General features: G+C 43.7%; 4 protein-coding genes across 7 annotated transcripts; all 4 read left to right on the forward strand.

Annotated features, from left to right (window-relative positions):
* Positions 1-40,532: 40,532 nt before the first annotated feature.
* Positions 40,533-174,874, forward strand: LOC311488234 (uncharacterized protein; the record flags this gene model as incomplete). Its single annotated transcript, XM_084544815.1, has 7 exons — positions 40,533-40,599; positions 48,851-49,195; positions 49,486-49,824; positions 50,719-50,823; positions 51,490-51,813; positions 56,096-56,419; positions 174,819-174,874. The coding sequence occupies 7 exons, from the start codon at positions 40,533-40,535 to the stop codon at positions 174,872-174,874; spliced, it is 1,560 nt and encodes a 519-aa protein (XP_084400941.1).
* LOC311486126 (matrix remodeling-associated protein 8-like) lies at positions 118,031-123,001 on the forward strand (the record flags this gene model as incomplete). Its single annotated transcript, XM_084541888.1, has 3 exons — positions 118,031-118,067; positions 121,225-121,529; positions 122,402-123,001. The coding sequence occupies 3 exons, from the start codon at positions 118,031-118,033 to the stop codon at positions 122,999-123,001; spliced, it is 942 nt and encodes a 313-aa protein (XP_084398014.1).
* A 3,103-nt stretch (positions 174,875-177,977) lies between the features above and the next one.
* On the forward strand, positions 177,978-222,189 carry LOC311492874 (uncharacterized protein; the record flags this gene model as incomplete). The annotated part of the gene is made up of 6 exons (XM_084551300.1): positions 177,978-178,291; positions 178,342-178,462; positions 178,619-178,724; positions 202,287-202,626; positions 220,302-220,648; positions 220,889-222,189. The coding sequence occupies 6 exons, from the start codon at positions 177,978-177,980 to the stop codon at positions 221,068-221,070; spliced, it is 1,410 nt and encodes a 469-aa protein (XP_084407426.1). The 3' UTR covers positions 221,071-222,189.
* Positions 222,190-242,761: 20,572 nt separating this feature from the next.
* On the forward strand, positions 242,762-252,318 carry LOC311488863 (uncharacterized protein). 4 transcript variants are annotated; one of them, XR_014699091.1, is made up of 8 exons: positions 242,762-243,253; positions 243,856-244,068; positions 244,390-244,525; positions 244,962-245,473; positions 248,980-249,299; positions 249,437-249,921; positions 250,702-250,916; positions 251,074-252,318. XR_014699091.1 is itself a non-coding variant. In XM_084545721.1 (6 exons), the coding sequence occupies exons 1-6, from the start codon at positions 242,922-242,924 to the stop codon at positions 249,754-249,756; spliced, it is 1,833 nt and encodes a 610-aa protein (XP_084401847.1). In that variant the 5' UTR covers positions 242,762-242,921; the 3' UTR covers positions 249,757-249,971. The 4 variants fall into 4 exon arrangements, 2 of the variants coding, with proteins under 2 accessions (XP_084401847.1, XP_084401848.1); XR_014699092.1 differs by having other exon boundaries at positions 249,151-249,299; XM_084545721.1 differs by lacking the exons at positions 250,702-250,916; positions 251,074-252,318 and having other exon boundaries at positions 249,437-249,971.
* The last annotated feature ends 36,040 nt before the right edge of the window (positions 252,319-288,358 follow it).

The raw sequence follows: 288,358 nt of genomic DNA on the forward strand, positions 1-288,358 counted from the left end.
ATCAGAAGGAGAGCCGTGGCCTTCTTCTCTGCCCTCTACTCTGCGGAGTATGAGGAGAACAAGGAACTGGAGGAGGAGTTCTGCAGGGAACTTCCTCAGGTGTCGGCTGACACCAACACCCAGCTGAGCCGACCGCTCCAGCTGGAGGAGCTCACGGCCGCCCTGCAAGGCATGCAGGGAAGGAAGTCTCCTGGCATTGACGGTTTAACAGTAGAGTTCTTCTAGGAGTACTGGGACATTCTGGGTCCGGACCTGCTCCTGGTCCTAAATGAGAGCTTGGCTGTTGGTTCCCTCCCTCTGTCCTGCCGCAGAGCCGTCCTGGCTCTGCTACAGAAGAAAGGAAACCTGCAGGAGGTGAAGAACTGGCGGCCTGTGTCTCTGCTGTGCGTGGACTACAAGATCCTGTCCAAGACTTTGGCCTCCAGGCTGAGAGGGGCCATGGAGCAGGTCATCCACCGGGATCAGACCTACTGCGTGCCTGGCAGGTCCATGGTAGACAACGTCTACCTGGTTGGTGACGTTTTGGAGCTCTCCAGCTCATTGGACAGTGGCACTGGTCTGATTTCACTGGACCAGGAAAAGGCTTTTGACCGGGTTGAACACAGCTTCCTCTGGAACGTGATGAGGAGGTTTGGGTTCAGCTCCGGTTTCATCACCATGATCCATGTGTTGTACAGTGACATTGAGAGTCTACTGAAGTTTAACGGCAGTCTGTGTGCTCCTTTCAGGGTGCAGAGGAGCATCCGGCAGGGCTGTGCCTTGTCAGGGATGCTCTATGCACTCTCCCTAGAACCTCTCTGTGGAGGGGGCGTGGTGCATCAGCTGCAGGAGAGAGGTGTGGAGAGGGCTCATGAGAGCAGCACCAGGTGAGTGTGATTGGCACACCTGCATCCTGTTAGACTAATCGCTCTCTCCTTTTAAACACAGTAGCGTGCTGGACCTGGAAAAGAGAAGACATGATACAGAGTCCCGCACACGGCTGTTGGCAGCTGTGAGGACCGCATCCCTGAAAAGGACTGTGAATGTATTGGATGTCAAATAAAGAATGCAAACCGTCATTGCTCTCTGGTGTGATTATCTGTTGAAAGAACCCACAGTGGCATTGGAGAACGCCACACTCTCCTCTCTAGGATATGTTTTAGTATTAATGGACTGATTCTACCCACTTTTAACAGCAGCATTGTTTTATCTGCGTATGCAGATGATGTCATTGTTTTAGTAAAAACACAAAACAACGTTGACATTTTGACAGATAAATATAAAACCTTGTCCTCAGCAAATGTAAATTGGAGCAAAACGAAGCCTTTGCCTTTGGGTATTGGCACAGTGGCCTCCCAGCCCTCCCCCAGAACCTGGCCTGGAAGACTCAGGGATTAAAATACCTTGGGGTCTTCCTGGGCAACAAGGCCATGGAGAACAAAAACTGGGATGGGATTGAGGACAAGGTTGTGGGTAGAATTAAAAGATGGAAGTGGCTACTGCCTCAGATGTCGTATAGAGGCAGAGTCCTGGTTTTAAATAATTTAATAGCATCGTTCCTGTGGCACAAACTATCCTGTCTAGATCCTCCCACAGATTTGCTAATGAAAATTCAAGAAAAAATAGTCCATTTATTTTGGGATGGATGACACTGGGTGCCACAAGGGGTGTTGTTTTTACCAAGAGAGGAGGGGGGGCAGGGCCTCATCCACCTGGCCAGCAGGACTGCAGCTTTTAGCTTCAGTTCCTGCAGAAGTTCTTAGCTGGTCCGTCAGACCTGGTGTGGAGAGGTGTGGCCAGTCATATCTTCAGAGAGGTGAGTCATCTGGGACTGGATACTGCTCTGATTTTAACCGATTTTAATTCCTTAAATTTAAGTGGGGTGCCTCCTTTTTATAAAAGTGTTTTTAAAGTATTGTCTTTTTTTAAAAGCAGCAGAGAAACAAGCTCCAACTCTCTGTTCTGGCTTTTAAAAGAACCTATGATCCATGGAGGGAGGCTGGATGTGTCCAGTGGAGCCACGCCTGGGCTCACGGCAACTCTGCTCCGGACCGGAGTCCTGGACCTGGAGCGTCTGGTCCACTTAGCGGGACCAGACCTATCGAACTTCCAAGCCGTGAGGTGTGTCCTGGGTCTCCGGTCCAGCAGAATGATACAGAGGCTGACAAAACTCTGGAGCGACAAGCTGACGGTGAGAGAGAAGACGCTCCTCACCCAGTTTGGATCGGGAGCAGAGCCAGACCCCACAGACCCATTCCCGGGGGTGTGGATAAGCCCCCGGTCTGATCAAGTACCACTGAAGAGAGGGAACACGGTAAACTTGAACAACGTGGACAAAAAGCTCCTGTACAACATGTGTGTAAAAGCCCTAAACAAGAGAACCCTGAGCTCCAGGCCAGTCTGTGCCTGGGCGAACAGATTCAGAGGTGCTACGCCAGGTTGGAGGACGCTGTACAGTAAACCCTTGAAGAAGAAAACCGGAGACCTACAGTGGCGAATCCTCCATGGAGCCATCGCATCGAACTCTTTTATTTCAATCATCAATCCCTCTGTGTCCAACCAGTGCCCTTTCTGTGGTTTAAGGGAAAACAACGTTTCACATTTTTAATGACTGTCAAAGGCTCACAGTGTTTTTTATTCTTTTAATGGAGGTTTTTGTTTTATTTAATGTAGTTTTTACTTCCACCCTATTTATTTATGGAGCAAGCCAGAAGAAGAAAGACAAGAGTATGTGGCAGCTTTTAAACTTCATCATTGGTGAAGCAAAGATGGCCATTTATATATCAAGAAAAAATAAAATAGAAGGCCTGTCAAATAGTGATGCAGCCTCAGTGTGGCGCTGTAACCTGCGCTGCAGACTGAGGCTAGAGTTTAACTTTTATAGATCAATGAAAGACCTAAAAAGCTTCAGAGATGTGTGGTGTCACAAGAATATCTTGTGTACTTGCTCAAATTACAAATTATTTTTTAGAAATATACTGAGAGATTAAGCGCTTTTTCTTTATTTATTTTGTTGGTTGTTTATTTATTTATTTATTTATTTATTCATACATATTTCCTATGTACAAAATAATATAAAGAAGAATCATCTCAGTTTGTGAATATTTTTGTCAAACATCTGAATAAACGGTGGTTGTAAAAATCAAAAAATCTTCTTCTTCTTCTTCTTCTTCTTCTTCAGTCTCCAGTAGAACATCTGTGTTCTGCTGGGTTCTTCCTGTTCTAATGTTTCTCTTCATATAATTAAAGGTGCTATTCAGAGCAGTTGATTGACAGAGAGTCAGATGTCAGTGATGAGCAGCTTCAGTTCAGCTCTTTCTAAAGCTCTAGTTGTGTTAGTGCTGAATGTCACTGAGTCTTTATTGATAATGATGCTTGTGTAGTTTTCTGAGCTGAATGTAGAAGCTGCTCCATCACAAACTGTCTGACCTGTTGAAGCAGTTGAAGCAGCTCTAATCTGATCTGGAATCAGTCCAACAAAGCTCAGGGAGCAGGAGTGGAGTCTGAACCAACCTCCTACATTCACTCTGACTTTCTCTGGGATTGAAAGACTATAACTTGTGTGCCTTATCATTTGGTTTACTTGTTTGTATATGTGTTGCTGCTGTCTGCCTATATATCAATAAACATTATATATTGTATATTACACTTTAATGATTGTATTGTTCCTTTTATTGTCTTCATTTATGTCTCAGGGAGGGATAAAGGTAATTGTTATTTAACCATCTATACGATGACAAGATGTTCTTCTGATAGTCAAACCTGTGTCTTAGTTGACATGCTGGATGTCTGTCTGTCAGCTTCTTTATACTGATCTCTGTTGCTTGTGTTCTTTTAACTAAAGTTGTTTTTATCTCAGGAACTGCTTTCTATCTACGTGTTGCTCTAATGATGTTTAATCCTCAATAACAACAATAAAAGTCTTTCAGCTGAAACTGTGGATTCATGTTTTAGTTTCTTTCAGTTTCAGCTGGATGTAGAAAAGAAGAGGAGGATCAGGGACTTAGTTTGATGAGAAGAAGATGAGGATGATTTTCATGTCAGTGAAGACATCAACTAGCTGTCTGACTTGTGTTCCTCCTGCTGTGTTCATCTGTGGATCAGAGATTGTATTCCTAAAGACTCTTATCTCTAAGAGTTGCTCCTAGTGGCCAAATTCTAAGAAAATGCTTAGAATCATGACATTTTCTAAGAATTTCCTCTCAAATTTAGGAGTAGCTCCTAGTAAAGATAAAAGATATTCCTAAAGAATCTTAGCTCTTCAGAGAGCTCCTAAGGTGACTGAAGCAGAGGAGAAAATGTCTGAAAGAAGAGGAGGAGAGATATTCTCCAAACACTGAATGACAATCAAGCTGGTTACAGTCAAATGAAAGTCATCACATCACTGAGGTATTTAGAACAGAACAATGCAGCACTGATGAAGCTGGAGACAAATGTATGTCTGAAACACTTTGATTCTCATTGATCAGTTGATCCAGAACAAACACTGTTCCTCTGTCCAGCTGGGTTTCCTGCTTCATTTCTGTTCAGTTTGTGTTAGATGTGAACACCAACCATCTCTGCTTCTTCTAGGCCGGTTAGCAATCACAGAAACTGACGGAAGCTGAGACACTTTACCCTGGTTTATACCAGATGATGAACCATGAGCAGCATGGTGAATGAATGAAGCAGATAAACAGAACTATCAGCATGTGAACACTGGAGACCTGTCCAGGGTGGACCCCCCCTCTAGACCAATGACAGCTGGGATAGACTGGAGACCTGTCCAGGGTGGACCCCCCCTCTAGACCAATGACAGCTGGGATAGACTGGAGACCTGTCCAGGGTGGACCCCCCCCCCCCTAGACCAATGACAGCTGGGACAGGCTCCAGACCCCCATGACCCGTCACAGGACAAGTGGTTACAGGAGATGAATGAATGAATGTTTCTGGTGTGCAATGATGTAGAGTAGTAGAATGACGTTTATCATGGTAAGAAGATACAGACATTAATGATCTATTGGTTTACTGACTGTCACAGTTCAGTCACAAGACTCTCAGTATTTTTCTGCCCCATTCAGCCTGCCAGCCACGCCCACCTCGTCAGTCTATTCTACTCACCTGTGCATATAGGCACCAGCTCCACAGTCACTCCTTTGCCAGATTGTTCTTGTTCAGATTGCCATACAAGACTTTCCAGCGTTCTCCTGTCTGACTTACCGGCACCAGCCTCGCCCGTCCCTGATTCTTCTGCTTCGTCTGCCTCCTGGCAATCGTCTCAGCCTTCTGTCTCTGACCAAAATTTCGGCCTCCGCTCTTCAGATCCCTGTTTGCTTGTTTCTGACTGATTGCCTGGTTACATTGTTCCTGCTGCCTGCTCCTCATTGGATTATCTGCCTGTCATATCATCTCTCTGGTACTGCACCCCTGCCTGCCTTGACCAAGCCGCCTGCTATTGTGTTTGTTGTACTGTTTGCCAGAGCTTCAGGAAACCTTTAAACTCTCTCCATTGGTTCTGAGTCTTTTTGTGCTGTAATTGGGTTCATACACCACCTGTTACAGTTTGGCCAGACATGGACCCAACAACACGACCGTCACCACTGAATCGGTTCTAGAACATTGAGAATGTGCTTATGCAACACGAGCAGCGCATGGAGGAGGCTGCTGCTTACACCAGACGGGCTGAAGAGGCAAACGCCAACGCCTTCGCAGCCCTTTCCGCCCAGTTACAAGAACTGATTTCCACTCGTGCTCCTTCAGCTCCAGTTCCCACACCGGAACCTCCTGCTCCAGCTCTGCCACAGCCCAGGATGATTTCCGAGCCACGAGTGTGAGAGATATGATGGGATTCCTGAGCTCTGCAGTCCATTCCTCACCTCCTGCTCCTTACTCTTCAGCCTACAGTCAAACACGTTAGCCACCGAGGCAGCCAGTGGCGTATGTTATTAGCAACCTGACCGGCAGAGCCCTCATCGGGGGAACAGCAGAGTGGGAGAGGTGGACTCCTGCCTGCACATCATTTCAGGCCTTCTGTGAGGAGCTATGCAAGGTCTTCGGGCCAAGGAATCCAGTCTGTGGCCGACTTCTCCATCGACTGACAGAGCGACTGGAACACTGCGTGACGCTTTCTTGCACGGTCTGGCAGACTACATCAAAGATGCACTGGTTTCCTATCCCCTACCTTCCACACTTGATGGATTTATTGAGCTCACCACCCGGCTGGACCTTCGCATCCGGGACCGGAGAAGAGAGAGGAAACAGAACATCCCTGGTCGTCTTGACTCAGCCCGCTGGCCAGATCCCTCAGCTGCTTCGGGCTCCTCTTCTCCTGTTAAGGACAATTGTATTGAGCCCGAGCCCATGCAGTTGGGTCGCACCATGCTTTCACCTGAAGAGCAAGAGTGCCACTGCAAGGGAGCCTTTGTATGTACTGTGGTCAAGCTGGACATTTTGTCTCTCTCCTGGTAAGTCACACAGCAGGAAAGTCTTCCTCCTCGAGCTTATGCCCCCTGTTCCAAGTCAAGCTCCTCCTTCCTGGTGGTGCACACACCCTACCCACTTTCATAGACTCGGGTGCAGATGCCAACATTATGGCTGAGAGCTTGGCCATGCAACTGGGAATAGAGAGGACTCCGCTTGATTCCTCAATACCTGCCAAAGCCCTTGATGGCCATCTTCTGGGGACTGTCACTCACCAGACTTCTCCTGTCCACATGCTGCTTTCTGGTAACCACCACGAGACCATCCGGTTTCACCTCCTGTCATCTTCCGACATTCCTCTGATCCTGGGCTACCCTTGGCTCCGTTGACACAGCCCCCACATTGACTGTGCCTCAGGGGCCAACCTCGGTTGGAGTAACTCCTGTCACCAGGTCTGCCTTAAAGAAGCCTCCATACCCTAGCAGTCTACGCACCCCAGTTGTTGTCCTGACTTGCCCAGAGTCCCTGCAGAGTACCATGACTTCCAGGAGGTCTTCAGTTAGGCTAAGGCAACTTCATTATCTCATCGCCCGTATGACTGCTCCATAGACCTGATGTCTAGCACTTCACCTCGCAAGGGCCCTCTGTACTCCCTGTCTGGTCCTGAAAGGGAGGCAATGGAAACTTACATAAATGACTCTCTGGTATTATCCATCCTTCATTGTCTCCTCCTGGGGCAGGATTGTTCTTTGTGGAGAAGAAAGACAAGACTCTGCACCCCGGCATTGATTACCAGGGACTCAATGAGATCACCATAAAGAACTGGTACCCTCTTCCCCTCATCTCCTCAGCCTTTGAATTACTTCAAGAGGCCATGATCTTCACTAAGCTCGACCTCCGTAATGCCTACCACCTTGTCTGCATCAGAGAGGGGGATGAATGCAAAACTGCTTTCAGCACACCCACCGGACATTATGAATATTTGGTCATGCCAGTCGGCCTCACCAATGCCCCAGCAGTCTTCCAGGCCTTGGTCAACGACATCCTCAGGGACATAATAAACAAGCATGTTTTTGTCTATTTATACGACATCCTTATTTTTCCTTATATAAGTCCCTAGAAGAACGTACGTAACCTCTGTGGAGCAAGGCATCAGCAGTAGAAAGGAGAAAGATGGTAGTGGAAGAAGTACAGAAGCAGGAGGAAGCAGTTAGATGCTCGAAGGCAGTGTCGCAGGCTAAGCAGGGTCAATGGGTGAACTGGGAGAGTGTGGAGAAAAGGAAGGTGAAGTGGAGAGAGCTTTGGAGCATGGAGGCTAGCAGGATTAGATTTATGTTAGGGGCTACTTATGATGTGCTGCCAACTCCCCAGAACCTAAATCAGTGGGTAGGTGAGGATAATGCCTGTCCACTGTGCACTTGTGTCTGCACGCTTAGACATATTCTGACAGGTTGTAAGGTTAGTCTTTCCCAAGGACGTTACACCTGGCGTCACAACCAGGTACTGAAATGTTTAGCAGCTGTAATTGAGGAAAAACGGGTGAATTTAAATTCCATGGTCGTTAACAGAGAGAGCAGATGCATTAAGTTTGTACGGGAGGGAGAAAAGGCTAGACTATCAGGTAGTGATGTTACGAGACGTGCCGAGGCTTCGAAGCGTGTGTCGAGAATGGAGGCGGGGTTTCCGCAAAGCGCGTATCGAGGCTTGCTTCATTTAGGGGAGGGGCCAAAAAAATGACGTCCGAAGCCTCGCTGCCCGGCTGTACCACGTGACTGATTCAGAAAGTGGTTCGGATTTTGCCGCGAGGTTTGACAGCACTATAAACCCCTCGGGGTTTTTGATAGAGTGTCAAGTTGCGGAGTTTGGATAGAGTTTATATAATTTGGAGATAGTTTGGAGAGTTTAAAAAGAGAGATATAGTTTGAAGATTTAGGAGAGTGAGGAGAGAAAGATAGGTAAGAGGATGGAGCCAGCTAGGAAGAGACATATTGAGTGCCCTCTTCCTAGTTCCACAAGCACTTTTACTTTCCTCTGCCTGTTTAAGCCCATGCCATTTGCCTAAAGTGACGGAAAAACACACAACCTGCCATATCATATGATACTACCATTTTGGGAAAAGTTACATATATTGTGTGTTTTATTCAAAAAATATCATACACCTGTGATAATTTAAGTAGGCTAGAGAAATTATTTGGTCATACATTTTTTTGTAATTCATAGTCATTCCCAAGAGCCATTACAGATAGTGATGGCCCTCTGACACCCGAGGCTCCGACACATGCGCCGTAGCTCATGAAGCAATTGTACCGAACCACTGTGCCGAGGCGTGGTTCGTTCGAAGCAGCTGAGTGACGTCCGAAGCAGTTCAAGTGCTTCGAGTGACGTCCGAAGCACTTGAACTGCTTCAGACGTCACTCAAGTGCTTCAGACGCTTCAGCAGCAAACGAATCACCTGAGGGGTTCGGTTTGTCATGTGAATCACTTGGCGGATCGTGTGTTCAGGGATATCCCGGATACCCTATCCCTATTTAATGGCGCTCATTTGAATGTTTCTTTGCAGAGTAGGTTGGTTCGTTGCTGTAGTTGGAGTTAGTTGCGTATTTTGTGGAGATAGATCGTAATTAGAGATTCAGAGAGAAATAGATAAATTAGTTACATAGTTAGATAACACCGTACTGATAGATAGACATAGTTACATAGATAGTCCTAAATAGCGTTATATAGATAAGACAGAGAGAGAGAGATACAGATAAGATATAGATATATATCTAATATAAAACTATAGCCCAAAACTATACACGCACTTCTGACTATATATAGTCACTGTTACGTTTTCTGTTCCTTCAGCCATCTTAGGAGGGAAATAATTAACACCAGCTTTTCTTTTCGTTCTCTTTTATTCACTTCTCTTCTCAGTAACAGACATGGCGGAAGAAAAAGTTCATAATAACAACAAAAAACGCGCCCACAACATCTCATTGGCCCAAGAGGCTCACGTGACCTCCACCGAACGTACAGCTTCAAAATAAAAGCATAAAACAATAATAAATGAGAACACAAAACCCAACAGTCACACTACTAAACCATGATACCAAGAGCAAAATAAAATAGTTGACGTAAGCGCTGAAACATAAACATTAATGCAAATTAGCGACGGTCCACAGAGTGTAGTAGTGACGTAATGAAAATGGTCCAACGACAATTGAACGCCATTAACGGGATTAGTGGCACACTGTGAAATCACCGGTCTTTCGTTATTGAAGCAAGGGATCGATTCCCGTTGGTTCTTTTTTATTTTTTATTGTTATATGTATATAATTTTCTTATAATTAACTTTAAACCACATATCCATGTAATGTAGTCGAATAGGAATGTGCATGGCCAATCAAGTACCACACAAGCATGAACCAGTATGACACGTCTCCATTGCACTACATTTTATTGTCCACTAGATGCAAAAAAATAGAGCACGGAGTCACTGAAGCTTCGAGTAATGAACCTTTTTTTAATCACGTGTCGAGGCTTCAACAAAACCTCGATTGCCCATCACTAATTACAGACACAAAAAATCAATGCATCACACATTATGTGGTTATACACTTGGCCAGTAGGTGGTTTCATGTGCACATGAAGCTTCGAGAAATTAACCCTTTCTCGAACCAGTTGGCTCAAGTGGTTCGATGCCTCATGAGGCTTCATCTCGCCATCACTACTATCAGGCATCAGGCATAACACGGGACAGCTAAGAGTAGGAGGAGCCTGGGAGATGAGGGCAGATTTAAATGAACAGCTGGTTATTCCAGCCAAGATAGCTAGTACCCGACTACGGCCAGATCTGCTGTTGTGGTCTGAGCCAGAGAAAGTAGTCTATTTCATAGAGCTGACTGTCCCGTGGGAAGATAGAGTCCCCCCCCCCCCCCCCCCCCGACCAACATCGGTAAGGTCCCTCACCATAGGACACCTGCTGCTGGCCCTTCCACTGGACCTGACCGATGGGAGAACTCCTTGTCTGAGGAGGAGACAGTCTCCTCTGATGGAAAGGACCTGCCTGTAGTGAACTCACCTTCCTCACGGACTGAGGACAGGGAGTTCTCAGTTTCTCAGGAATTCTAATCAGAAATCACAAATCAGGGTACCAGAAAAAGAAATAGCATGAAGAACACAAACCAGATGTAGCCTAATGTTTATAGGTGTTTGAGCACAAGTAGCCCAAATGCATCAATTCAGGTGGTGAATGAAATAACGGACAGTTTTTTAAATAATATTGCACTGCCTCAAGTGGCCCTTACGTGCTCAGACATGAATTGTAAGGACATGCAACATGCTGAAAACCTCTGTGCCATGTATGATGATATTGTGAAATGTCTAAATGCTTCTAGTGAACCTGTTTGTAAAAGTAAGTGTAAGGTACCCAGCATTAGGCCTGGGTGGAATGAGTTTGTGGCTGAGCAGTACGCTGAGGCAAGAGAGGCCTCAGGAGAGGAAAGTAACTGTGCCATATGCAAAGTGACAACGCCTAGTTTGAAGTATAAAATATCTTGTAAGACCTAAACTGCCCAGAGAGGGTCCTCAGAGCATTCACAGCCTGTGTTGTTCTGTGTATGATTCTCCCCCCCTTCGCGAACAGTATACCTTTGTTTGATGCAATAAAACTCACAAAGACAAAACCTTTGACTTGAGATCTTTTTATTCAAAGTAAATAAGAAAATCCATGACAGTAGGCCCGGTATGGGGCATTGCTGGATATGAAAAAACGCACAAATGCTAAATTTAAGTACGCACTTCGTTTTATTAAGAAAAATTAAAACACAATGAGAGCAGACTCGCTTGCCAGAAAGCTACAGAACAATAACCCTACTGACTTCTGGAAAGAGGTTAAAGTAATGAATAACTATAAAACACCCCTACCATCTGACACTGAAGGTGTTAGTAGCCCAGAAAAAATAGCTGAGCTTTGGCGTGAGCACTATCGTAACTTTTTACAATCTCTCATGAACATGGTAATGTCTCAGCAGATATGTTAATTAGGGCAGCAGATATCTATGATGCCATTAATGTGTTGGATAACAACAAAGCCTGTGGTATGGACTGAACTACTAGAAATGTATGTTCTCACTAATGAAAATCAGTTTGGGTTCAAAAGAAAGCATGGAACTGATATGTGTATCTCTGCTCTTAAAGAGATTGTGTCCAGGTACACTAGCCTGAATTCATCTGTATTTCTATGTTTTATTGATGCGTCGAAAGCATTTGACCGAATTAATCATGAAAAATTGTTTGTAAAACTGTTGGAAAGAGATGCACCCAATTTTTTGGTGAGAATTTTAGTGTTTTGGTACGCTCATCAGACATTCCAGGTTAAATGGGACAATGTTGTATCTGCTCCAGTCTGTGTCAGTAACGGAGTGCGACAAGGAGGAATTTTGTCACATATTCTATTTAATGTTACATGGATGACTTATCAAATCAGTTAAATAGGCTAAATACAGGCTGTCTTGTGGGCAACACTATTGTTAATCATCTTATGTATGCAGATGACCTGGTCTTGCTCTGTCCATATAGTGCTGGGCTGCAGCAGATGCTGAAGGCGTGCTCCCAGTATGGTCTTGATCATGACGTAAAATATAATGCTAAGAAAAGCCATATAATGATAGTTAGAAGTAATGAGGACAGGAAATCAATTTTCCCGACCTTTTATTTGTCAGACAGCCCTCTTGATGTGTGTGAAGAGGTTAAATACCTAGGTCATGTGATATCTGATGACTGGACAGATGACAAAGACCTCTACCGACAGCGCTGTAAAATTTATTCTCAAGCTAACATGCTTATAAGGACGTTTTCTATGTGCTCTGACTCTGTGAAGTGCTCCCTGTTTAGAACCTACATAACACCACTATATACTGCTCAATTGTGGTCTAACTACAAGAAAAGGAGCATGCAGAGGCTTAGGGTAGCATACAATGATGCAATGAGGTTGCTGCTTCAGGTCCCTAGGTGGCATAGTGCCAGCCAATTATTTGTGTCCACTAGAGTGCCTCCCTGTGAGGCACTCTTAAGACAATTGATGTTTAGCTTTATGTGCCGCCTGGACAAGTCAGAGAACCAAATAATTGAAGCCCTAGTCAGCCCTCTGAAAAGCTGTTACAGATTCACTTCTGGGTTAAGAAGGCATTGGTGCAATTGCCTGTATGTCATATAGGCTAATATGTGATTTCCTATGTATTTTGTATCTCCTTTTTATACTATTTATTATGTATGTGTATGATATGTATGATATGGACCTGTGTCTGCAATAAAAGCTTTGTTATAACCAGTCATCAATATAATCTGATCTGATTTTAGCTTAAAACACCATTTGTGCTTGTTTATTTATAAATAAATGCCACATTATTATTATTTTTTTCTCGAGTGCCTCGTGCACTGGCATGGATAGGGGCCCACTGACATTAAGAGTGTACAGGGCCCAGAATTTGCTGCTATGCCCCTGCTAATCAGTCATGGCATCGTAGACAATCAGTATTCAGCTGTAACACCAGTACTTCACCACTAGATGTTTCATTCTGTCTGTTTTCATATGGAACAATGACTGAGAATAGGTCTGGAGAGAGGAAGTGCAATTCAGGTCTAATGGAATTAGTGTTACTGGCAATAAAGACTGCTGAACATCCAACTATGTATGGAAGAGGAAGTGAGCCACTGTCATGAAGCATTTATACGCCTCCCAAGGAAACACCTCCCTCTACTGGCCAACAGCTAAAATACAGAGAAGAATGGTATTAGGTTCTGAAATGAACATTTCTGGTTAGTCATCAAACTGAGTTTTGATGAGTAAACTCTAATGATTCCCATTAAAGTTAAGTTTTCATTGAAGTGAGGCCTCATTTTTCAGCTTTTTCTACTGTGAATGAATTGAGAAATGTCTGGAGTTATTAAAGTGACTAACATTATAAACAAATTAACTCCTCTGGTACATGTCTGTAATTACAGTTCTAAATACTTTTATCACTTTCATCATCACATGATGAAAAAAGTAAATTATCAAGTCTTTCTCACACAGACGGAAAAAGCAGAGGCTGACACATGAGGAAGAGGGCGGGCTTTACTTGGTGTCACAGAGAAAAGATGAAAAAAGGTCAGATGAGTGAGAAGGACAATGAAGGAAACGTCTCTACAGCGTCTGCTCTGTAAGTCCACAATCTTTGACTGTTGATAACTGATGAAGGAGACATGAAAACTAGTCAGGATCAAGTCAGCATGAGGACGAGCTGCAGGTCTAAAGAGGAACTGGAATCATTTAAAGAGGAAACTGGTCAGAAAGGAACAGGTCAGTTTCAGTCAGTGATTCTATCAGTGGAACTGTGAAGTCAACACACACCTGTCTTTATGCTCTGAGCTACAAGTGGTGTGTTTGTTGAATATTCCTGCAGCACAGTCACTGTTCATAGTCAGGAGAACCATGAGGAAGCTTCAACTTCTGCTTTTAGATTCAAACTAGAGCGTTAAACTTCAAGACACAACATCAGAACAGAGTCAGTTCACTTCCATCAGAGTTCCAGCTGCAGTACTCTACTGATCATTATTATATAATAATAATAATACATTTTATTTAAAAGCGCTTTTCAAGATACTCAAAGACACTTTACATAAAAAGGACATCAAATTAGCAAAACAATGTGAAATATAACATAAAAACACAATAAACTGAGCTAAACATTAAAAGCAATTTTAAAAAGGTGTGTTTTTGTCAGAGATTTGAAGGTAGGAAGGTCGGTACAGTCGCGGATGTGTTTGGGGAGAGAGTTCCAGAGGGAGGGGGCAGCTGCAGAGAAGGCTCTGTCGCCCCAGGTTCGATGCTTGGTCTTGAGTGGTGGAGTAAGGAGGTTTGCGTCACATGATCGGAGGCTGCGGGATCGGTTGTGGCGATGGAGCAGGTCAGTGAGATAGGAAGGGGCCTGGTTATGGAGGGCTTTGTGTGTGAGGAGGAGGATTTTGAACTGAATACGCTGTGGAACTGGGAGCCAGTGGAGTTTCTGGAGGACAGGAGTGATGTGATCACGGGAGCGGGTGTGGGTGAGCAGACGTGCAGCAGAATTTTGGATGTACTGAAGTTTATTTAAAGTTTTGGATGGTGTGCCATAGAGGATGCTGTTGCAGTAGTCAATTCTGGAAGTGATGAAGGCGTGAATGAGGGTTTCAGCAGCAGAGAAGGAGAGTGATGGACGGAGTCGGGCAATGTTCTTGAGGTGGAAGAAGGCAGTTCTGGTGATTTGATTGATGTGATGATCAAAGGAGAGGTTACTGTCAAAGATGACTCCGAGGTTGCAGCTGTTGGGGGATGGAGACAAGGTGGAGTTGTCGATGGTGAGGCGGAAACTGTCTGTGGTGTTGAGGGATTTGGGGCCGATAATGATTAGGTCTGATTTGTCACAATTTAGTTTGAGGAAGTTGATCTGCATCCAGGATTTGATGTCAGCGAGGCAATTGGAGAGAGTGGAAAGAGTGGCGGGAGTGATGGAGTTGGTGGAGATATAAAGCTGGACGTCATCAGCATAACAGTGGAAATGGAGACCGTGGTGGTGAATGATGTTGCCAAGGGGGAGCAGGTAAAGTATGAAGAGGAGAGGACCAAGCACCGAACCCTGGGGGACACCTTGGGACAGAGGAACAGTGGAGGAGGTGCAGTTGTTGATGTGGATGAATTGTTGTCGGTCTGAGAGGTATGATTTGAGCCAGGAGAGTGCAGTGCCAGTGATGCCGAGGGAGGACTCAAGGCGGGAGAGGAGAATGGTGTGATTTATGGTGTCGAAAGCTGCAGTGAGGTCCAGGAGGATGAGGATGGTGAGGTGGCCGGAGTCTGCGGAGAGGAGGATGTCATTGGTGACTTTCAGGAGGGCTGTTTCGGTGCTGTGTTGGGAACAGAAACCGGATTGAAATGGTTCGAACAGGTCATTTGAGCAGAGGTGGGCTTTGAGTTGTGTGGCGACAATATGCTCCAGTATTTTGGACAGAAAGGGGAGATTGGAGATGGGCCGGAAGTTCGACAAGATGTCAGGGTTGAGTCCAGGTTTTTTGAGGATGGGGGTGATAGCAGCCAGTTTGAGTGAACGGGGGACTGAGCCAGACCTGAGGGAGGAGTTGATGATTTCTGTGATGAGTGTGGAGATGGCTGGTAAAGAGTCCTTAATGAGGTGAGATGGGATGGGATCCAGAACACATGTAGAGGTTTTCATGCCTATCATAATTTTGGGCAGCTCCCCTGGTGACACGGGGGAGAACTGAGACAGAGGCTGAGAGGTGAGGAGGGGAGGAGCAGGTGAGGGAGTGGGAGTGCAGGCCGTGGGGGCAGGAGAGGAGGACAAGTTGTTGTAAATGGTGTCGATTTTTGTTTGGAAGAATGAGAGAAAGGAGTTGCATTTGTCAGTGGTGAATAAGTTGGAGGTATTGTCGCTGGGCTTTAGGAGTTTATTTACTGTAGAAAACAGCCTTGGGGTTGGTGGAGCCAGAGTGAAAGTAGTAGGTGGATCGGGCAGTACTGAGAGCATCCTTGTACTGCTGAAGGTAATCTGTATAGGCTTGTAGATGGACAGTTAAACCGGTTTTCTTGTGAAGTCTTTCAAGCTGTCGTTTTTGTGATTTCATTTTGTGTAGTTCAGGAGTGTACCAGGGGGCAGAGTGGGTGAAGGAGACAGTTTTAGTTTTGATGGGGGCTAGCTGGTTGAGACAGGAGGAGAGTGTTACGTTGTAGAATTTGGTGAGGTCAGAGGGATTGTCAGTTAACGGAGGGGGGGAAGCAGATATTTTACTAGCAAGAGAGGCAGAAAGGGCTGAAGGGGAGATGGATTTGAGGTTTCTGAAAGATATTGTCCGTTTGTCCTTAGCGGTGGGAATGGGGATGTTGATGTCCATGATAATTGCCAAGTGGTCAGAGATGTTGAGGTTGACGCTGGAGAGGTGATGTAAGGTGAGACCAGTGGAGCAGACCAGGTCCAGGATGTGACCACGGCTGTGGGTGGCAAAGTTGACGTGTTGAGTGAAGTCGAAGCAGTGTAGCAGTTCCAGGAATTCAGTGGCAGATTTGCAGTCAGTGTCAATGTGGATGTTGAAGTCCCCCAGAAGAAGCACTGAGCATAGAACAGCACTGCTGCTGTTAGCGTTCCTCTTCATCTGTACCTTGCATTGCATCTGCATTGATAGCTACTTCTTAAGAAGTGCATTAAGTCAGTCGGTTGAAGTCCAGCGACAGGAGTTAACCCACAGTTCGCAGGACATCAGCACCCCTAATGTTGAGGCAGGTGCAAGCACTGAGGCAGACAGAGAGGCCAACCAGCCAAAAAGGGAGAAAATTAGCGGTCAGAAAGCAAGGATCAAATGGCCAGGTGCATCCGATATTAGGCAGTGGGAGGACATCAATAGCGATTTGGTTTGTGTACTAGGCAGGCTTAAAGGGACGGCGGAGAGTAAGTTGGAGAAAATGGGAGATCTCATTTATGATTATGGTAAGGAAAGATTTGGTGTGGCTGAAAAACAGAAGAAGCAAGAGGGACAGGTGGTTAGATCGAGGCGTCAGCAAGAGATCGATAGACTCGTACAGGAGAGGAGACTCCTTAAGATGCAGTGGAGGAAAGCTACGGTTGAAGAGAAGGAAGGTATTGATTGTTTACAGGCAGATGTTAGGAAGCGGTTGGCAGCATTAAGAAGGGCGGAGAACCATAGGAAAAATAGGAAAAGGAAAGAGTGGGCTAGATTAGCATTTTATAGGGACCCATTTAGGTTTGTGAAGTCACTATTTAGTAAGGAAAAGAATGGTAGCCTTACGGTACCAAAAGAGAAGCTAGAGGAGTACTTGGAGGAGGTGCACAAAGACATGGACAGGTTTAGAAAGATGACACTACCCTCTGATATTCCACCTATTGGTGAAATAGTTAGCCAGTGTGATGACAGCCCACCAAGGTGGAAAGACGTTCAAGAGTGGTAAGGCGTGCAAGAGCCTCGTCAGCCCCGGGACCTAGTGGGGTCCCCTACCGGCTGTATAAGAGTGCACCAGATGTGCTGAGGTTCCTGTGGAAATTGATGAAAGTAGTATGGAAGAAACAGGTTATTCCCAAGACATGGCGCAGGGCAGGGGGGATTTTTATTCCCGAAGAGAGGGACTCATTGGAAATAAGCCAGTTTAGCCCAATTAGTCTGCTTAATGTTGAGGGGAAGATTTTCTTCAGTGTTGTGGCACAGAGGTTGTCCAGTTACTTGGTGAAAAACAGACTAGTTGATACGTTGGTGCAAAAGGCTGGGATCCCCGGCTTCTCTGGATGCTTAGAGCACACCAGTATGATTTGGCACCAAATTCAGTTAGCAAAGCAAGAGAAGAGAGACCTGCATGTTGTATTCTTAGACCTGGCTAATGCTTTTGGGTCAGTGCCACATAGTTTGTTATGGGAAGCATTTGACTTCTTTAGAGTTCCAGGTAGTATAAAAAACTTAGTCAAAGCATACTTCTTAGACATTCAACTCTGCTTTACCACAGCAGAGTACTCTACAGCATGGCAGCAGTTGGAGGTAAGCATCATGGCAGGGTGTACAATCCCTCCACTAGCCTTTACAATGGCAATGGAGGTCATTATTAGGGCTTCCAAATGGGTGGTAGGCGGAGAAAGGCTGCAGGAAGGGCCTCGCCTCCCCCCAATTAGGGCCTACATGGACGACATGACGACAACAACGTCAACCGCTCCTTGTACCAGAAGATTGCTGGATAAGTTAAATAGCAACCTGAAGTGGGCTAGGATGAAAGTGAAGCCTATTAAATCTAGGAGTATTTCCATTGTTAAAGGAAAAGTGGTAGATAAGAAGTTTGTTATAAATGATGAGGTAGTTCCCACAGTGCTGGAGAAGCCAGTGAAGAGTTTGGGAAGATGGTATGATGCAAGTCTTAGTGATAAGGCACAGTTTGAAGGGTTGAGGCAGGAAATGATTCAAGGCATTTCAAGCATAGACCGGTCAGGGCTACCAGGGAAGTTAAAATTGTGGTGCTGGCAATTTGGTTTACTGCCTCGGCTAATATGGCCGCTGACGGTGTATGAGGTTGCCCTTTCAAAGGTAGAAAAGTTAGAAAGAATGATTAATTCATTTATCAGAAAGTGGCTTGGTGTCCCACGGTGCTTAAGTGACACAGCCTTGTATGGGAAAGGCATATTGGAGCTCCCAGTTACCAGCCTAACAGAGGAGTTTAAGTGTGCTAAAGTTAGACTGGAAATGACTCTTACTCAGTCGAAGGATCCAGTGGTTAGGAGTGTAGCGCCTACTGTTAAGCCAGGGAGGAAGTGGAAGGCAAAAGAGGCAGTACAGCAAGCACAGGCAGCTCTTAAACATAGGGATATCATAGGCCATGTACAGCAAGGGCGTGGAGGCCTAGGGCTGTGTGCAGGGAAACCTCTGTGGAGCAAGGCATCAGCAGTAGAAAGGAGAAAGATGGTAGTGGAAGAAGTACAGAAGCAGGAGGAAGCAGTTAGATGCTCGAAGGCAGTGTCGCAGGCTAAGCAGGGTCAATGGGTGAACTGGGAGAGTGTGGAGACAAGGAAGTTGAAGTGGAGAGAGCTTTGGAGCATGGAGGCCAGCAGGATTAGATTTATGTTAGGGGCTACTTATGATGTGCTGCCAACTCCCCAGAACCTAAATCAGTGGGTAGGTGAGGATAATGCCTGTCCACTGTGCACTTGTGTCTGCACGCTTAGACATATTCTGACAGGTTGTAGGGTTTGTCTTTCCCAAGGACGTTATACCTGGCGTCACAACCAGGTACTGAAATGTTTAGCAGCTGCAATTGAGGAAACGCGGGTGAATTTAAATTCCATGGCCGTTAACAGAGAGAATAGATGTATTAAGTTTGTATGGGAGGGAGAAAAGGCTAGACTATCAGGCATCAGGCATAACACGGGACAGCTAAGAGTAGGAGGAGCCTGGGAGATGAGGGCAGATTTAAATGGACAACTGGTTATTCCAACTGAGATAGTTAGCACTCGACTACGGCCAGATCTGCTGTTGTGGTCTGAGCCAGAGAAAGTAGTCTATTTCATAGAGCTGACTGTCCCATGGGAAGATAGAGTTGAGGAGGCTAACGAGCGTAAGAGAGCTAAGTATGCAGAGTTAGCAGCAGATGCAGAGCAGAATAGATGGAAGGCTTATGTCCGCCCGGTAGAAGTGGGTTGCCGTGGATTTGTGGCAAAGTCGGTGATTGCTCTGCTGAGTGAGCTGGGCATACGGGGAAGGAGCCAGAGGACTGCGGTTAGCAACATGTCCCGGGCAGCAGAGAGAGCGAGCGACTGGTTATGGGTGCGCAGGAAGCATGCTAGCTGGGGAACTAACTAAGGTAAGGAAGGCCGCATGGAGGCCTCGATTTGTTTGTTACGTGTTTGTTTCGGCTCGCATCAACGGAGCGAAGCATGGTAGATTTGTTTGTTTGGCGAATCATGGTAGATTTGTCTGGTTGGCTCGTGGTTATTAGTTTCTATATTAGTTGTTGATAGACATCGAATGGTGAGGAAGACAGGGTTGTGCAGTGGCGGTGTGGAGGGGGGTGACTCCAGGACGCTGGAAATCACTGTTAAGCCTTCTCGAGGTGTCGTGGGCCTAACTTAACGAAACATCGGTGAAGGGAGGTGCCCACTTGAAAACCCCAATGACATGCTGCATACTGCTGTTGTTTAGGCCAGGTTCCTGTTGTTCTCATGTTTCTTGGTAGCCATGGTTTGCTGCTGAGCGGGCCATGCAAGCCAGCAGCGTTTAGTTAGGTATGTTTTACAATGTTTGAAGTATCCTCTGCTGCTCAATGGACTTACAAGCCAGCAGCTTCTACTTAGTCTAGGTAGAACATAGGTTATTGGTCATATCACATGACTGTAGGCTTGGTAGGGCCTCTTAGTCGAACAGGGCCTCTAAATGTGTTTTGCCTGGGATTTTAGGCACAAGGGATTGTAACATCTTGTCCTGTGTATTACTAAAAAAAGCCTACGTACCCTACTGTAGTGGATGTCATCACTAATACGTTCCACTGTCTTCTGTGTCTTTGTACCATCTGCATATGTTGAACTTTATTTAGACTCAGTTCTATGATGTTCTGTCCTGGTAGAGTGTAGATTTATATTTCTGTAGCACCACGGTCCTGGTTTTATTGCAACTCAATCAACATTTAACAGATGAAGACTTTCAGAATCCCAGCAGTTGACATAAAGTCTGTCTGGAGTTAGTGTTGAATGATTCTTTAACATCACTGAGTCCTCAGCAGTGGATCCACCAGAGATCTTAGAGGAACCAGAGATGAATGAAACTCTTCTTGATGATTTAGTTGAACTCAAACCAACCTGAGTGTCATTTCTCTTTAGTTCTGAGCTCTCTGCTGTTCAGCACAACAAACCAAGGTTAGTCAACGTCTTCATTCACTGTTCAATCCTCATCACTATTACTCAGTAGAGTCAAAGCTTTCAGTCAACATCTCTCAGAGAAAAGACATTAAATGAATCATATTGTTTCATCTGAACCCTCCCAGCTCGTCTGACTGTGAGTCCCAGCAGCTCTCAGTTCTTTAAAGGAGACTCTGTGTCTCTGAGCTGTGAGGAGGACGACAGCTCTGCTGGATGGACTCTGAGGAGAAACACCACCAAACGACAGAGGACTCAGTGTGAAGCTGGGTGGGGGAAACCAGCTGGTTCTTCCTGTAACATCAGAAGTATCTACCCATGGGACAGTGGAGTTTACTGGTGTGAGTCCAGAGAGGGAGCAACCAGTAACAGCATCAACCTCACTGTCTCTGGTAAGCTCAGACTGTGGAGTTAGTATTGATGAAGCTGTGTGGAAATGGATGAAATGCTGTAGTTTGTCTCTGTGTTGAGGTGGACCAGTGATCCTGCAGAGTCCTGTCCTCCCTGTGATGGAGGGAGATGACGTCACTCTGCTCTGTAAAACAGAGACCACTCCCTCCATCCTCTCAGCTGCTTTCTATAAAGATGGCTCCTTGATCAGGAATGACTCTACAGGTCACATGACCATCCACCATGTTACCAGGTCTGATGAAGGCCTCTACAAGTGTAACATCATCAGTCATGGAGAGTCTCCATCCAGCTGGATCACTGTCACAGGTGAGGAGGTCAGAGATGATTCTTCAGCAGCTTTCAACATTCACAATGAGACAATCAGTTCATTATTAGCTTTGCTTCATTCTAGAGAAACCCACCACCACATCTCCTCCTACATCCACACCTCCTCCTGGTTCCTCTCCTCTCCTCCCTGTGTTGTTGTCTCTTTCTTCTCTCTGTTCTCTGGTTCTTCTGGTTCTCCTGGTGAGACGATGTGTTCGTAGGAAACCTGAAGGTGAGACACAGACTTCTGGATTTTAAATGTTTGAGTTCTGTTTAAATTCCATTGTTGTTCATTTTGGTTCATTTCAGCTGTTGGAGGAAACGTCCCAGAAGACATCACGTACAGTGACGTCAAAATATCACGGAACAAGAAACAGCCAATCAGACGGAGCAGAGGTAGAGTTGTTATTATCAATAATGTGTTTTCTTTGTCTTTGGGTCTTTGTGAGGACATTTGTCTGTTCTGGGGTCAAAGACCAGAGGTACAGCTGCTCTTCTTTCTCTCCACCATGGTTCACTACTACAGCTTTAGTCTCAGATATATGCTAACATCAAAATGCTAACATCAAAATGTTAACACCTAATGCTAACATCAAAATGCTAACACCTAATGCTAACATGCTAATGCTAACATGCTGATGATCTTCATCATGTTCACATTCTTAGTAGCATGCTAACATTTCCTAGCATGAGGCTGATGTTATGTCATGACATTTGAAAGTTGAATCATATTCTTCTGACTGATCCTGAATCTGTTTCTGTTGTGACAATCCATCCAATAGTTATTGAGCTTTCAGTCTGGAGCTGATTCCAGAGAATAAAGAGACAGACTGATGAGAACAGAGATCCTCTGCTGGGAGTTTTCAGCCTCTCAAACTGTCTCTTGATCCAATTATTAATGTAGAACTTTAGAACTCTGCATGTAAAACCACAGCAGCAACTTCCTCCTGCTGACTGCACTGAACTGTGGTCTGATCAGATGGTGTGATACTTCTCAGTATAGTGTGGTCTCCTTTGGCTGCTCTTAGTGTGTACATGTGTGAGTTTTGTACCTTGTGGTCAAATGTGTCTACTTGTAGAAATTGCAGCAAACTGTTTGTGGTCGTCCACTTCTGTTTCACAAACATTTCCACCAGAGGTGTTAAGAAGAGAAAAAAACTGTGAAGAATTAATGTAATCCGATTTTAGATGAAGATTATGAAATATTAAACTGCTGCAATCAATATACTAACAGTACTGTAACCAGTTGTAGTGCCTGTGGTTTAATAAGGTTCTGAGCTAAAAAAAAAAAAAAAGTGATTAGACACCAAATGGAGGAAGGAGTCTAGACGTCAGTGGTGGAGCAGAGTTAATAGATCTCTGGAAAGATCTCAGATGAATCTGAAGGAAATAGTTTGGTTCCTGAATCTAACTGGTCTCTGTTTCTAGTCCCAGTAATATTGACCAATCATGTTTGAGCAGGATGGGCAGCACAGTGGTGTGGTGGTTAGCACTGATGCCTCACAGCCAGAAGGTTCTGGGTTCTAATCCAGGCCCACTGGTTCCTTTCTGTGTGTAGTCTGCATGTTCTCCCTGTGTCTGCGTGGGTTCTCTCCAGGTTCTCCAGCTTCCTCCCACCGTCCAAAGACATGCTGGTTAGGTTCATTGGTGATTCTAAATTGGCCGTAGGTGTGAGTGTCTCTCTGTGTTAGCCCTGTGATAGACTGGAGACCTGTCCAGGGTGGACCCCCCCTCTAGACCAATGACAGCTGGGATAGACTGGAGACCTGTCCAGGGTGGACCCCCCCTCTAGACCAATGACAGCTGGGATAGACTGGAGACCTGTCCAGGGTGGACCCCCCCTCTAGACCAATGACAGCTGGGATAGACTGGAGACCTGTCCAATGACAGCTGGGATAGACTGGAGACCTGTCCAGGGTGGACCCCCCCTCTAGACCAATGACAGCTGGGATAGGCTCCAGCAGACCCCCATGACCCTTAACAGGACAAGAGGCTACAGAAGATGAATGAATGAATGAATGAAACCCTGTGATCTAACAACAGTGTTTGATTTACTCTGAACTGTGTGTGTCTGTTTTCAAAGGTTCCACCAGAGCCAGAGGTCGTCTACTCTTCACTGAAGTAGTCTACCAGTCCACCCACTGATGTCCAGCTGCTGGACTCTGACTGGTCCCCTCAGCCTCTCAGACCACGTCTAAGGGTCTCAGTAGGTAGGGTGGTCTTGTCAGGCAGCAAGACACTGAAGTCCAAGTAGCTCCCAGTGTTGAATGTGTGGATAAATGTGACTGTACCAACAGGTACACAAGTCCTGTGTACTGAACCAGACTCATACAGATTAACAGCTTATCATGAACATGTGTTTTACTGCAGTAGTATGTGAATACATACAATGATCAGCCATAACATTATGACCCATGTCCTAATATTGTGTAGGTGACTCATCAGAGAATGGACATGGGCCTTCTGAGGGTGTCCTGTTGTTAGTTGGGGGGGGGGGCGGGGGGCATTGAGGGGAGGGGCCTCTGTGGATCATCCCACAGCTACTTGATCAGTTTGGGATCTAGTGAATCTGGAGGCCAGGTCAACACCTTGTGCTGTTCTTCATGTTTTTTTTTTTTAGTTGTTCCTAAAGTGTTTTTGTGTGTGTGTCTGTGTCAGGCTGTATCCTGCTGGGGATGGCTGCTGCCATCAAGGAGTGTCATTGCTATGGGGTGGGGGTGCCTGGTCTGGTCTAGGTGGGTGCTACATGTCTAAGTAACATCCACACCAATGAATGCCAGGTCCAGAAGTTTCCCAGCAGAACATTGAACTGTCTCCTGTCATAATGTTGTGGCTGGTTGGGGTATGTCATGGTTGTCCACTCTTTCAGTGCTTCATTATCTACTTATTGTCAAAAATAAACGTTGGTCTCATTTGTTGTTTTGTTCTCGTGTGGTTCTGTGGTTTTAACCAAAGTGTCAGATGGAAAATTTGACTTGTTCCATTTTGGTTATGGCTGACCGATACACACATTGACACACACTGATATACACTGACACACACTGATTAACACCTCTCTGCAGTGAAGAAAACAGATGCACAAAAACCACAGCTGCAGACAGAAACAGCTGGAGCATCATTGAGCTGCTGGCCACTCTGCAGAGAAGAGCTTTAGATCTATGTCCCTGTGAATCTAAATCAATCTTCCTTGTGTATTTCTGCAGCTGTTTGAACAACAGTTGTTCTAAATAAATGTTTTCACTCTGACCTGTTGTAACACTGATCATGTGCTGCAGAGTCTGATCTGTTCTCTGCTTTTGTTTCATTTAGTTTAGCTCCCGTCCTCCAGAGTTCTGATCCTGACATCAACACTGAAGCTAAACAAACTGAAAGCATCAGTTAAGAACACTGAGGACAGTAGTGTGAAGGTCATGTGACTCTGGTCCTGTCTGCTTAGAGACACCTGGACGTTAACGATGTCCTCGTGCTTTGTGTGTGTTAAACTCAGATTAAATGAAAGACCTTCAAACTAGATGCTGACACTCCTCTTGAAGACTGATCAGACATGATGGACGATGAAGGACCTGTCGTAGTCGTTATTCTACTTTAGGACAGTTAACGTCATTAAATGAAGCAGAGAGACATAGAAACCTGTCCATGGTCCCAGTAAGTGATCCAGGTTTGACTTATGAAGCTTCTCATGTTAAAGCTCCTCCCCCGGTAGACGCCCATAGTGTTGCTGTCACAGGGTGTTTCTGAAGTCTTTTCCTGTTTGAAGCCTGTGTCTTTGTCCTCGTGTCTCTTTGTCCTCCTCAGTGTGTACGTGTTGGACGCTCTCTGTTTGCTCCTCCTGCCTCAGTGTCAGAGTGTCCTGTGTTTGACTCGTGTCTCCTCTCTGGACACTGAGACAGTAGAGCTGACAGAGTGAGAAGTGATTTGATCTCTGATAAACTACAAACTCCTGAATGTGAGACTCAGACTGGATTCTGGATCTGCTCTCATGCTCAGACTCTGGCCTCTTTAAACAGTGAACCAGGAAGTGTCCTTTAATCACAGGTGGAGTCTGCTGCCATCTCCTGGTGATCCTGAGTATTACAGCTGAGTGCTGTGTGTAAAGTCAATCAGACACTGACTGCAGCTCCTTCAGTCTGTTACTGGTTCTTTGAGCCGTGAAAGCTTTAAGCTCCAATCAGATCCTTCTGAACAAACATCAGTAATAAACCTGATCACATGGAGCTTCATTAACTTCACTGTTTAAGGTGAATAATAGATCTGTTAGGAGTGAAATGACCACTTTATTAGACTTAGATCTAGATCTCAGAACTTTATTGATCCTCAGGGTAAATGTTTGGTCACAGAGCCTCAGTTCCACATAAGAAACATCGTAAACCTGAAAACCACCAGTAAGAAGAAGAATAGGTGTAAGACGGTTAGTAAAATAAAATAAAAATGAATTAAATAAAATACAATAGTATTAGCAAAATAATTTGTATATCTACAAATCTCCAAGAAGTATAAACAGACTTAGGTAGACTAGTGAAACAGTCCAAGTCTAGTCTTCATGAAGGTTCTGGTGTTCAGCTTTAGATTCTAATAACTGAGAGAAATGATTATCTGTTAGAAGTATTCCTGTTATCTGACTCAACGTGTTCAGTTATACAGCAAATGATGAGAAATAACTGAACAAACACACATTAACTGAAAAAACAAGAGGCAATAAAACAAAAGAACCATTGAAAATGGAATATAAAATCAAAGACCCAGACAGTTGAGCTTATTAAATGGAATGAATGTTTAGTCTGGTGGTTTTAGTCTGGGAGCAAACTTGGTCTAATGTTTATTGGAGACAGGAACGTCAGTGTTTGAAAGGTTTCAGCTGAACAAGGAGAACTGGGACAGAGGTCTATTAATTATACAAGGACATGTCCCTTTACTGAAGTACTGAGGCTGTTTATAGAGAGAAGAAGAAGAAGAAGAAGAAGAAGAAGAAGAAGAAGAAGAAGAAGATCAGTTCATTCATACATGCAGCATATCAACATGATCCTTCACACTGTTTCTACTGGTTTCTATTAATCACCAGCTCCTTTCAGAGACAGCTCTCTTCCTGTGGTTTGTTTTAGTTTCAACACTACACTCGTATGTTCCTCTGTCCTCTATCTTCACATTGTTCAGAATCAGAGACATGTCTCCATCCTTCATCTGTCTGTCCTGTAGATCCACTCGGTTCTTATAAGATGGATGCTGGTTCTCTAACTGATCATTACGATATAAAAGGAGATCTTCTTCTGGCTTTGGATCGATTCTGCTCCAGTCTACAGCTGAGACAGGATAACTGTTGGACATGTAACATGGTAGAGAGACAGTCTGTCCAGGATCAGCTCTGATGATTGTCTGTCCTGAAGGAAACAAGACAGAGCAGAGAGGTTAAAGGTCAACATGCAGCAGTCAGTCAGTGGGAGGAGCTACCAAAGAGAGGACACTGGTCTCTGGAGGACAGGACCAGAGGACACCAGAGGACAACAGAGGACACCAAAGGACACCAGGGGACACTAGAGGACAACAGAGGACACCAGTGGACAACAGGGGACACCAGAGACTGTATGATTGTGGTTTGTCAGCCTTCATCAGTTCTGGAGACTGACTGTAGATTGTAAATGTGTTCCAGACTAATGAGACACTAGGAGCAGAGAATATGGACAAATCATGATCAATGTAGATTTAGACCCAATGTTCATGTGTTGATGATTAAATGAATGAAATAGCTTTAAATCACAGTACTTCTTTCTATTCATTCAGAATAAATGATGACTGTATTAATATGTATCAGCTCATGTTCAGATAAACCAGCTGGAGTCAACCACAGTCTGTATGAACCATAGACTGAATAAAGATGGATGTAGGAACAGCTCCTCTACAGTGAAGACAAATCAACTAGAGCTCCCCCTGGTGTCTGGCTGCAGTAACTGCTGGAGGTAGAGCAGAGCGTTGGATTCATTCAATGAAAACTGGGACAAATGTTCAGGTCAGACTGGATATTTATTGAAACATTCAACTAAACTCATCATGTTTTCTCTCCACATATTTAATCAGAAACTTTTTACATTTTTAAACAAACTTTAGTTTCTTAAACTCTGAATGTGGAACAAGCAAAGCTTTATATTATAAACACATGAAAAATCTAATTTGAAATAAAAAACACATCAGTGTCTTTAGTTCTTATTGTTATTTAATGAAATAAATCAATCTCATGCCTCTCTCTGTCTGTAGTCTTTTGAGTTTATTTTCAGTGTAAACCCTTTTTTACAGGCCAACAACAAAACAATAATAATATATTCAAAGAAAGGAAAGGAACCAGTGGGCCTGGATTAGAACCCAGAACCTTCTGGCTGGGAGGCATCAGTGCTAACCACCACACCACTGTGCCGCCCTACAAATTCAACTCTAATACTTATTCTAATGTAATCTGATGATCTTCTATTTCTACTAAAAGAATGGAATGAATATTATTGGATGGAATTGCTCCTAAAATGTTCAACAGTATTTTTCTAAAATGCTTGACTCAGCAAAAACCCAACAAACTATTGTGTGTTCATCAACTGTAAACAAATGTCATGTCATTGTGTTACGTGACAGGCAGGGTCAGGGGGCACAATTGTTTGTGTCTGTGTGTTTTCCCTCCTCTTCTCCTCTTCCCCTCCTCCTCCTCACTCCTCTCAGGTAAATTCCATCAATTAGCCTACACCTGTGGATCCCAGCTGGCCAATCATCCAGGTTCCAGTAGAACAGGAGCGTACCTGCAGTCATGGTTCTCTGTTCTCTGCCTGTCTGCACTGTGCTATACTTGCTTTAGTAAACTTCCTAGTTTCAACCTGGAGCTTTGTGGAGTCAGTCAGTGTGACTAGGTAAGTTTTGGAGTACTCTATACATGTTCCAGTCACGTAGTACTTCCTTGTCTATGAACACTAGGTTTTAGGCTTGGTGCCACTGTAGCCCTGTAGAAATCATTTAGGTTACAGAGCAAAAGAAAAATCCATATAGCATGATTTAATGTTGAATTAAAAGTTCATGGTCTTTAAAAGAGGAAGTTCATAATATTAAAATGTTTAATAAATGAGACTATTTACAGCTGAAAGAATAAATCTCTAAAAGTCTTTTAGTTCATCAAGTTTCTATCAAATATCTGTGATTCTGAAGAAAATGAGAGACAGACGCTCTGGACCAGAGAGCTAAGACGGAGGCATGGTGGTGTGGGGAGCATTTCAGTTTAGTGGTGGAGGTTGACTACTCGTTGGTCCTGATAGAAACTTCTGTGTGACCTGAAGAGCTGAATATGATGCGTCTGCTTGTATCTGGTTCTATATCTAACTGTTCTAGTGTAAATGTGGTAGATTGATTTGATTAAAAAGCTGATAATGAAAATGAGTTCATGAGACAGTAAAAACAGCTATTAAAATCAATTTAAAAAATGATAAATGAAATCAATAATTTAGGAAAAACAGAGAAAAGGGGATTAGTTGATGGGAAGATGTAAGATTTGTAGTCCTCTTCTAATTGATGATTTAAAATTCATGTGAACAAGATCAAAAATGTGAGGTTAAAATACTAAAGTGACTTGAGCTTAGAGATTAAAAATGGTTCTAAATGTTCCTGTCAGATTAGTTTATCTGTCATCAACCTGTTGGGCCTTTTAAAAACTTATTGGTGATCGATTTCAGGTATGTTCGGAGTGTTTATGCCCCTCAACTTTAGATGTTGGTTAACACGTCGTATTGTGTATGTTTTCCGAACACTTTAAGTACATTGTGAGTACTTTAGGAGCATTTTCTTGGAGGTTTTAAATGATATAAATTCATTGGAGGGATATATTTCATTTAAGATTTTAAAATCTATCTCTTTATGTTGAGGAGGGATTGGAGATTGAAGGAATTTAGTCCTAATAGACTTTTTCCATAGTTTTGAAAACAGACTGGACAGGCAAGAAATGTCTGATGTTTTTTTACATGTCATATTTGAATAGCCTTTTTCATGTAGTTTAAAAATGCTGTTAATTAAATAATAATAATCAAAACTATTTTAGTCTAATAAAACCAGAGGCTGGGGCGCCACAGTGGCGAGGTGGTTAGCACTGATGCCTCACAGCAAGAAGGTCACCGGTTCGAATCCATGGGCCAGCTGGCCTGGTCTGCATGTTCTCCCTGTGTCTGCGTGGGTTCTCTCCAGGTTCTCCAGCTTCCTCCCACCGTCCAAAGACATGCTGGTTAGGTTCATTGGTGATTCTAAATTGGCCGTAGGTGTGCATGTGAGTGTGAATGGTTGTCTGTCTCTGTGTGTGGCCCTGCGATGGACTGGCGACCTGTCCAGGGTGGACCCCTGCCTCTCGCCCGATGACAGCTGGGATAGGCTCCAGCAGACCCCCGTGACCCTTAACAGGAATAAGCGGTTACAGAAGATGAATGAATGAATGAATGAATTATCAACTGATGATAATCATACGTGAATGAGCTCAGCTCCTGTTTCACGGTGTGCATCCATGTGTAAAGTGAGAAACACAGCTGATGCTCCAGAAGGAAGTCACCCCAAAGATATGGTAAAGAGAGTCACACTGAACTCTAGAAACAACCAGGACCTTCACAGGGTATTTCAGACTAACTAGCTATAGCTAGCTAGCTAAGTAGCAGCGTTCTTTTACAGCTGGAATGTAACTTTTGAGCCAAAACAACAAAGGTAAGACGTGAGCAGCTTAAATCTGAATCATTTGAACTTTACTTTGGCGGGCACATACGAACTAGAGAGGTCAATACCAAATCTGGGCGGGAAGGGGGGTGGATCATACCAAGATTATTTAATTTGCATAGTGATGTGATTATACAGGGATCAACAACCGGCCTAGAAATTAAAATATAATTTATAGTTCTAGTATTCTCCAATTATGTATGTTTGTATTCCATTATTATCAGTTTTCTTACACGTTTTACCCAGACTGACATGGTCTGCACCACCCCCCCTTACTACCCTCATGTGGTCTCGTCTGCCCTGCGACGGTTGGGAGAAGGACCTGGACGGGATTCTGTCGCGGTAAGGAGAAAACAACGTTATATTAAAAATGATAAAGTTATAAGTTTTACAGTCACGTTACAGTTTTACTCTTCACATTTACTCCACTCATCGCGATGAACTGCGGCCGTATCAATGAATGAATCGGCCTCTTCAGTGTAAACTCCAGCTAGCTAGCTAGCTTAGCTAATGTTAGATGACTTTGCAGGTTTGCTGCTACAGCGTCGTTACAAGTGTTTTCTTGTGCTTTTTCTCCTGCGACTCATTGAAAACGTTGTTGATACATTTTATATGTATATATATATTTATCAGGAGAGTAAGTTGTGCCATGGTTTGTCTCCACTTCCTTGTCCATGTCCTGTTTTATTGTGAAGCTCCATGTCTTGTCCTCCTGTGAGTCCCTGGTGTGTCTCACCTCCACCTGTGTCTGGTGTCCTCATGTGTTTGTCCTCAGTGTTGGTCTGTGTCCATGCCGTGTGTTCCTGTGGTGCCTCCGTGAGTTCATAAACTCTGTTTTGTTTCACTGCACTAGTTTGTGTGTCTGTCTGCATCAGGGTCCAGGTCCCTAAACCCTAACATGTTGTTTCTAATTGTGTCTGTCATTTCCATCTAATAATTGTGTTTAGATTGATTGATTGATTTATCTGAGGATGAGAATGCTGCTTTACCAGACAAAGCTGGCCCAGGTGAAACAGGAACTGTGTCCTCACTTCAAGGATCACCTCCAGTACCCCCCCCCCCCCCCCCCCCCCCCCTACAGCTATGTGGTCTACACAGACACTGAGCTGGAACCACCATGTTGAGATGGTCTGCTCTGGTAGAGAGGAGGAATCTGCCGTGTCCAGAGAGCTGAGATGAGATGCAGCTGGTGAGGAACAATCTTGAGAGCAAGTCACCAAGGAGAGAAGTTCTCCAGTGAGGTCACCACAATAGCTGAGAGACTAGTGGAGTATTATCCCATGCTACAGGAGAAAGATGACCCATCAGACATGGAAGTGACACATAGATTATTGGATTGTTGTGTGATATTCAAAGGGTTTTTTCCAACCAGTGCCTTTTTCCACCACAGCTGAGCAGGTACAGTTATCTTCAGAAGAGCATTCTGAATGGGACGTCCCCACAGAAGAGGCAGGGGCCCAGACCAGAGAGAAGACGTCACATTGACTTGTCTCCAAGGGACCAGGGACAAGATGATGACGCAGACTCAAGTGGTGCATCAACAGTTCTTCTGCCACCTGGGAGCAGTTCTGAAGGCCACGCTTCAGGTGACACCAAGGCCAGGTGATACTGTCCTAGTTTAGTATCTAATGATAGATGACAGGTGTTTCAACTGTACATTGAAGTTATGATCAGGCTCTGATGTGTTGGGATGTGACAGTAGTTTTCACTTATTTGATTCCATTGTGTAGAAATGACAGTAAATGTTGTGTTTGCTGCTTCAACCTGTCGTATCATTCAGAGGACATGTCCACTACCTGCTGCTGATTTGTGTCTCCTTTTAGTGGACAAAGACAGTCTGGCAACACAGGCCAGGCATCACAAGACTCTGCAGGAGACGGATCAGAAACCAGAACCCAACCAAGATGCTGTGTGCCAGATCCTTGAGCTGGAGTTTCAGGTGAGAAGAGCCTTCATTGACAGTGACGTTGTGAAAGAAGACGACAGAGCGGCAGAGGTTTCTGAGGCGTGTGCATGTTTCAAAGAGCTTCATCACGTATGCACTTGTTGTTTCTGGCTTCTCCACAGAGTTAGCATCGCTGCAGACTCTAACACTTCTTATCTGCGTCGTTGCAGGTGATGGATGAGCTGCGGCGGATTCTGGATGAGGACGACGGCCAGTTGATGAATGAAACAAAGAAGAGATGGGCCGACTTGTGCTCCACGGTGCAGTTTGATGGTGTTTGGAGGAAAGTGTTGAAGCCGCCCATGAGCCTGGGTGCAGGTAAGTAACTCTGCTGTCTTTAACACATGGAGCTGTCTCAGCAGACACAATTCATAGAGCTGCTGTCAATGCACAACACTGATTCAATGAGAACACAATGACAGTGCTGTTCACTGCAAAGCATCTTTTATCACCTGACCATAAAGAAAGCTCATCAGACGCTGACTTTGAACTCAAACTTGATTTATTGTGTTCCTTGTTCAGGGCGCTACCCTCACTCTTCCCCTCACAGTCTGCGCCGCCTCAGAAGATGGGACAGGCCAGTGAGGCGTTGCTTCATGTCCTTCAGCTGAGTTTGTTCAGAAGAATGAATCCTCTAAGTGTTTAGTGGCACACACTCTTTAAACAGTGACTGAGCCACAAGTTCTTTTCATGTTCTCTCCTGTCTTTAGAGCAGAAATGATCCGTTTGAATAAAGCACATGTCAGTATGGTTGTGTTCATAGATATATACAGCTCTGGAGACAATGAAGAGACCACTCCCACCAATGTTTCTGAAAGCAGCAGCAGCATCTCTCCATCTATGGCAGCCAGTCCATCCCAGTGTTTGTTGGACTCCAACACAAGCCTCCTCACTCTACTGACTGAGACACTGATCAGCTGATCACCTCAACCACATCTGATTCTATCAGGAAGATTATAAAAGCCACTGCTGTGATTAAAGACTGAGATGATCCCACCAGTAATGATTTCTAACCTCAACATGTTTTCTTTTCATTATTCCAGGTCTGAAAACGCTGCGTCTTTATTCTGATTTTGACCACTTGTCATTTTCTGCCAATAAATGATCGAAATGGAAATATTTTCATTTCAGATTTGAGAGAAATGTTGTCAGCACTTTATAGAAGGAAACAGAAATGTTCATTTTACTCCAACACATCCCTATAAACAGCCAAACCATCAGAACTGATCATGTTGCAGTGGTCTCTTGTTTTGTTCCAGAGCTGTAGATGAACACAACGGTGTTAAAACATCTCAGTCCACTGGCCCAAGCAGTTGTTCAGTTTGTCAGCGTACCCTGAAGAAACTTGTGTTTTCTGTTTCCTTCTTCAGCCGTCGACCTCCAGGAGAGAACTCTCTTCAGCCCTGTCCTGGTCTCTGACGGGTCCCGCTGTCTTCTGGCAGCTGGAAACACAAAGAAGAGCTGGGTGAAGGTTTGCTGGATGTGACGGGTTATTACTACACCCTGCATCTCACCTGTCCTGAGTGTGTGGCGACCCTTCTCTCTGTCATTCAGACACAAGTCTCACAGGACGGTGTCCACCAGCGACGAGACGCCACAGGCTCGTACAAAAGAGCCACGGCAGAGTGGAACGCTTTCACTAAGAAATAGACCTGTTCAGGCTTGGGGGGGGGGGGACAAAACTGAAGCCCCTGTGTTTTCTAAGTTTGACACATATACTGAAGGCTTGCTGTCTACTGTTGTTGATGCTAAGTAGTTTATTTCCTTGACTACCATGTTCTGTCTGATTAAATGTTCCCAGAGATAATGAGGTTCTAGCCTCTGTTACCTCTGAGGGTTCACAGGGAGCTTTTTGATGTTCTAATTGTAAACATTGTAATCCAGCTGTTCTGCAAGCACTTCAAATAAATGTTGTTGTCAATCTTCTCTGTGTGTGACTTTCATTTGGTGTAAATGCTGTGTATTGATTTATGACCAAAGCTGATCAGAACTGTTGAACTAAGAAGAATCATCTCGTTAAGTTGCTCTGGATTTATGGTTCTTTCACTCAGTCTGAGGAAGAAACAAAAAGTCAGATAAGAACTGAAAAGCTACTTTAGAGATGATTTGACCTACACACAGAACTTGGAACGAGTGTTTAACTACTTACTTGAAGAGATTTCTTCTCACTTGCCTAATATGTGTTTATTTTTTCTTATCTCAAGAAATCTCACCAAGTGTGATTCTCTCACTGCACTGGCAGATTATTTCACTTAGTTTTAGTCTATATCTGCTCAAACCAGGTATTTATTTCTTAGATTCAGACTATTAATTCATGCAGTGTGAGGAGGAGTCGTCATCTGGAGCCCACACACAATCACACAATCCCAAAGTGTCATTTGTGTAACAGGAGCCAGATGCTGTTGAGGGGGAAAGGCAGCCTGGCTACATAGTGAGTATTAATGGAAGGACTCTCCACTGTCTCCATGTGTTTACACAACTCAGGAGCTATCAGACAGTTGGATGCCAACCAGATCCAACTGTCAGATGTAGACATGCAGCACAAGAAGAAAAAGATGGAAAACCTTTCACTGGAGTCTGAAATAAAAAGAGGACGATTAGAAAAGTGGAGCTGGAAATAAAGCAAGTGGAGCAGGAGGTGAGTTCTGCCTTCAATGCTCACTGTATGCTGACTGGAACACAAACCCAGCTCCAACAAGATGACACATGTTCAATACAAATAATCTTCCTTTCTGCTCTGACAGTGGCGTGGCCATTCTTGTGAGAGCCTTTCACAGCTTTAATGTTCAGGTGACCTCTGTCCATTGCTGGTGATGTGCACTGATTGGTTTAATAGTCCTCATCTTGTGATCTCAGATGCTCTGCAGTGCTGACTGTCTGATCACAATGGCCTGGCTCAGTCCATGACTCCAGATCTAGCAGCGCCTATCACAAGGTGAGCCACACAGCCCCTGTTAATAACCACTGTCTCTCTGTTGATGAGGCTGGAATGATGACATGTTGTGTTGACAGGTCAACTCTCTGCTGTGTTGCTAGGAGACAGGGGCTATGCCTGCCAGCCTTTTCTCCTGACACCATCCACAGACCCCCAGGAAGCACATATGCATGCTTTAAAGTTCAGTTCATGTGTCCTGCAGTGGCAGAGGAGGGTGTGTTTTTATTGATTTCAATTAAACAAACATAGATAAAGATATATGCTGTAGTTGTAAACAGATACATCTGACCAACATGTGGAGTGAACGTTCTCACATGACTGATAGTAATGAATGTTTCCTCTGAGTGAAAAGAAACTGATCAAACTCATCAAGTGATGTAGACCGGAGCAAACCAGCTGGAAGTGTGAAGACAACATTAGAATCTAGTGAAACAGATGATGATGATGATGATGATGATGATGATGATGATGATGATGAAGAGAAGCAGCAGCCTCTGGTCAGCTTTCAACAACAACATCAACAAACACAGACTGATATCTGTCCTGTGAGATCAGACTGGAGCTGGTGTCTTAAATCCTGTGTCCCTGGTCCTGATCACTGGACTGATCCACTCAGAGGGAAGTTGAAATATTATCACCTGACTGTCTCACCACTGACAGCGTTCCTCTTTACTAATAACACATCATATTTAGAACATCCTGCTGCTTGCTCTCTGCCGGAACCTTTAGGACTGAGTCCGTGTACCCGGGGGAATCTTTTAGCCGCGCACCCTGGAGCAGACACAGACTGGACAGGTAAGAGTTCAACTCCAACCACTCACTGTTCTCACTATTGCACCAACTCCCAGCCTGACCACTGATGATCTAACAGCACACTTCTTTACAGATACTTCTTCACTCTTATGGTTTAATCTAGTGATGGAGAAACTGAAGCACTGAATCAATCTGAAGCAGTTGTGTTGAAATGGTTCAGTGTTTGGAAGCATTTGATCAAATGAAATGTGGCCACATCTGCTGGATAATATTAGACATAGCATTCACATGAAACAGGACAAAGGCTCGTGAAACACAAAGACTCTGTTGTGTTTGTTCAACAATAAAGGATCTACAGTATGTGCATCTAGAAATGCTGGATTTCTTTTTCTTTTATAGTAAATAATAATATACTTGTATGAGTTAGCCATCATATAATACTGTATGTTTTAGAGGCTTTTATAAGATTGATAGAAATACAAAAAATGACTAAATACAAAGTGAAATGCTTGTGCATCTAGGGACTGTGATGACAGTAGCTGTACTAAATGCTTGTGAGACTGGGAAGAGGATTTGGGTGGTTGACATATTTTTATTTCAAAACCAGATCATTTCAGCAGACTTGGGTTTTAGTTTGTTCCTCTTCTTACTTCTCACCTCTCCAGCTTTGGAGAAGACCCTCTCACATGGGACAGACGTTGCAGGCATGTGTAAATATTGTCTGTCCAGCTTGTACAGATTGGGATAAACTGCCGCCCTTTGCTGCCAGTATTTCATGGGTCTTCTCCTCTGGAGAGGTAGGACTCAGATAAAGACCACTGAACCTCCACTGTTTTCTGGACTCTCTGAGTTTCACCTGCAAGAAACCAGAACAGAAGAAGGTGAGATCCATTGTCTGTGTTTTTGTCTCAAAGAAGGTTTTTCTACAGACTAATGCAACCAAGCCACTCAGCAGTCCAGACGTTCCCACAGGTTGTCAGGGTCAGCCTCTTGTGTTGAGGGACCAGGGACTTCCTCTGTTGTGGACTGTAAAACAAATGGAAATCCATCCAGTTGTTTGATAGAGCATATATACAAGCAATGATCAAATAATGAGAAAGCTATTAGCTGTGATGTTGAGGGTGGGACATGTTCTGATCTCCTCAGTCCTGCACATTCTGCTGTGACTCTGGTAACTGCCTCCTGTGCATTGGTCTGGTTGACAAATGTTATTGTTTTGAAACATGGCTCAAGAACAGTCGCCGTTGACAGGACCTGAATGTTTTCAACACTGCACCTTGTCAGTGATAAGTGCAGCAGATTTAGTCTCAGCAGCTGTGAGCATGGATGGAGTAGGGATGTGGACTTGATAGGAATGATGGGTATGAGCTTGGATGCTGACACCTTCTTCTCTACTGAAAGCTCAGTAGTAGCCAGAGACAGCGGCCCCAGAACCTCAAGGCATTCAGCCACAGCCTCGTAGTCCACACAGCTTAGTGGCACCACATCTGTTGTTAGTGATGCAAGTGCTGCTCCCACTGGCTCACGCTGCTCATGTAGACGTTGGAACATGAGGAAAGTGGAATTCCACCTGGTTTCAACCTCTTCAATCAGCTTATGAGCTGCTTTTTCAAGTTGTTCCTGAACCTCTGTCAGTTTCTCCTTGGCCCTTGTGCTGGTTTTGAAGAAACAAACAACTTTTCTGGCTCACATCCAGATCTCTGCTAGTTCTGCTGTTGCCTCCACATTTAAACTGTGCCCAGAACAAGGTATGTTGTGTAGTCTAAGAAGCCTAGCACTAGCCTCCATATTTGCCTCATTGTCAGTGAGCAGACAGTGGATCTTGTTTTTAAGGCTCCATTCGTCAGTTCAGAGTTCTTTGGCATTCTTTAGGTTTTCAGCTGTGTGGGACTGAGGGACTTTAGTGACACCTAACAGAACACATGACACTTTCACTTCCTCATTTCTATAATGACAGGTGACCCCGAGGAAGGCGTCCATATTTCCAGATGTCCACATGTCTGCTGTCCAGCTGACTGCCACAGTCTTCTCCAGCTCTGCTCCAGCTTTCTCCTTGGCTTCTTTCTACTTTGTCTCCACCATGGCTCTCAATGCTTGTCTTGTGGGCAGGACATATGTTGGCTCAAGCTTGTTAACAAAGGCTTTAAAGCCTTTATCCTCAAGCACAGAAAATGGCTGGCAGTCCTGCACCATCATGTCTACCAAGGCCTCATCCAGTTCAGCTTGTCGCCCTTTAAAGCAGAAAATGGAAATAGTTATTGACACAGAACTTTTTCAGATGTATTATTGTTGTTTTGTATCTTTTCCATTTTAATCTTGCTCTGTCTTTTTAATACATATCCATGCTAGTTGCCATAGGCTAACCATGTCCAGTTCCTCCAGGAGCAGCAGGAGCAGCAGGAGCAGCTGGATTGGGTGTAGTCTCAGGGTGTCTTGAGTGCAGGTGCCTCAGCATTGAAGAGGTGTTGTTATTAAAGGCCAGCTCTGGAGCACAGATCAGACACTTGACCTTTGTTGGGCTAATAATGTCAGATCTGGTTCTTTTAGGGGCCTCTCCTCCATTCTCCCTATGTCTCCTTTCCTCACTGTCAAACACTCAGACTATCACACAAACACACGCATCCAAACATCTTGTGGTGATACTTCTGCTTTGAAAGCTCCACACTGTGTCGAGCTTTCTGCTTGGAGCATAACATCTCTAATCTAAGCTGCTATATGTTTACTTTTATTCAGTTTGTTAACTGTTTATTTTTGTAAGTTTTGTAGATATTCCTTTGTTTTCTCCGTTCTATGTATTAGTGGTGACACCTGGGCTCTGTGAAATAAACACTTTCTCTTGGACTGGACCAACGTTTTGAGTCTGTCTCCTACTAACTCCTACCGCTCTGGCCAGGCTTCCCTACACATCCTTAACATTTGATCACTCTGTCTACTTTTATACCATCATCAGTTAGTAACATCACATACTGACCAGACTTAGCAGCAGACTGGAGTCCCAGCATCCCATGCAGGCCAGTACACAACTGTGTGTTGCACAAGGCCAGCTCCTGTTAATCTTCTCATTATGGATCAATCAGCACCTTCCAGTCTGTCTGAAGTCTGCCTCCTTCATCTGGCACAATGAATACCTCCCAGACACAAGCTGACCATTGGACTGCTCTGCAGCTGAAGAGTTCACTTCAGTTGGTAGGGGAGGACAACTTTTGTCCTGGACGTCTCTGGTTCTTCTGATGGACCCATCATACAGGGAGGATCTTTCACATGTCCCTGTGACTGGACCCCATTACATCATGTGACATGTTACAGTGAACACACACAAAGAAGAGTTATCTGAGGACAGCATGGAGGACTATGTCTATGAGGAAGAGGAGAGGAAGAGGAGATGAGAGGAGGAGGAGAGGAAGAGGAAGAGGGATAGGAGAGGGGAGGAGAGGAACAGGAAGAGGAGAGGAAGAGGAGAGGAGAGGAAGAGGAGAGGAAGAGGAGAGGAAGAGGAGAGGAGAGGAAGAGGAGAGGAAGAGGAGAGGAAGAGGAGAGGAAGAGGGAGAGGAGAGGAGAGGAAGAGGAAGAGGAGTTTTCCAACGTTCACTAAAAAGAGAGACCATCAACGACACCTGGGGACTTGAAGCTCAGGATCTAAAGAGCAGAAAACTAAACTAATGTGATGCAAAGAATAAGGAGACAGGTTGATGAGTGAGGAGGCAGAGACAGTAGATAAAGCTAAGAAGTTGTTATTGAACAAATAAACCTGAAGAGAGAAGTGGAGAAAAGATAAGACAAGGTCAGTATGACTACAATGATTAGATTCATATTAATGTAAAAGGCTGACTACAATCAAACTAAAAGTCTAATAACTCCAACCAGTAGCTACCATCAGTGGGCTGGGGCCTCAGTGGGAGGCAGACTACCAGTTACCTTCTCCTTCCCAGTGGCCTGGGCTACAACACTAAAATAATCCCATTAAAAGTCACCCAGTGTCTACTTGCATGCAACAGGAGTGAGGTCCTCACCACGGTGCCGAGCCTCCCACCTGACCACACCCAGGCTGCACTGACAATCAACAAAGGAACAACAACTCCCTGAAACACTAAGAAACTAAAAGGTTAAACAACTAAAAGCCACAACCCAAATGATCATTAAACAATACACTTTAAATAAACTTAATAAACCTGGACCAATCAGACCAAAACAAACGGAAAGCCTGGTCCAAAAAGAAAAGATAACAAATGAAACAGCAGAGGAAGAAACAAGGAGAGAGAGAACAGCCAATGTTTGATTTCTGCTAGAGACGTCATGTGACAGAAACTTGGAACATGTTTCCTCCTTCATCCAGTGTTGGAGTTTAATCATTAATATACTAATGTCAAATATACACTCAGAGCGTCTCTTTACTTTCTGTTTGTAGTGACTCAGTTCTTTATGGTTTGATTATCGCCCATCCCTCCATTGTTCCACCTCCATCGCTCCAACTTCCTGGTTTATAGAGCGCTAGCGGCTGAAAGACAGACGAGTCGTCACCGCCAGAGACTTTGAGCTTTATTTCAGCTTTATTTCAGGTTTATTTCAGGTTTATTTCAGGTTTATTTCAGCTTAATTTCAGCTTTACTTCAACCTTCCACTGAATGTGATCTAGTCAGGTTGATAGACTGAAGTCAGGGAAACAGAGGAGGAAGAAGAAGACAAGATGGCTGCTGGAACATCAGCGTCTCTCTGCATGACTTTACTGAGCGTCGTCCTGTCTGTCTCTGCTGGTGAGTTGAAACCAAAGCGTCTTTAGCTCTGACATGTTCAGGAGACAACGTAGAGTCTGACTGGATCTAGAATCAGGGCTCTCAAGTTTTCAACTTGTCTTCCAGGACAAAAACCAAAAAGTAGAAAAAGACATTTGTCCATAAGTGTCCCCTTGAACAGCACTGGTCTTTGTCTCCTGTGTTAGTTCCAAGGGATGAAGTGAAACAATTACCTGATGTCTCCACCTCCATTTGTGGAAGGCGTGGTTACGGTGCTACTATTTCACCTGGCAACAGAAATACTATTTTGTGATTGGCTGATAGGTCACTGGTTCAAACAGAGCAGTCTGCTTTCTCCTCATCCAGTGATCCTGAGTAACCGTTCTGCACTGGAACCTCTTCATAACTGTCTTCAGGATATCAAAGAATGGAGGAACTTCCTTCATTTTAATGAAGGGAAAACTGAGTATATTCTTTTCAGCCCCGACTCACCACAAAATTCACTCTGTTTTGATCCCGTAACACCTCAATTCGCTCCCTCTGTGAGAAACCTGGGTGTTATATTTGACAATGGACTAAAATACGACAAACAGATAAATGCAGTGGTAAAGGCGAGTTTTTTCCATCTAAGACTCCTTGCAAAGGTCAAACCATTCTTGTCCCGACCTGACCTTGAAAAGGCTATTCACGCCTTCATCAGCTCGCGGATTGACTACTGCAATGCTCTTTATGCTGGACTTAACCATTCTCTCCTCTAAAAGCTCCAACTTGTACAGAATGCAGCAGCACGCCTTCTCTCAGGCACCTCCAAACACTCACACATCACACCAGTCCTCTGTTCCCTTCACTGGCTCCCGGTGCGGTACAGGGTGGACTTTTAAGTCCTTTTATTTGTGTTTAAGGCCATTCATGGCTTGGCCCCGGTCTACCTTAGTGAACTTGTAACCCTGTACAACCCAGTTAGGAATCTGCGCTCCGCAGATCACACCACCTTGGTCATCCCTCGGTCCAAGTACAAGGCTTTGGGGGGGCGGTCTTTTGCTGTCTTAGGCCCTAAACTGTGGAACGCTCATATTCAATCTGCCACCGAGCTCACAACTTTTAGGTCAGAGTTAAAAACACATTTATTCAGGCTGGCATTTCACACATAGCCACTAACTGGGACTGTTGCTCCTTTATGTTACAGTCATGTTCTAATTTTGTTTTAGTAGTATTGCTTTTATTCTTGTTTTTACACTTGAATGCACTTTGCACACCTTTTTGCGGTGCAGCTGTGTCTTAATTATGTTTTAGTAATATTGCTTTTATTCTTGTTTTTACCCTGGAAGCACCTTGTGCACCATTGGGTGCTGGAAGGTGCTATACAAATAAATATTGATTGATTGATTGATTGATTGATTGATTATTAATCTGTGTTAATAATGTGAGGTGAGTTTTATCAGGTCTCAGTGTGATAAATGTCCTGTGTGGTGTGTGAACGTTCTACAGCAGCTCCAACATTAGTAGTCATCATTTTACTACATCAGCCTCCTCTCTGTTATTTCATCTACATTAGAGGAGTTCCAGTCTGGAACCAGGTCAGAGGTTAACTATCAAACACAAACACAGTGAGCTACGGTGTCCTGGAGTGGACAGAAAGACAAACATCTGTAGAATGAGGCCATGTTTCCTAAGCTGAGTGCTAGAAATGCTAGAAAGAAGACAAGAGAACAGAGCATTGACTTTGGACCCAGCCCCCCTGGACCTTATGGACAAGCAGACCATGAACATGAAGGATGTTTCTCAGTAACATCTTGCTCCAATCAGTAGATGTTCTCTCTGTGTTTGCTGCATGTTAGCTTCCTAGTGTTCCAGACTTGTAAATCTGTGAAAGCAAGAAGCCATCTCTGAATACTTGACATGAATAACACGGTTGGAGTTCTAGTTTGGACGTTGAGACAGTTTGTGGTTTAGATTGGTGCTGTTAAAGAAGAGATGTGTCTCTGTGTTAGTATCAGGACCAGAGGAGGCCTTTTACTGATGGAGTGTAGTGCAGAGATCAGTCCTGAGAGATGGTGCACCATGAGTTCATTCATCAGTTAGAGCTAAAAATCATCTTCTGCTTGACTGAACTCAGGGGCGGATCTAGAAAAATATTCATGGGGTGGCGAGGGGGAGTGGGGGGGGGGGCAGGAATTTTTGAGGGGTGGCAACATATGGCAGACGTATATATACTGAATTTAATCACAGTCACAGTTTGATGAGAAATAGTATGTACCAGGGTTCCTGCGGAGTCTTAAAAAGTCTTAAAAAGTCTTAAATTTGATAATGCCAATTTAAGGCCTTAAAAAGTCTTAAGTACGAGCATAATTTGCATCGTAGGTCTTAAATTACATTTCGTCAAGTCTTAAATCCTGACGTCCTTTTACCGCTTCATTCGCATTTCGTTCAATGCGTCGGTGTCATTCACTGTTAGTTCCGTGTGTTCTGTGTAGTTCTTTATTAAATATAACTATTGGCAGTACGCCGAAATTAAACTACAAATGAGACCTGGAAGTGGAATCCGGTGTTCAGCCCGGTTTGTGATGTGTTGCTGCACCAGGTATGGTCCGGTCGTACTGCGCAGGCGAAGCGGGGAGATTTTATCGCCACGTAGCGTTTGTTAGTGATATGTATTTATGCCTTTTGGATTCCAGACTTCTTCTGTCACATGAACCTCGTTGTCAACTTGGGAAATGGACAAAATGTAAGTTTAATGATTGCTGGCTTTGTAAGGTGGAGTTGGAGAGAAGCTTAGCCACGTTTGCTAGTAGTATGCTTCAACATGAAGTAGCAGGCAGGAGACGAAGTGGAGGGATTTACGCACAATACATTTATTAAACAGAACCATATAAAGCAGGTCTCATGGCATATTACAAAATATAATAACGATAATAAAACGTTCATGGCTTGTAGCCTTCACCAGCGTCCACATTACGGAGACGGAGGATGTAAAAAAAATAAAGAGACGGATTCAAGAGTGACACCTGCTGAACTAAGCGATGAAAACAAAGGAGGCGCCACCGTGTGGCGTAAACTGGTACTGCTCCATGTAAAACTGGCTGTTACAGCTTGAACAAAATTATTTCGTTGCTTGGCTGAAACGTGCTGAACAATCCTTATGAGGCGAACTGCAGACTCTACCGATTCTGCTGCCTCATCATCATAAAGTGACGTGACGTGTGGGGAACCCCCCCGGCTGTTTCAATGCTCGAAAATAGCACACCTGGGGCATGATAAGGATCTGTGATATATAATCTGTTTAAAGTGCGCAGTAAATTCTGACGAACTGAAATCACCCCTGGCTCTATTAATTTGTCCTCAGTTTTCCTGCCAATATGGCAGTGTCAGCAAAAAAAAAAAAAGTCACGTGATGCCCGGAGCTCTATATCCAATCCAATCCACTTTATTTATATAGCACAATTTTAACAAACACAAGGTTTCCAAAGTGCTTTACAAGATAAAACACAATAAATAGATAACACGGTCTGCAGCGATGTGTTTCAAAGTCGTTTAATTCCATTGAAATACATTACAAATCTATGCATGGCACATCGGATGGAGGAAGTTGGGACATGTCTCAATGCATGTTAAATCACGTCTAGAGGATAGTTGATAGTTGAATGACAATACATTTTATTATTTTGAAAGTAATTCTGGGTCTCTGATTTTCCTTATTTTTTGTACTTGGAGTAGGTCTTAAATTTAACCTATAATGGTCTTAAAAAGGTCTTAAAAAGTCTTAAATTTCACTTGCTCAAACCTGCAGGAACCCTGTGTACACACTAAGAGCACACGAGAGAACACAGGCTGTAATATACAAACTCATACAGACAAACTTAATCTCATGCAATCAATGTCTTGCATTTGAGATTTCATGTGAAACAGTTCATATTAGGAATAAATGACCATACAACGTGATCTCACATAATAGGAGATAGAAGTATGGTAACACTACTGTAGGTGGGGCATTATCACAGGAACGGCATTAAGGTAAGACACAGGTGATAAGTGGCAGATGTGTGAGAGGGGAAGCAAACAGTTTTTGACTGTGTCAGAGTGGCAGCGTTGCAGGCAGCATTTGTACAAGAAGAAACCATCCAAAGAAAAACTTACCCATGAAGATCATTGGACTGAGCTGTTGAGAGTGCTAAGGTGAGCATAAATACACTGTGGAAATAAATGGGTCACGGCACTCAAACAAGGTACTGGACATCACTTTTATTGTTTACTCAGAACACACATTCTCCCATTTGTCCCTCAGGAGCTTGAACAATTTTTGGACAGATGAAAAGATGTCACATAAAAATTCATTTTGCTCCAAGTCTGAAAAAGTACAAAAACATTTTGTGAGTAGGTTCTGGACAGTTTTATACTGTATATAAAAAATAAGAGACATTAAAAAACAACAATAATAACAACTCTGCTTCATGTTCAGCAGGATTTACACCAGTGTCACATTTTACTTTATTTCTCTAACTTTAGGTTTCATTAAAGGTGGTATCAGATTGTCTCAGCTGCCAAAACAAAGATATCAATACAGAAATTTAAAGTGCAGATTCTGTTGAGGTCATCATTTTAACAGCTTTGTAAAGGCTCACCAGTGAGTATAACATGAAGTTGTCATGCCTATAACAGCTGAATGCACATCTAGATCTAATGCTTTTGTGCGTTTTGATTCAATGCTGAGTACAGCCAAACTCGATAGTCTCTTTTCTGTCATAGTAGACCGCAAACAAGTCTTTATGAGGCTCAGAGATGAAAAACTTCGTTCACAGGGTGCACTGCTGACAGGTAAAACAACTGCTATTTCACACAACCTGAACAACTCATAAAAAACATCCTGGTATGGGTCCAAAAACTGAGCAAACTCCATTAGAGTGGTAGGACTCTCCTTTTCCCCCTTTTTTCTGTCTAGTACTCTCCTCATCTGATGTAACTCATGTTTGAGATCCTCAGTATTTGAATCATAAGCTTCAGCCAATAACAGAACAGCCTCCTCTCTCAAAAAAGTTGGACTTGATGGATTTAGTGCCTGTACACCCTGCATAATGTTACAATTTGTGTTAGAAAATCTTCTTCCTATTTCTCCAATCATGTTATCCAGAACGGGATAGTACACAGATACACAAAAAGTGTGTTTGCTATCTGGAACTACATGCTGTCCCAAGGTGGAGTGGATGACAGTGTCCTTAAGCACCTTTGTTGTCTGTCTTGGCCTCTTTGGTTTTCGCTGAGTTGTATCAATGTCACTTCGTTGACATAAATCAAGTGTTTCACTCCACATTTCCTCAAAAGAGACTTGACTACGGTACTGGACCAGTGTCTCTTTAAGTGCTTCAATGAGTTCAACAGCCTTAGCATAGTCCACTGTTTTAGACTGGAGCATGTCTGATACAAATTTGGAGTCACTCAGGACCTTTCTGAACAGAACAAGACATCCAGCAAAATTCAGACCAGTTTGAGCCAATATCCCTCTTGCTTCAACAGCTCTTTATGGATGGTTCTCAGATGCTATTTCTTCAAGCACCTGTACTATTGCAGGCAACCTGTCCATAACATTGCGACATGCTATGTGCCTACAGGCCCAACGTGTATCACTTAGCTGTTGGAGTTCCCTTGGTGCACCATCAAACATCTCCCTCTGCACTTCAAGCCATTTGTTATGTACATAAGACCCAGACATGAATACATACAGTCGTTCCAATAATGAGAAGAAGCTTCCTGCATCTGCCACACTTTTTACAGCGTCTACTATAACTAAGTTCAAGCAGTGTGCACTACAGTGAACATAGAAGGCATGTTTGGCTACTTCTTTTATTTTTGCTTGAACACCTGCATGTGCCCTGTGCATCACTGCCGCATCATCGTAGCCCTGGCCTACAAGGTTTTTCTTGTACTCCAGCCCATGCTCCTCAAGGAAGCATATAATCTTGTCACTTAAGGCAGCAGCATCCAGGTGTTCTGCCACTTCAAACTCCAGAAATCTATCAGCTCTCATGAACCACATCGTTGTAAAAATATCTCAGAACAAATGACATTTGCTCTTTTTTTCTGAAGATCTTTAGTTTCATCAACAATAACCTCCTGAATGATTTCCTCTTTGACCATTGCAGCCAAGCATTCAAATATTTCATTCTGTATTGTTTTACTGGTGTACTTTGCATTTTTAGCTTGTTGTTGTTTTAATGATGGGTTTATGGTTACCCAGCAAGTCTAACATAGACAGAAAAACACCCTTTTTTTCTGAGTGGAGAGACTCCCTGTGACCCCGCTGTGCTAGGTTTTCTGTGGCTGTTACAACTAAAATTTCAGCTAATGTTTTAATGTAGTATTGATTTTCTGCCACCTGCTTCTTTTTTTTGCTCATCCATTAGTCCAAACATTGAGGTATTTCTATCCATAATTTTCTTGTTCTCTGTCCAAGCAAACATTGCATTTACATGGCCTTCAGACCTGGCATGAGAACAAAAACCACTGTGTTTCATTGTAGCCTTTTTCCAGTTACGATAACCCTCGAATGAGGTGAAAACAGTCCTTGGAGCATCGGGGAGGGAAAAATGCCTACAAGCAAAACAGTAAGCTGCATCTTTCGACTGCGAGTATTCTATCCAGGGATGAGATTTGTACCAGTCACTGCAGAAGCTTCTCCTGGCTCCTCCCTGGAGGGTCTTAGGGAAACTCTCTCGCATTGGCTGCACTGGCACCTCACACCTGGACTTGGATACATCTAGAAGATGGAGGGGAGGAAAGACTCAAGCTGCATTACATTTGAGTTAATTATACAATGTACCAACTAGTAAAAACACAATCAATTTGGAACTGTCATTGATAAGTTATAACCATCAGACTGTGTTAACAACACACACTAACATTTTAGCTTGGGAGAGTATTTTTAGGTTCATTTGTTTAATTTTGGAATTTAACCTGAGCAATAGATCTAATATTAAATATTAAAATATTAAAACTCTGTCCCCATCTCATCACACTTTCACACTTACAAGTTACCCCAATTATTCATATTTAAGCAAAAATTTATATTTATTTAAAGAAGTCTAAGCAACGTCTCTTAAATGCACCGTATAGCAAAATTCTTTGTTCTTATTCATATGTAACCTGGTATACTACGCAGCAACAACTTCCATACCATGTGGACCAGCTCGACTGGAGATCGTTGGTGATGGCTCAGGCACTCTCCTTTCCCTTTCACTGTCCGAGCCCTGCACGTAATCTTGTCTCTCGCTTTCTCCCACCTCCTCCTGTCCCTGCTCGCCTTGGCCTTGTATTCTTTGTCTGTCACGTTTCTGATGCTCTTCTCTCTCTCCTTCCACCTTGTCCTTGTCGTCTCCCTCTCCTTCCACTTCATCTCCTCCGTCTACCTTTCTCTTTGGTGAGAAAAGACTATGTATGTTACCTTTCCTCTTCATTTCTGTAAGATTCAAAGTAACTTTACAATGTTTTCCTTGACAGACAGACATTGAATCCATATTAGCTTTTGTAGCCTTCTTTACACAGAACTAACGTCAGACCTAGCTAACATTACATGTATAGTTAGCTAAATAACGTTCTTCAACCTGATTTTTATCATCTCAAAATCAGCATTGCAACTATACTAGCACTGTGCTTTCATTATTATTTCATTTCTTGATAGATAGTTAATCGGTTTTTACCTCTATCCTCCCGTGTCATCTTTTCTCGCGACTACTCGCTCCCTCGCTTCGCGCCACTCAGTTTTCCGAACAACACAGTCTCTTGCCGCTCTGGCGTTATCCCGTGCTGCATTTGCAGCAGTTGGACATTGGAGATTCGTGCTTGTAAATGTCAAATTGGCCATAACTTTTCTTTGAATTCGTTGCAGCCAACTGGGGTGGCAGCAGGGGTGGCAAGGCTTTCTTTTAGGGTGGCATTTGCCACCCTATGCCACCCCTGTAGATCCGCCCTTGACTGAACTCTAAACTGTTCCAGGACTGGAGTAGAGGACAGACCTGATCAACACAATCTTACAAATGTCATTACTCATTACTTTGAGCAAGAGAGGAAGTTTTTCAGCCAAATCTATGAAAACTGTCAAAACACATTCAATGATCTGTTCTTTGACTTCAGTCTGTGAATGAAATGTAGTTTTTCATTGACTGACTGATAGTTCAACTGGTTTCTCTGGTCCCTGCAGATAATGTGACCTACAGTCAGTCATGTGTCAAGTCAAACCCACAGCATGCAGCTGATTTGTCTTTCTCTTTGTGTGTCCTCTCAGTTTCCCAGCATGCCCTGGCAGGTGTGGTGCAGGTGAATGAGGGGGCGGAGTCTGTCCTGCTACCCTGCCACGACTTGGATTCTTTACCTGAGGACCCCACAGTGATTTGGACCAGGAACGATCTCAGTCCCAAATCTGTCCACAAACGAGGAGCAACAGATGAAGTTGAAGGTCAGAACCAGGTTTACAGGGGGAGGACATCGATGACGCCTGATGCTCTAGACACTGGAGACTTCAGCCTCACTCTGACAAAACCCCACCTCTCTGACAGCGGCAACTACACCTGCTCCATCAGTGATGGAAGACAAGAACTGAGAGTGACAGACGTACATCTACAGGTCAAAGGTCAGAAACAAACCTCAACATGTGGTTTCACAGGAAAACAAAGACTCAAGGTCAAACAGTTTCTGGTCTTTCCTGTAGAAAATCAAAGTGGTGATCAGGATCTGATGATGAGTTCTGGTTCAGTCTGGTCACATATCACAACGTTGCCCCTGAGCTGAAGAACAATCTGCAGATATTTAACTAAATCCAGCAGGAACTCTGGACCGTGTATTAAACATGTTAGGCTGCTTCAGTTCCTCCATGTGACAGTTATTATTAAACCAGCTGATTCATGTTTCTGTCTCTCTCAGTTTCCCAGCATACCCTGACTGTGGAGGTGGTGGAGGGGGCGGAGTCAGTCCTGTTGCCCTGTCAAGACTCTTCTGTCCCTAGGCGTCCCACGGTGGAGTGGATCCGCTACGACCTCAGTCCTTCAACCGTCCACCAGCATCAGAGGACAGGTGATGAACTGGAAAACCAAAACCAGCTTTACAGCGACCGAACATCCATGAAGACTGACGCTCTGAGAACTGGAGACCTCAGCCTGAATCTGAGGAAACCCCGCCTCTCTGACAGCGCAACCTACATCTGCTCCATCAGAGCGTTTGGAAACGAACGGAGACTGGCAGCCGTAGAGCTGCAGGTCAAAGGTCAGCAATAAACACTACCACTGTAAACAGCAGTAAACTGTATGATCACACACAGTGGACATTTGTAGGGTTACCATCACTAAGGCTTTTAGCCTGAGTCAGACTCCTTCAGTCTCACGCTGTCCACACACATCTCATGTATAATAAGAGACTGAGTCCTTTATTATTTTATTCTACTGTCAGTGGAGGTCAGTACTGTAGATACAGGTCAGAGGTCAGAGGTCAGAGCTGTAGATACAGGTCAGAGGTCAGTACTGTAGATACAGGTCAGAGGTCAGAGGTCAGAGCTGTAGATACACGTCAGAGGTCAGAGGTCAGTACTGTAGATACAGGTCAGAGGTCAGAGGTCAGTACTGTAGATACAGGTCAAAGGTCAGAGGTCAGAGCTGTAGATACAGGTCAGAGGTCAGAGGTCAGTACTGTAGATACAGGTCAGAGGTCAGTACTGTAGGTACAGGTCAGAGGTCAGAGGTCAGAGCTGTAGATACAGGTCAGAGGTCAGAGCTGTAGATACAGGTCAGAGGTCACAGGTCAGTACTGTAGATACAGGTCAAAGGTCAGAGGTCAGTACTGTAGATACAGGTCAGAGGTCAGTACTGTAGATACAGGTCAGAGGTCAGAGGTCAGAGCTGTAGATACAGGTCAGAGGTCAGAGCTGTAGATACAGGTCAGAGGTCACAGGTCAGTACTGTAGATACAGGTCAGAGGTCAGTACTGTAGATACAGGTCAGAGGTCAGAGGTCAGTACTGTAGATACACGTCAGAGGTCAGTACTGTAGATACAGGTCAGAGGTCAGTACTGTAGATACAGGTCAGAGGTCAGAGGTCAGTACTGTAGATACAGGTCAGAGGTCAGAGGTCAGAGGTCAAGTTGTTCTTTATGTTTCTCCACAGAACCATTTCCAACCTGGGCCATAGTTCTTCTGGTTCTCCTGGTTCTCCTGGTTGTTCTTGGTGTTGGGGGTCTTTTGTTTCGTTTCCGACACTACTTCATGTCAGGTGAGTCTCTACTACTACACTACCCATAATGCTGATGGTAACATGTGTCCTGTGGAGGAGACTTGTTCCAGCTGCTGAAAGAGTTCAGAGTTCAAACAGCTGCTACAGAGAGCTGAAGAGAAACTTCCAGGTTTAGTTCCAGAAGTCAGAAACTCTTCATCAAACATGTCTGCAGCACTTTACAGGACGCTTTGACTAGTTACCAAGGAACGAGTCAGGAAGACATCAGGGACAAACGGAGACACAATCCAGCTCTAATCAGAAGCTCCTGACGTCCTCAATCAGGACCTGAGCTCTGAGCTCATGAGTCCAGGTCTCTCCCAGTCCCAGTAAAACCAGAGCAGAGGGTTAGGGTTCTTCCTCATCCATTCATCTGATTGGTTCCTCATTAGTTCCTGACTTCTTCTTTGGTAACTGCTCCAAATGTCCTGAAGAAGAAAACTGGTGTTCAGTCACAAACTAGTTTCCACTGGTTTGTGTCAGAGGTGTGACAGACGTCAGGTGAGCTCAGGTCACCTGGTTGATCCACGTCCTCAAACAAACTGAACACTGAGAGTCCTCCACCAACATGAGACACATAGACAAGGATGGACAGAGACGTCCTGTTACCATCAGAGCTGCTGCTGCTGTCTCTACAGCTGATGATGGGATTTGTTGTTCTCTCAGTCTACCAGGTGGAGGTGGATTCAGGGGTGGAGTCTGTCCAGCTGACCTGCAAAACCACAGCTCACCTGCCTAAAGAGGCTAAAGTGGAGTGGATGGACAGTGACTACAGGAAGGTCCATGTGTATCAGAACAGCTCTGACCAGCTTGAAGACCAGAACCAGTTTTACAGAAACAGAACGAAGATGAAGAAAAACCTGAAAACTGGAGACCTCAGTCTGACCCTGAAATACCCCACAGATGGAGACACCTACATCTACACCTGCACCGTCTACAACAAGAAGAGAAAGATCCTGATGAAGAAAGAAGTGAAGCTCAATGTCAGAGGTCAGTACTGTAGATACAGGTCAGAGGTCAGAGGTCAGTACTGTAGATACAGGTCAGAGGTCAGAGGTCAGTACTGTAGATACAGGTCAGAGGTCAGAGGTCAGTACTGTAGATACAGGTCAGAGGTCAGAGGTTTGTTTTTTCTCCCTCTTTCTTTCTTTGTCTTTTCTTTCATTCGGTCTTTATTATTTTCATCCTTTCTTTTACTCTCTCTCTCTCTCAGAGTGGTAGCGCCGGCTTTCCTTTGTTCTGTGGAGGACTGCAGTCTGGCAGTGGGGAAAGTTGTCGGGTATGACAGCGTGAAGTCCGCTGCCAGAATGAATAGTGCAGTGGTGATTTTTGTGGACACCGTGGAAAAAGCAGATACGGTGGTGGAGAACGGGATCGTTATTAAGGATACGTTCATTCCTGTCTCACCTCTCGCATCACCAGCGAGAAAAGTGATGCTGTCTAATGTTCCCCCTTCATAAGAGACGTGACATTAATCAGAGAACTATCTCGGCATGGAAAGATAGTATCACAGATGAAAAAAGTTCACTCTGGCTGTAAGTCTCCTCTTCTGAAGCACGTGGTGTCTCACAGGAGACAGATCTTTATGATACTTAACAAGAAAGAAGAACTGAACTTAGCCTTCAGAATCAGAGTGGATGACTTTGATTATGTCATATTTGTAACATCAGATAACATGAAATGTTTCAGCTCCCTCCCTCTCTCTCTGTGTGTGTGTGTGTGCGCGTGTGTGCGCGTGTGTGGGTGCATGCTGGTAGTGAGTGTGGTGAGCAGAGACTCTGAGTGATTTCTGACTTTTTCTGTCTTTTTTGATGAATGTATCACCGTCAATGATCTGTTTGTGTCGGTGCAACCGTTGACGCTGTCCACAACAAAGGTCATTCTGTCTAATGTCCCCCCCTTTATCACTGATGAGTTCCTAAGCAGAGAGTTATCTAGACATGGAAAAGTTGTGTCTCCTCTTAAAAAGATCCTCTCTGGCTGTAAGTCTCCATTGTTGAAGCATGTGGTGTCTCACAGGAGACAGCTCTACATGATCCTGAACAACCAGGATGAGGAGCTGTGGGGTCAGGGCGGGATGGTGCTGGTCAGCAGGACGGCCTGGACGGCGCTGCTGGTGAGGACAGTGTACAGGTTGAGGGAGAGGAGGGACTCACAGGAGGAAGATGTTGGTGTAAGTGGTGAAGATGACCTTGAGGAAAGTGAGATCAGTGGTGAAAACACTGTGAATGGTGGAAATGGTTTGAGTGTGACACAGGTGGGAGAGACAGGTGAGCTATGTGAAACACAGGTAGGTGCAGGTGAAGTGGGCAGAGCATGGTGTGAGCAGGTTGAAGAGGCTGAGATGGTGGAAGCAGAATCAGAATACAAATGTACTCCACGTAAACCAAGGACTGAAACTAAAAACACGTGTGCTGAAGCAAAATCAAGTGGAGTGAGAGCAGACAGACACAGAGAAGAAGCAGGAGCAGACAGACAGCAGTGCTGCTGAGGAAGACTGAGTCTGACAGCAGTCATCTGTCCCTTCTTAAGGGGGGGGGGGGGGTCACCACACAGCAATCAGTGGAGGAGTGGGTCTCCTGTTCTCCAGGAACTTCACTCCAGCTTCTCTGGAGGTCCAGCATGTCCTAGAGGGGAGGTGTCTTTCAGCTAAGGCTCTTTTTGGCCATTTTATTAATATCTATGCTCCAACCAACGGTGCAGAGAGGACACATGGTCCCATTCTAGAGAAGACAGGGTCTCCTTAGCCAGACTTGACCGTTTTTATTGTTTGAAGCAACATTTTAATATTATAATATATTATAATATTGGTCCACATGGTGGACTGGTGAGATCCAGAGTACAGAACATCTCAGAGATGGATGCACCGTTCAGCTTCTTCTTTGGTCTGGAGAAGAAACGAGGACAGAAGAATCCAGTGATCCACTCTCTCCTGTCAGACACAGGGCAGGAACTGACAGAACCTGGACAGATCAGAAGGAGAGCTGTTGGTTTTTATTCCTCTTTGTTCTCCAGTCAGTATGAAGAGGATGAGCCACTGTGTCAAGAGTTCTGCAACGAGCTGCCTCAGGTCTCTGAGGAGACCAACTCACAGCTGGAGAGGCCTTTACAGCTGCAGGAACTTCAGGGCGCTCTGCAGAGCATGCAGGGGTGGAGGGCTCCCGGCATCGATGGCCTGACTGTGGAGTTTTATAAAGCCTTCTGGGACATTTAATCAGCTGATCTTTTAGATGTTTTTAATGAAAGCATGGCCTCAGGTTCATTGCCACTGTCCTGCCACAGAGACATAATCACTCTCCTGCCTCAGAAAGGAAACCTGCAGGACATTAAGAACTGGAGCCCTGTGTCTCTGCTTTGTATGGATTACTAGATCTTGTCCAAAGTCCTGGCCAACAGGCTGAGAGCGGCTGTCCATCAAGTCGTCCATCAGGACCAGGTGTACTGTGTGCCCGGCAGGTCCATGGTAGATAATATCTACCTAATCCCAGATGTTTTGGTGGTCTCCAGCTCATTGGGTGTAGACTCTGGTCTGATTTCTCTGGATCAGGAAAAGGCTTTTGACCGCGTTGAACACTGCTTCCTCTGGAAAACTATGGAGAAGTTTGGGTTCAGCGCTGGTTTCATTGCTAAGATCAGGGTGTTGTACAGTGGTGTTGAGAGTGTGCTGAAGTTCAGTGGTAGTCTGTGTGCTCCTTTCAGAGTGTGTAGAGGCATCTGACAGGGCTGTGCACTGTCTGGAATGCTCTATGCACTCTCCCTAGAACCCCTGCTGCACAGGATACGCTCAAGTACTGAAGGCCTGACTGGACCTGGTTTTAGAGAGAACATGGTTTTATCTGCTTATGCTGATGATGTCATTGTTTTTATAAAAAGCCAGCGTGAAATAGACATTTTAGCTAATATTACAAAAGATTTGAATGTTTTATCATCAGCGACTGTGAACTGGAAAAAAAGTGAAGCTCTTGCAGTTGGTGAGTGGCGTGACGGTCTCCCAGTTCTCCCCCAGAACCTGGTTTGGAAGAGAGACGGTTTGAAATACCTTGGTGTCTTTTTAGGAAACGAAATAATAGTCCAGAAGAACTGGGAGAGGGTCACAGATAAAATAGAGGGTAGACTGGCTAAATGGAAATGGTTGCTTCCTCAGATGTCTTACAAAGGTAGAGTAGCCTCTCAGCTCTGGCATGGCCTGACATGTATGGACCCCCCCTCAGGTTTACTAGCCCAGATTCAAACAAAAATGATCAGTTTCTTCTGGGATGGTCTACACTGGGTACCACAGAGTGTACTGTTGTTATCCAGGGAGGAGGGGGGACAGGGCCTCGTCCACCTGGCCAGTAGAAGGAGGGGGGACAGGGCCTCGTCCACCTGGCCAGTAGAAGGAGGGGGGACAGGGCCTCGTCCACCTGGCCACTAGAAGGAGGGGGGACAGGGCCTCGTCCACCTGGCCAGTAGAAGGAGGGGGGACAGGGCCTCGTCCACCTGGCCAGTAGAACAGCCACATTCAGGTTCCAGTTCCTCCAGAGGTTCCTGACAGGTCCGTCAGACCTGGTGTGGAGAGAAGTGGCTAGTTGTATTCTCAGACGTGTGAATAACCTGGGACTGGATGCTGCTCTGTTTTAACTGATTCTAACTTTCTAAATGTAAGGGTTTGACCTCCGTTTTAATCAGGTGTTTTTAGATCCTGGGCTCTTTTTAGCCTTAAAGAAAGTGAAAAGTCTAACTCTCTGCACTGGTTGTTGAAGGAGCCACTGATCCACGGGGCGAGGCTGGATGTGTGCAGCGCTGCCACGCCTGGCCTGATGGGGGCGCTGCACCAAACTAAGACCTTGTGTCTGAAGCAGCTGGTGGATGCAGCAGGTCCAGACTTTGGCTGGAGTTCAGATTTTAGAAGATGATGGCAGACTTGGACACGTTTGAACAACAGTGGTGTTATAAGAACGTTATTTACACTGTGGAAGATGAACTTTTACTGGATCAATCTGTGTGGGTCTTATTTATTACTATGATGATCTCTATGGAAGATGACTCATGTGTTCATGGAAATGAAGTATTTCTGTAAAATCAAATCTTTCTCTCTCTCACAAACAACCAACCATCAAGACTCTGATCATCTGCAACACCTTTCTAGATCTCTGTCCTGTTCCTTCTGCTCTCATCTGCTTCTGTCCTTCAGCTTTCTCTACAATCATTCAATAAAGTCATGAAAACCTGCTGCTGCTGCTGCTGCTGCTGCTGTCTCTACAGCTGATGATGGGATTTGTTGTCCTCTCAGTCTGTCAAGTGGAGGTGGAGGAGGGGGAGGAGTCTGTCCAGCTGTCCTTCAGAACCACAGAGCTGCCTGAAGACGCTGAAGTGGAGTGGAGGGACAGAAGAGACAGGAAGGTCCATGTGTATCAGAACGGCTCTGACCAGCTTGAAGACCAGAACCAGATTTACAGAAACAGAACGAAGATGAATGAAGACCTGCTGAAAACTGGAGACCTCAGTCTGACCCTGAAATACCCCACAAAGAGAGACAGTGGAGGATACGGATGTATAGTCTGGGACAAGGAGGGAAGGATAATGAGATGGAAAACAGTGAAGCTCAGAGTGAAAGGTTTGTTTTCTTTCTTTCTTTCTTTCTTTGTCTCTAACTGTCTTTGTCTCTAACTGTCTTTGTCTCTAAGTGTCTTGTGTCTCTGTCTTTGCTTTGTCTCTGTCTGTCTCTGTCTCTAAGTGTCTCTGTCTCTAACTGTCTTTGTCTCTAACTGTCTTTGTCTCTAACTGTCTTGTGTCTCTAACTGTCTTTGTCTCTGTCTGTCTCTGTCTCTAACTGTCTTTGTCTCTAACTGTCTTGTGTCTCCTCTGCAGACAGAGTCCAGGTCCAGGATGTAACGTCTCCTCTGATGGCTGTAGAGTCAGTTTGATCAGGTTGTTGATCTTTGATTATTGATCAGTGAAGGATCTGATGATGATTTCAAAGAAGATAAAGCTGCTGGTGAAGCAGAGTTCATGTCAGCGACCTCCTCCTGCTTCAAGTCAAACCCTCAAAGTCAGTCAACACGTTTGGAAGAGGGAACTAATGACCTTCATTCAAATGTCCAGCAGAGGACAGTCCTGACTGAAACCTTCAACAAGACACAAGTTAACATGAGCTTTTGAACATTTCTGGGACTTCTGATGTGTTGATGAAACCAGGACAGAAGGAACTGATCAGCAGATATCTTTTAAAGAACGTCTGAAAATGTTAAACAGTTGCAGTTTTTTTCAACAACTCTTGTCCTCACTGCATAGTTGTTCTTAATGCCTGCTTTGTTGTGTGTTTTATTTTTTGGAAACCATCTTAGAATCATCATACCCCCGTATATTATCAGTCTTTACTTCACTGAGTGTAGGTGTCATATGTATGGATTGTGTCATTCATGCCATTTTCAGTTCATTAATCTGTCATCAATCAGTGATTATTCATCTTATCTTCCACAGTCATAGTATATTAGTTATTTCATGTTGATGTGCTCAGAATAAAAAGCGTGAGCTTTAGCTTTAAGAAGGTTCGGTGTTGCTTGGTGACCGCAGGTAGAGGGCGCCAGAGCCGAGAGGAGTGCGTGGTTTTTCTGACCGTGTTCAAATCCTGTTAGAACTTTTGTGGATGTATTCAAACATATTCAAGGAACATTTAAGCAGTGGATTCTTTTATGAGTTTTTATAGTTTGTACTTTTGTTCAATAAATTTGAGAAGACGAACATTTGTGGAGGACACTCTTTTTGTAACGCGTCAGCCAGAAGCTCTGGTGGATGGTTTTACTGGAAAACCCACATTATTAGTCAGAAAAAGGTTCTTCCTCACCGTGGAACAAGGATCAGTGGAACGGACGAGGCTGGTTGGAACCACGGACTGCTTCCACCGGTGGACAACGAGGAAGCGCTCGTTGAGGAAAGTTGGCTCATGAGATGATGGGCTAATGGAGGACGATGCTAACTAAACACAGTGAACCCTCCTGTTGTCTTCTCGTTTACTGCACACCTTTTGTCCTCCCAGGTCAGTTTGACCCGGGCTGTTTTGACTGCTTATTAAACATGATGTATACATGTGTGTTTCACCTTTTAATTGAACTTGTTCCCAACACATTAACATACATTTTATATTTAGTTTTGTACTTTATGGTACCATACACCTAATTTACAAAAAAGTACAACTCGTTTTTGAGTCAAAAAGCATAAACTCTGAATTATTTTCACTAAGCTTATGATCAGAGGCATATGTGTTGATCATTATCACAGGCTGGTATATGTCAATGTTCAGGCAGGATATTGTTTTGAAACCTTTTAGATTTTTTTAATGGCAGCACATAGTCCCACCTGTTGTCCTCCAGGCTGTTTCAGTTGGTTTCAGTGTAAATGTGTAAAATGATGACACCATTCTGTGTTCCATATTTTTGTCCTACTTCATGACAAGTCATCACCACACATTTTAAACTTCTTTTAGACATGTTTTATGAAAATAAACCTAATATAGAAGATATTATTAGTTATTTAGCATAACTACTGATTAGTATATGTAAAGCATTAGTCAGGATTCCCCAAGGTCAACATTTAATGATGCACTTGTTTTCATAAATAAGAGAGGAAAGAAACAGAATCTGCAAAGTTCAGCATTTATTTTAAAAACTCTTTCTTTGACCTTCTTTATAAAATAATAAACACAGAAATACAGTGTGAGCATGTGTGTGTGCATGAGGGACAGTCTGTTAGCTCCTGACAGGAGGCTGTAATCTGTTTACAGCTGTAGACACTGGTGACCTGTAACAACAGTAAGAAACAACAAATCATTCTAAAATGAATTCTTATTTCACACAAGAAAGCAATGCATTGACCTGAATGAATATCAATAAATATTACATGAAAAAGTTCAATACCTTGTGGAGGTTGTGGACTCCCTCTTGTTCTTGTTCTAGTCAAGGAGGATCTTTTGTCCTCCATGCTGCTACTAAAAGCAGTGTCCCAATGCAGAGGACTCATGAGGAGCACATTGTTTTCTGTCTTTGGGGCAGTAGGAGACAAGAGAATGTGTCCTGTGTCTACGCTGTCTCAGAGTGAAATGTGACATCCCCAGAGGACGCTGTATTTATAATCTCAGTTTGTTGTTTCTAGTTTCTTGTCCAGAATTAGAGAAAGACAAATCACAGGTGTGAAATTAATGTTCACAAATGTTTAGCTTTGACATTTGGTGTTGTCTGGAGGACAAATGGACATCAGAGACTGGAGATATTACACTGCATGTGTGTGTGTATGTGCAGGGGTGTGTGTGTGGTTGTATATGTGTGTGTGTGTGTTAATTGTGCTGAAAACCACAACAGTGTGACCCATTGCACCGCTAAATATTACCGGGTCAAATTGACCTGGGAAGACAACCAGTGTTATACATTTAGATAAAACACACATAATTTAACAAATACATTCATAATTAATGTGAGCTGTAAAGAGCATAGCAGGGGACCATCCATGTCATTTTAGGGCAATTATATGGCAGAAAACCAAAGTTAGGACAGTTTACATTTAGAAATCAGGTCAAATTGACCTGAAGACAACAGGAGGGTTAAATGGATGAATGTTTAGTCTGGTGGTTTTAGTCTTGGAGCAAACTTGGTCTAATGTTTATTGGAGACAGGAACGTCAGTGTTTTAAAGGTTTCAGCTGAACAAGGAGAACTGGGACAGAGGTCTGTTAATTATACAAGGACATGTCCCTTTACTGAAGTACTGAGGCTGTTTATAGAGAAGAAGAAGAAGAAGAAGAAGAAGAAGATCAGTTCATTCATACATGCAGCATATCAACATGATCCTTCACACTGTTTCTACTGGTTTCTATTAATCACCAGCTCCTTTCAGAGACAGCTCTCTTCCTGTGGTTTGACTTAGTTTCAACACTACACTCGTATGTTCCTCTGTCCTCTATCTTCACATTGTTCAGAATCAGAGACACGTCTCCATCCTTCATCTGTCTGTCCTGTAGATCCACTCGGTTCTTATAAGATGGATGCTGGTTCTCTGGATCTGATCATTACGATATAAAAGGAGATCTTCTTCTGGCTTTGGATCGATTCTGCTCCAGTCTACAGCTGAGACAGGATAACTGTTGGACATGTAACATGGTAGAGAGACAGTCTGTCCAGGATCAGCTCTGATGATGTCTGTCCTGAAGGAAACAAGACAGAGCAGCAAAGAGAGGACCCTGGTCTCTGCAGGACAGGACCAGAGGACACCAGAGGACACCAGAGGACACCAAAGGACACCAGGGGACACTAGAGGACAACAGGGGACACCAGAGACTGTGTGATTGTGGTTTGTCAGCCTTCATCAGTTTGTTCTTTCAGTTCTGGAGACTGACTGTAGATTGTAAATGTGTTCCAGACTAATGAGACACTAGGAGCAGAGAATATGAACAAATCATGATCAATGTAGATTTAGACCCAATGTTCATGTGTTGATGATTAAATGAATGAAATAGCTTTAAATCAAAGTACTTCTTTCTATTCATTCAGAATAAATGATGACTGTATTAATATGTATCAGCTCATGTTCAGATAAACCAGCTGGAGTCAACCACAGTCTGTATGAACCATAGACTGAATAAAGATGGATGTAGGAACAGCTCCTCTACAGTGAAGACAAATCAACTAGAGCTCCCCCTGGTGTCTGGCTGCAGTAACTGCTGGAGGTAGAGCAGAGCGTTGGATTCATTCAATGAAAACTGGGACAAATGTTCAGGTCAGACTGGATATTTATTGAAACATTCAACAAAACTCATCATGTTTTCTCTCCACATATTTAATCAGAAACTTTTTACATTTTTAAACAAACTTTAGTTTCTTAAACACTGAATGTGGAACAAGCAAAGCTTTATATTATAAACACATGAAAAATCTAATTTGAAATAAAAACACATCAGTGTCTTTAGTTCTTATTGTTATTTAATGAAATAAATCAATCTCATGCCTCTCTCTGTCTGTAGTCTTTAGAGTTTATTTTCAGTGTAAACCCTTTTTCACAGGCCAACAACAAAACAGTAATAATATATTCATTCATTCATTCATCTTCTGTAACCTCTTGTCCAGCTGTCATTGGTCTAGAGGGGGGGTCCACCCTGGACAGGTCTCCAGTCTATCCCAGCTGTCATTGGTCTAGAGGGGGGGTCCACTCTGGACAGGTCTCCAGTCTATCCCAGCTGTCATTGGTCTAGAGGGGGGGGGGGGGGGGTCCACCCTGGACAGGTCTCCAGTCTATCCCAGCTGTCATTGGTCTGGGGGGGGGGGGTCCACCCTGGACAGGTCTCCAGTCTATCCCAGCTGTCATTGGTCTAGAGGGGAGGTCCACCCTGGACAGGTCTCCAGTCTATCCCAGCTGTCATTGGTCTAGAGGGGGGGGGTCCAGGTCTCCAGTCTATCCCAGCTGTCATTGGTCTAGAGGGGGGGTCCACCCTGGACAGGTCTCCAGTCTATCCCAGCTGTCATTGGTCTAGAGGGGGGGTCCACCCTGGACAGGTCTCCAGTCTATCACAGGGCTAACACAGAGAGACACTCACACCTACGGCCAATTTAGAATCACCAATGAACCTAACCAGCATGTCTTTGGACGGTGGGAGGAAGCTGGAGAACCTGGAGAGAACCCACGCAGACACAGGGAGAACATGCAGACTACACACAGAAAGGAACCAGTGGGCCTGGATTAGAACCCAGAACCTTCTGGCTGGGAGGCATCAGTGCTAACCACCACACCACTGTGCCGCCCTACAAATTCAATTCTAATACTTCTTCTAATGTAATCTGATGATCTTCTATTTCTACTAAAAGAATGGAATGAATATTATTGGATGGAATTGCTCCTAAAATGTTCAACAGTATTTTTCTAAAATGCTTGACTCAGCAAAAACCCAACAAACTATTGTGTGTTCATCAACTGTAAACAAATGTCATGTCATTGTGTTACGTGACAGGCAGGGTCAGGGGGCAGAATTGTTTGTGTCTGTGTGTTTTCCCTCCTCTTCTCCTCTTCCCCTCCTCCTCCTCCTCCTCTCAGGTAAACTCCCATCAATTAGCCTACACCTGTGGATCCCAGCTGGCCAATCATCCAGGTTCCAGTAGAACAGGAGCGTAGCTGCAGTCATGGTTCTCTGTTCTCTGCCTGTCTGCACTGTGCTATACTTGCTTTAGTAAACTTCCTAGTTTCAACCTGGAGCTTTGTGGAGTCAGTCAGTGTGACTAGGTAAGTTTTGGAGTACTCTATACATGTTCCAGTCACGTAGTACTTCCTTGTCTATGAACACTAGGTTTTAGGCTTGGTGCCACTGTAGCCCTGTAGAAATCATTTAGGTTACAGTGCAAAAGAAAAATCCATATAGCATGACTTAATGTTGAATTAAAAGTTCATGGTCTTTAAAAGAGGAAGTTCATTATATTAAAATGTTTAATAAATGAGACTATTTACAGCTGAAAGAATAAATCTATAAAAGTCTTTTAGTTCATCAAGTTTCTATCAAATATCTGTGATTCTGAAGAAAATGAGAGACAGACGCTCTGGACCAGAGAGCTAAGACGGAGGCATGGTGGTGTGGGGAGCATTTCAGTTTAGTGGTGGAGGTTGACTACTCGTTGGTCCTGATAGAAACTTCTGTGTGACCTGAAGAGCTGAATATGATGCGTCTGCTTGTGTCTGGTTCTATATCTAACTGTTCTAGTGTAAATGTGGTAGATTGATTTGATTAAAAAGCTGATAATGAAAATGAGTTCATGAGACAGTAAAAACAGCTATTAAAATCAATTTAAAAAATGATAAATGAAATCAATAATTTAGGAAAAACAGAGAAAAGGGAATTAGTTGATGGGAAGATGTAAGATTTGTAGTCCTCTTCTAATTGATGATTTAAAATTCATGTGAACAAGATCAAAAATGTGAGGTTAAAATACTAAAGTGACTTGAGCTTAGAGATTAAAAATGGTTATAAATGTTCCTGTCAGATTAGTTTATCTGTCATCAACCTGTTGGGCCTTTTAAAAGCTTATTGGTGATCGATTTCAGGTATGTTCGGAGTGTTTATGCCCCTCAACTTTAGATGTTGGTTAACACGTCGTATTGTGTATGTTTTCCGAACACTTAAAGTACATTGTGAGTACTTTAGGAGCATTTTCTTGGAGGTTTTAAATGATATAAATTCATTGGAGGGATATATTTCATTTAAGATTTTAAAATCTATCTCTTTATGTTTAGGAGGGATTGGAGATTGAAGGAATTTAGTCCTAATAGACTTTTTCCATAGTTTTGAAAACAGACTGGACAGGTAAGTGTCAAACACCAACAGCTCACTGTTCTCACTATTGCACCAACTTCCAGCCTGACCACTGATGATCTAACACCACACTTCTTTACAGATACTTCCTCACGCTTATGGTTTAGTCTTTAATCAGTTATATGCTCAATGTTGGACCAAAGCTGCATATAATTGATAAAGATTAAAGATTTAGGTGAAGCTTAACTTTTCTCTCCTCTTGCAGGCAAGAAATGTCTGATGTTTTTTTACATGTCATATCTGAATAGCCTTTTTCATGTTGTTTAAAAATACTGTTAATTCAATAATAATAATCCAAACTATTTTAGTCTGATAAAACCAGAGGCTGTTCTTTGGCCGATGGGCTCAGCGCTGTGAACCTTTCCACTGAGGATGCTAACGTTGCGGTTTGTGCTGCAGGTGATGTCAGCAGTTATTCATCATTACACTAGTGTTGGTAACTGACTGTGTGAGTTAGTGATCGGAGCATTTTAGGCCGAAGCCTGAACACTGTCTGTTTCCTTCTGTTGCTGCTGTTTGCTGCTCCGTTGTATTCAGGACTCCACCGTGACAGAACTGTGTTAGATCTTATTTTCAGAGGTTTACATTGGCAGCCTTATGTGTGTTGTATCTATAGCCCTGTGTTTAAGCTACAACTTCTCCTCACACTTTTCTTATTGCACTGTTACAAGAGGAATGTTCTGATTCTATTGTTTTCTATTCATTTATACAGTCTGAAGTTAATGGGGAACTCCGGCGCATAACTAGGGTCTCTACATGTAAATCGAAGCATTGAGAACTTTGCAAGTATACAGGCAGTTTATTAAAAAAGGAACACAGTACCATTCATGTCTGGCTCGCATATCCAGGCGGGCGCCATCTTGGAGAAACTGAACTGTCTGTTGCCGGAAGAAAGCACTGAGAGCATAGAGAAGCACTGAACGAAGATTGGAGAGTGAGGACAAACTGCTAGAGGTGATGTACGGCTCACACAATCTAAACACCTGCATTAAAACCAAGACACTGGACAATCCTGTGGAAACTTTAGTCTTTCATTGTTCTGAAAGGCCTCTGGATTCAATCCTGTGCTTTTTGTCCTGAGGTCAATCAGCTCCTCTGTTGAGTGACTGAGAACATCCTCCATCTTCTCAAGGTCATTCATGGTCAGGTCAGTCTGGCGTCCTACATCTACACACAATATATTTGTCAAAGAGGACGAGAGGGAGAAAGACAGGTTAGTTGTATAATCTACAGACTGTATTCATCAAGGTGGTGGTAATAGTTTAGGATGAATTCTGAGGTAAACAAATCCATGGGTATGATACGTAGACATCAGAACAGTTCATGTAACATGGCTCCATGCAGCCTCCATGCATTATTCTGTATTTCACCGAGGTGGAGCGATGCATCTGTGGTGTCGGTGCAGGTCTCTTCTGCATCAGTGTTGGTCTGGTCTCAATCTTTCCTCACGTTGACGTGATGCCTCTGTCACTGGTTTACCTCTCTGGTAGCCAAGATGAACGTAGGAGACCAGGCTGGAGCAAGCTGATGCTGCACAAGTGTGTCACCACACACTGAAACTGCTGCACCAAATAACTCAAACCCACCACCCTGTGTTTGGATTGTGACACCATTATACAGCAACTTTAAGTCTTCATCAATTCTTTTTAATACAAAACCAACACCACACTTGTCAATATCACCAGCTTTTGCTATAGTAAGGAGTCTGATTGCTGCCAGTTTTGACCTAAACTTGGGGTTTATGTTTCCTAAAGTCTAATAAACCATCAGTAATTTATTTACTGAAGCATGTGACCCAAGGGGATTGCAGATCTCTATTTGGTCAGTGTATAAAATGATCTGTAAAGCAGAAGGTTTCACTGAAAACAGTGAGTGGGATCTGAAAAGGCTCCCATCAACAATATCATACAAAAATCCATCTTTGTGGCAACTCTGTGGCGTGGTGCGGATCATATCAAAAATCCTAGAATTGGACAACAGCTGTTCAAGACTCTTAACCAGGGACACATAGTAAAAACTTCTGTTTTTAATTCCAAGAACTCTTGATTGTCCTTTCTTAACTCGACAAACCCTCTGAGACATAACTACCTCCTCTGGTTTCACTGGGTTAAAAAGCCTCTGGATGGTGCTGTCTTGCATGTATGTGGTGGCCATCAAGGAGAAAGGATCTTGAAACTTGTCTAATGTAGCCAGTACTTCCTCTTGTAGCTGCTCCACGCTGTCTGAATGTCTTTCAAAGATCCTCTTCATTGTGTCCCTCAAGGTGCTCAGAAGAGTAGTTTGATACTGCTGGACTTCAGAAACAATGCTGTTGACGCTCCTCTGAAACACAGTCAAGAATGAAGTGTCAGATACATGATGTTTGTCCAATACAACTAGCAGAACCATTCTTAAGACTCATTTGAGGATTTCACACCAAAATGGTCACTGTCCTTGAACAATGTGGATCATTTGCATATTCAAAATTACATCCAAATATGACCCCCTGTTGCTTGTAGTAACTGAAAGATGCTAACACTAATACAAACTGCATCCTAATAGCACCAGCATTACAACAATTAAAGCTAACATTAAGTTTTGAAAAATATTGAAATTGAGGATAACTATGGGGCTGTTGTTGCTCTGACAGTGGGAATATGAAATTATCCAGTTAGAGAAATGTCAGGTTACACCCTCTCAGGGTTCTTACACTTTTTCCAGAGTCAAAGCACTGTTCTATCACTTTCAAGAATTGTTTTCACACTGCACTTCTTCACAGTACTGCTACTGATGCAATTATGCGTATACATTTATAAAAATGGTCTCCTACTAAGCAGTTTACTGACTAAACACTCTCTAGTGAATCATTTAAGAATATAGAGCATTTTTAACACTTGCTTTATAAAATCCATTTTCCTACAGCACTTTTAATATCATTAAAGGATCAACATGTTGCCATAATGGTAAAATCATAATAATGATGATAATATTAACACTGGGTTATGTGCAATACCTGAGACAGGTGACATCTCTCCCTCACATTGATGGCAAATGCAGCTGCACATCTAATATTTGCACTTGATGCACCAGCTCCTTCCTGTAAATATGTTGTGTTAATAATATACATTAATATACTCTGTACATAGAAGACTGGTTCACATCAAATGTTGGATAATATTATCATACTGGAGCTTAGCTGATTATCAGGGTGTGGAATCTGATGACATGTAGGCTCTGGGTTCAACATTTCATTGGAGATGACAGGTGTGTTGACTTCACTGTTGGTCCTTTGCATTCCCCGTGTTTCAGTGGCACAGTCAGAAAAAACTGGGATGTCAAAATGTTCACTTCAACCCGAGATAGGTCAGATGCAGCTGGTGTCATCCATCCAGTAGGTGGGTGCCCAGTGGTAAAATATAGAGCATGTGTGCGTCTAATGTGGTAGTAAAAGGAGTTGAAGACTCTGTATTCAGCAGTACAGCCATCAAATCAGGACTGGGACTATGTGCTGTGCTAATATGGCTCCAGAGAGACTTCAGTGTTAATGCAACGAAAACCAAGCAAATCACAGATGAATGCTGACAGAAGATGTTTAAGCCATGGGAAAATCTACACTAATCTGAAAAATGAGTCCACACTAGAAAAACACAAATTGCAAAAGGGAGTAGTCCAGGTATTTGAAGAGCAGCACTGAATTATTACCGCTTAAATCTGAATCATTTGAACTTTACTTTGGCGGGCACATACGAACTAGAGAGGTCAATACCAAATCTGGGCGGGAAGGGGGGTGGATCATACCAAGATTATTTAATTTGCATAGTGATGTGATTATACAGGGATCAACAACCGGCCTAGAAATTAAAATATAATTTATAGTTCTAGTATTCTCCAATTATGTATGTTTGTATTCCATTATTATCAGTTTTCTTACACGTTTTACCCAGACTGACATGGTCTGCACCACCCCCCCTTACTACCCTCATGTGGTCTCGTCTGCCCTGCGACGGTTGGGAGAAGGACCTGGACGGGATTCTGTCGCGGTAAGGAGAAAACAACGTTATATTAAAAATTATAAAGTTATAAGTTTTACAGTTACGTTACAGTTTTACTCTTCACATTTACTCCACTCATCGCGATGAACTGCGGCCGTATCAATGAATAAATCGGCCTCTTCAATGTAAACTCCAGCTAGCTAGCTAGCTTAGCTAATGTTAGATGACTTTGCAGGTTTGCTGCTACAGCGTCGTTACAAGTGTTTTCTTGTGCTTTTTCTCCTGCGACTCATTGAAAACGTTGTTGATACATTTTATATATGTATATATATATTTATATATATCAGAAGAGTAAGTTGTGCCATGGTTTGTCTCCACTTCCTTGTCCATGTCCTGTTTTATTGTGAAGCTCCATGTCTTGTCCTCCTGTGAGTCCCTGGTGTGTCTCACCTCCACCTGTGTCTGGTGTCCTCATGTGTTTGTCCTCAGTGTTGGTCTGTGTCCATGCCGTGTGTTCCTGTGGTGCCTCCGTGAGTTCATAAACTCTGTTTTGTTTCACTGCACTAGTTTCTGTGTCTGTCTGCATCAGGGTCCAGGTCCCTAAACCCTAACATGTTGTTTCTAATTGTGTCTGTCATTTCCATCTAATAATTGTGTTTAGATTGATTGATTTATTTATCTGAGGATGAGAATGCTGCTTTACCAGACAAAGCTGGCCCAGGTGAAACAGGAACTGTGTCGTCACTTCAAGGATCACCTCCAGTACCCCCCCCCCCCCACAGCTATGTGGTCTACACAGACACTGAGCTGGAACCACCATGTTGAGATGGTCTGCTCTGGTAGAGAGGAGGAATCTGCCGTGTCCAGAGAGCTGAGATGAGATGCAGCTGGTGAGGAACAATCTTGAGAGCAAGTCACCAAGGAGAGAAGTTCTCCAGTGAGGTCACCACAATAGCTGAGAGACTAGTGGAGTATTATCCCATGCTACAGGAGAAAGATGACCCATCAGACATGGAAGTGACACATAGATTATTGGATTGTTGTGTGATATTCAAAGGGTTTTTTCCAACCAGTGCCTTTTTCCACCACAGCTGAGCAGGTACAGTTATCTTCAGAAGAGCATTCTGAATGGGACGTCCCCACAGAAGAGGCAGGGGCCCAGACCAGAGAGAAGACGTCACATTGACTTGTCTCCAAGGGACCAGGGACAAGATGATGACGCAGACTCAAGTGGTGCATCAACAGTTCTTCTGCCACCTGGGAGCAGTTCTGAAGGCCACGCTTCAGGTGACACCAAGGCCAGGTGATACTGTCCTAGTTTAGTATCTAATGATAGATTACAGGTGTTTCAACTGTACATTGAAGTTATGATCAGGCTCTGATGTGTTGGGATGTGACAGTAGTTTTCACTTATTTGATTCCATTGTGTAGAAATGACAGTAAATGTTGTGTTTGCTGCTTCAACCTGTCGTATCATTCAGAGGACATGTCCACTACCTGCTGCTGATTTGTGTCTCCTTTCAGTGGACAAAGACAGTCTGGCAACACAGGCCAGGCATCACAAGACTCTGCAGGAGACGGATCAGAAACCAGAACCCAACCAAGATGCTGTGTGCCAGATCCTTGAGCTGGAGTTTCAGGTGAGAAGAGCCTTCATTGACAGTGACGTTGTGAAAGAAGACGACAGAGCAGCAGAGGTTTCTGAGGCGTGTGCATGTTTCAAAGAGCTTCATCACGTATGCACTTGTTGTTTCTGGCTTCTCCACAGAGTTAGCATCGCTGCAGACTCTAACACTTCTTATTTGCGTCGTTGCAGGTGATGGATGAGCTGCGGCGGATTCTGGATGAGGACGACGGCCAGTTGATGAATGAAACAAAGAAGAGATGGGCCGACTTGTGCTCCACGGTGCAGTTTGATGGTGTTTGGAGGAAAGTGTTGAAGCCGCCCATGAGCCTGGGTGCAGGTAAGTAACTCTGCTGTCTTTAACACATGGAGCTGTCTCAGCAGACACAATTCATAGAGCTGCTGTCAATGCACAACACTGATTCAATGAGAACACAATGACAGTGCTGTTCACTGCAAAGCATCTTTTATCACCTGACCATAAAGAAAGCTCATCAGACGCTGACTTTGAACTCAAACTTGATTTATTGTGTTCCTTGTTCAGGGCGCTACCCTCACTCTTCCCCTCACAGTCTGCGCCGCCTCAGAAGATGGGACAGGCCAGTGAGGCGTTGCTTCATGTCCTTCAGCTGAGTTTGTTCAGAAGAATGAATCCTCTAAGTGTTTAGTGGCACACACTCTTTAAACAGTGACTGAGCCACAAGTTCTTTTCATGTTCTCTCCTGTCTTTAGAGCAGAAATGATCCGTTTGAATAAAGCACATGTCAGTATGGTTGTGTTCATAGATATATACAGCTCTGGAGACAATGAAGAGACCACTCCCACCAATGTTTCTGAAAGCAGCAGCATCTCTCCATCTATGGCAGCCAGTCCATCCCAGTGTTTGTTGGACTCCAACACAAGCCTCCTCACTCTACTGACTGAGACACTGATCAGCTGATCACCTCAACCACATCTGATTCTATCAGGAAGATTAGAAAAGCCACTGCTGTGATTAAAGACTGAGATGATCCCACCAGTAATGATTTCTAACCTCAACATGTTTTCTTTTCATTATTCCAGGTCTGAAAACGCTGCGTCTTTATTCTGATTTTGACCACTTGTCATTTTCTGCCAATAAATGATCGAAATGGAAATATTTTCATTTCAGATTTGAGAGAAATGTTGTCAGCACTTTATAGAAGGAAACAGAAATGTTCATTTGACTCCAACACATCCCTATAAATAGCCAAACCATCAGAACTGATCATGTTGCAGTGGTCTCTTGTTTTGTTCCAGAGCTGTAGATGAACACAACGGTGTTAAAACATCTCAGTCCACTGGCCCAAGCAGTTGTTCAGTTTGTCAGCGTACCCTGAAGAAACTTGTGTTTTCTGTTTCCTTCTTCAGCCGTCGACCTCCAGGAGAGAACTCTCTTCAGCCCTGTCCTGGTCTCTGACGGGTCCCGCTGTCTTCTGGCAGCTGGAAACACAAAGAAGAGCTGGGTGAAGGTTTGCTGGATGTGACGGGTTATTACTACACCCTGCATCTCACCTGTCCTGAGTGTGTGGCGACCCTTCTCTCTGTCATTCAGACACAAGTCTCACAGGACGGTGTCCACCAGCGACGAGACGCCACAGGCTCGTACAAAAGAGCCACGGCAGAGTGGAACGCTTTCACTAAGAAATAGACCTGTTCAGGCTGGGGGGGGGGGGGGGGGACAAAACTGAAGCCCCTGTGTTTTATAAGTTTGACACATATACTGAAGGCTTGCTGTCTACTGTTGTTGATGCTAAGTAGTTTATTTCCTTGACTACCATGTTCTGTCTGATTAAATGTTCCCAGAGATAATGAGGTTCTAGCCTCTGTTACCTCTGAGGGTTCACAGGGAGCTTTTTGATGTTCTAATTGTAAACATTGTAATCCAGCTGTTCTGCAAGCACTTCAAATAAATGTTGTTGTCAATCTTCTCTGTGTGTGACTTTAATTTGGTGTAAATGCTGTGTATTGATTTATGACCAAAGCTGATCAGAACTGTTGAACTAAGAAGAATCATCTCGTTAAGTTGCTCTGGATTTATGGTTCTTTCACTCAGTCTGAGGAAGAAACAAAAAGTCAGATAAGAACTGAAAAGCTAGTTTAGAGATGATTTGACCTACACACAGAACTTGGAACGAGTGTTTAACTACTTACTTGAAGAGATTTCTTCTCACTCGCCTAATATGTGTTTATTTTTTCTTATCTCAAGAAATCTCACCAAGTGTGATTCTCTCACTGCACTGGCAGATTATTTCACTTAGTTTTAGTCTATATCTGCTCAAACCAGGTATTTATTTCTTAGATTCAGACTATTAATTCATGCAGTGTGAGGAGGAGTCGTCATCTGGAGCCCACACACAATCACACAATCCCAAAGTGTCATTTGTGTAACAGGAGCCAGATGCTGTTGAGGGGGAAAGGCAGCCTGGCTACATAGTGAGTATTAATGGAAGGACTCTCCACTGTCTCCATGTGTTTACACAACTCAGGAGCTATCAGACAGTTGGATGCCAACCAGATCCAACTGTCAGATGTAGACATGCAGCACAAGAAGAAAAAGATGGAAAACCTTTCACTGGAGTCTGAAATAAAAAGAGGACGATTAGAAAAGTGGAGCTGGAAATAAAGCAAGTGGAGCAGGAGGTGAGTTCTGCCTTCAATGCTCACTGTATGCTGACTGGAACACAAACCCAGCTCCAACAAGATGACACATGTTCAATACAAATAATCTTCCTTTCTGCTCTGACAGTGGCGTGGCCATTCTTGTGAGAGCCTTTCACAGCTTTAATGTTCAGGTGAACTCTGTCCATTGCTGGTGATGTGCACTGATTGGTTTAATAGTCCTCATCTTGTGATCTCAGATGCTCTGCAGTGCTGACTGTCTGATCACAATGGCCTGGCTCAGTCCATGACTCCAGATCTAGCAGCGCCTATCACAAGGTGAGCCACACAGCCCCTGTTAATAACCACTGTCTCTCTGTTTATGAGGCTGGAATGATGACATGTTGTGTTGACAGGTCAACTCTCTGCTGTGTTGCTAGGAGACAGGGGCTATGCCTGCCAGCCTTTTCTCCTGACACCATCCACAGACCCCCAGGAAGCACATATGCATGCTTTAAAGTTCAGTTCATGTGTCCTGCAGTGGCAGAGGAGGGTGTGTTTTTATTGATTTCAATGAAACAAACATAGATAAAGATATATGCTGTAGTTGTAAACAGATACATCTGACCAACATGTGGAGTGAACGTTCTCACATGACTGATAGTAATGAATGTTTCCTCTGAGTGAAAAGAAACTGATCAAACTCATCAAGTGATGTAGACCGGAGCAAACCAGCTGGAAGTGTGAAGACAACATTAGAATCTAGTGAAACAGATGATGATGATGATGATGATGATGATGATGAAGATGAAGAGAAGCAGCAGCCTCTGGTCAGCTTTCAACAACAACATCAACAAACACAGACTGATATCTGTCCTGTGAGATCAGACTGGAGCTGGTGTCTTAAATCCTGTGTCCCTGGTCCTGATCACTGGACTGATCCACTCAGAGGGAAGTTGAAATATTATCACCTGACTGTCTCACCACTGACAACGTTCCTCTTTACTAATAACACATCATATTTAGAACATCCTGCTGCTTGCTCTCTGCCGGAACCTTTAGGACTGAGTCCGTGTACCCGGGGGAATCTTTTAGCCGCGCGCGCACCCTGGAGCAGACACAGACTGGACAGGTAAGAGTTCAACTCCAACCACTCACTGTTCTCACTATTGCACCAACTCCCAGCCTGACCACTGATGATCTAACAGCACACTTCTTTACAGATACTTCTTCACTCTTATGGTTTAATCTAGTGATGGAGAAACTGAAGCACTGAATCAATCTGAAGCAGTTGTGTTGAAGTGGTTCAGTGTTTGGAAGCATTTGATCAAATGAAATGTGGCCACATCTGCTGGATAATATTAGACATAGCATTCACATGAAACAGGACAAAGGCTCGTGAAACACAAAGACTCTGTTGTGTTTGTTCAACAATAAAGGATCTACAGTATGTGCATCTAGAAATGCTGGATTTCTTTTTCTTTTATAGTAAATAATAATATACTTGTATGAGTTAGCCATCATATAATACTGTATGTTTTAGATGCTTTTATAAGATTGATAGAAATACAAAAAATGACTAAATACAAAGTGAAATGCTTGTGCATCTAGGGACTGTGATGACAGTAGCTGTACTAAATGCTGGTGAGACTGGGAAGAGGATTTGGGTGGTTCACAGATTTTTATTTCAAAACCAGATCATTTCAGCAGACTTGGGTTTTAGTCTGTTCCTCTTCTTACTTCTCACCTCTCCAGCTTTGGAGAAGACCCTCTCACATGGGACAGACGTTGCAGGCATGTGTAAATATTGTCTGTCAAGCTTGTACAGATTGGGATAAACTGCCGCCCTTTGCTGCCAGTATTTCATGGGTCTTCTCCTCTGGAGAGGTAGGACTCAGATAAAGACCACTGAACCTCCACTGTTTTCTGGACTCTCTGAGTTTCACCTGCAAGAAACCAGAACAGAAGAAGGTGAGATCCATTGTCTGTGTTTTTGTCTCAAAGAAGGTTTTTCTACAGACTAATGCAACCAAGCAACTCAGCAGTCCAGACGTTCCCACAGGTTGTCAGGGTCAGCCTCTTGTGTTGAGGGACCAGGGACTTCCTCTGTTGTGGACTGTAAAACAAATGGAAATCCATCCAGTTGTTTGATAGAGCATATATACAAGCAATGATCAGATAAAGAGAAAGCTATTAGCTGTGATGTTGAGGGTGGGACATGTTCTGATCTCCTCAGTCCTGCACATTCTGCTGTGACTCTGGTAACTGCCTCCTGTGCATTGGTCTGGTTGACAAATGTTATTGTTTTGAAACGTGGCTCAAGAACAGTTGCCGTTGACAGGACCTGAATGTTTTCAACACTGCACCTTGTCAATGATAAGTGCAGCAGATTTAGTCTCAGTAGCTGTGAGCATGGATGGAGTAGGGATGTGGACTTGATAGGAATGATGGGTATGAGCTTGGATGCTGACACCTTCTTCTCTACTGAAAGCTCAGTAGTAGCCAGAGACAGCGGCCCCAGAACCTCAAGGCATTCAGCCACAGCCTCGTAGTCCACACAGCTTAGTGGCACCACATCTGTTGTTAGTGATGCAAGTGCTGCTCCCACTGGCTCACGCTGCTCATGTAGACGTTGGAACATGAGGAAAGTGGAATTCCACCTGGTTTCAACCTCTTCAATCAGCTTATGAGCTGCTTCTTCAAGTTGTTCCTGAACCTCTGTCAGTTTCTCCTTGGCCCTTGTGCTGGTTTTGAAGAAACAAACAACTTTTCTGGCTCACATCCAGATCTCTGCTAGTTCTGCTGTTGCCTCCACATTTAAACTGTGCCCAGAACAAGGTATGTTGTGTAGTCTAAGAAGCCTAGCACTAGCCTCCATATTTGCCTCATTGTCAGTGAGCAGACAGTGGATCTTGTTTTTAAGGCTCCATTCGTCAGTTCAGAGTTCTTTGGCATTCTTTAGGTTTTCAGCTGTGTGGAACTGAGGGACTTTAGTGACACCTAACAGAACACATGACACTTTCACTTCCTCATTTCTATAATGACAGGTGACCCAGAGGAAGGCGTCCATATTTCCAGATGTCCACATGTCTGCTGTCCAGCTGACTGCCACAGTCTTCTCCAGCTCTGCTCTAGCTTTCTCCTTGGCTTCTTTCTACTTTGTCTCCACCATGGCTCTCAATGCTTGTCTTGTGGGCAGGACATATGTTGGCTCAAGCTTGTTAACAAAGGCTTTAAAGCCTTTATCCTCAAGCACAGAAAATGGCTGGCAGTCCTGCACCATCATGTCTACCAAGGCCTCATCCAGTTCAGCTTGTCGCCCTTTAAAGCAGAAAATGGAAATAGTTATTGACTCAGAACTTTTTCAGATGTATTATTGTTGTTTTGTATCTTTTCCATTTTAATCTTGCTCTGTCTTTTTAATACATATCCATGCTAGTTGCCAGAGGCTAACCATGTCCAGTTCCTCCAGGAGCAGCAGGAGCAGCAGGAGCAGCTGGATTGGGTGTAGTCTCAGGGTGTCTTGAGTGCAGGTGCCTCAGCATTGAAGAGGTGTTGTTATTAAAGGCCAGCTCTGGAGCACAGATCAGACACTTGACCTTTGTTGGGGTAATAATGTCAAAGTGCTCCCACACATAAGATCTGCTTCTTTTAGGGGCCTCTCCTCCATTCTCCCTATCTCTCCTTTCCTCACTGTCAAACACTCAGACTATCACACAAACACACGCATCCAAACATCTTGTGGTGATACTTCTGCTTTGAAAGCTCCACACTGTGTCGAGCTTTCTGCTTGGAGCATAACATCTCTAATCTAAGCTGCTATATGTTTACTTTTATTCAGTTTGTTAACTGTTTATTTTTGTAAATTTTGTAGATATTCCTTTGTTTTCTCCGTTCTATGTATTAGTGGTGACACCTGGGCTCTGTGAAATAAACACTTTCTTTTGGACTGGACCAACGTTTTGAGTCTGTCTCCTACTAACTCCTACCGCTCTGGCCAGGCTTCCCTACACATCCTTAACATTTGATCACTCTGTCTACTTTTATACCATCATCAGTTAGTAACATCACATACTGACCAGACTTAGCAGCAGACTGGAGTCCCAGCATCCCATGCAGGCCAGTACACAACGGTGTGTTGCACAAGGCCAGCTCCTGTTAATCTTCTCATTATGGATCAATCAGCACCTTCCAGTCTGTCTGAAGTCTGCCTCCTTCATCTGGCACAATGAATACCTCCCAGACACAAGCTGACCATTGGACTGCTCTGCAGCTGAAGAGTTCACTTCAGTTGGTAGGGGAGGACAGCTTTTGTCCTGGACGTCTCTGGTTCTTCTGATGGACCCATCATACAGGGAGGATCTTTCACATGTCCCTGTGACTGGACGTCTCGCTGCCATTCTGTCTCTTTGTGGCAGCAGTGGGAACGGGGACCTCAGGTTCTTAAGCCACTGCACATCAACCTGGAGTTCCTTCTTGGCTGCCAGTCTGATATGATCAGTGGTTGGGGACACAGTCTTCCATCATGTGGTTGGAACAACAAGTGTTTTGTGTTAGTTGTTAGTGCGACGATCAACCTGTCCAGCTCCATCAGAAATGTAACAGGTGGGAAAGAGCTTGAAACTTCTAGCAGCCCGTCTGTGTGGTCTCTTGCTGACTCCGTCCGTCCAAAAGAGAAAGTTGAGATGATATACAACAGCATGTGGACAGGAAGAATGAAGGACACCACCTGGAGAAAGACAATAATCAATAATGTTATTGGAAGGAAAGAAGAAAAGAAGACATTGATGAAGCAAGGTTTAACTGAGCAGCAGCTTTGTGTAGCTTGATGAAAAGCTTTGGGTATACGTCCTTAAAGTCTAAGAGTTCCTGAAGCCTGTTGATCATGTCTGCTGTTGAGCCCTCAGAGGACACACCCAGGACGTAAGAAGCCTCCTGGAGTTGAACAGACACATTTACATCAGAGGAAGCTCCCATTACATCATGTGACATGTTACAGTGAACAAACACAAAGAAGAGTTATCTGAGGACTGCATGGAGGACTATGTCTATGAGGAAGAGGAGACGAAGAGGAGAGGAGAGGAAGAGGAAGAGGAGAGGAGGAGAGGAAGAGGAAGAGGAAGAGGAAGAGGAGAGGAAGAGGAAGAGGAGAGGAAGAGGAAGAGGAGAGGAGAGGAGAGGAGGGGAGAGGGGAGGAAGAGGAGGAGGGAGAGGAAGAGGAGTAGGAGAGGAGAGGAGAGGAAGAGGAAGAGGAGAGGAGAGGAAGAGGAAGAGGAAGAGGAAGAGGAGAGGAAGAGGAGAGGAAGAGGAAGAGGAAGAGGAGAGGGGGGAGAGGAAGAGGAGAGGAAGAGGAAGAGGGAGAGGAAGAGGAAGAGGAAGAGTGAGAGGAGAGGAAGAGGAAGAGGAGAGGAAGAGGACGAGGAGAGGGAGAGGGAGAGGAAGAGGAGAGGAGAGGAGAGGAGAGGAGAGGAAGAGGAGGAGGGAGAGGAAGAGGACGAGGAAGGGGAGAGGAAGAGGAAGAGGAGAGGAAGAGTGAGAGGAGAGGAAGAGGAAGAGGAGAGGAAGAGGAGAGGAAGAGGACGAGGAGAGGGAGAGGGAGAGGAAGAGGAGAGGAGAGGAGAGGAGAGGAGAGGAAGAGGAGGAGGGAGAGGAAGAGGACGAGGAAGGGGAGAGGAAGAGGAAGAGGAGAGGAAGAGGGAGAGGAAGAGGAGAGGAGAGGAGAGGGGAGGAGAGGAAGAGGAGAGGAAGAGTGAGAGGAGAGGAAGAGGAGAGAGGAGAGGAGAGAGGAGAGGAAGAGGAGAGGAAGAGGAAGAGGAGAGGAAGAGGAAGAGGAAGAGGAAGAGGAAGAGGAAGAAGAGAGGAGAGGAAGAGGAGGGGAGAGGAAGAGGAAGAGAAAGAGGAGAGGAAGAGGAGAGGAAGAGGAAGAGGAGAGGAAGAGGAAGAGGAAGAGGAAGAGAAAGAGAAAGAGAAAGAGAAAGAGGAAGAGGAGAGGAGAGGAAGAGTGAGAGGAAGAGGAGAGGAAGAGGAAGAGGAAGAGGACGAGGAGAGGGAGAGGAAGAGGAAGAGGAAGAGGAGAGGAAGAGGAAGAGGAAGAGGGAGAGGAAGAGGAGAGGAAGAGGAGAGGAAGAGGAGGAGGAGAGGGAGAGGAGAGGAGAGGAGAGGAGAGGAGAGGAAGAGGAGAGGAGAGGAGAGGAGAGGAAGAGGGAGAGGAAGAGGAGAGGAGAGGAGAGGAGAGGAGAGGAAGAGGAAGAGGAAGAGGAAGAGGAAGAGGAGGAGAGGAAGAGGAGAGGAGAGGAGAGGAGAGGAGAGGAAGAGGAGAGGAGAGGAGAGGGAGAGGAGAGGAGAGGAGAGGAGAGGAGAGGAAGAGGAAGAGGAAGAGGAAGAGGAGAGGAGAGGAGAGGAAGAGGAAGAGGAGAGGAAGAGGAGGAGGAGAGGAGGAGAGGAAGAGGAGAGGAGAGGAGAGGAGAGGAGAGGAAGAGGAGAGGGGGAGAGGAAGAGGAGAGGAAGAGGAAGAGGAAGAGGAAGAGGGAGAGGAAGAGGAGAGGAGAGGAGAGGAGAGGAGAGGAGAGGAGAGGAAGAGGGAGAGGAGAGGAAGAGGAGGAGGAGAGGAGGAGAGGAAGAGGAGAGGAGAGGAGAGGAGAGGAAGAGGAGAGGAGAGGAGAGGAGAGGAGAGGAGAGGAGAGGAGAGGAAGAGGGAGAGGGAGAGGGAGAGGGAGAGGGAGAGGAAGAGGAGAGGAGAGGAGAGGAGAGGAAGAGGAAGAGGAGAGGAAGAGGAGGAGGAGAGGAGGAGAGGAAGAGGAGAGGAGAGGAGAGGAGAGGAAGAGGAGAGGAGAGGAGAGGAGAGGAAGAGGACGAGGAGAGGGAGAGGGAGAGGAAGAGGAGAGGAGAGGAGAGGAGAGGAGAGGAAGAGGAGGAGGGAGAGGAAGAGGACGAGGAAGGGGAGAAGAAGAGGAAGAGGAAGAGGAGAGGAAGAGGAGAGGAAGAGGACGAGGAGAGGGAGAGGGAGAGGGAGAGGAGAGGAGAGGAGAGGAGAGGAGAGGAGAGGAGAGGAGAGGAAGAGGAGGAGGGAGAGGAAGAGGACGAGGAAGGGGAGAGGAAGAGGAAGAGGAGAGGAAGAGGAGAGGAGGAGAGGGAGAGGAAGAGGAAGAGGAGAGGAAGAGGGAGAGGAAGAGGAGAGGAGAGGAAGAGGGGAGGAGAGGAGAGGAAGAGGGGAGGAGAGGAGGAGAGGGAGAGGAGAGGAGAGGAAGAGGAGAGGAGAGGAGAGGAGAGGAGAGGAAGAGGAGAGGAAGAGGAAGAGGAAGAGGAAGAGGAAGAGGAGAGGAGAGGAGAGGAGAGGAGAGGAAGAGGAAGAGGAAGAGGAAGAGGAAGAGGAGAGGAGAGGAGAGGAGAGGAGAGGAGAGGAGAGGAAGAGCAGAGGAGAGGAGAGGAGAGGAGAGGAGAGGAGAGGAGAGGAGAGGAGAGGAGAGGAGAGGAGAGGAAGAGGAGAGGAGAGGAGAGGAAGAGGAAGAGGAAGAGGAAGAGGAAGAGGAGAGGAAGAGGAAGAGGAAGAGGAAGAGGAAGAGGAGAGGAGAGGAGAGGAAGAGGAGAGGAGAGGAGAGGAAGAGGAAGAGGAAGAGGAAGAGGAGAGGAGAGGAGAGGAAGAGGAAGAGGAAGAGGAGAGGAAGAGGAGAGGAGAGGAAGAGGAAGAGGAAGAGGAGAGGAGAGGAGAGGAGAGGAAGAGGAGAGGAGAGGAGAGGAAGAGGAAGAGGAAGAGGAGAGGAGAGGAGAGGAGAGGAAGAGGAAGAGGAAGAGGAAGAGGAGAGGAGAGGAGAGGAAGAGGAGAGGAAGAGGAAGAGGAAGAGGAAGAGGAAGAGGAGAGGAGAGGAGAGGGAGAGGGAGAGGAAGAGGAAGAGGAGAGGAGAGGAAGAGGAGAGGAAGAGGAGAGGAGAGGAAGAGGAAGAGGAAGAGGAGAGGAGAGGAAGAGGAAGAGGAAGAGGAGAGGAGAGGAAGAGGAAGAGGAAGAGGAAGAGGAGAGGAGAGGAGAGAAAGAGGAAGAGGAAGAGGAAGAGGAGAGGAGAGGAAGAGGAGAGGAAGAGGAGAGGAGAGGAAGAGGAAGAGGAAGAGGAGAGGAGAGGAGAGGAAGAGGAAGAGGAAGAGGAGAGGAGAGGAGAGGAAGAGGAGAGGAAGAGGAGAGGAGAGGAAGAGGAGATTTGATTTGATTTTTCAACACATCTTTATTAAATCTGTGTGATTCGTATCATTTCACATCAGCAACAAAAATAAAAAATAGAATAAAACACTGAAACTAATGGATCAGACCAGCTGATCTGAGAACACAAGTTCATTCTCCTGAACGGAGCACAGTACACCACCATGAGTCCATGTCATTGTAAAACGTTCTAGATCACAGTACACCACCATGAGTCCATGTCATTGTAAAACGTTCTAGATCACAGTACACCACCATGAGTCCATGTCATTGTGAAACGTTCTAGATCACAGTACACCACCATGAGTCCATGTCATTGTGAAACGTTCTAGATCACAGTACACCACCATGAGTCCATGTCATTGTAAAACGTTCTAGATCACAGTACACCACCATGAGTCCATGTCATTGTAAAACGTTCTAGATCACAGTACACCACCATGAGTCCATGTCATTGTGAAACGTTCTAGATCACAGTACACCACCGTGAGTCCATGTCATTGTGAAACGTTCTAGATCACAGTACACCACCATGAGTCCATGTCATTGTAAAACGTTCTAGATCACAGTACACCACCGTGAGTCCATGTCATTGTAAAACGTTCTAGATCCTGCATCTCTCTGTAATAATTAAAATCAATCAGGATCCTCGCTTTAATCATTCTGCTCAACAACAGAACAATATCAGAGTCCACACTGTCCTCCACCTTCCTCTTCCTACTCACATACACCGCCATCTTTGATTGACCCAGAATAAAGTTCATCATTTGGCATTTGTCCTTTTGAGTCTTTTTATATCGAAAGCCAAGAATGAAGGTCCTGAGAGAGAAAACCTCTCCTGCCTTCCTGAACAAACAGTCCAACATGGCAAAGAGAGGAATGAGACGAGGACACTCTGCAAAACAGTGAAAAACAGTTTCTACTGCCTCACAGAAAGGACAGGTGTTTGGGACAGCAGAGTTCAGGACGGATATAAAAGCGTTAACAGCTAAAATCCCATGCAGGAGTCTCCACTGGAGGTCCGCCACCCTCTTGGAGAGTGGAGGTTTGTAGAGACTCCTCCATTCAGGCCGGGCCTCCTCACCCAAGGCCAGATGAGCTCTCCACGGTAGCCGGGACCGGTACTGCAGCTTCTGTCTGTTCAGACACCTCACCATCACAGCAGACAGTTCTTTGCCCTTGGCCTCCTTCAGGCTCACCTCACACTGTTGGTCTGAACGGGGGCAAATGACGAGGGAGGGGAAAGGGTCATCAGAACAGGGGGCAGTTAAACCACGGCTATAGTCTCCCAGCAGGCGACGCTCCTGTCCCGTCAGACAAGCTCTCCAGTGACTCAGCAGTTGGCCGACGATCCTCTGCGATCTCCACCTCAGACCAGCTGCCAAACCTGCTGCCTCCTGTAGATCGGGCCCAGCGTACTCCAACATGACGCCAAGAGTGGAAATCCCTGCTGTTCTGAGGGCCTCCGCGACTGCTGCTCCTGCCCAGGAGGGGGCGCTCAGGAGGCCTCCATGACCCAGTGGCTCCTGCAGCAGCCAAAACAGAGACTCATGCCGAACCCTCTGTCTCCACAGCAGCTTCCACACGCTAAGAAGCCCACGATAAAAACCAGGAAGGGAGAAAAAGTTCACAGTCTTAAAATCCATTAAAAACACAGACTCCTGTAATCCTAGACCTCCAACACTCTGCAGGATCAGCCGAGCCAGAGGTCTCCACACCAGGTCTTGTGGTCCGTACAGCAGCCTCTGAATAAACTGCAGCCGGAAAGCCGCACACCTGCTGGCCAGGTGCACCAGCCCCTGTCCTCCCTCTTCTTTAGGGAGAAACAACACCGCCTGTGGAAGCCAGTGGAGTCTGTCCCAAAAAAAGTCTACGAGAACAGCCTGGATCCGTGAGAGCAGATTAGAGGGGGGGTCTACAACCGCCAGCCTGTGCCATAAAGAGGAGGACGCTAGGTTATTAACAATAAGGGTCCTACCTCTAAAAGACATGCAGGGTAACAGCCACCTCCACCTCTTCAGTCTGCCCTCAATGGACTCCAAAGCTCCTTCCCAGTTTCTCTTTATGTACAGTTCATCACCTAAAAACACCCCAAGGTACTTCAACCCCCCCACCTTCCAACTTAACCCTCCAGGTAAAACCAGCCCATTCAGAGAATCCTTTCTGGTTACAAAAGCTTCGCTCTTGTTCCAGTTGACCTTGGATGAAGACAGTTTATTAAAAAGCTCCACATTTCCCTCTAAAACCTTTATGTCCGCCTGTGTATTTAAAACCACCATGACATCATCAGCATAGGCCGACAGCTTTACAGCTGCAGGACACCCAGGAAAAAACACACCTGACAGTTCCTTTCTCAGTTTATGTAGCAGTGGTTCGATGGCTAGAGAGTACAGCATGCCTGACAATGAGCATCCCTGTCGTACTCCTCTCTGGACAGCAAAAGGCGCAGCCAGACCACCATTAATTTTCAATATACTCGCAACGTCACGATACAAAACCTGGATCCTGGCAATAAAACCAGGGCTGAACCCAAAAGCAGCGAGTGTCTTCCACAGGTACTGGTGTTCAACCCGGTCAAACGCCTTTTCCTGATCTATGGAAATAAGACCAGTGCTTATGCCCAAAGAGCCAGAGACGTCCAAAACATGCCGAATTAAGGTGATGTTATCACTAATTAACCTGCCAGGCACACAGTAGGTCTGGTCAACGTGAACAACTTCAGCCATTACTTCCCTGAGTCTTAGAGCCAGAGCCTTCGATAGCACTTTGTAGTCCCCGCAGAGCAAAGAGACCGGTCTCCAGTTCTTCAAGTCCTGGAGGTCTCCTTTCTTTGGGAGCAGGGTGATCACTGCCCTCCGACAGCTCTGCGGTAAAAATCCACTCCTGAAGCTCACCTGGAATACCTCCAACATGTCCTCACCCACCACCGGCCAGAAAGCTTTATAAAAGTCAACTGGAATCCCATCTATACCTGGAGCCTTGCCATTAGCCAGGCTCATGAGGGCCACACGAAGCTCATCCAGGGTCAGATCAGCTGACAACAGAGAATCAGATGATTCCCCAACTTGAGGTAAGTCAGACAGAAAGGCTGATTCCAGCTCTAGATCCTCCACCAACTCAGTTTTAAAAAGGTCTCTATAAAAACATGTGGCGTGCCTTCGGATCTCAGTGGCTTCAGTGAGTGAAGATCCATTATCCGAGCGCAGGCAGTGAATAACCTTCCTCTGGCCATTCTTGCTCTCCAGGCTGAAAAAGAACTTGGAAGGGGCGTCCATCATGGAGGCGTTCATAAAACGTGACCGGACCAAAGCTCCCTGTGCTGTGATGCCCAACAGGTTGGCTATAGCAGCCTTTTTACTTTTAAGAGCTTCAACATGCCCTTGATCTCCTGTACAGCTCAGTAAGTGCTGTACCTCAGTCTCCAGGTCCTGAAGGGATCTGGTAATTTGTTTGGTGACGTTGCGATTATATTGTTGACAAAATTGCTTTATGACAGTTTTTCCAAAGTCCCACCACTTCTGCACTGATGTGAACATGGACTTCTTCTCCCTGTGTGAAAACCATAAAAAACTAAAAGCCTCTCTAAAAGAACGGTCTTCTAAAAGAGCTGTGTTAAAATGCCAGTAGGCACTGGATGTCTTCACATTCTGAATAAAAATGCTGCACTGAACCAATGAATGATCCGACACACCCACTGGGACAATACGACAGCTTTTAAAAACACTAAAATGATGTTTAAAACAATAAAACTGATCTAGTCTGGCCAGAGACATTGTGTTGTCTCTGCAGTGAGACCAGGTATACTGTCTGTTCCTGCCATTTAAACCCCTCCACACGTCCTTCATATCATGTATTTCAATGAGATGCCTGAGCCGAGCAGACGAGGCAGGATGAGGCTCCAGGTGATTTCTATCTAGTGACGCATCAGCAGTGCAGTTAAAATCACCCCCCAGGAATAAATATTCATCAGAAATACCACCAATAACATCACATAACATATTTAACAGAGTCATTCTGTTCACACTCAACACTGGGGCATATACACACAGGAAGACCATTTTCACATTTTCATAAAATGCTTTGACCATGAGGACATGTCCAGCCATGACGTGGTGCAGCTCCACAGACTGAGGGCTGAAGGCTCTGGAGAACAGGATTCCCACCCCAGCACTGTTGGACTGTTTGTGACTGAGGAAAACCTGCCCTGACCACTCCCTCCTCCAGTCCCCCTCATTTTTACTGTCACTGTGAGTCTCTTGGACAAACAGCACATCTAGCTTCTTCAGTTCACACAGTTTAAACAGAGAGGCTCTCTTTGCATCACTGCGTGCTCCATTAATGTTAATGGTCCCAATATTAATGTTCACCATGACCAAAAGACACACAGCAGAAACAGTGACAAAGAATAAAGTGCACATATTCATAAAATCAATCATCATCCTCAATCAAAGCAGCTCTGGCCTTAGTCACCAGCTTCTTGAGTCTGTAAATCTCCTGATCACTGAACACATCTTCTTTTCTGAGCTGATTCACAGACCTGATAAAACCATTTAGATCAGGGAAGAACTGCTCAGTCTTCACCGCCCTATGACCTTTAGTCTCAGCCAAGAACTTCCTGATCTTCTCCGCAGAATAGGAGGTGATTCTCTCCTCCTGAGAGACGGTCAGCTCAGCCTCCTCTTCCTCATCAGAGAGGCTCTGCAGAGTCTTCCTAGTTTTACCTCCCCCCTGCCCTTTATCAGCTGATTTCTTTCTTTTACTTAAATTTATGCTGAGACACCGTTCATCAGATATTTCTTCCATCAACTCATCATTCACCAGGTTATCATTGATAGGCCTACTGCTCATTATGTTTCCTGTTTCCCCCCCGTCTATTGTTTTCTCCATTGAACTGTTGTCATGTTCATCCTCAACCGTAGCCGATCCCGAGGTGTCCGCATCCTCCGCCGGCCGCCCCGAGCCCGAAGCGCCGGCGTCATCGTCCGGCCGCCCCGAGCCCGAGGCGCCGGCGTCATCGTCCGGCCGCCCCGAGCCCGAAGCGCCGGCGTCATCAGCCGGCCGCCCCGAGCCCGAGGCGCCGGCGTTATCAGCCGGCCGCCCCGCTCCCGAAGCGTCGGCGTCATCAGCCGGCCGCCCCGAGCCCGAGGCGCCGGCGTCCTCCGCCGGCCGCCCCGAGCCCGAGGCGCCGGCGTCTTCCTTCCTGGCCTCGGGACACGCTCGGATGAGATGCCCCTCGGCCCCACAACCAAAACACTTCATATTATCAGAAGTGACAAAGACAATGTATTTGAAACCATCGATCTTGAACGTGAGTGTCAGATTGAGGTGACTGTCAGCGTCTTTGGGGATCATATAAAGTTGTCTTCTGTGACAGACCACGTGTTTTAGTTTGGGAGACTTACATCCCAACAGCACCATCTTTATGGGGGACACTATCTGTCCATACCTGGACAGAGCTTTGCGCAAGTCATCGCTTTTTATGAATGGCGGGGCGTTTGAAATAGTGACCTTCTTTGACGGGTTAACGAGTGGATAGACCGGGGTAAACGTGTCCCTGAGGACGATACCAGACTCGACCACCTGCTCTACTTTACACACCTCATCCAAAAAGATCACTACAGCACTGTTCATTCGGGACGCTGCTGTTAAACCCCACCACCTCTCCTACAGCATAACCGACCTCCTCCACTGAACAGCCGGCCTGCGGTAAAACTTTCACCGCATGCCGGCGAGTGAGCTTCTCCAGCTCCTCCTGACTGCCCACAACGGGCATAATGCCCAACTACCCCCCCACCACCACCCCGAAAAAACAAATAAAGAACCCACTAACTTACAAAACAAATCAACAAAGAAAACACATATAAATAAAGAGAAAAAAGATTGAAATCAGAGTCGTTCACTCACCACGCTCACTCCACACTCACCACGCTCACGCATGCGCTCAGAGAGAGAGAGAGAGAGAGGAAGAGGAACAGGAGAGGAAGAGGAGAGGAGAGGAAGAGGAGAGGAAGAGGGTTTTTTTGGGTTTCAAAATCCCTTTATTAAACAATCCCAAGAGAAAAAACAAATCAGTTCACAACATCAGTTCAAGTCAAAACACCAAAACCCTCCAAAGTTGACAATCAGCTCCCCATCTTCCCCCACAGAGCACAACACCCCCCCAACAGCCCATATGCGACTGAAAACCTGGATTTTATCCATCATCTGATAATATGCATGTTCCACCCTCAGACGGGCCTTCAGCAGCCCCTCCAGAACCGGCACCAGCTGCACACTGCCATCGCCCTGAGTCCTGTTCCTACGTGTCAGCCAAATGGCCAGCTTTGCAGTACCAGATAAAAAGTTCATCAGTGTATGCACAGCTTTTCTTTTGACACAGTATTTTGGACCAAAGATAAACAATTCAAAAGAGAAGTGTTCCCCCAGACCCTGGAACCACTTTTTTAAAAGTTCAAAAAGAGCCACCAGCCGAGGACAGCAAACAAATAAATGTTCCAGGGTCTCAGTCTGAGAGCAAAAGACACACCCCTCCCCCAGCTCCGGATCCATGTGCGCCCTGTATCTGTTCGTAGCTATTGCCCCATGTACAATCCTCCACTGGAGGTCTGCTGTCCGCTTCTCAACAGGCAGCTTGTACAGGGACCGCCAGCTGCCTTTCGGGGAAAAATCTGGACCAAAAAACCCAGCCCACCTCGACTCTCTTGCCTCAGCCAAGGAGCGCAGGTTCAGGACCTTCACACAGCTCTGATACACCTCCTTCTTCCCTACATCCTGGAACTTGCCCAGGTGAGGAGTTGAGAAGGACAACAGCTGACCACCTCCCTCCTGCCACTCACCCACAGCTGGAGCAATTGATAAAGAGGGAAAGCTGTATTCACCCTCTTCACTCCACTGGTCACATAAAGCAGGGTTCTTCACAAACACTCTGAGGGATGGAGGCAGGGCAGTGCAGACTTCCTCCACCACTCTGCTGATCAGTCTTTTAGAGGTGATGTTACTCCTCTCCCTCAGAGCCTCCACCGATCCTGCCGTCATCCTCATCAGGTGGCCTAGTTTGGTGCAGCCAGCCTCTCTCAGGTTGACTCGCAGACTGGCAGACAGCAGAGTTTGGGCCCTTATAAAGTCATTGAAAAACAATGGCTCCTCAAACAACTACATTGCTGGAGTCTCACTTTCCTCACGAGCAGCCTGGAAAACCTGCCACGCCTGCAACACAGAGCTGTAAAAAGACGTCAACCCAGTAAGATCCACGTCTCCGGGGCGCAAAAGGAAGAGATGTTTATCATAGCCCAATCTCCCAGCTTTCCTCAGCAGCAGCCGGGCTGTGTCACACCATCCAGGGCCACAGGTGTACAAAAATTTTTGTGCAGTCCGAAGTCTGAAAGAGGCAATTTTTGACTGGATGCTGATAAGCCCTTGCCCCCCTTCAGCCACAGGAAGGTAGAGAATAGCCGCCCGGACCCAATGCTTCCCAGACCAGAAAAAATCCAATATGGCTCTCTGAATGTCTTCCACCAGGCCTCTTGGTGGTGTTAACGCAGTGAGTTTATGCCAAAGAGTCGAGGCGACCAGATTATTGGCAACCAGAACTCTTCCCCTATATGACAGCTGGGGTAGCAACCATTTCCACTTAGACAACCGGGCGCACACTTTCTCCTTCACTCCCTCCCAGTTCTTAGCTTGAAAGCCCTCAGTCCCTAAAAACACTCCCAGAACTCTCAACCCTTCCTTTCCCCACTGAAGACCTCCAGGCAGACGGGGTATTATCTTTCCCCTCCACTGCCCGACTAGCAATGCGTCACTCTTAGCCCAATTCACCCGAGCAGAGGAGGCCTTTTCATACAGTGCCAGGGCTTCCTGCAGATGTTTCACATCCCCCTGACTTGAAACAAAAATGTTGACATCGTCTGCATAAGCAGTTACAGTAGGTGGCCGGTCCAGCATGGGGGATGCAGGCAATGAGAGACCACTGAGGTGACTTCTCAGCTTACACAGTAGAGGCTCAATCACTAAACTGTACAGCTGCCCAGAAATTGGGCACCCCTGCCTTATACCTCGCTGTACAGGGATTGGCCGACTCAGCCCAGCCCCCATCTTCACCATACACTGTGCACCCTTGTACAGTAAACTAACCCAGTCTACAAAGCCATCACCAATACCAAAAGCCCGAAGTGCAGAGAACAAATAAGAGTGATCCACCCTGTCGAAAGCTTTCTCCTGGTCCAAAGAAACAATACCAAAGCTAATGTTACAACATTTAGACAGTTCAATCACATCCCGAACGAGAAAGATGTTGTCCATGATAGTCCTGTCCGGAACACAGTAGGTTTGATCCTGATGAATAATTACTTCAAGGATGTCCTTAAGTCTGTTAGATAGGGCTCTTGACAGAACCTTATAGTCCGTGCAGAGTAGGGCAACTGGCCTCCAGTTCTTAAGTAAGGCCAGGTTTCCTTTCTTGGGCAGCAGGGAAAGCACTGCTCTTTGACAAGAACCAGGAAGAGAGCCTGTTCTGTAACACTCCTGCAACACAAGGTGAAGATCAGGTCCGAGAATGTTCCAGAATCGTTTGTAAAAGTCAGTGGAGAGGCCGTCAATTCCTGGTGCCCGTCCCAACGTCATTTGATTCACTGCAACCGTCAGTTCCTCCAAAGTCAGCTCACAGTCCAAAGCAGCCCTCTCTCTTGGACTGAGCTGTGGAAGCCCTTCCAGAAGCTCCTCACGACATTCCACGCTGCACTGCTCTGCCCTAAATAGGTCAGTGTAGAAGTCCATCACATGGCTCCTCATCTCCCCAGGACTGGTGTTAACTTTGCCCCCTGGAAGTTCAAGGCAAACCATCTGCTTCCTCTGTGCCACAGACCTCTCCAGATTAAAGAAAAACGAGCTTGGGCCATCCATGTCCTTTAACTGAAGGAACCGAGACCTGACCAAAGCTCCCTTCACTCTCTCCTGCAGGAAGGAGCTCAAGGCCAACCTCTTCTCCTGAAGTAGATTGCCAACAGCAGGATCAGTGTTACCATGTACGCTCTCCTCAATGGTCTTAATACTATCTTCAAGATTTCTGACAGCCTGCTTAATCCTAGCAGTGGAATGGGAGGTGTACTGCTGGCAAAAAACACGAATCTGTGCTTTTCCAACCTCCCACCACATCTTCAAAGAACTAAAATCAAGTTTTCTGTTTTTCCACTGTTGCCAGAAATTTTCAAAGCTTTGACAAAAACTACTGTCCTGCAGGAGTTTGTTATTGAACGCCCAGTAAGACTTGATCCTCTCGCCTGGTGTGATAATTATCTCTACAATAACCAAATGGTGGTCAGTGAAACCAACTGGGCTGATGTTGCTCTGCAACAACAATCCTGGAACTGAGAGTTTTGGAAATGTAGATCCTGTCTAGTCTGGCTGCACTGAATCTGTTGTTGTTCATCCTGACCCATGTGTACTGTCTGGACTGTGGATGTTTAACTCTCCATGTGTCCAGTAAGTCCAAATGTGTGATGGTGCAACAGAGGCTCTGACTTGACTGTGGGTGGGGTTCCTCGCTTGTCCTGTCTACAGTAAAATCTAAAGTGCAGTTAAAATCCCCACCAATGACGAGCTGGTCTTGAAGGTGATTCCTTAGTTCATTTTTTAGCAGGTTAAAGAATCCCACTCTCTCTCTTCCCTGATTTGGGGCATATATGCTAACAAAGCAGAACACACAGTTCTCTATCTCTGCCCTGACAACCATTAACCGACCCTTCACGATCTCAGCAGAGGATAAGATCGTTGCATTAGCAGTTTCTTTAAACAGGACAGCTACTCCTGCGCTGGAACTAGTGCCATGGCTAAGGAAGACTGACCCTTCCCACCATAAGCCCCAATCCACCTCATCTGCTGCAGTACTGTGTTTCTTGTAAAAACAGCACGTCAACCCTTTTCTGAGAAGAGACCTCAGAGATCAGAGCCCTCTTGTGCCTGTCTCTCCCCCCATTGATGTTTAGAGACCCTATTTTTAGGCTTGGCATAGAGAGGACAGAAAAGAGAAGCAGACAAGCTGAAACAAGCAGAGAGCAGTAAAGAAAAGAGACCACCGTGTGATGCTGCATGATCTTATAACTTCCTGGTTCTTCTCACAGGTCTGCTCTGTGCTGCCTTTCTCAAAGTTGTGACGTGCTTTTTGAGTCGGAACCTTTTCTTCTCATCAAGGAGGTCAAAACCAACCTGTCTCTTCAGTACGCTGACGGATCTTATGAACTTCTCGGTGTCATTGAAGTAGTCGCTCACTTTTACAGACCTTTTAAAGGTTTCATCCAGAAACTGGTTGATCTCTTCTAAAGAATAGAGCTCAGTGCTCCTGTTAGAAAAGTCACCAACAGAGACTGTGTCTGACTCTGCCTCTGACAAGTCCTCCTCACATGATGCCTGGCTGTTCACCACGACCTGTGCACCGCACTCAGCACTGCTGGAGGCTGTTTCCTCCACACTCCCTGACTGGGACTGCACTTCACTCCCTGCACACTTGGCTCTGCTTTCACTCTCACACTGTGAGCTGCTACCACTAGTTTCTGCGATCACAACACCGCAATCCATTTCCGAGACCCCACCCGCCCCAGGCGCAGCACAGAGACCTGCGGGGCCCGGACCAGCCACCGCGAGACCCGGCCCAGCGGTAGCGGGGCCTGCCACCGCCGCGCCGGGAGCAACGGCGGCGGGGCCCGCCACCGCCGCGCCGGGAGCAACGGCGGCGGGACCCGCCACCGCCGCGCCGGGAGCAACGGCGGCGGGGCCCGCCACCGCAGGCCCAGCACCGGCCTCATCCACCTGCTGTCTGTGTGGACATGCAAACCGTTTGTGCCCCACATCTCCACACTCAAAGCACTTCCTGTTCCCGGAGCTGGCGTACACCATGTACGAGCCATCACCGTGCTTCACCCTGAAAGACACTTCCAGCGTTTGTGCAGGTGAGTCCAGGAACATGAACACCTGGCGCCTCAAAGACTGCACGTGCTTCAGTTTGGGATCCTTACACCCCAAACTGATCGTTTTAAACCCGCTGGTAAATTTTCCAAACCTGCGGAGCTCATTCTCCAACAGCTCGTTAGGTATGAACGGCGGAACACCGGACACGGTGATCCGCACAGAGGGAACAGACAGCGGGGACACCTGTACAAACAAATCCCTGATGAACACACTGCTCTCTACCAGCTGATGAACATGCGACTCATCTTTCAGGAAGACAACCATCGCTTTGTTCATCCGTGACGCATAACAGAGTTTGTCATGTCCTACCTGCTCACCAGCAGCCAACAACACCTCCTCCACACTGACGCTGCCATCCGGCGGCACTATCCTCACTCCCTGCCGGATGGACGGAGGAGGCGTCTCGGTGGACGCCATCCCTCCAGAAAGTTACCCGGCAGACCCGGACCTCTCCCGGGAGACCCGGACCTCTCACCGACACTCGTCAAGAAGAATCAACAAATCTTACCTGATCATGCAGGAGAACAGGAGGAAAAAACAGAAACAGGGACAGAAAACAGTTCAAAACTCCGCGCCACTCACACAACCACCACCACTCACGCTCACTCACACAAACTGGAAACGGAAGGAGAGGAAGAGGAGAGAAGAGGAGGGGAGAGGAGAGGAAGAGGAGAGGAAGAGGAGAGGAAGAGGAAGAGGAGAGGAGAGGAGAGGAGAGGAGAGGAGAGGAGAGGAGAGGAAGATGAGAGGGAGAGGAGAGGAGAGGAGAGGAAGATGAGGGGAGAGGAGAGGAAGAGGAAGAGGAGAGGAGAGGAGAGGAGAGGATCATTAAACAATATACTTTAAATAAACTTAATAAACCTGGACCAATCAGACCAAAACAAACGGAAAGCCTGGTCCAAAAAGAAAAGAAAAGATAACAAATGAAACAGCAGAGGAAGAAACAAGGAGAGAGAGAACAGCAGATGTTTCATTTCTGCTGGAGACGTCATGACAGAAACTTGGAACATGTTTCCTCCTTCATCCAGTGTTGGAGTTTAATCATTAATATACTAATGTCAAATATACACTCGGAGCGCCTCCTTACTTTCTGTTTGTAGTGATGCATTTTTTTTATGGTTTGATTATCGTCCATCCCTCCGTTACTGTGACGCTCCATCGCTCCACCTTCCTGGTTGATTGAGCGCTGAAAGGCGGACGAGTCGTCAGCGTCAGAGACTTTCAGTTTTACTTCAGTTTTATTTCAACCTTCCACTGAATGTGATCTAGACAGGTTGATAGATTGAAGTCAGGAAAACAGAGGAGGAAGAAGAAGACAAGATGGCTGCTGGAACATCTGCGTGTCTCTACATGACTTTACTGAGCGTCGTCCTGTCTGTCTCTGCTGGTGAGTTGAAACCAAAGCGTCTTTAGCTCTGACATGTTCAGGAGACAACGTAGAGTCTGACTGGATCTAGAATCAGGACTCTCAAGTTTTGAACTTAGCTTTCAGGACAAAAACCAACAAGTAGAAAAAAAGACATTTGTCTGTAGCAGCAGGGGCGTAGCACCAAATTCTGGGCCCTGTACACTCTTAATGTCAGTGGGCTCCTATCTTAAAAAAATAAAAAAATAAATAAATAAAAAAATAATAATAATAAATGGGGCATTTTTTTTATAAATATAAAAAGCATAAGTAGGGTTTTAAAATCAGATCAGATTATACTGATGACTGGTTCTTTCATTCAACACCTGAATTGATGCATTTGTCCTACTTGTGCTCAAACACCTATAAACATTAGGCTACATCAACGTTTTGATCCATGACATTTACATCCCAGTAAATGCCCATTGACTCTGGACTACGACAACGTTAACGTTAATTAGATGCAGTTACACAACAAGTAAACTCGGTTCACCTTTTGGAAAGAAAGTAGTTAACAGCTGCTTCCCCTCATTCTGCCTTATTTCTGTTTCTTTCCGCTCTTTCTGTTTCTGGTTCCCTGATTAGTGTTTTTTGGGCGGCATGATGACAGCTAGCCTCCAGGTCATTCAGTCTGGGCTCACTGACGTACTGACGCTGGCTGCTGTCTATGGGCGGACTAAACCATTTTATGTCTCCAAGAGGGGGCCCCCAGAATGTCCAATATGTTGAGAGGTTGATGTTACCAATATATTTAAATACATTATGACACCAATTAATCGGACTTTTACTTAAAAAAAAAATAAAAATAAAAAATCAGGATTTTCATGGGCCCTCTCCCTACTCGGGCCCTGGGTAGTCAGGTCTCCTTCTCCCCCCACTACCACGCCCATGTGTAGCAGTATAGAGATCTCTGGGGTTTAATTGACGTCAATAGACGGGTTTCCTGTTTACAAACATTACTGGGTGCGAGCGAATCCAGGGGGCAGAAAGCCAGACTGACTTATTGGTCCCCTACGACAACAATCTTAAATATTGAAGTATTGAAGCTTTTTTGTTTTGTTTGTATATAAATGCACAACTGCAGACTCAATAAAACGTGATTTTAGTTGGATCTGTTTGTCCATCTTTAATTTTGCAATGTTACTGTATATGTATGGCTATAATTATCATGTTTGGCGGGTAATGTAAAACGTAGCCAATTTTAACAGCGGCATCAATCGGACAGCCCGATTTTACTTTTAAATTAAAGTTAAGAACCCTTCGTTTTTCTTTAGTCACAGAGCGTACCTGGCTTGCTCACATATCTTGAACATTTAGCTGAATTTACCTTTTTGTAGATTTCGAGCTCTTTGTCATTTGACGTGCAGGCTATGCTAAGATATGTTGACGTGCAGGCTACTTGCTAAGATATGTTGGCTAATGTTTACGTATTTCGTGTTTGAAGTATTAAAATACAACCTGTAGTTAAGTTGAAAGGATGATGATCCAACCGGCATGCTATAACAACATTAGCACTCGCAAACGTGATATCAGTTAGCTAGCGCTAGCTGCTAGCCTGCTACGAACAGATTTACTGAACGCAACGTCTTTTGTTTACAACTTTGTTAAACTTTAACATGAATGAACGTGAACATGGACGAGCATGCAGTGCTAACTTAAACTCATAGATAGAGAATTAAGATAGCTCTAAAACAAAACACCATCTGGACCCCAATCTGCCCTTTTTATGGCCTGAAGCCATAACCTCCTCCGGTTTTTTGCAAAAGTATGATTCCCCCAGGGAATATTAAACATCTGGCACTCATCACTGGCTCTTTTAGCGCAGCCAACCACACAACAACTCCTTGGCATTTTGACTGTACTACTACTAGAATAGAATAGAATAGAATAGAATGAAACTTTATTGTCCACCGAGGTGGAAATTTGGCTTCGGCTCACCAACACAAAGAACAATACTAAAATGCCAAAGTTGACAAATACAGACAAACAACATTACATTGACATAATAATAAATACAATAAGACAGTGGGTGGCAGTTCAAGTCACTACATGTGGATTGGTCACTTGGTTGTGTTAAGAATGCCGATGGCATTAGGGATAAAAGACTTTTTAAAACCCCCCTTGGCCAGAGGGGCTCTATAGCGCCTCCCGGATTTCAAAAGTTCGAACTGATTAAAAAGAGGGTGGGAGCTATCTGCCAGGATTCGCTTAGCTTTTCTCCCCGTCCTCTCAGTATAGATGTGGGTCAAAGACTTTTGGGGTTTTCCCACACTTTTGCTTGCGATTGCCGCAATCCTGTTTAGTTTATTCTTGCACTTACTGCTTAAGTGTCCCAACCAAGCAGAGAGATGAAATGTAAGTACACTCTCTATGTGTACAGTATATACAAGTTCCAGAATCACTGGACTGACCCCAAGACAGCTCAGTTTTCTAAGGAGGTGAAGCCGCTGTGAACATTTCTTAAAAACAAAGTCTGTGTTTTCCGAGAAGGTTATCTGGCAGTCCAGAACTGTGCCAAGGTATTTAAAAGTTTCCACAGTTTCAACAAGTTGTCCATCAAGTGAAACTGGCACTACTGTCAGATCTTTTTTCGTGCAGACAACCAACTCCTTCGTTTTAGAAACATTGATTTCCAGCTTGCTATCTATGCACCATGCTTCAAAAGCCTTAATGTGAGCAAAATAGGAGGTCTCACCAGAAGAGTCCGTTCTCAGTAACAAGCCCACTAAGGCCATGTCATCTACTACTACTAAACGAAACACGCAAAGATTCAGTCCTCCTCCGTTATCAACATTCTCTGAAAAGACGTCTTTCTGCCCCCTGTCTGCGCGCGCAAACACTTGTGACGTTGCCAAGAAATCCATGTATACAGCCAGAGAATGTCTAATAAGGGGAGAAGTTCCACTCTCAGTGAACTTCCAGCTTCTGAACTGGTTGCAGTTCCACTCTGGTTCCATATGAGGGCGCTCTCAGGACGAGTGCAGAATGAATGGCGGTCTATGGAGCAATACCCCTCAAAATCCACTTTTCTCAGGATATAATTTTTTGTGCAGTAATTTGAATATTGTATTTGAAAGGAGATGCAAAGAAATGACACATTGCTGCGTGTTAGATTTTTTTAGAGTCACTTATTTGCTTTAAAAAGTATTTTAAAATGTCAATGACGTCATACACATCGTACGACCAGATACTGCTTTACGGCAATCCTTCAGTCACTGCTTTGGTGCTTTCGCGCGCTGCACTTTCTTTTCCTCGAGGCATGGACAACACAGCTGACACGGGTAAATACACGAGCTAGAAAAGTGTTTGTTTTGTTGTTTTAAAAGTTGTTACGTTGAAAAAAAAAACTTGGGCGAAAAAGTCCGCCTTAACATTCTGGTCCCGCTTCGGATGCCACGATGCCGTCAAGCGGGATCTGGTCGTAATCAGTCCTTCGCTGACCAATCAGCGTTCATTAGCACAATGCTAGCGTGTTATGGGCAACAACAACTCAACCTGTAAGAAAACGAAAGGACATAAGTTCTCGTTCATTCAACTTTTGATCTATAACCCATGTTGAACTTGCAAAACCTACAATCAAATCTGAGATTTCTCAACGACAATCGGCTGAAAGAGACACATTTAGCCGTTTAGCTCCATAGACTCCCATTCATGTTGCACTCATGGCGATCGCCCCCAGTGGAAATCTGGTGGAACTGCAACCAAAATTCGTTACAATGGGACTTAATAGAGAGTGGCAAGGCTCTCCGTAGACGGGCTCTGATACAGCCAACCACTGGGGGGCGCACAGACCTATAAAAGGGGCGATACCCCCCCCCCCCCCCCCCACGACCACCGCCAGTTCTCTCTCTGCTCCCCGACTGGGTACGTCATTTCCGGTTCTGATTGAGTGCTTTTCAATCTTTATTTAAATTCATCACCAATGACAAATAAACAATACCGAACATGGGGTACATACATTCGACTCAATTAGAGGACCCAAAGGCTTTGAGGAGAAAATAACTAAATAAATAGAAAATATTTTTATATATATATATATATATATATATAAGTGGATAAAAAAAAATCACAGTGAGGATCTCAAGGCTCTGTAGAGAGCTACAGTCCGGATGGCCTTCCTGTTAATTAGTCCTGTTAATGTATCAAAATATATCCTCATTTCATTTTTAAATTGGTGTATATTGGGTTTTCTTTCAGTCCATTTGCATTTATGTACATAAAATCGTCCAAATAATATAAAAAGGTTTAACAGAAAGACATGACTTTGGTCCATAACTTTTTTTTCAAAGTAAAAAATAACATCCCTCTTTTGCAGGTTGATCTTAATCCCACATAGTAATTCAAACACATTTTCAACATCAATCCAGAAGAACTTTATATAGATACAATCGTAAAATAAACGTACAATTGTTTCTGTCTCACTTTTACAGAATACACAGGAATCAGAGAGATCAGGTCTGTATTTTTTGAGAAAATGGTTCGTTGGGTAAATTAGGTGTATCATTTTATAATGAACACCATTCACTTTATTGTTGATCAAATATTTTTTATAGTAAATCCAAACCAATTTCCAGTTAATTCCATCAAAAAGACCATTCCAATAACTTTTGGCATGAGAATTAATAGAGCATTGTAACATATGTCTAAACAATTTATTATTGCATTTTTTATCTTTAATATTGATGCCATTCAGCAGGATATCAGTCTTCAACATTGGTTGTTCATTGAACACATTGCTGCCTTGTAATAGTCTTAAGAAGCATGTTGGTATCGCATCAAACACTACACAATATTCTCGTGCCGGTATTGGAATACCGAAGGTCTTTAAAAATTCTGCGTATGAAAGTAATTGACCGTTCTCGTTGAGCAATTGTGATATGAACAGAATCTTGTTTCTTACCCAATTATCAAAAAAGATTGATTTATTTTTATATCTGATGTTTTTATTATTCCAAATTAAGTGTTTGTGGGGAGAGAAATTATGTTTGTATATAAGAAGCCAACATATAAGCGCCTGCCTGTGAAAATTAGATAGCCGAATCGGGAGTTTATTTGTGTCAAACTCACATTCGAGAAGAAATTCTATACCACCTATTTTTTCAAAAATAAGATTGGGAAATAAGTACCAGAATTTATCTTTCTTTTGGATGTAATGTTTAATCCAGTTCACTTTAAAAACTATGTTAGATGAATGAAAGTCCAGCATATTTAATCCTCCTTGACAGTCTGAATTACATAACACACTCCTGTTTAGGTAGTGAGACTTGTTTTTCCATAGAAAGTTGAATAAGGTAGAATCTATTTTCTTTTCATTTGAGTTGGGTACATCTAATACTTTCGCTGGATAAACAAGATGTGATAAACCTTCAGTTTTGGACAAAAGTACCCGACCTTTGAGTGATAAATCCCACATGAGCCACATGTTAAATTTATTTTTAATTTTTGGAATAAGGGGTTGGAAGTTTGACTCTATTCTGTTTGTTTGATTATTACAAATATGTATTCCTAAATATGTTACTTCCTCTTTAACAGGAATACCTTCAATTTCCGCTGAATGAATATTGCCATCTTTAAGGGGAAAAAGGGTGCACTTTTTAATATTTAGAGTTAGATCTGTCACCTTAGAGAACATATTAAGACAATTTATCATTTTCTTAATCTGCATTTCGTCCTTTAAAAAGATAGCAGTATCATCAGCCAGCTGGCAACATTTAATTTCTTTTTTTTTCCCATATATATCTTTATTGGGTTAACAAGACACAATACATGTTCAAACAGTGAGGATACATTTTACCCATTTTCCCCCCTTTTAGAACACCAACAAACCCCCCACCCCCCAGACTAGAGTCACATTCACATAACATAAGTAAAGTGCAATGAGTAACACTAATAATGAGCAAACACAACTCTCTCCCCCCCCCCCCCCAAAGAAAAAACAGGAGGGGTGAACAGTAGCCAAACAAACAAAACAAACATAAAAAGGGACATTTAGACATTTGGAGGAGGAGAAAAAAAACCCAAACTAAGTATAACAATTTGTATATGTTGTTGTTAGAGTTCGACCACCATATCATTGAACCAAAGACAATTACTGGCCCCTTTCAAAACCCTGACTGGGAAAATAATAATAATAATAATAATAATAATAATAATAATAACGAAGAAAGAAAAAGAAAGAGAAGGTTACGTCAGTTTATCTTAATTAAAACCAGCTATCTTAATCATCTAAGGAGGGGATGGAATCGATTAAGGAAAGAATGGGATTCCAAGTTTTATAAAACTTATCAGAGCACCCCCTAATACTGTACTTGATTTTTTCTAAGTGCAGGAATGACATTAGATCCTTTAGCCAAGAGTTCGGGGAGGGAGGATTCTTATCCTTCCAATGAAGTAAGATACGTCTGCGGGCTACCAGAGATGCGAAAGCGATAGAGTCGCTTTCCCTTTTGGTGAAGTGTGTGAATTCTTCAAGCACACCAAAGATGGAGGTCAAAGGACTCCAAAGCACCGATTTGTTTAGAGCTTTTGAAAAGGTATTGTAGAAAGAGGACCAGAATAAGCTTAATCTTGGACAGGAAAAAAACATGTGTGTATGACTGGCTGGTGACAGAGAGCATCTGTCACATGTATCACTTGTATTAAAAAAATTTTAAGTTTAGCTTTGGTAAAATGTATCCTGTGTAGGACTTTGAACTGGATTAATGTCAGACTGGCACAAGATGAGGTGGAATTAACCCTGTCAAGGGCCCTTTGCCAACAATCATCTGACAATGTACTGCCGAACTCCTTTTCCCATGAATTCCTGGTTGCCAGTGGAGATAATAATGATGACAAGATTAATTTCATCACAATTGAGATGAATCCACGGACCGCAGGAAGAGAAAGAATTACATCAATGAGAGTACAAGGTGGTTTATGGGGGAAGTTGGGGAAATTACAACGAACAAAGTCTCTGGCTTGAAAATATCTGAATAAATGAGCTTGTGGGAGGGCAAATTTAGTTCAGAGGTTCTCAAAGGAGATAAAAAAACGTCCTTATCGAAAAGTTGATCAAAATTCACCAGCCCCTTCTCTTTCCACAGAGTATAAGTTGAGTCAAGTGCCGCAGGTGGATATAAATGGTTTTCACAGAAGGGCATTAGCGGGGACAGAGAGGTGATTTTGAAGTGCCGTTTAAACTGTTTCAGGATTTTTATAGTAGACAAGACAATTGCGTTGGAGGTGACTCTGGTAAGGTGTGCATTTAGAGGGGCACATATTAAAGCTGATAGAGAAGAGGGGTTGCATGAGTAGGCTTCCATCTGACACCAGTCTGTGCTGGGGGAGTTGTACCAGGTATAGACTTTTTGAATATTAGCTGCCCAATAGTATGCCCTGAAATCCGGCAGAGCAAGGCCACCCTCATCCTTGGTTCTTTGCAGAATTGAGTACTTTGCCCTTGAAATGTGAAATAGTCTTATCCAGTTCTTTGAAAAATGCTTTGGGCAGGTAAATGGGTAGACGTTGAAAAAGAAATAAAAATTCTGGTAGGACAATCATTTTGATCGAACTGATTCTACCTAGAAGCGACAATGGGAGGGCATTCCAGTGTAGTAAATCTGATTTAACCTTTCTGACCAGTTCAACAATGTTATGTTTATACAGTAAAGGGAGACTATTCAAGATATTAATGCCTAAATATTGAAAATTAGAAGAGGCTAAGCGGAATGGTAGTGTTTGAGCCAGGATCTGTTTTGCTGCATTATTAAGAGGGAAGCACTCACTTTTATTAATATTCAATTTATAACCAGAAAAGGAACCAAATGTGTGTAAGATGTCCAGAATCTTATCAATACAAACAGTGGGGTTTGAGACATAGTTTGAGACAGTATTATGTTGAGTAGACGGCGTATATTTGAGGATAGCTGTCTGCCCCTTATAAAACCAGTCTGGTCTTTTGAAATGATGTTTAGCAGGCAGGGGTCGAGGCGGCCGGTGAGGGTCTTAGCCAACAGCTTAATGTCACTATTGAGCAAGCTGACAGGTCGCCAGCTGCTGCAGTCTTCAAGGTCTTTATTTTTCTTTGGGATGAGCGATATTGAAGCTTGAGTTAAGGGCAGAGGAAGGGTACCGAGTTCAAAGGAGTCATTAAACATATCCAATAACAGGGGAGCGAGTTGATCAGAAAATTTCTGGTAAAATTCGGATTGGAAGCCGTCTGGGCCTGGTGCCTTGCCGCTTTGCATTAATTTAAGGCTGGCTTTTACCTCTTCCAAGCTGAGAGGAGCATCTAGAATATTTTTGGAATTAATATCAACTGAGGGGAAGACTAAGTTATCTAAGAATTTGTTCATTGAGGTACTGTCCGATGAGGCTTCTGATTTATATAAATCAGAATAATATGAAGCAAAAATATTATTTATCTCGGTTGGGTCTGTAACTAAAGTTACGAATTTGCGCGATGAATTGGGAAGAGGATTGATGTTTTAGTTAACATTTAATTTCTTTACCTAAAATTTGAATACCTTGGAAGGAATCATTATATATATGTAGGGCCATTGTTTGCATGACCAAAAGAAACAAAAAAGGGGCTGCTGGATTTCCTTGTTTTATACCCCGAGAGATGTTGAACCTGTGAGTGGTCCCCCATGGAAGTTTAACTAACCCAAAAAATTCTAACACTTCCGACAGCACCTCGTGCTTTACAGTGTCAAAAGCTTTGTATATGTCTATGAATAATATGTAACTGTTGTCTGCGATGTATTCTTTGTAGTCAATTGAATCTAAGATCAAACGAATATTGTTGCTTATGTGTCTGCCTTGCATAAAACCAGACTGACCATCATCTATAAGTGTGTCTAAAAATTTTAGTCTTTCTGGAAATATGTGAGACAATAACTTTGCGTCATTGTTAATTAAAGTTATTGGTCTCCAGTTCTCAATCTGTAGTTGATCTTTATTAGTTTTAGGTATCAAGGTGATTAGGCTTTGGCACATTGTTGCAGGGAGCTTTCCAACTTCTATGGCCTCCTTAAAGACATACAATAAAAATTCTGAAATGTGATCTTGGAATGCCTTGTAGAACTCGCTGGTAAGTCCATCGTTCCCTGGGGATTTATTATCTTTTAAGCATCTAATATTATTTTCAATTTCTCTCAGGGATAAATCTTGATCACAAACATTTTTTTTGCGTTTGGTCAATGCGCTGTGCCTTGTTATATATAGAAGAAAAAAAATGAGATGGGCTATAAATGTCATTTGGTTCAGAATATAAGTTTTTATAAAACTCTTCCACAGCTTTAGAAATTTTTTGAGGGTTTTCAGAGATCTGCTGATCAACTTTGAGTTTATACATGTTATTCACAGAAGCATTTCTTTTTTCTAGATTATGAAAATATTTGGTATTTTTCAGGGTTGGGTAGTAATGGATTACATGTAATCTGGATTACGTAATCAGATTACAAAAATCAAGTAACTGTAATCAGCCCAGATTACAGTACAAAAATTGTGTAATCAGATTACAGTTACATTGTTGGGGATTACCTGATTACATTTTATCATGCAAACAATGCAACTTGTTTATGACAGCCTGGGCATGAAGAAATCCTAATATGTTGTAAAAAGAACATGTTCACTTTTGTTCTATGGTATGTTTACAGATTTATTTACAGATTTATTTTGAGATTTTGAAAGACATGTTGTGAATATGCTATGAGAAATGTTCAGAAAGAGAAATATGAGAAAAGATAGAAAAATGTTTTAGGAATGTTTTTAGTTGTAAACATTCAATATGATGTAAGAAAAGAGTTAAACAGGTTGATATGAGGATATGGTCTGAAAAACGGATATGTTCAGAGTAAAGAAAGTACTTAGTAATAAATATAAAGTTTTTAGTTAATACAGTTTTTAGTTCATTCACAAAGGAATGCTTTCTCAGCTTTACTGAGAGCAAAAAGTTTTCTTAGATGTAATGAAATAATAAAAATAAAAATAAAAAGAGAATTCATTGATCAATTCTGTGACGGTGTCTTTTACTTAAGGTGCATATTTATTAAAGTAATCTAAAAGTAATCAGATTACGTTACATGTTATTGGTAATCCAACTGATTACGTTACTGATTACAAAAATTGCCATGTAATTTGTAGTCAGTAATCGATTACATTTCAAAGTAATCTGACCCAACCCTGGTATTTTTTTCACCATGTTCCATCCATTTCCGTCTGGAACGGATAAATGCACCACGTGCCATATTTTGATATATATTGTCCAAATCAGATTGTAGCTCAGCTAACCTGTTGATTTCAATCTGAGAGAGTGTGTTATTTTCATAAATAGAAATGATATCCTTTAAAATTTTCTCTTGTTTAATTCTTTTTTCCTTAGCCAATTCCTTTCCCCTTTTAATTGCCATGTTACGAATCAAGAATTTTGTATATTCCCAGTGTTTGCCATATATTTTCTCTTCTTGAGCTTTCTTCCAATTATCATGTATGATTTCTGTGACTTTTTCTTTGAAAGACTTATCACACAAAAGCGTATTGTTTAATTTCCAGTAGTCAGACTTACCTTTAACCGGAAGGTTCCTAATATACAATGTCAGAGAAACAATTTTGTGATCCGTGAGTATTGAAGGTTCCATTTTGGTGTTGGGATCTGAACCTGGTGGTGAGCTATGGAAGCTCACCACGCATAATCAAGTTAACCACATGGCTGCCTTTGTCTTGGGAACAAAGGGAAGCACCAGAACTCTATGTCCCACAATCCTCCAGGTGTGAAAAACTGACCAAGCAGTTCACTGGTTGACAGTGGCATGTGACCTATGAGGTCATCAGGTCATATAAAATGCACCGTTTGGCCTTTGTTCTCTCTCTTATTCTCTACTCTTCCACCTCTTCAACTCCACACCTCCCCGGTGGAGACCCCCAGCTGCTAAGCTGCAGCTGGGCGCCAGGTAGTCTGCTAACAAAGAGCAACTACTTGCAGGCCTGTTCTCCATACAGCAGCGAAGCGAGTTCCTGCTGAGGAATCTACACCAGCTCTTTAGCCAACAAACCAAAGGTTTTGCAGGCTAAACTCTCAAAGGACAGGAGCCACACGGCTAGTTAGCACCGAGCTGCTAACCAGCCACTTCAAAGGACTTCAAGGAGCGGCCGGTTTCCCTCCAACGTTTGCTATCAGGAAAACACAGCAAGGACTTCAACTTTTCCCAGCTCGGCCCTTCCATCAGCCAGCTTAAGGAGCAACACACCAGAAATGGACTTTCCACCAACTGGTAGTATGACCTGGGCCTAGTCAAGCTAAGCTAAGCTACGCATAGAACTTTGATTGAATGTGATATTTGTGTTTATTGAGTTGTTTATAGTATAGTGGTTTGATGTTAGTTTAAAATGTGCAACACATAGACTCAGGGTCTTGCATGCTTAACTAACCTCTCTTCCTCTAACCTGGCACCTCATAAAACCCTTATCACATTCCACATATCTACTGGCCAGCACATGGTCTGAGTGCCCCCACTCAGCAGCCATTGTTTCCTTTGTGTTCAAGACCTCAAGGCCCAGCGGCCATCTTGACACGCCCACAACCGGCGGCCATCTTGGCACGCCCACAACCGGCGGCCATCTTGACACGCCCACAACCGGCGGCCATTTTGGCTCACACACAACCAGCGGCCATTTTGGCTCACACACACACACACACACACACACCTGTATTGAGTACACTGTAGTTAGCTTGTATGTTTACTTTTATTCTTGTTAATAAATGTCTTTTAAACATACCTGTCTGTTTAATATTGCACAAGAGTGAATGTTGCCAACCTCTACACTGTCAAGAACTCCAAATTCCTTCAACTGTAACTAGTTGTTAACATGGTAATTTTGGTTATAGTTATTAAGTTAATTATTAATCCGAACTCCAAATTGACAATTTAGTATAATTTATGAGACTGTTTTGATTAATTGGCTATCTTTTCCCTTCCTAGAAGGGTGGTGCCCCGAGGTGATCTAGTAATTCAGATCCAATTATTTAATAATAAATAATTATTTTTGATAATTATTAATTATTCATGATAGCCAAACCCCAATACTGAGTGCCTTAGTACCAGGCCCAACAAATGGTGCCCCGTGTGAGGCAGAGTACTGTTGGCAATTATTCATAATTGTGCAATATTAATTTCAGCATAATTTTGGCCAAAGCCAAAAATATTTTTGAACAACTTTTAGACTTGCCAGAAGTCTTAACGTTCAATCCCACTAGTCTACCACAGGAGTAGATGTCCAGTTGTACTTACGAACAGGTGCAGTGTGGTGATAATTTATGAAATTCATAAATTGATAAATTATTAATAATGCGTTATTAATAACTACCGTTTTCAGTCCCATTGTGGTACATTAAGAGTTGCTTTTGCTGCTAGCTAATACAAGTTGAACCTACTTTTCGTAGTTGTAAGAATTTCGGCATTCGAATACCACGTATTCATGCAATCCAGTCAAGCTGTTCCTGTTAATTTAAGTGCTCCCCTGTTGAATTAAACCACAGCGTGCCATCGGCCCTGTGTGAAAGAACTTGTGCCAGCTGTTACTGCCATGCATTTCAGCCTAAGTAAGATAAGGAGTCTGAGATAGAGCCACAGCGTGCTACCAGCCCTGTGAAATATAAGTTATATATATTTAGCTGTTACTGCCATGCATTCCAGCCCAAGTTAACTTTAAGAATCACGTCTCTAACTGTTACTGCCCTGCATTTCAGTTATTGCATTTTGAGTTTTGGTGAGTAAATTTGCATTTACTGTGTTACCAAATTTGTTGTGCCCACTAGAGCCACTAGATGGTGCCATAGCTACCTTTCTAGCCTCTCTCTTAGAAGCTACATAGCTACTTAGCATAGCATTGCTAACCCCATTGCTTTGTTGTTGTTGTTGTTGTTGTTTTTGACACCTCCATCCCACATAACAATGGAGAACCCCTGTGTAGAGCAATTCATTTCTTCCCTTGCACAGAGCCTAAACCCAGGCTACCCTGAATTCATTAACAAGTTGAATTTCAGTGAGTGCAGGGATGAGATAGATTCTCTACTGAAGGACAGGTGTGATGCACAGACTGCATCCAAAGGCCCATTGTTAAGATGTTTGCTTCTGAACTTCCACAGGCAATCCAGCCTTGCCTCTCAGAGCAAAGCAGCCTTAGAAACGGAGGTAGAGGCCCTTAAAGCGCAAACGGCTTGTCTCCTCCATGAGGTACAAATGGCCAATAATAAAGCTATGCGCTACTTAGCAGACTTGCACTCAGTAGAGTCCGATCTTTGTGCACACAAAGAAGAACTGCTAAGGCTTAAATCGGGTTGTCTCTCCCCACCGCCGTCATTAAGCCAATGTGATTCTGGTTACTCCGATTCACACTCCTCCTGTAGTGAAAGGTTAACGTCCCCTACAGTTAGAAAATGGGAACAATTTCCAGCTGACCCTAAGTTGCTGGGAATGGAGTCAGGTCCTCAACCTCCTCTGAGAGACCGAGGTAACAATTACCTGACGTCCCATCTCTCTGACATAGACCGTGAAGAGATTTGTAGTTTATCCTCCAGAAGATATTCTGCCCAATCTTCTTTTCAGCCTATGATGTATGACACTCCCATCCGTGCCCATCTCTCCGAAGGGGGGACTACAACACCACAGGTTTGCCCAGCCCCCGCCTTTCCACCAGAGATAACTGTTGCACGTGATGCACCTGCCCGGACACCACAGTGTCCCCGCTTTAAAGTGCTTGAGTTCCTTGCTCAGGACATTGAACATTTTGATCCAGACAGCTGTGATCATAACGTTGACAATTACATTAGGGATTTAGACCACGCCCTAATTGATTTGCCCCATGCAACCCAAAGGGAGAAGGTTAAACTTGTATGGAAAACAAGCTCTAAAGCTGTCCATAAGTTTATCCAGTCACAACCTCCCACAGTCAGAGATGACTACTCAGAGCTCCGTCAAGCACTACTAGAAGAATTCTCTTCTACTGCTGATGAGATTGACTCAATGGTTGCAGCCCTCCAAATCAAACATACCCGTCATGAGCATCCCAGAGATTATTACAAACGTTTGAGAGATGTGTACTTTCAGGGCAAGAATGCACCAGGCTTAGAAGAAGGCTCCACCTTCAAGTCCTTATTCTTGCAGAACCTTCACCCATGTGTACGCACTCACGTTGTACTCATGACACGCCAAGGTGACCCCTCGATGCAGGACATCAGGAAGATGACACAGGTGGCTTGGGAAACTGTTGTCACTTCCAAAACAAGAGGGAAGACAGTTGAGCCCTCCAGCTCAACCACCAAGGCATCATCCCAATCTACCACCTTTAAACATCACCCTCACAACAGACCAAAGGGGGGTGATAAAGGGCCACACAGGGACACTGAGCGTAGCCGCCATGTCCGCCAGCTTCCCCGAGATAGGCATTCACACAGTCGAAGCTGTAGAAAGCCTTACTCCGAAATTATGGCCCAGCAGTATGATCAGCCAATAGACTGCTCAGATGATGATCGCAGCATCTCTGAGTGCAGTTTAGATGATCATAATTCAGCAGACAGTGACAATGCCTCTGGCTACACGGAGCGTTACAGCCCTGAGCCACGAGTTCAGAAGAACTTAAGGCAACACAAGCTCAGAGTTCCTTCCTCACGGAAATAATAACACAGTCAATCCCTGTACTGCCAGTAGGTACTAAGTACTTTACTTTCTTTGCAGTTAAGTAGGCAAACTTGTGATTTGTTAGCAACAGCAGCAAACTCCATAGTTTTCAACTCAATAATAGTCACACCTGCCACTATTATTTGAGAAAAGCCTAAATTCTGATTGGACCCACTGTCTAACTTTGCAATTACACCTGTACCAACTCCTCGGTAGTATTTTGCTAGTCATAGATGTCCTTATCCAACACAAATTTTAGGACACATTCAGACAATGATACAGCCATTGACAACCAAGATTTTTAAATGTAATGACATCCTTCCGCAGCAACATCTGCACGAAGGACAAAATTGTTATTTCTGTTAAGATCAGACCGAGTACTGCACTGAATAATAATTATTCTAATAGGATCCAATGAGTAAACCACAAAACTCTTGGACGTTTGGAAATGGTTTTATCATTGTAGGTGCCACTCTCTTTCTGTATCTTACCCTAACAATTTACATCACTGACATTCTTCTCTTTCTCACTAACACTGTTAGTAAATGTCAATGTGCTTATGTGTATTTCAGTTTTCACCTGATGATTTTGTTCTGCTTAGCTAGGATAGTTAGCGTTTACCACAGCCCAGTTGGTTAACAGACTGCCTAGATGTCATTACCATGAATGAACTTTTCCAACTTGGATTATGCACGGACACTTGTGCTCTCACAACCACACATCGAGTGAGATCGTGAGACCAAAGGGGGGAATGTTGGGATCTGAACCTGGTGGTGAGCTATGGAAGCTCACCACGCATAATCAAGTTAACCACATGGCTGCCTTTGTCTTGGGAACAAAGGGAAGCACCAGAACTCTATGTCCCACAATCCTCCAGGTGTGAAAAACTGACCAAGCAGTTCACTGGTTGACAGTGGCATGTGACCTATGAGGTCATCAGGTCATATAAAATGCACCGTTTGGCCTTTGTTCTCTCTCTTATTCTCTACTCTTCCACCTCTTCAACTCCACACCTCCCCGGTGGAGACCCCCAGCTGCTAAGCTGCAGCTGGGCGCCAGGTAGTCTGCTAACAAAGAGCAACTACTTGCAGGCCTGTTCTCCATACAGCAGCGAAGCGAGTTCCTGCTGAGGAATCTACACCAGCTCTTTAGCCAACAAACCAAAGGTTTTGCAGGCTAAACTCTCAAAGGACAGGAGCCACACGGCTAGTTAGCACCGAGCTGCTAACCAGCCACTTCAAAGGACTTCAAGGAGCGGCCGGTTTCCCTCCAACGTTTGCTATCAGGAAAACACAGCAAGGACTTCAACTTTTCCCAGCTCGGCCCTTCCATCAGCCAGCTTAAGGAGCAACACACCAGAAATGGACTTTCCACCAACTGGTAGTATGACCTGGGCCTAGTCAAGCTAAGCTAAGCTACGCATAGAACTTTGATTGAATGTGATATTTGTGTTTATTGAGTTGTTTATAGTATAGTGGTTTGATGTTAGTTTAAAATGTGCAACACATAGACTCAGGGTCTTGCATGCTTAACTAACCTCTCTTCCTCTAACCTGGCACCTCATAAAACCCTTATCACATTCCACATATCTACTGGCCAGCACATGGTCTGAGTGCCCCCACTCAGCAGCCATTGTTTCCTTTGTGTTCAAGACCTCAAGGCCCAGCGGCCATCTTGACACGCCCACAACCGGCGGCCATCTTGGCACGCCCACAACCGGCGGCCATCTTGACACGCCCACAACCGGCGGCCATTTTGGCTCACACACAACCAGCGGCCATTTTGGCTCACACACACACACACACACCTGTATTGAGTACACTGTAGTTAGCTTGTATGTTTACTTTTATTCTTGTTAATAAATGTCTTTTAAACATACCTGTCTGTTTAATATTGCACAAGAGTGAATGTTGCCAACCTCTACACTGTCAAGAACTCCAAATTCCTTCAACTGTAACTAGTTGTTAACATGGTAATTTTGGTTATAGTTATTAAGTTAATTATTAATCCGAACTCCAAATTGACAATTTAGTATAATTTATGAGACTGTTTTGATTAATTGGCTATCTTTTCCCTTCCTAGAAGGGTGGTGCCCCGAGGTGATCTAGTAATTCAGATCCAATTATTTAATAATAAATAATTATTTTTGATAATTATTAATTATTCATGATAGCCAAACCCCAATACTGAGTGCCTTAGTACCAGGCCCAACATTGGTTTCCTTTACTTTATCTATGAAATCATTTGAAATAAGCCAAAAGTCAATCCTGGATCTCTTTGATAGATCTTTGTTATTCCAAGTGAACTGGATTTGAGACGGGTTCCTTAATCTCCATATATCACAACAGTTTAATTGTAAACATAGGTCGTTAAACTCTCCACATGGGCTTCTTAAAGGTCTTTGTGGGTGACAGTCATTTATGGGATCATTAATACAATTCCAGTCACCTCCCAATATCAATTTAGCATTCATGAAGGAGTTTAACAAGACAGTGATCTCCTCCCATTGACTGTATATACTATGGACAAACCCATCGTGACGTCACCCATTGGATTCTGAATTCTAAAATGAAGCCTGTAGTGGGCGGGGCCTTCAGTCACCATGTTGGTTTTGCTTTACTCCGCCCACACTCGGATACTCCAAATATGGACATGGGCGTCGTGTTGGGGCGGACCTAAGGCAGCCTGGATGCTGAAACCCGCCCACTCAACTCTCCGCTACCGTGTTAGCTCAGGCTACTGAGCTAGGCTAATCGCTATCCGAGGTGCTAGCACATACCTGTCAAGTTTTGGATTTAAAAATAAGGGAAATTTTCCGGCGCCCGCCGCAAGCAGTCCCACCACCCCAACCAAGCTCCAGTATCCCTTATATCAGGGGTGCCCACATTTTTCTGGCTTGCGAGCTACTTTTACAATGACCAAGTCAAAGTGATCTACCCGTGTATATATATATATATATATATATATACACATTTTTTTTTAAATTGTCATATTAATAGTTGTTACAGTGTTAAAAGCTCTATCCATCTTTGTTTTTATTTTTATCAAGAAAAATTGGTGCACTGCACCTTTACAAAAATAGCGCTGTCTCTTTAAGAAAGACGGTAGTCTGGAGTTGTTGCGTGGCTGTGGATGTGTGCACATGAGGGCATGTTGCAACTATAAAGTAAAAATAAAGATGAAGCGCTGTCTTGCTGTTTGTTTTGGAGTTGCAATGGATGCATGTTTTAGACTAACATCAAAAAAAAAAAAAAAAAAAAAATTCAATGGCACGCGATCTACCCGCACTACCATCGCGATCTACAGTACCTGTAGTATGCTACTGCAGGTGGCAGTTATCGCGAGGCTAGTGACAGAGCTCAGATTGGGAATATTTTTATTTTATTTTTTTTACTCCGCCCGGGCCCGGGGTATTATTATTTTTTAATAACGCATGTTAAAATACGGGAGATTTACGGGAAAATACTAATACGGGAGGACGGCGGGAAAGAAGGGTAAAATACGGGACTTTCCCGGCCAAAACGGGATACTTGACAGGTATGTGCTAGCAGCCGGCTAACACGGCAAAGCGGCCAACTCCCCCTTTTTCCTCACCCGTCCTCCCAGCACCCCAGCTCACCTTGCTCGAGGTAAGTTCACCAGAAGATATATAACACTCGAAATAATCAGTTATGTCTTAATTTTAGTTATACACAACAAAATAAATAAAGGTAGTAACTTGGTTAAATTACAGCTGTAGATTTTGTCGAGTGTTGCAGAACTTTGTGAAGTTGTCATAAAACATTTACTCAAAACACGTCTACAGCTTCTACCAACGAACCTGAATCACATGACTTCACAGTTAAACCTAAAAAGTTATATTTTTATTAAATAATTCATATTTCAAACAACTTTAGTGGATTATGTTCCTTGAATATGTTTAATATCGTTAATAAACAACGTTGGTGCTGGCTGCTGTTTAAAGTTCTTACCATCATGATCTGAAAAAGACAGGCACATTATTACAAGATGATTCTTTCAGTAACTAGTTAATGTATGTACTGGTATTATTTTTTCCATTTAACCCTTCAAATGTGACATAATAGTTTAGTTAACTTATACTTTTTTCCCTTCCACGGATACAGTGTGGATAATGGGTGACAGCGTGGGGCCTAGAGAGCTGTGACCACCATGGGAAACAACCTCAGTCTGCAGGATGTCCTCATCTGATGGTTTGTCTGGGTGGACTGCAGTGGAAAGGCCTTCTTCACTTTTTTTTTTCTATAACAAATATTTTTAAATATTACATTAAAATCCTGTTTGTATTTGCACTCCTTTTGTCTTTCATGCTTACTGTAGATCTTTCACAAATGTCACTGTTAATCTGAAAGTTAAAAAACAACAGGCAATGATGTTCAACACATGAGATAGAATACAGAATTGTAGTTTATGTAGAAAGGTAACAAACAAAAACTGTGTTAAAAAGTCCACAATATTAACATTGAAAACTGATGAATGTCAGGAAGTCCAACATTTGCTGTTAGTTTAAATTATATTTAGTCTTTTCTGTATTAATAACAAAATATTACTGTGATACAAGCAGTGGTTAAACAAGTTAGGATCAAGTCATGCATTCAGGGAAACATCAACATTATAGACAACACATTTCCAAGTTGTTTAGTATGCTTTAATGTGTTAACAGATGTAACAGTAATTACAATTAATTAATTAATTGTTTATTTAGATAGGGACAGTGCATATTGAAGACAAATAACAAGTATACAACACCCTCATAGTTTGAGATGCAAGACAAAGCACTAGCAACAACAGTCAAGACAAAGTACAAGAGAACAAGTGATCGTCACACATAGTGAAATGTGTGAGACAGTTTAAAAGTGAGTGCAGCTTTGGTTTTCTAAAAGCCAGAATTTTAAATGAGTTTTAAAATTAATTTATGAGGGACGGTCTCTTATTGTGGGGGGCAGGCTATTCCAATATTTATTTCCCTTTACTGACAAAACAGTTTGTCCAAATGTGGTGCGCCTAAAAGGTATTACACAGTCCCCTTTAGTAGAGGCCCTTGTACTACCACCACTCTCAATTCTCTGAAAGAAGTCATTCAGTGGGGGAGGGGCAAGATGATATATAGCCTTATAAACAAAACAGGCATACTTAAAGTTTTTAAAATTCTCAAAACTCAATAGTTTATGCTTTTTCAGTATATTACAGTGATGAAATGATAAGGCTTTTTTATCAAAGATTTTAATGGCTCTCTTGAAAAGTACTTCAATAGGCTTAAGCGTTGTCATGTTAGTTAGTGACCAATTTGTAAAACAGTGCTCAATGTGTGAGAATATCATTGTGTGTACATTCTGGCAGCACTTAGACTGAGAGATGACCTGATTTGTTTGAAGTTCTGTAGATTGAATCTAACCTTGTTTGCCACCCTTTTTATGTGACTTTTGAATGTTAAGTTTGAATCCAATGTCACCCCCAGATATTTAAATTCCTTTACAATTTTTAGCTCCTGTCCTCTAAGAAACACATTAGACTGTGTCACCTTTGAGTTTTGTTTAGAAAATACCATGCAAACGGTCTTGCTGGTGTTCAGATGGAGACAAGACTTAGTAAGCCAGTTATCAATGTGGACCATTGCAGATGTAAGAGTAGATGAGATCTCTTGATAATTTTTGCCATGTGTGTAAATTACAGCATCATCTGCATACATCTGGATGCTAATTTACAAATTACAAATTCATATGTCTTGTGAAATACAGTAGGTAACGTTTTCAACCTCTTTATTATTACTGTTGTTAGTGTTGTTTGTTGCCCAGATTTATCTCTCCCAGAGTGTCCTACAGAAGAAAAAGGTAACTGGTTAATAACTAATAGCTAATTTATGAGGTGAACTATTTTTACCAACCTCATACAGAGGCATTAGGTTTAAAGGCATCATCATCGTAAAGTCCAACACTTCTATATTACGTATTGTTTTCTATACAAGTCGGTTTAATAACTGTGACAACCAACAATGTGCTCCCGTTAACACCGCAGCTAATGAAATACCTGAAGGCTAATTCATTAGCTGGCTAACAAGCTAGCTAACAAGCTGAGCTAACGTGCCTGTTTTGCAAACACCAATGCTTGCTAATTAGTGAGAACATGTTTAGAATAAAACCAGTGTTTCACTCACCGAAAAAACTGAATAGCAGATTTCTTTGAAGGTCTGTTAGAACCATTAACCGAACAAGCCATTGTTTATTCGGTATTTGTCAGTGGTATTTGTGTGTACTATTTTCCAAAACTGACTACAAGTACGGCCGGATGGTTGTGACACTGATTAGCTAACTGAGGACTAGCGGAGCGACCAAAGCTAGCAGCTAGCAGCTACCGCCAAGGGACCGGCCCATACGTTACCTGTCACTCAAGGCGGGAACGCCCTTAATTATGCAGAATTTTAAACCTTAATAAAAAATAAACGAATGCGTTAGAAAAAAATTCACCCCCCGTACAGTTGTCATGAATAGTGAAGTAAGGCATTGAGACTAAAACCATTTTTTGTACCAGGCTGTAAACATGTTTAATATTGCTGTAAAGTTGGGCATTTTAACATGGGGGTCAATGGGGATTTGCTCCCTTTTGGAGCCTCAAGCGGCCACTCCATGAACTGCAGTTTTTTACACTTCCGCATTGGCTTCAATTTTCAGACCCGGAGGTTGCCGCCTGGTGCCTCCTGTACTCCTGTGTGTGTGCTACTTAAATGGCCTTCGGTGGTGAGCGTCTCCCTCTCTCTGCACAGTTGATTGCTGCTAGTTAGCGGCAGCTAATTATCATATGGTCAGGGGTAGATGCCGGTAGCTGTGCAGCACGCTCTTGTCCTCTCCCTGCGGTGTGCTAGCCAACCCTGCTAACTGGTATGTAGTAGTGGTGGGCGGATCGATCCAAATATCGATAATATCGATACCAACGTTGGTATCGATATTATCGATACCAATGTAATGAGATCGATACTTAAGTTTCAGTTTCTCTCGTTTCATGAGGCGACCTGATCTGTGTCTAAATGCCGCTGCTGTCACAGAGCAGAGCAGGATCATTTTGCTCCTCCTCCCCCTGTCGTGTGTTTGTTGTACCGTCAGGTGACTCTGCGGGGCCAGGTGACCGAACACCGCCCACCACTACCTGCCAGGTCCGACCAGCAGCAACGCATTACACACAACACAGAGACGGAGCAGGAGAATGGCAGAGAGAAAGAGTAGGGCTGTTTGGTTATATTTTCACGCCGAAAATGAAACAATAGCAAGTTGTGCTATTTGTAAAAAGGCTGTAAGATACAGTGGTAACACAACAAACTTTTTGTGTTACAGAAAGGTGACTTGTTGTACAGACTCACCTTTCTGTAACAGATAACTAAAAAGAAGAAAGAAGTGCACTAAAGGGGAGAAATGTTGTCTTATTTTTGTATTATATTGTACTAACACTAATAATATAATAATATAATAATATTTGAGTGATCATTTTGTACATCCAAATCCAGAAAGAAGCACAATGAAGGGAGAGATTTAGTGTTATAATTGTATTGTAGTTTCTGAACACTAAAAATAATTTATTTTTATTTGTTAATTTTTATTTTATTTGTCCTTTATTTGTCCTGATCATTTCGTGTTGTTTTTGAACAAAAACTTTTATTGTGATAATAAAGTATTTTCTATTTCCTTATAAACTTTGCCCAAATTCTGTACTGGATTTGAACTGATTAATAATCCAAAAGGCAAATCACAAAAACACTTAAATGTCATGAAAATTAATTCAGATTTAGATTGGATTCAGACTGATGATGCATCCACCGTAATTATTAAAAAGTATCGATATCGGTATCGGCGATACTAGCCCTGTATTTACTTGGTATCGGATCGATACCAAATCTAGCGGTATCGCACACCTCTAGTATGTAGCCCCTTGACCTTTCCCACTTTGGTACACCTATGCTAGCTATCATTAACTGATTTATTGGGTCCCCAGATCCCCGTGGTCAACGGTGCGCGGGTGACGTCAGCATCAGCTGACAGGGCTGCGTGACGCTAATCACGCTACACATCGCTACGAGCTACGGGGGACTGCTGCTGTTTTGCTTTGCTGCTTTTCTATTATTAGCTTTATGCTTCGCTTTATGAGTTGCATTGTTTTCGCTTCTTTTATATTGTCTCTCCTGGTGGTTAGCTGCCCATTGGGTGGCTCGGGCGTAGATTGTTTCGTGCATCAAGGAGATTAACATTTAACGGTTGACTGAGTAGTGGGGTGAACTCCCCTTTCTATAGTTTACTCAGTTTATTCCGCCTGTTTATTGGATTTGTTGTTTTTCTTTATTTTTGATATTCAGTTTGGTGGATTCCTTTGTATTATTTTTCATTATTCCTTTCTCGACCTGGCAATTGGCCGTTTGTATTTTTGTTTTGTTTATTGATTGATATTGTTTGCCAACTGCCTGTTTGGTTAGAGTTTGGGTGTTTTTGTTATGTTTGTGTGTTAGTGCAACCTCACTAATTTCCCTGTTTTCTTCTTTAGCTGCTGAGGTCCGGTGGTGGCGCTGGTGGTCTGGTGGTGGTGGGATCCCCCCCCCCCCCCCCGTTTGGTGTGCTGTGCTCCCCTTGGTTCTGGGTCTCGTCACCGATTTTGTGTGTGCATGTGTGGGCGACTGGCACGAGTGTCTGGGAAATGTCCCACCCGCCCCCCGGTCCCACCCCCCGCCCGGTCCCGTCCCAAGTATGAAACGGAAATGACACATTTCCGCCGAATAGCGTTTGGGTGCTGTTGTTACAGAGTGAGCCAGACTGACGAGCGCACAGCTATAAATGGGTCACACTGTGTTGTCTACTGTCTAATAGCTAATGTAATATTGCACATATTTTCGTCCTATTTCAACTAAAGAAACAAGGTTAGGCTACTTAAAGAGACCCCTTCCACTCATAAAATATGTTCTAAATAGCATAAATAGGCTAGGCTACTGCCAAATACGTAACAAATTATTGTAAATTGTCAGTAGGCTAGGCTATCCTTGCCTATAGATTAGGGTAGGACACTCACGTGTAGGCTACACTGTCTGCTTAATTTGATCTTGACATATAGGCTAAGCATTCTGTAGCCTAATTCATTGCACTTCACAATCGTTTCTTTTTGCTAATTTATTTTCACATTTAGCAGCAGGGGTAACAACGTTTCGGTCGTGCGGCCTTTGTGCGTGTGTGTAGCCTAATTCATTAAAACCTAAACTTTTCTGTGTAGGCTATTTAGGCTACAGTGTTTCCCACAGGATTTTAGGAGACTGTGGTGGCAGGGTTGGTTCATTAATAATATATATGTAGTCATATTAGTCATATTAATTGTCATATTAATTGGTGCTACAGTGTTAAAAGCTCCATCCATCTTTGTTTTTATTTTTATCAAGAAAAACTGGTGCACTGCACCTTTAGAAAAATAGCGCTGTCTCTTTAAGAAAGACGGTAGTGTTGAGTTGTTTCAGTTGTGCGTGGCTGTGGATGTATGTGCCGCTGAACTGTGGGCATGTTGCAAATATAAAGTAAAAATCAAGATGAACGTTTGTCTTGCTGTTTGTTTTGGAGTTGCAACAGATAAATGTTTTAGACTAACATCTAAAAAAAAAACATTCGGCGCCACACGATCTACCCGCACTACCTTCGCGATCTACCGGTCGATCGCGATCGACGTAATGAGCACCCCTGCCATAGATCATCTCGTCGTTTCTCTTCTCAAAAAATTCTCAAATTCTCTTCAAATGCCGTCCTGCTGTCCTCAGATGTATGAGTGGATACAGGTGCAGCCAGGAAAGCTCAGACAATGCAGCGAGACCTAGTGTATGTGTGTGTATGTGAGTGCGAGTGCGCTCACTCGCGGGCTGGAGGGACCGAGTACACCGGGATGGGCTGACTGACAGTGATTAGGAAATAATAAATATTGTTTATCATTATCATCATCATCATCATCATCATTTATTTACGAGATTTAACGAGAATTAACGAGGGCCGCCACAGTCTCGTTAATTAATGGGAAACACTGATTTACTTTAACATCATTACGTCTATTACTACATCTATAGACTATTTCCAATTGGTATTATATTAGTGAATCACTTACCGTTGTTTCCAGATGCTTTGATATCAGGACGTGAGCTGACAGAACTGACAAGTTGAACGTTGTCCAATTAAAACGGACCCACCGCGGTGACGTTTTTGGTGGAGCTGTTAAGTTTAATAGTCGACTCAGAAGAAAGCTAACGTTTTGACCAAAAGCTACATCAACACAACAGTAGGCTATGTGGAGTTAAACTGGACAGCCCCAATAACCTCTGAATAGTTCTACTTATTAAATTACAATGTGAGCGGCAGCCAACGGGGGGTGCATTATGTCTGCAGGATCATTTAAAAGGCGACCGCGACTATTGTGCGTCTGCCCCATTTCTGATACAGCGGCGGCAGAAAATGAAACCATGGCGGGCCGCTGCTCCAAAATCAACATAGAGGAAACACTGCTTTCTCCTGAGTGAATGGTGTTTTTACTGTGTGTTTTAGACCATTTTTGTAATAAAGTATATACATATTTCCCTCACAAGTGAAATGTGTCTCTTGCCTTGAGCAAAACGAACCTGTGTGTCCTTAAGGTGGCCGGGACTCAAAACTACTTCCTGGGGCGAAATTCCCCAGGTGGCGTTGTCGGTGACTGTTCTCAGTGATAATATAACCATACACAGACTTCTCTATAACTCCCCCCACCCCACACACCTCGCCACACGTACATAAGTGTCCCCTTGAACAGCACTGGTCTTTGTCTCCTGTGTTAGCTCCAAGTGATGAAGTGAAACAATTACCGGATGTCTCCACCTCCAGTTCTTCTTTGACGTGTGCGTTCAGTCGCAGCATTCGCGCGCATTTGTGGAAGGCGTGGTTACGGTGCTACTATTTCACCTGGCAACAGAAGGACTATTTTGTGATTGGCTGATAGGTCACTGGTTCAAACAGAGCAGTCTGCCTTCTCCTCATCCATTCATAGATTATTAATCTGTGTTAATAATGTGAGGTGAGTTTTATCAGGTCTCAGTGTGATAAATGTCCTGTGTGGTGTGTGAACGTTCTACAGCAGCTCCAACATTAGTAGTCATCATTTTACTACATCAGCTTCCTCTCTGTTATTTCCTCTAATGCTCTTTAGTTGATCCTTCGTCTTGTCTTCCTGTTTACTGCTCACCGTCGCTTTTAACTGCTTAGAAAACATCAGCTATGAATTTTCATTTTAGTGAACTTGTTTCCAACACATTAACATAAACTTTACATTTATTTTTTTAATTTATGGTATGATTCACCTTATGAAATAATAATTAATAAAATTGTTAAATGATTTAAATAATTTTAAACAATGAGAATGACTAAATATAGTCGCAAGCAGCAATGAGGAGTCCAAGCAGGTCGTTTCATGCGGATCGGTCTGAAGATGGTCTATGCTGATTTTGGTGAGAATCGGACAACATTTACGGCCGCTGAAAATTTTGTTTCGCTTTCAACAAAATCCAATATGGCGGACAATCCAATGGGGCGAAATGAACATCATAGGCATCGTTGATCTCGGCATGATCCAAGGAGTCCAACAGTACCATGTTTTTGAACATCAGGCATATGGGCCAGACGCAATTTTATAAGCAAAAACGCAATTTTGCTAATTACATCGCCCCCTAGTGGCCGAATGACACCAAATTTTTATTGCGCACTTCTTAGAGAGTGTCGAAGCATGTGACCAAGTTTGGTTTTCAGAAGCCAAAATGTCACCGAGATATAAGCAAACGTCCTGTTTGGCAGCTTCGCCGCCGACTGCGATTGGCTAACACGAAAAGTTGGCGTGAACTGTCACTGGGGCAACCCATGGTATCTGCGAATATCACATTTTCATTTCAAATAAAAACGCGTCAAGAGATATGAGCAAAAACAATGTTTTGCTAATTATAGCGCCCCCGAGTGGCCACAAGACACCAGATTTTTGTTCGTGCACTCGGGACAGGGTCTGGAAGCGTGGTACCAAATTTGGTTTCATTGCACCAAAGCGTTGCCGAGATATGAGCTCAAATGGAAAATGCCGCCTTTGCTGCCAATTTTGATTGGCTGTAGCGGCCAAACGGTTTCGAAGCTGAAGACGCCTGATATAAGTTTTGTGCGCATTGGTCAGAAGACGGTCTGCACAAATTTCCGTGAGAATCGGACAAAATTTGTCACCTCTGAAAATTAGTTTCGTTTTTCAACAAAATCGTAAATTGCGAAAAATCTATCATGACGCATTATGACGTCATAGGGTGCGTTGAAATCGTCATGATCCAAGGATTCCAACGATACCTTGTTTTCAAAGATTAGACATACGGTTCAAATGTACTTCAAACTTTGACCAGTTGGTGGCGCTAGACCGTGCTTAGTGCTTACATGTAACTCAGTCAAAGTAATATTGAGACTGCCCTTAAGCTATGTGCCAAATTTCACAACTTTTTACCATACGGTTCTACGGGCTGCCATAGACTCCCATGGCGAAAGATGAGGAATAATAATAAGAAAACAGAGGAAAATTTCCAGCAGCTTCACTGCTTGAACCCTAATAATTTTATTTAGTGGTTGTGATCAGAGACATGTGTGTTGATCCATTATCTCATTATCTTTTTTAATAGCAGCATGTAGTCACACCTGTTGTCTGTTTTAACGGCTTCTAAAACAAAATGATCCCATCATTCTGTGTTACATAGTTTTAGACAACTTCATTCCAAGTCATGACCAAGTTTGAAACTTCTTTTACTCTTTTACTTACTTCTTTTAGGAGACAGTGAAAATAAACCCTTAGATTTAGTTTAGTTTAGTTTACTTTCAGAGTCAGACTGCTGCACCTGACACAAACTGGATGAACAGATGTCAGATGAATCTTCAAGATTACCAACACTAGAGAGAAGAGATGAGACAGACTCCAGACGAGGTTGCCTTAAGGATCTTTTCCTTGCAGCAAGGAGAGGACACAATGACATTAGCCTAGCCTATAACACAGTGAGCTCTGTCTATCTGTCAGTGACATCTATATTTATACTCCTGTGCACGTGACTCATAAGTGGGTCTAGACGTCTCTGTGGTTAAGTGAATATTGTCATATATGTTTGAGAATCAGAGAACATGTTAACTTTTCTATCAACAGGTGTGAAAGTATGAGGAAACTGAACGTCTTTATCAGAGTGAAGCTGAATGTAGAGAGAGACACACCTGGCCCCTCCCTCTCTTCACCTGTCAGAGGAAAGCTGACACTGTCTTCACAAACGTGGCTGCAGAGAAGTGTTGTCAGAGAGTCAGTAGATGATCAGCTGCTGTGAGCCTTAGTTTGACAGGAAGATGAAGACGTTGGTGGTGTTTGTGATCCTCGTTTACGGTAAGATATCTTCTTCCTGGATCTGATTCTCACTTCAGTCTGACATCATTTCTCTCACGTCTGTCTCTTTAAAGAAAGTCAGTGATGACCTGTTTCAACTTTGATTAGTTCTTAGTTTGTCTGTGAGGGACACGTCCAGAAGCAGAGTCTGATGTTCTGTTCACGTGGACTGTTTCTAATCACTGCTGTAAATGTAAAAGTCTGAACATTCACACATTAACAACAGGTCAGTCTTCAAATGGGTTCTTACTGGAATCAACACAAATGATCCAAAGCTTTCTGAGCAGCACAGAGGACAGAACGTTGACTATCACATGTCTGGATGTATCAGATGATCAGAGAACAGTCGCTCCAGTCTTCTGTTCCTGACATTGTGAACTGGAACCAGGTCAGAGGTTAACTATCAAACACAAACACAGTGAGCTACGGTGTCCTGGAGTGGACAGAAAGACAAACATCTGTAGAATGAGGCCATGTTTCCTAAGCTGAGTGCTAGAAATGCTAGAAAGAAGACAAGAGAACAGAGCATTGACTTTGGACCCAGCCCCCCTGGATCTTATGGACAAGCAGACCATGAACATGAAGGATGTTTCTCAGTAACATCTTGCTCCAATCAGTAGATGTTCTCTCTGTGTTTGCTGCATGTTAGCTTCCTAGTGTTCCAGACTTGTAAATCTGTGAAAGCAAGAAGCCATCTCTGAATACTTGACATGAATAACACGGTTGGAGTTCTAGTTTGGACGTTGAGACAGTTTGTGGTTTAGATTGGTGCTGTTAAAGAAGAGACGTGTCTCTGTGTTAGTATCAGGACCAGAGGAGGCCTTTTACTGATGGAGTGTAGTGCAGAGATCAGTCCTGAGAGATGGTGCACCATGAGTTCATTCATCAGTTAGAGCTAAAAATCATCTTCTGCTTGACTGAACTCTAAACTGTTCCAGGACTGGAGTAGAGGACAGACCTGATCAACACAATCTTACAAATGTCATTACTCATTACTTTGAGCAAGAGAGGAAGTTTTTCAGACAAATCTATGAAAACTGTCAAAACACATTCAATGATCTGTTCTTTGACTTCAGTCTGTGAATGAAATGTAGTTTTTCATTGACTGACTGATAGTTCAACTGGTTTCTCTGGTCCCTGCAGATAATGTGACCTACAGTCATGTGTCAAGTCAAACCCACAGCATGCAGCTGATTTGTGTTTCTCTTTGTGTGTCCTCTCAGTTTCCCAGCATGCCCTGGCAGGTGTGGTGCAGGTGAATGAGGGGGCGGAGTCTGTCCTGCTACCCTGCCACTACTTGGATTCTTTACCTGAGGACCCCACAGTGATTTGGACCAGGAACGATCTCAGTCCCAAATCTGTCCACAAACGAGGAGAAACAGATGAAGTTAAAGGTCAGAACCAGGTTTACAGGGGGAGGACATCGATGACGCCTGATGCTCTAGACACTGGAGACTTCAGCCTCACTCTGACAAAACCCCACCTCTCTGACAGCGGCAGCTACACCTGCTCCATCAGTGATGGAAGAGAAGAACTGAGAGTGACAGACGTACATCTACAGGTCAAAGGTCAGAAACAAACCTCAACATGTGTTCACTGTTTAAATATGAGGAGGAAGAAAAAGACTCAACTGAACCTTTGTGAGGTTTCACTTTCTGTAGCAGAACATTTGACAAACAGCAGTGGAGACAAGAGCAGCACCTCATTCATTCATTCATTCATTCATTCATTCATTCATTCATGCTACAAGATATGACAGAACCAGTATTAACTCTGTCAAAGACTGGAAAACCTGAAGGAAGGTGATGGGTCCTTCTAAGAGTGTTAGAGAAAAGTGTAAGGAAGAGTTTCTCACAGACATTTAGCAACGATGAAAGGATGAAAATCTAACTCAGGTTTTTATGTGATCCAGGAATGAAGTTTGAAAGCAGCAGTGTTTTCATATTATTAGGAACAGTCTGGGGAGACATTCCTGTAAAGATGATGTGTTGTGTTTCTGCTAATGTGATGAGATGCTTCTAATTAGGGCTGTCAATAGATTCAAATATTTCATTTCATAGTTACATTCAAATGAATCACACATTCTTTAAAAGTCTGTTTCAGATAAACCTGGGAGGTACATTTGAAAGTTTTTAATACTCTTCTCAACATGTCAGCTGCTCAGAAAGCTCTGTGCTCTGCAGAGAAGTCTCAGCTCTCAGCTGTGTTCTTGATCCAGTGGTAACTCTGTTCACATCCACAGTAAATGCAGATAACTTAGTTCTAGTAGAGAGGAGACTCTGACAGGACGTTGAAGATGAACTTATCGTCCAAAAACCCATTCCTTTATCAATTACTGCTCCTTTTTCTCTGCTTGACTTCATCCTCTTCTTCTTTGGGGAGTTTTGTCAGTTTTGATGCAAACACCTGCCTCTACAGTTGATCTGCTTTATTGTCCTCTCAGACCAGCAGGTGGACGTGAAGGTGCAGGAAGGGGCGGAGTCTGTCATCCTACCATGCAGAACAAACGCTGACCTGCCTGAGGACACCTCAGTGGAGTGGACTCACTCTGAGCCAGAATTCATCATCGTCCATGTGTATCGAGACGGAAACAACCAACTTAACAAACAGGACAGGTTTTACAAAGACAGAACAAAGATGAATGAAGACCTGCTGAAAACTGGAGACCTCAGTCTGACCCTGAAATACCCCACAGAGAGAGACTCTGGATCATACATCTGCACCGTCTACAGAGGCCAAGACATCCTGAGAGAGAAAGTAGTGCTGCACCACCTCAAAGGTACTGTAAGGACTGTAGATACAGGTCAGAGGTCAGAGGTCAGAGCTGTAGATACAGGTCAGTACTGTAGATACAGGTCAGAGGTCAGAGATCAGTGCTGTAGATACAGGTCAGAGGTCAGAGGTCAGTACTGTAGATGCAGGTCAGAGGTCAGAGGTCAGTACTGTAGATACAGGTCAGAGGTCAGAGCTGTAGATACAGGTCAGAGGTCAGAGCTGTAGATACAGGTCAGAGGTCAGAGGTCATGTTGTTCTTTATGTTTCTCCACAGAACTATTTCCAACCTGGGCCAAGGTTCTCCTGGTTCTCCTGGTTCTCCTGGTTCTCCTGGTTGTTCTTGGTGTCGTTGGGGGTCTTTTGTTTCATTGTCGACACTACTTCATGCCAGGTGAGTCTCTACTACTACACTACCCATAATGCTGATGGTAACATGTGTCCTGTGGAGGAGACTTGTTCCAGCTGCTGAAAGAGTTCAGAGTTCAAACAGCTGCTACAGAGAGCTGAAGAGAAACTTCCAGGTTTAGTTCCAGAAGTCAGAAACTCTTCATCAAACATGTCTGCAGCACTTTACAGGACGCTTTGACTAGTTACCAAGGAACGAGTCAGGAAGACATCAGGGACAAACGGAGACACAATCCAGCTCTAATCAGAAGCTCCTGACGTCCTCAATCAGGACCTGAGCTCTGAGCTCATGAGTCCAGGTCTCTCCCAGTCCCAGTAAAACCAGAGCAGAGGGTTAGGGTTCTTCCTCATCCATTCATCTGATTGGTTCCTCATTAGTTCCTGACTTCTTCTTTGGTAACTGCTCCAAATGTCCTGAAGAAGAAAACTGGTGTTCAGTCACAAACTAGTTTCCACTGGTTTGTGTCAGAGGTGTGACAGACGTCAGGTGAGCTCAGGTCACCTGGTTGATCCACGTCCTCAAACAAACTGAACACTGAGAGTCCTCCACCAACATGAGACACATAGACAAGGATGGACAGAGACGTCCTGTTACCATCAGAGCTGCTGCTGCTGTCTCTACAGCTGATGATGTGATTTGTTGTCCTCTCAGTCTACCAGGTGGAGGTGGATTCAGGGGTGGAGTCTGTCCAGCTGACCTGCAAAACCACAGCTCACCTGCCTGAAGACGCTAAAGTGGAGTGGAAGGACAGTTACTACAAGATGGTCCATGTGTATCAGAACGGCTCTGACCAACTTGAAGACCAGAACCAGATTTACAGAAACAGAACGAAGATGAAGAAAAACCTGAAAACTGGAGACCTCAGTCTGACCCTGAAATACCCCACAGATGGAGACACCAAGATCTACACCTGCACCGTCTACAACAAGGAGGGAGACATTATGATGGAGAAACAAGTGAAGCTCAATGTCAGAGGTCAGTACTGTAGATACAGGTCAGAGGTCAGAGGTCAGTACTGTACATACAGGTCAGAGGTCAGAGGTCAGTACTGTAGATACAGGTCAGAGGTCAGAGGTCAGTACTGTAGATACAGGTCAGAGGTCAGAGGTCAGTACTGTAGATACCAGAGATGGGACCAAGTCTTTGTCCTCCAGTCCTAAACTTTTCATTTAGTCCTTTTAACAGTAATAATCTATTCCATTTAAATGACAGATCATAAATCCTTTTTAAATCTACATTTATTTATCATAACATGTGATAAATGTCTAAAAGCAAAGAGCTGATCCTTCCATATGGCACTATTAATATTAGTATGCACAAGTATACTTGGCCGACAGACCTTAATCTTAATCTTAATGTTAATCTAACCAGTTCCATTGAACTCATCTGCAACAATATTCTTCCTTTTAAACTTTCTTTGCTGAAGAAACATTTGATCAAATGTAGAAAAGTGCAGCTGAAATCATTTGAACAAAAAGTGCTGACATTTAATTTCCACAGCTCTAGAATGAGTTCCACAATACTTCATTTCTGTCCTGTCTTGTCCTCGTCTCATCTCACATTGAAACATACCATCATCATCATCAGCGTATCCATCAACAGCTTGGTGTATCTTCTGCTATTTCAGGGCCTTACTCTCCGTTGCATTTCCTAAAGTTTGTCAGTCATTTGTGGACGATGAGGTGATGAGATTGAAGGCTGTTGTGGTTCATTGGTGATGCTTTTGTTCATCTGGTATTCCTCAAATCTGGAAAGAAGTCATCTTGTAAAACAGATGTCAGTAAATCCCTTCTAGTCCTCCATAGACAGCATTTAAAATGACACTTTGCTCCTAATACTAGTAATATATCAACCTTAACATTAAGTTCCTAGACGCTTCTGGCGCCGGTCGAAGCCGACAGCTGCTTGTAACAGCTCTTACTTGATCTCTCTTTCTGTCCAGTTTATTTCACTTTTAGTGGAGATTACTTTGTAGATACTTTTAAGACAGCACCACACTTTGATAGTTTTACTGGGAGTCTCACCATCGCTGTAGTCTACATATTTATAACAACATCCAGACCGGCCGGTGTAACAGTGCACCAAGCGGCCCTTTGTTTACAGGAGGGAACAGCTGATGGTGCTGTGTAGCCCTGTAGTGTTCCCTCAGGACAGACATGAGATCCCCCCAGAGTCCTTCTGTTGATGGAGACCTGGATTACACCGAGCATCCTGGACGCTACTGTTATGATGGACAACTTTCACCTTCTGAGGGTGGACAGAACAGCTGACAGTGGTAAGGAGAAAGGAGGAGGCCTGGCTGTGTTCATGAACCAGAGGTGGTGTAAACCTACACACTGCTCTGTTAAAGCTGTGTATAAGGAGGAGAATAAGGAGGAGCTGAGGACTGTACAGAAGGAGCTGAGAAGGAAGATGAGGGAGGGAAAGGCCAGCTACAGGAGGAAGATGGAGAAGCAGCTGCAGAGGAAGAACATCAGAGGGTTTGTACATCCCAGTCGAGCGTACCTGACCCCTCCCTGTCCACGTCTCTTTTAAATATGGAAATTATATTTAAATTGACCCTCCACCTGAGATTCCCCTCTCTGTACGATCAGATAATGAAAACATAAGAATGAGTAAGACGGGAAAAAGAAGAACTTCACAGAAAGAGAACTGGAGACGCTGCTCACTGGAGTGGAGACAAACATGTCCTCTTTGACAGCTGTCCTCCACTGGAGTGGAGACAAACACTTCCTCTTTGACAGCTGTCCTCCACTGAAGTGGAGACAAACATGTCCTCTTTGACAGCTGTCCTCCACGTCCCACCATGTTGGTTAATATCACATCTGATCTGAACATTGATGGTTCTTTTATATCAATGTGTGTCCAGTCCATCGCTGACATGAGGATAACTCCATCCCACACGGCTGGCATGGCTCTGCTCAGGGTCGACCGGTCGGACTAATAGTTTTCACACTGATGACAGTTTCCCAGCATCACCTCTAAGTGTCTCCAGAGGATCAACAGCTGTAGAAGGCAGAGTACGCCAGACATGACGTTGGTGAAGGAACGGACGAGTTCATGGTCATTTCACTCTTCAGAATCAGAATCAGCTTTAATGGCCAAGTATGACACATACAAGGAATTTGACTCCGGCAACTTTTCTCTCTGGTACAGAAGCAGCTTAAATAAGTGAAATAAAAATTAAATTAAATTAAATAAAATAAGATAAAAATACAAATAAATCTGAATCTGTACACATAAAATATAGGATAATATATAGACGGGTTTCCTGTTTACAAACATTACTGGGTGCGCGCGCATCCAGGGGGCAGAAAGCCAGACTGACTTATTGGTCCCCTACGACAACAATCTTAAATATTGAAGTATTGAAGCTTTTTTGTTTTGTTTGTATATAAATGCACAACTGCAGACTCAATAAAACGTGATTTTAGTTGGATCTGTTTGGCCATCTTTAATTTTGCAATGTTACTGTATATGTATGGCTATAATTATCATGTTAGGCGGGTAATGTAAAACGTAGCCAATTTTAACAGCGGCATCAATCGGACAGCCCGATTTTACTTTTAAATTAAAGTTAAGAACCCTTCGTTTTTCTTTAGTCACAGAGCGTACCTGGCTTGCTCACATATCTTGAACATTTAGCTGAATTTACCTTTTTGTAGATTTCGAGCTCTTTGTCATTTGACGTGCAGGCTATGCTAAGATATGTTGACGTGCAGGCTACTTGCTAAGATATGTTGGCTAATGTTTACGTATTTCGTGTTTGAAGTATTAAAATACAACCTGTAGTTAAGTTGAAAGGATGATGATCCAACCGGCATGCTATAACAACATTAGCACTCGCAAACGTGATATCAGTTAGCTAGCGCTAGCTGCTAGCCTGCTACGAACAGATTTAAGCTTGATTTAGGGTTCTGCGCCGATTTGTCTGCGAAGCTTCGGCGAACATGATCGCCGTCACTTGGCATTTATGCTTGTGCGTCGGTTTCTTTGCAGTGCGTGGTAATTTACAGCCACAACGCTAGGGGGCGCTGAGTCGCGAAATCTCCTGAATTCGTGCGTGGAGTGTTTCATTTCCGGTTCCGGCTTTTTTCTATGGTTGCGGCAGAGTGAACAGCACAGTGAACAATGGCGACTGAGCGAGAGAGGACACTTTTGGAGCTGGAGCTGATCGATATTGAAGAACAAATGCTTCTCGTGGTCCATCTTGAACTCGAAGTGCAGCTCCAAGAATTTTAAAAATGGCGCCCTTGTATACAGAACGAACCGGAAAAGCTGAGAACCGGAAATGACGTAAAGCGGACCAATCACAGCCCTTGAGGTCTGCGTCGCATGTCCCTGCTGTCGGCGTCGTTTCGACGCGTAGTCAGGATTTTTTGGAGGTGCGCGTCAAGTGACGCAGACTCTCTGCGAAGGGGGTTCGCGGCGACGCAGACTCTCTGCGTACCGACGCAGACGATTTTTCGCACGAGCATAAATCAAGCATTACTGAACGCAACGTCTTTTGTTTACAACTTTGTTAAACTTTAACATGAATGAACGTGAACATGGACGAGCATGCAGTGCTAACTTAAACTCATAGATAGAGAATTAAGATAGCTCTAAAACAAAACACCATCTGGACCCCAATCTGCCCTTTTTATTGCCTGAAGCCATAACCTCCTCCGGTTTTTTGCAAAAGTATGATTCCCCCTAGGAATATTAAACATCTGGCACTCATCACTGGCTCTTTTAGCTCAGCCAACACAACAACTCCTTGGCGTTTTGACTGTACTACTACTACTACTAAACGAAACACGCAAAGATTCAGTCCTCCTCCGTTATCAACACTCTCTGAAAAGACGTCTTTCTGCCCCCTGTCTGCGCGCGCAAACACTTGTGACGTTGCCAAGAAATCTGTCTATACACCAAACCAGGATTATTGTACAGTGAGTATATACAACAGTGCAGAGTTATTGTTTATTGTTCATGTGGATGGTCTGACACTCTGTGACTGCTCAGAGTTCAACAGAGCGACAGCCCGGGGGAAGAAACTGTCCTTGTGACGGCTGGTTTTGGCGTACAGCGCTCTGTAACACCGGCCTGAGGGGAGGAGTCTAAACAGGTTGTGACCAGGGTGTGAGGGGTCTGTGGTGATTTTCCTGGCCCGCTTCCCAACCCGGGACCGGTACAGGTCCTGGATGGAGGGAAGATCGGTACCAATGATCCTCTCTGCAGACCTGACTGTTCTCTGCAGTCTGACCTTGTCATGCCTGGTGGCGGATCCAAACCAGACAGTGATGGATGTGGTCAGGACAGACTGGACTATTGCTGTGTAGAACATGATCAGCAGCTCCTGAGGCAGGTTGAACTTCCTGAGCTGACGCAGAAAGTACAGCCTCTGCTGGGCCTTCTTCCTTTGGGAGTCTATGTGGGAGGTCCACTTCAGGTCCCGTGAAATTGTGGACCCGAGGAACCTGAATGAGTCTGCAGTTGGAACTGTCCTGTTGAGTATGGTGAGAGGAGATGTTGATGGGGGTCTCTTCCTGAAGTCCACTGTCATCTCCACAGTTTTGAGCGGGTTTAGCTCCAGGTGGTTCTGACTGCACCAGAGGACCAGCTGTTCCACTTCCCTTCTGTATGCAGACTCGTCTCCTTCCCGGATGAGTCCAATGACGGTGGTGTCGTCTGCAAACTTCAGGAGTTTCACAGAAGGGTCCCTTGAGGTGCAGTCAGTGGTGTAAAGGGAGAAGAGCAGTGGGGAGAGAATACATCCCTGGGGGGCGCCAGTGCTGAGGGACCGGGTGCTGGATGTGAAGTTCCCCAGTTTCACCTGCTGCCTCCTGTCAGTCAGGAAACTGGTAATCCACTGACAGGTGGAGGGGGGCACGGTGAGCTGGGACAGTTTTTGGTGGAGGAGCTCCAGGACGATGGTGTTGAACGCAGAGCTGAAGTCCACAAATAGGACCCGTGCGTAGGTCCCCGCAGAGTCTAGGTGGTGCAGGATGTAGTGGAGAGCCATGTTGATTGCATCATCCACTGACCGGTTTGCTCTATAGGCAAACTGCAGGGGGTCTAGCAGGGGATCCGTGATGTCCTTCAGGTGGGTCAGCACCAGTCATTCAAAGGATTTCATGACCACAGATGTCAGGGCGACTGGTCTGTAGTCGTTTAATCCTGTGACAGGGGACTTCTTGGGAACCGGGATGATGGTGGAGCGTTTGAGGCAGGAGGGGACCTCGCACAGCTCCAGGGAGTTGTTGAAGATCTGGGTGAAGATGGGAGCCAGCTGGTCAGCACAGACTTTCAGGCAGGACGGAGACACTCCATTGGGTCCCGGGGCCTTCCTAATCCTCTGTCTCTGAAAGAGTTGACGCACATCCTGTTCGCAGATCCTCAGCGCAGGCAGGGGGTCGGGTACGGGGGTGGTTTGGGGTGCTGCTAGGCCTTTTGTGATGGAGATGGTGGGGGAAGTGAAAGGTGTGAAAGTCCTTTCAAACCTGGAGTAAAAGTCACTGAGGTCCTCTGCTAGGCGGGGGCTCCCCACAGGGTGGAAGGATGGTCTCCTGTAGTTGGTAATGGTCTGCAGGCCTTTCCAAACTGTAGAAGAGTCGTTGGCAGAAAAACGGTCCTTCAGCTTTTCAGTGTAGTTCCTCTTTGCTACCTTGATCTCCTTTGTCAGCTTGTTCCTGGCCTGCTTGTACAGGTCCCGATCCCCACTCCTGTAGGCCTCCTCCTTGTCCTGGCGTAGTCGTCTCAGTTCTGCAGTGAACCATGGTTTGTTGTTGTTGAACGTGCAGAAGGTTTTGGTCTGCACGCACATGTCCTCACAAAAGCCGATGTCACAGTGTCAGTCAGTTAATTCAGGTCTGAGGCTGCTGCTTCAAAGACGTTCCAATCAGTGCAGTCAAAGCAGGCCTGTAACTGCATCTTTGACTCGTCTGTCCATCTCTTCACAGTTTTCATTGCAGGCTTAGCAGATTTCAGCTTTTGCCTGTAGGATGGGATGAGGTGGACCAGGCAGTGGTCAGAAAGTCCCAAAGCAGCGCGGGGGACAGAGCGATATGCATCCTTTATTGTGGTGTAGCAGTGGTCCAAAGTGTTCATGTCCCTGGTGGGACACGTCACGTGCTGTCTATATTTTGGCATTTCGAGTTTGAGATTTGCTCTGTTAAAATCCCCGAGAATGATTAGCAGAGAGTCCAGGTGTGTTTTCTCCACGTCTGTAATCTGGTCAGCGAGGTGATGTAATGCCTCCGTTACGCACGCCTGCGGTGGAATGTACACACCGACCAGCACAAACGAGGCGAACTCCCGCGGTGAATAAAATGGTCGACAGTTTATGGAAAAAGACTCCAAGTGAGGGCTGCATGTCTTCTTTAACACCGTGACATCTGTACACCAACCTTCGTTAATGTAGAAGCACGTTCCTCCTCCCTTTGACTTCCCAGACAGTTCCGTGCAGCGGTCCGCACGGAACAGCTGGAAGCCCGGCAGCCGTAGTGCGCTGTCCGGGATGTGTTCACTGAGCCAGGTTTCAGTGAAGCACAGGGCGGCTGAACAGCGAAAGTCTGAGTTCTTGGTTAGGAGAAGGAGCAATTCATCCATTTTGTTAGGCAGAGAGTGGACGTTCCCCAGGTGTATGGACGGGAGAGCGGTGCGTAATCCCCGCTGCCGCAACTTGACGAGCGCTCCAGCTCATTTCCCGCGCCGGCGTCTCCTTCTAAATCCACAGAGCGCTGCTGCTCCTCCGACCAGAATCTCCAAAAAACAGTCTGGTTGGGTAAAAACCGGTGAAAAAAGTCCAGCACTGGATAGTCCTATTTTTAAGAGTTCCTCTCTGCTAATTTTAATAGCAGAGGGAGTGCAGAAAACTACACTAAAAAGTAAAACAGCAACAAGTACTAGAGAGCACAGTACCGAGGCGTCCGTCTGCGGCGCCATCTTGGATCCAGGCTTGATGGAAGGCTCTTGATGGTAAATGGTAAATGGCCTTGCTTTCATATAGAGTTTTTCTACCTATTGGTACTCAGAGCGCTTTACAGTCACAGACACATCTACTCATTCACTCACACATTCACACACCACTGGGAGCAACTGGGGGTTCAGTGTCTTGCTCAAAGACACTTCGGCATGTGTCACTTTTCTGTGAGCGAGTACGTATGGAACGTTTTTTTGTCTGCACGCACCCTTCATACATGAGGCCCCAGGAGAGAAAAGAGCTGAGGAAGATAAAACCAAGGAAAGCATCTGGACCGGATGGTATCAGCTCCAGGCTCCTTAAGTCCTGTGCAGATGAATTGTGTGGAGTTATGGAGCATGTCTTCAACCTGAGCCTTGAGCTGAGAGTGCTACCACAGATTTAGAAGACCTCGTGTGTGGTACCGGTTCCTAAAACATGACTTTTCTAAGCGATTCTTCCAACGGTGTCGGAATAATCGGGAAAAATACGGATGTTTTGTCCCATTGAAATGAATGGAGAAAACTGAAAACATCACCAGCATTCCAAAATGACCTCCTTCACTTTACTGAGCGATTACTCAGCCATGCTTCTGAGTAGAAAAATGCTTGGAAGTTTGTACGAGGTGTTGCCTCCCTAGCTGGATAGCCCGGGAGAGCGTAGTCTGTGGTAAGAATAAAGGAGATACACGTTGCTGGTGTTAACTTCACGGCAGCAGGGTTTATTCTTTCCTGTTTACATGAAAATCCTACCTTCAGGTATCAACAGTTACAAAAACAGCTACAAAATCCTGAAAGCTAATGGCCTGAGCTTCAGTCCCACTGTTACATCAGATGGCCCTTTTTATAGCATTTCGTCAACACAACAAATTATTCGCATGTTCATCTGCTTTACAACACTCTGTTGTTTAACTCAGACACATGGAGTAAATACATCTTTAACAATTAATCAGAGGCATTTTATCCTCTTCTCTAATCCATATCTTTACATCATCATGAAATAATAAATGAATTTGGTTTTAACCCCTGGTTTTTAACCAACACAGTTTCCTTCATGAAGTTAATGAAATTACCTTTTTAACATATAGGCTGTACAAAATACTTTTATCCATGTTGTTCAAACCAATCATGAATTAATATTACTCTATTTCTTAATACATTCACGCGGCAATGGCGCTGCACTATGACTTCAGAATAGCATTTCCTGGTTATGGCACTAACCCACAATTATCAACTTGGCTACAGATAAGAACCAGGAAATCACATATTGCATAAGAAAAGATTCATTAATAAAGTACAGAATACATATAATGATTTCACGGGTTATTTTCCCGTTGTTCTGAGTCAACTAACTTCACACACTACTATGCAGGTCCACTTAGCATTAGCCAGTTAGCATACACGGCCGTCTCTTAATTCACATCAAACTCTCTTTCCAACTCGTTACTTTGGCTCGTATGTACACAACTAATCCTCGAGTCGCATGTTTAACTCTTCACACGTATCATGTACACCTGTTTAAATGTATATTTACTGACCTGTGGTAAGAATAAAGGAGATACACGTTGCTGGTGTTAACTTCACGGCAGCAGGGTTTATTCTTCCCTGTTTACATGAAAATCCTACCCTACCACAAGCGCAATGCGCCACCTAGTGGCCTGAGTGTCATAGCAGTGTATTAGTGTGAGTGCAAGTGAATGCTGAAATGAATGAGAACACATGAAAAATGATAATAAAAAATTATAATAGGGGTGCCTGTTTCTTGTATCTGTTTTCCCCTATTGTTTCTAGCTGTTTCTAGCCCTCTACACTCTCCCCCACTTGAAAGAATGTCTCCTGACATTTGCTTTTGCTCTTTCTGTGTCTGTTTAGTGTGTGAGCGCATAGCAACTGCAATAGTGTGGTTGTGACTGGATGGAATAGGGGAAAGGGACAAAACCTGGAGTCACTGCAGGGGGTTGGTTGGACCAGAGTGTGTTCACATCTGCCTTCCAAGGCCGATATGATGGATAGCCCAGAGTGTCGTATGTGAACCTTTCTGTTGGTCTCCCTTTCCGCTGGGATCTTCTCAGTCCTTCTCCTTCTCCTATACTTCCCTCATCCCTCTCTTCCATCGGATCAGGCCCCTCAATGGCAACCTCTGGCTCCTCCTGTGCCTCCTCCCTGTCCTGAGCTCTCTCGGCTTCCTGTCTGACAGGAGGACAGAATTCCCTTGCTGTTGCACGAAGCCTAGACTGCTCTTGTTGGTCCTGCTGTGGCACTACAGGTGCTTGCTGCTGGGGTCTTACAAGTTTATAGCATGGGATTCTGCTTCGGAGATCATAATGGTAAGTATACTCCTCCTCATCGGAACTATCTGTCACCAGGCTGTCACTGTTTTTTTTAGGTTGTATGTGTCTTTTTTGTTTCCTCTCTCCCTCCACAGGGAGTTCTTCTTCAAGAGGTAAGTCGTTTACTGGCAACAGCAGGTTTCTATGAAGTACACGCAGGGACTTACTACCTCTCTCGGGCTGTACTTTATAGACTGGTCCATCTCCCATTCTTTCCACTACGCGATGCACTACTTTCTCCCAGTAAGCGCGCAGTTTCCCTGGACCCCCTCTCTCTGAGAGATTTTTCACTAGTACCCGGTCACCTGGCTTAAGCGTAACACCTCTCACTCCCCTGTCGTACTGTTTCTTGCCTTTGGATGAGGACTTCTGACTGTTCTCAGCAGCAATTTGATAAGCTGCTCGCATCCTATCTGCCCACTGCTGTGCAAAGGTTTGATGGTTGCGCCCCTCAGTCTCTGTCCTGGAATGGAAAAGCAAATCAATCGGTAACCGCGGAGTCCTGCCATACAAAAGGAAAAACGGAGAGTAACCTGTCGCATCATGCCTCGTGCAGTTGTAGGCATGCACGATGTGTGGCAGGTGCTCTTTCCAGTCACTTTTCTGCTCCTCTTGTAGGGTGCGCAGCATTTGAAGAAGTGTGCGGTTTAGTCGTTCGACTGGGTTGCATTGTGGATGATAAGGCGTGGTTCGAGAATGAGCAATTCCCGACAGCTGTTGTAATCTTTGAAACAAGCTATTCTCGAACTCACGTCCTTGATCATGATGAAGTTTCTCTGGGTACCCAAAACGAGGGATAAAGTCCTGAAATATCTTTTCAGCCGCGGTCTTTCCAGATTTGTTTCTCGTCGGGTACGCCTGCGCAAAGCGCGTGAAATGGTCTACGAGGACCAGGATATACTCATATCCTCCCTTACTTTGCTCAAGGTGTAAGTAGTCAATCGAGACCAGCTCGAACGGTGCACTTGTGGTGATGGAGCCCATCGGGGCTTTCTGTGGGACACTGGGCCTCTTTTGTTTGATGCAGACACATTTCTTTGTCACATAGTCCTCAATATCTTGCTGCATGTAGGGCCAGTAAAATCTTTCGCGGGCGAGATGTATCACCTTATCAGCACCTACATGTCCCATCTCGTTATGCAAGCTCCTCAACACCACAGACTTGAGCTTTTCTGGGAGGACCAATTGTTTGTGTTGCTCAGTCTTCCTGTAGAGTAGTCCATTGTTCATTTCTAGCTTCTTCCACTCAAAAAGAAGCCTTCTTGTCTGTCTTCCCATGGCTCTTTTCTCTTTTTCATTAGGAGTCCATGCGTTGAGTTTCAAGGAGACAACTTCTTTGATTGCTGGATCCTCTTGTTGTGCCGCTCTGATGTTTTCAGCTGTGACACTTGAAATGTTATCTGTCAGCACAACACTTTCGTTTTCCTGATTGAGTTGTAACACTGCCATCCAGGGCACATCATTTTCATGGACTGCTTTAGTTCCTTGCCACACTGCTGACACTACCTCCGGTGAAACTGACTCTGTATGCTCACCCATTTGATGTTGAAGGCCCACCGGGTATCTGGACAACATATCGGCATCTGCATTCATTTTCCCCGGCCGGTACTTTATATCAAAATGGAAATCTGCTAACTCCCCAACCCACCTATGTCCCACTGCGTTTAACCTTGCGGTGCTCAGAACATAAGTTAATGGGTTATTATCTGTATAAACCGTGAAGGTTGGAGCGTAATACAGATAGTCACGGAATTTGTCACAGATAGCCCATTTGAGTGCCAGGAACTCGAGTTTGCCGGAGTGTAGATGATAGTTTCTCTCAGCGGGTGTTAATGTTCTGGACCCATACCCAATGACCCGCAGTTTGTTGTTCTGCTGTTGGTATAATACTGCTCCCAATCCGTCATTTGATGCATCTGTGTGCAATATAAACGGAAGATCGAAGTTTGGGTAGCCTAGTATGGGAGGGTTAGTTAGTATCTCCACAAACTTTGACACAACACTCTGGTGTTCAGTTGTCCAAGTAATGGGTGTGCGGGAGGGGAGCTGTCCCTTATCGCTTTTTTTCACTTGGTTTTTACACCTGCTAGTCTGGGGTTTTGTGGCATCACTCCCTTCAGCTGGGTTCTGAAGGAGTTCAAACAGGGGCCTTGCAAGTCGTGAGAAATCTTGGATAAAGGATCGATAATAACTTAGGAATCCAAGCAGTGTCCGGAGCTCTCCGACTGTGCGAGGTTTCCTCTCCTTCAGGGCAATCACAGCTTCCAAATCTTTTGGATCAATGTGGATCCCTTCCCCTGACACCATACGCCCAATGTAACGGATTTCCCTCTTAAAGAGTTCGCATTTTGTTGGACGGAGCTTTATGCCATGTTGCCTCATCCGGCCGAGCACTTGTCTGAGATGGTTCACATGTTCATCAAAGGTTTTAGAGTAGCAGAGGACATCGTCTAAATACGGCACACAACACTCATCTCTAATTCCCTCTAACACTCCCTCCATGCACCGCTGAAATGCAGCGGGTGCATTTGTCAGCCCAAATGGGATGCGAACCCATTCATACAGTCCCCAAGGGGTGCTAAACGCTGTCAAATGCCTCGATTCTTCGCTCACAAAACCCTGGTGGTATGCGCTGCCCTGATCTAAGATAGAAAACCACGTATTCCCTCCCAGGCTGTCTAACAGATCCTGTATCCGTGGCAACGGATGACGGTCAGGTACAGTCTTACGGTTCAGTTCACGAAAGTCGATGCATAAGCGGAGGCTGTAATCTTTCTTGCGCGCGCAAACAACAGGAGAAGAGTTAGCTGACACTGATTTCCTAACCCAGCCTCTGTCTAGAAGATTTTGAACATACTCTTTTACCTCTGTATATAGGGGTTTTGGAATAGAGTTGTAACATTGCTGGACAGGATTGTCGTCTGTTGTGTTGATTTTTAACCGCAAGTCAGGAATACAGCCAATGTCCCCGTCCTCTTTTGCGAACACTTCAGACTCTTCAAAAAGCATTTGGCGAACCACCTCCTGCTCACTCTCCGCAAGATGATCCAAATTTACTGGGGGGTGCCATTTGTTTTGCGGAGAGGGTGCTCTGTGGGCTGTTTTGCTCCCATTTTGATGGTCAACATGATCGTGTGCTTGGGATGAGCACAGGAGAGTGTCTTGAGTCTGTTTGGTTGATGTCTGGGGGTTTGGGTCCATACTCACCGGCAGGAGGCCGATAATTTCTTCAGTGAAGCCCAGAACTGTTTTTGGAGGCAGGAAGATGTCATGCTGTGTAAGATTCTGGATGGGGATTCTCACGATTTTTGAAGCACCAGCAGGCACGTCAACCAGAGCGGGAAAAAGCTCCAACCCATCAGGTAAACTGCTCTCCACAGTCGGCTCAAACACTACCGCTCCTCCCTCTGGTAATGTTCTCAGGGGGCACTTCACCTCACAGATCTGGCCTCTTTTAACGGTGAGTCCTTTCTTCCCGACTTTCACCACAGGTTTTACTGGTTCTTCCTGCAATGACATTTCATTTAGAACAGAGACGAGAGTTTCAACAGCGTGCCTCCGGACACTCATTGCCTCCGACAGTAAATCCAGTAACCCGAGACAATTTGGCTGTTGTTCATTTTCCATGATTATTTCCTCAATCACATTAAAACCCAGCAGTGGGCTAGTCACACAGCTTCTGCTCACGAGCATTGGTACTTGTATTGCTACTTTCCCATGTTTTTGACTTATCACTTCCAAAAGAACTTCAACCCACCCATCAAACGGTACAGCTGTCCCATTTGCGGCTGTTATGTCAAGCGTGGGGGCGGAAAGTAGGCTGCTGAGGGGTTGGATTTTGACATTTGGCAGAGTTTGTTCTAACCAAGACTTCTCCACCATACTAACTTGTGCCCCGCTATCTAGTAACATCTGGACACTAACCCCATTCAAGTGACAGCTGAGCATACATCTTCCACCGATCAATTTAGCTACACGCTTCCCCCTTGCTGTATTGGGTGGTTTGTGGGACTGGGTAGTTGGTGATTTTTCATCTGTAGGGAGTGAATTTACAGTCACAGGGGACCCTTCTCTTACTTCAGTCACTGGTGGTCCCTCTCCAGTGACCTCACTCGGTTTCCCGACAAGTTGTTTTTCAGAAGGCAACCGATAGCTCTATGTCCCTCTTGTCCACATCGAAAACAGTGGGTGCAGCTGTCCTTTCCTTGTGCTACACACTGCTGGCATTTACCTTTGACTTCTGGCTTGGTTGACTGTTTTGGGTGTGGTGGAGTGGCACGGGTATTTTCTGGTGCCACATTCACTACAGGTGTGAGAACTTTCTCTAGACTCTTGGTTAACGATGAAACCTGTACTGTCAGCTCACGTATGGCAGTACGATTAGCTTGGACCTCTGCATGCATCTGAACCGTACTCTGTCTGTCCTGCTGTGCTGCATTGACACTGGTAGATTTTTGTTTGTGTGTCTGCCCTAGACGGTTCTGTCTCTCTGTGTCCTCGCTAACTGACCGTGTTATCAGCTCTAAATAGAAGTCATCAGTAATACTCATGTTTGAGAGATGTGGTTTGATATCTCGTCTGATGTATGAGTATTTCTCGTGCATTCCCTGGTAAAGCGAGTGTAGGAATACTCCCTGCACCAGTTTACTGTCATACTGGAACCCTGTACTTTGTTTGGAAGCAAAGAGTACACGTTGTTTCAACCCCATTAACCGGTACAAAAACTGTTGTGGGCTCTCTCTGTCATTTTGTTTTGCGTTACTCAGTTCCTGGAATAACTCCGTACTGCTTTTATCCCTGAGGTGAGCCCTGAGAAAACGCTTCAACTCATCTACAGTCAGGCTATCTTTGGTAATGAGCATGTCTTTGAACGTACCAGGTTTAATTACCTTGAGCACTGTCCTGATTACCTCATTCTCTGTAAAACCTTCCGCTAACCCTTCATCAATTTGCTTACACAGGTTACCGAAACTCAAATCGGAGTCAGAATCAGAGACTTGACCCCCATGGATTTTGTACTCCCTACGAGGCAGGAATGCTGCAACATCTGTTAGTTTTACCAACCCAGTTACCTGGTCGGCAACCACTGTTGTGGGTACCTTCTTACTCATTGTTGCTACTACTGCTTGTTCAGTCTCTGCCAGTGGATCCGAGTACTCTTCATCAGATGCATGATCACCTTCCGCAGCTGTCTGTGGCAATTGCAGTTCATCAATGAGGTCACGAAGAATGAGCAGGCGAGCCATCCCTTGGTCCTCGAGGCTCCTCAGTTGTTTACTTCTGATAAAGTCAACAATGAAGTCCAAGAGTTCCACGTTAGTTGCATCCTCGCCTGGCCAATCTTGTTCCATCTCTTCTTTGCATGACACTGCAATCTTGCAGAGCAGGTCTGTATTGGCATCACCGGTTAGCTGATGAAGCTGTTGCTGAATCTCCCACCGCAGATCTTGTACAGTAGCCATCTCTGGACACCTGAAGTCTGTTGCTAGATTGGCTCTCTCTCCCTCTGGAAACAGGAAATCAGGATCCCGCAGTTCTTGGTTGATTAGCACCCGTCAGGCAAGAGCGCTAATCCCGGACGAGCCCCCAAATTTGTTGCCTCCCTAGCTGGATAGCCCGGGAGAGCGTAGTCTGTGGTAAGAATAAAGGAGATACACGTTGCTGGTGTTAACTTCACGGCAGCAGGGTTTATTCTTTCCTGTTTACATGAAAATCCTACCTTCAGGTATCAACAGTTACAAAAACAGCTACAAAATCCTGAAAGCTAATGGCCTGAGCTTCAGTCCCACTGTTACATCAGATGGCCCTTTTTATAGCATTTCGTCAACACAACAAATTATTCGCATGTTCATCTGCTTTACAACACTCTGTTGTTTAACTCAGACACATGGAGTAAATACATCTTTAACAATTAATCAGAGGCATTTTATCCTCTTCTCTAATCCATATCTTTACATCATCATGAAATAATAAATGAATTTGGTTTTAACCCCTGGTTTTTAACCAACACAGTTTCCTTCATGAAGTTAATGAAATTACCTTTTTAACATATAGGCTGTACAAAATACTTTTATCCATGTTGTTCAAACCAATCATGAATTAATATTACTCTATTTCTTAATACATTCACGCGGCAATGGCGCTGCACTATGACTTCAGAATAGCATTTCCTGGTTATGGCACTAACCCACAATTATCAACTTGGCTACAGATAAGAACCAGGAAATCACATATTGCATAAGAAAAGATTCATTAATAAAGTACAGAATACATATAATGATTTCACGGGTTATTTTCCCGTTGTTCTGAGTCAACTAACTTCACACACTACTATGCAGGTCCACTTAGCATTAGCCAGTTAGCATACACGGCCGTCTCTTAATTCACATCAAACTCTCTTTCCAACTCGTTACTTTGGCTCGTATGTACACAACTAATCCTCGAGTCGCATGTTTAACTCTTCACACGTATCATGTACACCTGTTTAAATGTATATTTACTGACCTGTGGTAAGAATAAAGGAGATACACGTTGCTGGTGTTAACTTCACGGCAGCAGGGTTTATTCTTCCCTGTTTACATGAAAATCCTACCCTACCACAAGCGCAATGCGCCACCTAGTGGCCTGAGTGTCATAGCAGTGTATTAGTGTGAGTGCAAGTGAATGCTGAAATGAATGAGAACACATGAAAAATGATAATAAAAAATTATAATAGGGGTGCCTGTTTCTTGTATCTGTTTTCCCCTATTGTTTCTAGCTGTTTCTAGCCCTCTACAGAGGCACGGGAAGTGTAGCTTTCTTTTCCTGAAAACAGTGTTTGGATACCTTTTACGGTTTGGTCAGGGTCAAAGTTTACGTTTTGGTGAAATTTGGAAAAATCTTAAAAACTTCTGGTTTATAATGGATCCCTATGGCTGCACTCTAACTCTCACTCTAACTTCAGAGATTCTTTGAAATTCTGAAAAAAAAGGTTTCAATCTTACGGGGTGGCCACAGTTTTTGAGGTACAGAGATAAAAAATATGTAAAACGTAGATATTTACCACTTTTCAAATTTTTCCCCGTGTGTGTGTATGTGAAAAGTGAGAGCGATTTTTTTTGTAGAAAATACCTTTCCCTCCTCGTCTTTCTCAATCGACTGAGGCCAGAATTTTCACAGTACGTGCGTGGAAATACACAAAATCGTAGAGAACAAGCGGCTGACGCTGACAATGTGTTCGTTTTCCCGATAGGACTTGTAGTTTTTGATTTATAAGCATTAGTTTGGGACCCCTAATCCTAGGGTTCAGTTTTTTTGGACCTCCCTCTCACTCAGGCAGAGGTGAGAGGCAGAAGGAGACTTCAGCAGCAGCTGGCCCTGGTAGCCATGACAACCGGACCCTAATGAGCTTAGGCACGCCCAACTGAACACTGCCCTGCCCCTGATTGGCTTACTATGAAATCTTACCCTACCTTAGCCAATCATCATCACTTATGTGGCTGAATGGTTGGTTACAACATCTTGCAGCAGTTACTTGGTGACTTCACTGCTGCGGTTCGTTTTCCCTCATTCTGCTGAACGAGGTGAACGAACACAGAAGTGAAGTCTGTCTTTGTGTTTATTACACTTTACAGTGAATCTATAAACTGTTTACCAGTGTACTAGTCGATACCGGTAACGTGATCGTAAACACAACTGAAGAACTTTTGTGTCATTAATGAATAATTAGAGAGCTCCTGTTTGTTCTTGGGTAAGAAGGCCCTCGACCATACATGAGCCAGAAGACAAGAAAGACAATCTGCTGCTGGTTCTGGGAAATAAGAATGAAAAGGAATGAACCTGATTAAGACACAGGGAAATGTTCTGAAATCATTCATTCACTTCATAAATAGATAGTTGAACATTGAACATTTAATACATCAGTAGTTTACACTTCTTAACTTGTCTCTGTTCAATGGAGAATGGGACATATTTCAGACTGGAACCAGTCAAACATGTTTCACTCCAAATATTTCTCTTCAATGTGCTCAGAGCTGCTGCTGCTGTCTCTACAGCTGATGATGGGATTTGTTGTCCTCTCAGTCCCCCAGGTGGAGGTGGATTCAGGGGTGGAGTCTGTCCAGCTGACCTGGAAGACCACAGCTCACCTGCCTGAAGACGCTAAAGTGGAGTGGACGATAGACTTAATTTTCTTTACTAGGAAAGTCCATGTGTATGAGAACGGCTCTGACCAGCTTGAAGACCAGGACCAGATTTACAGAAACAGAACGAAGATGAATGAAGACCTGCTGGAAACCGGAGACCTCAGTCTGACCCTGAAATACCCCACAGATGGAGACACCAACACCTACACCTGCACCGTCTACGACAACGAGGGAGAGACCCTGATGATGAAACAAGTGAAGCTCAATGTCAGAGGTTTGTTTGTTTCTCTTTATTTCTTTCTTTGTCTTTTCTTTCTCTCTCTGTTTGTCTTATTTCTTTCTGTCTGTCTTTCATTCTGGTTTTATTCCTTTCATCCTTTCTCTCTCTCTTTCTCGCTCTCTCTCTCTCTCTCTCTCTCTCTGAGTGCATGCTGGGAGTGTGTGGAGTTTGTGGAGAGTTTGTGAGTTTTTTTCTAACTTTTGTTTCCTCTATGTGAGGAAACAAAAGTTACAATCATGGTGTGATTGTGATGTGAGGGGTTTGTGGTTGTTGTTTGGGTAGTTTACTGTAATTTGGTGTGTGTTTGGTGTGTGTTTGGTGGAATTTAAGCCGTGGTTCACGGCGGGGATGGCGTCCTTGGAGACGCCTTCCCTCTCAATCCGACACGGGGTGCGGGTTCAGCCCGACCCGTGGGTGCCGGTGGAGGAGGTTCTCCTGGCTGTGGGAGACCAGGTGGGACACGCTAACCTGTCCTACGCCTCCAGGATGAATAAAGGAGTGGTGGTGTTTGTGAAAGAGGAGCGTTTGGTGGCTGATCTGTTGGCTAGCGGAGTGACTCTGAACGGTTTGTACCGTTCAGGTGTCCCCGCTCGCCGTACCTTTCACCCGGGTCACCGTCTCCGGTGTTCCCCGTTCATTCCCAACGAGGCAGCTGGATCAGGAGCTGCAGCGCTTCGGGAAGATGGCGAGTAAGTTTAAAACAGTGGGTTTAGGCTGCAAGAGTGACAAACTGAGACACGTCCAGTCCTTCAGGAGACAGGTGCACATGTTCCTCACCTGTCCGTCACAGACGCTGGACGTGTCTTTCAGAGTCAGACATGGAGAGGGGCATAACATGGTGTACGCCAGCACAGGGAATATGAAGTGCTTTGAGTGCGGGGATGTGGGACAAGCGGGTCGCCTGTCCTCACAGATGGATGGACGCACTCAGACCGCCGCGGTGTCCAGAGATGAGGCGGCAGAGGCAGCCCCTCCGACAGAGTCTGATGGAGGACAGGACTCCAACACAGCAGGAGAGGAGGTCCGTCGGGGACACAGCGGTGGAGGACAGGCAGCTGAATCTGACCAAAGTCAGGCTGCCGGTGTAGAGGTGAGGAGGGGGGAGTCAGGTGTGACACAGACTGTGGGTGAGGAGGAGGACGGGATGGACTGTGACTCAGACTGTGTCTCTGTAGCAGACTCACAGTCTTTGAGTGGAGACATATACACCTTAGAGGACATCAGTACTTTCCTTGATGAAACTTTTGGACAGTCCGTTAAAGTAACAGATTTTTTCCGATTCAGATAAATTTATGAAAACTGTCACAATTTTACAGAAGAAATTTGAGGCATTTCGGGAAATTTGGAGGGGGAGGAAGGGTGAGTTTGAGTTTTTGAGTCAGTGGTGGGAGGTAGGTAAGGCACATGTATGACAGACTATATAGGGATCTTAGGTGGCAGCAATCACTTCAGGGTGTCGGGTCAGGACACTGTTGTAAGGTTCAGGTGAGTGCATTAAGAAGAGGCACAGTCCTTTAATACAGTTCAAACTGTTTATCGGCGTGAGAGTGTGTGTGTGTGTGGGGGGTGTGTGTGTGCACTTGTCAACCAGCGTAACAGTGGACATCGGCGTCGTTACACACCAACAAACAGGGGACTTACAGTTGAACAGGGCACATTTTTTAAGTCCCCTGTTTGTTATGCCTTAAATCAAGCTAAAATCATGTCTAAGACGCTCTCGTGAAATTTTTTAATATTAAGCAAAGTGGGGACTTGCAGGTATGTGAGTGTTAAACCCCATACTCAGCGGTGCCTCTGCTGACTGGAGCATGGATTTTCACACGTCATTCACACGCGTCGTTTCTTAACACTCCTCCATTGTCTGAATGGCTTGCAGCCCCAGCCAGTCATTCAGATAGTAGTAGGGCTATTCATCAAACTACGTAGTGAAGAAACCACTCTATTGAAACACAATTCATCATGCATTTGAAACAAAATATAAAGGTTCAGCTTTAGAAGATATCAAGTAGATAAGTTTCGAGCTTGACACTATTAAAATAAAGGACTGCCCAGGAAGCAGGAGATTAAGTAAATTGGAAATAAAATGGTCAGACGAATTAACCTCTTTTCGGTTTTAAGTAAGCAGTAATACCTTATTTAGAGTCTGACTTAATATCAGATTTTGACTAGACCGTAGACCATTTCAAAATACTCACCAAACCAGTTTTCACAAGGCCTGGATGTCAGTTTTCAACGTGTATGCTCAGTCTTTACCTAAAGGAATATAATTTGTTTGTTGTTGTACATTACGGAAAAACGTCCACACTTATATAGCATGGATCGACACAAGTCCACTGATAGCTGACGAATAATGACACAAGTTCGTTCTTGGATAGCATAGAGCAAAAGGCACACTCCAGCATGGATAAATAAAAGAAACTAAATTTAATTTATGATACTTGTGTGAAACTAAAGCTTAATGTGCATTTCCTAATCAGTTTCAAGCTTATGACTGTCTTAAACAAAATGCTACCCACAAGGCAGCAAAATAATTTGTATTATATAATAATTAAGTATTATAGTATACAAAATAGTATACAAAATAAAATAACACCCAATATTTAATTAATAAGTATTTAAAAATTAAACGAGAAGGAAAAGAAAAACAACCAGGATGAAGTTACAAATAAAATGGGTAAGATTATTTATATTTTTATTCACTCTGATCACTTTTATTAGACATTCAAAGCTGTCTAATCCAAATCTCAAAAAACTGCTGCTGAGATTTTACAAGCCCTGGATTCCAGTTTATAATAATAATTCACAGATATAGTAATTTGCACATACAGGGATACAATATTTGCTCATACACATTACCAAAAACAAAAAAGGTCCACTGTTGGCTGGCGAATTATGACACAAGTTCCCTCTTGGATAGCACAGAGCGACAGTCATACTCCAGCATGGGTGAAAAGAAGAAATAAGCGAGAATATTTAAAACTTAACTCAATATCTCAACTAAATAATTAAATAAGAATTAAACATGATTAGTTAATATGTTCTTTGTTTTTGTTTTAAATACAGCATGATGGCTCTATTAAAGCGGAATTAAAATGAAGGGCTACTCAAAGGGCAACAGAGTGATAAGGACCTGAAAATCTAAAAATGGGCAAAGAAAATAAAAAAAAAATAAAATGGTTTATAGCCAGATCTTCTATACTTATAGAAATCTATTTTATTTTTTCATTTGCATTACAGCAAAAGGTCCACATTTAAATAGTGTGGAACAACACAAGTCCACTCTTGGCTTCCGAATAATGACACAAGTTCCCTCTTGGATAGCATAGAGCGATACTTACACTCCAAAATGGATGAATAACAGAAAAAAGCAAAATGAATGGTAGTTTTTTGTTTGTTTTGTGGGATGATTTAATGTGTTTTTTGTAACAAAACACAAAGACATTAATGTTTCAAGACAGAAAGGCCTGCATGGCCACCATGAGCATATTATTTACATCTTAATATTAACCTGAAAACTTAGGTCACACTGTTTGAACAAATTTGTCTCTTAAACTAGTAATGTCAGCCCTGTGATGGACTGGCGACCTGTCCAGGGTGTACCCCTGCCTCTCGCCCGATGACAGCTGGGATAGGCTCCAGCAGACCCCCGTGACCATTAACAGGAATAATCGGGTATAGAAAATGAATGAATGAACTAGTAATGTGAATGTTATTTTGACGGTTGTTTTGAGAATAGGGGAATAGATTATTTATCCTCTTCGTATGTTTCATATAATTACCGAGATAGAAAAGAAAACTCTACATCGAAACGGTGAAGTGACACAGCACAGATCCCAACTTTTAATGCTGAATCGTGGTGAGTGCTTTAATGTATGCAGCTATACATTCCTAAGCATGTAGATTCTTTATTCTCTTTGTATGTTTCATATAAACCATACATATGTTGTAGTAAGCAATGTAATTTTACTTAATTTTTTAGGAGGAGTTGCATATTTTTTATGGGAAACAGTGAAGTGACACAGCATCCAAGGTCTTCACAGATCTGAACTTTTAAGGTTGAATTGTAGTGAGTGCTGCTGTCTAAAAGTGAGTGACATCAAGCAGGGAGAGAGTGTGAATCTGTGGTAATGAGGTTATCAGTCCTTCAGTGTCTGCATTGTGGGGGATGGTAACCATTGGGCCTTTCTACCAAGGGCTTCAGGGCTGCTAGCTACTCATAGCCAAGACGACATTTCCAACTCAGACTGAGACACAACTCACGTGAAATGAAAATGATTGATTTAACACAGAAAGGTTTGCAAAAAATTTCACACAAGCTTGCATGGCCACACGAACTTCAGTAGACCAAAAGCATATTACTCATATCCCAATATTGACCTGGAAATTTAGATCCTACTCTTTGATGAAATTAAACTTTTAAATTAGTGTTACAATTGCTTTTAAAATGTTATATTTGGATGGGAATAGAGTGTTGTGACCCATCGCTGGAAACACAAAATATTTCCCAAATACTGGAAGTACAGGATTTAGGAAATTAAATATTTTTTGCTATTTTAGGGAAATGTTTATTTCCCTCAGGAGATACAGAGCAGGAAACACAATAATCAACAATACATGGTTTTCTGTCCTGAAGTATACATGCAGGAGTATGAGTGTTCCACTATTGCATGGGAGACCTATGTCAATTTGTTGATCATTACATATTTCTGGGACTTTCTTTAGTTGTATAGGATAAAGTTCAAAACATTGTTTGACACACAAAGCTCTTTGTGTTGGCTCTGAGAGAAATTGATGAATTACATGTCCATATTTATAGTGTATACAGACAAAAGTTGATAATTACTGATAATGATAATTACTAAGCAAGGAAAGAAATTTTCCTCAACCAATATAAATGACCCAGTACAACTATGGTCCTCACCAGTGTAATCCAACATAAAACCCAAATTTGGGAGGAAGTTTGTTATAAGATTTGCTTCACAGTACCAGGTATTAGTTAGCAATTTGTGCTTCATCCAAAGGACCAGTCACTGTCCAGATAGTTGGCCAGGATGGTATATATTCGCTATCTCACAGAAGGTTCACAGGAGTCTTTGTTGCATTTTGGAAGTTTTGCACTAAACGACACGTGTCCCCTGTTAGATGGTGAGAAGTGACATTCACACTCCCATAGTACAGAAAAAGACATAGACAGCCCTATTTTATACCACCAACAATCACAAACCTGTCCCTCAGCAAAACTGGATGCTTCTGTAGCCTATACTGTATGCTGTCAGATGCAGTTGTTGATAAGATAGAGTACTGGGAGATGAAGGAGGCAGAGGGACGACCAATGATCACAAACCTGTCCCAAATATTAAAGTACCAGTGCACCGAGCTTGTAAGGGGAATGGGAGATAACACTATGACTGTTTTAGTTCATGTAACGCCCAAAACACTCCTATGATTAATTAAGAGACTAAATGCAACACCTTTGGACGTTGTATCTTTCTTTGCTCTGGGCTTATGCACAGTTTAAAAGTGGAGTTGGACATTGTACACATTGAAATGCCCTAATTCCCCTGTTTGATAGAACTAAAGGACACGTGTCCCCTGTTAGATGGTGAGGAGCGACATTTACACTCCCATAGTACAGAAAAAGACATTTAGAGACTGAACTGAAACACTTAATCAGACGAATAAAATGCTCTAGTATAAAATATTCTGTGGCTGATGTGGACAATTGGAATAAACATTAATGATTCAAGACACGAAGGCCTGCATGGCCACCATGAGCATATTACTTATGTCTTAATATTAACCTGAAAACTTAGGTCACACTGTTTGAAGAAATTTGTCTCTTAAACTAGTAATGTGAATGTAATTTTGATGGATGTTTCGGGAATAAGGGAATAGATCATTTATCCTCTTCGTATGTTTCATATAATTACCTAGCTAGAAAAAAAACCTCTACATTGAAACAACGAAATGACACAGCACAGATCCCAACTTTTAATGTTGAATTGTGGTGAGTGCTTTAATGTATGCAGCTATACATTCCTAAGCATGTAGATTCTTTATTCTCTTCGTATGTTTCATATAAACCATATATATGTTGTAGTAAGCAATGTAATTGTACTTTTTTTTTTTTTTTTTTTTAGGAAGAGTTGCATATTTTTTATGGGTCTACAGGAACCTCTACATAGAAACAGTGAAGTGACACAGCATCTAAGGTCCTCACAGATCCAAACTTTTAAGGTTGAATTGTAGTGAGTGCTGTCTGAAAGTGAGTGACATCAAGCAGAGAGAGAGTGTGAATTTGTGGTAATGAAGCTATCAGTCCTTCACTGTCTGCATCGTGGGGGATGGTAACCATTGGGCCTCTCTACCTTGGGCTTCAGGGCTGCTAGCTACTCATAGCCAAGATGACATTTCCAATTCAGACTGAGACACAACTCACGTGAAATGAAAATGATTTGATTTAACACAGAAAGGTTTGCAAAAAATTGAGTGTTTGGAAAGAGTAAGTGAGAGATAGAGCGGAGGAAAGTCTGCGATAAGGAGGGTTAAATGGATGGCAACGAAAACCCAGGTGGTAGTGGTGAGAGTCATCCACCCACCCGAACCAAACTCATGCCCATAAAAGGTTGTCATTCAGCAGTGTGGAAGTATTTTGGATTTAAGCCACACGATGACAAACAGTGTGAGGTGCATAGTTAAGTGTGTTTTGCCCTCGTTGCAGCATTACAAGTTTCCTCAGTCATCTTATGTTTTTTTGTTTTGTTAAAGTTCATCAGTGCAATAAACATTTCGTGAAAAAAAATTGCACCAGAGAAGCGTGATCTCAGTTCTAAGCAAACTTTTTAACTGCAGTGGTTCACTCCACACTTTTGAAGTGTGAGGTGAAACACTTTAAATGAACTATACACTTGTATCTCAGTGGCACACAATACAACTCTAGTTAACCAAACTCAGTGAATAGATGAAGTTTCAGAATTTGTGCTGATCCTGAAAGAAGCTTTGTGTGACTCCTTCAGAGGTCCGTTTTAGCAGCCAAGTTAAACTATACAAGTCCAGGATTTAGGATTAAATATTTTGTGTTTCTTGTTTTACTGACAATATTTCAGAAGCAATTGCAACACTAATATATGAGTTTAATTTCATCAATAAGTGTGACCTGTGTTTTGAGGTTAATATTTTGGACAACAGTAAGATGCTTATGGTCTACTGGAATTTGTGTGGCTACGTGGCCCTTTCTGTCTTAAAATAAGCCCCATCAGTATATTGTTGTCCTAATTGTTTCATTTCAGATTTTCTTCATCATATGTGCCCAGTATTGTGTGATACCGTCTATCGTGATCAGAAAAAAAAAATTAACTAAAGGTTAGTGTATTTATACCCATGACAAAAATGGAGATGGATAGTAAGAAACAGCAGCAAATCCAATATCTTATGGTGGTAAAACATAATCTTGCAGTTTTTCATCAGTGCAAGTCTTGGGGTTAATCTAGCCTCCATCTGATTTGTCCTATATATCATCTCTAATAAACTTATAACATACTGGTCTTCCAAGGCAGTACTTACTGTATCATGGACTATATCAACTTATACAGCAATCCCTACAAGGACTGTCCGCTGTTATCCTAACAACAAGCCTTGGATCACCAGCCAGATGAAGGGTCTGCTGAACAAGAAGGAGCAGGCCTTTAGATCTGGAGATGAGGACAAGTTGAAGAGGATACAGTGGCAACTCAAGGTCAAGCTGAGGGAATGGAAGGACGACTATAGGAGGAAGCTGGAGGCCAAACTCCAACAGAACAACTCCCGGGATGTGTGGAGGGACATGAAGTTGATCACCGGCTTCAACATCAAAGCCAAGCAACAGATTCAGCTCTGGACCCCCTGCTGGCCCTCCACCCCCCCACCACTCCACTCTAGTCTTTACACCCCACCCCCCACCCCCAGACGGTCAATCAACAACTCACCAACTGAATATCCTGCTGAAAGCAATCCAAATTCAGAACAATTTCAACAAGTTCAGAAACTTCAAACAAATATAGTCCTCTCTATTTTAGGCAAATGTTTATTCCCCTCAGGAGAAGCAGAGCAGGAAACACAATAATCAGCAATACATGGTTTTCTGTCCTAAAGTATACATGGAGGAGTATGAGTGTTCCACCATTGCATAGGCGACCTATGTCATTTTGCTCGGAGAAAGAGTTGAATTTGTTGAACAGTACATATTTCTGGGACTTTCTTTAGTTTTATAGCATAAATAATTCACACATATAGTAATTTGCACATACAGGGCTGCAATATTTGCTCATACACATTACCAAAAAAAAAAAGGACATGAATCCACTGTTGGCTGGCGAATTATGACACAAGTTCCCTCTTGGATAGCACAGAGCGACAGTCACACTCCAGCATGGGTGAAAAGAAGAAATAAGCAAGATTATTTAAAACATAACTCAATATCTCAACTAAATAATTCAAGAATTAAGCATGATTAGTTATTATGTTCTTTGTTTTTTGTTTTTGTCCTAAATACAGCATGATGGCTCTATTAAAGCGGAATTAAAATAAAGGGCTACCCAGAGGGCAACAGAGTACCTGAAAATCTAAAAATGAGAAAAGAAAAGAAAAACAACTAGGAAAAAATAATAAAATGGTTTATAGCCAGATCTTCTATACTTATACAAATCAATTTTATTTGTTTATGTGCATTAGAGCAAAAGGTCCACACTTAAATAGTGTGGAACGACACAAGTCCACTGTTGACTGGCGAATAATGACACAAGTTCCCTCTTGAATAGCATGGAGCGATACTTACACTCCAAAATGGATGAATAACAGAAAAAAACTAAATGAATGATAGTTTTTTGTTTGTTAGTTTTTTTTCCAGCTTAATAGTCTCTTGAGAGATGATTTAATATGTTTTTTGTAACAAAACTCAAAGACTTCCTGACCAGTTTCAAGTTTGAGACTGTTTCAAATGAAGGGCAACCCATGAGGCAGCAAAGAATTTTTAAAACTTAGAAGAAAATAGATGACTATGAACAATTCAACTAAATGGAACCTGTAAATCCACGGAATTATCCGTTTAAGCATTGACAGAAGCATCTGTAAAAGGTACAGCGAATAACCTGTTAATCTATGGAATCCGTTATCAGGTTGATGAAAGGTGTCCGTAGAATCGAGTGCCAAATAAACAGAGATGGACAGAAAAAGGTCAAAGCCATCAGGTGCCCAATTTAGGACAAAAAGAAGAGGAGAAACGAGCAAAAGATAAAGGTATGCTATGTACTCTCTGTTTGATTACAGCATCCATGTCATGAATGGAGGGCTAATGTTAATTGGTGGTATACGTTTGTTACACAACCAGCTGCTTTGCCACTACCTCGAACCAGACAGGGACCACAAGGGAGACGGGTTCAGTTCCTTACCCCCTAACCTTGATAACCTGTATGCAGAACCAGCTGTCCTGAAATGGATCAAGGAGAACATCTCTGAGTGGAAAAATTGTAGCCAAAAGGGTCACCTCAATAGCGGACAGGCTGAATGTGGACTTTGCCTTTTTTCTCTCCTTGTGGATAAGAGCAAACAATGTCAACCGCATAATTTCAAAGCCAGGACCGGCCTTCATGGGACCTTTTACCTGTTTTTCCCTTTGTTTGAATCATAACAGTAAAGTTTAGTTATTTTATTTTATTTTCTGCCTAACCCCATTCCAATATTAAGACTTTGCTGAAAGACGCCAGAAAGCCATCATGTCTGACAAGAAGGCAGTGATCAAGAACACAAATATGTCTGATGAAATGCAGCAGGATGCCATGGAGAAGTACAACATCGAAAAGGACATCACTGCCTTTGCCAAAATTGTGTGTTGGCTCCCTTAAGCTCACTTACATTTCTAAGGTCAGCGATGTCACTAAGCTGAGGCATAAAGCAGAGTTCTGCTTTGTTATCAATGCCGGGATGAGGAAGTTCTTCCTGCAGGCCAGTGATCAGCAGGACCTTGTGGAGTGGGTCAGCGCTCTCAACAAAGCCACCAAGATCACAGTGTCAAAGGTGCCCGATGGCCACCAGAACTTGGAGATCCAGAAGGCTTTGCTTGATGTCTTAGGGCCCAAGAAACAAGTCTAGAGGGGTCAAATATTTGCACATATTTGTATTTCCCTATGTATACATATCAATCTGCTAGAAAAATTTCCCACCAAAACTTCTAAGTATGGGACCCCGAAAATCAGTCTTCAAAATAGTGCACTCCTTTGTCCTCCATGGAGAGGACGGGGACCTAACCATCAACCTAACCTCCGCATGCACGACCAGAGGAGTAGGGAGACCACCAGGAGTATGGACTTACACAGACAGAGACTCCAGAGAACTACATGGTCGTCCTTGACAAGGAGGGATTCAAAGAGCTGCAGCCATCGGACCATCTCCAAGTAGAGAGCTCCATTTGGCTGCCACTTTACGTGGTCTGCAATGGCAACGCCTGTTCCTCCTAACCATTTTAGGGGAGTTGGGACAACATGAGTATTGTTTTAGTGTGTTTTATTTTAAATGCATGTTGATTTGATGTGATTTTATTAATATTTTAATAAAAATATTTGTATTGTGCATGCTGATTTTGACTTTGCCTCACCATATGAGTTTCCTTATTTATTTATTTATTGGAAAAATACCAAGTTTAAACGGTCGCAAAAAAAAATGTTTGCTTCCGTCTTCTTCCCACAGGTGGGGCACCGATGTGCCAGGTCTACTTTTATTATGGCTCTGTTTATTATGACAAATTTAGCAAGGCTGTCTCTCTGTAACCATCACTAGGTCAGGACCACCTATTAGACAAAAGTGTATGTAATCTTATTATTGCCGGTTGACTCTGTACTTGCTGTAGTGCATGTGTCAACTCCTTGCTGCAAGTAAAACTTTTAAACGAAACTCCAGTGACTCTGTGACTCTTGATAAAAGAATTTCCGTAACATTTATTTATTTATGTTAAACCCACAGAGAGGAATTATCTTTTTAGTCACCCCAATTTCCAGGCATCAGCTTTCAGAGGGGATCCCCTACCATGGAATTTTATTAGAAGCTCACCACAACACCCTTGTGTCTTAGAACCATTAATATGTTTGTCTATTTTATTACTAATTGTCATTACCTTTTTTTATTATTTTGATGTTGTTTTTATTATGTTTATAACTTTTAATATATTCTTTTCCTACGCTTTTTAACCAGCATTGGTTCATCAAAAGGAGCCAAACAAACATATTTTATACATTTTATTCCCCCGTCCCTCTGCAGCATTTTCTTTCCCAACCTAACCCCCCTTAACCCTACAGGATGTTACTTCAATGCACACACAAAAAAAACACAGATCATGTGAAACTTTTTTCTTCTAAGTTTTAAAAATTCTCTGCTGCCTCATGGGTTGCCCTTCATTTAAAACAACTCAAACTTGAAACTGGTCAGGAAGTCTTTGTGTTTTGTTACAAAAAACATATTAAATCATCTCTCAAGAGACTATTACGCTGGAAAAAAACTAACAAAACAAACAAAAAACTACCATTCATTTTGCTTTTTTCTGTTATTCATCCATTTTGGAGTGTATCGCTCCATGCTATCCAAGAGGGAACTTGTGTCATTATTTGCCAGCCAACAGTGGACTTGTGTCGTTACACACTATTTAAGTGTGGACCTTTTGCTCTAATGTAAATGAACAAATAGTACAACAAATAGTCTTCTATAAGTATAGAAGATCTGGCTATAAACCATTTTATTATTTCTTCCTAGTTGTTTTTCTTTTCTTTCCCCATTTTTAGATTTTCAGGTACTCCGTTGCCCTCTGGGTAGCTTTTCATTTTAATTACGCTTTAATAGAGCCATCATGCTGTATTCAAAAACAAAAACAAAGAACATATTAACTAATCATGTTTAATTCTTGAATTATTTAGTTGAGATATTGAGTTAAGTTTTAAATAATCTTGCTTATTTCTTCTTTTCACCCATGCTGGAATGTGACTGTCGCTGTGTGCTATCCAAGAGGGAACTTGTGTCATAATTTGCCAGCCAACAGTGGACTCATGTCCTTTTTTTGGTAATGTGTATGAGCAAATGTTGCAGCCCTTTATGTGCAAATTACTATATGTGTGAATTATTATTATAAATTGGAATCCAGGGCTTGTAAAATCTCAGCAGCAGTTTTTTTTAAAATTTGGATTAGACAGCTTTGAATGTCTAATAAAAGTGATCAGAGTGATTAAAAATATAAATAAATTATCTTACGCCTGCCCATTTTATTTGTAACTTCATCCTGGTTGTTTTTCTTTTCCCTCTTGTTTAGTTTTTTGAACGGTGACATGTCCTCTTTACGGTTGTGCCTCTTGTTGTACTAGCTCTGACAGAGGTTGTAATTGATTCCATAGGAGGACAGATCAGATCAGGTTGGAAACATGTTCTAATGCAGGAAAGAGTGATTACTATATGCAAAGACAGATCTAACTTGGCTCAGCGTAACTCAAAATGACTGCCTATTCCACATCAATATCTTATGGCTTATCTTGCCTGATGTGTTCTGGCACATTTTGTACACAGATTTGGGAACATTACTACTCTGCACCAGTGGTTAAAACACCCCAGATGAACTGCACACTTATGTTTAGTAACTTTGAGATTTATTTTTAATTATTATGAATCCCAGATAAAAGTCAATTTTGCTGCTAATACTGCAGCATTTGAAATTAGTGCATGCAGCGAAGTTACTCCTAATTTGAAGATAAACATTTTTTATTCTCAGAATTCCAGTGGCCATGATTATTTAATATTTGTATCACAGAGAAAGGTTTAAATGTTGATAACATTAAAGTTAAATTATCATTTGAAAGAATCCAAGGCTTGGCAGTAAACAGGCACTCATTAGGTGAAACAATGGCTGCAGATAGTGTCACTGTAGCAGTGGGAGGTCCCCTGCTTGATAGGTAGAGATCGCTCAAAGATGCAAGTACCCTCTTTGCTTTTTCTTCAAAAAAAATTAAAAAGCACATTTTAAGTAATAATGTGGTAAAAGGCCTTTAAAGTAAATTTTCTATGTAATTGTTTTTGATTAAAAATGCCCAGAAACCCAAGTCCCCTGTTAGCCAATGAAGAATGACAGTCCACTGTTAGCCTGGTTCACGTGTATTGGTGTGTGTGTGTGTGTGTGTGTGTGTGTGTGGTTGCTGCAATACAAGCACAACAATACTGACTGATGAGAAAATAAACTACAACTTAAATATAAAAACACACTGAGCTAGCCAGATAACAACTGAAATACAGCTCCAGATTAGTTATGCATTTAAAGTAGGGCTGTCAAACGATTCATTTTTTCAATCGCGATTAATCGTGTTTTTCCCATAGTTAACTCGCGATTAATCTCTATATTAAAAATATAGAGTTAGAATCAAATAAACACAAAGAAAAAATGTCTTTTATCTTTTATTTCTTCTTTCAAATAAAAAAGTGCATTGTAGACCCATTTGTCTATTTCAAAAACACAGCACATAAAATGCCACAACAATGTGGTCTTAAAACTGAAGAGGTAGTAGACAACAAACGACAAACAGAACAGAGCCTAATGACAGTTTAATGAAGGAAAAACTGAGAGTAGTGGGTGGTGGCGAGAGACTGGAGAGAGAAACTACGGGAACAAAATACAGAGACGGCTGGGCACTGAAGCGGGTTATAGCAAGGACATTGTTTTGCATTAGCGTCACCAGTTGGAGTACGTTGTTTCTTCAGGACTCCAGTAAGGCTCTGCGGGCTACAGTCAAGGACGCTATTATCGGCGGCCGTATACGCCACGAGTATCGGCTGAGTACGCCACTACGGACGGCAGAGGACGGAAGCACGCCAGGAGCGCTCGGTTTCCGCTGGTCATTTGGATTCGTCAGTTGGACAAAACGGGAAACATTAACTGTGCTCAGGGCCGTTTCAATGAATTTAGGGGCCCCAAGCAAAATGGTCATGGAGGCCCCCCCCCACGCAAAGCCTACAGGAACCACAGCATAGCCATACAGTTTAAGTTCACCCACACTTTATATAAATAAAATAGTGAAAATACTGCTGTTGCATATTCTGTGCAAAACATTTGAACATTTGCAAAAAAACACCACAAAAAAGTGCACAATAACTAAATCCAACATACTTAAACACACACACACACACACACATATATACATACACTCACATTAACATTTGTCAGTTCTCACAAAGTGAGAGAATAAAACACTGCCATCTTGTTCACAAACAACCTATAAAGAGTGCAGGTTGTAACATAAATAGTATACACACACACACACACACACACACACATAAGATTAAGCTCTCAGGCCATCATGTGCAAACTATCTAAAACTGCTGTTTACGAGCCTTGGCTTCAGCAAAGGCAACCACAATGTCCTCCATGTCCAAAGACCGGCGAACATCACGCTCAATTGATGTAAGTGCCAGTCCTGTGAGCCTTTCTTGGCCCATGGTGGACCTCATGTAATTTTTTATCAGCTTCAAAGCTGAAAAGCTCCTCTCACCAGAGGCCACTGACACAGGGAGAGTCAAGAGTAGACGCAAAGCAATGCTTAAATTACTGTACAAATCCAGTAGCTTCTCACTGTATAAACAGTGATTATGGAACAGATCTGCGTCTTCCTTATCCCGTTAATAAACATCTTACAGTATGTGACCATATTCCGTCCGTTCGAAAAAAAAAGTTACACTGACTGTTCTAGTTTGTTACAAGCAGCATTGGCCGTCAGGCAGGTAGCTAACATAACCATTTTTTTGCTAGCCTACAGTACCTGCTGCGAAATTACACCATTTGTACAAGACAAGTAGAGCTATTTTATCCAGTGTAATTTATCACTTACCACTATCTTGTTTTTTCTTATCCTCCTCTTCCTTTTTCTTCTTCCTCTTTTGGCTTCCTGACGGATAATTCCGCTTCATTGTGACTCCCAAGGTTTTATATTTTGCCGGCAGCAGAGATCACGAACCTGGCTGGCTGGCTGCTGTCAGCAACGACTGAGAGGGGCCCCCTTGAGGGGGATCCCGATAACAGTGTCATTGCACTTTACTGCATTAACTATCAAAGGGGCGCTCACACAGTTTGTCGTTGCATTTTATTCTTAACCAGTCGTTGTCTTGGGGCCCCAGGCCAGCTCGGGGCCCCAAGCAATTGCTTGGTTTGCTTGCCTTCTCGCGACGGCCCTGACTGTGCTTAACTCCGTGGAGACCGGGAGCAGTAAACAGGCCTGCAACGGGTATTGCGTGTGTGTGTGCGTGCGTGTGTGTGTGGGCCCATGTGTGTTTATACCGTTTAGTATTGTGAATGTGTAAAGGTTAAATACGACAGTAGTTTAACCAACATTTAATGAGTCATTATTCAGTTAAGTTTAGTAAAGTGACTTAAGTTCGGGTTTACGTGTTTTGTTAGTATTAGGTAACGTGGTAAGCATTTGTTGTTGCCCTTTTTTTTGTGTTTAAACCTAATATTTGAGTAAATAATCATTTTTTTTACTGATAAAAACATTTGTCTGGGGTCAGTTATTCCTAATAAGGTTCACCCATAATACACCTTGAATCACCGAACCCAAAACGCCCCTTCATTCATAGAGTGCGGGGGTGCTACATAAGCCAATCGCTAAGGCAGACCAGTCTGGTAACATTTTCAGTGGACAGTGCTGCTCTTTTCTTTTGCACAATGTGACCAGACAGTGAGAACAGTCTTTCGCACGGTACTGTCGTTGCAGGTGTAGCCAAGTACTTCTGTGCGAGAGATGCCAAGCTTTTGTAGGCCCCTGCATGTTCAGACCACCATTTCAATGGACATGTTTCCATAGAGGTGCAGGGCTCTGCTCTGTACCGATCTACACAAGCATTATCTGCTGGCTCCACTTCATCTTCTGAATCTGATGCAACCAACAGGAGGTTCATCTTCTTTTTTGGTGGTTCTGGATCTGTTGTTTCTTTCAGATCTGGGAAGGCATTTCAGATCCTTAAATCTGGGGTCGAGCGCTGTTGCCACTTTCAACCGGACATTGGTGCTTTCTTTCTGCTTTGAAAGGTCAGTCGTGAAGGACTATTTAAACCGGATCACATAGGCTGGATCATCATCAGAAGATTTCATCACCCGCAACAAATGGCACAGTGCAGGCAGGACCACAGAACAGTGTTATCTGAACCGATCTAGTCGGCTCCGAACCGTAGTTGGGAGCACACCGGCCTCTACTCAGCGTTCCGCTTTGTGGCTCGTGAATCAGCTGGTAACAATGTCCGGGCACCGCTTAAAGAAGAAGGAGGGCTCAGTGGACTGCCGGTCACAACGAATTTATTTTGAATGACATGAACAGCGGCCTTAACAATTTTTGGATACGGTAGCCCTGAACCTATTGACACTGTTTCGACTGTCTGTAGTGATGGCCCTCTTGCACACACCATTCTAGCACTTCCTTTTTCCCACAATTCCCTGTTTTCACATAAACATAGGTTACGTCCAAGGCCCCCAGCTGTCTCAGGCTGTGCCTGTAACACTACCCCCACTCTAGATGATGATTAAACCCTTAACATCACTCCAGCACTGCTACAGTTACATCATTCAAGAAGGACATATAAGAACATTGTTATGCTGAAACATTCCTTCCGGAAGAGTCCAAAATTCCCACAGTTCTTGAATGGGTTTCCCATTAATGGAAAGGCAAATAAAATGTTCATGAAAGCACACTGCATACCTTCTGACATAAATGCAACATGAGAGTCCACAACATAACATGGCATCCATACCTAAGGGGTGTAACACTGTAAACCATAAATAACTTAACTCATTATATCCATGTTTTAAATAGCAAGATCAGGGCATTGCATAGGCTAACCAATGTTAAGCTACTTGCATTATTCCTCATCACAAGGTGGTAAACAGCTTATTAGTGTCTAGGTTACTCACTGGCAACTTCCCAACTCAAACGGGCCCTTTTAACACAACCATTTTTATCTCAGAACATTAACATCCTGTTACAATTTGTCAGGTTACAATTCTGGAACTCTTTTTCTTTTTTTTTTTCCCTCTGAGCAGGGCAGCGATCCGCCTACACCCTGGCTCAGGTTAAAAGTCTCGTTTCCTTGTGTCTAGTGACTGACCCAGTCACCAAACAGGTCTGGTGATCTGCGGACCCTCCGGGACCTCCGAAGGGGGTTCAAATCTGAAGTACGATGGCCCAGCTCCCCAATCTCATCCATCTGAGACTGAGCAAGGCTGTCCGGTGGCTGGTTACTGGCCGTACCTGGTGATGAGGAGTGAAGGTGGGGGCTCCCGGAAGCCTCCAATGTGGCAGTATCCTCAGCAGCTGAAGGTGTGTCCCACAGGTTGAGGGGACCAATATCCAAGGTTGTAGGGTCAAGATCTGGCGGGGAAGGAAGCACCTCCACCGGTTTCCAGGCATCCGCATCTTGGAAGACCCAGGCGTTGTCCAGCTGGGTGCGAGAATAGTATGGCTTGAGCTTGTCATGATGCACTACTTTGGCCTTTGACCTCGGGCCCTTTTTAATCCTGTAGATCAAGTCGTCCAGTTGACCCACAATGAAGTATGGGCCCTCGTAGGAAGGCAGGAATTTCTGTACTTTGTTTTTCACTCTTTTAGTGCCTTTAACAAGGTACCACACTGCGTCTCCAACATGATATTGAGCTTGGCGAATATTTTTATCATATTGTCTTTTGGCGCGTTCAATGGACTTTCCCAGGGCTTCTCTAGCCAGCTGGTGGGAAAGCTCCAGCCGCTCCCTGAGCTGTAGAACATAGTGTGGAATGGTGTCTACATTGTCAGCACCAGGTGGCAAGCCGGCGACCAGGTCAATTGGCTCTGTTATTTCTCGTCCAAAGAGCATCATGTTTGGTGTCAGACCTGTGGAACTGTGTTTGGTTGCCCGATATGCCATAACTGCATATGGGATCATCAAGTCCCAGTCCCAGTGGCATCGCTCTGCAGTAGAAGCCAAGATTTTCTGTAGGGTGGCATTAAAACGCTCCACTTGTCCATCAGACTGCGGGTGAAATGGAGTGGTTCTTGTCTTTTCTATTCCTAGCATTTCACACATTCCTTGGAAAACTGCTGATTCAAAGTTGGTGCCTTGGTCGCTATGTAGGCTGTGTGGAGCCCCATACCTGCACACCCACTCAGAGGCAAGCTTTCCAGCCACTGTCGATGCTTGCTGGTCTGGTACTGGATAAGCCTCCACCCACTTGCTAAAATAGTCTTGTACCACCAGGATGTAACGGTTGTACCTCTCTGTCTCATTTAATGGTCCCATTAGATCGACCGCAATCCTCTCCATGGGAGCACCAACTTGCACAGTGCCCATGGCAGCTTGAGGTGTTTTCTTAGGTCGGGCCTTGGCAGCACAGCTGGTGCAGGTGCAGCACCACAGAGTGACATCGTCTTTAATGTTGTACCAATAGTATCTGGTTTGAAGTCGCGCAAAGGTCCTTTCTACCCCGAAATGTCCACCCACTGGACCGTCGTGCATCTGCTCCATTACAGAATTGCGGTACACCCTGGGCAACAGAATCTGAGGATGGAACTCTTTCCCTTCTGAGCAGTAAAACTTTCTTACCAGAGCTCCATCTTTTTGGTAAAGTCTTTTCCACTGTGCCCAGTAGGCTTTAGTGGCAGGGCTGCAGTGTGCAATGTCGGCCCAGGGTGGCCGACCTCTTCCCTCCTCCATCCACTTCCTTACCGGTGCAATGTCTGTATCAGTTATTTGTGCGTCAACCAGCTGTTCTTGGGTCCACCCACAGAAAAGGTTGGTGTTGGGCTGCTCACTCACTCGGTATACATTCGGATGAGAAAGAGCACGTTCGCAGCCATCGTCACAGGTAGAGCTCACTACCCCCACTGGCGATGACTCTGGCTTAAGTGTAAGGCAACCCCCACCAGGACGATCGGCCCCATCTACCCCCACTGGAATGTGCTGTGTCATTTCAGTGGTATTGTCAGACAGGTTGCACTGCACCATCTTATGCTGACGCTGGTCACTGAGACTAGGCTCTGGAACTGTGCAGGGACACGATGAGCGGCAAGGCCTCCTCGAGAGTGCGTCTGCATTTTGATGCTGTTTACCTGGACGATGGAGCACCTGGAAGTCGTATTCTGCCAGTTTCTCAAGCCATTGAGCTAGCTGGCCCTCTGGCTCCCTTAACCTGGTCAACCAGCGCAGACTGCTGTGGTCAGTCCGGATGGTGAATGGTCTCCCTAGCAGATATTGTCTAAAGTGGGCAGTGAACTCCACCATTGCTAGGAGCTCACGTCTGGTGGTGCAATAGTTTTGCTCTGTGGCTGACAGCCGCCTGCTCCCATAGGCTAGGACCCTCTCCTCCCCTCCTTGTACTTGGGAGAAGACTGCTCCGATCCCCCAATCGCTAGCATCAGTGTCAAGGAACATTTCGCCGCTGTCAAGGGGATAGCCTAGAACAGGTGCAGATGTCAGTCGTCTTTTTAGTTCCTCAAATGCCTCCTGGCATTCGTCCGTCCAGTCAAAGCGTGCATACTTTTTGGTGAGTTCATGGAGTGGCCTAGCAACTGTGGCAAAATCCTCCACAAAACGTCTGTAGTACGAAGCCAAACCAACGAACTGCCGTACCTCTGAGATGTTTTGGGGTGTTGGCCACTCTATCACCTTCTGGATCTTCTGGGGGTCGGTAGCAATGCCTTCAGAGGAGACGATATGCCCCAGGTAAGCCACTTGCTCCCGAAACAGGCAGCACTTGGAGGGTTTTAACTTGAGGTTGGCTTGCCGAAGTCTGGTGAAAACTTGGCCCAACCGTTCCAACATTTCAGCGCCATCCCGCCCCAGGACTATGATATCATCGAGATACACCAAGCATGTCTCCCACTGTAACCCAGCCAGCACACGGTCCATAAGTCTCTGAAATGTGGCTGGGGCATTACAAAGTCCAAAGGGCATCACATTCCATTCAAACAATCCCTTACGTGTGCAGAAAGCAGCAGCCTTGCGGGCTCTTGGTGTCATTTCCACCTGCCAATACCCTGATGTTAAATCCAGTGTGCTGAAATACTTGGCGGTGGACAGTGTGTCCAGAGTGTCCTGGATGCGGGGCAGAGGATAAGCGTCTTTAATGGTCCGTTCATTCAAAGGTCTGTAATCCACGCATAGTCGTGGGTTCCCATCTTTCTTCTTCACCATCACAATGGGTGCAGCCCAGCTGCTATTGCTAGGTTGAGCTAGCCCTGCTTCCAGACTCTGCTGCACTTGCTGGTCTGCTGCCACCTGTTTCTCTCTGGACATTCTGCGTGGTGGCTGTTTCACAGGGGAACCCGGGGTTGTCAAGATGTCATGCTGCACAAGATTAGTGCGTCCTAGATCAGAGGACCCCGTGGAGAAAACATCACCATAGGACTGTAGCAGATGGGCCAGCCCGGCACGATCCTGCTCCGTGAGGTTGGCGCAGCTCTCAGCATATAGGGTCAGCAGATGATTTGGCACAGAAGCAGAGACAGGGTTAATAGGTACAAGCATTGCAGGGGCTTCTGGCGGCTGGGGTTCCACCTTCTCCAACACTCTCACTGGTTGCAGAACCCCGGCTACAGCCCCTCTTTTCAGGGTGACAGGTGTAGCACCAGGGTTGAAGACTCTGATGGGAATGGTGGTAGATCGCCATGCCTGCACAACTGCTCGGGCCACTAGAACATGGTGCCTTTCAATGAAGCCTTTAGTTGGGGTTAGCATCAGGTCTCCATCAGCAACATCATGGAGACGGGCGGCACCGGGCACCACATACTCACATCCTGACTCCAACACTGTGGTGCGGGCTACTCTAACAATGTGAACTCGAGTGTGATGGCTGGAATTGAAGTGTGGCAGTTTTTCGCCGAAAAGAGTTACCTCTTTGCGGCCATAGTGCAATTGGGCATGTGCCTGGTGGAGGAAAGGCTGCCCCAGGATAGCCCCAGTACTCTCTGCAGTGTTGGCCATGATAAAGTTCACATTATTAATCTTTCTTCCAACCTGCACGGGTAGATTAACTTCGCCCAGGACCGTCAAACCTCCAGGGCAGATGCCCTGTAAGACCTGTGCAATAGATGGCTGTATTGGGGGTCTGGATTCAGGGGGTATGGATTCAAAAAGGTGGTGAGGCAGCACATTTCTCTGAGCACCAGAGTCTAGCAGAGCACACATTTCCACTCCATATATCAGTATTGGGATACTCATCTCCTCCTCTTGGTCTGTGGTGCAGGTGACTACTGTACCTGGAGCTTGTACTGGAGTCAAACTGGCATTTGGGGTATGCCGCTTGGGTCGACGAGGGGAAGGGCAGGCTCTCTGTAAATGTCCAATACCACTGCAGTTGTGGCAAACAACTTTCTCCCAGTCCATCTTCACATTTTTGCCTTTCTTGGGCTGCCACTGTGGGCGGGGTTGTGGCGCCCTCTCTAACGGGTTATCTAGTACCACAGCTGCCTGCTCTGGCTCCCCACACACCATCACATGAGCACTTTCACGTACCGTAGCTGCTCTGACCCTTCGTTCCGCTGAAGTCCGCTGGCCTGGCTGCATAAGCTGTGTGACTGCTCTAGCGGCTCTTCTAGTTGTCTCATATCTGTGGGCTATTTCATAGGCTTTGGCCAGGGTGCGTGGTTGCTCCTCCAACAGCTTTTGCACCACATCAGCATCGGCTATGGCATTGAAGAAAATCTCCACGCTGATGGCATCCTGCTCCCGCTCTGTACGATCAGCATACACAATAGAGACCTTTTCATAGATGTCATCTCTCAGGCTGTGAAGAGCTTCACCTGGCGCCCTCACTCTCTGCCTCAGTTCAATACCAATAGCTGCTGTGTACTCTGAGCATGGTCCATAGGCAGCTTCCATTTCATCAATGATCCGCTGGTAGCTCCATCGAGCAGATCTGGGGTTTTTATGGACAATGGCACCAGCTGCACCAGTCAGGCTACATCTAAGCTGAACAGCCTTGGTTTTCTCCGACCAGCGGTTAGCCCTGACACAGTTTTCAAACTGATAAAGAAAGTCTTTCCAAGAGCCTGAGCCATCAAAATGGCCTGGTTTCAGTATGGGTATTCTCTCTCTCTGTCCATAATTTTCATCATCACTACTGTCCATAAAGTCCTCACAATGCATGTGAGATGGATGGTGTGTTGCTGACATCCGAAGCTGGTCACGTTCACGCAAGTCGCCCCATTGCTGCTGGGTGTTGTAGAGTAAGGCATTACATTTAGCTTGTACTCCTTTTATATCTTCCACAGACTGAAACATACGTGGGGTGGAGAGTGACACAGCCCGCTGGGGAAATAATGCATGGGCCACGACAGTTGGGCTCGTGGTTATACCACAGTCACAGTTCACGGGGGTGAAAGGGTTAATTAATTGGCCACCGACGTCCAGCGCCGTATTTTGAGTTAAGCTTCGTCTCATCCCGCATCCCACACTGCTCCTAGTGCAGTCATAGTCTTGTTGAAAACTTCCGCACTCACCACTTGTTGCCTTTTGTTGCTTAACTGACGCTATGAATGGGTTGGTGGATGCTGAGGGTGGCGGGGTGAGCGGCCATGCACCCCCGCATCGCGGTGTCCGAGCATGCTCCGTCATGCCACTCGCGGCTGCCGTAAGCTCCATGTCGGTCAGGAACGGGTTAGTTCTATTCCGCTCACCGGCGTATCCTCCATCAGGGGCGTTTCTAGACTTTAAGGGCAACCTGGGCTTAGCCCGTCTGGACCGTATGTAAATTTAAAGATTAACTGAGGATTTTTTTAATATATATACAGTACATAAAAGGTGTTATTATAGTAGACAGTGTTTCCCACAGGATTTTATGAGACTGTGGTGGCAGGGTTTTATTTTTATCAAGAAAAGTTGGTGCACTGCACCTTTAGAAAAATAGCTCTGTCTCTTTAAGAAAGACGGTAGTCTTGAGTTGTTGAAGTTGTGCGTGGCTGTGGATATGTGCCGCTGAACTGTGGGCATGTTGCAAATATAAAGTAAAAATAAAGATGAACTTTTGTCTTGCTGTTTGTTTTGGAGTTGCAACAGATAAATGTTTTAGACTACCATCTAAAAAAAAAAAATTCGGCGGCACGCGATCTACCCGCACTACCTTCGCGATCTACCGGTCAATCGCGATGGACGTAATGAGCACCCCTGCCATAGATCATCTCGTCGTTTCTCTTCTCAAAAAATTCTCAAATTCTCTTCAAACGCCGTCCTGCTGTCCTCAGATGTATGACTGGATAGCGCCAGGTGCAGCCATCATCATCATCATCATCATCATCATTATTTATTTATTTTATTTTTTTTATGATTTACTTTTTTTTTATGGTCAAATGAGCGGGCCGCCACAGTCTCGTTAATCAATGGGAAACACTGGTAGACAACAGAATAGGCTACATTAGACTGCCCAAATTATTTATTATTGAATTACTAGGTCCATACACGTTTAAGTGTGAGGTTGCATGTAATGTATCATTAAGCAAATGTTCTGCCATGTCTCGTCTGCTTTCTCAACGTAGCCTACTGCAACCTATGACGCTGAACTACCAAGTGACTAGTTGACAGCAGTAACGTTACTTGAGAGCACAGAGCCACTGATCTCAGACCAGACTAGTGTTGCGTCGGTCGCGAATGATTCGTTCGTTTGAACGAATCTTTTGAGTGAACGTACTGAATGGAATCACTTCATGAACTGATTCGTTCCTTTCTCAGTTCAGTTGAGCTCTGCAGCGAGCGTGCAGGCCGGGAGTGGAACAATCAGACATTTGGTCACAAACACAGGCTGGAAAAATGCACGCACATAATGTTCGGTCTTCGGTATGTATTATTGCACCATCAGAGCACCATATTTGCATTAGACCTACAGGGGAATACATAATATAAAACAGTGTATACCCTTACATTAATACACGTCTATAAGCTCTGACTGCCAGGCAGATTTAAATATCTGAAGTTTTTAAAAGTAACAGAATTTCTGCTGTAGATGTTTTTTTTTTTTTGTTTTTTATTATATAATGATGTTTTTTATATAAACTCCTGCTGCTGTAGTGTTGGTTTCACTCGCTGCAAACAGAGAGGTGAGTCTGTCAGGCGATTCACGTTCGCACTGCCACTCATGATTAGCGAACGTACTGCAAGATTAGCGAATCAGTACGTTCGCGAACGTACTGCAAGATTAGCGAATACGTTCGCGAACGTACTGCATGATTAGCGAATCAGTACGTTCGCAAACGTACTGCAAGATAGCGAATCAGTACGTTCGCGAACGTACTGCATGATTAGCGAATCAGTACGGATTAACGTGCAATTCGCGATTCTAGTGATCCCAGAATCTTACAGAGAATCACGAGGCCTGTGTCACTCACTCGCGTACTGCTGACCACACAGCTGGAACTGCCACTCAGGGCAGGGGACTTGGTTCACGTTTAGTAACTGTACTGCTGTAATTAGCGCTGGCTTGTTGACATCCGTGTAGCACCGTGTAGTATAAACTGTGTAGAATAAAACGAGGCTAGAAGCTAACATGCTAATGTTAAACATGCTGTTATTTGACGGACACTTTCAGTGTGTATGTTAGCATGTACGTTAACATACTGGTGTTTAGCCACAGTGGTGTTGTCATTTGTATTTTAGTAAGTTTTCTGTGGGTTGTACTACGTGCCACCGTGGAACAATAGACTAACCGATTCAGTCCGTTGTCTGCTAATTAGTACAACGTTACTATGTCTTTGTGTCAGAATCTCCATTCATATATTTTAATATTTAGTGCTCTAATTCTTAATTGAACTTTTATTGGTCAACCGTATGGACTGATGTCGCAGATCGCCGGGCTGCCGACCACAGATACGCTGAGCGGTTGCCTTGGCAACCACCGGATGTGGATGCGTGTGACATCAATCAGGGCTCCTGCTATGGAAGGAACGATTCGGTGAACGAATCTTTTGAACGAATCATTTTAATGAACTGATTCTAGTGATTCAGTACAGTCAAAAGAACTGCCGTGCCCATCACTAGACCAGACCGCGAAGCGCCTCTGCCCTCTCCAGCCCAGCTCCGCCCCGCCCGGCCTGTCTGCTTCTCCTTGTCAGTTTAGTGTTCGGGATTCCTTGTTCTAACAGGCTACGAGGGATAGAACGCACAACGAAAAAAAAAAGTTAAATAACAATTTTGGCTACCCGGGCTGAGCTCAATTTTCCCCGGGCTGAAGCCCCGGTAAAATCGGCTGGTGACGCCCCTGTCCTCCATCAGTGTGATTTACAAAGTCCATATTCACTCCAACAGTCTCCGTTATATCCATCAGAAATGGGTTAGTCCCGGCGTTTCGGCTTGCCACGGCGTTATCTTTACGCGCAGCCATTCTCTCTCTTTGCCCACCGAAAACTTCTTCAGAGGGGAATCCCGGACGAGCCCCCAGTGTTACCTGAACCGATCTAGTCGGCTCCGAACCGTAGTTGGGAGCGCACCGGCCTCTACTCAGCGTTCCGCTTTGTGGCTCGTGAATCAGCTGGTAACAATGTCCGGGCACCGCTTAAAGAAGAAGGAGGGCTCAGTGGACTGCCGGTCACAACGAATTTATTTTGAATGACATGAACAGCGGCCTTAACAATTTTTGGATACGGTAGCCCTGAACCTATCTTGACACTGTTTCGACTGTCTGTAGTGATGGCCCTCTTGCACACACCATTCTAGCACTTCCTTTTTCCCACAATTCCCTGTTTTCACATAAACATAGGTTACGTCCAAGGCCCCCAGCTGTCTCAGGCTGTGCCTGTAACAACAGGATATGTACTGTTCTCCACCCAAAAGATCAGTCACATACCTGCCATGAAAAATATAGTGCAATTATTAAGAGCTAATAATTCATAGATGAACAACTATCAAATACAACAGTTTCTCCTACCACCACACCTGTCCAGTCTACTACAGCCCCACACAGAAAGCACAACTTTATCTACTCCTTCAACTGCCACAACTGCTTAAACTACAACAACAGCATCATACTTTTGTTGCAACAATGCAATTACTTGCCAATGATTAAAGAGACAATAATGAATCACCTGTGCATTTTCTACCACATAAATTCAAAATAAATGTTACTGTGTTTTTATTTTATTTTTTAAGTAGCTTACCTGCAGGGTTCAAGAAGAATTTCAAAGTTTTTGATTTTCTCCAATTCGGCATCGGTCAGCATGGCTGGAGCGCTCCTCTGCTGATGGAGGTCAAGTGCAGCTCTGAGAGCATCTTTGTTTCTGTGAAGCCGAGTGATCATGCTCAGAGTGGAGTTCCATCTGGTGGAAATGTCTTGGATTAGAGGTTCCTCCTTCTGGCCCTTCTCCACTTGTTTGCGTCGCAGTTCTTCAGCGTTAGCTGGACTGTGCTTAAAATGTCCAACCAGTTTGCGGCATTTTGCCAGGACCGTCTCCAAACCACTGTCACGGATTAACGTGGTAATCAACCTCTGTATACTGTGTGCAATGCACGGCATGTGTTCATATTGCATAAGTCTTGCTGCTGCTACCATATTCCGTGCATTATCTGTGCCAATTGTTGTCACCTTTTTTGCAATATCCCATTTCTCTGCAACTTCTGTGAAATGCTGGGCACATGTTTCAGCAAAGTGTCGTTCTCCTGTATGTTGAACTGTTAAAGCAAACGACTGCAATATCCAGTCATTGTCTATATGGTGTGCAGTTACTCCAAGATAATTTTTGTTGCTCACTGACGTCCAGTGATCCCCTGTTAATGTGACGGCATGTGCAGTTTTCAGGAGTTCCACTTTACTTGCCTTCTCAGTCTCATACAGGTCATGTATGCGTTTACCAATTGTTCCCTGCGACGGTAATGTGTATGATGGATCAGCAGTTGCCAAATGAAGAACGTCCCTTAGACCCGCATCTTCAACGATGTTCAACGGTCTGCAGTCAGTTGCCACCCATTTCGCCAGCGCTGTAGTTAACTCACACACTCAACCAGAGAGCTTTGACGAATCTCCTGCTTGTTGTTAGCCTGGACTGCACTGCCGGGATGTTTTGCTTGTAGGTGGTAGCTCAGACTGCTAGTACTTCGGTGATAGTGAAATTCCATCGGACACAAGGCGCATAATACTTTTGTTTTGTCGACTGAGCCGTCTTGAAGTTTTTTAAAGTGAAACGAACCATTCAGAAGCCCAGGGGTATTTTTTTCCATGACCACGGTTTGAATGGAAGAAGTATTGCTCTCATTCTTCTTCTACGTCTCTGCGGTTGGCAACCAGCTTCAAGGTGCCTTACCGCCACCTGGACTGGAGGTCCGACACTGCAGTCTAGTAGAGGACAAACCGATTAACCGTGATCAAAAAAAATGAATGCGTTAAATTTTTTAATTAATCGCATCGCTATTAACTCTTTAACTATGACAGCCCTAATTTAAAGTCAGCATTAATCAACCTGAGTATTAATCTATAGGCTTAGATGCAACATAAGAGGGACATACACTGTCGCTGATCAATTAGCATTCAGTATGCAACGTATAAACAACAGGGATTAGCAACACAGCAACACAAACTTCTCAGGTTATGGCTAGTTAGCAGCTAGCTTCATGTCACTCATTAACAAATAAATGCTCATCACATTAAACAACCGATGGCGAAAAACTACTGCTAAGTCATCAAAACAGACTCATGGATAAACAAACATCAACAGAGTGTAACACATAAGAACAACACCATAACTCATGGCTCTATGGACGCACACACTGCAGAGATCATTCAGCCAATGTTTGCTCTGAGCCAAGCCATACGTCTATGGTGTGTTCAAGGCCCTTGGTAGTGTGGGAATTTACATGTGAGGCAATTAAAAACAATGAAAGAAACATGCACAGAGGGATGAACTTTTGTACAACACACATTAGGGTTTTCTGTCAGCAGTACACTAGTCACTCCACAACACGGATCAGAAGAACCATACAACACTTAGAGCAGGACATCAGGGACATGGAGGAAAAAATAAAATGAAAAAAAATGTGTGTATATAAAAAAAATTTAAAAAAAATATCAGCCGCGGGAGGTGGCTAAAGGGATCACACAAGAATGAGTCTAGTGTAAAATAAAAAATAAAAAGGGGGGGGGGGTTAAAAAAAACTGTACAAATGAATATTAAAGGCTGAGAACGAAAAGTGAAACAATGGCAGAAGGAACTGAAAGTGGAGTCACTGAAGCTGGTGATCCTGAAATGGACGCTGCGCAAGCGCAGAGGGAAACTTTCACATTGTACACAGAAAATGAATGAAATAAAAACAATGATGAAAGAAGGTGTTGATGTTGCCAATATCAATGAAAAAACAAATGCATTTCTAACAATGTTGGATGAATTTAAAAGGTGTCATGAAGCTGTTCAGAAACTGCTGCCTGAGGATGTCAGAATAAATGAAACTTTGGACTGGTATGAGCCAAAAATGGCAGATTATGACGCTTTTCTGACTGAGGTGGATCAATGGATAAAATCTCAGCCTGACCCACAAACTCTTGTGGACTTTGGGGACAGTATCTCACAGACTGGTTTAAAGAGTTCAAACGTTTCTAAATGTTCAAAATCTTCATCCATTGCTTCAGTACGCATGAAGGCCGCTGCAGACAAAGCTGCTCTACTGGCCAGAGCTGAAGCTCTTAATAAGAAACATGAACTGGAAATGGAGAAGCATCAGCTGGGTTTAAAGATGGAATCTCTGAACTTGGAAGCAGATATTGCTGCAGCTGATGCGAGGTTGAAGGCTCTGGAGGAATTTGAAAGTGAAGAATCTGGAAAACAAATGGAGGAACAAATAAATGCATCTGACAAAATAGAAGTAAGCCTAGAACAACTGGAGTTTGCACGGATAGGAACTATACCTAAAACACCCTTACAAAAAATGATACACACCCGGTACTCACCACTAGCTGGAATTACAGAAAAGCCTGAGCAACCACCAAGAGCTACAACAAAACCTCAAACACCCAGAGTTGTTGTATCTGACGGACCACACAGGAGAGACCAATCCACTCCCAGAGGTGAAATAGCTCAGAGCCTCGATCTTACAAATATTATGCAAAGACAGACAGACTTGGCAGATCTGCTGGTGATGCAGCAGAGAGAAGATAAACTTCCAAAAAGGGAGGTTCTGGTGTTTGATGGCGATCCTCTCACTTTCCGACCATTTATGTAGGCTTTCAAGCATAACATCGAGGACAAAACCAACAGTAATGAGGATCGACTGTACTTCCTGGAACAGTATACTGTTGGTCAGCCAAAGGAACTAGTGCAAAGCTGCTTTCACATGACTGCAACAACAGGCTATGATGAAGCAAAGCGCCTACTAAAATATCACTTTGGTGATGACTTCAAAGTCACAACAGCATACATGGAAAAGGCCTCAAACTGGAACTCAATACGCACAGATGATGGAAAGGCACTTCACAGCTACGCCCTCTATCTAAGGGGCTGTGTTAATGCGGTTCAGGACCTCCCATACATGTCAGAGCTGGATTTACCATCTAACATGAAACGGCTTGTTTCCAAACTACCATTTAAACTTTGGGAGAAATGGCGGTCTGCTGTATGTAACATCACTGAAAGAACACAGCAGAGACCTAAATTCCATGACCTTGTTCAGTTTATAGAAAAACAAGCCAGAATAATTCAAGATCCTGTCTTTGGAGATATCCAGGATTCTGCTAATGGGAGAAAATCCAAAAATGACTTGCCTTATATGAGATCTAGCAGCAAGAAAAGCTTTGCTACAGCAGTAGTTCCCAAGACAGAAGCCAACACGAACACCAAGGCTAGGAAAAAGGGCGACAAGCCAGAGGGCATCCGTACAGCCATCGATGCTTTCATCAAGCCTTGTGCTTTCTGTAAAGGAGATCATGTGATGGAAATATGTCAAGCAATGACAAAGATTTCCCACAAGGAGAAAGTTGAACTGCTAAGGAAAAATGGACTCTGCTTTGCCTGCTTGGTTAAAGGTCATATGAGTAAAGAATGTAAAAGACGTCTCACGTGTCGTTCCTGTGAGAAGAAACATCCCACTGTCCGACATATGGAGAACTTTACTCCAGGAAATGCCAAACCAGCAGCTAAGAAGGATTCAGACACCAGGAGCAATGGCATTGCTAAAGTTTCATCGGCAGCACAAATTGCTATGGTATCATCAGTGGAACAAACAGGAGACAGAACCACAGACTACAAGTTGGCAGTGGTACCTGTAAAAATGAAAGCACATAAAGGCAGCTGTTTGATTGAAACCTATGCGTTTCTAGACCCTGGAAGCAATGCTACTTTTGTCACAGAGAAACTGATGGAACAGTTGTCTGTTAGAGGGAAGAAAACCGAAATCTTACTCCGAACAATGGGTCATGAAAAACCTGTGAAAACCCATGTTATGACAGGACTGGAAGTATGCAGCCTGGATGGCAACAGCTTCATAGAACTTCCTGAGGTCTTCACACAAAATGCCATTCCTGTCAGTCAAGAGAACATTCCTACAGAGATGGACACAAAAAGATGGTCTTATCTAAAGGATGTCCACCTAAGTCCCATCAAGGCAGATGTAGGCCTATTGATTGGTGCAAATGTCCCAAAGGCTATGGAGCCACTGAAAGTGATCAATAGTCAAGGTGAAGGGCCTTATGCAGTCTTAAAATGGACTATAAATGGACCTCTTGGCAGTACTACACCTATGGATGAGCATGGTCGTCCACGAATAATGTCCAACAAGTATCTGTGGTCAAGCTGGAGGAGCTCCTTGTACATCAATATAACCAGGACTTCTCTGAAAAGAAGAAAAAAGTGCACTAAAATAATTTGTTTTTATTTGTCCTCAAGTGATCATTTTGTGTTGTTTCTGAACAAAAACTTTTACTGCGATAATGAAGTATTTTCTATTTACTTACAAACTCTGCCCAATTTATGTACTGGATTTTGACTGATTAATAATCCGAGAGGAAAATCACAAAAACCCTTAAAATGTCATAAAAATTCATTCAGATTTAGATTGATTCAGATTGATGGCGCATCCACCTTAATTATTAAAAAGTATCGGTATCGGCGATACTGGCCCTGTGTTTACTTGGTATCGGATCGATACCAAATCCAGCTATCGCACACCTGTTCTCTTGTGCTGCTCTACTGCGCATGTGCAGCGGTGAGCCTCCGTGTTCACTCCAGGAACATAAAGTTACAAGTCCAGTTTACTCAGATGACCTTAGTTTTATAGCTCTTTAAGGAAAAATGTGTGCATGCTTACGTTCCATGAGTTAAATCAACAGGATAGGGGCAACTAAGTAAAGTACATCACGATTTAAGTAAGCATAGCTATAACCTTTTAGAGTGCAGGGCGGCTGAACAGCGAAAGTCTGAGTTCTTGGTTAGGAGAAGGAGCAATTCATCCATTTTGTTAGGCAGAGAGCGGACGTTCCCCAAGTGTATGGACGGGAGAACGGTGCATAATCCCCGCTGCCGCAACTTGACGAGCGCTCCAGCTCGTTTCCCATGCCGGCGTCTCCGTCTAAATCCACAGAGCGCTGCTGCTCCTCCGACCAGAATCTCCAAAAAACAATCTGACTGAGTGAAAACCGGAGAAAAAAGTCCGGCACTGGAAAGTCCTATGTTCAAGAGTTCCTCTCTGCTAATTTTAATAGCAGGGGGAGTGCAGAAAATAACACTAAAAAGTAAAACAGCAACAAGTACTAGAGAGCACAGTACCGAGGCGTCCGTCCGCGGCGCCATCTTATGAAACACAGGCTCTCTGGAAGGGACAGAGGCCTCATCAAGGCCCCATGATTTAGCTTTTATCTCTGTTCTTAACCCTGCTGTTACCAATAAGCTGAATGAGACTGTCTTCCATCTTTTCACTGAGTGGACAAGACTCACTGAATTCTTGAATCTTTTAACTGTTGTTGGTGAAAAGTTCTCTGAGAGCAGCTTCATCTTTGGTGCAGGCTACAAAAAGACAAAGCACATTAAGTGGCAGCTACTGAACTTCCTGTCAGGAGAGGCTGAATGAGCCATATACGTGAGCAGGAAGAACTAAATGGAGGACAGGGTGGACCAGGAGGACACTTCAGTGTGGCTTTGTAATGTCAGGTCCAGACTTTGGCTGGAGTTCAGATTTTAGAAGATGATGGCAGACTTGGACACGTTTGAACAACAGTGGTGTTATAAGAACGTTATTTACACTGTGGAAGATGAACTTTTACTGGATCAATCTGTGTGTGTCTTATTTATTACTATGATGATCTCTATGGAAGATGACTCATGTGTTCATGGAAATGAAGTATTTCTGTAAAATCTAATCTTTCTCTCTCTCACAAACAAGCAACCATCAAGACTCTGATCATCTGCAACACCTTTCTAGATCTCTGTCCTGTTCCTTCTGCTCTCATCTGCTTCTGTCCTTCAGCTTTCTCTACAATCATTCAATAAAGTCATGAAAACCTGCTGCTGCTGCTGCTGCTGCTGCTGTCTCTACAGCTGATGATGGGATTTGTTGTCCTCTCAGTCTGTCAGGTGGAGGTGGAGGAGGGGGTGGAGTCTGTCCAGCTGCCCTTCAGAACCACAGCTCACCTGCCTGAAGACGCTAAAGTGGAGTGGACGGACAGAGACAACAGGAAGGTCCATGTGTATCAGAACGGCTCTGACCAGCTTGAAGACCAGAACCAGATTTACAGAAACAGAACGAAGATGAATGAAGACCTGCTGGAAACTGGAGACCTCAGTCTGACCCTGAAATACCCCACAAAGAGAGACAGTGGAGTATACAATTGTGTAGTCTGGAACAAGGAGAGAGACATCCTGAGAGGGAAAATAGTGGAGCTCAGAGTGAAAGGTTTGTTTTCTGTCTGTCTGTCTGTCTGTCTGTCTGTCTCTAACTGTCTTTGTCTCTGTCTGTCTTTGTCTCTAACTGTCTTGTGTCTCCTCTGCAGACAGAGTCCAGGTCCAGGATGTAACGTCTCCTCTGATGGCTGAAGAGTCAGTTTGATCAGGTTGTTGATCTTTGATTATTGATCAGTGAAGGATCTGATGATGATTTCAAAGAAGATAAAGCTGCTGGTGAAGCAGAGTTCATGTCAGCGACCTCCTCCTGCTTCAAGTAAAACCCTCAAAGTCAGTCAACACGTTTGGAAGAGGGAACTAATGACCTTCATTCAAATGTCCAGCAGAGGACAGTCCTGACTGAAACCTTCAACAAGACACAAGTTAACATGAGCTTTTGAACATTTCTGTGACTTCTGATGTGTTGATGAAACCAGGACAGAAGGAACTGATCAGCAAATATGTTTTAAAGAACGTCTGAAAAAGAGAAAAGGAAGAAAAAGCCACAGTAAATAAATGACTGAGGACAGATTGAAATGAGCCTTTCAAAAGTGTAGGGGTCCTGTGGTCCTCTCTATTCTCCCCCTCTCTGGAATTTAAATTTACAAAGTTGTTTTGTAGAAGAACTCTTCTAACAGATCAACCTTTTACACCTTAGCCATAAAGGTGCCATGTCCAAACACTGAACAGACCCACGCTCCCCCCAATCGGATCTCCCTAATGCTGAGGACGTCATCTGAGCCAAAAAGACAGATTTACACTTCTTGTGGAATTTCCCACTCTTATTTATGGACTAATTAGTTCTGAATCGAAAGAACATCAACGCGATGTCAGGAACTACAAAGCATGAATTAATTGACTTCTACTATCATAAGGACAAAATCAAGAGGCCTTAATGTTATGTTCATCTATGTTTTAAACTTGTGATGTACTAATTTTCCTTTTCAGAGACAAATGCAAACATACCATTTTAACAGGTTTTGCTCCCCCCTCTCCGAGAATGACCGAGAGAGTAGAACACAGATAAGCAGGTCGTAAATAACTTTCTTTCCCCAGAACCAGACTCTGATCTGCATTCTCCTCTCTAAAAAGAGCCTAAGTTTGATAATATGACTATCACAATTGTAATAACCTGGTAAGTTATATATTATTGTTCAGGAAACGCTTACGATCACAATGAGACGGTTTTGATCCTTGTACGATAAAGCTAGCCCAAATTCACATAATTTGTCACAGTAAGGATGGATCAACATTGCCATCAAGTGGCTATCTTTAAAAGTATTTTCTCTCTTTTAATCATTGAAGTTAAAGCATGTTGAATTAGGAATGTTCTTATACTAATAGTAGCTATTAGTTGAAATCATAACTATTGGAATTGTTATTTTAGAAACCCCAACCTTTTGTTATTAGCAAAATGTCAATGTAAAGAGAACTTGAGTTTATTAATTTATTGATGCTTTTGAGTTACTTTGATGTAGTCATTCTGATACGTCATCTTGTCATGTTGTAATGTTGAGTGTTGGCGCATACGAAAAACATTGCTAACGAGCCATGATGAGTGATGGAATGATTCAATTTAGTAATATAAAGTAGGTTAAGAAGATCAGGCAATAAGACATCTTGAGACAAAGAAGTAGGCGTTCTCTTCTCTTTCCGCGCGAAGAATATGGAAACCCGATCCAAACACGCCCTGAATAATTAACTCATAAAACCAGAGAGACGCTCCTCTTTCTCCGGACTTTTATACTTTTGTACTTTACTTTCTCCGCATCTCTTTCCACTTTCCGTTTCCATTTTACTTTTATTTCAGTCTTCTTCTTTACGTACTTAGTCACGTTTATACTTATTAACTTTGTTTTAAGAACAACTTGAATATTGACGATCCGGTCATTTTCGGCTCTGTGTGTTTCTCGTCGGATGTTTTTCCCGACGTACAATTTTTATAGTGACTTAAATATTTTTCTAGTTTTATTCATTTTATACTCTACGAACCGAAGTACTAATCAACATCGTTTATAAGTTAGCCAGCGTAGTCAGCTGGGATATCAGAGAAAGACCCAATCTCTTCGACGGATCAAGAAATCAAGAAGCAGTTGCCATAGCAACGACACTGAGAAGACGTGACGATCCAGCTTCTTTCTTCAAACACAAAGACATTGCAAAGTGTCATCTACTGCCTTCGACTGAACACCTACAACGCTCTCAAGAAGCTGGGTGTTGGAGTTGCAGACCAAGCAACAAGTCCCGTCTACCGTTCCTACCGCTTAAGACAAAGAGTTGGTGTCACTACTTTGAAACTCCCTACTAACATCTTTTAGAGAAGATTAATTAGATTAGATATCAAATCTATTCCCTTTAGTTTAGGACTTAACTATCTCCATCTCTCACCATCACTCCAGAAATTAATTATTTCATACCTTATTATATTCGTTCATTTGATTACACTCCTATATTCTATTAGTCCCTCATTTATTCATAGTTGTCATTTTATTAAATAAATATTTGTTCACACTTAAGAAGTTGTTTGTGATGTTATTTTACGGCAGAGAATGACTGGTACAAATTGTAGAAAAGGATTCACTCCTTCAGATATGCAAATTATTTAACTGAGACTGATAAATTGATTTAAACCGTGTTCTTCCTACGATAACAGGAGGTGGTGCCCTAACGAGACATTTTAAAAGGTGTAGAATATCCTACAGGAGTGTGTAGATTGCTCCTCTCATAAGACCCAGGTTAAACCCCCGTGTGCCCCTTTGCAGCCGTCAATCACATCCAGACCCTTCGAGCGGGTGTCGTTAGACATATTGGGCCCCCTCCCAGAAACCCCTAGAAAAGGTAGGTATGTCCTAGTGGTGGGGGATTATTTTTCCAAATGGACTGAGGCTTTTCCCCTTCCTAATCACGAAGAGAGCAGTATTGCTAAGGTGTTGACAGATGAATGGGTTTGCCGTTTTGGGGTCCCATAGAGCATCCATTCGGTCCAAGGTCGGAACTTTGAGTCCACATTATTTAGTGAACTGTGCAGGCTCCTACAAATCCACAAAACCCGTACATCTCCCTCTCATGTTCAGTCTGATGGTCTGATAGAGCGTTTTAACCGCACGCTGTTATCTATGCTGTCACTGTTGGTGGAGGATAATCAGTTAAACTGGGACACTTTGTTACCTTATGTGATGCTGGCATACAGGAGTAGTGTTCATGCTAGCACGACATTTACCCCCTACAAACTTTTGTTTGGGCGGGAAATTGTACTGCCTATCGACATCATGCTAAACTTGGACTCTCAGGAACAGTTTTCCTCGGTTAGTGATTATGTGTCCAGGCTTTCTGACACATTATCTACAGTTGTGGCAGCAGTCAGAAGACACCAGGCCAGGGCCTCAGAGGGACAGAAAAACTCCTATGATTTCAGGGCCAACTTTCAGTATTATTCAGAAGGGGAGCTGGTCTGGGTGCAGAATAAGGCTAGGAAGCGAGGACTGTGCCCCAAATTACAGAGAAAGTATAAGGGCCCTTTTCGGGTGATCGAAAGGGTGACGAATGTACTCTATAGGCTAGTGCTGGTGGAGGGAGGTCCTGAGTGCGTGGTGCATTTCAACAGACTTAAGCCCTATGTTTCTCCGTTGACAGAGACGAGCGCTCCAGAGTCCCGGAGGGCTGGCCAATCCGACTTTCAGCCGGCTGTACCTTTGAGACGACGGCGCCCAGAAGTCCAACCTTGGTGCTAGTTGGGTCCCTTATCACCATCCCAGTTAGAACGTCCTCACTGGAGTGAGGGGGTCACTAGGAGGACAGGAAGCCCTGAATCCCGCCTCAAAGGATGTTGGGAGCACACAGAAGGGGTCATCAGGGGTCCCATTGGCATCTGGATTAGACTCCCCCTCCGGTGTGACTGTGTCCTGTCTAGGGCTGCAGGAACAACAATTTCCAGGAGGCGTGTCTTCAGGTGAAGGGGGACGCCCAGCACGCCAGCGGAGACCGCCTGTTTGGTCCAGTGATTATCAGATGTCACCGTAGGGACTCAGGGATGAGTCCTTTTTGCCAAGAGGGGGAAAGTGTGGTGACATTAGGAAAGACCCGGTGGGTGACATCAGGAGCAGGACTCCTTAATTACTGATGTGGTGCAGCTGTGAGGGATGGTGTGGGGAGAGACAGTTTGGTAAGTGAGGGAGATGTGGTGTGGAGGGAGAGGAGCAACATGTAACCCATGTTAAAATATGACATGAATAAGAATAAATAGTTTAAAAACTGCATAAATAAGTTTGAAAGTTAAGTGATTCATTTAATGTAAGTTAATTCATCAGTTAATTAAAAATGTTAATACAGCAATAAGTTAAAGCAGCACTAAAGAAGTTTTCCTCTTCGGTCCCCCTACTGGTTGGAAGTGTAATTGTCCATTACTTCCGTCGTAAATAAGTTAGCCTACTGCATCCTACTGTCGCAGGCACGTTATTTGTTTATGCAGAACCGGCTTTGGAAACAATCAACGATATCGAAGGATGTCCAGTGACAAGGTAGAGTATGTTGCATGATTTTACGAAAGTATGATGTATTGCAACATTAGAATGAAGTAAAACAAAATAATGACATTGCTTGCTATTTTTATTTCTGTGTGAAACTGTAAATTTGAAACGGCAGATTAGCAATAGCCAGATAGGTTTACATAAGGATGAAAAATAAAGAAACGTATTGCCTAACAGTTTAGCATGTAATAGCCATTTGCATTGTCTGTGAAAATCTTGTGAATGTTGTTGAAAAAAGTTTCAGAGACCGTTGTGAACTAAGAATCAACAACTTTGGGAACGATCAAACATTTGGGGTTATTTTGGCAGTTATTGTCTTAGCTTGCAGTGATAGTTACAGCGATATTTAGCTTAGCGATAGTTACATACAATAGCGAACACCTTAGCTAACATGAGCCATAGCGATAGTTACATATTAGCACAATAGCTAACGCCTTAGCTAAGATGAGCCGATAAAATAATTGACAATGTATTGAACACCGATGCACACTGTTTGAAAAAAATATTACCGGTATTACCTACAAGTCCAGCAGCAGCAAAGCCAAGTCGCCATCGAGTATGAGCCGGTCCGATATTCACTCTCGTTTTAGCTCTTTCTTTATCATGCTCTCGTTTTCTTTTCTTCGCCTCATCGGACAGTACACTCCTCCTTTTCTTTGCAGGCTCTGTCATGAAGCTGGTATCTTCCACACACCTGCTGAGTGTTCTCTCACTGATCTGATTCACTCTCTCACTGATTTGAGCCTCAACCTACCGGATTTTGTAGCCGCGTTGCCGTAAAGCAGGTCAAATTTGTAGTCTTTTTAGAACTACAAAAACGCTACCCGACGAAGCAAAGTTACATAGTGCGGTTACAGCCAATAGAGGGCCGCAAAGCGAATACAGAATTGGCTTTCACCCAGTTTTGAGGTGATAAATCACTGAAACTATTTTTGAAACATTATTTTAAGGTACTAAAAACTCTTTAGTGTTGCTTTAATGTTTAAGATTAAAAAGTATGCTGACAGAAAATTCATGTCGCTGCCCCTTTAAGGGACAGGTGGCGCGAGACGCAGCACCTCAGTGACGCTGCAGCAGAGACCTGAGGGAGAGAGCAGAGGAGAAATCAGAGAGAATGAGCGGTGGTTACTAAGCAGAGAAAGGACTGAAAAAGTTGATATTGCAGTTGAAAAACATAACTTACCTGGTCGGGAACTGACGGGGACTTTATGAGAACTCAGCCACACCGGTTTGGTGAGTTTTGTGTTGTTTTCTCGCATGTTGTACCTTATTTTTTTTTTCTGGCGGAGAGCTAACGCTAAAAACGTAGCTGTTTACAAGTAAATTCTTCGTCATAAACTGTTTACCAGTTAATATTTTGGGTTTATGAAGACTGTGGAGCCGTGACTTAAAAGAGGCAGCAGCAGCAGCAGCGCTTTGAGCTGGTGAGTGGCATATCTCTCTCAATATTATGTAAAACTCTTGTAGTAAACCATCATTACTATCTAAGTATTGTGAGGTAAGACACTGGGGGATTTGCAAAAATGCTTGTTTGAACTCAGCTAACGTTGTAGTGAGTGTTTTAGCTAACTTTAGCTAATGTTAATAGGCCTAATAAACCTAATTAGTCGACATAACGTTACTGTTTTTTTATACCGCCCCTCTCAAAAACAAAGGCAGCATAAACAATTTCGAATACTAGAATACAAGCTGAATCAGCTCAGCAGGCTCATGGCGGCTCTTTGCTAACTCAGCTAAGTCTTTGGCTACAATTACTGAGTGGTGGGTGAACTTGATCAGCCCACTGGGGCGGGTTAAAACTAAATCACTATCCCTAGCGCACATGTAACGTCCCGTAAAATACGGAATCGTCCCTTATTTGGCAATTAAATGTTGTATTGAACCAATACGCTAAAAGCAAGACTATTTACCATTTATTATTTAGAGACAGACACAACCCGCGCCTTTTAAAAAGACTGATACGGTATGGGACATTATGTTATGATTGATTACCTATCTGGTTGTGCGTTTACCAGAAGATGTCAGTGGACATAGCTTATTTCATTAGACTGTTGTGGTTTGATTGGTTGTTTAGGACAGTGGTGTCAAACTCAGTCAGAGGAGCTAACCACGGGGCTAAGTTAGCATGCTAATGCTAATACCATGTTAAAACATGCTGCTGTTATTTGGCTAACGGTCACTTTCAGTGTGTCTGTATGTTAGCATGTATGCTAACAGACTGGTGTTTAGCTGCAGTGGTGTTGTCATTTATAGTAGTTTCCTGTTAGCCGTGTGTGCTACCTGGAGCAGTAGGCTAACAGGTTTAGCCCGTTGTCTGCTAACTGGTCTGCTAACTGGTTACAAAGACGTAGTAACGCTGCTAACTGGTTACAAAGACGTAGTAACGCTGCTAACTGGTTACAAAGACGTAGTAACGCTGCTAACTGGTCTGCTAACTGGTTACAAAGACGTAGTAACGCTGCTAACTGGTTACAAAGACGTAGTAACGCTGCTAACTGGATACAAAGACGTAGTAACGCTGCTAACTGGTCTGCTAACTGGTTACAAAGACGTAGTAACGCTGCTTACTGGATACAAAGACGTAGTAACGCTGCTAACTGGTCTGCTAACTGGTTACAAAGACGTAGTAACGCTGCTAACTGGATACAAAGACGTAGTAACGCTGCTAACTGGTCTGCTAACTGGTTACAAAGACGTAGTAACGCTGCTAACTGGATACAAAGACGTAGTAACGCTGCTAACTGGTCTGCTAACTGGTTACAAAGACGTAGTAACGCTGCTAACTGGATACAACGACGTAGTAACGCTGCTAACTGGTCTGCTAACTGGTTACAAAGACGTAGTAACGCTGCTAACTGGTTACAAAGACGTAGTAACGCTGCTAACTGGTTACAAAGACGTAGTAACGCTGCTAACTGGTCTGCTAACTGGTTACAAAGACGTAGTAACGCTGCTAACTGGTTACAAAGACGTAGTAACGCTGCTAACTGGTTACAAAGACGTAGTAACGCTGCTAACTGGATACAAAGACGTAGTAACGCTGCTAACTGGTCTGCTAACTGGTTACAAAGACGTAGTAACGCTGCTAACTGGTTACAAAGACGTAGTAACGCTGCTAACTGGTTACAAAGACGTAGTAACGCTGCTAACTGGTTACAAAGACGTAGTAACGCTGCTAACTGGTCTGCTAACTGGTTACAAAGACGTAGTAACGCTGCTAACTGGTTACAAAGACGTAGTAACGCTGCTAACTGGTTACAAAGACGTAGTAACGCTGCTAACTGGATACAAAGACGTAGTAACGCTGCTAACTGGTCTGCTAACTGGTTACAAAGACGTAGTAACGCTGCTAACTGGATACAAAGACGTAGTAACGCTGCTAACTGGTCTGCTAACTGGTTACAAAGACGTAGTGACGCTGCTAACTGGTCCAGAGCTACTACGTCTTTGTGTCAGAGTCTCCGTTAACATATTTTAGTATTTAGTTCTCTAATACTTGTGTCTTGAGCTTTTATTGGTCAACCGTATGAACTTCAGAGAGCCGCGCTGCTGTACCGATACCTGAGCGGTTGCCAAGGCAACAATGAGACTCTGACGAGTTTGTCAATAAAGTTGGTAGGAGGAGCTAACTGACGTACCTGTCTGACGCACGTAAAACACCTGCGGGTCAGTTCTGATAGATATAAATATTATCTACCCTGATACAGTTATGGGCCTTGAGTTTGACATGTGTGGTTTATGAATGATCATTTATTTAATATACAGTAGAATTAGACAATATAAATATTATATATGGTCATTTAAAAAAACAAATCGTACTAATAGATTAACAGTTAATAAATAAATAAACTTGTTTATATTTTAAAAGGTCATTGGTACAGATTTCATTAAAGATTTAATTCACTGCACTTCATAAGAGAATGTGTTTATTGTTAATGAAGCATTTCATGCTTTAAGTATGACTAACTGCTTTCTTGATCATCCCTTTACTGAAAACACCAGCACTAAATAAAACACATACCACTGCTGCAGGCACAGGATTGAGTTCAGCCTGTTGGCACGGCCCTCCAAGATATTTACTGTTTCTCATGTGGCCCCTTGGGAAAATAATTGCCCCCCCCGGTATAGACAGTCAGTGTCATTCAGTTCTAACAGCCTGGCTAATGTAATTGTTTTACTGGAGGCTACTTAAGGGTTCAGGTTAATGATTACTATATGATTATGGTCCAGAACAACATCAGATGTAGTTTGTTTCATCAAGGTATGAAACTTGTGTTGCTGGCTGGTTCCCCACGCCGCGCATGAAGTGGTCTGGTCTGTCAATGAGTCCCAGGCCACTTTTCTCCCCCAGTCCGCCCCTGACACTGAGTCTGAGTCTGAAAGTGATCTGAAAGGTTTGGTTGTTCTTTCTTCTATTCACTGGTGTTTTCTCTCAGTTTCTGTCTTTACACAGTTTTCTTAAACACTGTCAGGATTTCATGGGGTGGTGTGTTGATCGGTGCGTTGTACCGAGACAGACAGCTTTTTGTTGGACGTCATGGCCGACAATCAGGACACAGGTTTTAGAAATCTCTCCCGTCGGCATGGCATTAAAATACTGGTCAGTGTGAAGACAGTGAGACTCAGGCAGAGGGTGAGACTCAGATAGAGGGTGAAACTCAGATAGAGGGTGAGACTCAGGCAGAGGGTGAGACTCAGACAGAGGGTGAGGGGGAGACTCAGGCAGAGGGTGAGACTCAGATAGAGGGTGAGACTCAGGTAGAGGGTGAGGGTGAGACTCAGGCAGAGGGTGAGACTCAGGCAGAGGGTGAGACTCAGGCAGAGGGTGAGACTCAGGCGGAGGGTGAGACTCAGGCAGAGGGTGAGGGTGAGACTCAGGCAGAGGGTGAGACTCAGGTAGAGGGTGAGACTCAGGCAGAGGGTGAGACTCAGGCAGAGGGTGAGACTCAGGCAGAGGGTGAGGGTGAGACTCAGGTAGAGGGTGAGACTCAGGCAGAGGGTGAGACTCAGCTAGAGGGTGAGACTCAGGTAGAGGGTGAAACTCAGGCAGAGGGTGAGACTCAGGCGGAGGGTGAGACTCAGGCAGAGGGTGAGGGTGAGACTCAGGCAGAGGGTGAGACTCAGGCGGAGGGTGAGACTCAGGTAGAGGGTGAGACTCAGGTAGAGGGTGAGACTCAGGTAGAGGGTGAGGGGGAGACTCAGGTAGAGGGTGAGACTCAGGTAGAGGGTGAGGGTGAGACTCAGGTAGAGGGTGAGACTCAGATAGAGGGTGAGGGGGAGACTCAGGTAGAGGGTGAGACTCAGGTAGAGGGTGAGGGTGAGACTCAGGTAGAGGGTGAGACTCAGGCAGAGGGTGAAACTCAGGCGGAGGGTGAGACTCAGGTAGAGGGTGAGACTCAGATAGAGGGTGAGACTCAGGTAGAGGGTGAGACTCAGATAGAGAGTGAGGGTGAGACTCAGATAGAGAGTGAGGGTGAGACTCAGATAGAGGGTGAAACTCAGATAGAGGGTGAGACTCAGGCAGAGGGTGAGACTCAGATAGAGGGTGAGACTCAGGTAGAGGGTGAGGGTGAGACTCAGGTAGAGGGTGAGACTCAGGTAGAGGGTGAGACTCAGGTAGAGGGTGAGACTCAGATAGAGGGTGAAACTCAGATAGAGGGTGAGACTCAGGCAGAGGGTGAGACTCAGGTAGAGGGTGAGACTCAGGCGGAGGGTGAGACTCAGGCAGAGGGTGAGACTCAGGCAGAGGGTGAGACTCAGGCAGAGGGTGAGGGTGAGACTCAGGCAGAGGGTGAGACTCAGGCAGAGGGTGAGACTCAGGCAGAGGGTGAGACTCAGCTAGAGGGTGAAACTCAGGCAGAGGGTGAGACTCAGGCGGAGGGTGAGACTCAGGCAGAGGGTGAGACTCAGGCGGAGGGTGAGACTCAGGTAGAGGGTGAGACTCAGGCAGAGGGTGAGACTCAGGCAGAGGGTGAGGGTGAGACTCAGGTAGAGGGTGAGACTCAGGTAGAGGGTGAGACTCAGGCAGAGGCTGAGACTCAGCTAGAGGGTGAGACTCAGGTAGAGGGTGAAACTCAGGCAGAGGGTGAGACTCAGGCGGAGGGTGAGACTCAGGCAGAGGGTGAGGGTGAGACTCAGGCAGAGGGTGAGACTCAGGCAGAGGGTGAGACTCAGGTAGAGGGTGAGACTCAGGTAGAGGGTGAGACTCAGGTAGAGGGTGAGGGGGAGACTCAGGTAGAGGGTGAGACTCAGGTAGAGGGTGAGGGTGAGACTCAGGTAGAGGGTGAGACTCAGATAGAGGGTGAGGGGGAGACTCAGGTAGAGGGTGAGACTCAGGTAGAGGGTGAGGGTGAGACTCAGGTAGAGGGTGAGACTCAGGCAGAGGGTGAAACTCAGGCGGAGGGTGAGACTCAGGTAGAGGGTGAGACTCAGATAGAGGGTGAGACTCAGGTAGAGGGTGAGACTCAGGTAGAGGGTGAGGGTGAGACTCAGGTAGAGGGTGAGACTCAGGTAGAGGGTGAGGGTGAGACTCAGGTAGAGGGTGAGACTCAGGTAGAGGGTGAGACTCAGATAGAGGGTGAGGGTGAGACTCAGGTAGAGGGTGAGACTCAGGCAGATGGTGAAACTCAGGCGGAGGGTGAGACTCAGGCAGAGGGTGAGACTCAGGCAGAGGGTGAGGGGGAGACTCAGGCAGAGGGTGAGACTCAGGCAGAGGGTGAGGGGGAGACTCAGGTAGAGGGTGAGACACAGGTAGAGGGTGAGGGTGAGACTCAGGTAGAGGGTGAGACTCAGATAGAGGGTGAGGGGGAGACTCAGGTAGAGGGTGAGACTCAGGTAGAGGGTGAGGGTGAGACTCAGGTAGAGGGTGAGACTCAGGCAGAGGGTGAAACTCAGGCGGAGGGTGAGACTCAGGTAGAGGGTGAGACTCAGATAGAGGGTGAGACTCAGGTAGAGGGTGAGACTCAGGTAGAGGGTGAGGGGGAGACTCAGGTAGAGGGTGAGACTCAGGTAGAGGGTGAGGGTGAGACTCAGGTAGAGGGTGAGACTCAGGTAGAGGGTGAGACTCAGATAGAGGGTGAGGGTGAGACTCAGGTAGAGGGTGAGACTCAGGCAGAGGGTGAGACTCAGGCAGAGGGTGAGACTCAGGCGGAGGGTGAGACTCAGGCAGAGGGTGAGACTCAGATAGAGGGTGAGACTCAGGTAGAGGGTGAGGGTGAGACTCAGGCAGAGGGTGAGACTCAGGCAGAGGGTGAGACTCAGGCAGAGGGTGAGGGTGAGACTCAGGTAGAGGGTGAGACTCAGGCGGAGGGTGAGACTCAGGTAGAGGGTGAGACTCAGATAGAGGGTGAGACTCAGGTAGAGGGTGAGACTCAGGTAGAGGGTGAGGGTGAGACTCAGGCAGAGGGTGAGGGTGAGACTCAGGCAGAGGGTGAGGGTGAGACTCAGGTAGAGGGTGAGACTCAGATAGAGGATGAGGGTGAGACTCAGGCAGAGGGTGAGACTCAGGCAGAGGGTGAGGGTGAGACTCAGGTAGAGGGTGAGACTCAGGCGGAGGGTGAGACTCAGGTAGAGGGTGAGACTCAGATAGAGGGTGAGACTCAGGTAGAGGGTGAGACTCAGGTAGAGGGTGAGGGTGAGACTCAGGTAGAGGGTGAGGGTGAGACTCAGGCAGAGGGTGAGGGTGAGACTCAGGCAGAGGGTGAGGGTGAGACTCAGGTAGAGGGTGAGACTCAGATAGAGGATGAGGGTGAGACTCAGGCAGAGGGTGAGGGTGAGACTCAGGCAGAGGGTGAGGGTGAGACTCAGGCAGAGGGTGAGGGGGAGACTCAGGTAGAGGGTGAGACTCAGATAGAGGATGAGGGTGAGACTCAGGCAGAGGGTGAGGGTGAGACTCAGGTAGAGGGTGAGACTCAGATAGAGGGTGAGACTCAGATAGAGAGTGAGGGTGAGACTCAGGTAGAGGGTGAGACTCAGGCAGAGGGTGAGGGTGAGACTCAGGTAGAGGGTGAGACTCAGGTAGAGGGTGAGACTCAGATAGAGGGGGAGACTCAGATAGAGGGTGAGACTCAGATAGAGGATGAGGGTGAGACTCAGGCAGAGGGTGAGAGTCAGGCAGAGGGTGAGGGTGAAACTCAGATAGAGGGTGAGACTCAGGCAGAGGGTGAGACTCAGATAGAGGGTGAGACTCAGGTAGAGGGTGAGACTCAGGTAGAGGGTGAAACTCAGGTAGAGGGTGAGACTCAGGTAGAGGGTGAGACTCAGATAGAGGGTGAAACTCAGATAGAGGGTGAGACTCAGGCAGAGGGTGAGACTCAGATAGAGGGTGAGACTCAGGTAGAGGGTGAGGGTGAGACTCAGGCAGAGGGTGAGACTCAGGTAGAGGGTGAGACTCAGGCAGAGGGTGAGACTCAGGTAGAGGGTGAGACTCAGATAGAGGGTGAGACTCAGGTAGAGGGTGAGACTCAGGTAGAGGGTGAGACTCAGATAGAGGGTGAAACTCAGATAGAGGGTGAGACTCAGGCAGAGGGTGAGACTCAGGTAGAGGGTGAGACTCAGGCAGAGGGTGAGACTCAGGCGGAGGGTGAGACTCAGGCAGAGGGTGAGACTCAGGCAGAGGGTGAGACTCAGGCAGAGGGTGAGGGTGAGACTCAGGTAGAGGGTGAGACTCAGGCAGAGGGTGAGACTCAGGCAGAGGGTGAGACTCAGCTAGAGGGTGAAACTCAGGCAGAGGGTGAGACTCAGGCGGAGGGTGAGACTCAGGCAGAGGGTGAGACTCAGGCGGAGGGTGAGACTCAGGTAGAGGGTGAGACTCAGGTAGAGGGTGAGACTCAGGCAGAGGGTGAGGGTGAGACTCAGGTAGAGGGTGAGACTCAGGTAGAGGGTGAGACTCAGGCAGAGGCTGAGACTCAGGCAGAGGGTGAGGGTGAGACTCAGGTAGAGGGTGAAACTCAGGCAGAGGGTGAGACTCAGGCGGAGGGTGAGACTCAGGCAGAGGGTGAGGGTGAGACTCAGGCAGAGGGTGAGACTCAGGCAGAGGGTGAGACTCAGGCAGAGGGTGAGACTCAGGTAGAGGGTGAGGGGGAGACTCAGGTAAAGGGTGAGACTCAGGTAGAGGGTGAGGGTGAGACTCAGGTAGAGGGTGAGACTCAGATAGAGGGTGAGGGGGAGACTCAGGTAGAGGGTGAGACTCAGGTAGAGGGTGAGGGTGAGACTCAGGCAGAGGGTGAAACTCAGGCGGAGGGTGAGACTCAGGTAGAGGGTGAGACTCAGATAGAGGGTGAGACTCAGGTAGAGGGTGAGACTCAGGTAGAGGGTGAGGGGGAGACTCAGGTAGAGGGTGAGACTCAGGTAGAGGGTGAGGGTGAGACTCAGGTAGAGGGTGAGACTCAGGTAGAGGGTGAGACTCAGATAGAGGGTGAGGGTGAGACTCAGGTAGAGGGTGAGACTCAGGCAGATGGTGAAACTCAGGCGGAGGGTGAGACTCAGGCAGAGGGTGAGACTCAGGCAGAGGGTGAGACTCAGATAGAGGGTGAGACTCAGGTAGAGGGTGAGGGTGAGACTCAGGCAGAGGGTGAGACTCAGGCAGAGGGTGAGACTCAGGCAGAGGGTGAGGGTGAGACTCAGGTAGAGGGTGAGACTCAGGCAGAGGGTGAGACTCAGGCAGAGGGTGAGGGTGAGACTCAGGCAGAGGGTGAGGGTGAGACTCAGGTAGAGGGTGAGACTCAGATAGAGGGTGAGACTCAGGTAGAGGGTGAGACTCAGGTAGAGGGTGAGGGTGAGACTCAGGTAGAGGGTGAGACTCAGGTAGAGGGTGAGGGTGAGACTCAGGTAGAGGGTGAGACTCAGGTAGAGGGTGAGACTCAGATAGAGGGTGAGGGTGAGACTCAGGTAGAGGGTGAGACTCAGGCAGATGGTGAAACTCAGGCGGAGGGTGAGACTCAGGCAGAGGGTGAGACTCAGATAGAGGGTGAGACTCAGGTAGAGGGTGAGACTCAGGTAGAGGGTGAGACTCAGGCAGAGGGTGAGGGTGAGACTCAGGCACAGGGTGAGGGTGAGACTCAGGTAGAGGGTGAGACTCAGATAGAGGGTGAGACTCAGGTAGAGGGTGAGACTCAGATAGAGGGTGAGACTCAGATAGAGGGTGAGGGGGAGACTCGGGCAGAGGGTGAGGGTGAGACTCAGATAGAGGGTGAGACTCAGATAGAGGGTGAGACTCAGGTAGAGGGTGAGACTCAGATAGAGGGTGAGACTCAGGCAGAGGGTGAGACTCAGGCAGAGGGTGAGGGGGAGACTCAGGCAGAGGGTGAGACTCAGGTAGAGGGTGAGGGGGAGACTCAGGTAGAGGGTGAGGGTGAGACTCAGGTAGAGGGTGAGACTCAGGTAGAGGGTGAGGGGGAGACTCAGGCAGAGGGTGAGACTCAGGTAGAGGGTGAGACTCAGGTAGAGGGTGAGACTCAGGTAGAGGGTGAGGGGGAGACTCAGGCAGAGGGTGAGACTCAGGTAGAGGGTGAGGGGGAGACTCAGGTAGAGGGTGAGGGTGAGACTCAGGTAGAGGGTGAGACTCAGGTAGAGGGTGAGGGGGAGACTCAGGCAGAGGGTGAGACTCAGGTAGAGGGTGAGACTCAGGTAGAGGGTGAGGGTGAGACTCAGGTAGAGGGTGAGGGTGAGACTCAGGTAGAGGGTGAGACTCAGGTAGAGGGGGAGACTCAGGTAGAGGGTGAGACTCAGGTAGAGGGTGAGACTCAGGTAGAGGGTGAGGGGGAGACTCAGGCAGAGGGTGAGACTCAGGTAGAGGGTGAGACTCAGGTAGAGGGTGAGGGTGAGACTCAGGTAGAGGGTGAGACTCAGGTAGAGGGTGAGGGTGAGACTCAGGCAGAGGGTGAGACTCAGGTAGAGGGGGAGACTCAGGTAGAGGGGGAGACTCAGGTAGAGGGTGAGACTCAGGTAGAGGGTGAGGGGGAGACTCAGGCAGAGGGTGAGACTCAGGTAGAGGGTGAGACTCAGGTAGAGGGTGAGGGTGAGACTCAGGTAGAGGGTGAGACTCAGGTAGAGGGTGAGGGTGAGACTCAGGCAGAGGGTGAGACTCAGGCAGAGGGGGAGACTCAGGTAGAGGGTGAGACTCAGGTAGAGGGTGAGGGTGAGACTCATGCAGAGGGTGAGACTCAGGCAGAGGGGGAGACTCAGGCAGAGGGTGAGACTCAGGTAGAGGGTGAGGCTCAGGCAGAGGGTGAGACTCAGGCAGAGGGTGAGGCTCAGGCAGAGGGTGAGGGGGAGACTCAGGCAGAGGGTGAGACTCGGGCAGAGGGTGAGACTCAGATAGAGGGGGAGACTCAGGTAGAGGGTGAGGGGGAGACTCAGGTAGAGGGTGAGACTCAGGTAGAGGGTGAGGGTGAGACTCAGGTAGAGGGTGAGGGTGAGACTCAGGTAGAGGGTGAGACTCAGGTAGAGGGTGAGGGGGAGACTCAGGCAGAGGGTGAGACTCAGGTAGAGGGTGAGACTCAGGTAGAGGGTGAGGGTGAGACTCAGGTAGAGGGTGAGACTCAGGTAGAGGGTGAGGGTGAGACTCATGCAGAGGGTGAGACTCAGGCAGAGGGGGAGACTCAGGCAGAGGGTGAGACTCAGGTAGAGGGTGAGGCTCAGGCAGAGGGTGAGACTCAGGCAGAGGGTGAGGCTCAGGCAGAGGGTGAGGGGGAGACTCAGGCAGAGGGTGAGACTCGGGCAGAGGGTGAGACTCAGATAGAGGGGGAGACTCAGGTAGAGGGTGAGGGGGAGACTCAGGTAGAGGGTGAGACTCAGGTAGAGGGTGAGACTCAGGCAGAGGGGGAGACTCAGGCAGAGGGTGAGACTCAGGCAGAGGGGGAGACTCAGGTAGAGGGTGAGACTCAGGTAGAGGGTGAGGGTGAGACTCAGGTAGAGGGTGAGACTCAGGTAGAGGGTGAGGGGGAGACTCAGGCAGAGGGTGAGACTCAGGTAGAGGGTGAGGGGGAGACTCAGGTAGAGGGTGAGGGTGAGACTCAGGTAGAGGGTGAGACTCAGGTAGAGGGTGAGACTCAGATAGAGGGGGAGACTCAGGTAGAGGGTGAGGGGGAGACTCAGGCAGAGGGTGAGACTCAGGTAGAGGGTGAGACTCAGGCAGAGGGGGAGACTCAGGCAGAGGGTGAGACTCAGGCAGAGGGGGAGACTCAGGTAGAGGGTGAGACTCAGGCAGAGGGTGAGGGGGAGACTCAGGTAGAGGGTGAGGGGGAGACTCAGGCAGAGGGTGAGGGGGAGACTCAGGTAGAGGGGGAGACTCAGGTAGAGGGTGAGACTCAGGCAGAGGGTGAGACTCAGGCAGAGGGGGAGACTCAGGTAGAGGGTGAGACTCAGGCAGAGGGTGAGGGGGAGACTCAGGCAGAGGGGGAGACTCAGGTAGAGGGTGAGACTCAGGCAGAGGGTGAGGGGGAGACTCAGGCAAAGGGTGAGACTCATGCAGAGGGTGAGACTCAGGTAGAGGGTGAGACTCAGATAGAGGGTGAGACTCAGAGGGTGAGGGTGAGACTCAGGCAGAGGGTGAGACTCAGGCAGAGGGTGAGACTCAGATAGAGGGTGAGACTCAGGTAGAGGGTGAGACTCAGGTAGAGGGTGAGGGTGAGACTCAGGTAGAGGGTGAGACTCAGGTAGAGGGTGAGGGTGAGACTCAGGTAGAGGGTGAGACTCAGGTAGAGGGTGAGACTCAGATAGAGGGTGAGGGTGAGACTCAGGTAGAGGGTGAGACTCAGGCAGATGGTGAAACTCAGGCGGAGGGTGAGACTCAGGCAGAGGGTGAGACTCAGATAGAGGGTGAGACTCAGGTAGAGGGTGAGACTCAGGTAGAGGGTGAGACTCAGGCAGAGGGTGAGGGTGAGACTCAGGCACAGGGTGAGGGTGAGACTCAGGTAGAGGGTGAGACTCAGATAGAGGGTGAGACTCAGGTAGAGGGTGAGACTCAGATAGAGGGTGAGACTCAGATAGAGGGTGAGGGGGAGACTCGGGCAGAGGGTGAGGGTGAGACTCAGATAGAGGGTGAGACTCAGATAGAGGGTGAGACTCAGGTAGAGGGTGAGACTCAGATAGAGGGTGAGACTCAGGCAGAGGGTGAGACTCAGGCAGAGGGTGAGGGGGAGACTCAGGCAGAGGGTGAGACTCAGGTAGAGGGTGAGGGGGAGACTCAGGTAGAGGGTGAGGGTGAGACTCAGGTAGAGGGTGAGACTCAGGTAGAGGGTGAGGGGGAGACTCAGGCAGAGGGTGAGACTCAGGTAGAGGGTGAGACTCAGGTAGAGGGTGAGACTCAGGTAGAGGGTGAGGGGGAGACTCAGGCAGAGGGTGAGACTCAGGTAGAGGGTGAGGGGGAGACTCAGGTAGAGGGTGAGGGTGAGACTCAGGTAGAGGGTGAGACTCAGGTAGAGGGTGAGGGGGAGACTCAGGCAGAGGGTGAGACTCAGGTAGAGGGTGAGACTCAGGTAGAGGGTGAGGGTGAGACTCAGGTAGAGGGTGAGGGTGAGACTCAGGTAGAGGGTGAGACTCAGGTAGAGGGGGAGACTCAGGTAGAGGGTGAGACTCAGGTAGAGGGTGAGACTCAGGTAGAGGGTGAGGGGGAGACTCAGGCAGAGGGTGAGACTCAGGTAGAGGGTGAGACTCAGGTAGAGGGTGAGGGTGAGACTCAGGTAGAGGGTGAGACTCAGGTAGAGGGTGAGGGTGAGACTCAGGCAGAGGGTGAGACTCAGGTAGAGGGGGAGACTCAGGTAGAGGGGGAGACTCAGGTAGAGGGTGAGACTCAGGTAGAGGGTGAGGGGGAGACTCAGGCAGAGGGTGAGACTCAGGTAGAGGGTGAGACTCAGGTAGAGGGTGAGGGTGAGACTCAGGTAGAGGGTGAGACTCAGGTAGAGGGTGAGGGTGAGACTCAGGCAGAGGGTGAGACTCAGGCAGAGGGGGAGACTCAGGTAGAGGGTGAGACTCAGGTAGAGGGTGAGGGTGAGACTCATGCAGAGGGTGAGACTCAGGCAGAGGGGGAGACTCAGGCAGAGGGTGAGACTCAGGTAGAGGGTGAGGCTCAGGCAGAGGGTGAGACTCAGGCAGAGGGTGAGGCTCAGGCAGAGGGTGAGGGGGAGACTCAGGCAGAGGGTGAGACTCGGGCAGAGGGTGAGACTCAGATAGAGGGGGAGACTCAGGTAGAGGGTGAGGGGGAGACTCAGGTAGAGGGTGAGACTCAGGTAGAGGGTGAGGGTGAGACTCAGGTAGAGGGTGAGGGTGAGACTCAGGTAGAGGGTGAGACTCAGGTAGAGGGTGAGGGGGAGACTCAGGCAGAGGGTGAGACTCAGGTAGAGGGTGAGACTCAGGTAGAGGGTGAGGGTGAGACTCAGGTAGAGGGTGAGACTCAGGTAGAGGGTGAGGGTGAGACTCATGCAGAGGGTGAGACTCAGGCAGAGGGGGAGACTCAGGCAGAGGGTGAGACTCAGGTAGAGGGTGAGGCTCAGGCAGAGGGTGAGACTCAGGCAGAGGGTGAGGCTCAGGCAGAGGGTGAGGGGGAGACTCAGGCAGAGGGTGAGACTCGGGCAGAGGGTGAGACTCAGATAGAGGGGGAGACTCAGGTAGAGGGTGAGGGGGAGACTCAGGTAGAGGGTGAGACTCAGGTAGAGGGTGAGACTCAGGCAGAGGGGGAGACTCAGGCAGAGGGTGAGACTCAGGCAGAGGGGGAGACTCAGGTAGAGGGTGAGACTCAGGTAGAGGGTGAGGGTGAGACTCAGGTAGAGGGTGAGACTCAGGTAGAGGGTGAGGGGGAGACTCAGGCAGAGGGTGAGACTCAGGTAGAGGGTGAGGGGGAGACTCAGGTAGAGGGTGAGGGTGAGACTCAGGTAGAGGGTGAGACTCAGGTAGAGGGTGAGACTCAGATAGAGGGGGAGACTCAGGTAGAGGGTGAGGGGGAGACTCAGGCAGAGGGTGAGACTCAGGTAGAGGGTGAGACTCAGGCAGAGGGGGAGACTCAGGCAGAGGGTGAGACTCAGGCAGAGGGGGAGACTCAGGTAGAGGGTGAGACTCAGGCAGAGGGTGAGGGGGAGACTCAGGTAGAGGGTGAGGGGGAGACTCAGGCAGAGGGTGAGGGGGAGACTCAGGTAGAGGGGGAGACTCAGGTAGAGGGTGAGACTCAGGCAGAGGGTGAGACTCAGGCAGAGGGGGAGACTCAGGTAGAGGGTGAGACTCAGGCAGAGGGTGAGGGGGAGACTCAGGCAGAGGGGGAGACTCAGGTAGAGGGTGAGACTCAGGCAGAGGGTGAGGGGGAGACTCAGGCAAAGGGTGAGACTCATGCAGAGGGTGAGACTCAGGTAGAGGGTGAGACTCAGATAGAGGGTGAGACTCAGAGGGTGAGGGTGAGACTCAGGCAGAGGGTGAGACTCAGGCAGAGGGTGAGGGTCAGACTCAGGCAGAGGGTGAGGGTGAGACTCAGGCAAAGGGTGAGACTCAGGCAGAGGGTGAGGGGGAGACTCAGAGGGGCCCAGGAGCCTCCTGATGTTCAACAGGATGGGGAGAGAGCCTCCACCTCTGCTGCAGGGGTTGGTCAGCAGAGTCAGACCAGTGTTGAAGAGGAAGGAGAACAAGAAGGAATGAACATTGATGAGCTAATCACTGATGGAGAGAATAGTGAGAGAGACGATGAGTCTGTTTTTAAATAAAATCAAGAAGAGAGTTTAAAGAGACACGACCAAACCAAATGTCATTAAAGGTGCTAGGTGCTAGAACGTATTTCCTCTGACTCTGACAGTGAACAGGAGCTCTCTGACTCATCCTTACCTGATGGTCAGAAAACCAATGGCTATAGTCTGGAGCACATTCACAGTTTCCTGGAGATAACTAAAGGCTGGACATTCAATCTGTTCTAGTGGTGGGACTAATCCAAGGAGGACAGAGGGCTGCTAACAGGATGGCTTAGTGGACATTTAACACCTGATGAGACCGACTCTTTCCCCAGGTTGTGCTTTAGGTCCCAACTTACAGACTGTGAACATATGGGGTTTCTGCTGGAAGCTGGTAGGAAGGTATGGTTGTCACTGGACTCTGTGAGTGGGAAAGAAATCTACCAGGAGTGTGTCACGTCCTTAAACAAAGACCAGTTAAAAAGCAGAACAGACACACCTTGGAGGATCATTTAAAGGTTTCATCTCATGTTAAACCTGTGTGGAGCTGGCTTTACAAACCACCATGAACCAAGAACACTGGTGACCTACAATGGTGCATCTTCCATGGTACTGTGGCAGTGAATGCTTCTGTTGCTGTGATCAATCCTGCAGTTTCTGATGAGTGTCCTTTCTGTTTTGGAACAGAGACTATTTTTCATTGTTTTGTAAAATGTTCCAGATCAGTGTCCTTATTTAGAACACTTAGAACCTTATTAGTGCTGATCAGAGAGTCTTTACTGAACACATGTTTAGTTTGGTAGAAGAAGAAAGGTCAGCTGCTTCATTGTTTCTTTGGCCAGAAAAGTTGACAATTTATTGAAGTAGAAAAGTGAAGATGGACAGAGGACAGAGTTATGATTGTTTATTGCTCTTTAAGAGTTTAGTTAAAGCACGTGTGCAGGTAGAATTCAACTACTACGTGAAAATGAGGATTTAGAGTGAAGGTGAGGGATTTGGAGGGAAAATGTATTACTGTGATGAGATGGAAAACAAAATCATGTTTACAGAAGTGTTGCTTTGATTTAATTTTAACCAACTGTTAATTGGTGTAATCTATTTTTGAGATTGTTGACTAATTCCTCCTGAATAAAGTAGTGTTTTAAAACCTCAAAACCTCTTTCTTTTTCTGTCTTTTTTCTTTCTTTTTCTCTCTTTGTGTCTGTCTTTCCTTCTTTCTTTCTTTATTCCTTCCTGTGTTTGAAATGCTGGTGGAGCTGAGATTCATTGACACCACAGAGAGACAAATAGACTGAAGACATGTTAGGATCTGAACTCTTCTTCTCTTCACTGTCACATGTTAGATCCACAGATAGAAAAGCAGCAGACAGCAGCTCCACACTGACAGGAGACATTACTGTGAAGCAGCACATGGACAAACAACCAACCATCAAGACTCTGATCATCTGCAACACCTTTCTAGATCTCTGTCCTGTTCCTTCTGCTCTCATCTGCTTCTGTCCTTCAGCTTTCTCTACAATCATTCAATAAAGTCATGAAAACCTGCTGCTGCTGCTGCTGCTGCTGCTGCTGCTGCTGCTGCTGCTGCTGTCTCTACAGCTGATGATGGGATTTGTTGTCCTCTCAGTCTGTCAGGTGGAGGTGGAGGAGGGGGTGGAGTCTGTCCAGCTGCCCTTCAGAACCACAGAGCTGGATGAAGACGCTAAAGTGCTGTGGTGGGACAGAGACAACAGGAAGGTCCATGTGTATCAGAACGGCTCTGACCAGCTTGAAGACCAGAACCAGATTTACAGAAACAGAACGAAGATGAATGAAGACCTGCTGAAAACTGGAGACCTCAGTCTGACCCTGAAATACCCCACAAAGAGAGACAGTGGACGATACAGATGTGGAGTCTACAACAAGGAGGGAGATGTCCTGAGATGGAAAACAGTGGAGCTCAGAGTGAAAGGTTTGTTTTCTTTCTTTCTTTCTTTCTTTCTTTCTTTCTGTCTGTCTTTGTCTCTGTCTGTCTTTGTCTCTAACTGTCTTTGTCTCTAACTGTCTTGTGTCTCTAACTGTCTTGTGTCTCCTCTGCAGACAGAGTCCAGGTCCAGGATGTAACGTCTCCTCTGATGGCTGTAGAGTCAGTTTGATCAGGTTGTTGATCTTTGATTATTGATCAGTGAAGGATCTGATGATGATTTCAAAGAAGATAAAGCTGCTGGTGAAGCAGAGTTCATGTCAGCGACCTCCTCCTGCTTCAAGTCAAACCCTCAAAGTCAGTCAACACGTTTGGAAGAGGGAACTAATGACCTTCATTCAAATGTCCAGCAGAGGACAGTCCTGACTGAAACCTTCAACAAGACACAAGTTAACATGAGCTTTTGAACATTTCTGGGACTTCTGATGTGTTGATGAAACCAGGACAGAAGGAACTGATCAGCAAATATGTTTTAAAGAACGTCTGAAAAAGAGAAAAGGAAGAAAAAGCCACAGTAAATAAATGACTGAGGACAGATTGAAATGAGCCTTTCAACAGCAACATTTAAAAGACATGAAGTGTGCAACGAGCTGTGGTCACCAGCAGGAGGCAGAAGACTGCAGAGGAGAGAGTGGAGAGGTTCCTGTTGGAATTCCAGGGTTAACCAGGAAACCACACACATCCTTTACTCAGTGATAAATCACATGTTCACACTGAGCGTCTAGAAACTGAGGAATCTGTTGAAGTCACAGTAAAGGAGCAATCAGCTTCCTGGCTGCTCCCTCCCTCCGCCCACCTGTGTGTGTGTCATCAGACCTTTGGGAACTTTTTTCCAGATCAGAGAATAATCAGTGATGAAAATAACCTTCAAACAGTGTGAACAGTGTGGCTGGAGCTGAGCTCTTTCCTTCATCTGACAACTATCAGAACCCAACATGATGATCTAGAAGGAATAAAGAGCAAGTGATCAGCTGATTCAGCAGAGTTTTACTTTAGTTTTTAGTTGAGTTTATTTCTTCCAGGGACCATGTACAAAGTGCATTAATCACAGAGTAGATCCACTGGACCAGGTTTAACAAATGGTGGTGGAGCTAGAGCAGAGCGTTGTATTATTTACTGATTTATGTGATAGGGACAGTTCACATTAATGAACATCTACTCAGACAGTAATAGATGTAAATATGATGGATTCTAGCAACAATGCTCATTTTCATCCACAGTCCCTAGACAGGTAACACAAACACATGATAAGACATAGGACAGGACAATAGATCACAATGAGAACACACATGTTCAGGTCAGACTGGATATTTATTGAAACATTCAACTAAACTCATCATGTTTTCTCTCCACATATTTAATCAGAAACTTTTTACATTTTTAAACAAACTTTAGTTTCTTAAACTCTGAATGTGGAACAAGCAAAGCTTTATATTATAAACACATGAAAAATCTAATTTGAAATAAAAACTCATCAGTGTCTTTAGTTCTTATTGTTATTTAATGAAATAAATCAATCTCATGCCTCTCTCTGTCTGTAGTCTTTAGAGTTTATTTTCAGTGTAAACCCTTTTTCACAGGCCAACAACAAAACAATAAGAATATATTCATTCATTCATTCATTCATCTTCTGTAACCTCTTGTCCAGCTGTCATTGGTCTAGAGGGGGGGTCCACCCTGGACAGGTCTCCAGCCTATCTCAGCTGTCATTGGTCTAGAGGGGGGGTCCACCCTGGACAGGTCTCCAGTCTATCCCAGCTGTCATTGGTCTAGAGGAGGGGGGGGGTCCACCCTGGACAGGTCTCCAGTCTATCCCAGCTGTCATTGGTCTAGAGGGGGGGTCCACCCTGGACAGGTCTCCAGTCTATCTCAGGGCTAACACAGAGAGACACTCACACCTACGGCCAATTTAGAATCACCAATGAACCTAACCAGCATGTCTTTGGACGGTGGGAGGAAGCTGGAGAACCTGAAGAGAACCCACGCAGACACAGGGAGAACATGCAGACTACACACAGAAAGGAACCAGTGGGCCTGGATTAGAACCCAGAACCTTCTGGCAGTGAGGCATCAGTGCTAACCACCACACCACTGTGCCGCCCTACAAATTCAATTCTAATACTTATTCTAATGTAATCTGATGATCTTCTATTTCTACTAAAAGAATGGAATGAATATTATTGGATGGAATTGCTCCTAAAATGTTCAACAGTATTTTTCTAAAATGCTTGACTCAGCAAAAACCCAACAAACTATTGTCTGTTCATCAACTGTAAACAAATGTCATTTCATTGTGTTACGTGACAGGCAGGGTCAGGGGGCAGAATTGTTTGTGTCTGTGTGTTTTCCCTCCTCTTCTCCTCTTCCCCTCCTCCTCCTCACTCCTCTCAGGTAAACTCCCATCAATTAGCCTACACCTGTGGATCCCAGCTGGCCAATCATCCAGGTTCCAGTAGAACAGGAGCGTAGCTGCAGTCATGGTTCTCTGTTCTCTGCCTGTCTGCACTGTGCTATACTTGCTTTAGTAAACTTCCTAGTTTCAACCTGGAGCTTTGTGGAGTCAGTCAGTGTGACTAGGTAAGTTTTGGAGTACTCTATACATGTTCCAGTCACGTAGTACTTCCTTGTCTATGAACACTAGGTTTTAGGCTTGGTGCCACTGTAGCCCTGTAGAAATCATTTAGGTTACAGTGCAAAAGAAAAATCCATATAGCATGATTTAATGTTGAATTAAAAGTTCATGGTCTTTAAAAGAGGAAGTTCATAATATTCAAATGTTTAATAAATGAGACTATTTACAGCTGAAAGAATAAATCTATAAAAGTCTTTTAGTTCATCAAGTTTCTATCAAATATCTGTGATTCTGAAGAAAATGACAGACAGACGCTCTGGACCAGAGAGCTAAGACGGAGGCATGGTGGTGTGGGGAGCATTTCAGTTTAGTGGCAGGGCTCTCAAGTTTTGAAGACAGGCAAGAGTGACATCCACCAACCCCCCCCCCCCCGTCCGTCCGTCGTCGCACACACTCATTGTTTGTGTCAAACAAGTTGTGAATTTGTTGTAACATTACAACAGGAGTTGACTTACTCTGTGCTCAAAGTGATGCTTAGGCTGCGTTCAGACTGCAGACGAATCTGATTCAAATCTGATTCCTTCTCATATCCGATTTTTAGGGCTGACTGTTCACACTGCCTTTAGCAAGTGTCCAAATCGGACATTCTTCACCGATCTGATAGGTTGCTGTAGCAACGAGCGGAAGCGTCATTCGCGTAAGTCAGTGTTTTTCAACCTTTTTTGAGCCAAGGTACATTTTTTTCATTTAAACAATCACAAGGCACACTACCAACCGAAAATGTTAAAAAAAAAATGAAGCTCTGTAGCCTAAAGTAACAATATAAAGTCATTCTTGTCAAAGTGTCTTGAATATGAATCAAATAAACACAAAGAAAAAAGTCTTATACCGTATTTCCTCTAATACTTTATTTGACTCAAGCGCATCGCGGTCCAGGCCTTTATTGGAAGGAGACCAGAATTAGAGGCAGGCCTTAATTTCTATTTGAGCAAAACGAACTACGAGTAGAATTAATAAAAACAAGATTTTGTGTCTATTTGAACCTATAAAATACTAGGTTCATTTATTGAAAACGTACAGTTACCATAACATGGTATGCATACAGAACATTAACAACAAATGAGCGGCGCGACGCGGTCGGAGCGCACTGAGGACAGTGAGTCCGCTGCCGGTCGGCAGTCGCGCCGGGAGCGAGTGGGACCCGTCCCTCCCCGCACGGAGAGAGGGCGCAGTGAGCACTGATTCCACGACCCCAGGGAAGCGGTGAAGTGAGATGCGGGGGGTCGCTGTAAAGCTCGCGGCCGGAGCCGTCGAGCCACCTTCGCCCCGAGCACTTACAGGCCGCGCACCGCCACGGAGGAAATGCGCCCGGCGGGGGCCGGCCGACGCCGGGGAGAGGTCCCGCTGAGGGGATCCTCCCACACCGTGCCGCCGAAACCCTGACCCGCCGAGATGGTTCTAATAATAGCCCAGGCCGCTATTAGAGACCGGCCTTTATTTACCTCCTCTGACAGCGAGACTGTAATGGAATACAGGCCAATATTTTTAGATCAATTCGGTGAAACTGGATAATTTGCCACGGCACACCTGACGATCTCTCACTGCACACACTTTCTGCCGGTTCCATAGTGAGAGAGGCGCGACCAGAGAAATTTTGGGCGCTGCGGCATATTAAATATATTATAAATATTTTTTCTGCGTGAGAAATTCAATGTGTGGCGGGAGTGCGTGACAAAAGACCGAAATGAGTGACTGTCACGCTCAATGCGTGACACTTGAGAGCCCTGCTGCTGTGTGTCATAGCCCGCCTGTGTGACTGAACTGTGACCGCCTTTTTCACTGTCATTGACATCAGGAGACGACCATCGTTTGTCCTCTGTCCTCACTAACAAACACTGGATTCATGAGGAAGAACTGAAACCAGTTTATTCTGAGCTCAGCTGAGTGAAGTGGCCGTTGTAGTTTTCAGTCCCCACCGCTCACAAGCTTCATCAACAGGCCTGCAACGGTTAAAGTCTCATTAATAGAGTGTGTTTATAAATGAATGTGTGTGGGCCACAGGTTAATATTCAGTTAATGGTTAGTGTGAATTAAAGCACTGTGTTTCAAAGGTGAACTGAAGATCTTAACGGGATCAAATTTAGTTGTAAGAGTATCTTACTAATAGTTTTTTTTTTTTTTTTTTTTTTTCTTTGAGTTAAAGGAAAGGTGTGAAAACAAAAGGAACCTGTGAATTTTATTTTGAAAATCTCTTTATTTACATATTGCATTTTATTTTTTATTCAAGAATCAAAACCTTTTACATTTGATTTAATTCAGTAAATAAATACCTGAGGAGGATTATTGCATTTTAAAGTAGAGTTATGGTGGTCATTATTAAAGTAACCTACGTTATTAGAGTTACATACGTTATTAAAGTGACATATAAAATAGTTGTCTTTCTACAAGGAGCCCAGTCTCATCGTATGAACCACTCTAGCTTTATATTTAACTACATGGGACCTGGGTTACACATGTTAATACAGTCATCATTTATTCTGAATGAATAGAAAGAAGTACTTTGATTTAAAGCTATTTCATTCATTTAATCATCAACACATGAACATTGGGTCTAAATCTACATTGATCATGATTTGTCCATATTCTCTGCTCCTAGTGTCTCATTAGTCTGGAACACATTTACAATCTACAGTCAGTCTCCAGAACTGAAAGAACAAACTGATGAAGGCTGACAAACCACAATCATACAGTCTCTAGTGTCCTCTGGTCCTGTCCTCCAGAGACCAGTGTCCTCTTTTTGGTAGCTCCTCCCACTGACTGACTGCTGCATGTTGACCTTTAACCTCTCTGCTCTGTCTTGTTTCCTTCAGAAAAGAGAACCATCAGTGCTGATCCTGGACAGACTGTCTCTCTATCATGTAAAGCTCTGAACAATGAACCTGTAACAGTTGTAGAGTGGAACAGAACTGACCTGAAGGAAGATGAATATGTTCTTTTATATCGTGATAATCAGTCAGATCCAGAGAACCAGCACCCATCTTATAAGAACCGAGTGGATCTACAGGACAGACAGATGAAGGATGGAGACGTGTCTCTGATTCTGATGAATGTGAAGACAGAGGACAGTGGAACATACGAGTGTAGTGTCACCCAGAGAGAAACAACCCAGAAGAGGAGCACCATCAGACTGGAAGTAGTTCCAGCAGGTGAGTGAGTAGAGTTGAGTTTGTGTCTTTGTCTCTGATCAGAGTTGAAGCTGCTTCCTGGTTGTTGATGTGAGAGAGAAAGATCTCAGATCAGATGTTTGACTTTTAGAAAGATGTTGTTGATGAGACTTTCTAGAAAACAGCTGGTCTGAGTGATGTGATCAGAGTGCAGTAGATAATGTCTGACAGCAGTTTGTTCTTCACTCATCAGCTACCTCACACCTCACACCTGATTCTGTTGCTTCTCTGATCTTTAAAAACATAAAGAACATGAATCCTGATCCATAGCAGCCTCCTCCTGAACAATCAGCTGATCCTCAGCAGCTTTAAATGTCTCAGATCAGTTTCCAGCTGAACTCTGAGTGTCCTGCTGCTGTTTCTTGAGGACAGACAGGAGTTAACAATGCTGGACATCCAGCAGACATGAGCAACCCACTGTAGCAGCTGACCTCCAACACTCAGCAAACAGCAGGACTGTATCCACAGAGGAAGGACTCAGTGGAAGCTCAAGTCATAGAAACAATCAATCTTCACTAAGAAATCTTTCATTCCTTTTTAATAGTAATTCAGAATTCTTCAAACATCTCGTTTCAAAGTTCTTTCTGTTAAACAGAAACTCTACAAAGTCTTCAAAATGTTCTCAGTGGCAGACGAGAAGATCTACCAGTGACCCAAAGTGTCCTGAGAAGTCTTGGAGGTTTTATTCATTTCAATTCTTGTTTTATATATATTTTTTGTATTTTTTGTAAAAATCTAATGTGACATATGTGAAGTTCAGACAGACTGTAACTAGAGGAGCAGTCTTTCCTCCTCATCATCATCACAACAAAGACGGATGATGATTTCCTGTGTGTCTTAGTTGACATGCTGGATGTCTGTCTGTCAGCTTCTTTCTATTGATCTCTGTTGCTTGTGTTCTTTTAATGTCTTATTTTAATTAAAGTTGTTTTTATCTCAGGAACTGCTTTCTATCTACATGTTGCTCTAATGTTGTTTAATCCTCAATAACAACAATAAAAGTCTTTCAGCTGAAACTGTGGATTCATGTTTTAGTTTCTTTCAGTTTCAGTTGGATGGAGAAAAGAAGAGGAGGATCAGGGACTTAGTTTGATGAGAAGAAGAATAAAAACCCAGTGAAGACTTTCCAGATGTGTTGCTCCTGTTGGTGGTCAAACAGAACGCTACACGCAGGACGGCAGCAGAAGAGACAAAGACAGAGACGACAGAAGAGGAGGTTGAATGTCAAGCAGATTTAATGTGATTAACTGCAGCTCTTCTTCTACATGTGTGTGTAAATGCTAAGAATCCATGTGAAGATGAATCCTAAACAACAAAGCTGGACTGAGTCAGGTGACACGAGAATGTGTTTGTGATTGGTCAGTAGTTTGAAACTCTCTACGGTCTCTGATCAGTTCATGAAAAGTATTTGTTGTAAAATGTGATTAACTGGAGACTTGAAAAATATTTCTATGAAAAAAGGCAAATTAGAATCTAAAGTAGAGGAGACATGAAGCTTCTCTTGTTGCTCTCTGAGCTGGTTTCCATGGAAACACTTTATTATAGTCAGTAATGACTGAGAGACTTTAATGTTGTTACACTGTTGTCTGAGTGGAGACAGAGAGACAACAGCACCACCATCAGGTCAAAGTGGAACACTGCAGTCTGTGACTTTCATCCTGAACAACTTCACTTATTTCTGACCTCTACACACTCTAGACATAAAACAGAAGAAAAGCTAAGACAAACAGTTTGAAAACCACTGAAACGAATCAACCAATCACACAGGCTGTTCTTCTAAACAGGAAGTGAAGTTTAACAGCTAATGAGAGACATCTTTAGTGTGCATCAAACCCAGTTCAGGGGGAACCTTTAGATCATTGCTTGATCATCTCTGAGCTCTCATCTCATCTCATCCTGCTCCAAACTCACTTCAGGACACTGGCTGCAAGGCACCCCACCACCAAACGCTCCTTCAGGAAATGGTCGCCTGAGGCAGAGGAAGCTGAAGGACTGCTTCCAGTCCACTGACTGGGGAGTGCTGCAGGAGGCCTGCAGTGAGGACTTAGAGGGGATCACTGGATGCACCACCACCATCATCTGTATGGATGTTGTTGAACTTTGAGAGACTCTGGACAAAAGTCAAAAAGATTTCTTTAATGAGTGATTCACAGAGAGACTAATTACAGGTTCTCTCTGGAGAGAAGCTCCTCTGGCTCTCTCCCCTAGACACACACAGCTTGTACACAGATAATCTGGTCTTGTATGTGGTTTCCATGGTGATGTGAGTCAGTCCCTTATCACTTGCTGTTTGCTACATCCTCAGTGCAATGACCTTGTGAAGGCAGAAGAACAGGTGAGAGACCAAGGTACGTTTTAACCGTTTGATATTTTGGCATAAATAACACATTCAAAAACCAGAAACAGGTCGTTTTTTCGTTTTTCTAATTTTTCGCAAAAAACGGAAATCGACAATTCGGCTTGATTTTTCGTTTTTTTGTTTGTACTGACAAAACAAATTTACCACTCAATATTTCGTTTCCATTGGTGGGTGGGCCTTCGGCACTCCATTGCCTCTGATTGGCTAGTGTGTTCCATCAATTATATTTGTGCTGTGCTCTTCAAAATAAAGGTCCTCGCGTACGTCTTGGTCTTTAGACAGTGAAACGTTAACACAAATATATTGCGACAGACAGACGAGACTACGTTATGATCACAGACCATACTTATACTGGCGGCTATGACGGCCTTTAGCTTCATTATGCTCTCACTCCAGCGTGTCGAATCAAGAGAAAAAGCTAGGCTAAATAAATAAAAACAATAAAGTAATGCAACAGCGTATTGTATTGACTGTTAATGTGCAGTTGATTGACTAAAACGCACCATGTCTTTTTTGAAAATGAAAGTAGCCTACCATAGTATGTTTTCTGAGGATGTACTGTGAACAGTGATGTCTGCTCTCAGTAATTAGAAATATCACTGGCATAATTATGACATATGGCAAGGGGAAGCACGCCAAAGGTTAGTTGCAAAACAATGACCAGCAGGTGTCGCACTATGTGAAGCTTTTCATCAATAGATTTGTTCTCTCAAAAAATATAAAGAGAAATATAGATATGTTGACAGCCACAACAAACAGAGACAGTGGGAATCATATGGAGCAACTGTTGTGCTGTAAAACTTTCCTTGACATCTCATCCAGATACTTTCAGTTAGAATCAAGCTCCCACTGGACTGTAGCCCCCACAGCTGTGATCACATGGACCCACTTGATAACAGGCAAAACACACTCACTGTAATTCTGCACACTGGTTAGAGATTCATCCTACAAGATATGGTCGAGTAAAAAGAACCTCCTAGTTTTCAGGTCTACTCAAGCAGGGTGACTATATATGTACTTAACCAAATCCCTGAGTAAGAAAAAAAAAAAATGATTTTGCACAATTATGCCTGTAGCTGCTATCCATGATGCTACCTGAAGTGACTATGAAATTCAGAGAGGAAATAAAATTGGTATGTGTAATAGGTATGTGTATCAAATAAAATATTAAATCAAATTTATTTGAGTCCATCTGTATGTTTGCCTGAGTTAAAACATATTTAAATATACAACTGACAAATATTCAAACAGTATTTTTTTATTAATTCAAAAGAGAATATCAGCGTAGAACACTGAATTAAGTGGCCCCACATGGAGCCTGACAAAACATATCAAAAAAAACAAACACCCGAGCTCAAGGTCAACACAGTGAACAAATACACATTTAGGAGAATAACGATATGTTCAGGCACAATTAGGACAGAACATGTCCACGGATCTTCAGGTGCAAAGAGGCATCACCCGAGCTCTAGGTCAACACAGTGAACAAATACACAAAACTGAACATGTCCTCTTTATGGAAGAGATCTTAAAAAGGTCAGTGCTGTTGAGAGTCCAGCCACCTCTGTGTAGACTGGCCGCTCATGCCTGCACTTGAGGCACTGGGAGGATGTGTTCCTCCACTCCTCGACACACAACTGACATCCCACCAGGCTCCGGCAGCAGGAGGAAAACATGGGCTGAGTCATTGTATCTTTAAAAAAAAAAAAAGACATGTAAATGGGAAATGTGCTGAAAATTACTGATTGATATTATGTACTGTATTTCTGAAACACTCAAAACTAAGATAAACACTGAGTCCACACCAGAAATAATTTAGAGAGGATTACGTTGTTATGTAAAATCAGGTACTGAGATCATAACTAAAGGTGGACAAAATTATATTTTGTAATTTGATATAATTGATAGTTAAATGTAAAACACATTTGAAGGTTAAAAAGTTAGAAAGTAAACTATTCTACAGCTAGTCTGTTCTACCAGACTCTGTAATAACACAGTACTGTTATTACAGAGTCTGGTAGAACAGGACTATCGACCATCGAATAGTCCTTTAAAGCAATAACTGTTCAAAAAGTATTTATACATAGTCAAATTATTATACAGTCACTGTTCCAACACCAACTCTAATACTACATTTAATTATTTGCGTTTTATACTGAGCAATGTTCAAACAGATGCAAAATGAAAACAATACCTCTGCAAACCAAGCAGGCAAATGCCTGCTTGACCTCTGGTCTTTGTATTGGCATTAGATCACGGCTGGCAGCCACTATGTCATTGATTTTTTTAGTGACGTCATCAAGGCCATGTGACGCCTCGAGTAGGTCCTCCACCTGGTCCCTCAAGGAGTGGACTGATGGCTCATTTCTGCATTTGGAACATTTTGTAAATACTGAGCAGACCAAGTAATTTCAACAATTGCTTTCAGACAGATTTCTATATAAAGAAATTTAGCAGTGTTTGCAGATACGTATTCCACAGGGAATAGAATTTTCCTGAATAAATCACATGTCAACAAATATTTTAGATTTTCTTGAGAGCTTCTCTGCTCAACTTGTGAGATAATGTGTGCTGCACAGTAATGTCACTCTCTATATTGTCATTATGAATCCTGATCATAATGCAGTGTGGCGGCTAAGATCAGTGTTTCCCCTACCCTGATAAAGGGGGGGCGCCCCCCACGCCCGCCCTGAAAGTCAAGTTAACTTTATTTTATATATCGTACCAACCCCCCCTTAACTGCAGAAAGACAGACACTGTACAACTGAAATTATATCCCTACTGCTACAGCAAGCCCCAAGATTAAGTTATTTTTTTGCCCAGATTGTACAGCCATGTTTGACTATAAACAAGATATCTAAAAAAAAAGTTATAAAGTTGCACAAATTTGATGTGGAAGATGGTCAATGATAGAGTGAAAGAATTTGTCAAGAGTGGGTACAGCTATGGCAAAAACTCATGAATATAATTTTCTTATTTCTTACTTTCTCATTCTTAAACCACCCAACATCTTTTTGTTATCCAAACAATACCTGGTTCTCGACCTCCTCTGGCGCCATTGCCTGAATGCAGAAACCAAAATCGCATGAATTTTTCTGGCATTTTGCTTCCAGTAAAAAGACCCTGAGACAGATGCAGAGTAAAGAGACATAAAAAGAGAGAATTTAACAAGACGACATATTGTTGTACTGCCACTAATTTCAGAACATTAGCACAAGTACATACAGTATGTATTTGACTCAGTTGAAAATTGAAAAGTATTTTACTTACCAGTTGTGCCTTCGGACTCCACAATTTCATTTCCAAGCTGTACGTAAGGATGTACTCTTCGTCGTTGGCCATGACCAACTTGACCTTCTCAAGCATGACAGGGACAGTTGCCTCAGCCTCCACAAACCTGACCACGACTACTCTTGTGGACACAATTTTTCCATCCATAATATCCGATACGTGAACTGACCTGTAATGCATAAAGAATGGTGAAGCAAACCAAGCATAACCACCACATAACAGCATGCAGTCTACACTGCAATTTGCAGTTCAAGCTGTCTCAACAATCCTATTGTACGTAGTGTTCTTTGGATCAGTTCCTCTATTTACATTTTATTATTTTACATCTTTGTTTTTTTGTACCTTATGATTCCTCATTAAAACGGCATTCAGAGTAAAAGGTAAAAGAAGAATTTCATTTTACATGGAAACTTGTGCTTAACTGTGCATATAACAATATATGCTTTGACCTGAAAGTGCGATCCATGTAAAACTCAGAATACATCATGCATGCTCATCTCTAGCCTGTGGACTTTTTTTGGCGAATGGAAAATCAATAAGCTCAAAAGTTGTAGTTTGTAATTCTCTCATAATCCACATCAAAAAATCCACAGGACCACTCTGTTCAGTTAAACTGTTTACTTCACTCAAAAAATAATTGGTATAAGACAATTGTCCATTTTCAAAGTTATCCAAAACTGAGAGTGTTAGGCTCCTACACAAGTGTTACTCAAAGTCATGTCTAAGCACATTAATTTATAGCACGAACCTCACCCTACCTTTGAAATGACCGAGGTGTGTTCACTGATCTACACAGCTGACCCATGTTTGCAGTAGACAATGGCTGACTATGACGAAAAGCAAACGTTGGTCGTGGTGGAGCTGGGGCTGTCACGGTGCTTTGACCTTCCCCAACTTCTCCCCCATGAACTTCATAATGACCACGGTCGCTGAGGTCCAGGGAGCTGAAGCACCCGTCATCCATGGGAAAAATCACGATGTTTGATGCATCAGTGATGTAAATGTCAGCTGTGTTGACCTAAAAGAAATAAAAAACAATAATGTAAACAATTTTCCAATTGCACTATAAATATAAATCATTAAATTGTTCTGTTAAATGCCTTTTCATGTTTGCACTTGCATTGTTTCTTGCTCAGTGTTGATTTCTACTCTGTCCTCTGTTCTGTGGTTTTAGTGTTATTAAGAACACATAACCAGTTAAATCTTCAAAAATAAATGTCTATACCGCCTACTTTTAATGAAAAACAATAGCATCAATACAATATCTAAATGTTAATTGTTGCACACTTTCAATTCAATTCAATTCAATTTTATTTATATAGCGTCAATAACAATACAAATCGTCTCAAGACGCTTTACAAAAACCCGGCCTGAAACCCCCAGAGCAAGCCTGAAGGCAACGGTGGCAAGGAAAAACTCCCTTTTAACAGGAAGAAACCTCAAGCAGAACCCAGCTCATATGGAGGAACCATCTGCCTAAGGCCAGCCGGGTACAGACAGAAGAAAGAGAGAAGAGAACAGCAAAGAGAGAAGAGAACAGCAAGATAAACATACATCTGTCATAGATACACATATCTGACTAAAGTGTACATGTGGAATCTTATGATACAAACTGATGATGTTACATGACAGTTTGAAAATGTAAGAGGAATCATAGGCAGGTTGGAGAATTGTTCATTCAGGTAGGAGTGGATAACTGCAGGATTCCATGAAGACTGGGCAGGCTGATGAGACCACGACAACAGATGTAGTATAGAGCTCCACAGGAAACACACCACTCCAGGCCAGAGATACTCACAAGAAGAGGGGGGAAGTGGGGGGGAAGGGGGGTGGAACACACACAGCAGTAAACATTCTACATAGTAATAGCACAGAATTGTATGACTAGTAGTAGATAGGAAATTAGAGGGCAAGAGCTCTGTGCCAGAGAAAAGAAAGTGGAGGATGCGAGAGAGGAGAGAGAAAAAAGAAGGAGGACATGTGTTTGGTGCATTGTCCCCCAGTAGCCTAGGCCTATAGCAGCATAACTAAGGGATGGTTTAGTCCAGCCCTAACTATAAGCCTGATCAAAAAGGAAAGTCTTAAGCCTGACCTTAAGACTTTCCTCGAGCACAAAGGAATACTCTCAGGCGTGCATGAGTTTCAGATCCTTTACTTCTGTAAACACAGAAACACTTAGCACATCAGCACGACAACATCGCGACATGCAGGCTGGCTGGGGGGTCCACTTATTAATTGGCGCTATCTTGTACCTCACTAAAAGGACCCTTAAGCTGCCTCAAAGTGCCTGTGAGAGCTTTACTCATATAGCCTACACATTTAACCTACTGCAGATATTAGCTATTATATTAGATTCCTGGATAATTTGGATGAACCTACCAATTAAACTAGCAACTCAACAGAACATACCTGGAAAATATGGGCGATCCTGTCGATGCGCATGTCATCCAATTTAAGAGTAACTCTCTTGCTTCCTCTGAAAAGAACAAATGTCTCCATTGTATACAAGTTATAGTGGATTAGAAAACAATTTGATTCCTATCTGCAGACTGCTCTAGCGCCAATCCTGCAGGGGTAGGTGGAGGGAAAAGAGGAGGACGTAGGTGCGCCAGACCAATTAACGCAATTGATTGGCTCGATTTACTTGTAGGTGGCATTGCGCATGACAGTACCTGAAATTTCGCGGCAGAAAATCCACAGCTTTGATGAAAATGGAGTCCAGTCTGTTACCCTGCCGAGAAGTAATAGAAAGTATGATAAAGCATGGCTATTCTGATCAAGATATATCCAATCATCTCCAGTTTGAATGTGGACTGACTAGAGGGACCTCTAAAACAAACATTCGTCGATTTTGCACCCAAAATGGCATAGGAAGAGAGCGGGTGCCGGATTCCCAACTGGAAGTCCAGGTTGTTAAAGCAATTAATGAGGTATGCTGAGGCAATAAAATTGATTATGTTGTTATGATTAATATCCACACTGTACTGTAACAAAACTTGTTAACCTTTTAGGAAAATCTGAGCTGTTAACCTCTGAGCAGATTCAGTAGAAATGAACTGATGGAGCGCTTTGGATACGCAGCATTTTTTTAAAAAAAAAATTTCAGCTGAGAAGCTTTGGTTGCTATGATACGGAATGTATGCGAAAGTAACGATGAGGCTGTTAAATTCCAGATATTTTGTGTTATCAACAAATGAATGTAAAAATTTCGGCACAAGACAGAGGCTGCGGCCCTTATTCCGGACGAAGGGAAGCTTGAGGCACGAATAGGGAGAAGAGGACAGTCGTTTCGTTTTGTGGGTGAAGAAATATCACGGGAGTAAACTAATCATCGTGTGGTTCACACAGCTGAATGAATGTAACGTAAATGAATCTTTACTTTATAATTAGTATGATTAAAATAATTCTTCCTTCCCAATAATTTATTTTCCTCTTTTGATTGTTTTATAGTCTGTGCAGTGCCCGTTCAAAACATGCCTGTTTGTAACGGTTTGTTTGGCCTCTGTTCTGCTTACATTCTTCTCAAGAACCTCTCATCCGAACTACTTCACACTTTAGAGACTGACTGTTTAGAGTTATCAAAACGTTAAAACACAAGCTGATACCTGAGGGCTACCCACGAGCTGTCTTTACACTCAGAATCGAGTCAGTCAATACACAGTTCAAAAGAGACCTATTGAATAGTTCTCATGTTTATTTTTCCAATTTCAGACTGGACCAGCATATGGAAGAACAATGATGACTGGCTACCTGGCCTCAAAAGGAATCCACGCATCAGAGGGGCGCGTTGGTCGTGTCCTCAGACATATTAACCAACCATATCATGCAGATCGTTATCATGTAGGTGTTATTAAAAAGCTAATAGCTTTTCTTGTGTTGTATATTACTGTGACTGTAGCAAAGATCCTAATTTCCTTTTTTATTTTGACATTTCTGCCCTCGCCTCCTTTACCTCACTTTCTTTTCTCTTCTCTTGTTTTCACCTTTCACCTTCCATCACTCCCTCATTTACCTGATTGAGTTCACCTGATCACTCCTTATTTAAAGACTGCACTCCCCTTCACTCCTCCTTTTCCTCACCTTTAGCGGTAGTGATGGTAAGAGCTCCTTTGTTAATACATTCTTTTGTTTGTTTTATGTCCATGTTTCATTTTGAACCTTATTCCTTTAATATGGATATTTAAACCTAATTCCATTGATAATATAACATTGAGTTTTAACCTTAATTTTGCTTTTTTTCAGATTTGCTCACTAGTGTGTGTTTGTTCTCCTTTTCCTCATTAAGTGTTGTGCTGAATTTTTTTTTTTTTTTTTGGACAAATAAACCTTGACACTCATGACGATAGTGAACACCTCATTCTGAACCACCTTTAATACACTGACAGTGAATACCCTGTGAACATTAATTGTTTTTGCTTTTTATTAATTCCTCAGAGATCAAGAAACCTTAATCCAGTGCCATATAGTGCAGAGTACATGGGTCACAAACTGCACATTGACCAAAATGAAAAACTGGCAATGTTTGGGGTGACCCATGTCCTTTCTGTTGATGGTTTCTCCACCAAAATTGTCAGCCATTCCACCATGCCAGTGAAAAATAACCTGATCATATATCAAGAGGTTTACAGGTAACTTTCTGTTCTCTGTGCTGTTATATCTTAGAATATTAAGAGCAGACATTGTTTTACAATCAATTAACAATGTTAGATTAATCAAATCACTACATTAGCTCATATTGAAAACTGTAGCAACATAAGCCTTGTTGAATGAATGACTTATGTTGATAAATGCTGTTGTATTGCTGTTTTGTAGGAGTGCGGTCCTACAACATGGAATGTGGGACCAAATCAGGGTAGACCACGGAAAAGAGTTTTACTTGACTCTTTTCATGCAGGAGAAATTGGCTGGCTACAGGAATAACACAGAAAGGCAGCCATACATGCAAACACAGTCAACACATGTGAGTATGTTTGTATCTTTCCCTTTACCACTCAACTGCAAGCTAGTAATACTGTTGTCTCATAATGCTATGTTACTCACTAATCTTCTCTGGAAGACTGCTAGTTGTTTCCTCTGACACAGTCAGTGTTTTTCAACCTGATGCAACAATTGATGTAAAAATACAAAGCCAAGCCTCAGGAAAGAAAATGGCTACTTTGTGCTTAATTATAGTGTGCTCTTTACTGTATTAATTGGGTTCTTGATCTTTATGGTCATAGAAAATTGATTTGGAGTGATCACTATTGGGTGCAGATTAGTAATTGTTCTCAAAATTTTAACATTTATTTTGCTTTCTCTTTCAAAATGACAGAATCATACAGTAGAAAGGATGTGGCCAGAGGTAAACAACAGGGTAAACTACCCACTGAAAGGTGCTCTTATCCACCTTGTTGACCAGGAAGAACTTAACTTGGAAGACAACATGACACGATATTGTGTGTCCACGCTTACCTGTCAAGTAGCTGAAATTGGACTTGACAGGATGGTCCAGTCCTGGAATGCACACAGGATCCAAGGTTTGTGTTTTTAATCTGTCTAAGATTGGCTCACAGGAGATTGCGCATCACCATGCTGAAGAATATAGGTTTCAGTTTAAGCCATTTGTTTTCACTGTGCAATGGAGGATGAGGCTTGACAGTTATGCTTTTTTTCTATAGATGGCACTCTAACAACAAAAGGAGGAAAGGAAGCCCTAAATGAGTAACTTTGTATCTGATTCACAGGGACAGATGCCTTGTGTGGAAATGTGTGGAATTTACTATAAGCCTTGATTAGGACTGTGTGAGATCAGGTGGGCCTAGGGTTAGGACTTGCCATGGAAATAAGCAGAGGGATGCTAACTAGTATGACTCTATAATGGTTTGCATACCAGTTTTAAGCCTGTGAATATTCTCATTCATCCAGGTCATAGTTGTCTCAAGGAAATTGAATCGAATGCAACTGGACTTATGTCTGAAGAAATTTCACCTCTTAGCCTCTTGGATGAGATTGTTTAAATTATTTACATCATAGCTATTCTGTTAGATTGCATTGTGTTTAACTGATACATTTTATAAACAGACATTAACTGATTTGGTAAAGATGCTGTGAGATCTGAATTTTCCAACATTGCTCAGTCCAGGATTACACTACTCGAGGTGCATATACATGATAATATAATGATAATATGTAACTCATGTTTCACAAACCATAGCCCCTGATGATTTGCTTTGATTTGCTTTTTTAATTTAGGCAAGGGTATCCCCAATCAACTGGCGCTCGGTGGATGCCCAAAGAAACTACCTGCAGATCTTTTGCCCGAGGCTGCAGAGGCTGCAGACAGCTATGACCAAGAAGTGGGTTCCTCTTTGACACGAGCATCAATTTTTGTCAGAAACCCATTTTCCACAGTGGAGCACCAGGCAGCAGCTGAACAAGAATTTACACGGCACTATTCAGACATTTCTGAGCTCTTTGACAGCGCTGTTAACAATGAACCAGGTCATTTTCAAAATGGAATTAAGGACCTAATAGACATTGTCAGAAGACATGCGTGAAGACAGCCTGAATATATCGTTATTCTCTTGAATGTGTATTTGTTCACTGTGTTGACCTAGAGCTCGGGTGATGCCTCTTTGCACCTGAAGATCCGTGGACATGTTCTGTCCTAATTGTGCCTGAACATATCGTTATTCTCCTAAATGTGTATTTGTTCACTGTGTTGACCTTGAGCTCGGGTGTTTGTTTTTTTTGATATGTTTTGTCAGGCTCCATGTGGGGCCACTTAATTCAGTGTTCTACGCTGATATTCTCTTTTGAATTAATAAAAAAATACTGTTTGAATATTTGTCAGTTGTATATTTAAATATGTTTTAACTCAGGCAAACATACAGATGGACTCAAATAAATTTGATTTAATATTTTATTTGATACACATACCTATTACACATACCAATTTTATTTCCTCTCTGAATTTCATAGTCACTTCAGGTAGCATCATGGATAGCAGCTACAGGCATAATTGTGCAAAATCATTTTTTTTTTTTCTTACTCAGGGATTTGGTTAAGTACATATATAGTCACCCTGCTTGAGTAGACCTGAAAACTAGGAGGTTCTTTTTACTCGACCATATCTGGTAGGATGAATCTCTAACCAGTGTGCAGAATTACAGTGAGTGTGTTTTGCCTGTTATCAAGTGGGTCCATGTGATCACAGCTGTGGGGGCTACAGTCCAGTGGGAGCTTGATTCTAACTGAAAGTATCTGGATGAGATGTCAAGGAAAGTTTTACAGCACAACAGTTGCTCCATATGATTCCCACTGTCTCTGTTTGTTGTGGCTGTCAACATATCTATATTTCTCTTTATATTTTTTGAGAGAACAAATCTATTGATGAAAAGGTTCACATAGTGCGACACCTGCTGGTCATTGTTTTGCAACTAACCTTTGGCGTGCTTCCCCTTGCCATATGTCATAATTATGCCAGTGATATTTCTAATTACTGAGAGCAGACATCACTGTTCACAGTACATCCTCAGAAAACATACTATGGTAGGCTACTTTCATTTTCAAAAAAGACATGGTGCGTTTTAGTCAATCAACTGCACATTAACAGTCAATACAATACGCTGTTGCATTACTTTATTGTTTTTATTTATTTAGCCTAGCTTTTTCTCTTGATTCGACACGCTGGAGTGAGAGCATAATGAAGCTAAAGGCCGTCATAGCCGCCAGTATAAGTATGGTCTGTGATCATAACGTAGTCTCGTCTGTCTGTCGCAATATATTTGTGTTAACGTTTCACTGTCTAAAGACCAAGACGTACGCGAGGACCTTTATTTTGAAGAGCACAGCACAAATATAATTGATGGAACACACTAGCCAATCAGAGGCAATGGAGTGCCGAAGGCCCACCCACCAATGGAAACGAAATATTGAGTGGTAAATTTGTTTTGTCAGTACAAACAAAAAAACGAAAAATCAAGCCGAATTGTCGATTTCCGTTTTTTGCGAAAAATTAGAAAAACGAAAAAACGACCTGTTTCTGGTTTTTGAATGTGTTATTTATGCCAAAATATCAAACGGTTAAAACGTACCTTGGTCGGGAGAGAACATTGTAAATCCAACCATAAAGATGTTAAATAAAGGATTATGCATAGGTTATACATTTAGTTGTCGTTGTTATACAAGTCTATATATGTGCAACTAGTCTAAAGTTGAAGGTAAGGTGAGCATAGAACACAATCCATGATAGATTCTGTAGTATTTTTCTATCAGCTAACACCAGAACTGTGCGCTGCTTCCTCATCAAGATGGAGACACTCTCAGACAGTGAGTGTTGCCACGATTACTCAGGGCTTGTGCCTCTGAGCTTGGGGAGTCCCTTCAGGATGTATGAGCCTACACCTAAGGAGGGTCCCCCCACAGCAGAAGACATCCTGCATCACCCCTGTCCCCAAGAAGCTACACCTGAGGGAGACGAATGACTACAGACCGGTTGGCCTGACATCCAGCATCATGAAGACCATGGAGAGGCTGCTGCTCCATCACATCAGGCCCCAGGTCCACCATGCTTTAGATCCACTGCAGATTATGTACCAGGAAAAGGTGGAGTGGAGGACGCCATCCTCTACCTGCTCCACTGGACTCTCTCACACTTGGACAGGGCAATGCTGCTGTGAGGATCTTTGTTTGTTTTTTTACTTTTCCAGCATATTCAACACATCTCTTCAACCTCTGAGGAACAAAGCTTCCATAGATGTGGAGGACATCCAGTACAGTCCCTGTGTTCTAGATCAGATGTCCCAGCGCTCTCAACAGCTTCTAGTCCATGTCTTTAACTTCACATGTTATGAAGACCTTTGAGAGACTGGTCCTCTGCTACGTCTCTGCTTGGACTCAGGCTGGTGGTTCATTATATTAAAGAGAGACCTGAGTTTATTACCCAGCAGCAGGCTCCAAACTGGAAACAGTCACCAACAGTGAACGATGATTTCCTGGTTTATGAATCGGACTGTAGCTAGGCTAGTTTTTAGCTAAACTCTCAGCTTCTGTCACCAGGATGAACACTGTTTGATTACAGAACAAGAATACGGCCTATCACATCATCCTCCTCAGCATCCTCAGTCTACCACATCAGTTAAACTCTCTATCAGGTTCTCGTTTCTCGTTGCCACAGAAACGAGAACCTAAATGAGAACACTTTCAAAACCTCTCATCAAGATACCACCAGGTCTGGGTCATGCCACCTGCAGTAATAAACCCAACCACTCTGCAGAGATGGACAGGAGGTGGAGTATAGGACACTGATCTATATATATATGCACAAGTTTCAAAACCTCTCATTTTCTCAGATTTTACTTTGGATTGGACTGTGGGAAGACCACGCAGCTGTCAGCGTGAGAAACGATTCAAAACATTACATCAACTGGAGATTCATCATAGATTATAAGAGAGACCACTGCACTGTCTAAGTGTGAGAAGTATTGACTGTATTATCTTCAGATTTATTGGAGATTTCCAGAGAAACCATACAGCTGTCATTAGCTTAAGAAACATTTCAAAACACCTCAATAACACAAAATTCAGCAGAGCCACCATAGAGCTGTGACCAGTGACAGAAAGACTTCAAAACATTGTCTTAATGAAAGATTCATCATAAATGTTTAGAGAGACTTTACATCTGTCGTCAGTAGCAGAATAGCTTTGTAACATGTCATGACCCAATGATTCATCATATACATCTAGTAATGCTGTACAGCTGCCGTCAGTGTAAGAAAAAAACATCTCTTCAACTTAAGATGTAGATTTTAACAGAGACTGTATTGTTGTCAACAGGAGAGATGCTCAGTGGTGGCCGCCACAATCTCATCAAAGCGCTCACTCTGCTACGCCTGGGTAGGTGGTGGTGTTACCATGGAGACGAGGAGGACATGTCCTGATAAATGAGGTAATCAAAGAAATTAAAGGAGGAAACAAGTGTGATGAATAATCAACTGATCAGATGAGTGAAGAATATGCAGTAAAAGAGTCAACATGTGATGGTCATCAGTTAGTAGGACAGCAGCTTTCTTCTGTCTGATGGAGGCAGAGGATGCAAATGAACATTGAAATCAAAAGCCAGCAGCTCTTCAGTCTGGTTCTCAGACTGGTTTGTAGTAGAGTCAGGAGGGAGGTAATGATCAGATCATTAACTGGTGGAAAAGCATCAAGAACACAATGGAACAGTTCCTGAAGTAAAAGTCCACATGTGTTATCAGCAACAATGAGTCAGAGATCACATGACTGCTGACTGACTGACATGAACCAGGAAACATCTTTTTAATGTTGGACTTCATTTCTGTAGTTTCTCCTCCAAGGTAGTGATCCAGCCTGGAGCAGAGTGCAGCTGTGTGCAGGGAGCACTTTGTACTTTGCTCAGGGGCACTTCAGTCGGTGGTGGAGGGGAAAGCGTTTGGATTGAAGTCACGTGATTTACAAGAAACTCTGCAGCAGGTGAAGTCTTGTAGACTCCACCCTGTCTCAGACTGAGAGACTGAACCAACTCTGAACTCTCAGTCGGGACTCTGCAGCCTCACAGCTCCACACACACCAAGTGGAAACAGAAACTTGTGGATTTACTGATCTAACGTTGCTTCTCTGATATTCTCTGAAACTCCCGGTGGACTTTAACGGAAGCAGACAGAGAACATGTCTGCTGGAAGATCTGCGTCTCTCTGCTGGACTCTGCTGTCAGTCTGTCTGCTGGCTTCTTCTTCCTCTGCAGGTCAGCTCAGCTCTACATTATTCTGTCAGCAGTCCTTATGTTTTTGTTTTTTTAAATTTTATTTCTATAGCATCAATAACAATACATGTTGTCTCAAGACGCCCCCGGAGATAGAACTAAGGTGTCAAGAAAAAAACTCCTAGACAGAAAAAGAGAAGAGAGGAACGAGATAAACATCCATCTGTTATAAATGAACTAAAACGTGTAGAGTCTGATGGTGATATGTGACAGTTTGACCATGAATAAAACAGTTAGTGACAGCAGGTGTTCTATCAGAGGTGCCGCGCCCATACACCACCTCCCCTGAGTCTGCTCTGTCCTGAGTGAATTGATGTTGTCAGTCCAGTTTCTTCAGGTGAACACTCAGGTGCTTGTGAATAAATAAAATAAATAAGTGTAATTTCTCCATAAACGTTTCTGTATCAATACTCAGATGAACATTGGGTCTAAATCTACATTGATCATGATTTGTCCATATTCTCTGCTCCTAGTGTCTCATTAGTCTGGAACACATTTACAATCTACAGTCAGTTATAGGGCACTCACTGAAATACATAACCCAGAGTGTTACTGTAGGACCAAAAAGACTCTTTTACTTTTGTGAATTTTCATTCATTCATTCATTCATCCATCTTCTGTAACCACTTGTCCTGTGAAGGGTCATGGGGGGCTGAAACAGGATGCACTTTGTCCCGTATTACCGTGAGAATCAAAAATAGTGTAAAATGTCAATGGAATGAATAAATAACAGGACACTTTATATGAACATTTACGGTAAAATTATTCCCGTCTCCTGCTCTGTGACCAATGAGCTGACAGCTTGAATCCCTCTCATCTCATTGGTCGAGGTACTGTTGCATGCGAAGAAGATACCAGAAGCAACAACTTTTACTTGCACTTTTCTTATTGCACTACAAGAGGAATGTTCTGCTTTCTATTGTTTTATATTAATTTATACAGTTTGAAGTTAAGCAGGACAGGTTTCTGTTTAAGAAAGATATTTATTTTATTCTGTTAATTGTGATATTTTTTATGAAAAATACAAAATAACACAATTAACAGGCCCTGCTGGTCCTGCCAAAGAGGTGTCCCTTATTTGTTTTTCCCCTGTTGTCCTCTGGTGTCCTCTGGTGTCCTCTGTTGTCCTCTAGTGTCCTCTGGTCCTGTCCATCAGAGACCAGTGTCCTCTCTTTGGTAGCTCCTCCCACTGACTGCTGCATGTTGACCTTTGACCTCTCTGCTCTGTCTTGTTTCCTTCAGAAAAGAGAATCATCACAGCTGAACCTGGACAGACTGTCTCTCTACCATGTAAAACTCTGAACAATGATCCTGTCACAGCTGTAGAGTGGAGCAGAACTGATCCAAAGCCAGAACAAGATCTCCTTTTATATCGAGATGAGAGATTTGATCCAGACTACCACCATCCATCTTATAAGAACCGAATGGATCTACAGGACAGACAGATGAAGGATGGAGACGTGTCTCTGATTCTGAACAATGTGACGATAGAGGACAGAGGAACATACGAGTGTTATGTTGTTCATAGAAGAACAAACCGCAGGAAGAGAGCCGTTGGTCCCATCAGCATCATCAGACTGGGAGTAGTTCCAGCAGGTGAGTGAGTAGAGTTTGTGTCTTTGTCTCTGATCAGAGTTGAAGCTGCTTCCTGGTTGTTGATGTGAGAGAGAAAGATCTCAGATCAGATGTTTGACTTTTAGAAAGATGTTGTTGATGAGACTTTCTAGAAAACAGCTGGTCTGAGTGATGTGATCAGAGTGCAGTAGATAATGTCTGACAGCAGTTTGTTCTTCACTCATCAGCTACCTCACACCTCACACCTGATTCTGTCTGCAGGTCACACAGCTGGACACCAGGGGGGAGGAGGAGACCAGCCTGGACACCACCGAGGACATCTTGGTCTGATAGCTGTTGGTGTTGCTGTTGTTCTTGTCGTGTCTGTTTCTTTGATCACTATAAGACACATGAAGAAGAAATCTTCACCTCCTTCCTCCTCATCCTCCTCTTCAATCATCTGATGAACCCCTGGTCTGAAACAGTCTGGCAGCAGATAAACCAGAGTTTCCTTTAGCTACCAAACTGAAAACACATCTCATCACTGGCACGGTGTGCGGGACCTCTCCCCGGCGTCGGCCGGCCCCTGCCGGGCGCATTTCCTCCGTGGCGGTGCGCCGCGACCGGCTCTGGGTCGGCCTGGAAGTGCTCGGGGCGAAGGTGGCTCGCCGGCTCCGGCCGCGAGCTTTACAGCGACCCCCCACATCTCACCTCGCCGCTTCCCTGGTGTCGTGGATTCAGTGCTCACTGCGCCCTCTCTCCCTGCGGGGAGGGACGGGCCCCCCTCGCTCCCGGCGCGACTGCCGACCTGCAGCGGACTCACTGTCCTTAGTGCGCTCCGACCGCGTCGCGCCGCTCATTTGTTGTTAATGTTCTGTATGCATACCATGTTATGGTAACTGTACGTTTTTAATAAATGAACCTAGTATTTTATAGGTTCAAATAGACACAAAATCTTGTTTTTATTCATTCTACTGGTAGTTCGTTTTGCTCAAATAGAAACTGAGGCCTGCCTCTAATTCTGGCCTCCTTCCAATAAAGGCCTGGACCGCGATGCGCTTGAGTAAAATAAAGGCCCGGGCCTGTATTAGAGGATTTACAGTATACAATCATACACACACATCCCAATAGTCCATGAGGAAACAGTTTTATATTAGATATAGGTTTGTAGGAGATTATTTTTTAATTGTCTTTTAAAGTTGGAGATAGAGGGCAACACCTTGAGGCCGTCATGAATCCTGTTCCAAATCTGCGGCCCCCTACAGACAACACTCATACTGGTGCGCACATATCAGCGGCGTTTACCTGATATGAGTGAATTAGATCTCGTATGGTATGTGTGCAGGGGGCTGGAGATGGGAATAAGTCTACTCAGTCTAGGGTTGAGCCTGTTGACAATTTGAAACATAAGGCAGGCATTATGATACTCATTTAGCTCAGCCAATCTTAGTAACTCAAAGCGGTGAAATAAAGGATGGGTGGGGGAATTTGTCTGTGACCATGACAGGGCCCGTATGACTTTCTTTTGCAAGGATGCAAGTTTTTTAAGATGACTAGTGAAGGTGTTGCACCATATCACATTACAATAGTTAAGGTGAGATTCAAAAAGAGTTTTGTACAGTGTGAGAAGGGCAGACAGAGGAAGGAAATGTCTGATCTTATAAAACAAGCCAACATACTTAGACAGTTTGTTTACAAGATGGTCAATGTGACATTTAAAGTTGAGAGAGTCGTCAATGTGGACCCCTAGGAACTTAGTGGAATACACTCTTTTTATTTCCTGGCCATTAATTTTAATCAGGAAGTGATCAGTTTTTTTTTTGAATTTGTTTGATTTAAATAAAATTACATTTGTTTTGCTGACATTTAGTGAGAGTTTGTTACATTTGAACCAGGAGTCCACTTTGGTTAACTCTGAGTTTACAATACCTTGTAAGATAAGTGGGTTCCTGTGTGATGTAAACAAATTTGTGTCGTCAGCAAAAATAATTTTATGAAATATTTTGGAGGAATTTACAATGTCATTGATATATAAAATGAATAACAGTGGGCCCAAAATTGAGCCCTGGGGGACCCCAAAGAGTATGGGCTTACAGGTAGATTTTTGATCATTGAGATGGACATACTGTTCCCTCTCATATAGATAACTTCGGAACCATTCAAGTGCTAGACCTCTGATACCATAGTGATGTAATTTATGCAACAGAATATCAAAGTCAATGGTATCAAAGGCTTTTGACAGGTCCAAGAAAATACCAACACCACATTTTCCCTCTTCAGTGCAGTCATTAATTTGTTCTATTAGGTCAAGTATTGCCATGCATGTTGTACTCTTTTTCCTAAAACCGTATTGAGAGGGAACAAGGATATCTAGTGTATCAAGATAGCCAGTGAGTCTATTGTAAACTACTTTCTCCATTACTTTAGAAAAAGTGGGTAAGATTGATATGGGCCGGTAATTGCTCATATCATTTCTGTCACCAGATTTAAAAATCGGAATTATCTTGGCAATTTTTGTCATTTTAGGTACAGTGCCAGTAAGTAAAGAAAGGTTGATACAATAGACCAGTGGCTCTACAATGATGTTAGCAATGGCTTTCATGATGTTACTACATATTCCATCTACACCAGCGGTGTATGAGCTCCTCAAGTCCGAGATGATTTTGAAGAGCTCAGTACCATCCGTTGGTGTCATGAAGAATGAATGAATGTTACTACCAGAAAGAAATTGCTTGAAGGTGACACCCTGGGGTTGGCTTATCTTCTTAGACAGGTTTACACCTATTGAGGCGAAATGATTATTAAAGCTCTGTGCAAGATCAATTTTGGCATTGCCAAGATCAGGTAGAGCAGTGGGTTTATATCTCCTGTTGAGGACTTCATTTAACACATTCCATGACTTCCTGCAGTCCCCCGTGAAGCTTGTAAAAGTTCTGTGTAATGTCTTCTTTTACTCTTTCTTATGATTTGTGTTAGTTTATTTTTGTAAGAAGTATATTTCTCTTTATTTAAGCTAGATGGATTTTCATATAGGATAGGAGGATAGATGGAGTTCAAGTGTCCACAACAGACAGGAAACTGAACCCAGTAAAGAAACAAAGAATCCTATTGGCTGCTTCACAGAGGTCCTGACAGTAGCTGATGAACATCTGGATCATCTGGTCTATCAGTCAGCACCACATCCCGTCCTAGAATTGCCACCTTATCGTGGTGGTGGTGGGGGGGGGGGGTCTAAGGACTAAAATAATATCTTTAAAACAAACTCAACTCCTTCATCTCCTTTTAAATTTTACACTGACGTTCCAGTTCATTAGGTAACTCAGATGTAAGTGGATTCATCCTAATGTGACAGTCCTAGTGATTAAATGATGTTGTAAAATAATATGAAAGATGTTTCTCTGTTTCTTCTATAGTGAATACGTGATCTGCTTCAAGATGAGATGTAGAGCAGGACTGGTACATTAGGATGTACCTAATGAACTGGCAAGTGAGTGTAGAGCTCTGGTTTATTGTTGCTGTTCAGGCTGATAAAGGTCTTCATCATTAACCTGTAGATATCTATAACAAAGCTCTACTGCTTTGCTTTGCTCTACACTGATGGTGTTTTAGATGTAAGATCAGTAACATGTAGCCTGCTAATATATTTACAGACTGATGGCAGTGCATTGCTATTTATTGTATTTTATGTCATATTTGAACATATGAAATGAAATGATGTTTTATTTTTTATATTTGTATATTTTTTCAAACTGAACTTATTCAGATTCAGAAACTTTATTTGTCTCGTATAAGTTCTATAAATAATTCCAGTAATTCCATTCTATCCATAAATAAATAACAATCAACAAATGAAACCTGATCTAAGAGTATTTATTAGGACACAGTCTAATCTCTCTGAGTCCAGCTCAGTCCCACACAAACTACAACTACAACAACACAGCAGCAGTTTTCCAGGTAACGTCAGGTCAACAACCTGCAGAGGTCACAGTCAGGTCTTCAAATAGTCCAGCAGTCTCTCATTATGTCCTCAGTTCATCTGGAACAGTTCAGAGTGACGTCTCTCTTCATATCTAACAGAATAATATCATATCAAATCCTGAATCAGGCCTGGTTTCAGTTGAATGATGTCCTGCTTGTACAACAGAAGGAAGAATATTTCAATAAAGCTGATAGAAAGCCTGTAGGCCTCCAGACGAGCCTCGCCCTGGAACCAGAGAACTAAATGGTCAGGTCAGGTTACTTTATTGGTACCCATAGGTAAACTAGGTTTACAGTTTAAGAGGCAGAACATCCTTTACACTGATAGACCACCACATGACATACACCACACAAACCATGAAACATACAGTATCTATCTAATAATGCAAGGAGCGTCTGTCTGTGTGTCTGTTTGTCTGTGGCACGCATATCTCGCGAACCGTTGGCCCGGTTGATTTGAAACTGGGCAGGTGTCTCGCTACGGGCACGAAGATGTGCACTGCTAAGTTTGACGTTGTTTGGATAAGAAATGTAAAATATATCGGTAAAATAGGTTTTCTCCGCTCTAATATTTCCACTAATCCTCATACACAGCACCTGTAGGCTCCCACTATAGGAATACATACTTCCGACGGGCACTGCACTAGTAGAACAAATAAAACAAACTGTAGATCATGGTTCACAACATGTTACATAAAAACATATAGACAGACAGTACAAACATAGATAAAAACATGACATAAAACACATGTTAAAAACATACAATAGATGTTAGTGCATGACCAAAGTGCTTGTGCGTCATGTGCAAGTAATCTACAGTTTGTTCAACAGAGTGATCGCAGCTGGGACAAAACTGTTTTTAAATCTTGTAGTCCTACATCTAGGGACTATTAGCCTCCGTCCAGAAGGAAGATACTGGAATTCCCTATTCAATGGGTGTAGGCTATCTTCTAAGATGGCCAAGGCTATCCTCTGTAGTTGTTTAGCATACAGGGATGTGGGGTGCAGCTGGGACTCACCAATCAGTTTGCTTGACCATCTTACAATTTGATTTAAACTATTCTTGTGTTTAACTGAAGCAGACCCAGACCATGACACTAAGGAAAAAGATATAATGGATTCAATAAAAGCATGGTAAAATAATGGAGGGTTTCAAGCTGCAGTCGCCTCCTCCCCCACCGTTGGAGCTGAATGAGGAAGTGGTTTTATCAGACTGAGCTGAACTCAACCATGTCTGTGACGGCTGCAGTCAGTGTTTGTCGTCCAGTTCCATGTTGAATGCCAACCTGGACTGGCTCCTTTCTGGCAGCAGCAACTTCAAAATGTTGATGTGAGTGAGAGCAGGGGAAGTCTGAGTAGAAGTCATCTGATGCTGGTTTAGAAACAGAGCGGAGAAACCCAAAGCCACAACACTGAAGACCATATGTGCTGGTTGAGAGTAGAAATGGATAGAAACAGGTTGAAGAAGCTGCTGTTCTGTTCAGTCTTCTCATGATCAGGGTCATGATGTTGCTTTGTCAACAGGAAGTAGAGACAGTTCCTGGAAACAAGTCTAAAAGTGTCCGAGCTGCTGAAGCTGCTGCTGATCACATATTTGACTTGATTGATATTAAACAGCTCTACTAAGTATTCACAGACTAAAATCTAGACTAGACGGGACTCTGGCCTCAGGACGTCCCAGTTATCAGTGAGCAGCAGGTTCAAAGAGGAACTCAGAGATCAGACTGTGTTACTGTTTGAGTGTCTGCTCAAGAGTCAGTCCCTGGAAAGTCTAATATTTAGTCACATTCTCGTGGGTTTCTCTGCTCTGGGATTCAGGGGATTTCACTGCAGTCGCTCTGAAGCACTTTTTAAAAACTCCACAGAGTCTGAATCAAGTCAAGTGGAAAGTTTTCATGGTCATCAGCACCTCCCCCTCAGTGTGAACCAGGAAGAACAGAGCTGTTCCTCCCTGTGATCCTGGGAGGTATGTGGTAGGGCGCAAAATCCAGTGGTAGGGTCTCCCAAGACAAATTGTTCCTTGGGGAGGGACCAGACCAATAGACGTTTTAGTTCAGTGGTTCCCCACCTTTTCACAGCCCGTACCCCTTCAGACATAGCAGCTAGAAAAAGAAATGTCTGTGAACCTGACTGGTGGTAGCAGTTGAGGTCTCTCTGGAAGGGCAATCTGTCCGTTTTTAGCCATTTATCCATTTTTGGCGGTTAGCCAGGCGACCTAGTTTTCCTCAGTCTGATGACTTGACAGCTCAGATGACAGAAAGTTATCAGAATTGTTGACTGGGAATAAATTTACTGTAAATGTTCATATAAAGCACCTGGTTATAACTTAAATCCATTGACATTTTACACAGTATTTTTTATTTTCACGGTAGTACAGGACAAAGTGGGTCCCGTGACAGCTCAATACAGACACGTACTTTTGTTTGTAAATACGGGACGATTCCGTTTTTCAAGGGACGGTTGTCAGCCTTAGTAGTGTGACATATCTTGCACAATATCTTCGTTTGTTCCAAGTCAGACTCCTCGAAACCGAAGTGTTTCCATGCCACAGAATTCTCTTTACCTTTCTTTCTGACCAAAGGAGCCTTTCTGACATCTGACATCGTCTTCTTCTACACTTCTTTTTCCCCCGGCGGGGGCAGAGCAGAGTGCACAGGTGGAGATGGAAGGGTTCGCTGCATTTACCACGCAAGACACAGCGTTCGACAGAATGATCGTTTTATTACGATAATCTTATTTACATGATCGAAGGAAGCCAAAATAGAAATCGAAATACAATTAATCGCTGCTTGATAGATTCTTAAGCAATCCGTTATCCGTTTTTTCAGTTTCAAAATGTAATCAGGCCGAGCTCAGAATCAACTCTTTCGCGTACCCCCTACGTCACTCTGCGTACCCCAGATTGGGAACCACTGGTTTAGACTTCTGCATTAAGTTGACACAGAAGCTACGATGACAGCACAGACCCTCACGCCATAACTGACGTGCTCCTCCCCAGAAATGTACAGATACTTTTAGAGTACTGCAGGACCTAGACGTAGTTCTACCTCATCAGTCTGTCTCTCTCTAACACCTCCACCCAAACAGTCAGTGTTGTGTCTTTTTTCCCAGGTAAAGTTTTGTTTCTACTTCCTGCTTCACATTCAACAACAGAGACTGAAACTTTCACTGAAATTTCTCCAAACAAGAGTCATACAGACCTTACAGATTCTTTATTGCAATCAATAATAAACAATCAAGTCAAAAATTGCAGAGATGGAGAAGCAGCTGGAAATACTAAAGAGGAAACATGCTGCTACCAAGTGGACCAATCACAGCTCTTGTGCTCTGCATTGCTGCTTCATCTATGGTGTTAGGTCCTCACAGGCTCTGTGTAGGTGTCTGTGTTGTCGCCATAACCTCTGCATCAACTTAAAGAACAAGTATAAACCACCTATAACTATAAATATAACTATAACTATAACGGCGACAGGCTACGGTGACTACACAGACGCCTACACAGAGCCTGACCATACAAAACACGCAGATGATACAAAACAGTGCAAACGGTGCAAGAATGAGAGACAGTTCAAAGACAATACAATGCAGATGTGCAAAGTGATTGGAGTCAATGAAGCTATAAAAAGACGTTACACAACAACAGAGAATTGATGGATGTAAAAATCTGAATGATTAGCGTCATAGAGTACAAAGGTTCAGATGTGATTGTGGTTGTGGGTGTGTGTCTATTGGCGTATGTTCAAGAGTCTGATGATCAACAACAGGGAAGTACTGTATCTAGGTGTAAATGGAGACAAGTCAAACAGGTTTCTGATAGGCTCCTCCCACAAATGTTCCTGTTTACTTCAACTTCTCAGCAGTTCCATAGGAATGAGGAAACTTTTTTTAATACACATGACCTGGAGAACAAAGGAGGGTTTTGTTGTTGTCAAGTCCTCCCTCTCTGTGTTTGTGAGGCTGTTATCTGCTCTGTTGTTGAGCTTTGATGATGAACTGAAAGAAGTGAATCTGAAGGATGTGTTGAAAGAGTGAAATTTGATCCCATTTGGACGTGTCCAACGTGTTCCAGGAAGCAACAGTATTATGTCTCTACCTGACAGATAAAGGAGCATAAATCAGACTTAATGGTGGCTGTTAACCTTTGAGTCTGCAGCTAATAACCGTCTTCAGGGACAGAGAGGAGTCCTGCATGGCTCTGAATGAACCTGGTCCTTGTTAACACAACTAAATGGAGGAGAGTTGTTGTTTGTAGTAGCTGAACCTCCTCATACTCTGAATCAGGACTTGGTTCAGGAACTTGGCATGATGGCAGCGTCTAGCTATTTACTCTGTAAATGTAAATGTAAATGTACTTTATTTATTTAGCACCTTACATCGACCGATAGGTGAACCAAGGTGCTTTACAACAGATTAAACAACGATTTAAAACAACACACCGGAAAACAAGTACAGTAGTAAAACAAAGCTAAAAAAGAAACTAAAAACAATAAATGAGAGGATAAAAAAGTAAAATAAAAATAGAATGAAAATAAATAAAATAAATATAAAAGTGTCACCACACTACTGGGTACTAAAAGCCATTTTAAAAAGATGCGTTTTAAGTCTTGATTTAAAAAGGCCCAGGTCAGTAATGATACGCATCTCACTGGGGAGCTTCTTCCAGAGCTTAGGTCCAGAAACTGAAAAGGCTCGGTCTCCCCAGTGTTTAAGTTTTGACCTGGGCACTTCCAACATAAGTTGATTGGACGACCTCAGAGTTCTACTGTTATCGCGAATGGTCAGCATCTCAGATAGGTAAGATGGGGCCAGGCCGTTAAGAGCTTTAAAAACAAACATTGAAAGTTTAAAATGAATTCTAAAATGGACCAGGAGCCAGTGGAGGGAATAGAGAATAGGAGTTATGTGGTCTCGTTTTTTAGTGCTCGTTAACAGACGGGCAGCTGCATTTTGGACAAGTTGGAGACGGCCAACAGAGGACTGGGAGACACCAGTATACAAGGCATTGCAGTAGTCCAGTCTGGAGCTTATTAGAGCGTGAATAGCCTTCTCGAGGTCATGACGGTTTAGAAAGGATTTTACCTTTGCCAGAAGGCACAGTTGAAAAAAACTCAACTTGACAACATTGTCAATTTGTTTGTCGAATTTCAAAGAACTATCAAAGTTGAAGGCCAGGTACCAAATCCATTAGACACAGATTCTCCAAACACAATATATTCAGTTTTATCTTCATTTAAGTGCAGAAAATTTTGGGCGAACCACTGTTTAATGTCTGCAATGCAGTCAACTAAGGTACTTTGTGCATTACCAGGCTTCAGTGGCAGATAGATTTGCAGATCATCTGCATAACAGTGAAAGGATAGGTTGTGCCTGGCTATAATTGACCCAAGTGGTAGCATGTATAATGAAAACAGAATAGGGCCAAGAATGGAACCTTGCGGGACTCCACAGGAGAGAGAAGCACAAGAAGAAGACAAGTCACCAATCATCACAGAGAAGGTTCTATTGGAGAGGTATGACATAAACCACTTAAGTGCAGTGCCACGGATGCCAACATAGTGCTTCAGGCGTGACAGGAGGACTGTGTGGTCCACCGTGTCAAAGGCTGCTGTGAGATCCAGCAGCACTAAGGCAACAGGACACTTGGTGTCAACAGAGAGCGCAATATCACTGTGCACCTTTAATAATGCAGACTCAGTGCTGTGACGAGGCCTAAACCCGGATTGAAATTTATCAAGAACAGAGTTGTTTTCCAGAAAGGGCTGTAACTGTATAAAAACAACTTTTTCCAAAACTTTAGAAAGAAAGGGAAGATGGGAAACGGGTCTAAAATTAGATAGCACTGAGGAGTCAAGGTTAGGCTTTTTAAGAAGGGGCCTAACCACGGCATGTTTAAAAGCAGCTGGGACGGTTCCTAGACTAAGACAGCTATTGATGAAAGCCACAAGACCAGGCCCTACAACGTTAAAAACCAATTTCAGCACCCTAGCAGGAACAATATCCAGTGGGCAATTTGTAGGCTTCAAAGATCTCACTATGTCACCAAGGTAGGAGAAAAACTCAAACTCCTCAAACACAGCAGAATGAGCTGGGGCAACAGAAAAATCCCTATTAAAACCTTTCCTGGTACTCTGTCTGACAGAATCAACCTTGTCAACAAAGAAGTGGAGAAAATTTTCACAGGTGGTAGTTGAGACATTAGCCAGAGCAGAACTAAGTGGGTTTACAAAAGAATTAATTGTAGTGAATAGGACCCTGGGACAGTGACTGCTGCTAGAAATTATATCAGAGAGATACTGAGATTTTGCCTCCTGTAGGGCCATCTGGTAATCAGCAAGACAGGCACGCAACATTTCTAGAGAGACATGCAGTTTGTCCTTTTTCCATCTCCTTTCAGCCTGCCTGCAACGTTGCCTAATGGCACGAGAAATGAAAGAAACTAAAAGCCAGAGCGTGACACACAAGATGTGTAAACAGGAGGGAATGTAATGAAACGCGCCCTGACAAGTATGATACGAATGATAAGAACGTTCTTTCACTTGAACTCTTTATAGGGCACTGATAGAAATACATAACCAGAGTGTTACTGTAGGACATAAGAAGACTCTTTCACTTTTGTAACTTTCTTTAAAATCTTTCATTTTCATGTAGAAAATCAAGGCCAGTGTAGTTACCATATATGGTTCCTTGTTCTAAAGTGGTAAACTAATGTAAACATGTATGTAGAACATTAGAACACTAGACAACATCAGGACACTTCTTCTTCATGGTTCCTAATAAAGTAGTTATGCTCAGTGTTCATTCAGAGGTGGACCTTGTAGACCACATTAGACCCCGAGAAGGTTTCCTTGATCTTCTCTGACTGGCTGAGTGAAAACCACATGCTTCTAAACTTCACTGAGACGCCCTGGGACGCCCTGTAACGGGTTAACTGTGGTGATTAAGTCCTCTGTGTGAGGTCTCTCATGTTACAGCCTGCTGTCTGGTCTGACGGGTTAAACTGCATCATTCAAACAGTCACTTCTCAGAAACGAAGGCGAAGCTGCTCTGCAACTTCAGAGCGTAACAGACACATGAGAGTTTAGGAGTTTTTTTTTTTTTTTTACATTTATTCTTACTGTTGATTTAAACAAAATTATCTGCAGACATGTTCACTGTGCAGCAGGGTGGGAGGCTGTGTGGGTAGAGTAGGTGCTGGCCCTCTGCTCCAGATTCAACATTTCTCCTTAAATTAGTGGCACATTGCAAAATGTTATAAATATTTGTACATGCAAATTACAGACAATACATATATATATTTATATTACAAATTGATGAATTAAGCCAAAGTTGCTCAACTAAATGTATTATAAATTAATGCCATTAGTAATTTATGTAGTCCCAAAATAAACTAAAATAAAACATTACATTTTAGTCTGACCTTTTCAACTGGTGATGATTTTTCTTACATATCAAACCAGTTCAACATAAATATGCAACTGGAAACGGTCATTTAACGTAAAGTTAGACACATGATAATCTTGGAGCTAACCTCACATCATCAGCAGCCTGTGGAAAGTAATGGAATGGAATATTCTACCAACTGTGTTGAACATAAAGCTCTGCTGCACTGTAAGCAGTAAGCTAGCTGCTGTGTTCTGATCTTAGACATCATGAAATCATAACAGTCTTAATTCATTATCTGTTACTTACTTTTACTTTCCATCTGTACTTGGTAGTCCTTGAATCTCTGCTGTGTAATCCTCCAAATGTCTTTTATAAGGTCTACGACAGGGGTGCTCATTACGTCAATCGCCATTGACTGGTAGATCAATCGCTAAGGTAGTGCGGGTAGATCACGTGTCATTGAAAAACTTTTTTTTAGATGTTAGTCTAAAACATTTATCTGCTGCAATTCCAAAACAAACAGCAACACAAACGTTCATCTTTATTTATTTTTACTTTATATTTCCAACATGCCCTCAGTTCAGCAGCACACATCCACAACATAGTGTGGCCCCCCGGTCTAGACGTTTCTCCATGTTAGCTCTAATGAGCTGATTCAGAAGCTTCTCCAGCTCTCGCTGTCACAGTGTCGTGCATATAAACTGTACGGTCGCGCTTTGCACTTCTGGTCCATGTTCCCGCCTCCCTACCTGGCAGCCAATGGGAGCCTAATTTCAAATTGGCGTCCACCGCTGCAGGTAACGATCTTGTTCTCCAAAGAAAAAACAACGGTCCCATTCTCAACAAGGAAAGAAGGAGAAAAGGACATACCTAAAACGTAACTGTCAGCTTTAAGATACCACAGTGGCATTTACCATGTGTTATTTCAAGGACAAGACTGGGGAAGGTTTCATGTATGAAGAGTGAAGACCAGCATCAATGTCCAAAGTTAATCACCAGTGTCCTAATCTGGAAGATGAAGATGGATGGATGGAGGTGAAGTGGAACATTAAAGGCAGAGCAGAGTCAGACGGTCCAGCCTTCTTCACAGCAAAGGTTTTAATGTTTGGTGGTAAGTTGTTTAACAAAGGTTTATTAAGAGCTTCCTCAAAGGCAGAAACAACAACTCAAAAAGCCACTTTAGATAGTACTGGAGGCTGGCTGTGCTCTGCTGTGCTCCTCAGTAAAAGTGGGTCAGCCACGCCCCCTGAGCTACTACCTGCACTGCTGGAGAGGAAAAAGGAAAAACCTAAACACAGCCACAAACCACATGAACACAAGATTAAACATAGATAAGTAATATCTAAGCCACTCTGAGTCTCTTTAAGCCTCATTAGTATCAGCAGATGATTAAATACGTTTAATAATTGACCAAGTCCACATTCAAATGATTTTTGTTTTGATTATTTACACATTTCTCAGTTTCTCATCAGTGGTGCAGTTGATTCTGTAACTAGTACTAAATCATTAACAAGGATGTTATAAAAACAAAACTGAATTATAATTTTGACAGAAGAGAAAAAGAGAAGAGTCAGAAAGAGTGAGCGAACCAAATGATGGAAGAGCTGAGGTAGCAGCTGGCAAACAAAGCATCTTCAGAGGTAAAATATCTGACTGTGTTTTAATTCTGCTGCTTTGAGTTGATGCAGTAGTCATGGTGTGATTTTTGCTGCCACAGAGATGATTCTTTGATTCCATGTGTTTGGGTGTCGTGAACTAACTCAGATGAGGAGTAGCTGCCCAGAAACTGGAGCGTGGTACAGCAGAAACAGCAGAGCAGCTTTGACAGACTGTGGTGGTGTGTCTGTACTGATTCCTGTGGTCAGGCACCATGAACTGCACGAGATCCAGAAATCCAGAACATTCATTTGCTTTATTGTCTTTGTCAGTGTGAGAAGGTGGGAGGCTGATAACAATCAAAGCTGGTTTCACCTAAATAGATGCTCCAGTAATGAAGCATTGACGTCTGGAACATGAACACAAAGAGACTCATAAATCACACAGACAAACAGTTGCTGCCAGGGAGAGCTGGGATCTGCTGCCAAGTGTGGAAAACACTGAATCTCACATGGCAGAGTAAGGCCACCTAACTCAAGACCTGGAGGATCCAAACCAAAACTAATCGTCTGCTAACTGTAACCTTAACTCATAATCAGATTCCTGCTTGCTGGCAGCTCATGGCTTCACTTGTGGATCTCTGCTTTCTCACGGTCTCACACATAGACATGAGTTCTTCTGTTGTTGATTAAACTGTTGTATAAGCTTGGAGCATGTGTTGTGAGTGAATTAATATCCTACTCTGCATCCACTCCACGTACATTTTAGACCAGAAGAAAATAAAATATTATTTCATAGTAGTGACCCTGTCCTCATTCAGTTTTTTTAGCACAGCCTAATTCTGAGCTTCAGGTTTAGGTTTATGTAAACTACTCTATGTATCACAGCTGATAAATGACAGTAACAGGTAACTGTAATAATCCTTTATTAGGTCGGGCCATTTTGGGTCAAGTGACTCAAGTCACTCGCACGACCCAACTCATATTGACTCAGACTGATCTGAATCCCTCCAAAGATCCAGGTTTTACACTACTACTGTAGAACTGAATCAAAACAGCACAGCGAAGATCACAAGACTAATACACACTGCAAGTTGTGGAGAGACGCTTGACACTTTTGATTTTAATTCGGCTGCTGCACATGTCACTGAAGTGAAAATGTGTAAAAAGTATAAATAAATAAATAAATAAAAATCTTTTTTTCCACGTTTATATTTGTCTGTGAAGGTTCTCAGTCATCCAGGTCATGGTTTATCCAACAAAGGTTCAAAAAGGCAACTGAGTAAAAGGATGAAAGGATAGCTATGAATAAAGTGCAGTGATATTTAAGTCCAGTTAAGGCTCAGAGTTGAGCAGGCGGATGTCATGGGGATAAAAACTCTTCTTTAGCCTCTCAGTCTTTGTCCTCAGGCATCAGAAACGCCGGCCTGATGGCAGTAGAGAGAAGAGAGAGTGTCCGGGGTGACTGGGCTGTTTCAGGATGTTCTTGGCCCTTAACCTGCAACATTTGGTGTAAATGTCCTGCAGGTTGGGGGGTTCTGATGGTCCGCTCCGCTGAACGAACCACCCTCTTGAGGGCCAGGACGTCCTGCCTGGTTCAGTTAGTATAACAACAAGTAAACTAGTATTTTTCAGTTTTAGTAATTCTAAGTTCATACTTAGATCTGATACTAGAAAGTATACTAATTTAATACTTCTTCAGACTAAATTTTTAAGTTTACAAAAGTATACAAGAAGTACACTCATCTATATAGTACTAGTGTACCAGGTATATACTTCTAGTCCACATTTTGAACCTGGTCCTCGAGTTGTTGGTTGCAGCACAGTCTGAATCAGGAAGTGGTTTCAACAGAGACCTGAGCTCTCCCTCTTTAACCAGCTGCTCTGTAGAGAAACACCTTCAAGAATCCAGATCCATGCAGTCCACATCATGTTCTGGACCGTCCTTCTTTAAATCTAATCCACTGAGGTTCATCTGAAGGTGGTGTCATGATGTCATTGTCAAACTATTCTCTCTCTTCCTGTCGTTCAGCTCTGTGGACTGAAATGAAAACTAAAGCTCCTTGATCACATATATAGGGCCTGTCTCTAGGCAGCAGGGACACAGTATACCTCTGTGACCCTGAATTTGAATTTCAAATGTTAACGCAAATCCTTGTTTTCCATGTTCGTGCCACGTGTTGCATAAGGTTTTCATAAACTGACCCTGCAGGGCGTTGAACTGACACCTCCTCTTCTCAGAAAGTCCCTGTGAAACTGTTCAGAGGAGTAGGTTTTGTTTTGCAGTAAATGAAAGAGCAACAAGCAGCCGCCATTTTACAGTCTGAGTCTGACATAACGACCACATGAGTTATGAACATGTTCTATATAACACAGCAGATCAGCCTTAGTTCCTCTAAATTATACAGCCTAGTTTTAAATCCAGACAGACTCTGTGACTGGGACTCAGTGTCTTTACTGTGGCTGGGTCTTAATGTCAGCTGATGTGTTTTTATGTGCTATGCTACTGATCCAGATCTCAGTTTGTCAGTGAAGAACAAAAAGCTGCAGCGTTCACTTCCTGGTTTCCTTCTTTGATATCTGCTGTAACTCTCAGTGTCTGTGAGGATACAAACCTCAGACCTTCACGTTCTTCCTCCTCAGACGTTACAGACTCCAGAGTCAACTCCATCATGTGTACATAGACTAACTGAAGCTCCTGTGATGCCCCCTGCTGGCTGCATCTACAGGATGCTTTTACCCAGAGTGCTTCACTCCCCTCTGACGTGTTCACAAACAGTTGCTGTTGATGCTGATGATTTTAATTGAATCAAATCTGTTCTGTTTCAGTTCTAGGTCTCATCATCTCAATAAATTCTATTTCCATTTACACTCCTTCTGTTTTCTGTTCTGACTGTAACAAGTAAATCATTGTAACTGAATTAAAGTCAACATCCATATTAAAGTGAAGACATGTGGGCTGTACCAAGGAATCAGTGATGAAGTGAAGACCTTCAGATAGTTCTCTGCTCTGAGGAGAAGTCCTGTTAGTCCAGCTCTTCATCTCTGCAGCCTGTCTGGATCAGCTGGAGGAAAACTAGACACACACCAATAGACATGGACACAATATTACTATTAAATGTTGACATTGTGCTTCCTCCATGGTCTAGGTTTACATCAGTGTCTAACTTCAATGACTGACTCTGTCTGGATCAGCTGGAGGAAAACTAGACACACACAAATAGACAGTGTTGGACAACTTACTTCCAAAATGTAATATATTTCATATTACAAGTTACTTGCATTTGAAAGTAATAAGTTTCTTTAAAATATTACCTTCTGTGTAGAGTAATAAGTTACTCATTACTTTTTAGTTACTTTCACCAAAATAAACATTCAGGACAAGGCATTACAAAATGAAGGTCTGCAATATTTTGTCACGACAAATAGTCCTCAGTTAACTGTAGTTCCTCATAAATATAGTGTGTGTGTGTGGGGGGTTATCTGCAAGTAGTGGTTACCAAGAATATCTGAACTACAATAATGTAATGATATAGGACAATTAATCAACCAAAACCTTTACACGACATGACACAAACTCTTCTTCTATGCCTCATTTATTAGCTCCTGAGTTACAAAGTGCAGCCACACAAAGATTTAACAAAGAAGTTACATTTCCATGAAATGAAACATGTTAATAGTTTAGACTATTTCAATAATAAAATAAAAGTGCACTTCAAGAATGAGGTCTAACAGCCTCCAGATTGGGCATGTTTGTAATTAAGTATTTTAGAACCTGAGCATATATCCTGCCCTGAAATAACAGCAGTAATAAAAAGAGCATGAGAACAGCATTAATAACGAATCACATTCAACATTTTAAAATATGGCTCATTTCAGTCCCACAGAGACTTTACAAGGAACTTATGCTTAGAGCCTATTAATATTTTGGTTAGGACCAAACAATAAAGTCTTAATAGACAAATATATACAGCCAAACAAAAGCTGATCATAATGAACACAACTACTGAAGGCATTTAGCCTTGACCTTAGCCTAAGGCTCTACAGAACTACTCCATACCACTAAAGTATTCGTTATAGAGGAACGGGAGAAGCTGCTGAAAGCGTTCATCACCAAGACGGTTTCACTTTGGGGTGAGCACGAGTCCTCCTACACTGAACAGTCTGCTGCACTGGATGGTGTTGCAGCGTTATACCAGAGTGCCACTTTTTTAACTCTTGGAAAGCGGTGCAGGTCTTTCCATCACAGGGGCAGGTTTAAGATAATCTATTACCTGTGTTTCCATGGACATGGGTGCATTTGAGTCATCTAGCTGTGCATCAAAAGAAAAAAAGTCATCCTCACTGGGGGCGGCAGCAGCAGCAGCTGGATGAGGATCAGGCATCTGGGCTGGAGGTCCTCTAACAAGGAGCTGCACTCTGAAGTAAGCAGGACCTTGATGTGGTCTTTTCTTGGTTTCTCACTTACCCAGCGAAGCTTAAACTTCAGCAGTGAGACAGCAGCCAGCAATGCATCCTTGGAGTCAAGAGTTGCTGCAAACCAGCTTTTGATTGCTTTCACAATGATGTCAGGCAGTTCACCAGTCATCTTTGATAGGAAACTGGTATTCCTTGTCATTCATGCATTTAATGTGAAGCTGTGTGCAAAGCTTATTGATGTTGTCAAGGGGCATTTCAATGATACGTGAGTAGGCATCATAGAACGAGTTACTGTGGGAACGATTAGCTTTTTTTCACTGACCTCTTCCAGGTACTCTGATGCAACAGTGGAGCGGCTGGCCTTTGTCCACAGTGCTGCACATTTTCCTGTAGCACTACGATACACAGCCCTTGAGTCTGGATTAGATGGCAGCCATTTGTCAACTTCATTGTTTGCAATTAGATTTAGTGTATGGGCTGCACATCTATGATGGGGAGGCAGTTCACAAATGCTATGACCATCATCGTCAGAGGCGGTGGTGAGCACATTGTGCAGGTCTGTAAAGGTTACCTCACTAGCCTCTTCCTCCTGCTCTTCATCAGACTCAGGTTGTGCTTGTTGAAACTCCTTGAACGCCTTCACAAAGTTACTCCCATTATCTGTCACACATGCAGTCACTTTGTTGTTCAGTCCATATCTGGAAAAGATGTCCTCCAGCTCTGTTGTAACTGCCCCTGAATCTTTTACAAGCTATTGCTGCTTTCTCTCTTATTAAGGTACCTGCATCGATCCAGTGAATAGTCACTCCCATGAAACTTTTGTTATTGACGCTCCATATATCAGCTGTTGCAGACACATAATCTTGGGCGTCAATCTTTTTCTCAAGCTCCTTTTCCATCGCTTCAAAGGCTTTGTCCAAATCTTTGGCAAATGTTTTTCTGTCTGGTAGTACACGCTGAAAATGAAGAGGACAACTAGGTATTAATCACCCACATGGTCTGCAGTGCATAAGGAGGTAAGACACTACAAACATTGTCTACTCGTGCACTAATCAATTTTGAATTGGGAGCAGTTTTGCTGTCAATATAAATTTTTCAGACTAATAGAAATAAAATATCCAAAATAATGTTCTGACCATGAATGCAAATTTGTGCATATTTAATTAGACAGAGCATTTGTGTGTTTAATCATAAAAATCAGACTCCACTCGTAGTAGAATGTCTCATTGTGATTGATGATTTATGGTTGTATTTCTTTTAAATTAAGCTTTTTAATATTTTCACTTGTATTCTTTTAATCTGCTACAAGTATATGAATTTCAATTTACATTGCATAGTTTTAAAGGTTGTCTGACCGTGAATGATTTTTCCTCAGACACTGAGACTCAAATCTCTAGTGACTCATAACTTTATATATTTCTGTCCATATTTTTTCTTAGTTAGGGCTTTGTTCATCACCACCCACAGTCTCATTTATGAGTATTGTAAAACATGGAGATGTATTATTTATTGTTTTACTTCTGAGATGATGTGACAATAACAACCATGAAAATCCCTCTGCAAACACAACTGACTTAACAAATTAAAACACTTTTTAATCATTGAATTACCTCTAACACCACCTGTAGTGTCTCATCTTAAATGAACTAACTGTGGAAATGTGTTTATACCTTAACAACAGGACTGTATCATTACAGATTTGTTTTTACCTTGTCACTTGATGGAACAGGGATTTTGCTGACAAGCTTTTGAAACGCCGGCGACTCAACTGTAGAAAGAGGCAGCGCATCCTCCACGACATACTCAGCCACCAGCCTGCTCACTTCTCCTGGGTCAAACATCTTCACCTCTGGTCTGGAGAAATCCAACTTTCATTGTTTAGATGTGCTCGCGCCGTCATCTTCCGCCTGTTTGCTAGAAAGAGGTCGTTCAGCCACTAGCTTAAGGTTGCTGTGCACTCTCTCCAGGTGTTTCTTGAGGTTACTTGTACTATTTCTGGCCGTAGACAGTTCCCTCGGCCTCCCACCAGCACATAAAGAGACTGAACAAGCTGGTCAGACGGGCCGGCTCTGTCCTGGACTGCTCTCTGGACTCCATGGAGGAGGTGGGTGAGAGGAGGATGTTAGCCAAGCTGACATCAATCATGGACAACCCCTCTCATCCACTGCATCAGACTGTTTCAGACCTCAGCAGCTCCTTCAGCAGCAGACTGCTGCATCCACGATGCAAGAAGGAACGCTACCACAGGTCCTTCATCCCAGCTGCCATCAGGCTGTACAACACCAGGCTGAGTCAACAAAAACTGTCTTTCTGCACAAATTAATCTGCCTTTTTGCACGAACCACTACCTCACCAACTCAGCTTTTTTCTTAAAAGTTGAAGCAACTATTTATCTGTAAAGTTTATTTCACCACCACACTGTATATACAGAATGTCTTTATATTTCTAGTTCTTTCTCTCTATATTTTCTCAGAGTATGGTTATTTTTTGTATATATTTTTCTAAATTGTGTTTTTTTGGTAACTTTTCCCCTGTCAAAGTTGACACTGTTTTTCTGTATATATATATCTATATATATATAGATAGATATATATATATATATAGATATATTTTGCCAAATTCCATGCTTATCAGCACATAAAGTGCACCTTACTGTGAGGTTCTGATCCAATTCTCTGACAAATTCAAAATAGTGCGAGTATAACCACTTAGAAAACGTTGAATTATCAGTTGTTGTTGTTGCCATCTTGCCATCTCCAAACCGTCTTCTTCTCCTCTTTATTTACGGCTGTTGCGCCTGGATTGTTTTTTCTAAACCGCCGCCTGTGCGACAGCTCGGGATGTAACGCGTTACCGGACTCAGTAACTGTAATAATATTACCAAAATATAGTTAGTAACGCGCTGTCACCCTCTATCAGAGTGTGAGACCATCCACAGGAACAACAACAATAACTCTGCATTAATTCTATACTCACTGTACAACTCCTGGATCGCTCTATCTGCTCTTATGCTTTATTTTTCTTTTTACTTTTATTTATTTTATGTGTACAGATTGAGATTTATTTTTTTACACTTTTTTGAGTTCAGTGTGTTTTTGTACAAGACACACTGCAAAAATTAACAATCTAACCAAGTCTTCCAATCTTGTATCTAGCCAAAAGGTCTTTTTGATCTTGTTTTGAGAGCAATATACTATGCAAGCACGGAATGTGTAAGATTATTATTATTGTTTTGAGAATATTTGTCTTTTTGTTTCTTAGTTAGTAAGTAGATCCTAATACTATATATTTTTCACAGAAAGTAAGCCAAATTATGTCAGATACTCTTTCATGACCACTTCTTAGCTTAGAAAGCTTGTTTCAAGACCTCCCAGTAAGCATTCACACACACTTTGGCCACAGTTGTAACATATTTATTCACATTCATTTCAATGTTTAAGTGCAACAACATCACCAAGATAATATTTTGTCAGAACATATGTGGTGTTTTTGAAACTGACAGGGTAATATGATGTATGATCCACTAGCTTTTCAGCATCGATCAACTCTGTTGCTTGAGCAAGATTAGGCACTGCAACTTCATGGGCTAAAAGATCTCTATTCCAACCCACCATCTCATAAAGTTGGTACTCAAAACAATACAATGAACTGTCTACCACATAAATGTTTTTTATAAATCCGAAGACAGGCACTGTCTCATTTGTATTGGTGATTATTAGAGACCTGTCACTGATGTACTTGTTCCCATTGAGAATAAGCCACTTTACTTTGACTGTGTGTTGTATGCCATAAATCCACCAAAAATCTCTCATCTTTGTATTAACATACTCCATATTTGCTACTTCTGAGACAGGACCCAATTCTTTCTCATGTAAAAAAATCGGATGCTCCATACCCATTTCATTTTGACAGCATTCAAAAAGCTGATTATGTTTCACAAGTGACTTACAGACATTTTCAAAGTTTAATTTAGATGACTACTGTTTGAAAAAACAGTGCTTTGACTCAAATCTCATGCACATGTGTCTTATCATAGGGCCCAGGGAAAGAATTTGGGCAGGGAGATGCAGCAGGTAATGTTGCTTAGGAATTACATTATTCTCAGGAAAAAGTTGCTTAAACTGTTTCAGATGCTGTTCAATCATACTTCTCAGTCTTAATACAGTCTGCACAGATAAAACAGGAGCAAGAAGTATCTGAACTATCTCAATTAAGTCCAAAACAAACTTATGAGGGGCCGTACAAGCCATAATTCATTCTTTCACTCTCACATACATACATTCTCCTTACACATACATATATTTTCACTCACTCACACACATACATTCTCCTTACTCATACATATATTTTCACTCACACATACATACATTCTCCTCACACATACATATATTTTCACTCACACATACATACATTCTCCTCACACATACATATATTTTCACTCTCACATACATACATTCTCCTTACACATGCATACATTCTCCTTTCACATAGATATATTTTCACTCTCACACATATACACATACATTCTCCTTACACATACATATATTTTCACTCGCACATATATATATATGTTCACTCTCATATTTATACATTTTCATACTAGAAGTAATATATGTATGTAAAACGAAAATGTATGTATGTGTGAGTGAGAATATATGTATGTGTGAGTGAGAATATATGTATGTGAAAGGAGAATGTATGTATGTGTGAGTGAAAGTATAGTGGAAACGGAAGGAGTATAGTGGAAACGGAAGGAGTATAGTGGAAACGGAAGGCAACATTCATTGTCTACATACTCCGGTACAGTAGGTGGCGGTATACACCTAATAATGGTTGCAACCCGCCATAAAACCGAAGGAAGAGGAAGAAGAATCCCTCTGTGATTGGCTGAGAAGCTCAAGCAGAGCCATGCAGGTCAGGTCCGTCAGGTCACGATCAGCATGGAGGGGGGAGATCATGGGGGAGATGAGACGCGGGCATTTCAGCAAGCTATTGGGGTACTAAGGAATATTTTGTCTTCTCCTGAAACCATCCCATCCTTGTCCTCGTCCCTTGAGCGGCAGAGGACAGGCTCAGCTGCACCTAACGTTACTCATAGCGCGGTGGAAAGTGAGATGCGAGAACTTTTCAGACCAGGCAACTACCAAGTTCCTTTAGCAGACCAAGCAGCAGCTAATGTGACACAAGGCCAAACTGGAGGACTGCGGCGGCCGTCATTGCGATATCAGACTCAGCAACACTTTGGCAACTGGAACACCCGGTCAAGGAAACGGTGAGAACAACCTAACGTTAAACTAACATTAAATCCTAAACGTACTCCTGCTAATGTAGCAACACACTTTGGCAACACAGTCAAAGCTGGTTAGTTTAAGAAAATGTCCGCTAACTGTTAGCTGTCAGGCTCATTTGATCCATGTTCAACTCAGTTCGAGCAGTGACAAACCTAACTATTTCAAAGCATTTTTTTTAAATTGCCAACACAGTGGAGTTTTAGATCGCTAACGTTTTTAGCACAAGTCAAAGAGATTGTAAATAGCAAAAATTAAATGACACATTTTAGTTTGTGGTTAACTGGCGCTAATGCTGCTGGTTCAAGCAGGTAACGTTAGAGGATATCTTTCAGCAATAAGTCAATGCCATTTTTTTAAAAGAGCTGTGATATATACATCATATATCAATATAAATTTCATTTATATATTTTATTTTAATATAAAATATTTTATGAACTTGAGAAAATGAAAAATGTACTTATAATGAACAGCTGTGGTAGGATTCTAAAAAATAGCCTACAACCTAACATTTGCCATGTTTTAAGGGTTGATGAGCACAGAATGCATTTAAGATGAATACATATATTTCTGCTTTGTTTTGTAGGGCCAAAACACAATATCACGATACTTTCAACAAAGACGTCATCCTTCTTCCGAGGCCATCAAGCAGTCTTGTTGTCAAACATCGCACAAAGCAACAGTTACACGAACAAGGACATATATTGAATGGATTTGAATTCCAGAAATCCTGGGACCAGAGGACTGTCACTGAACAAATACGGGATGCCTTTGGAGAAAAACTCTCTGCTGATGTGAGGTAAGCACTTTTTATTTATGTCAAGTATAAATTAAAAGGATATCTCAAGCAGTGAAAATCACATGTAATTAGATTATGTAAACAACAGATCAAACCTGAACTATTAAGCCAGTTATTTAGTACATTTGATTTTTTTTTTTGGCATTGCTTACATTCCTCATTTATTTTTCTGACTGCTGGTTTTCTGCTGTGTCCATCTTCAAAGATGAAATGGAACACAGGCTGTCAGTGCATCAGTTTTCAATGTGTCTTGTGCATCCAAAAAAGTTTTTTGGACCCTTTTTTTTTTAACCTTTTGCATTTTTACCCACTGTTTTTCAGCCTTGAGTTTCTGATGGCATGTGGCAACAGATTGATTTCACCCAAACTGCGTGCTGGACAAGACCTGGATGCAAATCTCATACATAAAGTCTATAAATCTAAAGCCCTATACATCAGACCATCAAAGCCAATTTTGGTATGTTGTATCACATTTGAACTGACTTGCAGAGCATTGTAATAATAATAACCATAATAACAACTATAATTGGTGCATAAACATGAATGAATGAAGATTAATGTTGTTATCTTGGTTGTTCTTAAAGTTTCAGTTCAGCTTTGTAGCTATGAGTGTTGAAAAACTATATACATTTTCTATAGACTAGTGCAGAGTTGGAATGCCTGTTTTTAAAATGTTAAATCTAAGCACAGAAATGGAATAAATTGACAGCTGCTTAATTGGACTAACCGAGAGCTAAAATTAGGAGAGGATACTGGTACTCTATGGGCACTTTTAAAGCGTGAACAGCAAAAGTAATTCTTAGAATTGTAATCATAAATCTTGGTCTTTCCAGGTACTGTTCCATTTACAGTTGAAAATGAATATATCTGACAATCTGTTATGTCTTTCCAAGGATGATAATACAGGCTATAGCAGTGAGGAAAACACTGGTTCAGCAAGGCAGCTGCGCTCCTCATCTCTAACACGAGATAGACACTCATTTGAATCTTCAGACAGTTTTACCAGCCAAATGACTGCCTCCCCACCAACCTGTACCTCTGCAGTCACTCAAACTCCTGCCTTGACACACCAAAGCAGTATCTCAACCAACCACACCAGCACTTCAGCAAGCAGTTCTTCGAGTCAATTGCCAGTGTGCTCACAGGAAAGCTGCCCTTCTTCCAGTCAGCCTTCTACCTCATCGTTTGGAGGAACAACTTTAGCTGATCCAACTGTGGTCCTGACTTGCCAAAACAGCTCAAGCTCACCTTACCAGAGCAGCACTCCAGCAAGTCTTTGTTCTGTGTTACCCTCTACTGCAACAAACTATGATAACTACCTTTCAGTAACGGCTGCACTGTCTGACATGTCTTCTGATGATGAGGAATTGAACCAGGCTATACTAGCAAGCCTACAGAGTGAAAGGTTAGTACAAAAAAATGCAAATGTGTTATGGTAGCCACTTTCAAAGACAGTTTTGTTGCATTATTAGTGAATTCAGGTGCCATACCTGCTATGTTTATATGCATATGTGTATATTGGCCCTTCACAGCACTGGTATGTAAAAGTTAAATGATGAGGCTGGCAATTTTCTATATTTTTTATTTTTGTCAACAAATGTTGTGCAGAGCAACAATTTACAAATTTCTACTTAGAAGAACGGTACCTGTATCCAAAGCCTGATATATCTTATTCTTCTGTGCTGTTCAGCTCAGTTGTTGTCCAAAAACTATTTTAAAAAACTTCAATAAGCCACACAACTGCACTTTGTCCCTGGAGATAACAGTTACTTTTGTTTGTTTGTTTGTTTGTTTGTTAAGAATCACTCCAAAGACTAACAACAGTGATAAGGTTGTTACTATCAGGAGAGAGGTTACTTTAATGGCAGGTGCCACGGCATGCTTGGAACACAGTTTACAAAACGTAGCTTATTGTGCTACATATCACAACCTCTTGACTTTGTATTATACTAAATGCTTACTAATATACTTTATACTTGACAGTTATGTTCTGATGTTCAAAATTGTCAATGACCATGAAGAATACACACATGATGCTGCATTCTTAACAAGTATATACTATAACTTATACAGTGGTATGAAAAAGTTTGGGCACCCCTGATCATTTTCAGGATTTTCCTTTATAAATCATTGGTTGTTCGGATCAGCAATTTCAGTTAAATATATCATATAGCAGACAAACACGGTGATATTTGAGAAGTGAAATGAAGTTTATAGGCTTAACAGAAAGTGTGCAATAATTACTTAAACAAAAGTAGGCAGTTGCATAAATTTGGGCACCCTTGTTGTTTTATTGATTTGAGTACCTTTAGCACTAATTATTGGAACACAAAGTTTGTTTGGTAAGCTCACTGACCCTTGACCTACATACACAGGTGAAGCCAATCGTGAGAAAGGGTATTTCAGGTGGCCAGTAGCAAGTTGTTCTCCCTTTTGCATCTTCTCTGAGGAGTGGCACCATGGGAGCCTCAAAACAACTCTCAAATGACCTGAAAACAAAGATTGTCCAACATCATGGTTTAGGGGAAGGATACAAAAAGCTGGCTCAGAGATTTAAGCTGTCAGTTTCCACTGTGAGGAACATAGTGAGGAAATGGAAGACCACAGGCACAGTCCTAGTTAAGGCCCGGAGTGGCAGGCCAAGAAAAATCTCAGAGAAGCAGAGGCGAAGGATGGTGAGAACAGTCAAACTCAACCCACAGACCAGCTCCAAAGACCTACAACATGATCTTGCTGCAGAAGGTGTCACTGTGCATCGTTCAACTATTCAGCGCACTTTGCACAAGGAGATGCTGTATGGGAGAGTAATGCGGCGGAAGCCTTTTCTACGCACATGCCACAAACAGAGTCGCTTGAGGTATGCTAAAGCACATTTGGACAAGCCAGCTTCCTTTTGGAATAAGGTTCTGTGGACTGATGAATGTAAAATTGAGTTATTTGGACATAACAAGGGGCGGTATGCATGGCGGAAGAAGAACACAGCATTCCAAGACAAACACTTGCTACCCACAGTAAAATTTGGTGGCGGTTCCATCATGCTGTGGGGCTGTGTGGCCAGTGCAGGTACTGGCAATCTTGTAAGAGTTGAAGGTCGCATGGATTCCAGTCAGTATCAGCAGATTCTTGCCAACAATGTTCAAGAATCAGTGACAAAGTTGAAGTTGCGCCGGGGCTGGATACTTCAACAAGACAACGACCCCAAACACTGCTCAAACTCTACAAAGGCATTCATGCAGAGGAACAACTACAACGTTCTGGAATGGCCATCTCAGTCCCCAGACCTGAACATTATTGAAAATCTGTGGTGTTATTTAAAGTGGGCTGTCCATACTCGAAAGCCATCAAACCTGACTGAACTGGAGATGTTTTGTAAAGAAGAATGGTCAAAAATACCTTCAACCACACTCCAGACCCTCATTGGAAGCTATAGGAAGCGTTTAGAGGCTGTTATTTCTGCAAAAGGAGGATCTACGAAATATTGATGTATTTTTTCTGTTGTGGTGCCCAAATTTATGCAACTGCCTACTTTTGTTTAAGTAATTATTGCACACTTTCTGTTAAGCCTATAAACTTCATTTCACTTCTCAAATATCACCGTGTTTGTCTGCTATATGATATATTTAACTGAAATTGCTGATCCGAACAACCAATGATTTATAAAGGAAAATCCTGAAAATGATCAGGGGTGCCCAAACTTTTTCATACCACTGTATTTGTCTTGTTAGGGTTCAAGCAGCGAAGCTGCTAGAAGCCTATTGTGTTTGTATGTTTTCTTATTATTATTAGGGTTCAAGCAGCGTAGCTGCTGGAAACCTATTGTTATTCATGGTTTTCTTATTATTATTATTATTCCTAATCTTCCGCCATGGGAGTCTATGGCAGCTCATAGAACCGTATGGTAAAAAGTTGCGAAATTTTGCACATAGCTTAAGGGCAGTCTCAATATTACTTTGACTGAGTTACATGTAAGCACTAAGCACGGTCTAGCGCCACCAACTGGTCAAAGTTTGAAGTACATTTGTGAATGTAACTTTTGAACCGTATGTCCGATTTTTGAAAACAAGGTCTCGTTGGAAACCTTGGATCATCGCGATTCCAACGCACCCTATGACGTCATAATGCGTCATGATAGATTTTTCGCAATTTACGATTTTGTTGAAAAACGAAACTAAATTGTCAGCGGTCACAAATTTGTCCGATTCTCACAGAAATTGGCACAGACCGTCTACGGGCCAATGCGCACAAACCTTACTATCAAGCGTCCTCAGCTTCGAAACCGTTTGGCCGCAACAGCCAATCAAAATTGGCGGCGAAGGCGGCGTTTTCCATTGGAGCTCATATCTCGGCAACGCTTTGGTGCAATGAAACCAAATTTGGTAGCATGCTTCCAGACACTGTCCCAGGTGCACGAAACAAATCTGGTGTCATGTGGCCACTAGGGGGCGCTATAATTAGCAAAACATTGTTTTTGCTCATATCTCTTGATGCGTTTTTATTTGAAATGAAATTGTGATATCCACAGATACTGTGGGTTGCCCCAGTGACAGTTCATGCCAACTTTTCCTGTTAGCCAATCGCAGTTGGCGGCGAAGCCGCCAAACAGGAAGTTTTCTTATATCTCGGTGACGCTTTGACTTCCGAGGACCAAACTTAGTCACACGCTTTGAGACTCCCTTAGAAGTGCGCAATATAAATTTGGTGTCATTCGGCCACTAGGGGGCGATGTAATTAGCAAAACTGCGTTTTACCTCATAACTTTTAACCCGTATGCCTGATATTCGAAAACATGGTACTGTTGTACTCCTTGCATCATGCCGATGCTATCAGTACTATTGCAGCTCTATCCGAAACGTCCTGCTTGAACCCTACATTGCTGCTTGCAGCTATATTTTATCTTGTATCTTGTTTCAGAAGGACCATAGGACATTCGGTGCCAGCAAGCGATATTTTGCAAGATCTTGCAACAAAAATAAACTATCAGAGGAAATGCAAGTTTAACATTAACCGATCCACAGTCCTGGATGGAGCCATCAGAGGTTTTAAACGAGGGACCTATGATCCATGTCACAGTATTTCTGTCAGGTTTTCTGATGATATGGGAGTACCAGAAGAGGCTGTGGACTTAGGTGGACCAAGAAGAGAATTTCTAAGACTGTTAATGGAAGCTTTGCCCCTATCTCCAATGTTTGAGGGAGAAGGTGGCAAAATGAACTTGGCCTTTGACAGTACTGGTATGTATTAATAGTAATCTCATAATAATTTTATTATTATTTTTATATCACTACATTTTATATGATCGTACAGGTATTTTGTCAAGTCTTTGTACACATGAACTGTCAAATGAATTATTTTATTTTATTTTCTCTAGCCATGAGAGAGGACAGGTACTTCATTGCAGGCAGGGCCATTGCAGTAAGCTTTGTACACGGGGGTCCACCTGCAAGCTTTCTGTCCCCAACTCTCTTCTCTTGCCTTGTTGATGGTCCAGAATTGGCTAAGCCAGTTTTGGAAGATGTTGTAGATAGTGACCTGCGTGAAAAAATTAAAAGGGTAATTTTTCTTCTGAGTTTTAGAATATGTTGTGGTCTATGTGCATCTGTATCAACACTAGTGACTCGTGTAGAGGGGAAGATGTTTAATTACAGCCCTTTCAAATTGTGTTTGTTGTATCTATTGGAAGGTCACTGAATGTACATCATTTGAAGATCTGCTAGCAAAAACAGAGCCACTTGAGGATTACTTGGCCAATGCTGGCTGCCTGAGGCCACTGCGAAGGTTGGAAGACAAGAATCTGCTTGTAGATGACATCCTGATGTTCCAAGTGATACACAGAGTGCGTGGTCCTTTTGAGAGGTAAACTTGTATCCAGCTTTTTTGCCTCTACAATAAAGAACTGAAACCCATGAAGACTGCCTTGTGTTAAGGGTTTTCTTAAGGCCATTCCTGTTTAAGTGTGTAGTGTGCTAGTCCATGCCCACCCTCCACATGAATTGGCCAAGTCCAAAAATTGAAAACACATTTGTGTATCAGTAATTAGTTTTTTCTTCTTTCCTCTCCCATTAATCATCTCGGCACACACCACATTTATCTGCTGACCCTTTGGAGGGGCCCCACCCCTAGGTTGGGAACCACTGGACTAAACTAGCTAACTAATAAAGTAGTGTAAACTAGCTCCACCTCCAGCAGCTACAACAGTAACATGCTGCTCTAACACTGATGCTTCACTATTAATAATCTAATGATGTCATATAATGATATATCAGTCAGATGAACCGAAACACTACTTTTATTGCAATACTTTAACTACATCAGGCTAATAATACTAACTAACTTACTTACTACTGTAGTAGGATTTGGAGTGTTTTTACAATAAGTAAAGGTCTTAGTAGTAGTTCTTCAACCACTGGTTACCAAGTACCCTGAAAAATATGAATTTGACATACATACTTTACTGTTGTAACTAACCTGAAGTACAAGATATTTGCATATTTTAATAGGATTTAAATTCCTATATTTATAATTATATGTTTTTTCTTTGATTCATTCATCTGCTACATGTGAAGAAAACTTTTTTTGTTAAAACTGAAGTCGCCAACCAAAACACTTTAAAAAGAAAGTGTGATTTTTACTCAGATTTCGGGATGGACTGAGGACACTTGGTGTGCTGGACAAAATCCAAGCTCACCAGGAGAGTTTTCGCCCCCTTCTATGCTGGTCTCCTACAACCCTCACAGCTGACCTGGTTGACAGCCTCTTCACCATCCGCCTATCTCCCGTTGGCAGCAACAGAAGACGTGCTGAAGAAGTTGTTGTTACTTTCTGGAGAGACTACCTAACAGATGCAGAAGGTTAATGTAGAAATGATATGTTTCTTGTCTTACTTAAATTAATAATGCACTGCATCTTGTCACTGTATATCACTTAAGAGTAGGCCTAGTGATGCATGCTATGTTTTTTTTTGTTCTGTTTATTTTAATCTAATTTCCAATGTATTGCTTTCTCTAGATCAAGAGGGAACGCACAAGCTGGGGACAATTCTCGCCTTTGCCACCGGTGCCAATACTGTTCCACCAATTGGCTTCTCCCCACAACCTTCAGTGGAATTTCTTCACAAAGAGCACAACACGGGTACCATTTCTAAACTGCCCATTGCAAACACCTGCATCAATTGCTTGAAGTTACCACTGCACACCTCTTACAAAGACTTTCAGGAAAACATGGACTTTGCATTGGGCAATACCCATGGTTTTGGCATAGCTTAATTCATGTATTCAGTATTCTGTCAAGGTCAAGTTCACACTCAAGTCAGCAATCAATTCCAAAACAATTCCTGACAGATGTTGTTGGTGTGGATATCATTCCACATTGTTTTGTTTGAAAAATACATATTGTTGCATCTTTGTTAAAACAATAAGGTGCTAACATTTTCTTTAGTAGGCTACAGTTCAGATTTTCAGAAAGTTCAGTGAAAGCAAAAGCAGACTTGTAATGAGAAACTTATTGTGATGTAATTTTAAATTGTTGTGGAACTTGACTCTGTAGTTTAGGTAGGAACTGAATGTAATTTACTGTTGCTTGTTTTTATTGATAAGTAAACAATGTTGTTCACCGGTCCCCACCTGTTTTTGATCAGTAGTGTACTGATTTCATACTTTTCATTTTCTTCACTTTGTAGTTCAGTAACTTTACATTTATATGGGATCTGAGGGTAAGTCATAGGTGGAACAGGTTATCTTTGGCATACTTGTACAAAAACAAAGGCAAGTTCTATTGTAAATGTATGATTTGTAATGATTTTCTTCTAGCACCACAATCAGGCCCTGATTTACACATGTAAGCATGTAATGGAAAGGTATTCTAAGACTTAATTAATTTTTTTTTTTAATTATTAATAATTAATTAAATGTGCGGATGGTGTACACTCTTCTGAATTGTCAGATATAGTTAACAATTGAGTCTTGTGTTTTTGTTTTTGTTTAAATCAAGAGTCAAGTTGCTGTTTTAACATACACAACTTAAAGTGTGTTTTTTCAGTGGGTGATGAGTGTATGTGTAATGTGTAAATATTTTTTGTGCTGCTTTTGTGTTGCTTCTTATGCCCCTTGTCTCACAGATTCCACTGATGCTGTATTAATGTTGATTTTAGGCATTCTATTCAGCAAAGGATGACATGTTAAAATAAGTAACAGTTCAGTCAATTTATTGAGTTCTCCAGAGCCAAAAGCTTCAATAAAATGTGGTTTCACATTAGTTTCATAATGTTTGGGTAACAATTTCTTTGAACATTTCAAGAAACATGTCTGTAAAATGTAAACAGAGGTTTGAGCTCAGAATTACACAGATAAAGGTATTAACATCCCATACACAGAAATGAAATAAATGGCAACAATGAACTTTAAAATATGCCAATATTTTTAGGTGTAATGCTGTACTATCACAAATATCGGTAGTGTGTTATGCATTACACAACCACAGGAAGTAAATATCCTGTGTGGACCTTTTCTATTTATGTTCACGTGCTCTTCCTTTTCAAATCAGAAATATCTGTTGAGGGGTTTTGTTTCCTTTAATGAACTCAATATGATTTTAGGAATGCCTCTCTTGAAGAAAATGCACAAGGTTGCAAAACAAATCAATACCATGATTTCCATCATCTTCAAATGGATCAAAAGTCTGCTGAACTGCATCCATTGTTGTGTTACTGATGGAAATGTTAATTGATGGAACAACAACATTATTTGTCGATAACTCAGAGAGTGATCTGTTGGCATCAATACCAAAGCCACTGTATATGTCACAAATACCATTCATACTTGGGTTATGTATTCCTGCATTGGTGACTATGCCCCTTTGCCACAACTGGAGAGGAGTTAGCCCCCCTTGTGTTGAAAGACCATGGTTATTCCACTGGTTCTGAAATTCAGAGGCAGCTCTCTGAATTCGTGGCAAATAAATATAATGAAGACAAAATAAATGTAACTCATTAAGTGAATCTAAAACATCATGCTCCTCCATAAAGTTGAAAAGATTAACAAAATTAAATGACACTACTCGATTTAGCTCTGCCCATAATCTCTCAATTCTTTGATTATGCACTGATCTGCCAGTAATAATACTACGTCTGTTCAGTCCTCTCCTGTAAAGCATGAAACGGGCAACACCAGTGTTTTCCATTCCGTGATCGGATCTAACCCTAGACGGTATTCCAAAGTTCTGAACACCAGCAATGAATAGAGACAAAACACTAGAGGCTCTGTTGTTGTCTAGACAAGCAAGGCAGATGATGGTTCGACTGAAACCATCCACACAGCCATGAAATACCATCCTCCACCTCACAAGTTTGTGGTTTCCGTCGATGTGCCTAAGAGAAATTAAAATCATAGTCAATTGTGTGGGAAAAACAGTGATGTAAGAAGTATTCAGATCCTTTACTCAAGTAAAAGTACAAATACAGCAATGTAAAAATACTCAATTATAAGTAAAAGTCTTACATTAAATATCTTATTTAAGTAAAAGTATATAAGTATTGTGAGCTTGCTGTAGTTAAAGTATTGCAAAGAAGTGTTTGGTTCTTTTGATTAATATATTATTATCAGAGGTGGGTAGAGTAGCCAGAAATTGCACTCAAGTATGAGTATTGTCACTTTAGAACAATATTAGTCAAGTAAAAGTAAAAAGTAGTCATCCAGATAATTACTGAAAAAACTACTAAAGTACTGAGTAACTGTTGAGTAACGTATGATTTATTTGTTAAATAAGAACATGAATGTAATCAATCAATCAAATGAATAATCTGATTATGAGCTCTTTTACTTTTGATGTATGACTTATACTTGTAATCAAGTGTTTTTACACTTATTTTCATTCAAATAAAGTAAGTACATCTTCCACCACATCCAAGTGTATTGTAAGAAACTGATTACTGACTTTATGCTACTTGATTTAATCTAAGTTGTATTGTTGGGAATTTACTCACCATAATTGATTAGGGGTTGCAACACTGTAAACTCGTCGACGTATTGCACGGCGTCTTCTGAAGGACCGTCCAATAGGGTCAATTTCTTGCAGGCTCTGTCTAACACGCCACCTTTGAATGCGTAGTCCACGTGACCTCAAGCTCCCATGCACATAACGTTCACCTGCATTTGTGGTAGACTGAAGAATTTCACCAATAGCTCTGTTCAGGTTGTCATTTGATAGTGTTACATATGTTAGTGGCTGAACACCAAGCCGCTGCCTGTGCCTGTAGAGAGTCCGACAGCTTACCCCCAAGCATGTTGCAATGCTTTGCCAGTTCATTCCAAGGGATACTAAATGAGAGATTTGCTCCTGTGAAATGCTGTATCTAGGTCTGCCCTGATGTCCAGTCATGACAGGTGGAGGCAACAGAGCATAACTGTTGTCAGTCCTGGTTCTTTGTCTGGCCTCATGAGCAGTCAGCAAACACTGAAGACATCCATACAAGGACTCTAATGTATTGACTGCAACTCTATTTCTTGAATCTTCAACAAATCTTGAGATTGACAGAAATCCAGATAAGGTTTGAATGTGATCATGAAGTTGTCCATACAGCCTTTCATGAACAAAAGAATCTGTAGTTTCTCCTTGCAGTCGTTCAATACATTGTAAGACATTGTTAAAAAAATGTCTAATGTCGTCTTCATTGCTACTTGCTCCAAAAATGCAAAACTGCACCAAATAAGAAAACAGGATAACTTTGAATAGCTTCATTGTAAAGTTCTGCTATTTAATATCAAGTTAGGATAAGCTGAGTAAGTCTGGCGTATGCATTTCCTGGTTTGAGAGTGACTTCCTGCTTAAGGAGGAGGAGCTATATATGTGAGAAGTATATATGTGAGAAGTATATATGTGTATGTGAAAGGAGAATGTATGTGTGTGAGAGTGAAAATATATGTATGTGAAAGGAGAATGTATGTATATGAGAGTGAAAATATATGTATGTGTGTGAGAGTGAAAATATATGTATGTGTAAAGAGAATGTATGTATGTGTGAGTGAAAATATATGTATGTGTAAGGAGAATGTATGTATGTATGTGTGTGAGTGAAAATATATGTATGTGTAAGGAGAATGTATGTATGTATGTGTGTGAGTGAAAATATATGTATGTGTAAGGAGAATGTATGTGTGAGTGAAAATATACGTATGTGTAAGGAGAATGTATGTATGTGTGAGGAGAATGTATGTATGTGAGAGTGAAAATATATGTATGTGTAAGGAGAATGTATGTGTGTGAGTGAAAATATACGTATGTGTAAGGAGAATGTATGTATGTGTGAGTGAAAATATACGTATGTGTAAGAAGAATGTATGTATGTGTGAGGAGAATGTATGTATGTGAGAGTGAAAATATACGTATGTGTAAGGAGAATGTATGTATGTGTGAGGAGAATGTATGTATGTGAGAGTGAAAGAATGAATTATGGCTTGTACGGCCCCTCATACAACTGAACATACTCGTTTTTCTCTATAGTATTCAGCAGAAAAGGCATGATCTTCAGCAATATCAGCATTTGTCCTGAGGACTGTTTAAGTTTGTTATCATTTGATGCCAAGGTACTGACACTTATAGGGCAGGGTTTGTTACGTACATCTACTGGTGACAAAGGAAAACTCTGCATGGCTGAACTGAACACATCCAACTCCATCTGTCCAGACAAAACAAGGTATTTTAACACACACTTAATGTCCATCTGTGCAACACCCTCGAGAATTATGTGCATTATGTCCTGTGGAGTTTGCTGAATGAGGTCAAAGGCTGGAAAATCAAGCAGCTTGCTTCTTCTGTTTATACCATAGGTGGTTTTGAGGGCTGATTTCAAGAAGTCTGTGCTGGCCTTTTCTATTTCACGGCACTGCTGAATATGATTTTCCATCGTTTGTAAAGGTCTCTTCATTAAAATTAATTTGCATTTCCTCAAAGGTACATTCACAATGCCGACACTTACTGTATGCAAAACCAACTCCTTCCTTGAACCCAGCAAGCTGATGCTGCGCAAGTGTGTCACCACACACTGAAACTACTGCACCAAATAACTCAAACCCACCACCCTGTGTTTGGATTGTGACACCATTATACAGCAACTTTAAGTCTTCATCAATTCTTTTAAATACAAAATCAACACCACACTTGTCAATATCACCAGCTTTTGCTATAGCAAGGAGTCTGATTGCTGCCAGTTTTGACCTAAACTTGGGGTTTATGTTTCCTAAAGTATAATAAACCATCAGTAATTTATTTACTGAAGCATGTGACCCAAGGGGATTGCAGATCTCTATTTGGTCAGTGTATAAAATGATCTGTAAAGCAGAAGGTTTCACTGAAAACAGTGGGTGGGATCTGAAAAGGCTCCCATCAACAACATCATACAAAAATCCATCTTTGTGGCAACTCTGTGGCGTGGTGCGGATCATATCAAAAATCCTAGAATTGGACAACAGCTGTTCAAGACTCTTAACTGGGGACACGTAGTAAAAACTTCTGTTTTTAATTCCAAGAACTCTTGATTGTCCTTTCTTAACGCGACAAACCCTCTGAGACATAACCACCTCCTCTGGTTTCACTGGGTTAAAAAGCCTCTGGATGGTGCTGTCTTGCATGTATGTGGTGGCCATCAAGGAGAAAGGATCTTGAAACTTGTCTAATGTAGCCAGTACTTCCTCTTGTAGCTGCTCCACGCTGTCTGAATGTCTTTCAAAGATCCTCTTCATTGTGTCCCTCAAGGTGCTCAGAAGAGTAGTTTGATACTGCTGGACTTCAGAAACAATGCTGTTGACGCTCCTCTGAAACACAGTCAAGAATGAAGTGTCAGATACATGATGTTTGTCCAGTACAACTAGCAGAACCATTCTTAAGACTCATTTGAGGATTTCACGCCAAAATGGTCACTGTCCTTGAACAATGTGGATCATTTGCATATTCAAAATTACATCCAAATATTTCCCCCCTGTTGCTTGTAGTAACTGAAAGATGCTAACACTAATACAACTGCATCCTAATAGCACCAGCATTACAACAATTAAAGCTAACATTAAGTTTTGAAAAATATTGAAATTGAGGATAAATATGGGGCTGTTGTTGCTCTGACAGTGGGAATATGAAATTATCCAGTTAGAGAAATGTCAGGTTACACCCTCTCAGGGTTCTTACACCTTTTCCAGAGTCAAAGCACTGTTCAAACACTTTCAAGAATTGTTTTCACACTGCACTTCTTCACAGTACTGCTACTGATGCAATTATGTGTATACATTTATAAAAATGGTCTCCTACTAAGCAGTTTACTGACTAAACACTCTCTAGTGAATCATTTAAGAATATAGAGCATTTTTAACACTTGCTTTATAAAATCCATTTTCCTACAGCACTTTTAATATCATTAAAGGATAAACATGTTGCCATAATGGTAAAATCATAATAATGATGATAATATTAACACTGGGTTATGTGCAATACCTGAGACAGGTGACATCTCTCCCTCACATTGATGGCAAATGCAGCTGCACGTCTAATATTTGCACTTGATGCACCAGCTCCTTCCTGTAAATATGTCGTGTTAATAATATACATTAATATACTCTGTACATAGAAGACTGGTTCACATCAAATGTTGGATAATATTATCATACTGGAGCTTAGCTGATTATCAGGGTGTGGAATCTGATGACATGTAGGCTCTGGGTTCAACATTTCATTGGAGATGACAGGTGTGTTGACTTCACTGTTGGTCCTTTGCATTCCCTGTGTTTCAGTGGCACAGTCAGAAAAAACTGGGATGTCAAAATGTTCACTTCACCCCAGATAGGTCAGATGCAGCTGGTGTCATCCATCCAGTAGGTGGGTGCCCAGTGGTAAAATATAGAGCATGTGTGCGTCTAATGTGGTAGTAAAAGGAGTTGAAGACTCTGTATTCAGCAGTACAGCCATCAAATCAGGACTGGGACTATGTGCTGTGCTAATATGGCTCCAGAGAGACTTCAGTGTTAATGCAACGGAAACCAAGCAAATCACAGATGAATGCTGACACAAGATGTTTAAGCCATGGGAAAATCCCCACTAATCTGAAAAATGAGTCCACACTAGAAAAACACAAATTGTAAAAAGGGAGTAGTCCAGGTATTTGAAGAGCAGCACTGAATTATTACCGCTTAAATCTGAATCATTTGAACTTTACTTTGGCGGGCACATACGAACTAGAGAGGTCAATACCAAATCTGGGCGGGAAGGGGGGTGGATCATACCAAGATTATTTAATTTGCATAGTGATGTGATTATACAGGGATCAACAACCGGCCCAGAAATTAAAATATAATTTATAGTTCTAGTATTCTCCAATTATGTATGTTTGTATTCCACTATTATCAGTTTTCTTACACGTTTTACCCAGACTGACATGGTCTGCACCACCCCCCCTTACTACCCTCATGTGGTCTCGTCTGCCCTGCGACGGTTGGGAGAAGGACCTGGACGGGATTCTGTCGCGGTAAGGAGAAAACAACGTTATATTAAAAATTATAAAGTTATAAGTTTTACAGTTACGTTACAGTTTTACTCTTCACATTTACTCCACTCATCGCGATGAACTGCGGCCGTATCAATGAATAAATCGGCCTCTTCAGTGTAAACTCCAGCTAGCTAGCTAGCTTAGCTAATGTTAGATGACTTTGCAGGTTTGCTGCTACAGCGTCGTTACAAGTGTTTTCTTGTGCTTTTTCTCCTGCGACTCATTGAAAACGTTGTTGATACATTTTATATTTATATATATTTATCAGAAGAGTAAGTTGTGCCATGGTTTGTCTCCACTTCCTTGTCCATGTCCTGTTTTATTGTGAAGCTCCATGTCTTGTCCTCCTGTGAGTCCCTGGTGTGTCTCACCTCCACCTGTGTCTGGTGTCCTCATGTGTTTGTCCTCAGTGTTGGTCTGTGTCCATGCCGTGTGTTCCTGTGGTGCCTCCGTGAGTTCATAAACTCTGTTTTGTTTCACTGCACTAGTTTCTGTGTCTGTCTGCATCAGGGTCCAGGTCCCTAAACCCTAACATGTTGTTTCTAATTGTGTCTGTCATTTCCATCTAATAATTGTGTTTAGATTGATTGATTTATTTATCTGAGGATGAGAATGCTGCTTTACCAGACAAAGCTGGCCCAGGTGAAACAGGAACTGTGTCGTCACTTCAAGGATCACCTCCAGTACCCCCCCCCCCCCCCCCCCCTACAGCTTCCTGCTCCTCCACAATATGTGGTCTACACAGACACTGAGCTGGAACCACCATGTTGAGATGGTCTGCTCTGGTAGAGAGGAGGAATCTGCCGTGTCCAGAGAGCTGAGATGAGATGCAGCTGGTGAGGAACAATCTTGAGAGCAAGTCACCAAGGAGAGAAGTTCTCCAGTGAGGTCACCACAATAGCTGAGAGACTAGTGGAGTATTATCCCATGCTACAGGAGAAAGATGACCCATCAGACATGGAAGTGACACATAGATTATTGGATTGTTGTGTGATATTCAAAGGGTTTTTTCCAACCAGGGCCTTTTTCCACCACAGCTGAGCAGGTACAGTTATCTTCAGAAGAGCATTCTGAATGGGACGTCCCCACAGAAGAGGCAGGGGCCCAGACCAGAGAGAAGACGTCACATTGACTTGTCTCCAAGGGACCAGGGACAAGATGATGACGCAGACTCAAGTGGTGCATCAACAGTTCTTCTGCCACCTGGGAGCAGTTCTGAAGGCCACGCTTCAGGTGACACCAAGGCCAGGTGATACTGTCCTAGTTTAGTATCTAATGATAGATTACAGGTGTTTCAACTGTACATTGAAGTTATGATCAGGCTCTGATGTGTTGGGATGTGACAGTAGTTTTCACTTATTTGATTCCATTGTGTAGAAATGACAGTAAATGTTGTGTTTGCTGCTTCAACCTGTCGTATCATTCAGAGGACATGTCCACTACCTGCTGCTGATTTGTGTCTCCTTTTAGTGGACAAAGACAGTCTGGCAACACAGGCCAGGCATCACAAGACTCTGCAGGAGACGGATCAGAAACCAGAACCCAACCAAGATGCTGTGTGCCAGATCCTTGAGCTGGAGTTTCAGGTGAGAAGAGCCTTCATTGACAGTGACGTTGTGAAAGAAGACGACAGAGCAGCAGAGGTTTCTGAGGCGTGTGCATGTTTCAAAGAGCTTCATCACGTATGCACTTGTTGTTTCTGGCTTCTCCACAGAGTTAGCATCGCTGCAGACTCTAACACTTCTTATTTGCGTCGTTGCAGGTGATGGATGAGCTGCGGCGGATTCTGGATGAGGACGACGGCCAGTTGATGAATGAAACAAAGAAGAGATGGGCCGACTTGTGCTCCACGGTGCAGTTTGATGGTGTTTGGAGGAAAGTGTTGAAGCCGCCCATGAGCCTGGGTGCAGGTAAGTAACTCTGCTGTCTTTAACACATGGAGCTGTCTCAGCAGACACAATTCATAGAGCTGCTGTCAATGCACAACACTGATTCAATGAGAACACAATGACAGAGCTGTTCACTGCAAAGCATCTTTTATCACCTGACCATAAAGAAAGCTCATCAGACGCTGACTTTGAACTCAAACTTGATTTATTGTGTTCCTTGTTCAGGGCGCTACCCTCACTCTTCCCCTCACAGTCTGCGCCGCCTCAGAAGATGGGACAGGCCAGTGAGGCGTTGCTTCATGTCCTTCAGCTGAGTTTGTTCAGAAGAATGAATCCTCTAAGTGTTTAGTGGCACACACTCTTTAAACAGTGACTGAGCCACAAGTTCTTTTCATGTTCTCTCCTGTCTTTAGAGCAGAAATGATCCGTTTGAATAAAGCACATGTCAGTATGGTTGTGTTCATAGATATATACAGCTCTGGAGACAATGAAGAGACCACTCCCACCAATGTTTCTGAAAGCAGCAGCAGCATCTCTCCATCTATGGCAGCCAGTCCATCCCAGTGTTTGTTGGACTCCAACACAAGCCTCCTCACTCTACTGACTGAGACACTGATCAGCTGATCACCTCAACCACATCTGATTCTATCAGGAAGATTATAAAAGCCACTGCTGTGATTAAAGACTGAGATGATCCCACCAGTAATGATTTCTAACCTCAACATGTTTTCTTTTCATTATTCCAGGTCTGAAAACGCTGCGTCTTTATTCTGATTTTGACCACTTGTCATTTTCTGCCAATAAATGATCGAAATGGAAATATTTTCATTTCAGATGTGAGAGAAATGTTGTCAGCACTTTATAGAAGGAAACAGAAATGTTCATTTTACTCCAACACATCCCTATAAATAGCCAAACCATCAGAACTGATCATGTTGCAGTGGTCTCTTGTTTTGTTCCAGAGCTGTAGATGAACACAACGGTGTTAAAACATCTCAGTCCACTGGCCCAAGCAGTTGTTCAGTTTGTCAGCGTACCCTGAAGAAACTTGTGTTTTCTGTTTCCTTCTTCAGCCGTCGACCTCCAGGAGAGAACTCTCTTCAGCCCTGTCCTGGTCTCTGACGGGTCCCGCTGTCTTCTGGCAGCTGGAAACACAAAGAAGAGCTGGGTGAAGGTTTGCTGGATGTGACGGGTTATTACTACACCCTGCATCTCACCTGTCCTGAGTGTGTGGCGACCCTTCTCTCTGTCATTCAGACACAAGTCTCACAGGACGGTGTCCACCAGCGACGAGACGCCACAGGCTCGTACAAAAGAGCCACGGCAGAGTGGAACGCTTTCACTAAGAAATAGACCTGTTCAGGCTTGGGGGGGGGGGACAAAACTGAAGCCCCTGTGTTTTCTAAGTTTGACACATATACTGAAGGCTTGCTGTCTACTGTTGTTGATGCTAAGTAGTTTATTTCCTTGACTACCATGTTCTGTCTGATTAAATGTTCCCAGAGATAATGAGGTTCTAGCCTCTGTTACCTCTGAGGGTTCACAGGGAGCTTTTTGATGTTCTAATTGTAAACATTGTAATCCAGCTGTTCTGCAAGCACTTCAAATAAATGTTGTTGTCAATCTTCTCTGTGTGTGACTTTAATTTGGTGTAAATGCTGTGTATTGATTTATGACCAAAGCTGATCAGAACTGTTGAACTAAGAAGAATCATCTCGTTAAGTTGCTCTGGATTTATGGTTCTTTCACTCAGTCTGAGGAAGAAACAAAAAGTCAGATAAGAACTGAAAAGCTGGTTTAGAGATGATTTGACCTACACACAGAACTTGGAACGAGTGTTTAACTACTTACTTGAAGAGATTTCTTCTCACTTGCCTAATATGTGTTTATTTTTTCTTACCTCAAGAAATCTCACCAAGTGTGATTCTCTCACTGCACTGGCAGATTATTTCACTTAGTTTTAGTCTATATCTGCTCAAACCAGGTATTTATTTCTTAGATTCAGACTATTAATTCATGCAGTGTGAGGAGGAGTCGTCATCTGGAGCCCACACACAATCACACAATCCCAAAGTGTCATTTGTGTAACAGGAGCCAGATGCTGTTGAGGGGGAAAGGCAGCCTGGCTACATAGTGAGTATTAATGGAAGGACTCTCCACTGTCTCCATGTGTTTACACAACTCAGGAGCTATCAGACAGTTGGATGCCAACCAGATCCAACTGTCTGATGTAGACATGCAGCACAAGAAGAAAAAGATGGAAAACCTTTCACTGGAGTCTGAAATAAAAAGAGGACGATTAGAAAAGTGGAGCTGGAGATAAAGCAAGTGGAGCAGGAGGTGAGTTCTGCCTTCAATGCTCACTGTATGCTGACTGGAACACAAACCCAGCTCCAACAAGATGACACATGTTCAATACAAATAATCTTCCTTTCTGCTCTGACAGTGGCGTGGCCATTCTTGTGAGAGCCTTTCACAGCTTTAATGTTCAGGTGAACTCTGTCCATTGCTGGTGATGTGCACTGATTGGTTTAATAGTCCTCATCTTGTGATCTCAGATGCTCTGCAGTGCTGACTGTCTGATCACAATGGCCTGGCTCAGTCCATGACTCCAGATCTAGCAGCGCCTATCACAAGGTGAGCCACACAGCCCCTGTTAATAACCACTGTCTCTCTGTTGATGAGGCTGGAATGATGACATGTTGTGTTGACAGGTCAACTCTCTGCTGTGTTGCTAGGAGACAGGGGCTATGCCTGCCAGCCTTTTCTCCTGACACCATCCACAGACCCCCAGGAAGCACATATGCATGCTTTAAAGTTCAGTTCATGTGTCCTGCAGTGGCAGAGGAGGGTGTGTTTTTATTGATTGATTGATTTAACTTGATGTTTATGACGTTTGTGCTGTTTACTGTGTGTATACAAGCTGGCAGGGAGGCTACTGGTTCAGGTTGATTTCTCCTTATTCAATAAAGGAACATAAAGTTACACTCTGATGTGTATTTATATTTGTATGGGATGTGTATTTTGTAGGACGGAGTACTAGGGCCACACTGAGGAAGAAGAACAAAGTCCTACATTTATCAGACTGGTTCTTTCTGTAGAAAAAATGCATTTTATTACATATTCTGTTTAAAGTCCTGATACTTATGACGATGTGATGCTGATGTGCCAAAACATTAAGTACCTCCTTGTTTGTGGAACTATACTGAAGAACAATTAAAATGGAGCACAGATCAGACACTTGACCTTTGTTGGGGTAATAATGTCAAAGTGCTCCCACACATAAGATCTGCTTCTTTTAGGGGCCTCTCCTCCATTCTCCCTATCTCTCCTTTCCTCACTGTCAAACACTCAGACTATCACACAAACACACGCATCCAAACATCTTGTGGTGATACTTCTGCTTTGAAAGCTCCACACTGTGTCCAGCTTTCTGCTTGGAGCATAACATCTCTAATCTAAGCTGCTATATGTTTACTTTTATTCAGTTTGTTAACTGTTTATTTTTGTAAGTTTTGTAGATATTCCTTTGTTTTCTCCGTTCTATGTATTAGTGGTGACACCTGGGCTCTGTGAAATAAACCCTTTCTCTTGGACTGGACCAACGTTTTGAGTCTGTCTCCTACTAACTCCTACCGCTCTGGCCAGGCTTCCCTACACATCCTTAACATTTGATCACTCTGTCTACTTTTATACCATCATCAGTTAGTAACATCACATACTGACCAGACTTAGCAGCAGACTGGAGTCCCAGCATCCCATGCAGGCCAGTACACAACTGTGTGTTGCACAAGGCCAGATCCTGTTAATCTTCTCATTATGGATCAATCAGCACCTTCCAGTCTGTCTGAAGTCTGCCTCCTTCATCTGGCACAATGAATACCTCCCAGACACAAGCTGACCATTGGACTGCTCTGCAGCTGAAGAGTTCACTTCAGTTGGTAGGGGAGGACAACTTTTGTCCTGGACGTCTCTGGTTCTTCTGATGGACCCATCATACAGGGAGGATCTTTCACATGTCCCTGTGACTGGACGTCTCGCTGCCATTCTGTGTCTTTGTGGCAGCAGTGGGAACGGGGACCTCAGGTTCTTAAGCCACTGCACATCAACCTGGAGTTCCTTCTTGGCTGCCAGTCTGATATGATCAGTGGTTGGGGCACACAGTCTTCCATCATGTGGTTGGAACAACAAGTGTTTTGTGTTAGTTGTTAGTGCGACGATCAACCTGTCCAGCTACATCAGAAATGTAACAGGTGGGAAAGAGCTTGAAACTTCTAGCAGCCCGTCTGTGTGGTCTCTTGCTGACTCCGTCCGTCCAAAAGAGAAAGTTGAGATGATATACAACAGCATGTAGACAGGAAGAATGAAGGACACCACCTGGAGAAAGACAATAATCAATAATGTTACTGGAAGGAAAGAAGAAAAGAAGACATTGATGAAGCAAGGTTTAACTGAGCAGCAGCTTTGTGTAGCTTGATGAAAAGCTTTGGGTATACGTCCTTAAAGTCTAAGAGTTCCTGAAGCCTGTTGATCATGTCTGCTGTTGAGCCCTCAGAGGACACACCCAGGACGTAAGAAGCCTCCTGGAGTTGAACAGACACATTTACATCAGAGGAAGCTCCCATTACATCATGTGACATGTTACAGTGAACACACAGAAAGAAGAGTTATCTGAGGACTGCATGGAGGACTATGTCTATGAGGAAGAGGAGAGGAAGAGGAAGAGGAGAGGAGAGGAAGAGGAAGAGGAGAGGAGAGGAGAGGAGAGGAAGAGAAGAGGAGAGGAAGAGGAGAGGAAGAGGAAGAAGAAGAGGAGAGGGGGGAGAGGAAGAGGAAGAGGGAGAGGAACAGGAAGAGGAAGAGTGAGAGGAGAGGAAGAGGAAGAGGAGAGGAAGAGAAGAGGAGAGGAAGAGGAGAGGAAGAGGAAGAGGAAGAGGAGAGGGGGGAGAGGAAGAGGGAGAGGAAGAGAAGAGGAGAGGAGAGGTGAGGAGGAGGAAGAGGAGAGAAAGAGAAAGAGAAAGAGGGAGAGGAAGAGGAGAGGAAGAGGAAGAGGAAGAGGAAGAGGAGAGAAAGAGGAGGAGGAAGAGGAAGAGGAAGAGGAGAGGAAGAGGGAGAGGAGAGGAGAGGAAGAGGAAGAGGAGAGAAAGAGAAAGAGAAAGAGGGAGAGGAAGAGGAGAGGAGAGGAAGAGGAAGAGGAAGAGGAAGAGGAGAGGAGAGGAGAGGAAGAGGAAGAGGGAGAGGAGAGGAGAGGAGAGGAGAGGAGAGGAGAGGAGAGGAAGAGGGAGAGGAAGAGGAAGAGGAGAGGAAGAGGAGAGGAGGAGGAAGAGGAAGAGGAAGAGGAGAGGAAGAGGAAGAGGAAGAGGAGAGGAAGAGGAGAGGAGGAGGAAGAGGAAGAGGAAGAGGAGAGGAGAAGAAGAGGAGATTTGATTTTTCAACACATCTTTATTAAATCTGTGTGATTCGTATCATTTCACATCAGCAAAAAAAATGAAAAATAGAATAAAACACTGAAACTAATGGATCAGACCAGCTGATCTGAGAACACGAGTTCATTCTCCTGAACGGAGCACAGTACACCACCATGAGTCCATGTCATTGTGAAACGTTCTAGATCACAGTACACCACCATGAGTCCATGTCATTGTGAAACGTTCTAGAGCACAGTACACCACCATGAGTCCATGTCATTGTAAAACGTTCTAGATCACAGTACACCACCATGAGTCCATGTCATTGTAAAACGTTCTAGATCACAGTACACCACCATGAGTCCATGTCATTGTAAAACGTTCTAGATCACAGTACACCACCGTGAGTCCATGTCATTGTAAAACGTTCTAGATCACAGTACACCACCATGAGTCCATGTCATTGTAAAACGTTCTAGATCACAGTACACCACCGTGAGTCCATGTCATTGTAAAACGTTCTAGATCACAGTACACCACCATGAGTCCATGTCATTGTAAAACGTTCTAGATCACAGTACACCACCATGAGTCCATGTCATTGTAAAACGTTCTAGATCCTGCATCTCTCTGTAATAATTAAAATCAATCAGGATCCTCGCTTTAATCATTCTGCTCAACAACAGAACAATATCAGAGTCCACACTGTCCTCCACCTTCCTCTTCCTACTCACATACACAGCCATCTTTGATTGACCCAGAATAAAGTTCATCATTTGGCATTTGTCCTTTTGAGTCTTTTTATATCGAAAGCCAAGAATGAAGGCCCTGAGAGAGAAAACCTCTCCTGCCTTCCTGAACAAACAGTCCAACATGGCAAAGAGAGGAATGAGACGAGGACACTCTGCAAAAAAAAGCATTAACAGCTAAAATCCCATGCAGGAGTCTCCACTGGAGGTCCGCCACCCTCTTGGAGAGTGGAGGTTTGTAGAGACTCCTCCATTCAGGCCGGGCCTCCTCACCCAAGGCCAGATGAGCTCTCCACGGTAGCCGGGACCGGTACTGCAGCTTCTGTCTGTTCAGACACCTCACCATCACAGCAGACAGTTCTTTGCCCTTGGCCTCCTTCAGGCTCACCTCACACTGTTGGTCTGAACTGGGGCAAATGACGAGGGAGGGGAAAGGGTCATCAGAACAGGGGGCAGTTAAACCACGGCTATAGTCTCCCAGCAGGCGACGCTCCTGTCCCGTCAGACAAGCTCTCCAGTGACTCAGCAGTTGGCCGACGATCCTCTGCGATCTCCACCTCAGACCAGCTGCCAAACCTGCTGCCTCCTGTAGATCGGGCCCAGCGTACTCCAACATGACGCCAAGAGTGGAAATCCCTGCTGTTCTGAGGGCCTCCGCGACTGCTGCTCCTGCCCAGGAGGGGGCGCTCAGGAGGCCTCCATGACCCAGTGGCTCCTGCAGCAGCCAAAACAGAGACTCATGCCGAACCCTCTGCCTCCACAGCAGCTTCCACACGCTAAGAAGCCCACGATAAAAACCAGGAAGGGAGAAAAAGTTCACAGTCTTAAAATCCATTAAAAACACAGACTCCTGTAATCCTAGACCTCCAACACTCTGCAGGATCAGCCGAGCCAGAGGTCTCCACACCAGGTCCTGTGGTCCGTACAGCAGCCTCTGAATAAACTGCAGCCGGAAAGCCGCACACCTGCTGGCCAGGTGCACCAGCCCCTGTCCTCCCTCTTCTCTAGGGAGAAACAACACCGCCTGTGGAAGCCAGTGGAGTCTGTCCCAAAAAAAGTCTACGAGAACAGCCTGGATCCGTGAGAGCAGATTAGAGGGGGGGTCTACAACCGCCAGCCTGTGCCATAAAGAGGAGGACACTAGGTTATTAACAATAAGGGTCCTACCTCTAAAAGACATGCAGGGTAACAGCCACCTCCACCTCTTCAGTCTGCCCTCAATGGACTCCAAAGCTCCTTCCCAGTTTCTCTTTATGTACAGTTCATCACCTAGAAACACCCCAAGGTACTTCAACCCCCCCCCACCTTCCAACTTAACCCTCCAGGTAAAACCAGCCCATTCAGAAAATCCTTTCTGGTTACAAAAGCTTCGCTCTTGTTCCAGTTGACCTTGGATGAAGACAGTTTGTTAAAAAGCTCCACATTTCCCTCTAAAACCTTTATGTCTGCCTGTGTATTTAAAACCACCATGACATCATCAGCATAGGCCGACAGCTTTACAGCTGCAGGACACCCAGGAAAAAACACACCTGACAGTTCCTTTCTCAGTTTATGTAGCAGTGGTTCGATGGCTAGAGAGTACAGCATGCCTGACAATGAGCATCCCTGTCGTACTCCTCTCTGGACAGCAAAAGGCGCAGCCAGACCACCATTAATTTTCAATATACTCGCAACGTCACGATACAAAACCTGGATCCTGGCAATAAAACCTGGGCTGAACCCAAAAGCAGCGAGTGTCTTCCACAGGTACTGGTGTTCAACCCGGTCAAACGCCTTTTCCTGATCTATGGAAATAAGACCAGTGCTTATGCCCAAAGAGCCAGAGACGTCCAAAACATGCCGAATTAAGGTGATGTTATCACTAAGTAACCTGCCAGGCACACAGTAGGTCTGGTCAACGTGAACAACTTCAGCCATTACTTCCCTGAGTCTTAGAGCCAGAGCCTTCGATAGGACTTTGTAGTCCCCGCAGAGCAAAGAGACCGGTCTCCAGTTCTTCAAATCCTGGAGGTCTCCTTTCTTTGGGAGCAGGGTGATCACTGCCCTCCGACAGCTCTGCGGTAAAAGTCCACTCCCGAAGCTCACCTGGAATACCTCCAACATGTCCTCACCCACCACCGGCCAGAAAGCTTTATAAAAGTCAACTGGAATCCCATCTATACCTGGAGCCTTGCCATTAGCCAGGCTCATGAGGGCCACATGAAGCTCATCCAGGGTCAGATCAGCTGACAACAGAGAATCAGATGATTCCCCAACTTGAGGTAAGTCAGACAGAAAGGCTGATTCCAGCTCTAGATCCTCCACCAACTCAGTTTTAAAAAGGTCTCTATAAAAACATGTGGCATGCCTTCGGATCTCAGTGGCTTCAGTGAGTGAAGATCCATTATCCGAGCGCAGGCAGTGAATAACCTTCCTCTGGCCATTCTTGCTCTCCAGGCTGAAAAAGAACTTGGAAGGGGCGTCCATCATGGAGGCGTTCATAAAACGTGACCGGACCAAAGCTCCCTGTGCTGTGATGCCCAACAGGTTGGCTATAGCAGCCTTTTTACTTTTAAGAGCTTCAACATGCCCTTGATCTCCTGTACAGCTCAGTAAGTGCTGTACCTCAGTCTCCAGGTCCTGAAGGGATCTGGTAATTTGTTTGGTGACGTTGCGATTATACTGTTGACAAAATTGCTTTATGACAGTTTTTCCAAAGTCCCACCACTTCTGCACTGATGTGAACATGGACTTCTTCTCCCTGTGTGAAAACCATAAAAAACTAAAAGCCTCTCTAAAAGAACGGTCTTCTAAAAGAGCTGTGTTAAAATGCCAGTAGGCACTGGATGTCTTCACATTCTGAATAAAAATACTGCACTGAACCAATGAATGATCCGACACACCCACTGGGACAATACGACAGCTTTTAAAAACACTAAAATGATGTTTAAAACAATAAAACTGATCTAGTCTGGCCAGAGACATTGTGTTGTCTCTGCAGTGAGACCAGGTATACTGTCTGTTCCTGCCATTTAAACCCCTCCACACGTCCTTCAAATCATGTGTTTCAATGAGACGCCTGAGCCGAGCAGACGAGGCAGGATGAGGCTCCAGGTGATTTCTATCTAGTGACGCATCAGCAGTGCAGTTAAAATCACCCCCCAGGAATAAATATTCATCAGAAATACCACCAATAACATCACATAACATATTTAACAGAGTCATTCTGTTCACACTCAACACTGGGGCATATACACACAGGAAGACCATTTTCACATTTTCATAAAATGCTTTGACCATGAGGACATGTCCAGCCATGACGTGGTGCAGCTCCACAGACTGAGGGCTGAAGGCTCTGGAGAACAGGATTCCCACCCCAGCACTGTTGGACTGTTTGTGACTGAGGAAAACCTGCCCTGACCACTCCCTCCTCCAGTCCCCCTCATTTTTACTGTCACTATGAGTCTCTTGGACAAACAGCACATCCAGCTTCTTCAGTTCACACAGTTTAAACAGAGAGGCTCTCTTTGCATCACTGCGTGCTCCATTAATGTTAATGGTCCCAATATTAATGTTCACCATGACCAAAAGACACACAGCAGAAACAGTGACAAAGAATAAAGTGCACATATCCATAAAATCAATCATCATCCTCAATCAAAGCAGCTCTGGCCTTAGTCACCAGCTTCTTGAGTCTGTAAATCTCCTGATCACTGAACACATCTTCTTTTCTGAGCTGATTCACAGACCTGATAAAACCATTTAGATCAGGGAAGAACTGCTCAGTCTTCACCGCCCTATGACCTTTAGTCTCAGCCAAGAACTTCCTGATCTTCTCCACAGAATAGGAGGTGATTCTCTCCTCCTGAGAGACGGTCAGCTCAGCCTCCTCTTCCTCATCAGAGAGGCTCTGCAGAGTCTTCCTAGTTTTACCTCCCCCCTGCCCTTTATCAGCTGATTTCTTTCTTTTACTTAAATTTATGCTGAGACACCGTTCATCAGATATTTCTTCCATCAACTCATCATTCACCAGGTTATCGTTGATAGGCCTACTGCTCATTATGTTTCCTGTTCCCCCCCCCGTCTATTGTTTTCTCAATTGAACTGTTGTCATGTTCATCCTCAACCGTAGCCGATCCCGAGGTGTCCGCATCCTCCGCCGGCCGCCCCGAGCCCGAGGCGCCGGCGTCCTCCGCCGGCCGCCCCGAGCCCGAAGCGCCGGCGTCATCAGCCGGCCGCCCCGAGCCCGAGGGGCCGGCGTCCCCCGCCGGCCGCCCCGAGCCCGAGGGGCCGGCGTCTTCCTTCCTGGCCTCGGGACACGCTCGGATGAGATGCCCCTCGGCCCCACAACCAAAACACTTCATATTATCAGAAGTGACAAAGACAATGTAGTTGAAACCATCGATCTTAAACGTGAGTGTCAGATTGAGGTGACTGTCAGCGTCTTTGGGGATCATATAAAGTTGTCTTCTGTGACAGACCACGTGTTTTAGTTTGGGAGACTTACATCCCAACAGCACCATCTTTATGGGGGACACTATCTGTCCATACCTGGACAGAGCTTTGCGCAAGTCATCGCTTTTTATGAATGGCGGGGCGTTTGAAATAGTGACCTTCTTTGACGGGTTAACGAGTGGATAGACCGGGGTAAACGTGTCCCTGAGGACCATACCAGACTCGACCACCTGCTCTACTTTACACACCTCATCCAAAAAGATCACTACAGCACTGTTCATTCGGGACGCTGACTTGATGCTGTTAAACCCCACCACCTCTCCTACAGCATAACTGACCTCCTCCACTGAACAGCCGGCCTGCGGTAAAACTTTCACCGCATGCCGGCGAGTGAGCTTCTCCAGCTCCTCCTGACTGCCCACAATGGGCATAATGCCCAACTACCCCCCCACCACCACCCCGAAAAAACAAATGAAGAACCCACTAACTTACAAAACAAATCAACAAAGAAAACACATATAAATAAAGAGAAAAAAGATTGAAATCAGAGTCGTTCACTCACCACGCTCACTCCACACTCACCACGCTCACTCCACACTCACCACGCTCACGCATGCGCTCAGAGAGAGAGAGAGAGAGAGGAAGAGGGAGAGGAAGAGGAGAGGAGAGGAAGAGGAGAGGGGGGAGAGGAGAGGGAGAAGGAGAGGAGAGGAAGAGGAGAGGAAGAGGAAGAGGAGAGGATAGGAGAGAAGAGGAAGAGGAGAGGAGAGGAGAGGAAGAGGAAGAGGAAGAGGAATAGGAAGAGGAGAGGAGAGGAAGAGGAGAGGGAGGAGAGAAGAGGAAAAGGAGAGGAGAGGAGAGGAAGAGGGAGAGGAAGAGGAGAGGAGAGGAAGAGGAAGAGGGAGAGGAGAGGAAGAGGAGAGGAGAGGAAGAGGAAAAGGAAGAGGATGAGGAGAGGAGAGGAAGAGGAAGAGGGAGAGGAGAGGAAGAGGAGAGGAGAGGAAGAGGAAGAGGAAAAGGAAGAGGAAGAGGAGAGGAGAGGAGAGGAAGAGGGAGAGGAAGAGGAGAGGAGAGGAAGAGGAAGAGGGAGAGGAGAGGAAGAGGAGAGGAGAGGAAGAGGAGAGGAGAGGAAGAGGAAGAGGAAAAGGAAGAGGAAGAGGAGAGGAGAGGAGAGGAAGAGGGAGAGGAAGAGGAGAGGAGAGGAGAGGAAGAGGGAGAGGAAGAGGAGAGGAGAGGAAGAGGAAGAGGGAGAGGAGAGGAAGAGGAGAGGAGAGGAAGAGGAAGAGGAAAAGGAAGAGGATGAGGAGAGGAGAGGAAGAGGAGAGGAAGAGGAAGAGGAAGAGGAAGAGGATAGGAAGAGGAAGAGGAGAGGAAGAGGAGGAGGAAGAGGAGGAGGAAGAGGAGAGGAGAGGAAGAGGAGAGGAGAGGAAGAGGAGAGGAAGAGGAAGAGGAAGAGGAGAGGAAGAGGAGGAGGAAGAGGAGAGGAGAGGAATAGGAGGAGGAAGAGGAAGAGGATAGGAAGAGGAAGAGGAGAGGAAGAGGAGGAGGAAGAGGAGGAGGAAGAGGAGAGGAGAGGAAGAGGAGAGGAGAGGAAGAGGAGAGGAAGAGGAAGAGGAAGAGGAGAGGAAGAGGAGAGGAGAGGGAGAGGAGAGGGAGAGGGAGAGGGAGAGGAAGAGGAGAGGAAGAGGAGGAGGAAGAGGAGAGGAGAGGAAGAGGAGAGGAGAGGAAGAGGAGAGGAAGAGGAAGAGGAAGAGGAGAGGAAGAGGAGAGGAGAGGAGAGGAAGAGGAGAGGAGAGGAGAGGAAGAGGAGAGGAGAGGAAGAGGAGAGGAGAGGAAGAGGAGAGGAAGAGGAAGAGGAAGAGGAGAGGAAGAGGAGAGGAGAGGGAGAGGAGAGGGAGAGGGAGAGGGAGAGGAAGAGGAGAGGAGAGGAAGAGGAATAGGAGAGGAAGATCAGAGGAAGAGGAGTTTTCCAACGTTCACTAAAAAGAGAGACCATCAACGACACCTGGGGACTTGAAGCTCAGGATCTAAAGAGCAGAAAACTAAACTAATGTGATGCAAAGAATAAGGAGACAGGTTGATGAGTGAGGAGGCAGAGACAGTAGATAAAGATAAGAAGTTGTTATTGAACAAATAAACCTGAAGAGAGAAGTGGAGACAAGATAAGACAAGGTCAGTATGACTACAATGATTAGATTCATATTAATGTAAAAGGCTGACTACAATCAAACTAAAAGTCTAATAACTCCAACCAGTAGCTACCATCAGTGGGCTGGGGCCTCAGTGGGAGGCAGACTACCAGTTACCTTCTCCTTCCCAGTGGCCTGGGCTACAACACTAAAATAATCCCATTAAAAGTCACCCAGTGTCCACTTGCATGCAACAGGAGTGAGGTCCTCACCACGGTGCCTAGCCTCCCACCTGACCACACCCAGGCTGCACTGACAATCAACAAAGGAACAACAACTCCCTGAAACACTAAGAAACTAAAAGGTTAAACAACTAAAAGCCACAACCCAAATGATCATTTAACAATATACTTTAAATAAACTTAATAAACCTGGACCAATAAGACCAAAACAAACGGAAAGCCTGGTCCAAAAAGAAAAGAAAAGATAACAAATGAAACAGCAGAGGAAGAAACAAGGAGAGAGAGAACAGCAGATGTTTGATTTCTGCTAGAGACGTCATGTGACAGAAACCTGGAACATGTTTCCTCCTTCATCCAGTGTTGGAGTTTAATCATTAATATACTAATGTCAAATATACACTCAGAGCGCCTCCTTACTTTCTGTTTGTAGTGACTCAGTTCTTTATGGTTTGATTATCGCCCGTCGCTCCATCCCTCCACCTCCATCGCTCCAACTTCCTGGTTTGTTGAGCGCTAGCGGCTGAAAGACAGACGAGTCGTCAGCGTCAGAGACTTTGAGCTTTATTTCAGTTTTATTTCAGTTTTATCTCAACCTTCCACTGAATGTGATCTAGTCAGGTTGATAGATTGAAGTCAGGTAAACAGAGGAGGAAGAAGAAGACAAGATGGCTGCTGGAACATCTGCGTGTCTCTGCATGACTTTACTGAGCGTCGTCCTGTCTGTCTCTGCTGGTGAGTTGAAACCAAAGCGTCTTTAGCTCTGACATGTTCAGGAGACAACGTAGAGTCTGACTGGATCTAGAATCAGGGCTCTCAAGTTTTCAACTTGTCTTCCAGGACAAAAACCAACAAGTGGAAAAAGACATTTGTCCATAAGTGTCCCCTTGAACAGCACTGGTCATTGTCTCCTGTGTTAATTACCGGATGTCTCCACCTCCATTTGTGGAAGGCGTGGTTACGGTGCTACTATTTCACCTGGCAACAGAAGTACTATTTTGTGATTGGCTGATAGGTCACTGGTTCAAACAGAGCAGTCTGCTTTCTCCTCATCCAGTGATCCTGAGTAACCGTTCTGCACTGGAACCTCTTCATAACTGTCTTCAGGATATCAAAGAATGGCTCGCCCAGAACTTCCTTCATTTAAATGAAGGGAAAACTGAGTATATTCTTTTCAGCCCCGACTCACCACAAAATTCACTCTGTTTTGATCCTGTAACACCTCAATTCGCTCCCTCTGTGAGAAACCTGGGTGTTATATTTGACAACGGACTAAAATACAACAAACAGATAAATGCAGTGGTAAAGGCGAGTTTTTTCCATCTAAGACTCCTTGCAAAGTTCAAACCATTCTTGTCCCGACCTGACCTCGAAAAGGCTATTCACGCCTTCATCAGCTCGCGGATTGACTACTGCAATGCTCTTTATGCTGGACTTAACCATTCTCTCCTCTAAAAGCTCCAACTTGTACAGAATGCAGCAGCACGCCTTCTCTCAGGCACCTCCAAACACTCACACATCACACCAGTCCTCTGTTCCCTTCACTGGCTCCCGGTGCGGTACAGGGTGGACTTCAAAGTCCTTTTATTTGTGTTTAAGGCCATTCATGGCTTGGCCCTGGCCTACCTTAGTGAACTTGTAACCCTGTACAACCCAGTTAGGAATCTGCGCTCCGCAGATCACACCACCTTGGTCATCCCTAGGTCCAAGTACAAGGCTTTGGGGGGGGGGGGGGCGGTCTTTTGCTGTCTTAGGCCCTAAACTGTGGAACGCTCTCCCAGCTCATATTCAATCTGCCACCGAGCTCACAACTTTTAGGTCAGAGTTAAAAACACATTTATTCAGGCTGGCATTTCACACGTAGCCACTAACTGGGACAGTCATGTTCTAATTTTGTTTTAGTAGTATTGCTTTTATTCTTGTTTTTACACTTGAATGCACTTTGTGCACCTTTTTGCGGTGCAGCTGTGTCTTAATTATGTTTTAGTAATATTGCTTTTATTCTTGTTTTTACCCTGGAAAGCACCTTGTGCACCATTGGGTGCTGGAAGGTGCTATACAAAGAAATATTGATTGATTGATTGATTGATTGATAGATTATTAATCTGTGTTAATAATGTGAGGTGAGTTTTATCAGGTCTCAGTGTGATAAATGTCCTGTGTGGTGTGTGAACGTTCTACAGCAGCTCCAACATTAGTAGTCATCATTTTACTACATCAGCTTCCTCTCTGTTATTTCATCTACATTAGAGGAGTTCCAGTCTGGAACCAGGTCAGAGGTTAACTATCAAACACAAACACAGTGAGCTACGGTGTCCTGGAGTGGACAGAAAGACAAACATCTGTAGAATGAGGCCATGTTTCCTAAGCTGAGTGCTAGAAATGCTAGAAAGAAGACAAGAGAACAGAGCATTGACTTTGGACCCAGCCCCCCTGGACCTTATGGACAAGCAGACCATGGAATTTTTGAGGGGTGGCAACATATGGCAGACGTATATATACTGAATTTAATCACAGTCACAGTTTGATGAGAAATAGTATGTACCAGGGTTCCTGCGGAGTCTTAGGGTGTATTCACACCTGCCTTGTTTAGTTCGATTAAAACGAACTCAAGTTCGTTTCCTTGCTTGGTTCGGACCTTTTTGACTGGTGTGAATACAATCACTCGAACTCTGGTGCGGACCAAACAAGCGGACCGAGACCCAGCTGAGGAGGTGGTCTCGGAGCGGTTCCTACCGAGCCCTGGTGCGGTTCCTTTATGGTGTGAAAGCAGCCCGACCTCGATCCGACCCAAGTTGCAAAAATCTACCTTTTTGGATTTGACGAGCTCCCGTAGTTTTCGCGCATCTATCAAGAAGCGTCTGTGTGTCTGTCTGTCTGTCTGTGGCACGCATATGTCGCGAACCGTTGGCCCGATTGATTTGAAACTGGGCAGGTGTCTCGCTACGGGCACGAAGATGTGCACTGCTAAGTTTGACGTTGTTTGGATAAGAAATGTAAAATATATCGGTAAAATAGATTTTCTCCGCTCTAATATTTCCAGTTTCCTGATGACAGTTCTAAATTATTGCGCTGGCTCAAACGCTAGATGGTAACCATGGCAACGGAGACTCAACGTTATTTTACAGTTTACAGACAAAACATGAGTGATTTGATCATCTATCTATAAATCAAGAATTTCTTTTAACTTATTTGGTGAGTTTGTGTCTGTCTGTCTGTCTGTGGCACGCTGATTTGAAACTGGGCAGGTGTCTTTGTGGGGAGGAGACATGGGTCACGACAATGGTCACAACTGAAAAATCTTCTTCAGCTCCCACTATAGGAATACATACTTCCGACGGGCACTGCACTAGTTATGGGAAATGTAGGATAGCCCAGTGACACACACAACAGAGAGAGACACGTGAAGCAAACAAACGCAGGTAGGTTAGGTAGAGATGAGCCGTGGCTTAACCGAGCTCTGAGGAGACACCGCTGCCTCCTAGATATCTGGGCAGATGTCCAGATATCTCAAATGCTGGAGAAAACACATAAAAATGCAGAAGTATATAAGATTTTTAGTAAACAAATGAGAGAGAGGGGATTCCAGCGCTCAGTTTATAAACCATATTGCTAGCATAATAACAAGTAGACCTACAGTACGCAAAGTCTCCATTGTAGCCTATTTACGTGGGACATTTGGCTTCCTTCTTTACCCCGCCTATACGTTTACCAGCCAATGGCTGAACGACCTTAGCACATGTGTTTTTGTTTATAAATTCTGGTCCGGTTGCAATTAATCACAGTGTGAAAGCGAACTGCACTAAAAAAAAAAAAAGAAAAAAAAAATTGGTCCAGACCAAAGCAAGTGAACTAACGGACCTTCCTGGTGTGAATACGCCTTTAAAAAGTCTTAAATTTGATAATGCCAATTTAAGGCCTTAAAAAGTCTTAAGTACGAGCATATTTTGCATCGTAAAAAAGAAATTACATTTCATCAAGTCTTAAATCCTTACGTCCTTTTACCGCTTCATTCGCATTTCGTTCAATGCGTCGGTGTCATTCACTGTTAGTTCCGTGTGTTCTGTGTAGTTCTTTATTAAATATAACTATTAGCAGTACGCCGAAATTAAACTACAAATGAGACCTGGAAGTGGAATCCGGTGTTCAGCCTGGTTTGTGATGTGTTGCTGCACCAGGTATGGTCCGGTCGTACAGCGCAGGCGAAGCGGGGAGATTTTATCGCCACGTAGCGTTTGTTAGCGATATGTATTTATGCCTTTTGGATTCGAGACTTCTTCTGTCACATGAACCTCGTTGTCAACTTGGGAAATGGACAAGATGTAAGTTTAATGGTTGCTGGCTTTGTAAGGTGGAGTTGGAGAGAAGCTTAGCCACGTTTGCTAGTAGTATGCTTCAACATGAAGTAGCAGGCAGGAGACGAAGTGGAGGGATTTACGCACAATACATTTATTAAACAGAACCATATAAAGCAGGTCTCACGGCTTATTACAAAATATAATAACGATAATAAAACGTTCATGGCTTGTACCCTTCACCAGCGTCCACATTACCGAGATGGAGGAAGTAAAAAAAATAAAGAGACGGATTCAAGAGTGACACCTGCTGAACTAAGAGATGAAAACAAATGAGGCGCCGCCGTGTGGCGTAAACTGGTACTGCTCCATGTAAAACTGGCTGTTAACAGCTTGAACGAAATTATTTCGTTGCTTGGCTGAAACGTGCTGAACAATCCTTATGAGGCGAACTGCAGACTGCAGACTTTCAATGCTCGAAAATAGCACACCTGGGGCATGATAAGGATCTGTGATATATAATCTGTTTAAAGTGCGCAGTAAATTCTGACGGACTGAAATCACCCCTGGCTCTATTAATTTGTCCTCAGTTTTCCTGCCAATATGGCGGTGTCGACAAAGAAAAAAAAAAGTCATGTGACGTCTGGAGCTCTATATCTAATCCAATCCAATCCACTTTATTCATATAGCACAATTTTAACAAACACAAGGTTTCCAAAGTGTTTTACAAGATAAAACACAATAAATGGATAACACGGTCTACAGCGATGTGTTTCAAAGCCGTTTAATTCCATTGAAATACATTACAAATCTATGCATGGCACATAGGATGGAGGAAGTTGGGACATGTCTCAATGCATGTTAAATCACATCTAGAGGATAGTTGATAGTTGAATGACAATACATTTTATTATTTTGAAAGTAATTCTGGGTCTCTGATTTTCCTTATTTTTTGTACTTGGAGTAGGTCTTAAATTTAACCTATAATGGTCTTAAAAAGGTCTTAAAAAGTCTTAAATTTCACTTGCTCAAACCTGCAGGAACCCTGTGTACACACTAAGAGCACACGAGAGAACACAGGCTGTAATATACAAACTCATACAGACAAACTTAATCTCATGCAATCAATGTCTTGCATTTGAGATTTCATGTGAAACAGTTCATATTAGGAATAAATGACCATACAACGTGATCTCACATAATAGGAGATAGAAGTATGGTAACACTACTGTAGGTGGGGCATTATCACAGGAACGGCATTAAGGTAAGACACAGGTGATAAGTGGCAGATGTGTGAGAGGGAAGCAAACAGTTTTTGACTGTGTCAGAGTGGCAGCGTTGCAGGCAGCATTTGTACAAGAAGAAACCATCCAAAGAAAAACTTACCCATGAAGATCATTGGACTGAGCTGTTGAGAGTGCTAAGGTGAGCATAAATACACTGTGGAAATAAATGGGTCACGGCACTCAAACAAGGTACTGGACATCACTTTTATTGTTTACTCAGAACACACATTCTCCCATTTGTCCCTCAGGAACCTGAACAATTTTTGGACAGATGAAAAGATGTCACATAAAAATAAATTTTGCTCCAAGTCTGAAAAAGTACAAAAACATTCTGTGAGTAGGTTCTGGACAGTTTTATACTGTATATAAAAAATAAGAGACATTAAGAAACAACAATAATAACAACTCTGCTTCATGTTCAGCAGGATTTACACCAGTGTCACATTTTACTTTATTTCTCTAACTTTAGGTTTCATTAAAGGTGGTATCAGATTTTCTCAGCTGCCAAAACAAAGATATCAATACAGAAATTTAAAGTGCAGATTCTGTTGAGGTCATCATTTTAACAGCTTTGTAAAGGCTCACCAGTGAGTATAACATGAAGTTGTCATGCCTATAACAGCTGAATGCACATCTAGATCTAATGCTTTTGTGCGTTTTGATTCAATGCTGAGTACAGCCAAACTCGATAGTCTCTTTTCTGTCATAGTAGACCGCAAACAAGTCTTTATGAGGCTCAGAGATGAAAAACTTCGTTCACAGGATGCACTGCTGACAGGTAAAACAACTGCTATTTTACACAACCTGAACAACTCATAAAAAACATCCTGGTATGGGTCCAAAAACTGAGTGAACTCCATTAGAGTGGTAGGACTCTCCTTTTCCCCCTTTTTTCTGTCCAGTACTCTCCTCGTCTGATGTAACTCATGTTTGAGATCCTCAGTATTTGAATCATAAGCTTCAGCCAATAACAGAACAGCCTCCTCTCTCAAAAAAGTTGGACTTGATGGATTTAGTGCCTGTACACCCTGCATAATGTTACAATTTGTGTTAGAAAATCTTCTTCCTATTTCTCCAATCATGTTATCCAGAACGGGATAGTACACAGATACACAAAAAGTGTGTTTGCTATCTGGAACTACATGCTGTCCCAAGGTGGAGTGGATGACAGTGTCCTTAAGCACCTTTGTTGTCTGTCTTGGCCTCTTTGGTTTTCGCTGAGTTGTATCAATGTCACTTCGTTGACATAAATCAAGTGTTTCACTCCACATTTCCTCAAAAGAGACTTGACTACGGTACTGGACCAGTGTCTCTTTAAGTGCTTCAATGAGTTCAACAGCCTTAGCATAGTCCACTGTTTTAGACTGGAGCATGTCTGATAAAAATTTGGAGTCACTCAGGACCTTTCTGAACAGAACAAGACATCCAGCAAAATTCAGATCAGTTTGAGCCAATATCCCTCTTGCTTCAACAGCTCTTTGTGGATGGTTCTCAGATGCTATTTCTTCAAGCACCTGTACTATTGCAGGCAACCTGTCCATAACATTGCGACATGCTATGTGCCTACAGGCCCAACGTGTATCACTTAGCTGTTGGAGTTCCCTTGGTGCACCATCAAACATCTCCCGCTGCACTTCAAGCCATTTGTTATGTACATAAGACCCAGACATGAATACATACAGTCGTTCCAATAATGAGAAGAAGCTTCCTGCATCTGCCACACTTTTTACAGCGTCTACTATAACTAAGTTCAAGCAGTGTGCACTACAGTGAACATAGAAGGCATGTTTGGCTACTTCTTTTATTTTTGCTTGAACACCTGCATGTGCCCTGTGCATCACTGCCGCATCATCGTAGCCCTGGCCTACAAGGTTTTTCTTGTACTCCAGCCCATGCTCCTCAAGGAAGCATATAATCTTGTCACTTAAGGCAGCAGCATCCAGGTGTTCTGCCACTTCAAACTCCAGAAAGCTCTCATGAACCACACAGTTGTAAAAATATCTCAGAACAAATGACATTTGCTCTTTTTTCTGAACATCTTTAGTTTCATCAACAATAACCTCCTGAATGATTTCCTCTTTGACCATTGCAGCCAAGCATTCAAATATTTCATTCTGTATTGTTTTACTGGTGTACTTTGCATTTTTAGCTTGTTGTTGTTTTAATGATGGGTTTATGGTTACCCAGCAAGTCTAACATAGACAGAAAAACACCCTTTTTTTCTGAGTGGAGAGACTCCCTGTGACCCCGCTGTGCTAGGTTTTCTGTGGCTGTTACAACTAAAATTTCAGCTAATGTTTTAATGTAGTATTGATTTTCTGCCACCTGCTTCTTTTTTTGCTCATCCATTAGTCCAAACATTGAGGTATTTCTATCCATAATTTTCTTGTTCTCTGTCCAAGCAAACATTGCATTTACATGGCCTTCAGACCTGGCATGAGAACAAAAACCACTGTGTTTCATTGTAGCCTTTTTCCAGTTACGATAACCCTCGAATGAGGTGAAAACAGTCCTTGGAGCATCGGGGAGGGAAAAATGCCTACAAGCAAAACAGTAAGCTGCATCTTTCGACTGCGAGTATTCTATCCAGGGATGAGATTTGTACCAGTCACTGCAGAAGCTTCTCCTGGCTCCTCCCTGGAGGGTCTTAGGGAAACTCTCTCGCATTGGCTGCACTGGCACCTCACACCTGGACTTGGATACATCTAGAAGATGGAGGGGAGGAAAGACTCAAGCTGCATTACATTTGAGTTAATTATACAATGTACCAACTAGTAAAAACACAATCAATTTGGAACTGTCATTGATAAGTTATAACCATCAGACTGTGTTAACAACACACTAACATTTTAGCTTGGGAGAGTATTTTTAGGTTCATTTGTTTAATTTTGGAATTTAACCTGAGCAATAGATCTAATATTAAATATTAAAATATTAAAACTCTGTCCCCATCTCATCACACTTTCACACTTACAAGTTTCCCCAATTATTCACATTTAAGCAAACAACAATATTTATATTTATTTAAAGAAGTCTAAGCAACGTCTCTTAAATGCACCGTATAGCAAAATTCTTTGTTCTTATTCATATGTAACCTGGTATACTACGCAGCAACAACTTCCCTACCATGTGGACCAGCTCGACTGGAGATCGTTGGTGATGGCTCAGGCACTCTCCTTTCCCTTTCACTGTCTGAGCCCTGCACGTAATCTTGTCTCTCGCTTTCTCCCACCTCCTCCTGTCCCTGCTCGCCTTGGCCTTGTATTCTTTGTCTGTCACGTTTCTGATGCTCTTCTCTCTCTCCTTCCACCTTGTCCTTCTCGTCTCTCTCTCCTTCCACCTTGTCCCTCTCGTCTCTCTCTCCTTCCACCTTGTCCTTCTCGTCTCCCTCTCCTTCCACTTCATCTCCTCCGTCTACCTTTCTCTTTGGTGAGAAAAGACTATATATGTTACCTTTCCTCTTCATTTCTGTAAGATTCAAAGTAACTTTACAGTGTTTTCCTTGACAGACAGACATTGAATCCATATTAGCTTTTGGAGCCTTCTTTACACAGAACTAACGTCAGACCTAGCTAACATTACATGTATAGTTAGCTAAATAACGTTCTTCAACCTGATTTTTATCATCTCAAAATCAGCATTGCAACTATACTAGCACTGTGCTTTCATTATTATTTCATTTCTTGATAGATAGTTAATCGGTTTTTACCTCTATCCTCCCGTGTCATCTTTTCTCGCGACTACTCGCTCCCTCGCTTCGCGCCACTCAGTTTTCCGAACAACACAGTCTCTTGCCGCTCTGGCGTTATCCCGTGCTGCATTTGCAGCAGTTGGACATTGGAGATTCGTGCTCGTAAATGTCAAATTGGCCATAACTTTTCTTTGAACTCGTTGCAGCCAACTGGGGTGGCAGCAGGGGTGGCAAGGCTTTCTTTTAGGGTGGCATTTGCCACCCTATGCCACCCCTGTAGATCCGCCCTTGACTGAACTCTAAACTGTTCCAGGACTGGAGTAGAGGACAGACCTGATCAACACAATCTTACAAATGTCATTACTCATTACTTTGAGCAAGAGAGGAAGTTTTTCAGACAAATCTATGAAAACTGTCAAAACACATTCAATGATCTGTTCTTTGACTTCAGTCTGTGAATGAAATGTAGTTTTTCATTGACTGACTGATAGTTCAACTGGTTTCTCTGGTCCCTGCAGATAATGTGACCTACAGTCAGTCATGTGTCAAGTCAAACCCACAGCATGCAGCTGATTTGTCTTTCTCTTTGTGTGTCCTCTCAGTTTCTCAGCATGCCCTGGCAGGTGTGGTGCAGGTGAATGAGGGGGCGGAGTCTGTCCTGCTACCCTGCCACTTCTTCCGTATATTACCTGAAGATGACCCCACAGTGATTTGGACCAGGAACGATCTCAGTCCCAAATCTGTCCACAAACGAGGAGAAACAGATGAAGTTGAAGGTCAGAACCAGGTTTACAGGAGGAGGACATCGATGACGCCTGATGCTCTAGACACTGGAGACTTCAGCCTCACTCTGACAAAACCCCACCTCTCTGACAGCGGCAGCTACACCTGCTCCATCAGTGATGGAAGAGAAGAACGGAGAGTGACAGACGTACGTCTACAGGTCAAAGGTCAGAAACAAACCTCAACATGTGTTCACTGTTTAAATATGAGGAGGAAGAAAAAGACTCAACTGAACCTTTGTGAGGTTTCACTTTCTGTAGCAGAACATTTGACAAACAGCAGTGGAGACAAGAGCAGCACCTCATTCATTCATTCATTCATTCATTCATTCATTCATGCTACAAGATATGACAGAACCAGTATTAACTCTGTCAAAGACTGGAAAACCTGAAGGAAGGTGATGGGTCCTTCTAAGAGTGTTAGAGAAAAGTGTAAGGAAGAGTTTCTCACAGACATTTAGCAATGATGAAAGGATGAAAATCTAACTCAGGTTTTTATGTGATCCAGGAATGAAGTTTGAAAGCAGCAGTGTTTTCATATTATTAGGAACAGTCTGGGGAGACATTCCTGTAAAGATGATGTGTTGTGTTTCTGCTAATGTGATGAGATGCTTCTAATTAGGGCTGTCAATAGATTCAAATATTTCATTTCATAGTTCAATTCAAATGAATCACACATTCTTTAAAAGTCTGTTTCAGATAAACCTGGAAGGTACATTTGAAAGTTTTTAATACTCTTCTCAACGTAAGAAATTAGAGGATAAGAGCTCTGTGCCAGAGAAAAGAAAGTGGAGGATGCGAGAGAGGAGAGAGAAGAAAGAAGGAGGACATGTGTTTGGTGCATGGTCCCCCAGCAGCCTAGGCCTATAGCAGCATAACTAAGGGCCGGTTCAGTCCAGCTCTAACTATAAAAAGTAAAGTCTTAAGCCTGACCTTAAAAGTAGAGAGGGGGGTGTAACGGTATTTGTATTCGTCCCGCGGTCATCACGGTTCGGTGCACGCAGTCATACGGCGAATACGTCTGAGTGAGTAGTTTATTAAATTAAAGAACAAGTCGAGTCCTCACTTCAATCCAGGTGGCGCTAATGAGCCTAAAGCTAACGTCATTAGCCTACAGAAGAAGAAAAACAGACGAAGAAGAAAAGTCACAGAGAGTGGAGCATAGATGTACCAAGAGACGTGTGGAGCTTCATTTAAATCACCAGTGTGGGAAGACTTTGGTTCCTGGTGCAACATAACGGTGATAGCAGCGAGTGGTGGACGGGACAACGACTGTCTGCCCACGATGTTTGGTGGAGGTGGAGTACGTCGCTGGAAACACATCAACGCACATAAGACACACTCATTATTTATTTTGTAATATTTTCAAGAGATTTTCAGTTTTGATACTATTTGAAATATTTGTTTGACTTGTTTGACAATATCGTTAATATGAGAGTATGTTCACTGTTTACATTTTATTGTGTAATACAACATTGAAAATATTAGTTTCTTCTAATGAAGTTACCAAAGTTGCCCGTTGCTACCTGACTACCTCAGTTTATCCCTACAAGAAATTGTGCTTTTTCTTTTCTTTTTATTTAGTTATTTATTTATTTTACGTTTAGAACAGGAGGTGGTTTTTAGTTTTTTCAGTCTATTGGTGTCTGTTCAAAATAAATGAAAAAATCTAGTTTTATATGTAACCAGCTTAAAAACTCAGGTCACTAATCCTGTATATGTCATTTAGACGCCATTATTGTATTTCCTGTAGGGGGCAATGTTCCTCGTGAAGGTCAGTTAGCTGGCTGTTAGCGGATTGTTAGCTGGCTGTTAGCGGATTGTTAGCTGGCTGTTAGCGGATTGTTAGCTGGCTGTTAGCTGGTTGTTGGCGGATTGTTAGCTGGCTGTTAGCGGATTGTTAGCTGGCTGTTAGCGGATTGTTAGCTGGCTGTTAGCTGGTTGTTGGTGGATTGTTAGCGGGCTGTTAGCGGATTGTTAGCTGACTGTTAGCTGGTTGTTAGCTGGCTGTTAGCTGGTTGTTGGCCGATTGTTAGCTGGCTGTTAGCGGATTGTTAGCTGGCTGTTAGCGCATTGTTAGCTGGCCGTTAGCAGATTGTTAGCTGGCTGTTAGCGGATTGTTAGCTGGCTGTTAGCTGGTTGTTGGCCGATTGTTAGCTGGCTGTCAGCGGATTGTTAGCTGGCTGTTAGCGCATTGTTAGCTGGCTGTTAGCGGATTGTTAGCTGGTTGTTAGCTGGCTGTTAGCGGATTGTTAGCTGGTTGTTAGCGGATTGTTAGCTGGTTGTTGGCGGTTGTTAGCTGGCTGTTAGCGGATTGTTAGCTGGTTGTTAGCGGATTGTTAGCTGGTTGTTGGCGGTTGTTAGCTAGCTGTTAGCGGATTGTACGCTGGTTGTTAGCGATTGTTAGCTGGTTGTTGGCGGGTTGTTAGCTGGTTGTTAGCGGATTGTTAGCTGGTTATTGGCGGATTGTTAGCTGGTTGTTGGCGGATTGTTAGCTGGCTGTTAGCTAGCTGTTAGCGGATTGTTAGCTGGCTGTTAGCGGATTGTTAGCTGGTTGTTAGCGGATTGTTAGCTGGTTGTTGGCGGATTGTTAGCTGGCTGTTAGCTAGCTGTTAGCGGATTGTTAGCTGGTTGTTAGCGATTGTTAGCTGGTTGTTGGCGGGTTGTTAGCTGGTTGTTAGCGGATTGTTAGCTGGTTGTTGGCGGATTGTTAGCTGGCTGTTAGCTAGCTGTTAGCGGATTGTTAGCTGGTTGTTGGCGGATTGTTAGCTGGTTGTTGGCGGATTGTTAGCTGGCTGTTAGCTAGCAGTTAGCGGATTGTTAGCTGGCTGTTAGCGGATTGTTAGCAGGTTGTTAGCGGATTGTTAGCTGGTTGTTGGCGGATTGTTAGCTGGCTGTTAGCTAGCTGTTAGCGGATTGTTAGCTGGTTGTTAGCGATTGTTAGCTGGTTGTTGGCGGGTTGTTAGCTGGTTGTTAGCGGATTGTTAGCTGGTTGTTGGCGGATTGTTAGCTGGTTGTTGGCGGATTGTTAGCTGGCTGTTAGCTAGCTGTTAGCGGATTGTTAGCTGGCTGTTAGCGGATTGTTAGCTGGCTGTTAGCGGATTGTTAGCTGGTTGTTAGCGGATTGTTAGCTGGTTGTTAGCGGATTGTTAGCGGATTGTTAGCTGGTTGTTAGCGGATTGTTAGCTGGTTGTTAGCGGATTGTTAGCGGATTGTTAGCTGGTTGTTGGCGGGTAGTTAGCGGGCTGTTAGCTGGTTGTTGGCGGATTGTTAGCTGGTTGTTAGCTAGCTGCTCTGAAGGAATTAAAGGCATATATTGTGTTATTAATTTGGTATATGCTGTTCTATAATGTTCGTAATATATTTTCCAGTGTTTACCATGACTGTTGTGCACTTTATATTATATATTTTATATATTTTTTTTTTTTTTTTTTGGAGCTAGGCCTTTAGGGGCCTTGTATGTAAGGAGGAGGATTTTAAATTCTATTCTAAACTTTAAAGGGAGCCAGTGAAGAGAAGCTAAAACTGGAGTAATATGATCTCTCTGGTTAATTCCTGTCAATGCTCTTGCTGCAGCATTTTGAATCAATTGGAGGCTTTTTAAAGAGTATTTGGAGCCAGACAGTAATGAATTACAGTAATCCAGTCTGGACGACACTAATGCATGAACTAGTTCTTGATCCAGTGGTAACTCTGTTCACATCCACAGTAAATGCAGATAACTTAGTTCTAGTAGAGAGGAGACTCTGACAGGACGTTGAAGATGAACTTATCGTCCAAAAACCCATTCCTTTATCAATTACTGCTCCTTTTTCTCTGCTTGACTTCATCCTCTTCTTCTTTGGGGAGTTTTGTCAGTTTTGATGCAAACACCTGCCTCTACAGTTGATCTGCTTTATTGTCCTCTCAGACCAGCAGGTGGACGTGAAGGTGCAGGAAGGGGCGGAGTCTGTCATCCTACCATGCAGAACAAACGCTGACCTGCCTGAGGACACCTCAGTGGAGTGGACTCGCTCTGAGCCAGAACTCATCATGGTCCATGTGTATCGAGATGGAAGTAACCAACTTAACAATCAGGACAGGTTTTACAAAGACAGAACAAAGATGAATGAAGACCTGCTGGAAACTGGAGACCTCAGTCTGACCCTGAAATACCCCACAAAGAGAGACTCTGGATCATACATCTGCACCGTCTACAGAGGCCAAGACATCCTGAGAGAGAAAGTAGTGCTGCACCACCTCAAAGGTACTGTAAGGACTGTAGATACAGGTCAGAGGTCAGAGGTCAGAGCTGTAGATACAGGTCAGAGGTCAGAGGTCAGAGCTGTAGATACAGGTCAGAGGTCAGAGGTCACAGCTGTAGATACAGGTCAGAGGTCAGAGCTGTAGATACAGGTCAGAGGTCAGAGGTCAGAGCTGTAGATACAGGTCAGAGGTCAGAGGTCAGAGCTGTAGATACAGGTCAGAGGTCAAAACTGTAGATACAGGTCAGAGGTCAGAGCAGTAGATACAGGTCAGAGGTCAGAGGTCAGAGCTGTAGATACAGGTCAGAGGTCAGAGCTGTAGATACAGGTCAGAGGTCAGAGGTCAGTACTGTAGATACAGGTCAGAGGTCAGAGCTGTAGATACAGGTCAGAGGTCAGAGGTCAGAGCTGTAGATACAGGTCAGAGGTCAGAGGTCAGAGCTGTAGATACAGGTCAGAGGTCAAAACTGTAGATACAGGTCAGAGGTCAGAGCTGTAGATACAGGTCAGAGGTCAGAGGTCAGTACTGTAGATACAGGTCAGAGGTCAGAGCTGTAGATACAGGTCAGAGGTCAGAGGTCATGTTGTTCTTCATCTTTCTCCACAGAACCACCTCCAGTCTG

Source organism: Chelon labrosus, assembly GCF_963514085.1.
Source record: "Chelon labrosus genome assembly, chromosome: 1".
Classification (NCBI taxonomy): domain Eukaryota; kingdom Metazoa; phylum Chordata; class Actinopteri; order Mugiliformes; family Mugilidae; genus Chelon; species Chelon labrosus.

Bases quoted from the DNA above. Each gene is read 5' to 3' on its own strand.
- LOC311488863 (XM_084545721.1), top strand. From the start codon at position 242,922: ATGGAGGGGGGAGATCATGGGGGAGATGAGACGCGGGCATTTCAGCAA. The intron at 243,254-243,855 runs GTGAGAACAACC...TTTGTTTTGTAG, and splicing joins AACACCCGGTCAAGGAAACG to GGCCAAAACACAATATCACG. The intron at 249,300-249,436 runs GTATGTATTAAT...TATTTTCTCTAG, and splicing joins CTTGGCCTTTGACAGTACTG to CCATGAGAGAGGACAGGTAC.